We start from the raw sequence: 288,358 nt of genomic DNA, 5'->3' as shown, positions 1-288,358 counted from the left end.
TCCATCAAAGAGAGTCAATGGAACAGATGGAGACATATGAGAAAGTCGGGGAGATAAGGTGCCTTTTATGAAAGTTCAGATTCCAGACCTATTAGAAAGAATTGCTTCCCTCTCTATGAATTCAGTGGCAAGGAATGGCCTTTTCTCTTTGGCAGCAAAGTGGTTTCTGTAGGGCAGGACAGCACCTGAAAGATTTTCCGAGGGTCAGGCCGTGGTGGATAACTAATTGCAGCCATTAACGTCCAGGTGGTAAGAAATTGCCTGAATTGAGAGATCCTAATAAGCCATTAGCATCTCTACCTTGAATGCACTTTTGTGGACCCTTCTCTCACCAACAGTGATGAAACACACGTCTGTTCTCGCTCAGGCTTTATATCCCACTGTTCCTTGAAGAGATGCACACATTCAGATGTCGCCTGTTACAAAGGTGAGTAGCCAGGGATTGGGAGCCCACGGAGCAGACACCGCCTGGAGTTTTGGCACTGAACGCTGTGTGACCTTACTAAACTAAGTCCCTAAACTTCACTGCTACATAATTTCTTCCCTTACGACATTGAAAGGAAACATGTTACACTGATAAGTAGTCTGGTATGGGTAACGAACAACCGACTGTTTGATGCACTGAGATTTTTAAGGTAAGAATCAAGTGTGGCTACTTCATCACATTCCAGCCACAGTCCTGTTCAAAGCCTTCCTTCGTCAACAATTTGAGGGCCTACTATGCCCGTATATGTAATGGGGAGGAAGATGACATATAAACATGAAAAATGAAATAAAGGCATGACTGTATTAGAATGGGAATCCAAATTTCTACTCCTCGTCCAGAACCCCTCCAATGTCCCTTCCTGACTGCCTCCTTGGGTATCTAAGGTAAACTGTTCATTCCATAACAGATCAAAGCCTTTGTCACCTTGTACCATCATCTGCCTTTTCAGTCCCCTCTATTAGACTGTCAGCTTCAAAAAGAAAGGTCTCTATCCCATTCATTTCTTTATCCTCAGTTCCTAGTGTAGCTCCTGTAGGCATGCAATGTTTGTGCCTAAGTAAACGGATGGAGTGAATGAACAAATGCCAAATACAGACCACACATTCTAAAAGAGATGCATTCCAGAAAGTCCAGAAAGAGGATCCGAAAGACGGTGCAAATCACCAAGCTGTTATTCTATAAAAGTTTGACTCTGGGCTCTCTATGCCTCCATGTCCACATCAGAAAAATGAATATGGTAAAACCCAAACAAAACAGGCTCTTGTGGGAATTAAATGGGATAACATAGGCAAAGCAGTGATTAATAAATTTTAACTCTCTTATCCTGTGCCCCTTTTTTTCTAATTAGTTGCCACACAGCACTCGAGTTCAAAGGAGAGACCCAAGATACAACTGCAGATTTCTAGGTTAACAGAAGTAAGAGGTTTGAAACCACAGGAATAGATGAATTCTCAAGGAGAAAGGGAAGAGAAAGAGGCAGATGACAACATTCAAAATAATAACCCACAATTATGGGGCGTGGTGTTAAAGAATTATTCTGACGCTTGTTAAAATGATAAGGAGAGTCAGAAAACTAAAGATAGACCTGTCAGAACTTTTTAAAGGTATTGATTCGGATATCCAACCTTTTAGTTACCACTCCCAAATTTTTGTCACCTAAAAATTCGATTGTCATGACTTCTGTGTCTCCATACCTTTGATTTTTTTTTATTAATTTATTTATTTTTGATGTGTTGGGTCTTCGTTTCTGTGCGAGGGCTTTCTCTAGTTGTGGCAAGTGGGGGCCACTCTTCATCGTGGTGCGCAGGCCTCTCACCATCGTGGCCTCTCTTGCTGCGGAACACAAACTCCAGACGTGCAGGCTCAGTAGTTGTGGCTCACGGGCCCAGTTGCTCCGCGGCATGTGGGATCTTCCCAGACCAGAGCTCGAACCCGTGTCCCCTGCATTAGCAGGCAGATTCTCAACCACTGCGCCACCAGGGAAGCCCCGATACCTTTGATTTTTAAAGTGATAGCACTACATTAGAAATAGAAATCCAGTTAATTCTTCATTAATCCACCCACCTTGTGACATTTTTAACTGCTTAGAATTAATCTAAATAAAAATCCACTGAATTGAGAGCTTCTCGAGGGTAACAACTGTGCTTATGCTTCTTTATATTCCTATCGTCTAGCCCAGGGTCTGGCAGACAGTTGTCTCTAATCCACATTTCTCTCCCTGTGTCTTTCAGGAAGTCTTGTCCAACACTCCGAAATCCCAGTTTACTTGGAAGTCTGCACCTTCCCATGGTCTGTAGCCAACCTTTTTAATAAAGGCATCATTTCAGGGACTTCCCTGCTGGTCCGGTGATTAAGAACTGGTCTTGCAATGCAGGGAACGCCAGTTCGATCCCTGGTCGGGGAACTAATATCCTGAATGGCACGTGGGGTGGCCCCCAAAACAAGAAACCCATAAAACAAAAACAAAAATTAGTTTTACTTCTAGACTTTATACAATTGAGCCCAGGTTTTCCTGGGACTTCTTTAATTTGCTTTACTTATTTCCCCAATAGCATTCAAGATGGGCCTAATCACATCATTCCTCACAGTTGCCTGCTTCCCCTGGGCTTACCCCTGTGGCCGAAGGTAAGGCAGTGGCTCATGGGCAGTTAAAACGGGCCGGGTGTAGGGAACAGAGTTTACAGTACCCACAACATTCTCGTCTGCAGAGTCCTTGGTCTGTCCATCAACGTCCTCCCCTGGGGTTGGGTGGCTGTGTAGGTGAGTGGGGACCCGGTTTCACAGTTCCTCCATTCCTACTCCTGGATTCTGCCCAGCACTGTCCCCATACACGGCTTCATCCCCCGGTTCAGCCCTCAGTTCCGCATGGATGGTCTGAGTCTCACACCCTAAGCAGAGCTCACAAAGAGAAGAGCCTAGGTAGGCACTTCAGCCAACTCCCCCGTCAGCCTTCTTTGGGCAGGTTCTTGTGGCCTAACTTAGAATTTCAGGTCTATCCTGGAGGCCTACTTGGCGAAGACAGTGAGTGACTTTTTTCAGGACACAGCCTCTCCCTTGTTTCCCCTTTGGAAGTGGAAAGAACCAAGCTCCTATAACCCATTAGGTACAATAAACCATCAGAACTGACATTTATGCAGGGATGCAGTTCATAACACACTTCCCCACACAGTCACAATAAATTCACACAATAATTTAATTCCCATTTTTCAGATGCAAAAACTACTGCACTGCAAAGTCAACTGACCTATCCAAAATCACCTCACTGGTAAGTGGTCAAGGGATAAACTCTAGTCTGTTTGACTCCTGAAGCCTTGCTCTCCCCATCACCCTACCTGCATTACTGTTCATTCAACGAATATTTATTGGGCCCTGGTGATACCAGGCCCCAGGCTCAGTGCCAGGATATACTAGTGAGCAAGCTGTGGGGCTTTCAGTTACACAGGGAAGACAGACAGTAAACGAACACTTGCAACTGCTGCTAAGAAGAACAGTTACCACATAGTGGTTAAAAGTTAGGCTCTGAACCAGATACCTGTGTTTGAATTTATACGAGTGGTGTGATCTTAGGGAAGTTAATGAACCTTTCTACGTCTTGATTTCTTTGCCATAAAATAGGGATGATATATTGCTATGGAAGATATATTTAGGTTTTGAGGACTAAATGAGTTTATGCATGTTAAGTGTTCATAATTTGTGCCCAGTAAATATTAACCATGAAAATAGGGAGCTCTGAAAGAAATGGGATCTTAACCTATGGGGATGGGTGTGGGGTAGGGGCCTGTGAGAGTTAAGAAAATTTTCCTGAAATAATGGAGTTTAAAATGAGGCCTAAAGGATGAGCGCATGAGAGAGAGAAAGAGAGAGACAGAGACACACACAGAGACAGACAGTGAGAGAGAGATAGAATATTAAAGAGGTGGGGGCAAGGGGAGGGAGGAGAGGAGGACAGGCAAAGAGAACAGCACACGCGTAGGATTCATCAGACTGTAAACTGAGCTGAGAGTTGCCATATCTCATGACTGGCCCCATCCCAGATCTTACTAAAATACTGTCAGAGTAAAGGATGGGGAGTTTATCAGGGAGAGGAAATTTAAGGCTTTTAGCCCCTGTCCAATCAATCATTCAATCAATTCCTCTCTCACTCTCTCAGCAACACATAATGGAAAGAGCACCAAAGCCCAGAGAAAACCCTCAGCTGATGCTCTGGCTCAGCCTCCTATACCCCTGGACCCTGGTGGTTCCACCTCATCACTGGGCCTCAGATTCCTTCTCTATAAAAAACGGCAACAATTCCTACCTTAAGCGCTATGGATTCACTTTAATAAAATATAAAATGTGTGTGAACCTACTCAGGTTGAATTCCCAGCTTTGCTACTGTGTGACCTAGAGTAAGCTCCTTAACCACTGTGAACCTCAGTTTTCTTACCTGTAAAGTGGGGATGATGAGAATAATGTCTCATAGGGTTCTCCCCCAACTTTTTATTTTGAAAATTAAATCTATGAAAAGTTTAAAGAATACTTTTATAAGCTTCGTGTAGATTCACCAACAACAGTTAACACTTTGTCATATATTTGCTCATTGTGTGTGTGTGTGTGTGTGAGTGTGTGTGTGTGTGTTGCAGACATCATAACATTTTCCTCTCAAATATTTCAGCATACGTCTCCTAGGAGCAAGGACATTCTTCTGTATACTCACCATACCATTATCACACCTAAGACATTTACCATTGATTTGAAATAAGCAGTACATATCCAAATTTCCTCATTATACCCAAAATGATTTTTATGGCTTTTTAAAAAATTCAGAATCCATCAAGCTTCGTGCACTTCATTGACTATCATACCTCTTCTGTCCTCTTTAAGCACTCTCTCTGCTTTTTTTCTTGCAGGGGGTGGGAGGGGGACTTTCATGACTTTACTGCTTTTGAAATATTCATGCTAGTTGTTTTCAGATTGTCCCTGGATTTGTTTCTTTCCTCATATTTAGATTAAGGTTAAACATTTTTAGCAAAAATACTGCATAGGTTATGAAGTGACATAAGCAAAATGACAGAATAGAAGCCACAGACTTTGTTCCCAAATAGAGATACTGACTAAATAACAATACAGTCAAAAAAGCCTTTATGGGGCTTCCCTGGTGGCGCAGTGGTTGAGAGTCCGCCTGCCGATGCAGGGGACGCGGGTTCGTGCCCCGGTCCGGGAAGATCCCACATGCCGCGGAGCGGCTGGGCCCGTGAGCCATGGCCGCTGAGCCTGCGCGTTCGGAGCCTGTGCTCCGCAACGGGAGAGGCCACAACAGTGAGAGGCCCGCGCACCGCAAAAAAAAAAAAAAAAAGCCTTTATGAAAACTCCAGAAACCAGTCTGGAAGTCATAGTACCCAAGGCAAGTTCAAAGCCAAGAACAGTCACATTGAAATGAGTAAAAAAAGCTGTTTCATTTCAACTGCATCAGTGGGTCTAGAGATGATAAACCCCCTCAGCTTTCGTTTATCCAGGAAGCACCCTTGTACATGATGAGTTGCTTCTTGAGAAAGTAACTCATCACCTATAAGGGAGCTCCCATAAGATTATGAGCAGATTTCTTAGGCAGAAATATTCCAGGCCAGAAGTGAGCGGAATGATATATCCAAAGTGCTGAAATTAAAAACAACTGCCAACCAAGAATACTATATCTGACAAAACTATCCTTCAAAAATAAAGGAGGGGGACTTCCCTGGTGGTCCAGTGGTTAAGAATCCATCTTCCAATGCAGGGGATGCAGGTTCAATCCCTGGTCGGGGAACTAAGATCCCACACGCGGTGGGGCAACTAAGCCCACACACCACAACTACTGAGCCCGTGCGCTCTGCAGCCTGCGCACCACAACTAGAGAGAAGCCCACACGCCGCAATGAAGATCTCATGTGCCGCAACCAAGAAGCAATGCAGCCAAATAAATATTTTTAAAAAATGAAATAAAGGAAAAATATTGTCCTAGATAAACAAAAGTTAAGAGGTTCATCATCACTAGACTTTCCTTTATAAGAATTGCTAAAGGGAGTCCTTCAAGTTGAAACAAAATGATGCTAGACAGACAGCAGCATGAAAGCATAGGAAAATATAAAGTTCTCTGGTAAAGGTTAATATACAGACAAATACAGAATATTAGAGTACTGTCATGGTGGGCCATAAATCACTTTTAATTCACATGTAGAATTTAAAAGATAAGTGCGTGCCTATCTTTTAGTATGTTCAAAATCAAAAAGACCGACATACCAATTGTTGATAAGGATGTAGAAGAACGGACCCTCATACACTGTTGTGGGGGGGATGTGAAATAGTGCAACCCCTCTGGAAAGCAGGTTGGCAGTGTCTTTAAAAGTTAAATCTAAACCATATGATTTAACCATTGCACGCCTAGGTATTAACTCAAGATAAATTAAAGTATATGTCCATACTAAGGCTGGTACATAAATGTCCATAGTAGCTTTATTTGTAATAACCTCAAAATGGAAACAACCTAAATGTCTATCAATAGGTGAATAAGCAAACTGTTGTCTAGCCACAAATGGAATACTACTCAGCAATAAAAAGAATGAACTACTGGTACACACAATAACATGGATTACATTGTGTGTGAAGGAAGTCAGATAAAAAAGAGTATATAAGTCCACTTACATAAAACTCTAGGAAATCTAAAATAAACTTTAGTGACAGAAAGCAGCTATGGTCACATGGGGATGGGGAAAATGGAGTGGGGAAGGGCTGGCCATGGAAAGGAGGGCTTACAGGGAGGTAGGAAGAAGCTATTGGAGGTGACGACCCTGATGGTGGGGATGGATTTTCACAAGCATGTACATATGTCAGAACTTGTATACTTCAGCCATGTTCAATTTATTGTATGTCAATTCAGTAAAGCTGGGTTTTTCTTAAATTATCAGAGGGCTTTCACTATTTCTATAGGAGAATGGGCTTCACTGTGTTTGTCTTAATACTCAAACTTTTTGCCTGATATAATTTACTAGGCATCACAAGTAGGAATCAACCTACTGCACCTTTTCTCTGCTTGTATTGCTGGTATTGCCTTCAGTAGTTAGTAACCAGAGTTCCAGAGATCTGCTTCCACCCACAGAACACATCTCAACAGCTGCCAGTGGGTGGAGGCTGTCCAAGCTCTTCGCAACTGCTCAGACAGCTGAGGGAATTTGGGGGTGGGATGGGGGGGAGGGAGGCATAGTGCAGGAGTTAGTGAGAGAGGGGGTGGGGAGAGGGGTGCACACCTGCCACAGGATGCTGGGCTGAAACTCAGTCCCCACTTAGGGTCAGATAGGGATGACATGTACCATAATGAGGCACAAAACCCATCTTTGATGGCATTTCAGCTCCTTCTCTCTCCTGTCCTATTGGCCTCTTAGACTTTATAACCTTTTAAGGAGCCCTCTGTATTTCTCTGTCTGCCATTGTCTGAAACTTGCTTACAGACAGGGGCTGGTTAGCAAGCCTATCCCCTTTGTTTCTTAAAGCCTGAGAAAGAGGATCTTTGACCTCTGTTTCTAAGCACTGTAAACAAAGGCCTTCTTGGCTGCCAGTATGCTCAAAATGCTCGTTAAGCAAGAAGTTTGCTGGCCAGTGGTTGAAATGACATCATGCTTCCTCCTGGAATTCAACTCAAGATAAAAATCAGGTCATTCCATTTACAAAGAGAGAATGCTCCTGTCTCCTGCCAGCATTCAGAGATGCTGGCTTTCAAAGAGAACAAGGAAGAGAGGAGCCCATTTGAACTCAGGCTTTGAGAATGTCTCTTAAACTACCTCCTCTTAATTCCCGGAATTAAGTGGAAAGGTTTTCCACTCGGAATCCCCTGGTGTCAGAGAGCAGAGGGTGCTCCTTGCTTATCTTTTCTGAGTTTTCAAATCGAGTGTTGCAGGTAGGTCTGTCAAGGCTCTCTAACAATAGGGTGGAAGGAAGAAGATTATCTTCATCTTTTTACATCATTAATCACAGTTTGACATGGGAAGGAAAAAAAATACTGTGACCTTAAGAAGTCCATTCAGATTCTTTTAAGATAAAACCAAAAAAAGTACAATTTTCAGAGGATGGTGATATATGTCCTGTTTTATTTATTTACTTTTAGGCCTCTATAGAGATCTTATTGACTTTATTCAGTGATTCATGAATGGAGTAGCATCCAGTGTAGCAGATAGAAAGGAGCTCCAAGGAGCTGTAGAAAATGAAAGACTCTTATAGACTGAAGGGAGTAGGAACAAGGAAGTTATACTAGCCAAAAAAAAAAAAGTGGATTGGTTATTGAGAACTTACTTTCCATTAGGGGATGGCAGAAGTCTATCAGGCAAATTAACTAGTGCACTGACCAGGTGATTCCTGATTGACCAGTTTAAGATTCCATTTCTGGGAGACCGTAATTAAGTTAGGTTTCGGTTTGGTGACATGGAATTTAGTATAACTGACTCCATTTTGCGTCTGTTATCTTGTTTTTAAAACTAGTATAATTGATGTTTTCACAAAGATCCTTTGCCGGTGAGGGAAATCTGGAGACAATACATCTGTAACCAATTTCCAGATCTAGGATTTACAGACAATTTCACCAAAATATTAGATACACTTAATAAAAATTAAAACAGAAAAGACCAAACACCTACAAGATAGAAGTTTGTTTTTGGTAGCTTATGTTACATTTTTTAAAATCTATATTAAAATGTGCAGCATTTCTTATTTTAAAAATGTCTTAAAAATATATTTCGGCAAGTAAAATTAATATATTAAAATACATTAAAAACACCTCATTTCACAACTTACTGATGTTGTGAGATGAATGTTGCATTCATTAGCCCATAGATTACTTATGAACCACCTTAAAATTCTCCTGTTGTTCAGAAAAAATGATTCTAAACTTGTAAATAAGTAAAAAGATAATTGGGTGACCTTTTGATGATACTCAAGCATTTTCTAATAAGCCCATCTTATGTGTAACATTATTTGATTTATTGCTGGGGAGGAAGACATTTTCCTCTACCCTCCTAGGTTCTTCTGGCTGGTCCAAGAATTAAATTGACATGAGACAGATTAACATGAGAAAATCAAGCAAAAGTTTAATCACATGTACATATGGGAGAGACCCAGGAGAACCTAGTAACTCACCAAAATGGCCAAAGCCCTCACCTTAAATACCATCTTCAGCTAAAGACAAAAGTGGATGTTGGGGGTAGTGGTTTGGGACTTCAGAGGGGAGAAAGGCAATTTACATGGAGATGGAAAAGCATATGTTTGGCAAACAAATGTTTGCTAGGTCATGCAGAGACAATGGGATGCTGAAAGAGGTTTCAACAAACAGACCTGCTGGATTCCTCCCTACAGTTCACACTATAGACATAGAAACTAGTTCACACTGTAGTTATCTATGGGGATAGCTCCCTTCATGGAACAGGTACTCTATCTACCTTCTTTTAGGCAGTTAGGGGGAAGATCAAAGATTCTTGAGTCTTTGGGGCCTTAAAAATAATCAGCCAAAATTAATCCTCATACCAAAGAGACACAATTTGCGATGACAAATTTTGCTCCCCCCTAAACTACCAATCAGTTGGGGGCTCAGACCTCTTAGAAGTTTATCTCTGTAGAAAAGCTGACGCTATGATGTTATTTGTTCCTCTAAGTGATAGTATAACTCAAAGGTTATGATGTTATTGTCCTGCAGCAGGACATAACTAATTTTACATCTAATTTAGCAATCTTAATCAGCATTCCTTTTTCTACTGCCAGGATACATTGAATCAGCTTTGTTTTTCTGCCCATTCCCTCATAAATGAATTAAATAAAACCTTGACCCATGTTATCTATCATATGAGAATTACCTTTTTAACAGTTTGAAAATTACGCTTTGATACTCTACCAGCATTTAACAGAATTTACAATAGTGGAATGATCCCGTTTTTAACAAACAGAACTGTCTAGGTTCGGGTTTCCCAGAAGTAGACCCTAAGACAAGGATTTGAGCACAGTAGCTTATCTTGGAGGTACAAGGACCACTCAAGGGAAGTGGGGAAGTGACAGAGGTAATTGAAGGGAAGGGCCTCAGAACACACCACCCCAAAATATGCCCCTTTGGCCGGGGGATTATTTTGAGCTGAAGGCAGTCAAGACCCAGCAGACTCAGTAGAAGTGTTTTATCTTCTCTTCAACTGCCTAAAAGTATACATTTTCCCATTTGTGAGGGAATTCTACATTTATAAAAGAAATTTCCATTAGAAAGAGTACTTGTTCCAGGAAGAGAGCTACTGCCAGAGATAACGTTTTTTTCACCGAACAGACTTATCTGCAAAGCAAGGCAAACTTTATTTACCATACATTTCCTCCTCTTACCTTCCAGTGAATTGCCTTCTCCTCCAGTACCTCCAGAAGTCCAAACCCCTATTCCTTTCCTTATCTCAGGATACTAAATAAGACGTGAAACTCCGATGTGTGGGTAGGTAATTTTAAAACGTTCCCCTGTTAATCCGTCTTTTAAATCCTTAGACCAGCCACAGAGCCTAGAAGATTAGAAGGGAGAATTCCTCCCCTACAGAAGGCAGCTAACAAAGGGTTGTTGAAAGATAAACAGAGGCATATTAAAAATTTCAAGGTCTTATTTGGACAAAAATTGATTTGAACTCGGCAGCGCCAAAACAGAAATGGTTAAGAGTGCTGCACTGACAGGAGATACGGGAAAGACTTTTACAGAGAAAAGTCGAAAGCAAAGCAAAGAAGTTATTTGATTTGGTATAGCTTACGTGGTTGCATTATTTGGGAAAGTCTAATTAACTGTTTGTGATTAGTTGTCCTTAGTTTCATATTCGTAGCTTTGAGACATTACAAGCTTAGGTTTTGGTCTGCTTACTAAGGCTTCTAAGGCCTTAGAACCACCTCAGGCTAATGGCCTACTTGTTTAATTAATTTGAGAGTGGGTCATTAAGTCTACTACCATTGTGGGTGATGTTGGAGCTTAATCCCACAAGGAAACTGTATAAAACACAAGTGTCAGAATTATCCCTACCAAGGAGAATGGAGCTGGGGTATTTACACACCAATCCCTATCAGTCATTTATTGAGGACTGTTCCTGAGTAGTATTACTTCTCCAGTACTTCCTGCCTGCTAAGTGGCTGCTTTTATCAGTTTTGGAGAAAATTCTCAGGCACGAAGAGATAGACACAGGCAGCTGGAAATCTTGAAGTTTATTGAAATAGTAGAGTCCAAAGGATGTGGGCAGGGTGCTCAAGGACTTCTTCTTAATTTATAGAAAAAGGATTTCCACTTATCAGGGAATAGTATCATCCTCAAGGTAATAAAACACAAGTTAAATGCAACAACTTCTTCATAAAACAAAGGCAAAATACCTATGGCATATCCAGATTTGAATCTTTTCATCAAAGGAACTTTCCTCAAGATCAGTCAAATTCAAAGCACTCAGAGCACAATAGAATTGATTTTCTAAAAGAAACATCTATTTCCAGACCATTGAGGGCTCTTGTGTAGAACATTTGCCATCAGAAGTAAATTTAACTACATAAGATGGTAAATAATTTTTTTGTAACCTGAATGGAAATTTCTGATCAAATATCTTATTATCAGTTTTTTTACAAAGTATAAAGAATTTTTCATAATTAAACAAAGACTGTTACAAAGTGTTATTCTAAATTACTTTTTAAAATTATTGATTTAGTGTAGCTTTTTAAAAAAAACTAATAAATATTATTTAAATTAAAGGAGACTTCTAGATACAAAAAAAGAAGGAGACTATGGACCCCACCATCAGATTTATAAAAGGAAATATTCTATGTAGCCTGATTAGTAGAAAATGTCCTTGTGAACTTGGGGAACTTTATCTGTGGTTCAGCTCAGACATAAGGAAGATCCACACTGGCAAGTAGTGTGTCCTGTGGATCCAGAGAGTGAGCAAAATAACCCCACAACAGACACGCAGGAACAAAGTAATAAATACTTAAATACTTGCCCCGTATGTTTTCTATTTGTTTCCTTGACCCCAGATTGTCTGGTTCAGTCGCCCTGCCTCCAGTAGAATATGAGGTTTCTTTACAGTTCTGCCCAAATTACAAGGGCACACGTGAACTTCCACCCCACCCTCCTTGCATGCATTCACACACACACACACACACACACACACAGACACACACACACACACACACACAGACACACACACACACGGAAGCAGGAACTCAGCCCTTCCCCTTAGGTCCCCTCCTCTTCCCAGGTATTTCTAAAGGGGATTCCATGTGAGCCCCTGAAACACTCTGACAGCTGCATCACCCACGGCAGCCACCATGTTCTCTTTTTCTTGCTTGGCTCCCACACCACTTCCTGTGAACAGCTGTGATCTGGTCTTCATCCCCCTCCCATGCCTCACAAAGACTCACAAAGGAAAATAATCCTTTGTTTCTTTCAACCAGAGACCAGTTGGGATGGAGATTCATACCATCCATCCCTCCTCCTTCCCCACCTCCCCCTCCTCTCAGCCTTGTCGTCATCCATAACTCTTCTCTCCTTCCTGAGTTACAAAGCTCAAGTTTCCGGGCACATCAAGGAATACAAATACAAATGATGATGGGAGAAATCTGTCTCTCCTGGTGCTGACCTGCAGCCAGAATTTACTAACCCATCCTCCAGTCTAGCACCATCGATTACCAGAGAAACAAGAAATATCTGAACTAGAGGGGGCAGCTCTAGTTTATCTGATTTCTGTGTTGCTATTACTCAGCAAACATCCTAATATAAACCAGGCACTGTGCTATTGTGGTGTCCTGAGGTCCACACAACTTTGTTCTTCATTCTCCCTATTGCTACCTCAGTTCAGACTACCGTCATCCCACTCACCTAATTACCAGTCTCGCCCAGCCCCAATATATTCTCCATATTGTAGCTAGAATAATTTTCCAACATAAATATTTGATCATGTTCCTCACGTCTCTTTAAAAATCTGTAATGATGTCCCTCTGAACTCACAGCAAAGTCCAAACACAGTAAAAAAGCTTACAACACTCTTTACGATCTAACTTCTGCTCATTTTTCCATGCTCATCTCCTGTCACTGGCCTCCCTGAAACTCCCCGGACATGCTAGATTCTCTCTGTTCAAGATTCTCTCTGGGCCTTCCTTGGTGGCGCAGGGGTTAAGAATCCACCTGCCAATGCAGGCGACACGGGTTCGAGCCCTGATCCGGGAAGATCCCACATGCCGCGGAGCAACTAAGTCCATGTGCCACAACTACTGAGCCTGCGCTCTAGAGCCCATGAGCCACAACTACTGACCCTGTAAGCCACAACTACTGAGCCCGCGTGCCTAGAGCCCTTGTTCTGCAACAAGAGAAGCCGCCACACTGAGAAGCCCGCTCACCGCAATGAAGAGTAGCCACTGCTCTCCGCAGCTAGAGAAAAGCCCACGCACAGCAGTGAGGACCCAACGCAGCCAAAAATAAAATAAATTTTAAAAAAAGAAGATTCTCTCTGTTACAGGAATACTGTTTTCCCATCCCCTTCCTCTTTTACCCATTCCCACTAGTTTTAAATTTTTCAGCCTATACATTTGGTCCTCTTGGAAGCTTCCTCTGACTCAAGGCTGGGTTAGATTCCTGCTGGGGTTGACTCCTTTGAAAGTATCTGATCAACCCATGAGCCATGCTTTCTTCTCTGAGCACTGACACCCACTTGCCCGCTCCCCCAGAATTTATAGTTAGTGGCTCCCAGGAGCCGTGTTTCTACCATGACGCTGCCAAATTAGACCAGGATTGAACCCCTCACCCAAGTGGGAGAGTAAAATTCTCTGCCACAGGAATTTGCAGTAGGGACTTAGAGACAGCCATCCAGCCTCTTGGTAAGGCTGGAACCTGTCAGTTTGCTCATAGGAGCGAACTGTGAGGTGGTTATATTTCTCTGTGGGGACAGAGAAGCAGGAGGCCAGGCTGCAGAGAGAAAAAGAGAGAAGAATGCAGCCAAGCTCCAAAGTAAGAGTACTTCTGGGGCTCCCAATGGATTTCCAGTTCCTGTTCCTACAACCATCTGACATACCTCTACATCCTTATTAAAGAATTCTTCTTTTGCTTAAGAAAGTGCTCAGGTGTTTTTTGCTTCTCATAACCAAAGAGTATTAGCTGATCTATCCTCCCTGTGCTTATTTATCATATTCCCCAATTGCCTGCTCACTATTCTGTATACATCATCAAATGTAACCCCCTTAAAGGTGAAGACTATGTTTTATTCATTGTTGTTATACTCCAAACAGAGAGCTTGATATATCATAGGTATTCAAAACCATTTTTTTTTGGAATCATGGTAATAACTAATACTTATTGTGCATTGTATACCCTAAGAGGTAATTACTGTTTTTATACCCATTTTACAGATTAGAAAATTAAGGTACAAAAAGGTTAAGTTACTAGCCCAATATCACACAGGTGCTAAGTGGCTAACAGGGAATCAAGTCTACACAATCCGGCTCCAGAGACCATGCTTTCAATCACTGGGTCACAAAGGTTACCAGAAATAAGGCAGGAGGGAGACAGGGTGCAGTGCCTGTGCTTGAGTAGCTTAGAGAATAGTTTTCAGTCTTTCCCATGGTTTTTCATGTTTTTTGGTGATACCCATGTTGTACCTTATCCTATGTGGTCAATCTGCTATCTTTTACATTCCTCTCCTGTATTGTTCTGCTTATCCCGTGAATGTCTCATCTCCTCAACTATATAGGAAGTTCTCTGATGGCAGGGACTGAGATTTAACTTCTTACTATTGCCCTCACTTTGGTTAAGACACTTTTATTTGCAAATAAGAGAAAAACCTAACAAAAACTGGTTTAAACAACCAAGGGATTTTATTTATTCTCAACACTGAAAGATCCAAAGGCAGGTCTGACCTCAGTTAAGGCTTGATCCAAGATTCATCAATGTCACCAAGGTCCCTTTACTTCTGTCATCTGCTCTTCTCTGAAAGATGGCTTCTGTAGTGGCCCCAAATATCTGCCAACAGCAACTAGGACTTCTTGTTTCCTTACTCGTATCTAGCAGAAAAGAGAAAGCATTATTTGTTTTAATATCCCTAACAAATTCTTGTAATTTAATCTAAAGGGACATGCCCAATAATCACTGAATCAATCATTGTGTGTGTGTGTGTGTGTGTGTGTGTGTGTGTGTGTGTGTGTGTGTGTGAAAGAGAGAGAGAGAGAGAGAGAGAGAGAGAGACAGAGAGAGAGAGCGCAAGAGAGAGCTAAATGGTTTAGCCTTGGTCACCCACTGGGTCACATGAAATGAGCTCCTAGAATCATGTGGGCTGTCCAAACCAAACTGGGGGTTGTTGAGAAGAGAAAGGCAGGGACTGGGTCTGCAGCTCCTCTCTCCATTGCTCCTCAGAGAATCTCAGGATTGGAAGGGACTTTGAAAGTTGACCAATACAGCCTCTCTTATGATGCTTCTACTTCCTGAAACAGTCCTTTTCTTTGGACAATTCAGCCTTTGAGGATACAGGTATCTGGATCTAGACCCTGGTGGTAGGTCCACAACCTGGTCCTAGTTCATTTAGAACAAACCTAATCTCTTTTCTTCTTAGCAACACTTTTCCTATTTGAAGACCACTCTACTGCTTCCCTTCAGCTGTTCCAAGTAGCAGGGTTTTATGATCCTTCACCACCTGTTTGGTTCGCTCAGCCCCCCCAAGAAGCCTTTATGTTGGGAGTGAGCTTTCCTCTCCTACTGCTCTGGGTCCAGCTCTTGTGGGCGGCAGGGAGATTGTTTATTGTTGCTGTAGCCCATTGAGGACTTGATTGGGGTTGCTGGTATTCCTAACAAAACATACCAGGAGTGGCAGGTGTCAAATTTTCAAAAGCATATCTGTGGTTATTTTCCCCCTCTATTTTTGCTCTCTGGAGGAAAGGGAAGATGTGGCCACAGTTCTCTCTTTAGTGGGTATCCAGGAAAGAACAGAAATGTTTAGCTGTTAGGGAGCGTAATCTGAGGAAGTAAATCCATTTACGGCTTTAAGAGCCATTTGCAGAGGGCATGAGTGTAAACACACACGGCTTAGGTTCAAAAGCCCAATGTGGTCCTGAATTTGCTTCTCAGGACTGTCTCCCCTCCCATGAGCTTTTCCTTGGCTGCAGGTGGAGAGAAGGGGAAAATGAAAGCACAGATGTGAGTGCAGAGCAGTGCAGGGAAAGCACCAGATCACCAGGAGAGGGACAGCTTTGCTCTGTGCATCGGGGCCACTGTGACATGCCAGTGAGAGTCCGCTGCGGGGTGCTGAACTTCTTTCTGTTCCAAAGCAGGCAAGAAGAGGGAAAATGGGCACTTTATCACATGAAAGGAGACAGCAGAGGAGGTTTGTTTGGTTTGAAGCGCCCTCACTCCTTCTCTGCTTTTAAAACACTGAAATATGGCTGTTGAAGACAAGAGCAAGATTCTAGTTTAAAAACTGGGCAGCAGGGCTTCCCTGGTGGCGCAATGGTTGAGAGCCCGCCTGCCGATGCAGGGGACATGGGTTCGTGCCCCGGTCCGGGAAGATCCCACATGCCGTGGAGCGGCTGGGCCCGTGAGCCATGGCCGCTGAGCCTACGCGTCCAGAGCCTGTGCTTTGCAACGGGAGAGGCCACAGCGGTGAGAGGCCCGCGTACCACAAAAAAAAAAACTGGGCAGCAGCAGGCAGGGGTCTCCCATTTTCACAGCCTGGAAAGCGATGGAATGGGGCCTTCCCTCTTGGTCCTAAGCATCTTCTGCTTACACTGGCTTTGTGAAGGGGACACTGAGGAATGTCAGCATACTGCTTGGGCTTCATAACCCAAATTGTTCTATGTTGAAGCAAACAGCGACAGGGCTCTGGATGGACTCATGCTCTTTGGGAAGCACTCGTGCCCAAACTGAGCCCCTCCTTCTCTTAAGAGTAGAAACTTGGAGGATTTCTGAGTTTATCAGTGATACCTTTCTCATCAGCACACCTTGACTTGGTTAAGACCCCTCCTCCGTGAACCTTCACTTACCATTCTACATGCACCTAGTTTTCTCTCTCTGCCCTCGATCGTATTTAGCACCTTAGCATCCGAACCATCTTTTCGAATTATTTCTCCTCCCAAAACCTGGAGGGAAGGGCTGATATTTATTGAGTGCTGTCTATGGACCAAGCATAGGGCTGGGTACTTGTACATCCACACAGCTCTGTGTGATATTTATCCTGTTTCCCAGATGAGGAACAGACAAGTTGCTCACCCCAAATCCTAGAGTGAATGGGTATAGAGCCAGGATTTTTACCCAGCCTCTAGGACCTCTCTCTCTACTATGTCAGCAGGAATAGTCTCATATTTTTATATTCTCTTTAGCATGTGATAGATACGGCATAATACGTAATCATTGCTTATTAACTTCACATGTAGCATGCTATTTGCAATCCCTGATTGGTAATTATCCAAGAGTATTTATAAATGGTAGAGGATAAGACATAATCTTTTCAATGGCTAGTGATATTTTGTACCACATTTCACATGACTTACTTGTCTACATAAGTTTTTATTCCTGCTCACGATTCCTACCAACCTAGCCTTTTCTGATGCCATAGCTGAAAATAACAAACTTTGATGTCTTCCACCCCCAGTCTCTGCCTTCTCTTATGCCTTTTTTCCAGCTGTTTCTGTGAGGGATAGAAATGGTTCTCAACTATCCTACCGTGAAAACGAAGGACAGACATTAACTGTCACAATGTCAACAGACATATACTGTGTATGTATGTGTGCGTGTGTGTGTGTGTGTGTGTGTGTGTGTGTGTGTAGCTACAATATGTGAAGCAGTTACTATGAGCCATGCTAGGGGCGTCTCCTGACCTTTACCTCTGAGGTAGGCACTATTGCTCAATTTACCAGTTGCAGAACCTGAGACTCAGAAGATTTTAACTTACTCAGGATCACATAGCTAGGAAGAGGCCACACTAAGATTCAAACCCAGGCCTGTCCCATTCTAAAGCCATGCTCTTAACCACTGTGTGTATGGCTGCCTCATTTCAGCCCCTTCAGAGGAAAGACATTGCGAAGGGTCAAAGATAAAGCAAAATGTAACAAATAGGAGAGGTTGACAGACAGCATATTTAAGACGGTGGGAGTGTAGGAAAACATTTCCCAGGTGTAAAATATATAATTACTTTCTGAATATTAAGACTTGTACAAATAGTTTTGTGACACCAGTGACTGATAGAAAATACATTAACATGGAGAACAGACAGCAAATTAATAATCTGAATCACAAAGAGGCTTTTCTTCTGACAGCTCCAAATTGTTTTATAAATTTTTAAGAAATGTTAATAGGTGTCTGACATGAACGATGAAAGGGGAACTATTTAGTGTTACAAAATGAATGAAAGCTTTAAATGTCTCTACGCAATTATGAGTAGAAGCAAAACTGCTAAAATTGGAATAGTGAATTGGGAAATTGCTACTTCAGAAAAGAATGAGAAAGATCTGAAAGTCAGCCCTCCGCAAAGAAAATCCTCTTAACTGGGCTAGGCCTGGAAGGCAGGGTTTAAACCGTAGCACAAGGCATTGAGAGATAATGCAGCCTGAGCCTCTAAAAAGGCTCTGGGGGGCTTCCCTGGTGTCGCAGTGGCTAAGAATGTGCCTGCTAATGCAGGGGACACGGGTTTGAGCCCTGGTCCGGGAAGATCCCACATGCCGCGGAGCAACTAAGGCCTTGCGCCACAACTACTGAGCCTGCGCTCTAGAGCCCGTGAGCCACGACTATGGAGCCCGCGCGCCTAGAGCCCGTGCTCCGCAACAAGAGAAGCCACCTCGATGAGAAGCCCACACACCACAACGTAGAGTAGCCTCCGCTCGCCACAACTAGAGAAAGCCCGCGCACAGCAACGAAAACCCAACGCAGCCAAAAAAAAAAAAAAAAAACAGGCTCTGGGACTTGTGCAAAGGGAAGGGAAAAGTGTCTTGACCGGCCATCATGATCTCCTCTGTCTTTTTCTCCTCCCCTGGCCCCTCAGCCTCTCTCTTCCTTCTGGAAGTACACTTTCTGCTGAGCTGCTGAGAGCATTCACTGCTTCTCACCAGCATAATGACTCCTTCATCATATATTTAATACTGTTTTCCAAAATTACTGCCTTATAAATGTAGTGCTTTTGAAATCATAGTTTTCCATTGAAAAATACTCGTGATGGTAAGTACTTGATGATAACTTCACTCTTCAGAGAACATATAATGGAGTGGGAAAATGGTTATAACACAAGGTGTCCATTTTCTTCATCTGTAGCAAACCCTACAATGTAGAAATACTACAAGCACCAAGAACTTCGTTCTGTGATTTAGAAGAGAAAAATAAATCCTTCCAACTACCCATGTTTTATAGGAAAACACCTCAGAGTAGTTTACTCTCTATTTGGGGGAAGAATATAAGGATTAATCCACAGTTCTGAACTCATTGGGAGGAGCAAAAAATGCAGATATTTATTAAATATTTTTATTTTTCATTCGTCAAATGGTTATTCACCACGGAGTTGAATTTAATCAAATATTTGATGGAGAAGGAAACTGAGGTGTTAACAGGTCTGACAATCTTAAGGAATCTTTGGGAACTGGAGAGTTTTGGATTTAATTCTAGTAAGATAAATGCCATTGTGATTGGGAGAGTGAAAATCTCTCAAAATGATTATCTCGTATTGTCTTCTCTCTCTGAAGATAGAGCTTGTACAATTTTGGGTGGGTGTTTTAATAAATTATGACCTATGTACTATGTAGTACATAGGTCTATGTACTATGAAGCCATTAAAAATGAAGATGTATATAAGTAGTTTCCATGCCTTTTTAGAGCAGCTTTGTTTGCCCCACTCAAAAATCTTATGCCTAGGGACTTCCCTGGTGGCACAGTGGTTGAGATTCCGCCTGCTGATGCAGGGGACACAGGTTCGTGCCCCGGTCCGGGAAGATCCCACATGCCGCGGAGTGGCTGGGCCCGTGAGCCATGGCCGCTGAGCCTGTGCGTCCAGAGCCTGTGCTCCGCAACGGGAGACGCCACAACAGTGAGAAGCCCGCATACCACACACACACAAAAAAAATCTTATGCCAAACCCTACATCATAGAGCAAATTAAAAGGACGAGCTCTGGTGTGATCCAAGTGGGGCACCTGGAACATTATCCATGTGTTCTCTTGGGTGTTGTGGACCAGACACTTTCATATCCCAAGGAGTTCTCTGGAGCAGTTTGAAAACCACATTACATATAGGAACGTGATTAATCGTTATCTATGGATAGTGAGATTAAAAGTGATTTTATTTATTTCAGTTTTTTGGTCCACATTTTTAAAAATTTCCACAAAAATGTATTTTTATAAAGAGAAAAAAATAACATTTAATGTTTTTAAGCACACACATATAAGGAAGCTCAAAAAAGTATAGAACTCAAGTCTCTGACTCTTACTGGGAGACAAGTAAAGGACAAAATAAAGGACTCATTTTAATCACTTTTGGGCCACTTGAGTACAGAGAACTACAAGAGAGAAATTTCGTCTTTCCATGCTCAAAAGCACATGTTTTCTTTTTCTTCCCCTGGAGATGTCAGTGGTAAATCGACAAGGATTACTTTGACTCTGGCCTGGATGCCCTGCAATGGCTCCCAGCAGATACAGTGGCAAACTCTGCTCTCCACTGTTAAAAATCCAAGCACAAGTCTGAGTTCTCTCTGGGAACTCCGGGGCTCTTGTTACCCAGCCGTGGGTAACAAGCCGTGGGCGTGGAGGGTGGTCACTTTCAGGGTGTGATGTAAACTGCCTGCAGCTTTTCCCACCTGAAGCCTGTTCTGTCCTTTCTTTTGCTGAGACGCCACCGTTGCCTTTTAAACTCTGACTCTTTGCCAACCTCTTTGTTGAAGCAGAACTATCTCATCTCAATGCTGTTTCCAGGGCTGGTTTTCCCCTCATCCTGACTCCCCAGCAGGCCCCAGCCAGATCACATCTATCATCTGATTGAGTGTAAGTTGACAGTGGGCTCAAAGAGTCAACAGTGAGATAGGGTCATCCCAAGAGCAAACGCCTCATAGTTATAAAAGCACTAGCTTTGGAGTCAAGGAGTCAGACAAAAATCACTGCTCTGCTATTTACTTGCTGCAAGACTTCTGCCAGATTACTTAATCTCTCTAATATTCAGGGTTTTTTTTTTTTATTTTTAAAATGAGGATAATAAATAGTACCTGCCTCATAGTCTTGAGGTAAGGATACAAAGAAAGAGCTCATTCATGTAGAACACTTAGCACAATTCTAGGCATATAAGAAAACCTTTAATGATAGCTATTATTATTGTTGTTACTTATTACTATTATATTTAATATTTAGGTTCTAGATTCCAGAGGAAGGGAGGTGATGACAGTGGGGTGGAAAAGAGCCTGGACTAGCCCAAGAGATGTCGGTTCTAGTTGCTGTATGAGGAGAGAATCTCACCAGACAGGGTCCTGGCAAGACACAGATGGTACGCTCAAAGCATGAATTAAAGAGAGCTTCATGGAGGGAGTATTAACAGAGGTATGGAGCAGGGTGAAGTGAACCAACAAGAGACTATGAAGCATCCACCGACTCACAGCAGCAGGAAGCCGTTGCCATCCGCAACGTGAAAGGGACAAGGGTAACAAATGAAGTGACTAGAAGCTGGTTAGAGCTGGAGCCCTGGAAGAGAGGCCAGCCCACAGGAGCTGTGGTCGTGGAAGAATCCAGGCACTACCAAACCCCTGCCCAGCAGGACAGAGCCAAGGAATATATTCCAGACTTCTCCCTCCTCCCTGCCTCCAATCTCCTGCTGGTACCCTGTGTTAGCTAAATCCAACAGGAACCCACAGGGTGTGGAATCCAACGTGATGCACGGAGCAGGACAGAGGAGGATGGAGAATAAGTGCAGAGGGGCGAACAGAGTGCAGAGGGGCGAACGGAGTACAGAGGTGCAGAGAATAACCAGCCCAGCAAGGTTTATAAATCCACAAGTCTCAGAAAGCCCCCCCTCTACCCTGGCCAGATCAACCTGGACTGGAAGACTGTGTTAAGTAGGTGCAGTGGTCTAGTGATAAATGCCTTAACTCCGCCAGGAAAAGTGAGAATCCAAATCACTGGTCTAGAGTCAGGAAATGAGGACCCCAAATGGGATGGAGACTGTGACTCTGAGAATGATCTGAGAGACAGCTTCAAAAAAGAAAAGCCCAAACTACAGACAAGGCTGATGGTCCAACAGACGTGTCAGCCTGAAGGAGCTGAGTAGAGAGTCAGAATGCTGGGAAAAGGAAAAAGGAGAGCCCTTGAGTGACTGGATTGATGATGAAATTTGGAATGGAGGTACTTGCTGGGACTGGAAACTTTCTGAGATGTTGAAATGCAATATTCAGGGCTCCTCCAGGGTCCCTATAGTTCAGGACTGGATGGCATGCGATTCATTTGCTTATTCATTAATCCATTTTTTCAATAAGTATTTATTGATTAGCTTGTGTGTGCTAGGCAGGGTGCCAGGTGCTGAGGACAAAACAATGAGTAAGACACAAACCCTGTTCTGAAGGAACTCAAGTCTAGTGGGGTCAACAGCCAATCACAACACAGTATGTATGATAACTGGTCCTGAGGGATCAGAGAAGAGGGATACCCATCCTAAGCTGAGTGGATGGGGAAAGCGTCCCAGGGAGGGGACATCTAGGCTGACTCTGAAGACTGAAGTAGCCAGAGAGGACAGGGTGAGAGGGAGAGGTGGGGACAACTAGAGGAAGTTCTGTGTATGTAGGGAATTGCTACTAACTCAGTGTGGACAAGGTGGGGAGTGATGGACGATGAGGGGTAGGCAGAGGACACTGTTTGTCAGGGTGAAGACACTGATGACAATGGCAGCCAGAGAAGAGTCATAGGCAGGAGAGCGACACGATCAGATTTTAATTTCAGCAGGATCATTCTCGTTTCAGGGTAAAGAGCAGGTGTTCAGGTAGAGCCAGTGGGCAGGGGTGGACAGACCCCAGTCCATTTAGGGAAGAGCTGGAGGGACTGGATGACTGTCTGGTTGTCATTGGGTGGCTGCTAATGCCAGTCACTGACATTGGTGCTGCAGATGAATGAGGCACAGCTGGGTACAAAGCAATGCAGGGAAATAATTCTGCAAAGATGTGTCTCTCTCTTTGGTGAATCTGCATGCTTCATAAGACTGGGACTAAATTGTTCAACAGATTATACTTCATATGTGTGTAATAGGGTTGCTGGGGAGGTGAGGAGACACTGTCCCCATTCTATAAGACTGGGAAACGAAGCTAAACAGTCTGTCACCTCAGAACTTGTCAGAGCCCTTAATAGCCTAGGGTCCTTGATGTCCTAAACTTGGGATATAACCTACTGTATTTATCAAATCTACCTGATCCCTCCTCCTGCCATACAACATCTATCTATACTTCCTGTAATCGTGTTCCTCAGAGCACTGTTTCTCAAAGTGTGGCCCACGGACCAGCTCAGTAAAGTACAGAAATCAAGACCATTTAGAAACTTTCAGTAGCAATACTGTGTTTTTTAATCTAATAACTAAAATATCTGGGCTTGTATTTTCTATGTCTGGTTTTTTTTTTTTTTTTTCTCGGTACGGGGTCCTCTCACTGTTGTGGCCTCTCCCATTGTGGAGCACAGGCTCCAAACACGCAGGCTCAGCGGCCATGGCTCACGGGCCCAGCCGCTCCGCGGCATGTGGGATCTTCCCAGACCAGGACACGAACCCGTGTCCCCTGCATCGGCAGGCAGACTCTCAATCACTGCGCCACCAGGGAAGCCCTATGTCTGCTTTTTAAATCTCATTTTTCTAGTGATTTATTTTTATTGTATTTTATAAAAGTACCGGTCAGCAAAGGATGAAAAGTTAAAAAACAAAAACAAAACCCAAAGCCAATCTTTCACCACAAGTAGTTTGAGAAGCAACATCTCAGAGGACACTGGGAAACACACAGGAGCTCCGTGCCTCTCCAATTCAGCTCCCCATTTTAATCTCCTGAGGTGTTTAAAATATACAGATCTTGGATCCCTCTCCCAGAGATATGACGTAATTCATCTAGGGAGCAGGCTGGGTGCTGGGATTTTAGAAAGATCCCTAGGTGATTCTAATGTGCACCAAGGTAGAGTCACTGAGGTTAGCCTCCCTGGTGTTCTTGGTTTCACTCTCATAAGCCTACAGGAGGACCAAAGGTGGGGAGGGGTGTTCTCAGCCCTGGATGCACAGAGGAATCACTGGGCCATTTTTGAATGGACTTGTACCTGGCCCCCACCTGAACCAATTAAATAAGGATCTATGGTGGTGATTCCTGGGCACTAGGGTTTTAATAAAATGATTCTTAGTAGTCAGCGTTGAGAACCACTGGGTTAGAAAGTCTGGTTGCAGATGAGACAATTAATAATGAGGCGGTAGGTTCATTGCTTTCCCCAGGGCCTGGAGTCAGAAGCAGCCGCTGGGATTCAAATATTTTACTTTCTTTGCATCTACACAGCCAGGCAGCCATGGCTGAAGCTGGTATGTTGGGGGCTAGGGTGGGGGTGGGCTCATCACAGAGACCAGTGGGTGGCTGGGAGGTCCTGGCCCCAAAAAAGTCCTGAATTCTTGCGCTCAGCTCCCTTCCTGCTCTCCTGGCTGATGCTGTAACTTCTGGGAGGCAGCACCACTTATGCTTATTTTCCACTGAACCAAAGTGACCCCTGAGAGGCAGGTTTCCTGAGAGAGGGGGAAAAGTATGGCTCTTTATGCCCGAAGTTGTAGCCCTTTGTGCTGAGCAACGACGTTGAGCGCTTACAGCAGCTGTGTTTCAGCACACACCCTGACTTCCTAGGTGCCCTCTGAAAGGGTCCAGCTGTTTATTTCCATCAGTCACTGAAAAGGATGCCTTTAACTTGAGGAAAGCACAAATGCATTAGGACTTCATGTCTGAGAGGCAAACAGAGAGGGGAGAGGGAAGCACTATGTAGTTAAGACTGTCTTTGACATTTGCTGGTAGAAGCTGGCGGCAAATAATTACAGCCACTTAAAAAGTGCTTGTAGGAGAACGAAGGGACAGGTCTGGCATAAAGGAACTCACGTATTATGTTGGCTCACTGCTAGGTATGACAGCAGTTATTTCTCACAACAAGACTCTGGGACATTCCATTGTCTTGCCTATGCAGCCAACGTCCATTCTACCAAATACTTCGGGACACTGATGTTTGAAATTGTCTTGAAATACAACTTTGTATTGAAATTCTTACCTTTAAAAATATGTTTGAAATAACATTAGACTCTAAAACTAAAGAAATGTTTAATAACAAAAGCTCAAAAAAAGAGAAGATCTCTTTACTCCAAGGAACTCAGCCTTGGAGGAAAAAAAGAAAAAAAAAACAACAGCAAGTTTATTTAAGGTGTCAAAATTTGGTTTTTAGTTGAGAAAAGTCATAGATAATTTGAGCAATGTAGACACTGGTAATTGTTTAGGTTGTGGACCCTTGGTTGTATTATAAATTGTTCGATAGTTATAATTTTGCTATTGTTACTTTATATGACTTAGTCATTTATTCAAAAGCATATTAAGTACCTATTATGTGCTGGGCATTGTGGAAGGCCCTGGGGATTCAATCCACAGTGAGTGAGGCAGACATGGTCATTGTCTTCATGGAGTTTACATTTTAGTGGAGAAAATGACCATTAAACAAATAAATAATTACAACAGTGGTAAATAAGTCTATTAAAAATGTACATGATTTTTCCTTTTTCATTTCATTTCCCTCTCTTCCCTTTAAAAAAATACATATTGCCTGCCTGTCTGCCTTTCTTCCTTAAAAAGCCATTCAATAGGCCCAAACAAGGCAGTCAGCCCGAGTGCAAGAGGCAGTCTGAGCAGGGATTGCAGACTGCGCAAGACAGGGACAGCACTACAGCAGGGTCGAGAGACCACTTACATACAGGAAGATTGAGCAAAGAAGTAAATAGATTGAGGGTAAGTGAGGGTTCCCCAGAGGGTAACTCTGAGTTGGTTTTCTCACAAAGGTAGCAGGAATATGGGAAAAAGAAAACCTAAAATGAACCTGTGGTAGTAAATTAGAATTGTAGGTATCACTATGAATTCCTGGTTTTCAGTATACAGGGGTAGAGGAATAGAGATATGTGTGTGTGTGCGCGTGTGTGTGTTTGTGTACATACATATATTTCCTACCTCTGTCAATTGAAAGGAACAGGGAGCAGCGATACCCTGATAGCAGTGAGCACACATACTGCCAGATCTTGGTTTCCCAACTCCTCTCTCTACTAAAAGGAGCCAGTGTTCCTTGGAGAAATGGCTGACTCCAGTGTTGAGCAGAGAAATGACAAGATGAGCCTGAACTATCTTTTATGACACAAAGTAAGGAAATGCTTAAAGAATGACAAAGAATATTAAAAAGGCATAAAAGGGGGCTTGAAGGGGTTTCTATTGGCCAAATAGGGGACAATTCAACACCAAAATAAATACCAAGAGTAATGGATCATGATCTATTGAACAAAATAAGTTACCTATGAGTCCACATTGATATAAATAAATGAACAAATGTATAAATAAATGGAGAGAAGGGAAAGCTCCCACTTAAGGTAGAAAGCCAATTAATAAATGTAGACGGAATGATAGAATTAGAAAATCACCATTTGGCAACCATTAGTCAGGCAAGAAACATCAATGGATGCTAAAACTAATGGGTAGAAGTAGGACACGTAACAGAAGTCTCAAAGTATCTTTCCACAAAATATAACTAATAACTGTGGAAGGCAGCATAAAAGCTCTCAAAGATGTTCAGATACTATCCTGGAACCTGTGGGTACATTTCCTTACATGGTGAAAGGGACTTTGCTGGTGTGATTAAGGTAATGCTCTTGATCTGGGGAGTTTATCCAGGTGGGCCCAGTGGAATCCCAAGGGTCCCTGTAAGTGCACGAGAAAGGCAGGAGAGTCAGAGAATGAGATGTGATGACAGAAGCAGGGGTCAGAGTCAGAGAAAGATTTGAAGATGCTGTCCTGCTGGCTTTGATGATGGGAAGAAGGACCACAAGCCAAGGAATGCAGGCGGCCTATAAAATTTGGAAAAAATCAAGGAAACAGATCCTCCCTTAAAGCCTCCAAAAGTAACACAGCCGTGTGACACTGATTTTAGATCAGTGAGGCCTATCAGCCTTTTGACTTCCAGAGCTGTAAGATAATAAATGTGTGTTGTTTTAAATCACTAAGTTTGTGAAGCAATAGGAAACAGACACAGTCACAAAAGGAAATAAAGTAACTTCACAATAGAGAAATCTGACAGATACTATCTGAATGAAAGTGATTAAAATTAACACCATCATAAACAGACAAATAGTGTATACCACCTGTGTACCATCAGATATGATACAATGAAAAAACATAGCATGTGGTATATTTTAGCTCAAAATGCATAATCTGCGTTTTATCATGAGACAGCATCAGACAACCCAAACTGAGGGACATTTTACAAAACGACTGGTCTGTCATTTTTCAAAATGCTGCAGGTCAGGCCATTCAAGATCGTTGTTCTCTTGTTGTCTGTGCATCCCCTGCTTGACCGGTCCCTGCTTCACCTACACCCTACTCACATGAACAAGCTTGCCCCTTGCCCTTCAGGCCAGAACAGCTCCACCTGCTAGTTTATTAAAGGGAAACATCTGCCCTTGTAATGGTTGTTAACTTGAGGGGCTATGAGGAATGTGCCCCAGCTGCCGGTTTCCCTGGAAACTGATGAGCTAACCTGACGTCAGTTCCCTTGGTAAATTGTAGCCTCCTTTCCTCCCAGGTAGCGAAGATTCCTGCCATGTACTGCCTGTTGTCTGCCGCACACGATGGGGTGTCATTCCAGGACCTTGCTTCAGATGTGTAAGATATCCCTTCTATTAAGCCACTGATGTCTCAGTCGCTGTCTCTGGGCTCTATCTTCAGTCTCGAGGCTGGGCAACTACAAGGCTTGCAGTCCTGCTGGTGCAGCCCAACAATTGGTGAGCCAGTCAAGAGGCCAAGGAGACTCCTGTGAGTGCCAAGATGTCAGGAACTAAAGACAGGAAACGGAAAGTTGAGGGGGTACCCCGGAGGTGGCCGTCCGCTAGCATGCGGGGCCCTGTGGCAGCTGACCACCATGAGAGATGTCTTTCTCTTCCATTACATTGACGATATTTCCAGCCCCGTGCTCATGGCTCATCTGACTGCATGGGGGTGGCTGGTGAATACATACAAAATGCAACGACCTGGATTATCTACAAAACACAAGCAACCCCCCGACCCCCCACTCCTAAACAGTTACAGACAGAGGCTTTATGGATATTAACTCGGGGACAGGCTTGTGAAATGGACGTGGCCAGTTACCTGGAAGGGTTTGGTTGGCCGTGGCAATGGCAAAACAATAGGTGCCCTTGGACTTCCGGCCCCAGCTCTGGAAGGGGGCAGAGCCAGGATACAGCAGATGGAACGGCAGCCATATGCGGCCTACAGTGCCTTACAACAGGTGGGAGACGTTACAAAAGGCCTAGCCAAGTCATCAACGAGAAAAACCGCTTTTTGTGGTCTAAAACAGCCATGCACGCTATACAGGATGCCCGTGGACACTGAGAGTGACCAAGGAACCCACTTTACTGGCCATGAAGTTCAGAAATGGGCTGATAAAAACACCATACACTGGCATTTCCACCTGCCTTAAGACCCCACCGCTGCCGGGCTAATCAAAAGGAGGAATGGGCGACTTCAACAACAATTGAGGCTCCCAACACAGGGACACACCCCAGGAGCAATTGTCCCAGCGCCTCCGCCGTGTTAACCCAGAGGCAGTTAGTCCACATCATCCAAGTTCAACTGATGACCATGGAAGGACCACCGCCAGCTATTGGTCAGGACAATAACTCGCTTCTGCCCTGGCCACAGGATCTACGTCCAGGGGAGCCCACCACGGAAAGGCCCTGGGACTGGCAGGTAAGCCCCCGGTGGTTTGAGTTTGCCGCCCTGTGGGCAACAGGATTAGGAAGGACTTGCCGGTTTCCCCTGTCTTCTGCCTGGCCCCAGCCGAGACTACTGAGGTAAGTAACCCGGGCCCTACTGAGAAAGGCACAGCTGTGTTAACCCTGTGGTCTGCTGTTACACCGCCCCTCCCGGCCTTGGCACCGGCTGTGGGCACTGAGGGCGGACAGACGGGATGGCGCTGCCGGCCAGGACAAGAGCACAGGCAGGGGTGGTGTCATCTAGAACGCTGTTATTGCTTGTAGGTCGCTTAACGGTCATGATCTTCCCGGTATCGTGCCTGTTAAACATCTCACATTTCGTCCCTAGTCTGAGCAGAGGGAATCTGTTCCTACTGGGCAGCAGTGGTGGCCTCACTGAAAATGAGTCTGATTTCTGGGTCGACAGTGAGACGCTGTTGTCGTCCTCCTCTGGACTTCAGGGACACCTGACATAAGCGCCGGGCTTCCTGTGGATACTCCTTAGCTGCTGGCATGTGTGCTGCATTTGGGCATCTGGTTGCAGTGCACCTCTACACACCTGACCCCAGGGGTACTGCAGAAGAGGGGCAGACCCAGATGGTTAGGGCCGTGCAGGCTGCGTGGGGATGGAGCGTGTGGTCAGCCCCTCCGGATGGCTGTTCTCTTGCTCTCTGTGCGTCCCCTGCTCAGCCAGTCCCTGCTTCACTCCCATGACCATCCAATCCTATGAATCATAGGGCTTAATCAGTAACTGCCTACATGCTTGCCCCCTGCCCCAGCTGCTGGTTTCCCAGGTAAGTGATGAGCCAACCTGACGTCAATTCCCCCTATAAATGGTAGCCTCCTTCTCCCCCAAGAAGCGAAGATCGCCGCTATGTCCTGCCTGCCGTCTGCCAGACGCGGTGGACCCTTTGTTTTGGATGTGTAAGACCCCCTATCCCCTACCCAATAAGCCACTGATGCCTCTGTCACTATCTCCAGGCTCTTTCTTCAGTCTCGAGGCTGGGCCACAAGGCTTGCAGGCCTGCAGGGTGCAGCCCAACAAATGCCAAGGTTATGAAAGTCAAAGAGTGAGGAATGTTCTAGATTGAAAGATACTAAAAGAACATGACAGGTGGAGCAACATGTGCTCTTGGATTGAATCCATCACTATAAAGGAGCCACTGAGGCAACTGGGAAAACTTGAATGGGGTCTCTGGGAGAAGGATATAGGGGACTTTGTACTATCCTTGTAGCTTTTCCGAGTGTGACTGTTTTACCAAACATTCTGTAAATGATTGTTATGGTAATTCAAGTCTTGTGGATGGAAGAATGTCAGGGAGGTTGGTGGAAGATGGAGGTGGGTATGAAACGTGTGGCTCTGGACAAGATGGCACGTTTGTAGGATGGGAGGAGGATTCGTGTAGGGATTTCACCAGTGCAGGGAAATGGAAATTCACTTCCATGTTACTGAATGGAAATCAGCCAACAGCCGTCTTTGCCTGAGCACCTTAGCTTTGAACCAAGGTCCACAGACTTGCCAGGTTGGTCTGTCTGCTAATACCGCCTCTGGGCAGCCCCTGAAGGTGCCTTGGGAAACAGTTATGAGAGACAGTTGGAGCCTCACTTGGAAACTTGGAAAACATGGATGTGATGACTTAATTTGGCCAGCAGATGGCAGCAGGCAATTCGGGGAAAGAACGAGAGACAACTCGAATTGGGAGGTCCGACTAGGCTGCTTCAGCGTCAGCCAGGAGAGGGCAAAGGCCCGCTGGCTCATTGAGTTGTTGGCTGTCTCTGAATTAAAGGGCTCCTGCCAGACAAAACCTCAGGCAGTCCAACCTCACTCTCTGGAAATAATGAGGGAAGAAGGAGGAAAACCAAAAGAAAGTCTTCATTGTGTTTTTAAAGAAAGAAGGTTTTATTTCTTCCTAATAATGCAAAAGAGAAAAAAGAGAAGCCATCATTTAAGGACCTTGAATCAGACGTCTTGAGGGTCCCAAACTTTAAAAAGAAAGAGTTGGACTCACAAATCATGGGGCCTAAAGTGGCATCAAGTATTTAGATAATAATAAAAAAATAGGGCTTTGGTTTTTATCTGTAAAACAGGGATGGGGGCTTGAGAATTGTTTGAATATCTGTAGTGTTTAGAACAGGGACTGGTACATGGTAAGCATTCAATAGAAATTAGCTGCAACTATTAATTGAGCACTTACTATGGGCCAGGCATTGAACTAAGTGTTGAGTTGTATCCTTTATTTCTTACGATAGTCTTGTACTATATATTTTATCTCAACTGTTTAAAGCTTAGGAAACTTGTCACTTAAATTTGTTTAAGCATTTGCTGACAGCCTCCTAGGGCCACTGCAGATTAAGCAGAGATAAGGACAGACACGGCCTCTACCCTCCAGGAAGCTAGTGTCCAGCTGGGTGCATATAGCTAGTTAGGAACAGAGTCAAGAGTTAAACCCAAGACTGTCTGATTCAAAAACCTGCTTCTATTACCTTCCATAATAAAGAGACCTAACTTTTTCTGATGCCTATCTTGTGCCAGGAGGTTTACATATTCAGTTTTCATATAGACCCAGTGAGGTAGCAATTGTCATTACCATTTTACAAATGAAGAAATATTAAGTGAATTGCCCAGTGGCCATACTGATAAGGAGTAAAGTATTTTATGTACCTGAAGCCCATCTTTCCATGGCAATACACTCTACTGATTCCTAGGATCAGAAGAGATCTATACCAGCATCACCTCATTCTGTCCAAACATGAATTCCAACACTGACAGGTCATGAAATCAGAAAGGTATCTTGGTGGTAAGGATCCTCAGATCTTCAGATTCAGTGTCTTTTTTGTTTGTTTTCTTGGTTGGCTGTTTGTTTTTGCAAGTTGGTGAGACAGCTTTAGTCTTAGCAGCACGGATTCAGAATCGAAAAATCCAGGATTGATACTCTGCTCTTTCATGAGCTGCATGATTTTAAAGCAAGGCATTTAGCCTGTCTCGGACTCCATTTCCTTACACTGGGAAACTAAAAATTCAATAAGATAATGTATGTAAAACTGCTTTGTACAGCCTAAAGGGAAATCTAAGAATTATGTCAATCTTTGCTAAAAATTTTTGCTATTGAATCTAGTTCAAAATCTGGTATTCAAAGTCTTTTTTACTCTGGTTTCAAACTATCTTCCCAGTCTTAATTCTTTTCTTATGTTTTTAAGTAGACATAGAAATCCTAGTTAAAACTGGCTTAGGAAATGAAGGGAATTCATTGATGTAATAGTTGGTTGGTTAATGAAATACTCAAGGATTATTTCAGCTTCAGGAGTAGACTGATCAGAAACTAGGTTTTATCTTTCTACCTTTAAGATGCCTTTCCTCTGTGCTGGCTCTGTTCTTAGTCGGGCTTTCCCTTCATGGTCACAAGCTGGCTGCAGCAGCTCCTGCCTCTATGTCCTCTTAATTTCAAATCAGTGGAAAGAGAACTCACAGTTGAATCTGGATAGAACTCTGCCATATTCACAAACAAGTCCTGTGTCTGATTCTCATTGGTTCAAACTGAGTTACATGCCCATCATTGAACCAATCACTTTGGACACAGGGCTAGATTATGCTGATTAACTGAGCCCAGTTGGGCCCACATTTGAAGCTGAAGGTTGTCAATCTCTCACAACTAATGGGATAACTGCAGGGAGGGGTTATTCTCAAAGTACAATATGGAATATGATTCCAGTAGAAGAAGGATGAGTGACTGTGGTTGAGAGGCAAAAACAGAAGTCTCCCACACCTACATTAGCCAAATTGAACTATCAATATTACATAGTAGCTGAAGCACATCCTGTAATTTCCTGCTAACAGGCCTGTGGTCATGTTGTTCTCTTCATCTGGAACATTCTTCCAAGCTCTACCAACCAGTTCTCCTTGGCCCTCACAATTCAAATATGATCTTACTCCTCAACTTTTTTTTTTTTTTTTTTTTTTTGCAGTACGCGGGCCTCTCACTGTTGTGGCCTCTCCCATTGTGGACGCGCAGGCTCAGCGGCCATGGCTCATGGGCCCAGCCACTCCGCGGCATGTGGGATCTTCCCAGACCAGGGCACGAACCCATGTCCCCTGCATCGGCAGGTGGACTCTCAACCACTGCGCCACCAGGGAAGCCCTCAACCTTTTTTTTAAACTGAGCATCAGTACTTCTCATAGTTCTCTTATCTTCCCATTATAATTTAATTATTTGTATATTTGTCTTAACTAACCCTAAATTTTAGATTGAATTCCTTATGTTAATGCAAAAGACTCTGATGATCTGCAGAGGAATTACCATACTTAGAAATAGTGAAAATGAATATTTTAATGAATTACTTATAAACCTGAGTCAGTAGAATCTAAATGAATGAGAATTTATTATATTTAGAGACAGATTACATTTCAAGTAAAATTTATTTTCAGATTAACTGAAGTTAACCAGACACATTTTCATTGCAACCCTTATTGAAAGATACTGAGCCATCTTGAATGCTGCAGGATATCTCAGTGCTTGAAAGTGAATCATTCCAGGAATGGGTATTCCCCTCTGAGTAAACTGTGATAGATAAATTCCCCCTTTTATTGTCTTTCTGTGAAATCTTGACACTTTAGCTGGTTTGGTATTTCCAGGACCAAGACAGTGTCCAGGATACTAGTACTCCATAAATGTTTAAATGGAAAAGTGAAGGAATAAGAGCAATAGTGATTGGGAAAAGTATGTGCTTATCTTTTTAAATTTTTTTTTTTTTTTTTTTTTTTTTTTGAGGTACTCCGGCCTCTCACTGTTGTGGCCTCTCCCGTTGCGGAGCACAGGCTCCGGACGCGCAGGCTCAGCGGCCATGGCTCATGGGCCCAGCCACTCCACGGCATGTGGGATCTTCCCGGACCGGGGCACGAACCTGTGTCCCCTGCATTGGCAGGTGGACGCTCAACCACTGCACCACCAGGGAAGCCCTCTTTTTAAATATTTTGAAAGAAATGCCCAAACATCAGGGTTGTTTGTTTTGTTTTATTCTGTTTGTTTTTTTGTTTTGTTTTTTTGCTTTCGCCTACTTCTGCTTTAAGAAAGGGCATGAAAATAATTTCTGATGTATGGTTTTGAGTCATAAGCCAGAAGAATGTTAGCACTAAAGGAACTATCCACTGTCAAATGTGCCTGCCATTTAGCAGGCATTCAAGTGGTGTGGAAATGGATATAAAAGTGGCATAGGTGAACATAAGTTTACTATGCACAGTTAGATCCTGAAGTCTGAAAGGTTATACAGTCAGAATTCTGATAGTCCACTCAAAATGGGTAAATGAGGGTTTTAAAAATTTCTTTAACTTTTATACTTTTTAAATTAAAATATAGTTAACATACAATATTATGTTAGTTTCAGGTGTTCTACGTAGTGATATGACATTTGCATACATTATGAAATGATCACTGTGTTAAATGTAACCATCTGTCCCCATACAAAGTTATTACAATATTATTGACCATATTCCTTATGCTGTATATTACATCCCTGTGGCTTATTTATTTTATAACTGGAGTTTTGTACCCCCCACCCCCAGTCTGGCAACCACTCGTTTGTTCTCTGTATCTGAGTCTGTTTTCATTTTGTTTGTTTTGTTTTTCAGATGCTACATATAAGTGAGTTCATATGGCATTTGTCTCTGTCTGACTTATTTCAATTAGAATAATACACTCTAGATCCAACCACGTTGTCACAAATGACAGGATTTCATTTTTTATGGCTGAATGATATTCCATTGTACATGTACCACACTTCTTTCATCGGTTCATTTATCAATGGACACTTAGGTTGCTCCCATATGTTGGGTGTTGTAAATAATGCTGCAATAAACATTGGTGTGCATATGTCTTTTCCAATTAGTGTTTGTTAGAATTTACCCAATTTCACTTCTTTGGGTAAATACCCAGAAGTGAAATTGCTGGTTCACATGGCAGTTCTATTTTTAATTTGAGGAACCTCCATGCTATTTTCCATAGTGACTGCATCAATTTACAATTCCACAAACAGTGCATGAGGGATCCCTTTTCTCCACATCCTCATCAACACTTATTATTGTCTTATTGATGATAGCCATTATGACAGGTGTGAGGTGGTATTTTATTGTGGTTTTGGTTTGCACTTCCTTGATGATTAGTGCTGTTGAGCATTTTTTCATATGTCTCTTGGCCATCTGTCTGTTTTCTTTGGAAAAATGTTTATTCAAATTGTCTACCCATTTTTAAATCAAGTTATTTGGTTTTTTTAATGTTGTTTTGTGAGTTTTTTGTATATTTTGGATATTACCCCCTTATCAAATATATAACTTGCAGAAGTCTTCTCCCATTAGTAGGCAACATTTTTGTTTTGTTGATAGTTTCCTTTGCTGTGCAAAATGTTTTAGTTTGATATAGTCCCACTTGTTAATTTTTGCTTTTGTTGCTCTTACCTGAGGAGACAGAACCAAAAAAATATTGCTAAGACCAATGTCAAAGAGCATATGTTTTAGGATTTTTATGGTTTCAGAATTTACATTTAAGTTTTTAATTCATTTTGAGCTTATTTTTGTATATGGTGTGAGAAAGTAGTTAAATTTGACTCATTTGCATGTAGCTGTCCAGTTTTCCCAGCATTATTTAAGAGGCTATCTCTTCCCAATTGTGTATTCATGCCACCTTTGTATGGAATAATTGACCACATAAGCATGGGTTTATATGGGGACTCTTTAATCTGTTCCATTGATCTATGTGTCTGTTTTTGTGCCAGTGCCATACTGTTTTAATTACTGTAGCTTTGTAGTATAGTTTAAAATCAGGGCATGTGATACCATCAGGTTTGTTCTTCTTTCTCAAGATTGTTTTGACTCTTCAGGGACTTTTGTGTTTCCATACAAATTTTAGGATTTTCTGTGAAAAGTGTCCTTGGTATTTTGATAGAAATAACATTGAATCTATAGATTGCCATGGGTAATGTGGTTATTTTAGCAATATTAATTCTTCCAGTCATGAGCACAACATATCTTTCCTTCATTTGTGTCATCTTCAATTTCTTTCATCAATGTCTTATAGTTCTCAGAGTACAAGTCTTTGGCTTCTTTGGTTAGATTTATTCCTAGGTATTATTTTTGATGCAATAGTAAATGGAGGTGTTTTCTTAATTTCTCTTTCTGATAGTTTGTTAGTAGTGTATGGAAATACAACAGATTTCTGTATATTAATTTTGTATCCTACAAATTTACTGAATTCATTTATTTGAATAGTTTTTTGGTAGGTCTTTAGAAATTTCCATACATAGTATCAGGTCCTCAGCAAACAATGAGAGTGTTACTTCTTTCTAATTTGGATTCCTTTTATTTTTTTCTGATTGCTGTGGCTAGGATTCCAACTCTGTTGAATAAAAGTGGCAAGAGTGGCCATCCTTCTCTTGTTCTGATCTTAGGGGAAATGATTTCAGATTTTCACCATTGAGTATGATGTTGGCTGTGGGTTTGTTATATATGGCCTTTATTATGTTGCGGTATGTTTCCTCTATACCCACTCTGAGAGTTTTTATCATAAATAGATGTTGAAATTTTTCAAAATATTTTCTGCACCTTTTTAGATCATGTAATATTATTCAATTTGTTTAATGAGTTTATCACAGTGATTTGTGGGGATTGAACCACCCTTGCATCCCTGGGATAAATCCCAGGGATACACTTGTTCATGGTGTATGGTCCTTCTAATGTATTATTGAATTCAGTTTGCTAAAAATTTGTTGAGGATTTTTGCCTCTATTTCATCAGTGACATTGGCCTGTAATTTTCTTTTTTGTGTGATATCTTTGAATGAGTTCGAAAGTGTTTCTTCCTCTTTGATTTTTTTGGAATAACTTCAGAAGGGTAGGTGTTAACTCTTCTAAATGTTTGGTAGAATTCACCAGTGAAGTCATTTAGTCCATGACTTTTGTTGGGAGTTTTTTTTTTTTTTTTTTTTTACTGGTTCAATTTCATTACTGGAAATCAGCCTGTTCATATTTTCTGTTTCTTCCTGATTCAGTCTTGGGTGACTGTACATTTCTAAGAAATTATTGATTTTTTCTGCGTTGTCCCTTTTATTGGCATATAATTGTTTGTTGTAATCTCTTATGATCCTTAGTATTCCTGTGGTACCAGTTGTAACTTCTCCTCTTTTATTTCTGATTTTCTTTATTTGGGCCCTCTCTCTCTCTTTCTTTTTATTTTTTGGTGATCTTTTTTCTATTTTTTTTCAGCGTTTTATTGGAGTATAAATGCTTTACAATATTGTGTTAGTTTCTACAGTACAACAGAGTGAATCAGCTATATGTATACATATATCTCCATATCCCCTCCTTCTTGAGCCTCCCTCCCACCCTCCCTATCCCATCCCTCTAGGTCATCACAAAGCACTGAGCTGATCTCCCTGTGCTATGCAACAGCTTCCCTTTTTTTTCTTAAGGAGTCTAGCTAAATTTTATCAATTGACTTATCAATCAATAAATTTTATCAATTTATCTTTTCAAAGAACCAGATCTTAGTTTCATTGATCTTTTCAATTTCTTTTAGTCCTATTTATTTCTGCTCTGATCTTTATGCTTTCTTTCCTTCTACTAACTTTGGGTTTTGTTTGTTGTTCTTTCTCTAATTACTTTAGGTGTAGGGTTAGGTTGAGATTTTTCTTGTTTCCTGAGATAAGCTTGTATTGTTATAAATTTCCCTCTTAGAACTGCTTTTGCTGTGTCCTGTAGGTTTTGGATCATCATGTTTTTGTTTTCATTTGTCTCTAGGTATTTTTTGATTTCCTCTTTGATTTCTTCAGTGATCTATTGGATGTTTAGTAGCATGTTGTTTAGCCTCCATATGTTTGTGTTTTTTGCAGTTTTTCCTTGCAGTTGATTTCTAGTCTCATATTGGTGTTGTCAGAAAAGATGCTTGACATGATTTCAGTCTTCCTAAATTTGAGATTTGTAGCCTAGCATGTGATCTATCCTGGAGAATGTTCCATGTGCACTTGAAAAGAATTTGTAGTCTTCTGATTTGGGGTGAAATGTTTTGTATATATCTATTTTGTATATATCTATTATATGGATAATCTAATGTGTCATTTAAGGCCAGAATTCCCTTATTGATTTTTCTGTTTGGACGATCTGTCCATTAATGTAAGTGGGGTGTTGAAGTCACCTAAAATTATTGTATTACTGCCAGTTTCTCCCTTCATGTTTGTTAATTTTTTTTTTTTTTTTGGGGGGTATGCAGGCCTCTCACTGTTGTGGCCTCTTCTGTTGTGGAGCACAGGCTCTGGATGCACAGGCTCAGCGGCCATGGCTCACGGGCCTAGCCACTCCGTGGCATGTGGGATCTTCCTGGATTGGGGCATGAACCCGTGTCCTCTGCATCAGCAGGCAGACTCTCAACCACTGCGCCACCAGGGAATCCCCTGAAGTGAGTCTACGGTAGTTGCATATATATGGGTCTTTTTTCTTTTTATCCATTCAGCCACTTTGTGTCTTTTGATTGGAGAATTTAGCCCATTATATTTAAAGTAATTATTGATAGGTAGGTACATATTGCCATTTTGTTAATTTTGTTAATGGTTGTTTTTGTAGTTCTTTTGTGTTTCTCCTTTTGCTTTCTTTTGGATTCCCTTCTCTCTCTCTTTCTTTTTTTTTTTTTTTTTGTATGTATCTATTATAGGTTTTAGGTTTGTGAATAGCTGAGGTTCATATATAATGTATAGTTATACATGATTATGTTGATTTTTTTCAAGTTGATCTCAAGTTCAAACACAGTCAAACCATCCTACATTTTCACTCTTTTCTCCCTCAACATTAGTGTTTTCTCTCATAGTTTACATCTTTTTTTGTTTTGTGTACCCCTTAACTACTCATAATGGATATAGGTGATTTTACTACTTTTGTTTTTTAAACTTCCTACTAGGTTTGTAAGTGGTTGATCTACTACCTTTGCTGTATGTTTGCTTTTGCCAGTGAGATTTTTTTTCCTTTCATAATTTTTATATTTCTAGTTGTGGCCTTTTCTTTTCCTCTTAGAGAAATCTCTTTAACATTTCTTATATGTTATCTTAGTGGTGCTGAACTCTTTTAGCTTTTGCTTGTCGGAAGGACTATCTCTCCTTCAAATCTGAATGAGAACCTTGCCAGGTAGAGTATTCTTAGTTATAGGTTTTTGTTTTTGCTTTCCTTTTGACACTTTGACTATACCATGCCACTCCCTTCTGGACTGTAAAATTTCTGCTGAAAAGCCAGCTGAAAGTCTTATGGGCATTCCCTTGTGCATAACTAGTTGTTTTTATCTTACTGTTTTTAAGATTCTCTTTATCTTTAATTTTTGCCATTTTAATTAGAATGTGCCTTGATGTGGACCTCTTTGGATTCATCTTATTTGGGACTCTCTGTAATTCCTGGACTTGGATGTCTGTTTTTTTTCTTCCCCCACAGGTGAGGAAATTTTTCAGCTATTATTTCTTTAAATAAGAAGTTTTCTGCCCCTTTTGTTCTCTCTTCTTTTCCTGGGACCCCTATAATGTGAATGTTAGTACGCTTTATGTTGTCCAGAGGTTTCTTAAACTATCATTTTAAAAAATTCTTTCTTCTATTCAGCTTGGGTGATTTCCACTACTTTGTCTTCCACATTGCTGATTCATTCCTCTGTAGCATCCAATCTACTGCTGATTCTGTCTGGTGTACTTTTTATTTCAGTTATTGTATTCTTCAACTCTGTTTGGTCCTTTATATTTTCTAACTCTCTTGAAATTCTGTGTTTATTCATTCTTTCAAGTTCACTGAGATTCTTTATCTTTAAAGATAAGAGCACCTTTATCTTTATGAAGTTTGTTGAGCATCCTTATCAGCTTCATGGAGCATCTTTACCTTGAACTCTTTATCAAGTAGATTGCTATCTCTACTTCATTTAGTTCCTTTTCTGAGGTTATGTTTGGTTCCTTTATTTGGAACATATTCTTCTGTCTCATTTTGCCCAATTATCTGTGTTTCTTTGTATGTGTTAAATAGGTTGGTTACATTTCCCAATTTGGAGAAGTGGCCATATGTAGAAAACATTCTATGGGACCCAGCAGCATGCTCCCCTCCGGTCACCATAGTTCTGTGTTCTAGGCGTGTCCCTATGTGGGCTGTGTGCACCCTTCTGTTTTGGTCGACCAACTACTGTGAGTGTGCTGGTAGGTGGGGCTGGCCTCTGGCCTGGTTGGCTGTGAGGCTATGCCTTGTGTGGTGGCTGTGGGTACACCGGAGGGAGGGATAGGCTTCCTGCTCTGTTGGCTGCATAGGAGGGGCACTGGTGTCAGCCCACTGGTGGGAGGGGCCAGGTCCCTGGTACTAACAGGCTAGAGGGAGTGTTCCAAAATGCCTCTTTCATGTGCCAGTGTTATTGCAGTTAAACACCACTTCAAAAGGCCTGCTAACATCTCCATCCCCAGGGGGTGTCCCAGTTACCTCCTGTCTCTCTGGGAAGCTCTCCAAGATCAGCAAGTGGGTCTGACTCAGACTCCTTTCAAACTACTGCCTCTGCCCTGGGACTCAGAGTGTGTGAGAGTTTGAATGAGCCTTTTCAGAGAAGAATCTGTTTCCTGTAGACTTCTGGGTCTTCCAAATGTAAGCCCCACTGGTTTTTGAAGCCAGGCATTCTCATTTTTCCCATTTGGGCCCCCTGGGCTGGGGAGCATGAAGTGGAGTTCACTCCCTTTGCTCCCTGGAGAGAACATCTTTGATTGTGATTTCCTCCCATTTGTGGGTCAGTGACCCAGGGGTGGGACTCCTGACTGTACCACATCTCTGCTCCTCCTACCTGTTTCATTGTGGTTTTTTCCTTTATGTCTTTAGTTGTGGAAAATCTTTTATGCTAGTCTTCAGGTGGTTCTCATAGATAGTTACTCTGTAAGTAGTTGTAGTCTTGGTGTGTCCATGGGTAGAAATGAGTTCTGGGTCCTCCTACTTTGCCACCTTCTCCAGTGAGGAGTACTTAAAGAAGGGACTATTTACAACAGTAGCTACATAAACCAGACACACTATCATTGCAGCAAGCTTCCAAGGAATGGCAGTGTACCCCAGGGCTAGCAAGAGCAATGAACCATTACTACTCCTAGATGGGATTGGGGCAGAGAATGGAGCAGTTTTCCAAACCCAAACAGAGCTGATGGAGGGGGCCGCCAACAGTAGCTGTGGTCTTTGAACCTAGTCACTGATCCAGGGGAATCAATACCCTAACCTCTCTCTCCTTTCATCTCTTTTCTGCTACTTTCCTATTGGCTGAACCGAACAGGAAGCCAGAGCACAGGAAACCTGTTGATGTAGTCCATCCACACAGGTCAGCCTGCCAGGACACAAACAGGGAGAGGGTAGTGCAAGAACAAGCAGAGAATAGTGACGGATCTTGGAGGCCTTCTAGTTCCATGGTTAATTTCTTTTTGCAACAGAAATGTTTATTCTTTATATATTAGACTTAAGAAGGAGCCCAATGGACAGCAATGGAGATGATGAAATTGGATGAGTGTGGAGAGAGCACTTGTTGAGTGTCCCTCAGTCTCTATGGCAAACTCTAAGGCACTGCCACAGAAGCCCCTCTGCTAGTAGAACATAGTTTGAATGTCACTGGTAGTTTAAACTGTTCATTTTACAGATGAGGAAACCGAGATTCCAAAAACTGATTAAGTAACTTGCTAAAAGTCACCCAGTGAGTTAATGGCAGAGTTGAGTTCACTAGAACTCAGGCCTGTTGGTCACCAGTTCAGTGCTCAAGCACTATTTAGGCACAGAGGGTGTAGTAGGGAATTCCCAGACATGGGAGGCTATAATGATGGGGAGACAGGGCAGCACAGTTCAAGTTCACAGTTAGACAGCTCTAGGTTCCAATCCTGACTGTGGGACTTTTAGGCCAATTTATTGTTAAATCTCTCATCCTTATTTGCCTCATTAGTAAATTGGAAATAAAAATGCCTAGTGTTTATAGCTGTTGGAAGGATAAATAAGATAATATTTATTAAGTACTTAGTATTGTATCTGGCACTGAAACCTCATCAATAACAGCTGGATGTTATTAATAGTAACTCTGTTTAAGGATCTCTAAAATTATACAAGTAACTCATTGACATACTTTGAGAAATGTCCAAGACCAGAATGTGACCAACCAGGGAAAAGTCTCATAACGGACATTTGTAGATTTTGCTAGGAAGCTAGCATTCTTCCCCCTTGGAGAACCTCTCCCTTATTCCTAGTCCCTGTTGCTTGTGGTGACTGATCCAACCCCAGCAACAGGATGGTGTGACCCAGACCTAAGCCAATCAGTGAAAAGTCCATCTTCCTACCCATAAAGCATCAACCCAAAGATGGGTACCTCATCCAACTCGTCAGTTTAGAGTAAACCCTAGGATTTTGTCAAGAGTTACTGGAAAAGAAGTGTTCTTCTCTACTAAGACTGTTAGCAGAAAGGAATGAAATCAGCATGGAGATGCTGGAGATACATGTGACACCCCAAAGTGAAGCCATCTCAGAGGAGGATCCAAAGGCAAGAGCTTAGAGAATCCTGATGACATCACCTGAGCCCCTAAGTTAGGAGCTAGCAAACTTTTTCTAGAAAGAGCCACATAACAAATACTTTAGGTTTTGCTGGTTATAAGGTCTATCTTGCAAGTACTCAGTACTGCTGTTGTAGCTTGAAAGTAGCCATAGACAATATTTGAAAGAACAAGCATGTCTGTGTGCCAATAAAACTTTATTTACAAAAACAGGCAATGAGCTATAGTTTGACTGCTCCTACCCTAGACCATACCTAAAGCCAGACAACCTTAGGACTTTTCAGTTAGGTTTGCCATTAAATTCCCCTTTTGGCTTAGTTTGAGTTATTTACAATGGGAAGAGTCCTGATACAAGTTTCCGTTTGATAAAATATGATCTTAATTAATCTAGTAGGTCACAGATTGCCTAATGGTGGAAAAACTGGTCATTTCTGTCACTAAATAGAAATTTTAGGGGAAAAAAAGTCCTCTTTCTAGGTCTATTCTACAACTGCTGGTTGTTTGGAGTCATGTGTTGCCACAGAAGTTGGATTATTTTTTTTTTAATAAATTTATTTTATTTATTTATTTATTATTGGCTGTGTTGGGTCTTCGTTGCTGCACGAGGGCTTTCTCTAGTTGCGGTAAGCGGAGGCTACTCTTCGTTGCAGTGCATGGGCTTCTCATTGTAGGGCTTCTCGTTGCAGAGCACGGGCTCTAGGCACGCAGGCTCCAGTAGTTGTGGCACATGGTCTCAGTAGTTGTGGCTCGCGGGCTGTAGAGTGCAGGCTCAGTAGTTGTGTTGCACAGGCTTAGTTGCTCTGCGGCATGTGGAATCTTCCCAGACCAGGGCTCGAACCCGAGTCCCCTGCATTGACAGGAGGATTCTTAACCGCTGCGCCACCAGCGAAGCCCAGAAGTTGGATTTTAACTGTTGTTTATCTCCTTCTTGTCACGGAGGAGAAGCAAGTACTCCCACGAGTCTTTGCCTTAGAGCAAGTGGTCCACAAGAGACTAAAACACTCATTTGAGTAACTGCAGGACAAAATGATCCCAGAGGCTGTCATCCACAAATGCTTACAACCCTATAGAAGAGCTCTTATTCAGTCCATGTAAAAATGGGAGTGAGGGTTTGTTGTGTGGAGGGGAAGAATTGGATGTTTAGAAAAGTCAGGTCCAAACGTTCCTACTGAGGGAATTCATCGCCCTTCTTCGGAAATGACTTTGCCCTAAGGAGGATCTTACGTTCCTTGGATCAGGACTACTTACTCTATATTTTCTGACTAATTTTTTGCAGTTAGTCAGACCTTCCTGGGATTAAGCCAACTTATTTGAAAGCTGAACACTGCAGTCCTGATCTCAAAACATTAAGTGGAGCTCCTTCTGGCAAGTTGCAGATATTATAAGTGTCCACTTGAGTTTCAGTGTTCACTGAGCAACCAAATGTGTTAGGAGCAGCAAAGAACCTAACAGTCGACTATGTCTTTTCCTGAACACTGAATGGATATCACCAGTGTGGGATATATTCAAACACTAAATTGTACAGAGCAAACTTGAAATGCCATCCCTGTTAGAAGAATATTACCTTAGTTAGTTTGGGCGGCTGTAACAAAGCATCCACACTGGGTGGCCAAAAAACATAAGTTTATTTCTCACAGTCCGGAGGCTGAGAAGTCCAGGATCACTAGATTTGGTGTCTGGTGAGAGAGAGCTGGCTTCCTGGTTCACGGATGATGTCTTCTTGTGTCCTCACATGGATGAAGGGTTGAGAGCTCTCTTGGGGCTCTTTTATAAGGGCACTAATCCCATTCATTAGGGCTCCACCCTCATGACCTAAACGCCTTCCAAAGCCTTCACCTCTTAATACTATTATATTCAGGGTTAGAATCTCAACATATAAATTTGGGGTGGGGAGAACCAAACATTCAGTCCATAACAGAGATGAATGTGGGTTTCAGAATTTTGGAGATGAAGAGGACATTCAGGGTAGAGAGGATTACTGGGACAAAGACCTGGCACTGTGAATGAACATTCCATTTACTTTAACAAGCATTTATGAAGCACTTCCTTTGTGCTAGACACTGGACTCAGCTCCATGAATATAATAGTAATAAGAGGAACAGGGTCCCTGTTCTTGTGGCACTTACACTCTAGTGGGGTATTCAGGGAACACCGGTGTAAGGAGACAGAATTCATTTGTATCAATTATTAGAGACAAAGTTGGAAGGAAAGAGCAGGCCAGATTAGCTGGAGGAAGATGGAAATGAAATGACTGTTTCAAGAGAGAACTTGACGAAACTGCATGGTATATTAATATATAGTATGCAGAGGGGATTAAGGTGAGGGAATGGCGGCCAAGTGTGGGATGGTGGTGGGAAGCCTGAACTTTGGCCTTGGGCTTCTTCCTGTGTCTCTTTTTGTCTGATACCTTGACAACCTGGATCCTCTTTCATTTCATACTGAGGGTAGGGACTGTTTCACTTGTTCAGAACCTTGCAAAATGAGGACCAGTTATGCCTGAGCAAAATTAAACTGGCCCTGCTGAGCTGGTGATAACATATTATGGAGAAGCAGTTGTGTATTTTTAGTTTCTGCCCGCAAGAGTAATTCCTCTGGTGTCTTTGTAGCAGCTTCAGCAAACATGAAAACTACTGTGTAAGATTATGCATCATTTTAAGAACATTCTCAAGAAAATACTGTATTTTTATTTTATTTTCATTTTAAAAAAATTTTTATAGTTGATTTATAATGTTGTGTTAGTTTCAGGTATACAGCAAAGTGAATCAGTTATGCATACACAGATATCCACTCTTCTATTTTTAATTTTTTAATTAAAAAAAAATTTTTTTTTGATGGAAGCCAACACGTCAGCTTTATTACCGATAGAGGTGCAGTTGTTAGATGATGCTTTGGGTTAGTTAGCCAAGTGGACTTACTAATATTGAATCCCAGTATTAGGCAGAAAGAACCAATGATCAGTGCATCAACTGAAAGGGGCAGAAGTGAAACCATGCCACTCAGATTGGGACTTGAACCCATGGGTCAGGATTCGAACCCAGCCAAAACCCAGATTGGGACTTGAACCCACAGTCTTTTAACTGAGATCACACACCTGATCTCAGGACTTAATGAAGCTCAGGTTCTTGATGTCTCGTCACAGAAAGAATTCAGTGAGAGACAAAGTGATAGCTTAGAAGTGGATTTATTTAGAGAGAAACACACTCCACAGACAGAGTGTGGGCCATCTCAGAAGGTGAGAGTGACCTATCCACTCTTTAATATTCTTTTCCCATATAGGTCATTACAGAGTATTGAATAGAGTTCCCTGTGCTATACAGTAGGTTCTTATTAGTTATCTATTTTATATATAGTAGTGTGTATATGTTAATCCCAATCTCCCAATGTATCCCTCCCCCTCCACCCTTACCCCCTGGTAACCATAAGTTTGTTTTCTACATCTGTAACTCTATTTCTGTTTTGTAGATAAATTCATTTGTAACCTTTTTTTTTAGATTCCACATGTAAATGATATCATATTTGTCTTTCTCTGATTTACTTCACTCAGTATGACAATCTCTAGGTCCATCCATGTTGCTGCAAATGGCATTATTTCGTTCTTAAGAAAATACTGTCTTTTTAAAACTGTTTATTCTGAGTGTGCAAGAAAAAGTACCTTCAGATGTATGGTTTTCATTCAGATTCTTCTTTAAAACAAGTTTTCTCATAGAAACTTGAACTTCAGTGAGAAAGCATGTTAACGAAATACCTGTTTGTTGTGCTAAGCCCAAGAGTATAGAGTCTTCCAACACTTTACAGGCAGAGCATAAAAAACTAAGATCTCTGGGTGGAGAAGATGAGGTCTTCCCTTCAGATGGACTATCATGTTCCCTCATGAGTTCTGCACAAGTGTCAGGTGTGACAGTGTAAAATCTGGGTGGGTGACACAGTTGGGAGAGAACCTCAGGAGGTGTGGAGGTGACACTTCTAAGTTAGAGAAATAGAAAAGGGCCTCTTGGAAAACTTAAGATATAAATGATGTCACTGCCACTTAGTAAAATGTTTGCATCATGTTGAAATTTAAGTGAGCCTCTAAGGAAGCCTGTTTTTTGGGGTTTTTTTGTTTTTTTTTTTTTGCGGTACACGGGCCTCTCACTGTTGTGGCCTCTCCCGTTGCAGAGCACAGGCTCTGGACGCGCAGGCTCAGCGGCCATGGCTCACGGGCCTAGCCGCTCTGCGGCATGTGGGATCTTCTGGACTGGGGCACGAACCCATGTCCCCTGCATTGGCAGGCGGACTCTCAACCACTGCGCCACCAGGGAAGCCCCAGGAAGACTGTTTTACAGATTAAAAGTAAATCAGGTTGGGTGACTTACCTAGGGACCCTGAACTCAAAGTCAGGAGGGACTGTTGTTTTATTATGCAGGGGTTAAGTGGCACACAAAGCATCCTGTAAATGGGTCCTGTCCTCAGAGTCCTGGACAGGAAGACCTGGGTTCTGAGAACAGCTGTCATGAAACAGCTGTATAGTCCAGTCCATGAAAGCGTTTTTGGCTAAGATGGTGTTTAAAAATTTTTCCACTGCGGTTGCTTTGACATGGAGTATGCCTTGTCTCTGTGCCAGAGTTCTTATCACTCCCTATTAATTATATCTGACCTTGTTGTTACCTGCCTGGCCCCTGCTGCCATTTGAATTCCTAACACTTGACAGAGAGGAGGGGCAATGAGGGACAACTTGCAGTATCTGTGGGGTAGGCAGAGGAGAGGTAACAATGAAGGTTAGAAGAGAACTAGGAAAAAGTGGTGTTTTGAAAGCAAAAGGTGTTCCAAGATGGAAGTGAAATCGGTACAGAAAGTTCAAATAGAATGAGAACAAGGAGTTAGCAATTAGATTACTGTTTGAGGTGGGACAAAACTAGATTGTAGTTGGGTTAAGCAATGCAAGGAATTGAACTAGGACTAGTAGCCAGTGTAGTTTTGACTAAGAAAATAATGATTCAGACTTAGAATCCAACCTTCTCACTGATATGCAGCTATCATCACCAGACTTACGTTTCTAGGAAAAAACAATCTTTCATTGAATCTTAGCTACATTGTCATACTGACTCTGAGACTGATGGAAGGATCTTAACTAAGTCATTGGGGAAAACGAAAGAGATGCCAAGAACTAAACAGGTTAATTTCTTGGCACAGGGAAGCGCATGAGGTCTTCTAGAAGCCACTAACGCATTTTACATGATTGCTTAATTTCAGGAAATCCTGACTCATTGCCCCTGTAGAGTAAGAAGCAAAGGCTGGTCTCACTTTACAGTCCTGTAAACCAGCTTTGAGTAGAGCAGAGGTTATTCTTGGCAGAAATCTGTCTGTTTAGTGCCTATTTTAATTTGAAAATGTCTTGGTATGTGTATGTTTTATTTTCTTTGGGGAAAAAACAGGCTTTATTTGGGATGTTCTGGCAATAGTTAAGACTAAATGGGCAAGGGAACACCTTCTGGCTTAACTTTTGAACGGGAAATGGGGATACCATCATCAAATCTATGCAATCAGACAATGATTGCCTTGATAAATGGCCCAGGCAACAATTGAATAAAGAAAATGAGACGTTACAATCAGTTTGCTAAACCAGGGTGCCAGTGTTGAGTAACGCAAGAACTGGAATGCTACTAATAGTGTCACTGAAAATTTAACCACTTTCTTATTTAATCCTCATAATAATGTAGAGTGTTCACTGTAGCTATTATTAACCCTATTTCACAGATGAGAATAACATGAAAAAGAATAATTAGAAAATTGAGCCAAACTCACACAGTAGGTTAGCGAAGATCCAGGGCTAGACTCCAGATAGGAGGATCAGTGCCTCTCTAGATCTGTCCTCCATCTACTTCCTCTTCTGCATTCCTCAGCAACTATTCCAAACCTTCTCTACAAATCCATTACTCACGCCTTTGCTTTCTCCAGTCCTGATGAATAACCTTGCCTCCTGTGTCACTGAGAAAGCAGAGGTCTCTAAACTGCCCATATTGTCCTCTTACCATGTTAAGCCCTTGCCCATCCTCATGCTTGTCCTCTACACTCTCCCTGCTGATTGAAGCCAAGTCTCTCCACACATGTATTTGACCCAATGCCTTTCTCCTTCATTTAACTTCTTCATTGGCACCTTCCCCTCTGTTTATAACACACTCAAGTTTCTCTCCTTTGACTCTCAAATCCAGTCTAGTTCCTTCCTCTCCTATTCAATTTTTTCCAAACAGTCGTCTCTACTTCCTACCTCCCAATTTCTCTTCAGCTCACTTCTCCCCTCACTGCCCTGAAATTTGGTTTCGGGCAGTGTTATGGGCTGAATTGAGTCCCCCCAAATTCATATGTTGAATTCCTAACCCTCATTGCCTCAGCATGTGATGAGGGCACAGAAGAGACAAAGCTCTAATGCACCCAGTGATCATGAGAAATCAACATGAGTCAAAATACTAAAAAGAGAGGGCAGAGGGGCTACCTTCACAGACAGTTGGCATCAGGGAGTGTGAGACTGAAGCAAATGTATCATCTATTCCAAGAGACATCTCATGAAGGGGAAACGAAAGTCAGACACCGATGGGAAAAAATGACAGGGAGTAAGAGAATCCCCAATTGTTGGTACCTTTTCCCCTCTTGGCTACTCACCAACAAGTGCCGTGATTCTAGCAAGTCATACGTGATGGAAACCTGAAGATGTCACTTGCTTCGCTCTATGGTGATATGATCTATTGAAAATAACTGAGAACAAATACCTCAGCATTCTTAAATGCACCCACTCAAAAACTGAGGTGTTAGATCATATTTTTTCCTAGTTTACAAATAACTATGTAATGTCAGACAGGATAAAATACCTGGCTACATTGAGGACAGATTACACCCATTGTTCCCCTCTGTCCTAGCAGGCCAGTAACTCTGCCAGAAAAGATTACATTGATTTGACAAGAGATTTCTTCTTCCAGAGCATGATAGTTTACTACCCAGTAACTTTTCCCCTTCCGTTTACAAATCGGTTACAAAACATTTTTTTCTCAGTATTGTTTTGCCTTTCAGAAACTTCTGAACCAACTGACATCACTGTGTACACTCAAAAGATGACTTTCTTCTTTGTGACATCTGTTAAGTCTTTTCCTGTAAACAGTGTTAAATGACTCATTTAATCAGCTTTGATGGTATATACTGTGTACAGTCAAACATAAACACAGTCTCATGTGTTACTGCTAATGAGGAAAACACCACCACCTTGACAAAGACATTTTGGCTTAGGTGGCTATGAGGAGGAGCCTGTCAAAATTCTGTTAAAATTGAAAAACTGTCAGTCTGACAATCTCTGAACATAGGTTGTATAAAGAGCCTATAATAGTCTAGACTTAGTTGAGCCTTTCCTTGCAAATCTTTATAAGTGAAAGTTAATCATTAATGCACAGAGTATTGCAAGATGTATATTAGAGTTCTCTAGAGAAACAGAATCAATAGAATCTCTTTTTCCCTCTCTATTTGTTTATACAGAGATATACAAATATTTAAACCATTAAGTTTTGGGGTGGTTTGTTATCCAGCAATGGAAACTAGACCAGAAGAGCTTGGCTGGGATCTGGGGCTGGGCCTTTGGGATAAGATCTAGCTGATTCTGAGTGGATATGCAAGGGGTAAGGCTGGACAACAATTTCACTCTATATGGGGAAAAACGAAAGAGTCCTGTATTGTTGGGCTAAGATGTAGAGATATGTGAGTTTAAAAGTAGATGAATTAGTCATTGCTCATAGGACTAGGTTAGGATCTGAAATCAGATCAGAGAGTCTGGGCTATAGGTCCAGCTGTTCAAGCCAGGAAGGAAGAAATGGAAACACAATTCAGGCCAGAATAGATTTCAAAATCTGGAATGGCAGATAGAGCTGTCTAGTTGGGTCATATAGGTATTCATGATGTGGGAGATCAGGTAAGAGGAGCCAGGGACTTGGGTCAAAAGCCTGAATGTAGGTAGGAGGTAAAACCAGACCCAAGAACTCTGGTACTAGTTATAATAGAGGTGGCGACAGAAAGACTGTCGTAGATATTGAGTCACATAGTTCCAAGGCTGGAGCTTCATGTTCTTTCCTTGGAGCTAGAATTGAGATTAGTGCTCAGCTTAAAGGCGGGGTGAGGAGGACCGCCCGAGTGTGGTGTGGATTAATAGGCACCTCCTCTATGAGTCCACGTAACTAGTGAATATTCTAAGAATCCTTTGAGCATAGATACAAATGAATACTGGAATCTCATAAAACTTAACATTTTAGCTTAGGCTTGACTTTTTGTTCTCAAAGCAAGTTGATGAGTAGTTTTAAAGAGTAAATTGTATACTAGATGCTCCTAAAGAGGCTATCAGTGCACTAGATAAAGCACTTACGTGTTTAGGTAGGCATAACAATAGTTGCTGACTGTGACATTTAGAGTTGAACTTACTGGATTTTGTCCCTCCCCTGCTTGAGGTTTTTTCCTTTTCTGGTTTTATTCTAAAAGCAACTTAGAATGCAGCTATATTCTTAAGAGAGCACCAACTGGGTCCTCCTTGCCTACCTTCCCAACCTCATTTTCTACTATTCTCTCCTCAGGCTCGCTAGTTTCCAGATGCATTGGCTTCTTTCAGGTGTGTGGAAATGCCCGACTTTCTACTGAGGCTGGGTCTTTTCATGTGCTCTACCTTCTAATTGGAAGGCATTTCAATTTACTCTTTTCCTGAATAGCTTCTGTTCATATTTCAGGCCTTGGTTTAAATGTCACGTCCTTCAGAAATCTCTGAACTCACTAGGCCCCTTTGTAACTCTCTTCTAGTAACTTTTTTCTTCATTGCTTTTACCATAATTGCAATGCTGTATTTGTTTAATGGTTGCCTCTCATTTGTTTAATGTGACCTCTATTAGATATGGGAACATTAAAGTTTTTTTCATGACTGAAGCTGGGGAAGAGATAAATGAATTAAAATCCAGTAAAGTGACAGAAGGCAGAAGAGGCAGGAAAAATTGAGAGAATAAAACATACCATCTAAAGAATTAAAAGAATTGCAGTCTTAAGACTATTTAGTGGAGGGCACAGTGCTTATTAACACATCTCAATGGCCCCTGATGATAAGACTGTAAAATGAGTACCCTTAATGAGAGATGAATACAGGATGTGCAGAAATTAGAATTCTTGTACACTGCTGATGGGAATGTAAAATGGTTTAGCCACTTTGGAAAAGTTTGGCAGTTCCTCAAAAAGTTAAACATCGATAGTATATCACTCAGCAATTCCACTCCTAGGTTATGTATCCAAGAGAAATGAAAACATTTGCACACAAAAACTTGTACATCAACGTATATAGCTGTGTTATTCAGTTGCCAAAAAGTGGAAACCCAAATGTCTACCAAATAATGGATAAAATGTGGTATATTTGTATAAAGGAAAATTATTCAGCCACAAAAAAGAAATGAAGGACTGATACATGCTATAATATGGTTGAACCCTGAAGACATGCTAAGTGAAAGAAACCAGACACAAAAGGTACATATTGTGATCCTGTTTATATGAAATGTCCAGAATAGGCAAATCCACAGACAGAAATCCAGAGAGACAACCTAGACAGGCTGTCGAGGACCGAGGGTAGGTGGGTGTGGGACTGACTGCCGATGCATGTAGGATTTCTTTTTGGAGTGATGAAAATATTCTAAATTCAGATTGTAGTGATGGTTGGATAACTGTGTGAATATACTAAAAAGCCACTGAATTGCATACTCCAAGTAGGTGAATTTCAAATGTGAATTATGTCTCAATAAAAATGGTAAATTAGTCAATCCTCATTACTTACAGTAGTTATTATGTTCTATAAAGTCACTGCAAACACTGAACTGGCAAACACAGAACCATTGCTCTTAGGGGATACAAAGGGTTAGATTCCTGGAAGTCTCTGGTCACATTTTTGCCAACCTATCGATATATAACCTTGTTTTATGTGTTTCTGTTTAAAGGCACCTTTTTAAAAATAACTGCTGATTTACTAACAATGAACTCATGGCCAACAGCACTGTAACTCATGCCTGAACAAAACTTATCTAAAACATGTATTTTTCCCACAAGGCACATCCCAGCTTTCTTGCACTTATTAGTAACACTAGACAGCACTTTAGTACTACGCTTGGGGGCCATTCTACAGAGCGAAATCACCAACAAAAAGCACAAAAATGCAAAAAATGTGGCATTAAATAGACTGTGAAAAGGACGCTTGTTCACAGCATGAGCTGAAGCAAGGCAGTGTCACTTTGTCTGACCTTGGCTGGGAATGTGTGCATTGGGGCACTCAAATTTTTCACTGCCTTGCGCATATCCGTGGATGACTTCAAAAGTGCCAAGAGTATTGTGACTGTGGGGTTACAATTAAATTTGAATGAGCAGGTGAATTTGCAAATATAGAATTTGTGAATAAGGATCAACTCTTAGTTTTTCTACCAAAATGGTTTTTAAAAAAAGTTTTGAATTTTAAGGTCTAAACTTCAATCTCTTCATAATGGTAGATAAAATGCTGTACATATTCATAGTCTATTTCAAGAGTGGCTAACAGGAAAGAATTAGTTTTAGAGGTCTCAGACAATTCTTAGTTTTATTCCTTTAGTATTTCTAGGTAATGTTTCATGTTACTGATTCCTGGGCTAAGGACCAGTTTGAAGGTAAAATGTTTATTTTAATCAGCAAAAGTCTAATTTGAATTCTGGATCATAAACGCAGACCCTCTCCTCCCAGAAAAAGTTCTCTGTCATCACAGGATATAATTAAAAGCTACTTTAATTTTCAAGTAAAAGAAATACCTAGCTGTGCTCATATGTGTAATCTGTACTCCTACTTCCCATATTTGTAGACATGCTTTCACATGCTAGCTACTGCCAATTTTAATTTCCAAAGTTTTGCAGTTTTGCTTTCAAAAATATTTTATGCATTTTATTAACTTTAATTTTAGACTGGCTTTCAAGTCTCAGATCCTCTTAAAACAGGAAATGTCAGTTCTTGCTCATAGCTCCTTGTAAGAGGCTTTTGCCAAATTCAGGAATTTAGAGACTCGTTAACTGTTTTACGTTATAAGTAACATAATTTTGGCAGGGGGAGCAAATTTATAAATATCAACTATTACATATCCATATTTGTGAACTTCAATAAGCTTAATCAAATGTCAAAATTCGGCTATAAAATGGTACTTTTTTGCCTCAGTATTTATACACCCCTTTCTTAGTAATCAAGATTTGTTTCTTTAAAAAGGTTTTAGCTGTTGATTGGAATTGGTGAAAAACAGTTGGATTGGCTAATTAACTCAAACCTCCCAATTAAAATAGTGGAGCTTGGTAGATAACACATTTATTCATCAACTCAAGAACTTAAAGCTTCAAGTTCTTCAAAGTTTAAGGTTCTTCAGCCTCTTTTGATCTCTAATAATAACTTGAATATAATAGACTTTTCAGGCTTCTCGCTTTAAATCCCAGTGCCAGATACTCATTTGATTGGCTCTTCCTGCTCAGAGAATAGTCCAATTAGTTTTCTATGCCAATCCCAGAAGTTCTGAAGTTTCACGCCTTCTATCCAACTATTTTTCTGTATGTGGCAGCAACTCCTCTCGTGCTGTTTTTTTCCCACTGTTCGTGATTGGCTTCACCTCCCTTTTGCTCTGAAGTAATAACCACCATTAGGGATTATTACATTATCCAGGGCCTTGTACTATCAAAGTGATGGCCCTCTCCATTACTATGGATGACCAAAAATAGACCACAGTTTGTTTGCCAGGACTTCTCATAGTATTTTTTCATTCTCAAGCTGGCTTAAAAAATGTCTTAAAATTTAAAAATGACATGACATAAAATGCCAGTAAAGATTAATAACGGACTTTTGTTAAATATTCTACAAACATTTTCTGGTAGAGTTGTCTTTAAGGCTTTCAAATATCCTTCATTAAGATAGTTTAATTCAAAATAAAAGTTTCCAGATTATAAGAATTTATCCTAAGAATGAGCTGACATAATAGGATATTAGACCAATTTGTTAAGTTAGTAAGGTTTAAATGACCTAAAGTCATTTGGATGAATGCTGCTCTTAGTGAACCACCCTTTAAGAAGTCACTTTCATCACACAGAAAGTTAAGCAAAGAAAAATCATTTTTTTTAAATTTATTTTTTAAATTTATTTTTATTTATTTATTTATCTTTGGTTGTGATGGGTCTTCATTGCTGTGTACAGGCTTTCTCTAGTTGTGGCGAGCAGGGGCTACTCTTCATTGTGGTGCGGTACGTGGGCTTCTCATTGTGGTGGCTACTCCTGTTGCAGAGCACAGGCTCTAGGTGCACAGGCTTCCATAGTTGTGGCACATGGGCTCAGTAGTTGTGGCTCGTGGGCTCTAGAGTGCAGGCTCAGTAGTTGTGGTGAATGGACTTAGTTGCTCTGCGGCATGTGGGATCCTCCCGGACCAGGGATCGAACCTGTGTCCCCTGCATTGGCAGGCGGATTCATAACCACTGCGCCATCAGGGAAGTGGAAAAATCATTTTTAATAGCTCCTAAAAAACTATATTTTAAGAGAAATTCCTTACATGATATAAATGAAAATGTGTTCACAAATGAAAGCACTTTGACAAATTAAAAAATCATAGACAAAATACTATTACCCACAGTAAGTTAGAAGTTTTAAACCATGTAGATATTTTAGTGTTTTTAGCTTAAAAAAAGGCTTATATGAAAAGAAAATGCACTGAGAAATATGTCATTTTTAAACATGAAAGAACAAATAGATTTCAAATTCAGAAAGATTTTTGAAACGTTTTATTTATATTCTGGTCTTACAAATGATAATTTTTAACTTTACTCTTCTGTAAGAATGTAAAGCACAAAAATTTGCTAAATATCAGATCCACACAAATCCACAAAAAGGTTTTCTGTGTAGTCTTCATTAATGCGAATCTCTGTGTGAATGTTTCACTCTTACCATAGATCTTGAATCTGTTTTACAAGAATGAAGCCATACAGTTTTTATGCAGTGCATTCATTATAAGCTATAACGTTTCTATTAAAAGGAAAGCTGGGTAATACAAAAATATGAGAGGATCTGAGAAGCAGGCAATCTGTTGAGGCTCGGTATATCTTATTTGCTTTGTAGTTTTCTGTCTTCACTTTCAAAAAGCACACAGCACATGAGGCACAGTAATCATCTCCCTTATTAACCTCCCTAATTAAAAAATCTGTTGTTCGTAAAACTGGACCAATTATCACAAATTATCATTTGCATAATTAACCACAAGACTATTACAAAGCATTTTGTTAGTGGTATCAACAAATGGAGGATGGAAACTTATAAAAAATGGGCTTTGTTAAGCTTGCCAACTCCTTACATAACATGGGTTGTGCTGCCACTTCAACTTTTAATTAGATGTTTAATGCCTCACAGTAAAAGACTGATCAATGGAAGAAAGCAAAACTAAATTATTTTCTAGGTGCTGTGACATTTCATTTGACAAGGTAACAAAAGGATAGGACAAAATTTAAGCAAGATTTACATGCGTTCCAACTTTTCACTCAGGAATTCTTCTACACTGTCTGTGTTCCATTTGAGGATGCTTAGTTCTTCAGCAATATTCCCATTGTCGTCCAAAAGCTTTAGCACAGGGTCTGAACCGCGAACATACTACAAAAAAGAAGAATATCATTTTCTGCTTAGAAAGAGCCTTTTCAGTTTCAACCAAAGTCCAAATCAATCCAATCCAGCTTAATTAAATTTAATAGTAATAAGCTTTTAGACATAACATCACAACAGCTCTTAAAGGAAGTCTTTTAGAAAACAGTGTAATGGGATTTCATCAAAAATGACAATTAAAACAAAAATCACATTTTACTTCTGAAGAGAAACACCTGTTGGTATCAAGCAGTTTACTTGGGATTTAAGCTTATTCTTGAATGTAACAAGTATTTACTGCATACATGACACACTCCAACTCTCAAATGAGTTGAAAATCTAATGAAGGAGGCAGACAAGTTCAAAATATTGAATGAGAATGGCTCTTAAGAGCCATGTTGAAATAGGCTGTGCATACAAACTATCAGACAATTCTGTATTGGACTTTCATTAGATTTCTTAAACCAAAGAAAATTTATTCTGTTGTAATTAGTTTATAATTCGGCTGGATTCCTGAAACTTCAGACCTACTAGTGCGTTCCAGTATTTCACCAGAGAGCTCTGAGGAATTCTGACTCTGGGTAACTGTGATAACAAACCTGATCCCATTCATTAAGTGATCAGTGTTCAATGCTAAATTAAGGACCATGTAACTAAAAATGCAGCAGTGATGATGAAGGGAGCTGAGAAACTCAGCAATTATGCTTCAGTTTTACTAGGTCTTCTAGAGTTGTGAACTTCAGAGATGGAGACAAGCTCTGATGTGATTATTTGCATTTGGTATCTTCTCAACCCATTTCTGGAATTTAGAAATTGGCCCCCTAAGCTAATAAACCAATAACATTACTACTAAAATCTTTTGGGTCAGGTTATCTACATAAATTATTTTTAAAAATTCAATTTTTTATTCAAAAACTCATTTTAGTCCAAAAATTAGAAACTACATAGCCCATAGTTGCAAAAATGTTCAAAATATTAAATCAAATCCAACAGTGTATAAAGAATTATATACCATGGCCCATTTGGATTTACTCCAAGTATGCAAAGCTGGTGCAAAATTTGAAAATGAATTAATGTAATCTATTACTACCAACAGGCTAAACAAGAAATCTTATACCAGTAGATGCAGAAAAAGCATCCTGTCACATGCTACAACATGGATGAACCTTGAGGACATCATGCTAAAGTGAAATAAGCCAGTCATGAAAGGACAGATACTGTACGATTCTGCTCATATGAAGTATCTAAAGTAGTCAAAATCATAGAAATAAAGTAGATGGGTGGCTGCCACGGGCTGGAGGCAGGAGGGAGGGGGAATTACTGTTTAATGGGTATAGAGTTCCAGTTTTGCGAGACAAAAAAATTCTACATCTGTTGCACAACAGTGTGAATATACTTAACACTACTGAACTGTACCCATAACATTTAACTTACCAGTACTGAACTTCACCCTTAACATTTAACTTACCATCTTAACTACTTTTAAGTTTTTTTTTAACCATAACTAAAATTTTTAAAAGTGAGCAAAAGATCTCAGATACACCAAAGAAGATATACAGATGGCAAATAAGCATGTGGAAATATTCTCAATTAGGGAACTGCAAATGAAAACAACAATGAGATAACATCACACACTTATTAAAATGGCTAAAATCCAAAACACTGACAATAATGAATGCTGATGAATGTGGAGCAATAACTCTCATTATTAGTGGGAATGCAACGTGATATAAGCACTTTGGAAAACAGGTTAGCTTTGTAAGAAACTGCCCAACATTCTTACTATATGATTCAGTAATCATGCTCCTAGGTAATTACCCAAGTAAGTTAAACGTTTGTCTACACAAAAATGTATACAGCACTGTTGCTCATAATTGCTAAAAACTGGAAGCGACCAACATGTCCTTCCACAGATGAACAGAAAAGCAAACCATGGTATAACAGAATACTATTCATATTATTCAGCATTAGAAAGAAATGAGCTATCCAGCTACAGAAAAGACACAAAGGAACTGTAAACGCGTATTAAGTTAAAAATCTGAAATCTGAAAAGGCTACGTACTATATGATTCCAACTATATGACAATCTGGAAGAGGCAAAACTATAGACACAGTAATAAGATCAGTGGTTCCCAGGAGTTTGGTGGGGTGTGGAGCACAGGGAATTTTGGGGGCAGTGAAACTTCTGTATGATACTGTAATGGTGGATACATGACATTTGGTAAAACTCCTAGAACTGTACAAAGTATAAGCTCTAATGCAAACTATGAAATTTAGTTAATGTATCAATATTGGTTCATCAATTGTAACAAATGTACATGAATGCAAGATGTTAATAAGGGAACTGGAAGGTGGGGGTGGGAGTACATGGGAACTCTCGAATCAATTTCTCTGTAAACCTAGAACTGCACTAAAAAATAAAGTCAATTAAAATATCTGAATAATTTTTAATTAAAAAAAGAAAATGCTGGAAAAAAGGATCACATTAAAATTGCGTTACCTTGATTTGTAGTCCTCTGAATAGTCTGGGTTTATCACTCCTGACGAAAGCTTAAAAGAAAAAAAATATTCAAATTGTTTACTTCCAAATCCAAGCTAGCTACAAAGGTCAACACAAAAAGTAGAAATAAACTCAATAAATAAAAAATTAGATCCTATATGGAAAAATCAAGGAAACTAAAACACATATAAAATGGAAAGATATCCCATATTCTTCAATGGGAAGACTAAATATTTTAAGATGTTAATTTTTTCAAATTAATAAAAATCCCAAATTACAATGGGATTTTGAGGGCTTGACAAAATGACAGTAAAACTCAGCTATACAAGTAAATGTTTGAGGGCTTCCGTGATGGTGCAGTGGTTAAGAATCTGCCTGCCAATGCAGGGGACGGCGGTTTGAGCCCTGCTCTGGGAAGATCCCACATGCCGCGGAGCAACTAAGGCCATGCGCCGCAACTACTGAGCCTGCGTTCTAGAGCCCGTGAGCCAAAACTACTGAAGCCCGTGCTCTGCAACGAGAAGCCACCGCAGTGAGAAGCCCATGCCCCACAACAAAGAGTAGCCCCCTTTCGCCGCAACTAGAGAAAGCCCGCGCACAGCAACGAAGACCCGATGCAGACAATAATAAATAAATTAAAAAATAATAATAAAAGAGTAAATGTTGGAGAACAGGACAGTTTAGAAAAAGTAAAATATGGGAGAATTTGTTCAATTGTTTAATAATATACTATGTGATACTTATACCAGAATGATAAAACAAAGAAACCGATTAGGAAATCTAGAGAGAGAAAAATACCTGGATTTTTTAATATGGTAAAGCTAGCAAACCGAAGAGAGAAAGAGAGAGAGAGAGAGATGATGTGTGCGTGCATCTGGGTGTGTGTGTGTGTGTGTGTTATTCAATAAATACTTTTGAATATCTATTGTATACCAGATAGCAGACATAAAGCTATATAAAACAGAATTCCTGCTCTTATACAGTTTATAGTCTGATGAGGAAGAAAGATGCTAAACAAGCAATCACATCACTGATAATTTCAGTTGTGATAAGTGTTTAAAAAAAAAGATTCAGAATACTACCACAGCATTTAACACAGACAACTTGGAATATGGAATATAAAATTCTTCTCTTATGCATGATCCTAAAGAAAATGCTTTATAGATGTGCCTATATAAAAATGGACACTCAGTACAGCAAAACATTACTATAAACAAAGTTAAAAGTAAAAATGACATACTGGGGAAAATTATCTCTTACACAGTATGCAAAAGAGCTTCTACTAATAAGAAAAAAATAAATACTAGGTACTAGAGAAATGAACTAAGGACAGGAACATGTAATATAAAAATAAACAAATGGTCACTGAACGTTTGAAATAAATGTTCAACCTCACAAATAATCAAAGAACTGTCAAAACAATGAGGTAACCTCATTTGGAGTGGCAAAAATTAAAAAGAATATTTAAGGTTAGAGAGGGGGGTAGAGAAGATTTTGCCGGGGCTTAGTTGTGGGAGAAATATAAATGGACACATCCTTCCTGAAAGGTATTTAGCAAAATGAACCAAAAGTCTTAAAACGTGCATACTCTTTAGAGCTGCAAGTCTCTTTCTAGGAACTTCTTTATTATGAGGAAATAATTACACTATAATGCAAAGATATATAAGATCCTGCTAACCAAGTCTGGAGATTTGAAAATAATCTAAGTGTGTAAAAGGCTATTGGTTAAATAAATTAACATGGACCACTATGAAGTGCATCCAATAATTTAAAAATTATATTAATCTGTATTTAGTGATATAGATGCAAACTCATATATAAAGGTTTATAGATCAGTTTGTTCCCCATGGTTGTTATGAAAAGATGGATATATTGTTTTTATATATTTACACTAATGTTTTTATATATTTATTCATAAATATATATTTGCAAAGGAAAAAGCCTAGAAGCATTGAATGAAATCTTTAAAAAAATTAAGTGAGAAAATATAAAATACTTAGCACAATATACCTAACAGTTCAAAACAACAACTATTATTTTAATAGGGGTTATATCTGGAGCATAGGGTTTGGGGAAGTTTTAAATGAATGTTTTCCTTTATAGGTTGTTGTTGATCTACATTTTACCAAGGTTTTTTTTTTTTTTTTTTTTTTGCGGTACGCGGGCCTCTCACTGTTGTGGCCTCTCCCGTTGTGGAGCACAGGCTCCGGACGCGCAGGCTCAGCGGCCATGGCTCACGGCCGCAGCCGATCTGCGGCATGTGGGATCTTCCCGGACCGGGGCACGAACCCGTGTCCCCTGCATCGGCAGGCGGACTCTCAACCACTGCGCCACCAGGGAAGCCCCGATCAAGTTTTTAGTAATGATCACGTCTAACTGTCCAAATTAAAATATTTTAGAATACATTAAAAAAGATAAATACAAGAGGGATGTTTCATTTGGATACCTAAATGAGGACAGTTCTTAATTCCAGTTCTGTTATCATTTGCAACAGCCTCTGATTAGATTTTATAGTGGCACACATGCTTTTGAGAACTTATTTTTTAAACTTAGAATTAACTAGCAATAGCACTATAGACATGTTTCACCATGAAGATCTTTATATATGTGCATCTAGGACAACTAAACAAAGATTAGTAAATGCTTTTTCTTTTTAAGGTTTTGCAGGCTTTTTGGAAGACACTCAGATATCCCATCTAAACTTCCCCTACTAAATTTAGTTCAAAATAAAACTGATTATATTATTCTGGCTTATTAGAATATCTTCTCTATTAACTTCATCCTTTAAGAGTTGTCCAATACTTCTGAATCCCCAAACAAAAATGAGCTTATAATATGCTGTTGCATTTTATAACCATTCCTTTGGCAAATGCTATATGCACATCTGTGCAAAGCATAATTTAATACACAGTGTGGTCACTACTACATAAGAAACTTCTCTGGAGAAAAGAACTATTCTTAAGTATTTTTTTTGTATCTATAACAGAACCTATAACCTTCTGTCATTCAGAAGTTTATTTGTTTGTTTGTTTATTTATTTATGGCTGTGTTGGGTCTTCGTTTCTGTGCGAGGGCTTTCTCTAGTTGCAAGTGGGGGCCACTCTTCATTGCAGTGCGTGGGCCTCCCACTATCGCGGCCTCTCTTGTTGCGGAGCACAGGCTCCAGACGTGCAGGCTCAGTAATTGTGGCTCACGGGCCTAGTTGCTCCACGGCATGTGGGATCTTCCCAGACCAGGGCTCAAACCCGTGTCCCCTGCATTGGTAGGCAGATTCTCAACCACTGCGCCACCAGGGACGCCCCAGAAGATTTTTTTAACAGGCCGGAATGAGGGAATAAATTGAAAAGAAATATTAAGATGAGTCACTAATGACTATTTTCATCAGTTCTTTTCTCTTCTCTCTGCTATGTATAAATCCACAAGCTTCTAATTTTGACTGAGGGGAGTATCTATTAAATACCCTGCGGTAGCAAATCACATTTTACAGGCAGTAAATTAATCTTTTAAAATATATTTGAATACTTACTATATACACATGGCACTAGGAGAGGCTATAAGAGCATATAAGAGACTTGCAAAAAAGACCTCAGAGTAACTTATTTTACTAGTTTTCTTTCTGCTGTTTTAAAAATAACTAAGTGATATCAGTTTGGAAATTCCTAAAGGGCTTAATTCAGTCACTCTATTTCAAGAAAATGTTCCTATGCTAATTTAATTATTTGTTAATTACTAAGGCAGATTTGTAAATAACACTTCAAAACGATCAAATATGCAGAAATGATTAGAAAACATTAAGTGGTAACGTTGAATGTTTCAGTTTTGTCCTCAAGAATCTTATCAGCATGTCATTTGTGTAGCTGCCTAGGAGACCTTAGAGCCAAGTTTTGCTATATACACTGCTTAGAAAGTCATGGTACTCTTCTTATAAATCAGAGGCTCTTCAAAGTTAACTATGAAGAGTATTAAAAAATAAAAATCTATCTTCTTCCTCATTCCAAAAAGAGGATAAGTGGGGATGAGGGATAACAAGAAGAATATGTCTTGAGGTCAAAGAAAAATGTTTGAACTATGTTATTTTCAAAATCATAAGTGAAAATATAGAGGCAAAATACACTTGGCTAGATCTAACAATGTACCTTTGGTCACATTACAAGTAGTCATACAATGTACTCTATTGGTTTTAAGATTTAATAAATAAGGGCTTATGGCAGGTACAATTAAGATTTGTGAATTGCCATATAAAATTACATGGAATGATAATTAGATGTTTTCCCCTTGAGTAGAAATAAGTATATTTGTATCAGAATATAAACAAAAATGTCATATCATACCCAGAAACAACAATACAAAGAGAAGAGCAGCAGCAACAACAAACAACAGAACTGAATTCTCAATTGTGCTCAGTGAAAACTACTGGGTATCGAAGAGTATTTCTAAAACAAGAATATTTACTTACAAACTATCTGGAGTGCAAAATAATGAGTCATTTGGGTCCTCCCAACAAGACAATTTAAAAGCACTTAAAAACGTTCAGAGAACAGCAATTTAAATAAGAGAATTTGGGGAGACTGGAGGTACAATAATGAAGACAAGACAAACTAAAAAGATTATGACTTTTCAGAATAATAAAGTCAGAAAAGGACTATTTGAAGACTATAAATCCATAAAGGCTATATAACCAATAAACACAGGCTTTTCACCAGTTTCCCATTTGTCAAAAGTGGAGCCACCTTTGAATTAGATAAATTTAGCAAATCCATTCATTCATTCAATAAATATTTGAATTCCTCTTAATGTGAGATGCAGTGTTAGAAAGATCTGGGATACATCAGTGAGAAAAAAATTTAAAAACTTCTGGGCTTTATGGAGTTCCTAGTTTGGTAGAGGCAGAAGACCAGTAAATTAAATAAATACATTACAATATTATGTGGGAACTGCTATGGAACACAAAGGCGAGGGTCTAAAATTCTGTCCAAAGGCAATCTCAAAATAATGCTTGAACTAAATTTGGAATGAATAGGGGTTCATCACAAAAATGGGTAAAGGCATAAGTCAGGAAGAACATGCAGTGTGTGCAAAGACTTAGAGGTCAGAGTTCAGAGAACTGCAAATAGTTCTGCACATAAACTAGATATGTGAACCTAGAAAAGAGAGTCCAGGTCATGATAGGTCTTGTATATGATGCTGAATTTGACATTTATATGGATGGGGAACTACAGGTTCCCCTGTAGTTTTTAAATAATTTTAAATAAGAGGGTCACATAATCAAATCTGTCTTATGGAAAAGGTTTTTTTGGGTTTTTTTTTTTGGTAGTTGTGTAGGAGAGAATAGAAGAAAAGGGAAAAGAGACAGGCAGGCCAGATAATGAGTAATTAATCCTTCCAGATAAAGATGCTAAGGGGCTGATTAAAATCACAGAGAAGGCCAAAGATATGAAGGTTTATTAAGGAGGGGGAAGAGACACAACTTGGTGACTAACAGGGCATAAAGTGTGAAAGAAATATTGATCATGACTCTCGGGTTTCATGCTTATACTTTGCTTGATGATACTGCCATTTGTGGAAACAGGGAAGAAGATGGTATACTTTTATCAGAGAAGAGGATTAATTTAGTTTTTGAACATGCTGGGTTTAACGCCTCTCTACTAAAAATGTAGGCCACAGTCTACAGGACTGTTAGATATGTAGAATCTCAGGATGCAAACCAAATTTACAGAATTACACTCTGCATTTTAACAAGATCCCCAGGTGACTTATATGTACATTGGTTTAAGATACTATGAGACCATGCAAGTGGAAACATCAATTTGCAGTCAGAAATATGGTATCTAAAAAAGGAAAGATTTAATTTAAAGATACAGATTGGGAGTCATCAGGTGAACACTGCAGTTGAAACTGAGGGAGTGGGACATCATTCAAGAGAGTAAGAAAATAACACAGACCCCGACTAACACCAATATTTGAAGTGTGGGTGGTAGATGAGATGCCAGGAAAGGAGAATAAAATGACCTGTTCACACAAGTGAAGGGAAGAGTTTCAAATGCTAGAGAGTCATGTTATCTCATTTAATCCTCAAAACAGTCCTATAGGGTAGATATTAACCGATTTTCCACCACCTATTAATCCATTTTATAAATGAGAAAATTGATGAAGACAGTGCTAACGAATCAGTATTCCTTCCAGCAAAACTCCAAGGTAGCATCATAATCCTAGGCATCACTACCAGTCAACCAAAGTGGGTAAGAGAGGCAAAAAGCTATTTGCTCTCAAGTTCTACATTATTTTAAAATTCCTTTCTGTGTCCGAAGGTTTATGATTCTAATACAGAGGTTGGCAAACTATGGTCCATAGGCCATATTGGGCCTCCCTGATTTTATAAATAAAGTTTTATTGGAACACAGACACATGTATTCATTTAAATATTTTCTATGGCTGCTTCCATACTATAAAAACAAAGATCAATCACTGCAATGGAGACCTTGTTGCCTATAAAGCTGAAAATCTTTACTATTTGGACTTTTACAGAAAAAGTTTGCCAAGACCTACAAAATTATGGAAAATTTACATTTTTTGATAGAGACAGACTACAGACATATCCTTATCATGGTAAGACTCATGCTTGAGAAGGAAAACATACTTACTTAACATCATTACTTTTGATGTCACCAAAAGTGATAAAACACTAGGTCCAATATACAATGAGACGTTTTTATACATACTGACTTTCCTACTTAACCATAACATGGAAAACAAAAGTATTTTAGGAGGTATACCTGGAATTAGCTAAGGTATATGATCTGGGACTTTTTTTTTTTCATAAACCCGGAGTTATTTAATGTGGATAAGACATTTCAAATTTTAAATCCTCCTCTCTTCTGGAATAATTTAACATTAATTTTTTCTTCTGTTTTATGACGTGTCTAATTTAAATTAAGTAAACTTAAAAAAATGTATTATTTTCTCATGGGCTCCGAAAATACTGGTATTATACATAATTATATTAAATATGGTTATAGACTGTGGAATTAAACAATCTTCTTAATTTAAATAAGCTTGTACTAATTAAATATTTATACATAGAATTAAAATCCAATGTTTCAAAAGGAAAAGACAGTATGACTACAAATACCCACCAGTTTGATAATTTAATTATACATAAGAAATATATATATAGTTAAGTTGCAATCTAAGGATTAATAAACTACACTCAATCTTTTAAAGACTGAACTAGTAACTGCAGAAATTATTACCATGGACATAAGAAAACCTGATATCACAAACAGGAGGGCTAATTGCAAGCTATTCTTGACCTCGTGAAAATCTGAGTCACAAAAGATTATTAATAAGACAAGTCAGTAAATATGAATAATGAATATAATTAAAAAGCAAAAGCCAAAACTTTTTAGGAATAAGAATGATCACTTTATCATTCAGAGAACTGATATAAAAAAAGCCAAAACAACTCTGGTACAATACTGAGTTTAAGTGTTTGAGGCAAAATAAATCATACAGAGTAAATAATTTTCTCCCTAAGCAGAAGTGGATGTTATATTCTGTGCTACATCAGAATATGCTCTTATTCTGACAAAGAATGTATTTAATTAGATGTGCATCTGCTCTGGGTCTCATATAAAATGTTCCCAAGTCCCCAAGTTGCAATCCAAGGATTAATTTCCATGCCAAATGAGCAATATTTTATTATAAACAATTCTAGGTCAGCAATAAAGGGAATGTGCTAATACAGGCAATTTTATAAAATACTAAATCCAAAAAATTCTCTTGCTATTAAGTAAACAAGGCAAGAAATCATGGAAAAGCAGCAGAAACAAAAACAAAATAAGGTATATAAATAGAGCACTTACGTATTTTAGTTAAAAAAAACAAACAAACCCCAAAAAACAAAAAAACAAGTTCATTACCTTCATAAAACTGATTTTCAGCTGACATGCAAGGATGGAATAGAAAAGCTTTAGTCCAAGTCTTTTTGGAGATACAGAGCTCCATTACTGTTTGTTGTCAACCAAAAGAATACACTTTCACAATTATCCTTTCATATAATTTATCTTTAATTCCTGTGAAGATACACCTGTATGACCTCCTCTCTTCTACACCTCAAGTTCTATGGTAATTAATTTTCTTCTTGATGGTTATTTTGTACATGTCTACTCTCACTTAATGCAATTGTTCCTTAGGAGTGTTATATAAATCAGTTTACATTAAAAATATTATTTAGAAGGATTACACTTCCACTTGGTAAAAGAAAGGCTCTCATAAAATTTGTACTTAGGAAAGTCTCTTCTTTTAAGAAAATAATCACCTCATCATGTGCTGTATTTAAATCTAAATTTCATATTTTATGCTTGCTTAGAGTCAAGTAACTTAGTATTCAACAATTATTATAAAATTCCACTCCCATGAAGACAAATGTAGAGAAAATTCATATACTGTTGAGAAAGTATAACCTTAAATATTCTTATTCTTGGGAGTATTTAATGAAATTATTTTTGTGAAATGTTGATTTTAAATTATTAACTGAAATTTTACTAGAGTTGATTTTATATACCTTGGACTTGAGGGAACCTCCCCAATTTTCATCCACAGACTTCAAGAATAGCTCCTGCATACAGCTGCAAAAGGAAAAACAGGAGTTTAAAAAACTGGTTAAAATTTAAAAAATGTAGTTATGAAATAAAATTTCATAGCACAAACATTACAGTTAAGCAGATATATAGATCAAGCAAATGTCAGAAGAGAAAATGGAGGCCTGAGGGTATTAAATAGTTGAGTTCAAGCCCTACATGGAATATTCTCAAACTTAGCCAAAAAGATTGAAGAAGATATGGAGACTTGATGATGAACTTGAATAGGTAAGCTGTCCTAGGAAGTTCTTCATAAAATTTTAAAGACTTCCCACAGTTTTTTTAGGATGCTAAGCTGAACCCAGGTATGTATCCATCTATTCAACATAAATAATGAGAATTCTTTTTGGTTGCTTTTAAAATTAAGTGATCAATGTTTTAAAATTAAACAATACAAAAACCCAATACCTTTAAAAAGTAATTAGAGTACTATGTAAAGATATTACAGAAAAGCCAGTAAAATCTCATTATAAAATAGAACATAAATGCAAATATTTCCCTTAATGAAATTCAGCTGAAATGGTAAACACTGCTTCTCTAGCTATAGAACCTGCATGTTCTCTTTATAGTAAAAGCTCATTATAAAAAACTCAAACGCAATTATTTTATTGCAATGAATTTAGCTGAAACAGATTCAGTAGTAAACATCACTTTTTTGGTGGAGGTAGGAGCCTTGCTCATTCTTCTGGTAGCGACTTGGGAATGCTGTGACTCTGAGAAGGCAGGCAATCATAAGAACATACTATATCCATTTTATTTCTTCTTAGCTTTTAGACTTTTTTTAACTTGTAGGTCCAAGAGCTAAAGATGGATTTTACTTTCCAAGTTCTAAAATAACACAAAAAATCACATGCACTATGCATGTTTATTTTAGATACTTTGGAAAACACAGAAAAGCACAAAATAGAAATTTAAAAATCACTTAATTCTAACTCCTCTCCAAATAATGACTTTTAAAAAACATTTTGGTGATTGTGGGTAGGTCAATAAATTTCTTAAGTTTTTGAGGGGCACAGATACTGAGAGTCTAATGGAATTTGCTTTAATTCAGGATACTCATGGACTCTGAAACCACTGATGGATTTCAGATTAAGAACTCTGATGATCTCTAAGATTTTTAAATAAGATTTGTTTTATCTTGGTTAGACATCCCCCCTCCCCCACCAAATCTTTAAAAGTATAAGGCCATATTACCAATGAGCTCATAAAAAGATGTTTCACATTTCTAATCATTAGGGAAATTAAATCAAAACCACAATGACATACTACTTCACACTCACTAGAGGCTATTATCAAAAAAAACAGAAAACAACAAGAGGTTGGCAAGGATGTACAGAAAATTGAATCCTTGTGCACTGCTGTTGGGAATGTAAAGCGGTGCAGCCACTGTGGAAAACAGAATGGTGGTTCCTTAAAAAATTAATAATAGAATTATATGATCCAGCAATTCCACTTCTAGGTATATGCCCAAAAGAACTGAAGGCAGGGACTGGAATAGTTATTCGTATACCAATTATTATTCCCAATAGCCAAAAGGTGGAAGCAACCCAAATGTCTATTGACAGATGAATGGCTAAACAAAATGTGGTATATACATACAATGGAATAGTATTATTCAACCTTAAAAAGGAAGGAAATTATGACACATGCTATAACAAGGATGACCCTTGAAAACATTATGCTGAGAAATAAGGCAGCCACAAAAGGGTAAATACTTTTTGATTCCACTTATTGAGGTATTTCGAGCAGTCAAATTCAGAGACAGAAAGTAGAATGATGGTTGTCAGGCATTGGGGGGTGAGGAGTGGGGAGTTACTGTTTAATAACTGTGTTTCAGCTTGGGAAGATGAAAAAGTTCTGGAGATAGATGGTGATGAAGGTTGGACAACAATGTGAATGTACTTAATGTCACTGAATTGAACACTCAAAAACAGTTAAAATATTTAATTTTATGTATATTTTACCAGAATTAAAAAAATAAAAAATATAAGGCCATATTAAAATTTGGTTATTAGATTTATCTTTTATTTCCAAGTTTATGATCCCTTGGAAACTCTAAGTGGAGATTCCATTACCTGGAAGTACGATGGCATTTCTCTACACCGTTTCCCAAAATTCTTCGTATCATGACACACTGAAAACAGTAATAATTGGAGCACTGGGGTAAAAGGAAGTGGCTGCTTATAACTGGAGATGACTAGCCTGGGGCCCTTGCTCACCCCAGTCTCCATTTGGTTGTCCCAAGGACTGAAGGATTCAGTATCCTAGCACACTTGTAACCCATTCTCTGCACCACAAAACACGAACTGATTAATTAAAAATATTAGAAACCTATTCTTTAATGAATAGGCAGCTCAGATGTGAGCTTCTCAAGGAAAATTTTTGTTGACCTCCTACTCTCTGTTAGGGACTTTCCTAGGAAACTTCCACAGAATTCTGCTCTTATCATAATGTACTATAAATATCCTATAACTTGACTGTGGACAGGAAATGTCTTATAATTCCCCCCAGAACTGGACACAAAGCTGTTGTTCAATATGTGTGTGCTGAATGGACAGAACTGTTCACTTAACGGAATTAAATGACTCTTTTTTCATCGTGTAACTTTAAAAATATTTCAAGTTCCTTTCACATACTTTGTAGATTATGCTTAGTTCCAGTCTAGGGTAAACAAAAAGAAAATGTAACTCAAAGCTGCCTAACATTATTAAAATCAAATTCTAAAAGCATTAATTTGTGATGCTAGTTTGGCATTTTATTTATGATCTCTAGTGTTCATAGGAAAACATTTGTTTTTCATGGTGAATAAATATGGTAAATTAACTACAAATTATGGTAAATTTTCAATGTCTTATAAAGTAATCATAAGCATCTTTGGCAACACATACATTCATACACAAGAAAATATATGCTACTTAGAATTTATCAAGGGCATGAAGTATGAAAGGATTAAAAAAGGTTAAAACTTGAAATTTCCTTGAATTTCACCTTTAGCATTTTTACTTTTTAAAGTAACATCATACAAAAATGCTGACCTTCAAACATTTGCGGAAAAATAACAATAGAAGAAAAATCAAAGAACAAGTTATATAACTTTTATATAGCAAACATATATATATATATATATATATATATATATATATATATATTTTTTTTTTTTTTTGGCGGTACGCAGGCCTCTCACTGTTGTGGCCTCTCCCGTTGCGGAGCACACGCTCCGGATACGCAAGTTCAGCGGCCATGGCTCACGAACCCAGCCGCTCCGCGGCATGTGGGATCTTCCCGGACCGGGGCACAAACCCGTGTCCCATGCATCGGCAGGTGGACTCTCAACCACTGCGCCACCAGGGAAGCCCAAGCTTATATTTTTGATACCAAGTTGGTAGGGCTCTTTTCTATATGCATTAGAGAAGCCTTATTTGTATAGACAATCTAACTCTAGGCACTATTCCATTAGGATCATATTATATTAGCCCAAATAATTTATGGAAATGGAATTATTTCCATTGGAAATATTGGAATACCTTTATGGTATTGGAACATAATAATGGGAATATACGGACACCTTTAGAAAAATATGAAAATGATGCACAAAACTGAATTTGCCCCTTGGGAATTCACACCTATTTCCATATTACTCATTACTGCTAGTTTTCCTAAACGTTCTCATAGTGTCCTCTGGGTGGGAACTAGAAATATCTAACTACTTCAGCTCTATAACTAATTTACCTTATTTGTAACAGGGTTTTTGAATATGCTAATTTCCCTCTCATTTAAAAATAAGTGATTTTAAATTTATTATTCTTAAAATAAATTTCAGCTTTGTAGTTAGCTAATTTTTTGCAATTAAAAATATATATTTTAAGCATTACCAAGATTATTATTTATACCTATCTTAATTTTAAATTCTGTACAATTCATATATTTTCCTAATACTTTGGGACAATGTACTCCCTTCATTGTTTAAAGACTTCCCTTATAATTTACTTTTGGAATATAATGATTTTTTACCACCTGACCAATCTCTTGTTATAAAATTTTAGTAAGGCTTATAATGAGGTTTTCCCATATAGAAAAAGGCCAAAACCTTTACTTTGTGGTGATAACTTTGCTGTAAGTCTAACTATGTTGCTATAAAATGGATCAGATTAACAGCAAGACAAAAAAATTGGTCTATGCTGTTTTCTACCAGATAGATTCCTAGATAAGTTAATTTATAACACCAAACGAAGGCAACACATGTGAGTTACATAAATTTTCTAAAGAATTTTTTAAAAGTGTTGTATTTGTTAACTTTTACTGCCACCATCATACCATCACCATCACAACAAATCTGTAAACCTGGTCCAAGTCAGAAATATTCTACTACTTTCCAATACTGAGCACTTAATATATTTCTGTTGGTGATGACATCCATGGCTCTGAAGAAACATGACAGTAAGAAAACCTTGAAATAGCTAATTATTTAAACTAAGTCACACTAAATATCAAATTTTCATACAGCATGGTATTGTTAAATTAAACAAGGAGGCCATCACACTGAGGTGGTTCTAGGGCATTAGCAGCCTATGCAACCAAACCCAAACCTAAGCCTATAAATGCTTCAAAGTTAAGAAATAAAAACTAAAATAAACAATCACAAACAGCCAACTAGGCTTAAGGCAACCACTTAAGCTATAGCCAATCAAAGAATTTCCTTGCTTTGTTTCTGCATCTTCTCCATAAGTTTTGTTCCTAATTCCTGTTGGTGGGGCGCTCCTAACCACTTCTAGTTTGGTGTTACCCAATTTGAATTGATTTTTGCTCAAACTATTAAAAATGTTCATATACCTCAGTTTATCTTTTAAGGTACAGTGAAAAGAGCTTAAGTTATAAAATCAAATGTGTATGCAGGTCCAATTCTGGTTCTGTGACTTAAAGGCAGCAAGTCATTCTCTTTGAGCTTCAGTTTACTGTCTGAACAAGAAATATTCCCTACCTTCCAGAGTTGCTAAATGGAGTTTAAAAAAAAAAAAAGACAAAAACATGCAAAACGCCTGGATTCTTTAGATGCTCAATAAGTAAGAATAGTGAATATTATAATATTTTCTTTCACACTATTGGTTATGTTTAAGGTGTGCACCCATTTTCATAGAGCTTTAGGTAGCCCTGATAGCCTATTTAGGGCTATCATTCATTGTTCCTCTGTTACTAGAATAGCCACTTCAAAATTTCTCAAGCTTTCAAATTCAAATGACCTTAGAGCAGTGTTTTCAACCCTTATTGTATACTTGGATTACCTGAGAAGCTTTTGAAACTTACTGATCCCTGGAACCCATCCCAGTCCAAGTAAATCAGGATAGTTGGGTTGAGATCTAGGCATCAGTATTTTAATTAATATTACTACTTTTAAAGCTACCCAAGTGATTGTAAAGGGCAGCCAGGGGTGCCTTGGACTATACTCAACTATTAATGAGGCAAAAATTACAAAACAATCAAACAGTAGAGGTTTTTGCTCAAGAGACTAACCAAATTAATTCTAAAAGGTAAACCAGGTAAACACTGACCAGAGCAAGACAAATGCTGCAATACTCTTTTTCTTCTCATATGAAGTATTGCTTGCAGCCATACATTCTTATTTTTGAAATCCTCTTTTATTTAAAGCAAAACTTTAGAAAAAAACTGAAAAAACTTTGAATATTAAGTAGCAATATGATGAAAATGATCTAATGCTAGGTGAAAAAAAGGAAAAATTCTGACTGCTGAACTAATTCAGATCTGAGGAGTAACTATTTTATAGGTCTTCTGAAGGCTTGCTCTTAAATAAAATGTAGGAATTTAAAAATAAGTAAGTATGGCTATAACATGATAAAAGCTAGGTATTATTTAGAGATCTTAAATGAAAACCTATTATGATATGTTCAAGTATATGTGAACCACTCTTTAAACATTAATTATATCCAGTGTAATTTCTTAAAGTCAACTTTACTCCTTTCACATACATCTGGGTAGAGGAAAAATATCAACACATCATGCAGAAGCTATTTTTTTTTAGCAAAATTTAGTCAGTTAATTCTCAGGGAAAATGTTTCCATCTAAAACTACGTCTAGTGACCTGCTGATGTTTTAAATTTTAATTCATTATTTATCAAGGTCATTCCTGTATTTTGTGATTTATTTATCTATCTATCTATCTATCTATTTATTTATTTTCTGCGGTACACGGGCCTCTCACTGCTGTGGCCTCTCCCGTTGCGGAGCACAGGCTCCGGACACACAGGCTCAGCGGCCATGGCTCACAGGCCCAGCCGCTCCGCGGCATGTGGGATCCTCCCAGACCGGGGCACGAACCCGTGTCCCCTGCATCGGCAGGCGGACCCCCAACCACTGCGCCACCAGGGAAGCCCTGTGATTTTTATTTTTTAAAGTGCCTATAGTGATAGAAACAAAAAGCTACAATTACACATGGACAAATAACCAGGGTACTAAATAGTTTGTAACCTTACAGTAAGCTTTTGTCAAGATTTTAGTTTGTCACCTTAAGTGTATAAAGCAAATAGTGTATTTATTAACATTTTCATACACACACTGACTGATGGCATTCTTACATAGGAACGATGAATGAATATGGAGGAATAGGGAAATAAGTTGGGTTTTACAATTTTAGCAAACCAAGCTGGTAAATAATGCTCTAATATTATACCCCTGAGATTAAACTATTCATTTTTAGGTACTTTCTACCAAACTCTGAAAAAATATAAAACAACTGTGCCTAAGGAAGATCCCTAAGTTTAAAATTTATTCTACTACACTATTAAATTGCTATTCTTCTTTGAATCTCATGTCTGACTTGAGATTGAGAAAACTAGAAACAAGCAAGGTAATATCTACCTTAATTTAAATTAGGCTCTAAAGAAGGTAGGAGTACACTGGGGGAATATTTCCATAAAGATACAATTACTGTTCCACTAAAAAGCTCAATGAAAATGTACAAAAATAAATAAAATAAAAATGTTTCTGTGACATCACCACAATCTAAATTAGACCATTTCAACTATGAAATTTGAGAAAAAAAAAAGAACGAGGCTTCTTTCAATACTGTGATAAGAAGTAGAATTTGTATATATACCTAAAACAAAGAGAATTTCATCAGCAAGAGGTTAAGACTGTAACTATTAGACTTTCACCTGGAAACAAATACACCCACAGATACAGACACACACACATTCCTATACATACTTCAGCTACAAGTATGAATAATTCAGGGTATCATTTGGGAACAATGTATTCAATCCTACTAATACCTAGGGAATATCACACAATATAAAGAAATAACTTGACACAATGCCACTATATTTCCTGAGGCCAAAATATCCAAAGAATGGTAAAAATGACCCTAAGCTTGACTATCTTAGTAAGCAGTTTTGAAAATAAAACGAATTAGCCCCTTGGTAACATGTGTAAGTAAAGAAAATGGTAAAAAAAATTCAGTGTATTTTTGCTCCTAAATGTTTGAAAATTATAACGTATATCCGTGTTAACTTGAAAAACTGAGATCCTGTTAAAATACAGTTCAATATCCAACCGTTCAATAGCCTCAAAAAATGTGCATGAAAGTGCCATGTATGGCAGGAAAACCTGCTTTTCAAAAGAGAATTCAATTCTTTGTGTTAGTGTTCCCATTACCACTCCAATACTGAACACTTTGTCATAAAAAAAGGGGCAATTATTACTATCTTTAAGAAAGGTTACAAATATCTGAAATAAAAAACAAGAGTTGGCTCAAATGATTTTATTCTATTAAAATTAATCACCTAATATATTTTAACTTTAAGAACAGATACAAAAAAAAGCCATAATAATCCCAAAGTTAAACAGTACACAAAAATTAAGAGCAACAATATGAAATTAGAACAAAAGAACTAGGCCATTCCACACATTTTTATTTTTTGTGCACTCTTTGACAAGTATACTATCTATTTTAGAATTGACTATGGTACCAGATAAAATTCATGGCCTGCTAAATTAAAACTTAACACTTATTTCTTCAAAAAGAAAACTGAAAAGGCAGTTTGGAGCTAAGCGTTGTATGCTATATTAAAAATTATCCTCTGTTGCTGTCCCTTTTCCCATCCACCACCATCGCCTTAAGGGGCTACCTTGTAGTTAGATGGAAGTTCTTTGCAGACTTATGTTGGGGTTAGCAGTTTCTCAAATAAGAACACTGGAAAGCATCCTCACTCATCCCTTCCCCATTCCAATCCAGTCAGTCAATAAATCCTGTAAGTTTTATTGCCTAAATCTATTTCAGATCTGTCCCTTCTCCATTTTTACTACCAGTGTGTTAGCTTAAGCCCCTGTATCTTGCCTCTGGAAACTGGCAATCGAAGTTCTTTTTCTGGCAACAGTATTCCCCTCTGCCCTGTCAACTATCATTCACAACACCAACAAAAGTTATTAAAATACAAATCTGATGTCAATTCACCATTTATAATCCTTATATTTTGTCCCCTGACTACAGGATAGGGTCCAAACTTCTTATCAAGGCACTCTGGACCTACTTAATTACCTATCGTTATCTCTCCTCATAATAAGCTATCTGATTTATTTTAGACAGCCATCTCTCTCATGATGACCCTGTATCTTTGCATTTACTTTTCCTTCTGCCAGAGACGACCTTCTCCTAATTATTTTCCAACTTATTATAAGCATCAACGTCTACATAAGCAAGTGGTAATATTTACCTGGCCTGTCAAATGGTTATACCCTTCCTTTTACGTGCTTTCATACCACATATTTTGTTTACAGCACACATCTCACTGAATCTTTGAAAGAATCAATGCATCTGGAAAAATAATAAAAGGAAACAGTACAGAAGGGTATAAAAGAAGAAGTAAAAATTTTCCTTTGCCTCCTATCTCATTCAATAACTTTTAAACTGTTTTTAGTTCTTCTACTGGTCACTTCCATAGTGATTAATATGGTTCTATCTATAGTCCTTGATTATGCCAACTTTAAGAGATTTACTGATTCCTTCCTCCTTCCAACTTTTATTTATTTTTTATTTCTAATTTTTTTAAGCAGCTATAACATTGGATATCATGCTTTAGCCCAACAGAATATCCTGCCAACTGCATTCTAGTAGTCCAATTTCCATGTCTATTTCTTCATCTCCTCCAGGACAGTGACTATTGTCTTATTTTGGCATTCTCAGAACCTATAGTAAGAAGTAATATTCAATATATAAACAGAAAGTTTATTTTGACTCTGAGGTAGGTATGTCTAGGAAATGCAGTTGTAAGACAGCCTGGAGATAGATTATGAATTACTTTAAGGATTTATTTCCCTTTTAAATATTACAATCTGCAAAGGTGACAATGTTTTAACATGCTTACATAGAAGATGATCCTGATTTGTAAATACCTAAAAAAATTGACTACATTTAGTTTTCATATCAAAGACAGAGAAATGCCACATCTAGAAAATATAAAAAATAAATTTAAATAATATTTTCAGTCCATTGAATAAACTGCACAAAAGAAACTTTAAAACTTTTGTTACACAAATATATGACACATATGTTTATTGCTACTTGTTAGCTGTATGACTTTAGGCAAGATCTCCATGCCCCAGACTCAGCTATGAAATGGAGATGATAAGGGTAGTTACCTCATAGAGCTGTTGTTGAGGATTGTACAAGTTAATTCATGTAAAGTCTTGGAACAGCACCTTCATATTATAAGAACTTAATGAATGTTAGTAGCTATTAAGTAAATATTTGTGTCATTATTTACTACTGTTGCTACTCAGGAGTCTTACTTAGTGATTCTCACACTGAATTTGAACTGTTGCCAAACATTACTCAGATTTGTTTTTTTTAAAGCTTCTTTCTGGACAATGTTTTTATATTATAAATAGAATAATCTGTTGAATTATATTTGTTTCCTTTGAAGAAATCAATTCATGTATTTGATGCTACCGACACTACAAAACTGAAGCTATTTTAAGCAACTGTGAAATTTCTTTAGCAACTACAATTTCACGCAGTTAGCTTAACCTCCATTTCATCCTTCTATGTTTTAGACACAGTAGCATTCTGCTTTTGATAGGCTAAAGCTTAAAATTTGCTACTTTTGCATAATGCTGTTTAAGCTGACTTAAATTACTCTAAAGCTGGGTACAGAATTTCCATGTAAATTGAAAATAACAAAATGTTTCAATGCTCTTTTATCAGAAATAAGAAAAATTATGTGACTTACTTAAAATGTTTGGTTGGGCCTTCAATAAAGCCAAACTCATTAACATATTCTTCAAAAACACCAAGTAATGGAAGCCATTAAAGTCTGTGGTAAACTGAGGAGTAAAGATTTGGTAATTTTAAACAGAAACTAGTAATGGGACTGTGTTATTAAATTTGTTAAATATAAATGCAAAAGGGGCAGACCTTCAGAAAGCCTGTCTGGTGTTTTACATTTAACTCATTCATTTTCCTACTCTGTGAAGTAGGTATTACTGTTAAGATTTTCAAGATGAGAGGCAAAACAGTGTCGATGTTTAAAAACTTGGGGCTCTGGAGTCAGAGAGACTTGAGATGAAGCCAGGTTCTGGCACCAGTTTGCTGGGTAATGTCGGGCATATTACACCCTAGTTTCCTCTTCTGTTAAACAGGGGTAATAGTATTTACCTTATAGAACTGTTGTCAGGATTAAATAGATAACATAGGTAAACCACTTTAGTACATAACCAAGGTAAAATAAACACTTAAAGCTGAGCCAATGTAATTATTAAAACAAAACTGAAGATTTTTAAGGTAAATAAAATCCTTTTATCAAATACCTGAACTGTTGAGGTATTTTACAGAACCAGTAATGGTATAATTTGGTGATCTGCAGCTTAGGTTTCTACTGATATTCTGTGAATAAGACCAAGATGTTCCAAAATTCAAACAAAAGAAATCTCTTCTCAATCTGTAGAGTTTAAAAAAAAAGAATTCAGTTCTAAGTTTTTCTCTTCGAAATTTTCTTAAACCTTTGAAATCTGTTACTAAGTATTAGATTAAAAATTGAGCTCCACTTTATCAATGGTTTTGAATATTTTTTAGTAGCAAAACCTCTTCTCTTCAAATGCAATCTTTCATTTGGCATTTAAAAATGATCAAAATGCTACACATTTTTAAAGTACAAATTTGCAGTATTTTCCTTATTAAAAATGTGTCAGCCAAGGACTCAAAAAGTTGAAATCTAGGGTTATGTTTGACATAATTCTGTATTTTGCTGCACATAAGCAAGTAATTACAAATGGTCAAAGTCTTCGCACTACTAATTATTTTATCATAGGATATTTCTTCTTGATTCAACTGATCCAAGAGCTTGAAAGTGGAATAATAGAAAATTTTGTTCCAAATTTTTATTACTGGTACATCTAATAGTTCATGTTATATCTCTTATCTATTTTCTTTTACCCTATTTTTCCAATAGCAATAATTATTACACTATCCTCTGAGTTCTCCAAATTTGCTGTTTCTTTCTTGTTTTTTCTTCATCAGCAAATCAGATACTACTACTATTACTGTCATCACCACCAGCCCCAAGTATTTACCTGGTAATTATTATATGCCAGGCACTATTTTAAGCAGTGTATGTATATTAACTTATTTAATCCTCAAACCACCTTAGGATATAGGAACTATTATTACCTCCAATTTATAAATGAGGAAACAGGCACAGAGGGATAAGTAATTAGTCCAAGTTACCAGCTTGAGTAGCAGGGGATCTGAACCTAGGTAGTTTGGTTTCAGAGCCTGTGCTCTTAAGCACTACTCTAAACTCCCCCCTCCACCCCCCAATACAATCAAGACTGAATGAACAGCAAATTAAGTTGAAATAAGTTGCTTATTGGTTCATATATATAAGTAATTCGGCTAACTGGATTCTTTTCTCCCAAAAGGTACTCTGGTTCGGTAAGTAGCCAAACTTTCAGAATAGTAGTTCACAGATAAAGTAGGTGTGAACGCAAAAGAATAGAAAGTACTAAAAACCAATTAAATAAAAATAATCTGGAAGAAGAAAAAAGCATTGGGACTATAAGATAGTAAAAAGAACAGGTACTAGCTAAGGAAATAGGGGCATGTAACTAAGGAGAAATACAAAAATTCTACAGTAACAATGTCTGGAAGAAGCTGAAATCATTAAGATATGAAAAGTTAAATGAGACAGGAAAATAAAAGCACCTAGCTGACAACATTAAGTTCAAATTCACAGAACTGGGAAGATTATAAAAATATGAGAAAAATAACCCATTTATTGAAATACTACATTTAATCTTATGACCCTTAGGAAATAGAAGTTAAGAAATTCTTAACAGAATCAAAATGATTTGATTGATTGTTCTCACAGGAAAATCCCAGGAAACTCTTTTAACTGGATGGTCATGTACTCCTTGAAAAAGTATCTATTAATGTTTGTGATCAGACTGGGAACACTAAAAATTTGTGCTATTAACATCTCTTTTTTTAGATAGATTTGGGAAGCTTATGGTATCCTTATAAGTAAAATACAGAAATGAAAATTCTATATTTATAGTTAGATGAACAATTAGTGTTACTAACAGATGACTGAAATCATGAAGACAAACTTTCTTATTTTTTATATTTAGGATATATAAGTGAAATACATGATAAAGGTATTTAACAAGCATCTACAAAGTTCAAGTATGTTTTCAACATAGTTAAAAAAAAATGACCTTTTTTAACTTGTTCTTAGTAAAAACAGCCTTATTCAAGGACAAAAACTTATGAAATACTGTAAGCTAAAGGCTGGGGATTCAGAAACATAAAACGTAGTTCCAGACTTCAAAGAGCATGAAACACTGGGAGAGAAAAAAAGCCAAACAACAGATACAATATAGTGGTGGTAAGTGCAAATCAAGGGTATCCTCAGGTGCTTTGGGAATACAGAGGTGTAGCTAACATAACTTGGAAGGGCCAAGGGTAGTGAGTAAGGAGGAGAAATTGGGGAAGAGTTCCCAGAATAGGGGACACTTGAGCTAAATCTTTAAAATAGCTCAAGGAGAAGTGATTTACTCTAGAAATTGAGGAAAAAAAAAATAGGCTGTTCTTTACCTAAGAGCTGCTTCATCCACCTGCTCCCTAGTGCAACTTCCCACATAGCTAGTGTGGCAGCTAAAGGTTCTTACATTATTCCATGATCCTAGCTAATAACTGGTTAGTGACCCAACTTGAGCTAGTAACAGTCCTTGTCTAAAATACTTCAAAATTGTAAATGGGGAAGAATTAGTCCTTTTCTGGTGGGAAAAGGAACTGGCTGTTATCAATACTATGTTTTCCCACCACAAGGAAAAAGTCAGTCAGTAGTGAAAAGAAGAATGGTCCCTCCCATTCCATCTTAAGATTCTATATATAAAAAGCTGAAGTCACTTATCCTACTTAGTAAATATTAATAGCACCAAGAATTAAATATTTTTTTCTTTCATTAGTTTACCTTTTTTTACTTTAAGCTACAAATTAGAACGCTCCTCATAATTCAGTCAACATCCTTACTAATGTTTGTAAACTGTACCTAGGTATGTATTTATGAGCAAAACTAGTTAAAACAGTAGTAAAATAGCTTACAAAAAAATCTCCTTCTAGGTAGTATTTGTGATGCTTACTTAGGTCCTTTATGATCAAAATGGGGGGTGGGGGGAGAGAAATAAGACCAAATAAAAATAATAAAGGAATATCTATTTGCAGAATAAGGGATTTTGAAGACATTTTCTGCATTTATTATGAATAAGGTTTTTTTTTTTTTTTTAACAGCAAATTTTATGCTTCTGCCTATCAAAGGCTAAATTCAGCCTGTTGAATGAGTAAACATTCGAAAAATGATTAGCCTCATCCCTGGACAGACCTATAAAGCATGCAACTAAGCAAGAACTAAAATGAGTATTCAGGTAACATTTCTTTATTATAAATTGCCAAAACATTCCTGCATATAAACTACAATTTTTCTCTTCTAAAGAATTTATATTCCCAATGACTTACACACACACGGCCATGTTTAAGTATTTTTAATATTTTTGATATAAGGCACTAGTCTACATACTGCATATTTTTACTTTTATTAAAGTAGGACTAAATTAAACTATAATTTCAAAATTAAGCCTTAAGCCAGAGTTGAATGAGACAGAAAAACTATTATATATATTGTTACCTATAATTATGTACCAATAATCCAGAGAGCAATACTGTACAGATTAAATCAAGTACCACTTCTATACGTGAATGCATTTTGCATCTAAATGGAGGCTTGCCTGACATGCCTTACTTTTCTATCTCCAGTACTATTTTAAGTGTTCTAGTTCCACTAGGCTTATTTAAAAAAAAAAAATTCATTTATTTTGTACAACACTGTGCTAGCAAATGCTTAATGAGAAGTACATCTTAACAGATTATGGGCAAGGACTTAAGAAAAAAACAATGGGTACAGTATAAAAGGTACATTAGGATACAGGCTCACTTGCACTGAGATATAATAATTATTTCAGTTTGTAATTAGTTAGGCATATATTAAATGATGGACTACTTGCCTACTATTATTGCTGAAGAAGCAATACATAGCTCAGTTAATAATGAAAACTGAACAGGAATATAATGAATTTGCGAAGTGTGTGACTGAAGTTTGGTTCCACTAAAGTTATACCACAGGGACTTCCCTGGCGGTCCAGTGGTTAAGACTCCGTGCTTCCACTGCAGAGGGCTCGGGTTCCATCCCTGGTTGGGGAACTAAGATCCCTCATGCTACACGGCATGGCAAAAAAACAAAAAAATTATACCATAAAACTGGTAATATTATAAAGAATTACTAAAGGGGCAATTAGTAAAAGCTTTTATATGCACTTGGTTTACAGTTTAGGCACATCTGGTATCAGTCAAAGGGCAGACTTTCTCAACTTACCCTTAATTACAAAGCGGGTGTGTGATAATTTATTATAAAACACCCTTTGTTATTCAATCCTTGTAAGTTTGGTGTCTCACAAATAATCACTGTTAGTTGAGTAGTCGTACAGACCATAGAATAATAGCTTAAAGATGAGAGGATGAATCACACTTCAGCAATTTGTCCCATGTGAATATGTCATTGATAAAACGAAACAAGAAACAAGAGGGAAGGGTCCTACTAAACTAGTTAGGTCTAGGTCTTAAATCTATTTATTTAAAATCAAGTTTTAAAAACTTGTTTAGATTTTATTTACTTGCAATAAAGACTAACTTATATGTATGGAAATTTTCTAAACATTAAAATATATCATTGGTATATGTGAACCAAGAAAATGAAAAACATGGAAGACTTGGAAGCCATTTGTGGGACACAGGAATTTCAGGTTTACAACTGAGAAATCAAGTGTAAATTCTGGTTGAACACTAACATGGTGAAAGCTTGTCAGCTTGTTTTTCTTACAGAACTAGAAAACTGTACTCAGTGTTAGAAGTAAACCTTTACTACCTAATAATGAGAAGATACAATTACTGTTTGAAAGCTTTACAAACCATAATGCCTCAAACAGGATTCAGTAAGTACAACTGAAAGAGAATATTAAAAGGAAACAAAGCAGAGAGATGCTAATATTTTTTTTCTCAAACACAAGGACCTCATTAATTCAGCTTTATTTGGATGATATAAATGACCTTTTCAGTCTACTTTATAAATTAAAGAAGTCTAAGGGTTTAATGAAAAGATTTAAAAATTGAGCAAGTTTACTATTATTCTGAACAGTGGGTAAAACAGTAGCAGATTTTATTGGACTGTTAGAACTACCTATTCCTGGCTGTGCTCAGGTGTTAAAGGTGAGACTAGGTATCAGGAAACATTAGTTATAGATGTGCAAATTGTTAACAGACCATATTCTTTGTTAACCAGATTAAAAGTTATAATTTAGGGCTTCCCTGGTGGCGCAGTGGTTGGGAATCCGCCTGCCAACACAGGGGACACAGGTTCGAGCCCTGGTCCGGGAGGATCCCACATGCCGCAGAGCAACTAAGCCCGTGCACCACTGATACTGAGTCTGCACTCTAGAGCCTGTGGGCCACAACTACTGAGCCCGCGTGCCACAACTGCTGAAGCCCGTGCGCCTAGAACCTGTGCTCTGCAGTGGGAGAGGTCACCGCAATGGGAGGCCTGCGCACCGCGGTGAGGAGTGGCCCCCACTCGCCACAATTGGAGGGCCCGCGTGTAGCAGCAAAGACCCAACGCAGCCAAAAATAAATAAATTAAATAAATAAATTTATTAAAAAAAAGGAAGTTATAATTTATTGTTGACAATTATGTGCCAGAGAATAAGTGCTTTATTTTCATCTCAAATTTCACTATAAGACTGGGTTCTTATTACAAATGAATAAAAGCATCTAATTAATTATTCTTTGGCTTTATGCGGCCGGAAGTTAGGAAGACTGGATAGATTTACAATCTAGGTATGCTATAGTAATTCTGCTTCCCTTCTGTTGGACAACCATGGTAGGATGGTATTATCAATCTGTAACCATACTTTTCCTCCCTATTTGCTTTGATTGATCTAATGGGTCTGCAAGAAATCAGTTGAGTTTCTAAAACTACAAAATGTAAAAGTTAAAGACTTCTTTATATTTAAGTTGATTAAGCAATTTAACATTTTACCTTATCTAAACTAAACCATATAATGGAAGAGAGATACTATAAAACAATACCTTTTTGGTTTCAAATTGTGCTTCTTCCTGACAGCATCCTCTACAGTCAGGATCCAGTTGAAGAAGGTTGAACTGTCCAAGCAGATCACAGGAGCTGCAGAGCAAGTTGCTGGAGAAGCCTAACTCTCTGCAAGACTCTGATGAAAACTCTGCCCCAAACGCAGAGACCTGAAAACAAAAAATGAGGGAAAAAACCCCCTTAACTTCATGTTTACATCACAAAGCTTCCAAAAAAGGAGAAACTAGGATTGTCAAAATCTAATACATTAAAGACAGTTAGTGAAATGCCTCATTTGGAGACAAATTCTTAATTATTTTTATACTTTATAACTTTATATGAGGCTTTGGTTCTTCCCACATCCCCAACAAATTTTTTTCTTAAAAATTTGTCATATTACAGCTTGGCTAAAACACGGATTAACAAAAAAGATCATATATTATTTCTTTATGATATATATATTACATATCTTTTGAAGAAAAATGAATTTCCATTTTATTTTAAGAACTTAGCACCTGTTCATATGATGTATGGAGTAACATTAACTTCTAGGTCCCTACTACACCCTACAAACTTATCTTCATTCACATCTAGCAGGGGAAGAGTACAGAAAGGGATGAAGTTGGGGAGAGCGGGAGCACATCAAAAATAAAACTTCGGGGTTTAGGTGCCAGTTCCACCACTTACAAGATGTGTGACTCTGGGCAAGATGACCTCCCTGCGTTTTAATTTCCTCACTGATAAAGCAAGAAGCATCCCACATAAAATAGAGTTCAGTAAAGATTAAATGAAATGACTTATGTAAAGTAACCAAACAGAATGACTCGCAAAAGCAGGCTTCCAAAACTATTCTCTTCCTTTATCCATTCTCCTCTCATGTCTCAGTGAGTGTGGTATACCTACATCTGTCTAAGGTCAATACCTGTACCTCTGCTTTAATTTCTGTCTTCTGCCATCTCCACAGGGATTTACTTTCATTGATAACTCATACCTTCAGTGTACCCAAGACCCATAGTTCTAACTGCTCTCCCCACATTCTGTTATTTCTGAATTGTTACTACAGTCTGGTTTCTGATCCCACCACACCACTCATCTAAACATGCCAAAAATCACTAAATGCAATGGCATTCAAAACTCTTCTGCTCCAGCTGCTTCTTCCATGGCTTTCCCTCTCCTTCTTCTGCTATTTATCTCTTAAATGATGTTGTTTCCCATTTCTATTCTTGGCTCTCTCTTTGCTTTGCATACTTTCTATAGAGAATTGCATCTTTTCCATGGCTTCAAATACTCAGTTATTGAAAACTCCCAAGTCTTTTTAAGTGTCAAGTTTCCAAAGCCAACAGCCTACCTGAGATCTCATTTAGATGTTGCACAGGCACTGTAAATTCAAACTCTCCAACAGTGAAACATCTTTTCTCCTTAAATCTATTCCTTCCCATGTATTCAGTATCTTGGCAAAATGACACCATTTTCCCTGACCACCTAGTTGCCCCGGTCAGTTCATCCTAGACTCCACATTCTTCACCATTCTTACAATCAGTCAATTAACTTGTTTGTTAAAAAAACAAGTTTTGACAATTCTGCCTCTTAAAGAGCTCTCAAATCTTTTCCTGCCTCAGTGGATTAAATGGTCAGCTACTCCTATCTCTCATTACGTCTCCAATTCCATTCTACTTTTCAGCTATAATGAATTCCTATAGTACCTGAGAATATAAAACCCCTACTCAAATGGACATTTGCTCATACTTTTCTACTCTAAGGCTCTTTTACACTTTTCCACCTTGTTAAATTCTACTTATTTCTAAGAACCCGATTGGTATATCAGTCTTCTTAGGAAGACTTCTCTGAAAAAAATCAGATCCCAGTATTTAGCCATTGTTTTTTCTGAGAACGAAATTTATGCACAGCTGTAAAATAGCACCACTCATGACACTGTACTATGTAAATCTAGGATTGTCTGATTTCCCGGTAATATTGTGAACTCTTTCAAGGGCAAGCATTAAGTTATTTCTCTGTATTTCCAGCACTTGTGCTAATTTTCCTGTGTGTTAAGCAAATGAATTGGTCAAAACCACAGCCTCAAGTAGGGGGAATTTCAGATTGTTTGACTGTGACTGGTTGATCTTCTAGACCAAGGGCCTGCAAATTTTATGTAAAGGGCCCCGTAGTAATTATGTCAGTCTTGGGTGGCTATATAGTTTCTGTTGGAACTACTCAACTCAGCTACTGCAGCACAGAAGCAGTTACAGACAATAATAAATGAATGGGTGTCTGTGTTCCAGTAACACTTTATTTACAAAAACAAGGCTTGCTGGATTTGGCCCACCAGCTGACTAATCATGCAGATTAAAACCCAAAGGCATATCCCAATGTGAAAAACTTTAAGTACTGCTGGCATACTCTTCCAAAATGCTGATCCTCCCATTGACCTAACAGTAAGTCAACATCCTAATTTGATACCATATACATACATCTTTTACCTTATCTCAGTAAAAATGTGGACTGTATATCATAATATATCAAAATAGATCAAGTATCCCAGTCTAGTGGGAGGGACTTAAGACTCTTGCTACTATACTAGCACTTTGAGTAATTTATTTACTAGTAAAGTGATCTGCTTGATCAATTTCACAGGTTAATTTCTATTTTTTCCAAAGACGGCCACACCAATATATACACATCATCCCACGTGTGACTGGCAGTCCTCCACTGAGGAGTGGGAGTCTATGTTCCCTCCCCTTCAACCTGGGCAGGGGCTTGTGACTGTTCTGACCAACAGAGTGTAAAGGAAGGGATACTACATGATTTCTGAGGATAGGCCATAAAAAAGGAAACAATTTCTGCTTGGCTAGTGCTTGCAGGTGCTGTTATCTGTTTCTCTATAATACTCGACTTTGGAATTTAGCCACCATGCTGTAAGGTAGCCTAAACTACAGAGAGAATGTAGAGAGGCCCATGTAGACAGCACCTGAGGCCTCCAGCTGACAACCAGCATCAACTACTAGACATGTGAGTAAAAAGCCTTCACATTTTAGTCTTTCAGTCTCACGCGGAGGTCTGAGACACCATGGAACACACAGCCATCCTGCTGTGCCCTGTCTGAATTGCTGACCCATAGAAATTTGAAAGCAAAATAAACAATGGTTTTACACCACTAAATTTTAGGGTGATTTGTTTTGTAGCCATGGTAATTAAAACAGGCAATAAAAATAAAATAACTTTGAAACTGTGAACTGCTTAACAAACATAAGAAATTGTTACCAAAGCTGTTTTACAAATCAAGAATCTCAAATGAATAATCATGGGATCATAATACTTGGTTTTATTCTGGCATTTACTGAGCACCTAGTGACAGGTAGCATGAACATGCAAAACATGTATTTGAGTCTGATGACATCTTGATTCAAATATCAGCACAGAGCAACCTTACTTCTTAATTTCTGAATAGGAATAATGACCACTTCACAAAGTTTTGGGGATTAAAGGAGAAAAAGTACAGAAAGCATCTTGTATCCTGCCCAGTACACAGTGAGTACTTAATAAATTTTAGAATTATTCCCACCTTCCACTGTGAAAGCACACTTAAAAACTACAGAACACTACTTATTTTTAAGTCATTATATTAGACATGGGCTAGAGATAAGCGTAGGGGAGATATAATGTATCTTTTAAATTTTTTTAAATAAATTTATTATTTATGTTTTTTTAATTTTTGGCTGTGTTGGGTCTTCGTTGCTGTGCGCCGGCTTTCTCTAGCTGCAGTGAGCGGGGGCTACTCTTTGTTGCGGTGCACAGGCTTCTCATTGTTGTGGCTTCTCTTGTTGCGGAGTATAGGCTCTAGGCATGCAGGCTTCAGTAGTTGTGGCTCATGGGCTCTAGAGCGCAGGCTCAGTAGTTGTGGAGCACGGGCTTAGTTGCTCCGCGGCATGTGGGATCTTCCCAGACCAGGGATCGAACCCGTGTCCCCTGCATTGGCAGGCGGACTCTTATCCACTGCGCCACCAGGAAAGCCCTAGAATGTATCTTGAGTTCCATGAGTGAACTACATTTTTCTCTTATATCATTGGTTTTGCAGACTTAAGGCGTTGAATCTAAGAACATCAGAACATATTTTTAAGCACTTCATAGGTAAGTACCAAATTCTAAATAATATAGAAGAGTTCAAAATTATAAATTATGCCCACCCACCTTTTTACTATCAGAAAGTAATGAACAGCATTTAAATGCGCACAGTAAGGCCAAATATTAAATTTTACTGTTGTTTTATTATTATTTTTGGCCACACCATGTGGCTTGTGGGATCTTAGTTCCCCGACCAGTGACTGCACCTGCGCCCTCAGCAGTGAAAGCTTGGAGTCCTAACCACTAGACCGCCAGGAAATTCTCCTAAATTTTAAAATAATTAGCCACCCTTCTAAGAAAGACATAGATTTTAAGGGCTGGGTGAGATAACCCTGATTGGGATAACCACTTAACAGTTTATGACTTCTCCAATTCAAAGTAGGATTGACAGGCTAAGAGAGTCCTTTGCATTAGTCACTGATTTATTTTTCTGATATTACTGAGTTCTTTATAAACATAAGGGTTGTTGGCTGGGAAGCTGTAATAACTATTATGTAACATCACCTTTTCAGGCAAAAGCCTGGTATAGCTATACATTTTATTACACTTATACATTCACATGATTATCTGTCTCTTAACCAGTCTTTACTCAGAAAACTCATAGGTTTCTCATGTAATAATTCTGAACGGATTTCAAATCTGAGACAAAATACATGGGTTTATAGACGAACCCCATGAAAACAATACCAGAAACATAGCCTTTATGGCAAGCCCTTACAAAGCACCAGATACTTTGCTAAACACTTTACATCATTATTCTATTTAATCTTATCCCCCTATGAAAGGAGTATTATCCTCATTTTATAGAGAAGGAAACAGAGGCTTAGGACAGTTGAGGTAATCTATCTTAAGACAATACAACGAACATTAGATGGCAGCATCAAGATTCTAATCCTGGCCTGCCCTCAAAACCCTTAACCGCTGTTATTAACTACCACCTTTCACAGAATCCATGATACACTATTATTGTATGTACCACTAAAAATAACAAAAATGCTGACACTTGTGCCACCCATTGAAATAAGACCAATCCAGATGTTAACTTGTGAAGAAAAGGGGGTAGGCGTAGGGGATGGGGTGTGGTGTCTCAGAATCAATAACACATAAAATCATTTTATACTGCTTCCAGTACAGTGCCTTTCTTTTTAAATTAATTAATTTGTTTATTTTTGGTTGCATTGGGTCTTTGTTGCTACACGCGGGCTTTCTCTAGTTGTGGTGAGTGGGGGCTACTCTTCGTCACAGTGCATAGGATTCTCATTGCGGTGGACTCTCTTGTGGTGGAGCATGGGCTCTAGGCCCATGGGCTTCAGTAGTTGTGGCTCGCGGGCTCTAGAGTGCAGGCTCAGCAGTTGTGGCGCACGGGCTTAGTTGCTCCGTGGTATGTAGGATCTTCCCGGACCAGGGATTGAACCTGTGTCCCCTGCACTGGCAGGTGGATTCTTAACCACTGGGCCACCAGGGAAATCCCTACAGTGTCTTTCTGAAAGAAGTAATATGTATGAGCTAAATGAAGAATTGAGTATCACTTAGTTCTGGGACACTCTAGAAAACAGCTCCCTTAGGCCATACAAAAATATTTTTTTCTAATGCTTAAGCATACTCAGAATGTATTTTTAATTAAATCATTTTATATCCTCCCCGTTGTCACCTCATTGGAATATTGATAACTATGTGTTGCTACTAACTTTTAATTAGAGCTATTCAGAGGCACAGACAGTAATAAAAGCTCAACCTGTCTAGTCTGAGGACTCAGAGGTGTGAATTAACAAAGTAGGAGCTAAGTCTTCTGCCAATACCAGTAGCTCAACCTCAGGGCACCAAGAAAGTCTTCCTTCATTCCCTTTTTATTCATTTGTCAGGTTCCAAAGCTTTGGCTTATTTTTATTACTGCCAGCTACTTATTCCACCTGGCCTTTCTTCCCCCTCAGGCTAACTGTGAAATGCAGTTTTTCTAATTTCTTAAGAGTTCTTCCAACAGTCCTCTCTACTTCTCTTTTCACTTTCAAGATTTTATTGCCTTCTTTTCTTAAAAACACTAGTCATTACAGAAGAAAGAGACAGGAGTAAGCTTTAGAGAAGTTAAAACAGTTCAACAAAAAGGTGAATTGCTCAGACCACCCTTTCTAAATATTTTCAGAGTCATTATGTATTTGTTGGAGTGGGTGGGGTTCATCACTGTTCTACATAACCTACTACAGATATCTTAATGACTTTGATAGCAAGGAACAAACACTAATGAACTAGAAGGCCTTTCAAACCTCTGAGGGATTTAAATGTACACGTGAGGCAAAATAAAACAATATATAAAAGAAAAGTGGCCCCTGTATTCTCTTTGGCATGGGAATGGAGGGATACAAACCACACACACAGCTTTGGTGCAGTTGTGAATCTGTAATACAGCATTATGTATGACGACAGAACATGTAAGGGAGAGGGTATATAAGACTGCAAATCTGGAAATGGGATGTAAGTTAAGCCTTGCATTTTATCTAAACACCTTACTTTAGGTCTGGTGAGAGAACATGGTATGTGAGAGGTACTAAAATGACCCCAATTTTCCACCTCTACCATTTTGCTCTCCCAGTAGAGGTAAATGCTGGGAATTAAGCCTGGAGAAACAAACAAGTATTAGGTCAAAGAGGTCCTGTTAAGGCACACTGAAGACAGACTTCAACTTAAAAGCAACTGAGAGCCATTGAGGAGTTTTAACAATGACCGACCTAAGTTTGAGAAAGATGACTTGGATGCACTGCAGAGACTGAATTAGGAAACGGGGGAAAATGAGATCAGGAGACCAGTTACAGAAGCTGTTGTGCCAATCCCAGGCAAAGATGGGGCCTGAATTTAGGTACTACCTGTGGAGGTAAAATTAAATGAACTGGCTTGGAGATTTTTAAGGGTTTAATGACTAACTGGGGTCAGAGAGTGAAAGGAAAAGAATTTAAAATGAATAATTTCCAGCTTGGGCAATTGGGAAGCTGGCAAAAACAACAGCTTAGATTCTGATAATTAAAGGGCGAACTAGGAGGCTGTTATTTCTAAGGAGAGAGAGGTTGATGGCCTAAATAAGGGATTAATAATAAGTGGATGAATCTGAGAGATATTTAGGAAGTAAAATCAACAAGACTTGGTAATTACCTGGATATGAGGTATGTAAGAAAAGGCAGGAGTTGAAGATGAGACCCAAGTTTCTGGCTTGAATTCTGTGGATGGTCACTTTGGTAGACTGTTTAATGGGCATAATAAATTCCTCCTACCTTGGTATGTACACTTCTTTGCAATGTGACTATGTCACTCTTCTCATGCTGAGATGGAGTCCATATCCCCACCCCTGAAATCCAGGCTGGTCTTGTGACTTGCTTTGACAAACACTGCGATGTGAAAGTGACGTATGTGATTTCTGAGGCTAGGCTTTAGGAGGCATTGCAGCTTTTGCTCTGTAGGAGTGCTGCCCTGAGACTGCCACGAAAAGAAGTTGGTTTGGCCTACTGGAGAATGAGATGTCACATGGATGGGAACCTAGCTGACAGACAGCACCACTAAGAATGAAGCCATCCTGTACCCTTCAGTTCAGCTGACCTACTGGCTCAGCACAGCTGCGTAAATGAGGCGAGAGGAAATCAACAGAGGAACTGCTCAGCAGACACACAGAATTACAAGAAATCGTTATTTTAAGCTTTGGGGGTGGTTACACAGCCACAGATAATGAAACAGTTAAAGAGAGTGAAATCAGGAGAAGGCAACTTGAAATGTTATTCTTTTTTGTCTTTTCAAGGTGGTGAACTCAAATTACCTAAGACTGACAATAAATTCTTGAGTACGAAGTTTAGAAAGGGGTCTTCCAGTAATTTCTAAGGCACCAAATGACTGAATAATGGAGTACTGTAAAGCTAATTAGAGAAGTAAAGAATCCACCTTTTAGGCAAGGTTACAAAAGGACAGGCAGGATCTTTAAACTCCTTGATGAAAGAAAAGCCCAGGTGTTTGTAGGGGCCTTCGGTATAGATCCTCACTCCTCCAAACCTTGGATAAATTAATTAAACCAGGTCTCTAGGAGAATACTTCTCAGCAGGCTCAATACAGAGAACTCCTGAAAAATTAGGCTGATAAAAGACACTTATAAAAACTCCAACCATAGTGTATATTAAACAGTTTTATTATTCACATAAACATGGACTAAAAACTTCTAAGGAGAAATTAACAAACAGTAAGTTGTTTGTGAGTGAATAGGAAAATAAGTAGAATTTAGCCTTTTCCCCATTGAAAGATAAAGAACGCATCTGTTCTGTTAATGGATAAAAACGAAATAAAAAAAACCTGGTTAAACACCGTCCGATTTTAAACGAGATGAAAACTATCATTTTAGAAAATCAATGTCAAAAATAAATTATGCTTTAGTATGGAATAGCTTCTTTTATTGCAACAATGTTGTTTAAAATCACAAATGGCACTGAAGTGTACCCAGCAGCATATGAATTCCACAGAACAGAGGTTAAAGGCTGTCTAAAAGTGACGTACAGAGACCACAAACAACTGACAGAAAGAAGTAAAAAGGAAGTGTACCCTGGACCAAAGACCTCAGGGCTTTAAGATTTGGGAGCCTTGCCATAAGGAACGAGAGTTCCTTGCATTTCTGCCAATTTAAAAACAATCTTCATTCTTGTGCAAAACTTAGTGCCTTTTTTTCCGTTCACGGTGTGTCTTACAAATTGTACTCAAGATAGTCTAAAGTCAGGAGAAAAAACCGCTAGAAACCCGGAACGGGGAAAGATAAGTATCAAACGAGGTATTAAGCCACGTCGCACTCTGGCCGCAGCAGTCGCTGAGGAAGCCCTATCCTCCCACCCTTTTCAACTGTGGCTCCCAAACGGGACCGAATGTTCAGTTTTCCTCGGCGCAATCCCTCCCACTCGCCCTGGGGCTGCAGCGGACGTGACCTCCACTCACCGTTTGAAGCACAGTCGCCAGCAGCAGCCGCAGCCCAAAAGCCGGCAAAAGGCACCCATCCAGTCTGGCCGCCATAGGTGCCATCTTCCGTAGGTCTCCGGCTGCCCCGAGGACCCCTCTGCTCGGGGCGTCTACTCCAGAGCCTAATCCAAAACAGGCTGCTAAAGGCGGTTAACATCAAGTCTCTTATTCTGCAGGGACGGGTGTTAACTAAGGGCATATAAAAGCTTAAAGATGAATAAATACCTTTACATTTGATATAAATATGAAGTCGCTGGGTCCTTTCGATAAACCATATCAGGCATTTTCCTAGACTCCCCAAATCTGTGCTTCCCCGGGCTCTTTCCTTTCATTCACGACATTTCCTCAAGCAGCCAAGAAGCCCCGCCTTCGCCAGTTTCGGGCTGCCTCCTTCTCCAAGTTTACCCAATCGAATGCCGCTTTGGTTGACACCTTAGGCAAAGGAAACCAACCATGACACGGGCCAAGAGCTAAGCCCTGGGGTTCTTCGGTCCAATAAGCACAAGTGAACGGGAGCAGTGGGCGGAGCCTCTGGTTGCTGAGCAGCGTACGTGGATACGTGCGCGTGGTGGCCGAGGGGGATGGGAAGGGGGCGGGGTCGAGGGCGGCGCAGCCGCAGCCGCAACGTAGGAGCGCGCGGCTGCGAGCAAAGGAGGGAGGGAAGGAAGGAAGAGAGGGAGGGAGGCAGGCAGGCGGGCGCGGGGCTCGGGGACTGAGGCGGTAGAGGGAAGCGAGAGCCTGGCAGCCGCTTCGCGCTGTGTTTGCTGCGCGGGCTTTTGGAGGGGCGGCCGTGGAGTCGGCCGAGGAGAAGCGGACACCGGCGGCGTTCGTGTTGGCGCCTGGGGGCGGGGGACTGGGGAGGCGAGAAGGGGGGGTCGCTGCGGTGCTTCTCTCGCTGTCGCGCTCTCCTTGCCTTTCTCCCGGCTCGGTGGGCTCCTCCCGGCGTCTCCTTTGCCTCCGGGGCCCCGATCCCCGCCCCCCGCGGTATGTCTTGATCCCGAGCAGCGGGTTTCATGGGGCTCCTCAGGATTATGATGCCGCCCAAGTTGCAGCTGCTGGCGGTGGTGGCCTTCGCAGTGGCAATGCTCTTCTTGGAGAACCAGATCCAGAAACTGGAGGAGTCCCGGTCGAAGCTAGGTGAGGAGCCGTGCCACTCTGGGCTGAGTGGTGTGTGGAAGCGGCCGGGCCAGGGAGGCAGTGCTACCCGAGCAAGTGGGCGTTTGTCTAACCTGAGATCTGGCTCCTCGGCAGGAGGCTGAAAGAGGTTGCAAAGAGAGATGGGACTAGGGGCATCGAGAACACAAGCTCCAAGAATGGTGTGAATTAAGCTTGGGTGGTATGCTGGGCTCGCGAGGTCACGGGGCAGAGGTTGCAAGGTTGGGCTTCCCGGAGCCAAAGGGTTACCCTGAAGTAGGCATTCCATGGGGATCAAGAGCAAGATAAGAGCGAACTCATTGGGGAGCGGATACTGACTGTTGGAGGAGACAGAAACGCTCAGGCTTACGTGTTCTCTTAGAAGTCGTACAGAAAGCCTCGGCAGTGTCAGGCGAGGGGTATTCTAATTTGAGATGTGGGCACCTGGTTACGGAATCTTTTGGGGATGGGGAGGTTCGCGAAGGGATAGATGCGCAGAAATGGAGGGAGATGCTGGAATGACAGTGAGTAAAAGAAATACACTGTAGTGAGTTGCACTCTTGTGCTGGGGGCAGCAAGGGACCGCACAACTGACGAGAGAAATAGGCTGTCCCCAGGTAGGACAGGAAAGCAACTATAAAGCTTCCGTGAGGTACTGAAACGAGGCATCCAAGCATTTAAATTCTTTTTTAGCGGCGCTAAACTGCCATATTTTGAGCTTAAGAATAGGGATGTGTGTGTACGTTACTTCGCGGCGATGTTGGTGTAGTGAATTTAGGAGGAAAGGTTGAAGGGGAATTGCTTTAGTCAGATTTAAGTTTATGAAAGGAAGAGTGCAAAAAGTTTACCATAGGTTAAGTACCTTAAAGAGTTAACAGTGCTTACTTTAATTACGGAAGAGGTCTGAAGTACAAAAAGTTGGAGTGTGATGTTGTGAAAGACCCGAAGAATGCACAGATAATAGGTACTTTCAGATTAGTAGGGAACTTCGGCGTTTGGGAAGAGCTCGGGGTGGGGAGGGAATATTAAAAGAATGTCAGCAGTACATTTTGATTTAAAAACGCACTGAAAAATCAGCTCAGGAGGCTGTAATTTGAATGTGGAAAAGTAATGTGAAGTATTTTTATGCGTACACTTCCACCTCAAAATCATTTAAAATACTTTTCAAAATGCAAATAATAAAATACCAGCAGCACTGTAATTTAGACTAAGAAGTAACAGATGCTGCTGTGGGTGGTGATTAATATTTAGGAAAAATGTATCAGAAAATAATTGAAATATTACAAACAGTAGCTGACTATTTGCAGTTTTGATAGACTTTGCGAAAAGCCTTGGAGACATTTTAAAGAGCAGTGTATCAAAGAGCATCAAATAAATCTAGCTGAAGTGCAAATAAATTTGAAGAGGAGCTAGGAATAATTCCACTCCTCAACTCTAGGGTAGAACTTGCCCTGTACAGTTTCGAACAGATATCAAATTTATTTACTATGATTTTATTAATATGAGTCTTGTATGATGGAAAAATATTCACTTTAAATATTGAAGGTTGGCCAATATACTCTTTGTGTTTGTATCTATTTAGCAGCTTTGAGCGTCATATTGTGGCCTGATTAATGATCCAGCTTTACAGAGAAAAAAATGACCCCTCTTAAAGTTGAAAGTTATATTAAATTAAAATTTGTATTAATTCTTCGTTGTGTTGCTCTTTGAATTTCTTAGACACATTACAATAGGTTGGGATAATTCAAATTTTAATTTTCCTTTGTTGCCTAACATTTTTTTTCCATAATGCTTGAAAGTGTTTTCTGTAGGCACAACCTTAATGATTTTAGAAAGAGTTATCTGAGGATGTAGAAAGCCACAGGTAGTAGTGTTTTTTCATGATTTTTTACAGGAAAGGAACCTTTATATTCCATTAGAAATAGTAAATATGGATTAAACTAAATAATTCTCGAAAAGGAGCCTCAGATACAAAACACTAGAAGGAGCTAATAATGGAGATTCAAAATTATGGCAAATAAAATATATAACTTCGTATCAGCAGTCTTGATTAAAAAAAAAGTCTTATGAAACAGGCAATACTAAAACAGATGTTGTCAGTTAGTAATCTTCCTTAGGAAAGGAACACAGAAGGAGGCATATTTTGACAATCAGACTCTGTACTAGACACTTTTGTATTTGATATTCTTATTTAATCTTCCAAGAACACCATAGAAAGCCATTTTTACAGATGCGGGAACAGGTTCAAAGGTTATATAACTTGACCACATAGCTAGTAAGTGGCAGAGCCAGGACTGGAACCCAGGTATGTCTGATTCCACATCAAGTTCCCCTTTAATTATACCAGGCTGCTTGGGACTTTATATTGACATTACACTAAGATGTAGCAGTTTGAATAGAATTTTTAAACTGTAATACCAACGTTTAATTGCATTTATTTCTAAGAATGAATGTCATTCTTATAAAATTCAATTTCTGACACAAAGGAATTAGTTTAGTGTAATGTATGTTGCTTGTTTATACCCGTGTAACGAACATAATTATATTACTCAATGAAAGGACTGAAATAGCTTATTTCTGCTACAGGGGACAAAAAAACTCTGTGGTGGTTTTCTGTAAGTGGTAAAATCACAACATTAAAAGCATTTTTGTTTTGGCACCAGAAAAACTTAAACACACATTTATCACTTTTCAGAAACTTTTGTGGTGTCATCTGTCACAGAATTTTGACTTACAGTGTAGTCAAATTTATTAAACTTTGCATTTATGGCTTAAAGAAAAAGAAAAAGTTAAACATTTTGCTCTTAAAAGTTTTCATTGTTTATCTTTTCTGTTATAGAAGATTCCAAAGGATTGCATTTTCTGATAATGCTTTGTATGCACCTTGGTTTCAGAATATTTTGATAGTGAGATCTCTAATAGAGTGATAGTTGTATTCAAAACTTAGGTGTATTCATTGACCACTTGGGACATTAAGTATATAAACAGGAATTCCTAAAAACCAATGTCACATAATAGAGTTTTCTTTTATCTTTTTTTTTCATCGAATATTGGATGGCAGTATACACGTTACTTTGCATCTTGCTTTTTTCATTTAATATCATAGAATATCTTTCCAGGTCAATAAATATAAATTTGACTTACTCATTCTAATAGCTGTATAATATTCTAATAGCTGTATAATATTCCATAGTATGCATGAATCATAAATTCTCCAGCCATTATGCCAATAATGAACATTCAGTTTATCTCTCCCCCCACCACTTAAAAAAATTTTTTTTTACCATTTTCTTTCTTGGTATTATAAACAATGTTACAAGAAACATCCTTATATAAGTTTATTTAACTCCTTATTTGTTGGTACTGTTTTCAGTAGGATAAATTCTTCTGTTAAGGGATTACTGGGACAAAAGATGTATGTATTTGATAATTTAACAGATCTTAAAGTCTGTTACTTTCCAAAAAATTTATTTCCCAAGGGTTACAATAATCTGCACTGTCAACACATAACAAGCCCTGGATGGGATGCTGTCAGCTTTAAATTTTTGCCACTCTGAAGCTGTGAAATGGTATGTTGTTGCATTGGTTTACATTTCCTCAACTTCTAATTAGGTTGAACATTTACTTGTTCATTTTCATTTGTGTGTTGGGTAGTAGTTTCTTACCGATTTTTAGGGTTTTAAAAATATATTAGAAGTATTAATCTTTTATCTGTTTTATGTCTTGTGTCTGTTTTTCTCCAGGTCTGTCGTTTGTCCCTTGATTTTATGGTATATTTTGCTTATACAGAAGTTAAAAAATTTATGCAGTCAAATCTATGAATTTAGGCAAGTAGGTGCCTTACATTGCTTGAGAAGACTTCCCCCAACCAAGATTATGTTCATTCTCTATTTTTTGTTAGTATTTTATAACTTTTATTTTTTATATTTAGCTCTTTAAAGCAGTCATATGTTTATTGTAATTTCTCTCAGTGAATGGCCACTTATGGCAAATATTATATTAATAATTTATCTTTTTTCCCCACTGTATGTTACAGTTCTTCTTTTAGTCGTATATTACGTTTTCATATGTTCTTGGATTAATTTTGGACTCCATTTTTTTCCACTAATCAGAGATTCTTTAGATCTTAGGGACCCATATATAGGCTTCAAGGCATCCATGAATTCCCTGAAATTATATACATAGCTTTCATCAGATTTGCAAAGGAGGATGCAGTCTCCTTAATGGTAAGAATCACTGATTTGTAGTAGATGGTTTATATTTAATGGAGTAAGTGCATTTTTTTGTTTTTAATATTAACATACTACAACATGCAACTTGTGAGTTAAATTTAGGATACGAGCACATTAGTTATGAACAATTTCTCTGGGATGTTATACTGAAAAATCTTTGTTAAAATGTATACAAACTTAATTTTTCTAATGAGGTACAGTCTATAACGTGGAGTCAAAATGAACACTGTCACTTAGGTTACTACTTAGTTGCTTAGCTGTTACTTAGAACTCTGCATGTCAGAATTTGTTGCTTTTACAAAGTAGTTCTTTCTGAATCTTGAGAACACTGTTGCTAATGCTGACTGGTGGAACAGTCAATGAAACCTTTGTTATATAAATGTAAGAATTATGTGCCTGATAACTTTATTTTCTATACGGCCTAAGCATTTAAAATAGTATTTGTTGTTCATATGCTTATAACACAACTAAATAAATTTATGAATGCATTAGGACATAATGTTTTAAATGAGGACAGTAACTCAGAATGGATATGTAGGCATCTTCATTGGTCAAAATTATGTTAATCCCTATGTTCTTAAAACCCTCCTAAACTAATGAACTAACTCCAGGGCCAAGGTTGAGACTGCTGTTTGGAATTTGGTAGTTTTTACAAGTGCCTGAAACCATACATACCTGTAAAATGTTCCCAAGAATGATAGATTTCTCTACTTATGAAATTGTTTGCAAACCTTACAGTAGTTACTGTTTAGAGGACTTATGGTTTAATTGGAATGCAGTTATTCTAGAATTGCTAATTGGTGTCTCACTTATGAGTCCTAGATAGGTTATCTAGTGCCATGGAGTAGTCAACTGCTACAGTTGATCTCAATTAAAGTAATCCTAGGATATCTCTCTACCACTCTGTTAAGCGTTCTAAGAGATTTTGGCACTTAGTGAAATTGAAATAGTAATGAATATTCAAACACTGCTCTCCAAAATGACCACTTTTGAAGGGTGTACTTATAGATGGACTTTATAATCAATGGTTCACTGTAGCCTAATTATTTATAATTATCTGCCCACCTACTAGTAGCTGCGTTTCTGTATTTTGCCTTTCTGCCTGTTAATTATAGATTAACTGCCTGTTGGACCACTTGTGCACCTGATTCTGTTCCTCACCTACTTAGAGACGTGGTTCCAGAAGTTTTCCCTCATTCTCCTATAGTTATCATTTCCTCCCTTTCTGCTGGATTCTTCTCATTAGCATGTGAACATGCTATTATTTCTCCCAACCAGAAACAAAATGGTATTTTTCTCAACTCCTCTTTCTCAGCCAACCTCTGTCTCATATTTCAGCTTCCTTTAGCAGTAAAACTTTAAAAAATTGTCTATTCTCACTGTTGTTGATTACCACAATCACCAGTAACTTCCCTAAATCCTACGGTCAATTTTTGGTCTTCGTCTTGACCAATCAGCAGAACTTGACACAGTTGATCACTTCCTCCTTTTTGGTAGACCTTCTTTACTTGGTTTCCAATATATCATACTCTTGGTTTTCTTCCCCCATCACTGGTCATTTCTCTATCTCCTGTGTAAGATTCTTTTTTTTCCTCTTCAACCCCTTAACATAAGAATACCCCAGGGCTCAGTCCTTGGAACTCTTCTCTATTTACTCTTCCTTAGTTGGTGACTTATGTGCTGACAACTTCTAAATATGTATTTCTAATTGAGACCTATTTCCTAAACATTAGATTCATGTAGATTCATGTAACTGAGCTGCCTACTTGAAATTTTCTTTGAGTAATTAATAGACTTCTCAAACTCAGTATGGCCAAAACAAACCTTCTGATATCTCTGTACACTGCCTCAACACCTCCACCCCTCAAACTCATTTTATCTCTGACCTTTATCTCAGTTGATAACAGCTCTATCCTTCCATTTGCTAGGGTTTTACTTTCCTTTTTCTCATGCTCTGCATCTAGTCTGTTAGAAATATCTTGTTAGCTTTATCTTCAGAATATTCCTAGAATATGACTACTACTCAACACTTCTACTCTTACCACCCTAATTCAAGATACCATCATCTCTTCCCTGGATTACTGCCATGTCTAGTCTGTTTGATTCCACACTTGCCTCCCTACAGACTGTTCTTAATATGACAGTTCGGGTGGTCCTTTTAAGATGTAAAAAAATCATGTCACTCCTCTGCATAAAACTCTTTAGAAGCTTCCTTAAGAATTAGAGTAATTCTAGCTGCTTTTAAAACAAAGTGCACAATTTTATTGGCTAACACAATAAATGACCCTTTTTTTCCCCATGATGTTTTAGGTGATCATTTTGGTGGATGGTTTTCCTCTTCACGAGTTATTCAGCATCTTGGGTACTTTCTGTCATGTAGTTATGCCATCCCCTCTGGCTTTGGAGCTCTCTGCTGTCAGCCTGGGGAAGAAGCAAGAGAAGGGTGAGGAGGTGTGTACCCCTTTCTCAACTTCTTTGACTTCTTTTACCCTCAGTCTCTTGATGAGGACTAGTTACCATCTATCAATATATGCAAGGGGGGAGGCTGGGAAATGGGTTTTTTATTTTTTATTTTATTTAAAATTTTTTTTTTTTTGCGGTACGCGGGCCTCTCACTGTTGTGGCCTCTCCCATTGCGGAGCACAGGCTCCAGACGTGCAGGCTCATCGGCCATGGCTCACGGGCCCAGCCGCTCCGCGGCATGTGGGATCTTCCCAGACCAGGGCATGAACCCGTGTCCCCTGCATCGGCAGGCGGACTCTCAACCACTGTGCAGGGAAGCCCGGAAATGGGTTTTTTAGCTGGCAATGACTTAGTTGCAGCTGTGTCCTATGGAAGGTGGGGGCATACATTTGAACTTTTTGAATCCTTTTGAATAAATCTTAAAATTTATTTAGACTTGTTTTGTGACTCAGAATATAAACTGTCTTGATTAATGTTCTGTGTGAACATGAAAAATGTATATTCTGTTGTTACAGGGTAGAGTATGCTGTAACTGTCAGGTCGAGTTGTTCCAGTCTTCTGTATCCTTGATTTTCTTTCTACCTACTTGTTCCATCAGTTATAGAGAGAGGGGTTTTGAAGTCTCTGGTTATGATTGTGGGTTTGTCTATTTCTCTTTAGAGTTCTGTTACTTTTTGCTTCATGTTTTTTTGAAGTACTGTGATTAGCTGTATGAATGTGTAGGGCTGTCATGTCTTCTTGATTAATTAACCCCTTTTTCATTATGAGATGAAGGTGTTTGTCCTTGGTAATGTTCTTTGCTTGAAACCTACCTGGTCTGTCATTAATATAGTCACTTCAGTTTTGATTAGTGTTAGCGTGGTGTATCTTTCCCATTCTTTTAGTATTAATCTATTTAAAGTGGATTTCTTGTAGGCAGCAAGTAGTTGGGGCTTGTATCCAATTTCACAATCTCTCTTATAAATGAGGATGTTTAGAGCATTTACTTTTAATATAATTATTGATGTGGTTTGAGTCTGACTTACTGTTTGTTTTCGTTTTGTTCCATCTGTTCCCCTTTTTCTGTTTTTCTGCCTTCTATAGAATTAACTGAGGATTTTGATTCTATTTCATCTCATTTGATGACCTATTAGCAGTGCTGTTTGTTGTGTTTTTTTAATGGTTGCTTAAGAGTTTATGGTATACATTATACTACTTAAGGTATAGTATAAGAACCTTAGTCATTGTACTTCCATTTTCTCTCTTCCGGTTTTTCACTATTGTTATATATTTTACTTGTACATATAAGTCCTGTGATACATTGTTATTATTTTTGTTTCAAGCAATCAGTTATCTTTTAAAAAGATTAAACAAATTTTATAGTATTTTATATTTACTCATACATGTATCATTCCCAATGCTTTTCATTTCTTTGTGGAGATGCAGATTTCCATCTGGTACTCTTTTCCGTCATCCTCAAGGATATCTTTTAAAATTACTTGTACTGAAAATCTACTTGGTGATGAATTATTTTCACTTTTGTATGTCTAAGAAAGTCTTTGTCTTACTGTTTGTAAGAAATTTTTGTTGGGTATAGAATTCTAGGTTGACATTTTTTCTTTCAGTACTTTAAAGATGTTGCTCCCTTGTCTTTTGGCCTGCACTATGAGATGAGAAGACTGCCATTGTTCTTACCTTTGTTAAGCTGTACATAATGCCTTTTTTCCCTTTGACCGCCTTTAAGATTTTCACTAGGTTTTAAGTAATTATAATGAGCCTTGCTGTAGTTTCTTCACTTTTTTGTGCCTGGGGTTTGTTGAGCTTCTTGGATTTGTGGGTTTATAGTTTTCATTAAATTTGGAAAGCTTTGAACATTATTACTTCATATAGTTTTTATGTACCTTTTCTCTTCTTCAGGAACTCAGATCACACGTATATAGGCTACATTAGCTGTCATAACAGTTCAGTGATGTTTTACTGATTTTTCCCAGTCTTTTTTCTTTTTGTATTGTTTTAAATAGTTTTTTACTGCTGTGCCTTCAATTCACCAATGCTTTCTTCTGTGGTATGTAATCTGCTTTTAATTCCATTCAGTGTATTTTTCATCTTAGGCATTTCTTTTCCATTTCTAGAAGTTCATTTTGGACCTTAAAAAACAGAAACAAAAAAAGACTTCTGTTTCTCTCCTTAACATGCTTTTACTTTATTTTGTTGAACAAATGGGATGTTATTATAATGACTCTTTTGATGTTCTTGTCTACTAATTCTGCTACTGTGTCGTTTTGGGATTGCTTTCTATTGATTTATTTTTTTCTTTATTATGGAACACATTTTCCTGCTTTTTTTACATGCCTGGTAAGTTTTAATTTGATGCCAGACATCATGAATTGTACCCTTTTAGGTGCTGAATATTTTCAGATTCCTAAACATATTCTTAGGCTTTGTTTTGGGACACATTCAACTTACCTTGAAGCAGTTGGATCCTTCTAGGTTTGCTTTTAAGTTTGTTAGATGGGATCAGGATAGCCTTTAGTCTATGATTAATTTTGCCCCACTGCTGAGGCAGTACCCTTGCAGTTCGTTTCAGAGTACTCTACCCAGGGCCCTGTGTATTACAAGGTTTCCCCACCCTGGCTAGTGGGAATGGTGGTTGAGTGAATCCCAGAAAGTTTTCCACCTGCCCCTTCCGGGACCAGGGATCGAACTTGTGTCTCTTGCAGTGTCCGTTTCTTCACTCATATGCACTGATTGGTACTGTGCTGAAAATTCTCTTTTTGCAGCTTTGTCTTCTTTATTACTCTGCCCAGCAAACTCCAGCTACCTTGGCCTCCCTGAACTCCCAATTCTGGCTCCTTAAGTTAGGGAGACTGTTGGGCTCTGAGTTCCCCTTCTCTGTGCTGTAGCCTGGAAACTGTCTTAAAACAGTCATATGACTCACCTCATTTCTTTTCTCTCTCTTAAGGATCACCATCCTGTACTGATTTCCTGTCTAAAGTTCAGTGCCTGAAAACTGTTGTTACATATTTTATCTGTTCTTTTCTAGTTGTTTCAGGTGGGAGGATAAATCCCCTGTTGCTCCATCTTGGCTGGAAATGGAAGCCAGGTGGCCTAGTTATCTTTGATTGTGTGTCCCTAGGTTGACTTAGGGGAAAGTAGTGAAGTTGGATAATTTGAATTACGATTGACAACTAAAACTAATATTATAAACTTAGGGGCAAAATAATGTTTTATCCTTCTCTGTTTCCATATAATTTCTAGCATGGTGTTGCACACAGGCCCTTAGTAAATTGTTTACTCAAAGCTAGAGGCAAGTCTTACCCACAATAGCCGTATCTCCTTCCTTCCCCATTGAAGCTTCAAGAGGACTTTAGTTAATTCTTTTGCCTGTTACCAATTTTACTCTAACTTCAAGAAACCAGTTCTTATTTCATCCCTTTAGATGCAGCTGAGCCAAGTGAAGGCTCTTTCAAACTGGGCAATGAAGTCTCTGGCTCTAGAAGAGGTTTCTGCTTTTCCTGTCAGTATGGTTCTTGAGCTAATTGATCACATCCTTGCTGGGATGGGTGGATGCATAGTCCTTTTCTTTCCTGTATTCCTTTTGTAATACCCCTGTTGCAAGCAAAGTAGTAGAGAAGGAAATCATAAGGGATTTTGGTACCAGTAGTAGTTGTGATCATTATGTTGCATCAACAGAAAGCGTACCTAGTTTACCTTAAGGTGAACAATTTTATTATAGTTACCAGATCTTCAACTTTGCATGATATAATTCTTGCTAAAGATAGTTATGTTGTACTGAGTCCCTATGGGTACTATAAAGTGTCAGGGACAACCATTTTTAATTGAAATTGTTGGATTTTCCTTTTGGGAGATAGTGATTTGAAAAATTGCAAATTGATTTGGTACTTATATAAGAATTTAAAACTGGATTTAGAGGGAAAGAAATGCCCATTTTGCTAAATTCCAGTAGAATTTAGGAATCATCCATTGTCACCTTATCACATATCACCTTACATGTTTCTATTCTTTATTCCTAAGTTTGTGACATAGCTAAAAATAAGTGATTTGTACAGTAAAGCACACAAAAATGAATTTAGAGATTCATTAGATGGTGTCTGAGTTGGAAAATACCTTAAAATTTTGCTCAGCATTGTTCTGGAATGAGGCTAAGGGGTTATGCAGGTACAGACTAGCTCTTGGCATATTTATTTCTAATCATAAATTATGCTTGAGTTGATTAATGAATATAATTTAGAGATATTATTGGTTCATTGATAACATGCTCCTGGTATATATATTCCCTTTATGCTTTGAAGCAAAACAGTATGGGAAATGGCCTGATCAATCTAGTTGATTTTTTTCCTGATAAATAAGTCAGTAAGTGTTGGTATCCGGCTCTCCATAGCTGTCTTTAAACAATGAATTCTGTTTTGAGTTCTCTGTTACTGTTGTGCTTTCAAAATAATGCCTTGTTATAGTATACTTTTATTTTAGTTAATAGTAAATTAAAAATATATATAAAGTTAAAAAAAAACTAGCTGCACAACATAAACATTCTAACTAAAATCCTACTGCAAAAAAATGACTTTTTATTTGGTCTTCAATAAAGAGAGTTGTAAATTCTCCATATTGCTGTTTTTTCAAAGAGCTTGGTGATTAACTAGGGCTGTTTATGGTTCTTTACATTTCTAAGGTATGATGGAAAAGGACAATATCTTAAGAATTCAGTGATAAGAATATTTTGAATATTTGGAGGAATATTGGAGCTTTGAGCAAATTGAGTTGTTGGATTTAAATAAAATCAATAAAATCCTCCTTCAGCCTTGCATTTGTTAGTTATTTCAGCTTTGTCCATGTCACACTGAAACTAGTTCAGCAATCAGATTTGACACTAAGATTCTTGATCAAATATGACAGAAATTTATGATTAGTTTGTATTTGGATGTTAGGAAGCTGCTTTCAGTTGCCAGCGTTTTTTACTTCACCATAGTTCTATTGCTTTTGAACAAAATGCACCCAGCTCTTTAATAAAGTGTTACATGTTTCCAGTGTGTTATACATCTGGCAGAAAACCAACTTAGCTCTGTTGTTTCCTGCATAGAAGAGCTGATTAGAAAGACTGACTTGACATGATCTACGGTATGTTTTAATAGACAGCTTCTTCATTTTGTTGAAGAGGATAGAATAAAAACCATTCATTTTTGTCCTCTAGACTATAAATATCTTCCCTTCATGTTTTGAAGGTTAAAACAAAGAAAAAAGGCAAACTTGTGATGCTATTTTAAGTGTCTCAGGATATGAGGAAAATTAGCGGTATGTATGACTTTTTGCTTCTGAACCTGGGTATAGTTAGTGAACTTAGTTTCTGTTTGACTTGGGATGAGCCTGTCCAGGAATGTCTGATCAATGAGATGTTATTATGTGCCTTTTTTGCTTTTGGGCTTTGTTGGAACTCTGTGACTAATTAAGCCTGTGACTAGTTATAATCTAGTCTTCCTCATGACCACTTTGACTTCCTTTTGGTCTTTTTTTTACTTGTTTAGAATCTTTCCCTACTTTGCCCTTGGACCCATGTTTCTTAAATGGTTTTCTGCCTTTCCCACCAATGGCAAGCCATCATGACCTCTAAACCTTCTACTGTAACAGGCAGTTATACCCAACAGTTGTTGAATACTAATTGTGTACTGGGCATATTTTAGGTATTTTATAAATTTGTAACTTACTTAATATGAAGGATGCTTATTCTGCTGTCTTCAGAGAGTTACTGGGAAGATCACATAATCTTCAAATGATATAAAGAATGTGAAAATGTTTGTAAAGTATAAAAACTACAATTTTAAGTTGTTGTTAATAGTGATAATAATACACCTGCTTTCTCTTTGATATTGTTGTCTTTTGGTTTACCGTAGTTTAGACTTTACATTTCTTCCTGCTGTAGGCTTTCCTCAGTGCCCTACCTCATAGGATCACAGTTGTCTGATAAGTGTTCAGATAAATCAAATGACAATGTTACGTGAGTTATAGATTTGACATTCAGATTAGCTATTCATTTCTTTCCTCTCTTAGGAAGGAGTAATAATCACTGTGAATTCATATTATTATTTGCTCTTAAAGATAGACATCTATTTACTTTCATGTAAATTATAGAATAGCCCTTGCCTTTTATTTATTTATTTTTTTACTTTTTATTTTTAAAATTTTTGGCTGTGTTGGGTCTTCGTTGCTGCACGCGGACTTTCTATAGCTGTGGCGAGTGGGGGCTACTCTTAGTTGCAGTGCGTGGGCTTCTCATTGCGGTGGCTTCTCTTGTTGCAGAGCACAGGCTCTAGGTGCGTGGGCTTCTGTAGGTGTGGTACATGGACTTATTTGCTCCGTGGCATGTGGGATCTTCCCGGACCAGGGATCGAACTTGTGTCTCCTGCATTGTCAGGTGGATTCTTAATCACTGTGCCACCAGGGAAGTTCCAGCCCTGGCCTTTGCCCTGGCCTTTTAACATGACCAAACTTTCTTTCCTCTTTCCTACTAATCCTCGCCAGTTTGACCGTTTGAGGATACATTTTTTAAAAAAGGCAGATTAAATTTGGTTTGTGAAAGGAATTTCAGTGTGTGTGTGTATGCACGTATATGTATAAAATAACTCCTTAGATTCTAAGTACTTTTTTAAAAAAAAGCGTGAATGATGGTCAAACTAGTGAAGGAAAAAAGCCTGTTTCTCCACTATGGAAAAAGTTTTACGTGGTAGTTCCTTTATTGTCAGTTTACCTACAGTGATTCATTGTCATATTCTCAAATAGAGGGAAAACATGTGCTTTGTATCCTTAGTTTTAATTTAGGAATTTCAACTTTTTCTTATTTTTTCACTCAGATATAGAATACAGTAGGTTGTACTTTTATATTAATTGCTGGGCTCATGAGAATCCCAAAGACCAGAATTCTTGGCTTATACAGAGCTTCAAAGGTTTTTTGTGTTTTTTGTTTTTTTTTTTAACTCAGGTCAACAATTATTTGCCATTCTGCAATCAGAAGATTTGGTAGGCCAGAGTGATAGAGGTTTTGAGAAATAAACTGTGGTGTGATCACCTCTTTCATCATATATTATTGCTATTTGTTTTTTCTGGCATTAGAACATTATTCTTAAGTACTGGTCAGCCATGTTGAAGGTTTAACATAAAATTGCTATACACAATTTCATGAATAAGCAGTGATTTGATTTGCATGTTATAGTAACTTTTATGTTTATGAAACATAAAACTTTTAATTTTCCTAATTAGCAGTGAAAACATTTTGACCAAGGTGCTGAATTTGTTAGGAGCTCTATTTACTTAACGTTTTAGCTGCACATTTGAGACTTCTCTTAATTTATTTCTTAGTGAGTTTGCCAATCCAGAATTGAGGATAATGGAATTAAAGAACTCTGTAAACCTTTTGCATTTCACCTAACCTTCCCCTATCCTCGTATGAAGTTAGTCTTTTTTTTCCCACATTTATTATTAATTTATCTTGTGCTGAAAAATTGTTGAGGAAATTTACAGATGTACATGTAATATAGAAAGAGAGAAGAAGGCAGATTGAAGTAGGAAAAGAAGTATTTGTGTAAATATTAACTGCCATTTGAGGTTTTTTAGCCCATTTTCTTTTGGACATTGAGGTATTAAAATACAAGAAAGTTTTCTATAGATTGTCTTTTCAACAGCAATGAAATATAATCCTTACTTCAGACTCTGAGGTAAATTTTGGAGTAATAGCGTGTCTGCTGCCTTTTTATTTAAGGAGCCAGGAAAAGCATATTCCCTACTTGCATTTTGGTCACAGAATAAAAGTGGGAAAGTCTTATTAATTTAGTAATAACAAGGATAGTTTGGGAAGATCAGGAAACTAATTATAAGAATTGAGTCTGGGATATTTTAGCATAAATGATTTGTGATGATGTTGTTCTTACTGGGATACCGGAGTGATTGTGATTTAAGGTTGTTTTCAATGTGAAATCCATCAAGGTAGAATTTTATATATTGTTTATTAATTACATTTTGACAGAGAATTTAAGATCATGTAGTTTATAATTTCAAATTTGTAATTTGAAAAAGAATTTATGATATGTAAGTAATCTTTTTCTTTGATGGTTTTTAAGAAAATCTGATAAAGTAGTTTATGGCTGATTAATATAAGAAAAATACGGATTCAGTTGACATTTCTAAGCTACAGTATTCATATGAGATTCAAAATAAGTGCTGTTAGATTAACATTAAAGGCTAATATGAAATTGCCAAAGCTTAAATTAAAGATAGTTTTGAGGAGAGCTGTTGCCTTTTTTTTTTTGCTTACACATTCCTCTGGTTGTCCATGGTATAGTACATAAAATTTCACATGGTTAGTGTAATATACCCATTTATTTTATATTCAAAGTAATTGATCCTTTATTCTCTCCCTTTCCAAACTGTGGATGCTTTGTTTAAAAAAAAATGTAGTAAGACTATTTTCATAATTTTCCTTAGATAGTAGTTGGCTTTTTAATTTGGTTCATGGTATTTTTATGTATGCAATAGATTTTGATTTTGATATAGTCAAAGTCATTTATCCTTTAGGTTTTTTGCCTTTGGTTATATGTCTTTTTTTTTTATATATCTTTATTGGAGTACAATTGCTTCACAATGGTTTGTTAGCCTCTGCCTTACAACAAAGTGAATCAGTTATACATATACATATGTTCCCATATATCTTCCCTCTTGCGTCTCCCTCCCTCCAACTCTCCCTGTCCCACCCCTCTAGGTGGTCACAAAGCACTGAGCTGATCTCTCTCTGCTATGCAGCTGCTTCCCACTAGCTAGCTATTTTACGTTTTGTAGTGTATATATGTCCATGCCACTCTCTTGCTTTGTCACAGCTTACCCTTCCCCCTCCCCATATCATCAAGTCCATTCTCTAGTAGGTCTGTGTCTTTATTCCTGTCTTACCCCTAGGTTCTTCATGACATTTTTTTTTCTTAAATTCCATATATATGTGTTAGCATACGGTATTTGTCTTTCTCTTTCTGACTTACTTCACTCTGTATGACAGACTCTAGCTCCATCCACCTCATTACAAATAGCTCAATTTCGTTTCTTTTTATGGCTGAGTAATATTCCATTGTATATAGGTGCCACATCTTCTTTATCCGTTCATCTGATGATGGACACTTAGGTTGTTTCCATCTCTGGGCTATTGTAAATAGAGCTGCAATGAACATTTTGGTACATGACTCTTTTTGAATTATGGTTCTCTCAGGGTATATGCCCAGTAGTGGGATTGCTGGGTCATATGGTAGTTCTATTTGTAGTTGTTTTTTTTTTTTTTCTGCCATACGCAGGCCTCTCACTACTGTGGCCTCTCCCGTTGCGGAGCACAGGCTCCGGACGCGCAGGCTCAGCAGCCATGGCTCACGGGCCCAGCCGCTCCGCGGCATGTGGGATCTTCCCAGACCGGGGCACGAACCCGTGTCCCCTGCATAGGCAGGCAGACTCTCAACCACTGCGCCACCAGGGAAGCCCTATTTGTAGTTTTTTAAGGAACCTCCATACTGTTCTCCATAGTGGCTGTACCAATTCACATTCCCACCAGCAATGCAAGAGTGTTCCCTTTTCTCCACACCCTCTCCAGCATTTATTGTTTCTAGATCTTTTGATTATGGCCATTCTGACTGGTGTGAGATGATATCTCATTGTAGTTTTGATTTGCATTTCTCTAATGATTAATGATGTTGAGCATTCTTTCATGTGTTTGTTGGCAGTCTGTATATCTTCTTTGGAGAAATGTCTATTTAGGTCTTCTGCCCATTTTTGGATTGGGTTGTTTGTTTTTTTGTTATTGAGCTGCATGAGCTGCTTATAAATTTTGGAGATTAATCCTTTGTCAGTTGTTTCATTTGCAAATATTTTCTCCCATTCTGAGGGTTGTCTTTTGGTCTTGTTTATTTTTTCCTTTGCTGTGCAAAAGCTTTTAAGTTTCATTAGGTCCCATTTGTTTATTTTTGTTTCTATTTCCATTTCTCTAGGAGGTGAGTCAAAAAGGATCTTGTTGTGATTTATGTCATAGAGTGTCCTGCTTATGTTTTCCTCTAAGAGTTTGATAGTTTCTGGCCTTACATTTAGGTCTTTAATCCATTTTGAGCTTATTTTTGTGTATGGTGTTAGGGAGTGATCTAGTCTCATACTTTTACATGTAGCTGTCCAGTTGTCCCAGCATCACTTATTGAAGAGGCTGGCCTTTCTCCACTGTACATTTCTGCCTCCTTTATCAAAGATAAGGTGACCATATGTGCATGGGTTTATCTCTGGGCTTTCTATCCTGTTCCATTGATCTATCTTTCTGTTTTTATGCCAGTACCATACTGTCTTGATTACTGTAGCTTTGTAGTATAGTCTGAAGTCAGGGAACCTGATTCCTCCAGCTCCATTTTTCGGTCTCAAGATTGCTTTGGCTATTCGGGGTCTTTTGTGTTTCCATACAAATTGTGAAATTTTTTGTTCTAGTTCTGTGAAAAATACCAGTGGTAGTTTGATAGGGATTGCATTGAATCTGTAGATTGCTTTGGATAGTACAGTCATTTGCACAATGTGGATTTTTCGAATCCAAGAACACAGTATATCTCTCCATCAATTTGTATCATCTTTAATTTCTTTCATCAGTGTATTATAATTTTCTGCATACAGGTCTTTTGTCTCCTTGGGTTTTTTCCAAGATATTTTATTCTTTTTGTTGCAGTGGTAAATGGGAGTGTTTTCTTGATTTCACTTTTAGATTTTTCAACATTAGTGTATAGGAATGCCAGAGATTTCTGTGCATTAATTTTGTATCGTGCTACTTTACCACATCCACTGATTAGCTCTAGTAGTTTTCTGGTAGCATCTTTAGGATTCTCTATGTATAGTATCATGTCATCTGCAAACAGTGACAGCTTTACTTCTTCTTTTCCGATTTGGATTCCTTTTATTTCCTTTTCTTCTCTGATTGCTGTGGCTAAAACTTCCAAAACGATGTTGAATAAGAGTGGTGAGAGTGGGCAACCTTGTCTTGTTCCTGATCTTAGTGGAAATGCTTTCAGTTTTTCACCATTGAGGACGATGTTGGCTGTGGGTTTGTCATATATGGCCTTTATTATGTTGAGGAAAGTTCCCTCTATGCCTACTTTCTGCAGGGTTTTTATCATAAATGGGTGTTGAATTTTGTTGAAAGCTTTCTCTGCATCTATTGAGCTGATCATATGGTTTTTCTCCTTCAGTTTGTTAATATGGTGTATCACGTTGATGATTTGCTTATATTGAAGAATCCTTGCATTCCTGGAATAAACCCCACTTGATCATGGTGTACTATCCTTTTTATGTGCTGTTGGATTCTGTTTGCTAGTATTTTGTTGAGGATTTTTGCATCTATGTTCATCAGTGATATTGGCCTGTAGTTTTCTTTCTTTGTGACATCCTTGTCTGGTTTTGGTATCAGGGTGACGGTGGCCTCGTAGAATGAGTTTGGGAGTGTTCCTCCCTCTGCTATATTTTGGAAGAGTTTGAGAAGGATAGGTGTTAGGCCTTCTCTAAATGTTTGATAGAATTCGCCTGTGAAGGCATCTGGTCCTGGGCTTTTGTTTGTTGGAAGATTTTTAATCACAGTTTCAATTTCAGTGCTTGTGATTGGTCTGTTCATATTTTCTATTTCTTCCTGATTCATTTTTGGCTGGTTGTGCTTTTCTAAGAATTTGTCCATTTCTTCCACATTGTCCATTTTATTGGCATAGAGTTGCTTGTAGTAGTCTTTCATGATCCTTTGTATTTCTGCAGTGTCAGTTTTTGCTTCTCCTTTTTCATTTGAAATTCTATTGATTTGAGTCTTCTCCCTTTTTTTCTTGATGAGTCTGGCTAATGGTTTATCAATTTTGGTTATCTTCTCCAAGAACCAGCTTTTAGTTTTATTGATCTTTGCTATCATTTCCTTCATTTGTTTTTCATTTATTTCTGATCTGATCTTTATGATTTCTTTCCTTCTGCTAACTTTGGTTTTTTTTTTTGTTCTTCTTTCTCTAATTGCTTTAGGTGCAAGGTTAGGTTGTTTATTCGAGATGTTTCCTGTTTCTTAAGGTAGGATTGTATTGCTATAAACTTCCCTCTTAGAACTGCTTTTGCTGCATCCCATAGGTTTTGGATCATCGGGTCTACATTGTCATTTGTTTCTAGGTATTTTTCGATTTCCTCTTTGATTTCTTCAATGAACACTTCGTTATTAAGTAGTGTATTGTTTAGCCTCCGTGTGTTTGTATTTTTTACAAATCTTTTCCTGTAATTGATATCTAGTATCATAGCGTTGTGGTTAGAAAAGATATTTGATACAATTTGAATTTTCTTAAATTTACCAAGGCTTGATTTATGACCCAAGGTATGATCTATCCTGAAGAATGTTCCATGTGCACTTGAGAAAAATGTGTATTCTGTTGTTTTTGGATGGAATGAACTATAAATATCAGTTAAGTCCATCTTGTTTAATGTATCATTTAAAGCTTGTGTTTCCTTATTTATTTTCATTTTGGATGATCTGTCCATTGGTGAAAGTGGGGTGTTAAAGTCTCCTACTATGAATGTGTTACTGTCGATTTTCCCTTTTATGGCTGTTAGTATTTGCCTTATGTTTTGAGGTGCTCCTATGTTGGGTGCATAAATATTTACAATTGTTGTATCTTCACTTGGATCGATCCCTTGTTCATTATGTAGTGTCCTTCTTTGTCTCTTCTAATAGTCTTTATTTTAAAGTCTATTTTGTCTGATATGAGAATTGCTACTCCAGCTTTCTTTTGGTTTCCATTTGCATGGAATATCTTTTTCTCTCCCCTTACTTTCAGGCTGTATGTGTCTGTAGATCTGAAGTGGGTCCCTTGTAGACAGCATATATATGGATCTTGTTTTTGTATCCATTCAGCCCATTTGTGTCTTTTGGTGGGAGCATTTAGTTCATATACATTTAAGGTAATTATTGATATGTATGTTCCTATTCCCATTTTCTTAGTTGTTTTGAGTTCGTTATTGTAGGTCTTTTCCTTCTCTTATGTTTCTTGCCTACAGAAGTTCCTTTAGCATTTGTTGTAAGCTGGTTTGGTGGTGCTGAACTCTCTCAGCTTTTGCTTGTCTGTAAAGGTTTTAATTTCTCCATCAAATCTGAATGAGATCCTTGCTGAGTAGAGTAATCTTGGTTGCAGGTTTTTCTCCTTCATCACTTTTTTTTTTTTTTTTTCTCCTTCATCAGTTTAAATATGTCCTGCCAGTCCCTTCTGGCTTGCAGAGTTTCTGCTGAAAGATCAGCTGTTAACCTTATGGGGATTCCCTTGTTTGTTATTTTTTGTTTTTCCCTTGCTGCTTTTAATATGTTTTCTTTGTATTTAATTTTTGACAGTTTGATATGTGTCTTGGCGTATTTCTCCTTGGATATATCCTGTATTGGACTCTCTGTGCTTCCTGGACTTGATTAACTCTTTTCTTTCCCATATTAGGGAAGTTTTCAACTATAGTCTCTTCAAATATTTTCTCAGTCCCTTTCTTTTTCTCTTCTTCTTCTGGAACCCCTATAATTCGAATGTTGGTGTGTTTAATGTTGTCCCAGAGGTCTCTGAGACTGTCCTCAGTTCTTTTTTTTTTTTTTTTGCGGTACGCGGGCCTCTCACTGTTGTGGCCTCTCCCATTGCGGAGCACAGGCTCTGGACGCACAGGCTCAGCGACCATGGCTCACGGGCCCAGCCGCTCCACGGCATGTGGGATCTTCCCAGACCGGGGCACGAACCCTTGTCCCCTGCATCGGCAGGCGGACTCTCAACCACTGCGCCACCAGGGAAGCCCTGTCCTCAGTTCTTTTCATTCTTTTTTCTTTATTCTGCTCTGCAGTAGTTATTTCCAATATTTTATCTTCCAGGTCACTTATCCGTTCTTCTGCCTCAGTTATTCTGCTATTGATCCCATCTAGAGCATTTTTCATTTCATTTATTGTGTTGTTCATCATTGCTTGTTTCATCTTTAGTTCTTCTAGGTCCTTGTTAAATGTTTCTTGCATTTTGTCTATTCTATTTCCAAGATTTTGCATCATCTTTACTATCATTATTCTGAATTCTTTTTCGGGTAGACTGCCTATTTCCTCTTCATTTGTTAGGTCTGGTGGGTTTTTATCTGCTCCTTCATCTGCTGTGTGTTTTTCTGTCTTCTCCTTTTGCTTATATTACTGTGTTTGGGGTCTCCTTTTTGCAGGCTGCTGGTTCGTAGTTCCCATTGTTTTTGGTGTCTGTCACCAGTGGCTAAAGTTGGTTCAGTGGGTTGGGTAGGCTTCCTGGTGGAGGGGACTAGTGCCTGTGTTCTGGTGGATGAGGCTGTATCTTGTCTTTCTGGTGGGCAGGTCCACGTCTGGTGGTGTATTTTGGGGTGTCTGTGGACTTATGATTTTAGGCAGCCTCTCTGGTAATCGGTGGGGTTGTGTTCCTGTCTTGCTAGTTGTTTGGCATAGGGTGTCCAGCACACTGTAGCTTGCTGGTTGTTGAGTGAAGCTGGGTGCTGGTGTTGAGATGGAGATCTCTGGGAGATTTTCACCGTTTGATATTATGTGGAGCTGGGAGGTCTCTTGTGGACCAGTGTCCTGAAGTTGGCTCTCCCACCTCAGAGGCACAGCTTTGACTCCTGGCTGCAGCACCAAGAGCCTTTCATCTACACGGCTCATAATAAAAGGGAGAGAAAGGAGAGAGAGATAGAGAGAGAGAGAGAGAGAGAGAGATGGAGGGAGGGAGAGAGAGAGAGAGAGAGAGAGAGGTAGGTAGGAAGGAAAGAAAGAAAGATAAAATAAAGTAAGATAAAAAAATTAAGTTATTAAAATAAAAAATAATTATTAAGGGGCTTCCCTGGTGGCTCAGTGGTTGAGAGTCCGCCTGCCGATGCAGGGGACACGGGTTCTGGCTCGGTCCGGGAAGATTCCACATGCCGCAGAGCAGCTGGGCCCGTGAGCCATGGCCGCTGAGCCTGCGCGTCTGGAGCCTGTGCTCCACAATGGGAGAGGCCACAGCAGTGAGAGGCCCGCGTACCACAAAAAAAAAAAAAAAAAAAAAACACACATTGAGACAACAGTCCTGCAGCCTGTGGACCAAAAGCCACATTCACAGCAAGATAGACAAGGTGAAAAGGCAGAGGGCTACGTACCAGATGAAGGAACAAGATAAAACCCCAGAAAAACAACTAAATGAAGTGGAGAGAGACAACCTTCTCGAAAAAGAATTCAGAATAATGATAGTGAAGATGATCCAGAACCTCGATAAAGAATGGAGGCAAAGATCGAGGTGATGCAAGAAATGTTTAACAAAGATGTAGAAGAATTAAAGAACAAACAGGGTTTCCCTGGTGGCACAGTAGTTGAGAATCTGCCTGCCAATGCATGGGACATAGATTCGAGCCCTGCGCTGGGAAGATCCCACGTGCCGCGGAGCAACTAGGCCCGTGAGCCACAACTACTGAGCCTGCACGTCTGGATCCTGTGCTCCAGAACAAGAGAGTCCGCGATAGTGAGAGGCCTGCGCATTGTGATGAAGTGTGGCCCCTGCTTGCAGCGACGAGAGAAAGCCCTCACACAGAAACGAAGACCCACCACAGCCAAAAATAAATAATAAATAAATTTTAAAAAAAGAACAAACAAAGAGAAATGAACAGTACAATAACTGAAATGAAAACCACACTAGAAGGAATCAATAGCAGAATAACTGAGGCAGAAGAATGGATAAGTCACCTGGAAGACACAATGTTGGAATTCACTGCTGTGGAACAGAATAAAGGAAAAAGAATGAAAAGAAATGAAGACAGCCTAAGAGACCTCTGGGACAACATTAAACGCAACAACATTCGCATTATAGGGGTCCCAGAAGGAGAAGAGAGAGAGAAAGGACCCAAGAAAATATTTGAAGAGATTATAGTCGAAAACTTCCATAACGTGGGATAGGAAATAGCCACCTAAGTCCAGGAAGCGCAGACAGTCCCATACAGGATAAACCCAAGGAGAAACATGCCTAGACACACAGTAATCAAATTGGCAAAAATTAAAGACAAAGAAAAATTATTGAAAGCAGCAAGGGAAAAGTTACAAATAACATACAGGGGAACTCCCATAAGGTTAACAGCTGATTTCTCAGCAGAAACTCTACAAGCCAGAAGGGAGTGGCATGATATACTTAAAGTGATGAAACGGAAGAAATTACAACCAAGATTACTGTACCAGGCAAGGATCTCATTCAGATTCGATAGAGAAATCAAAAGCTTTACAGACAAGCAAAAGCTAAGCGAATTCAGCACCAGTAAACCAGCTCTAAAACAAATGCTAAAGGAACTTCTCTAAGTGGGAAACACAAGAGAAGAAAAGGACCTACAAAAACAAACCCAAAACAATTAAGAAAATGGTAATGGGAACATACATATTGATAATTACCTTAAACATGAATGGATAAAATGCTCCAACCAAAGGACACAGGCTTGCTGAATGGGTACAAAAACAAGACCCATCTATATTCTGTCTACAAGAGACCCACTTCAGACATCGAGACACATATAGTCAAAAGTGAGGGGATGGAAAAAGATATTCCATGCAAGTGGAAAAGAAGCTGGAGTAGCAATACTCAGATAAAATAGACTTTAAATAGAGAATGTTACAAGAGACAAGGAAGGACACTACATAATGATCAAGGGATCAATTCAAGAAGAAGATACAACAATTATACATGTATATGCACCCAACATAGGAGCATCTCAATACATAAGGCAACTGCTAACAGCTATAAAAGAGGAAATTGACAGAAACACAATAATAGTCGGGGACTTTACACCTCGCTAACACCAATGGACAGATCATCCAAACAGAAAATTAATAAGGAAACACAAGCGTTAGATGACACAGTAGACCAGATAGATTTAATTGATATTTATAGGACATTCCATCCCAAAACAGCAGATTACACTTTCTTCTCAAGTGCACACGGACCATTCTCCAGGATAGATCACATCTTGGGTCACAAATCAAGCCTCAGTAAAGTTAAGAAAATTGAAAGTGTATGAAACATCTTTTCTGACCACAATGCTATGAGATTAGAAGTAAATTACAGGGAAGAAAACATAAAAAACACAAACACATGGAGGCTAAACAACACATTACTAAATAACCAAGAGATCACTGAAGAAATCAAGGAGGAAATCAGAAAATACCTAGAAACAAATGACAATGAAAACACAACGATCCAAAACTTATGGGATGTGGCAAAAGCAGCTCTAAGAGGGAAGTTTATAGCTATACAAGCCTACCTCAAGAAACAAGAAAAATCTCAAATAAACAATCTAACCTTACACCTAAAGGAACTAGAGAAAGTACAAACAAAACCCAAAGTTAGCAGAAGGAAAGAAATCATAAAGATCAGAGCAGAAATAAATGAAATAGAAACAAAGAAAACAGTAACAAAGGTCAATAAAACTAAAAGCTGGTTCTTTGAGAAGATAAACAAAATTGATAAACCATTAGCCAGACTCATCCAGAAAAAGAGGGAGAGGACTCAAATCAATAAAATTAGAAATGAAAAAGGAGAAGTTACAACAGACACCGCAGAAATACAAAGCATCCTAAGAGACTACTACAAGCAACTCTATGCCAATAAAATGGACAACCTGGAAGAAATGGACAAATTCTTAGAAAGGTATAGTCTTCTAAGACTGAACCAGGAAGAAATAGAAAATATGAACAGACCAATCACAAATAATGAAATTGAAGCTGTGATTAAAAATCTTCCAAGAAACAAAAGTCCAGGCCCAGATGGCTTCTCAGGTGAATTGTATCAAATATTTAGAGAAGAGCCAACACCTATCCTTCTCTAACTCTTCCAAAAAATTGCAGAGGAAGGAACACTCCCAAACGCATTCTATGAGGCCACCATCACCCTGATACCCAAACCAGACAAAGACACTACAAAAAAAGAAAATTACAGACCAATAACACTGATGAATACAGATGCAAAAATCCTCAACAAAATACTAGCAAACAGAATCCAACAACACATTAAATGGATCATACACCATGATCAAGTGGGATTTATCCCAGGGATGCAAGGATTCTTCAACATATGCAAATCAATCAATGTGATACACCATATTAATAAATTGAAGAAGAAAAACCATATGATCATCTCAATAGATGCAGAAAAAGCTTTTGACAAAATTCAACACCCATTTACGATAAAAACTCTCCAGAAAGTGGGCATAGAGGGAACCTACCTCAACATAATAAAGGCCATATACGACAAACCCACAGCCAACATCATTCTGAATGGTGAGAAACTGAAAGCATTTCCTCTAAGATCAGGAACCAGACAAGGATGTCCACTCTCACCACTATCATTCAACATAGTTTTGGAAGTCCTAGCCACGGCAATCAGAGAAGAAAAAGAAATAAAAGGAATACAAATTGGAAAACAAGAAGTAAAACTGTCACTGTTTGCAGATGACATGATACTATATAGAGAGAATCCTAAAGTTGCTACCAGAAAACAACTAGAGCTAATCAGTGGATGTGGTAAAGTTGCAGGGTACAAAATTAATGCACAGAAATCTCTTGCATTCCCATACACTAATGATGAAAAATCTGAAAGGGAAATTAAGGAAACACTCCCATCTACCACTACAATAAAAAGAATAAAATACCTAGGAATAAACCTACCTAGGGAGACAAAAGACCTGTATGCAGAAAACTATGAGACACTGATGAAAGAAATTAAAGATGATACCAACAGATGGAGAGATATATCATGTTCTTGGATTGGAAAAATCAGTATTGTGAAAATGACAGTACTACCCAAAGCAATCTACAGATTAAATGAAATCCCTATCAAATTACCAATAGCATTTTTACAGAAGTAGAACAAAATATCTTAAAATTTGTATGGAGATACAGAAGACCCCGAATAGCCAAAGCAGTCTTGGGGAAAAAAACAGAGCTGGAGCAATCAGACTCCCTGACTTCAGACTATACTACAAAGCTACAGTAATCAAGACAATATGGTACTGGCACCAAAACAGAAATATAGATCAATGGAAGAAGATAGAAAGCCCAGAGATAAATCCACTCACCTGTGGTCAACTAATCTATGACAAAGGAGGCAAGGATATACAATGGAGAAAAGACTGTCTCTTCAATAAGTGGTGCTGGGAAAACTGGACAGCTACATGTAAAAGAATGAAATTAGAACAGTCCCTAACACCATACACAAAAATAAGCTCAAAATGGATTAGAGACCTAAATGTAAGACCGGACACTATAAAACTCTTAGAGGAAAACATAGGCAGAACACTCTATGACATAAATCACAGCAAGATCTTTTTTGATCCACCTCCTAGAGTAATGGAAATAAAACCAAAAATAAACAAATGGGACCTAATGAAACTTAAAAGCTTTTGCCTAGCAAAGGAAACTATAAACAAGACGAAAAGCCAACTCTCAAAATGGGAGAAAATAGTTGCAAAGGATTAATCTCCAAAATATATAAACAGCTCATGCAGTTCAATATTAAAAAAAACAAACAACCCAATCCAAAAATGGGCAGAAGACCTAAATAGACATTTCTCCAAAGAAGACATACAGATGTCCAAGAAGCACATGAAAAGCTGATCAACATCACTAATTAGAGAAATGCAAATCAAAACCACAGTGAGATACCACCTCACACCAGTTAGAATGGGCATCATCAGAAAATCTACAAACAACAAATGCTGGAGAGGGTGTGGAGAAACGGGAACCCTCTTACATTTTTGGTGGGAATGTAAATTGATATAGCCACTATTGAGAACAATATGGAGGTTCCTTATAGAACTAAAAATAGAATTACCACATGACCCAGCAATCCCACTCCTGGGCTTATACCTAGAGAAAACCATAATTCAAAAAGACACATGCACCCCAATGTTCATTGCAACACTATTTACAATAGCCAGGTCATGGAAGCAACCTAAATGCCCATCGACAGATGAATGGATAAAGAAGATATGGTACATATATACAATGGAATATTACTAAGCCATAAAAAGGAACGAAACTGGGTCATTTGTAGAGATGTGGATGGTTCTAGAGACTGTCATACTGAGTGAAGTAAGTCAGAGAGAAACAAATATCATATATTAACGCATATATGTGAAACCTAGAGAAATGGTACAGATGAAACCGATTTGCAGGGCAGAAATTGAGACACAGATGTAGAGAACAAACATATGGACACCTAGGGGGGAAAGTGGCGGGGGTGTGGGGATGGTGGTGTGCTGAATTGGTCTGTTGGGATTGACATGTATACACTGATGTGTATAAAATGGATGAGTAATAAGAACCTGCTGTATAAAAAAAAAATACAAAAATTCAAAAAAAAAATACATTGAAAGGTAGAGAAGCTGCTCCCACACTAATCAAAAGTGTGTTGCCCAAACATGTGTAATTTGCTATAGAACTGGAAAAATATTAAGGATAATTTTAGAAGCATCTCCAGTACTTCTTGCCAAAATTATAATTTGTTTTTAGTACTTGCCTGTTTTCTGGAGTCTCTCCTACTCGGTACGCCGTGGATTTGTCTTCCTATGAAATGTATAACATTTCCAAACCATTTCTTCTTTCCCCTTGACCACAATTGCTCTTAGCTATAGAGTTTTCCTTGGTGGGGGATGGGTGGTGAGGAGCAGGGGAAGTTAGGCGGTTGGGTTGAGAGACAAAGCAATTTTTATCATTTTACCCCCAACCATATACTTAATTTATGGCCTGCGTACCCACTACTTGGATTTATTAAATAGTAATATATTTTCACATTCATAATAAAACATTACAGGTATGTCAAAGCCTCTGGTACTTCTCACTGAACCCATTTCCCTGTCTTCTTCTGCACAGGTAACCAGTGTGTGGGGTTTATCTTTTTCAGAAATATTTTCATAAACCAAATCAATCTCTTAAGTAATAAATCAAAAGGAGTGAAATTTAGGAGGGAAATGTTTATGAGCAGAAAGTTGATACCCCACTAGAGATGATTATATTTAGCAATGGAACCAATTCTGCATCTAGCCTTTTTCATCTTTCTGTATATGCATGTTCAGTTCTAATTGTTTAAAAACTTTCCTGTTAAAAAATTTTAGAAGCTTGAGAACCTAGGCTATAGGGAGACACAAAGGATTAATTCTACTTTGTTAAAATTTACTAATGTGTGTCTAAATGTGATTATGGCTTGTTGACAAAGAACCATTGGATGAACAGAATCCAGTGTTTATGGTACTAGATTTTTGGCAGGCACAGTTAACAGTGCCTGCACACCAAAACCAGCCAACTCTTTTTTCTTTAGTAAATTCTCTGTCCAATAAGAGATCAACCCCTTTAAATTTTAGATAATGAATAGAATTCATTTAGACTTTAATTCACAGTGCACAGTTAAAATAGGTTATTGTTGATTATATTATCTTGGTTCTACATGCTGTTCTGTTTGGTTCACATGAAAAGGGCTGAAGTAAAGCTGAAGAGGGTCGAACAAAGATCATAAATCTTTTTAGAGTTCAAAAATATGAGTAAGATTATTTCAGAAATAATACAAATATTTAGTATCATTCATAAGAAGATCAAGTCCTTTTGGGAGGACTTGTCACTAATTTAAGTATTTATTTTGTGGGAAATGAAAAAGGATCAATGTATGGGCTAGAGGCAGAGATTTCCTATTTCAAGCTGGGGCGGTGATTAGCTTCCACTCCTTCCACCCCTCCCCAGCCCTCCCGTTCATCTAGGAAGAGTGAGCTTTTCTTCATTCATAAGGTAAGATTAGTGTCACACTCTGTTTATTTCATCAACAGCAAAACAACCTTTATCTTATTCCACTCTTCCTGACCCCCAAATTAGTTTCCCTTCTAAAGTCTACTGAGCAATTCCTTAATATTTCCATATCTCTTTGACTTGAAAACTAGGAGTCATCCTTGATTCTTTTTCCCTTTATATATAGTCAGTCACCAAACTTTATGGATTCTACCTTTGTCTTTTCTAGGCTTACTTTGAGCCTTACATTTCATAACAAGTACGAGATGTTCAAGGTTTCTTCCAGCTTTAAAATACTATTATGACCTTTAAGATCTAAAATTAAATGTTGGAATGTAATATTGAAACCTTGTGGAAGGAATATTAATAATAAACTGTGAACAAAAAGTACAGATTTTAGATCAAATTCCTTCAAAAGTATCCTAAAAGTTCAGAATAAGACATTTAGAAATTTGTACTTAGTGTGAAGTCTTAGTATTAATATTACATGTGAATCATTGAATATTTATTAATATGGCTTGTGTCTAATATTGAGCTTTACATCTAACTTTTGCTGAAGAAAAAGCATAGTTCTTATTGAAGAAAGAAGAGTAAATTTACTCTAGTATCTTAATCAGTCAGCATCTGGGCAGGTGGGACTAGACTTTCCAGACACAGACACTGAGAGAACCTGGTGTGTCCCCAATAATAAAAATTTTAATTTAAATTTTTTATTTCTGAAGGCTTCTTACAAAAGACTTCAGAAGTCACTTGGAAAGATTTAATGTCTGTCATTTCTTTGGGGGATCCTAAATTATGAAAAGAGACTCTATTTGTTGGCCTTAATGCAAATACTATAAAATTGAGAAAAAATTTGATAGTGGAAGGAGATGTCTGGGAGAAAGGGTAGTAAACATAAACAAAGTTTTGAGGACAGGTAGCTTTTGAGGATTTGACTTTTGAGGTAGAGTAGGAGGTAAATTTGAGTATATAAATCAGAAAATATTAAGTGCCAGAATGACATAATAACTTTTGACCTAGTGATTTAAAAAATGAAACTTTAGTAAAAATTGACACGTTTTTCCAAATGGTACCTTGATATTTAGGATTTTTTTTTTAATGTGGAGAGCATATTTGCTTGAAGGCTATAGTGAGTCTTTTTCTCGAACATAGCTATCAGGAACCATGAAAAATAATATTTTCAATTTCCCAGGCTTTTTTCTTACATTCATTAACTCAGATAGCCATGAAGCAACTCCCGTGTATACTGGACATTCTGCTGTCTTTGCCGTGCTTTCGTTATAAGTTTAGCTTCACAATGAAGATTTATTCTTTTGGCCTATTTCTAATGTTCAAGCTGCTAGTTTCTACTTTCTACAAAACCAACACCTGTTATCTCTTACAGTCTTCTAAATTTTCTTGAGGGTTAATAATTTGTTTCCTTTTGAGCACCAGCTGCAAGCCCAGGGGTCTGACTGACTTTCTGAAAGGAGTAGGTATTTGAAGTTCTCTTGAAGGAGAATGGGATTTGATCAAGGTTTCTAAGAATGGATAAGAATTTGCCAGGGAAAATTCAGGCAGAGAGTATGACATGATCAAAGGCATGAACATGGGGCACGTAAGGTATATTCAATATATGAGATGTGATATGGCATGTTAAAAATGTACAATATTGTTAGGAAATAGTGGGATACCATTGGGAAGATAGAAAAAGATCATGGAACTTCATGAATTCCTGGTCGGTTAATAATATTATCTATCATTTATTGAACGTTTACTATGTGTCCAAGTCTGTGTTAGGCCCCTTATGACATAGTCTCATTTAATTCTTACAAACAGTCCTGTGTTGTAGATATTATCCTCTGAAGAAACTGGGGCTTAGGGAGGTTAAATAGGTGGAAAAGACTCAAACAGCTAATAAGTTAGCTTTGAATCCACATCTCTCTTAAAATATGCTGCCATATTAGTCCTCTTTAGCTATTTGGAGTTGCTTTGCAGTGACCTGTATATTTTAGACAAGAAATTTGCAACAATCTTGAACAGATTCTTATAGACTAAGTGATTGCTGTTATATTGGCCTGAGGGAAGAACCATGATTATTAATGTGCCAAGTTTCAGAAGAACTTCAAATATAAATACACTGCTACAGGAACATGAACTGATGGCCCACAAAAGAGGACTGAATTTATTAATATTTTGGATAACAAAACACCCTCTTGGTATCCAAGGCTCTGTAAAAAAACAAAAAAACTAGAAAGTCTCTGGGACAAATGCTCAAACTGGTATGTTCAGGGAGACCCTCATTACTCTATCTAGGCCATAAATATTTGACAGTTTAGGTCTGGTGAAAAGCATCTGGTTTTAATAATATTGATAATATGCCTACCTACCTCTTGGCTTCTTGAATTTAGAAGCTGATTCATATGTGTTTGTTTTAATTGTATTCTAACCCAGAGGTAGCATTGTATCTTAATGGAATGTCGAACTGAAGTATTTTTGTTATTGTTGTAGTGGGTGAATGTCTTCCATTGAATCACAGCAATTTTAGTAACTGGTAGCCTATGAATTAAAGAAATTTAGACGTGAAGGGATCTTAGTAATCGTCCAGTGGTCTTCCTGTACAGGTAAGGCAAATGAAGCATGGAACAAGAGGATGTGGCTGTAGTTGCTTATTCATTTAAGGCTGTTAGAACTAGAACTAAGGACTAGAACTCTTTTTACCAAACTGCACTACCTCCAGTGTTTATAAGAGGGTGTTAGGTAGACTGTCACCCTAATAGTAGAAGTCTCTTACTGTTTTTGAGGCTGGAGTCCTAAAGCAGTGGTCTTACCTGGGTGAGATATAGGTAGCTGTGTATCAGAATTTCTTGGGCATCTTTCACAAATACATACGTTGACTGCCACTTGGCTAGAGAGCCCATCGTATCAAGAGCACCTTTAATCATTAAGCATAGGCCCTGTGGCTAGAAACATGCAAAATATTCTTGTGTTTTGGAAATAGGTGTCTAGAAAACAGGTAGCTTGATAATCTAATGATTGCATTGCAGATGGATACCATAAGGTTATCCTTTCCAGTGCTCACAAAGACATTTGATTGGATTATCATATGTTCTGAAAAACTAAGTAAAAAAATTTGACTTGTGAGACCTCTGATATTTCAACATGATTATGTTTATGGTTATACAGATTATGAGATTTTATTGCATACCAACAAATTAGCCTGCTGTAGTTTGATGGAAGCTGGTAGGAAGACATGAGTATCAGCATTTTTGCACCGGTTTCCTAGGCTCCACCTACCATAGGTGACATGAAGTGGGCTGGATGACATCTGCACATAGAGTGGGGTGCATTACTGGAGAGCAGCCTTGAGTTTAGGGAGCACAAATTTTTGCTCTAGAAGGAGGCACAATCTCTATCTTCCGAGGCTATTGCTTTACAACCACCCTTGAAAAGATAGTCTGGAGCAAAGAGCAGTCAGTGCCTCTGCTTGCAGGGCATGCAGAAATATAAGAGAACAATGGAGAATTGTCTCCCCAAAGACATCATATTATATGAGACAAACTAGCTTATTGTCTATTCTCAATATAAATGAAATATGTTAAAAAATAAACAGGGTTTCAGAAGTGTGACCTCTGTGCACTTTGTTTTTATTTGGAGAGAAACTTTTTTGTTTGCATGTTACATGTCCCTATAACTAAAGTAACATGAAAGTTAACTTGCTTAGTTTTGATGAAGGGTGTTCTGGTCAACTGGATTTTCTTTTAAAATATTCAAATTCCTTTATGCCAAAAGAACACACCCTATTCCTTTATCTCTCCTCCCTCTTTTTATCTTGAAACGATTTTCCTCTGTGTTGTTTTATTTCAGCAAATGCCTAGAATGTGCCTGTCATGGACCAGGTACTGTATACTAGTAGGGTATATACATATGATTGTGTGTCCTTTATTGTTATAGGCCAGGCATTTTTATTTTTATTTCATCCTCACACCAATCCTGTGCCACTTGAGAGAAGGAGACAGCATAGGCTAAAGGTTAGAAGGGTTCTCCTGGGAGAGTGAAAAACATTTACAAAGGGTTTGCAGAAGACAGATAATGATAGGCAGCAAAGGATATTTCAAGAAGAGCAGTATATGTGAAGGTCCAGAAGAGGGAAAGAAGGCAGAATTGTGAGTACTTCATGATACTGATACTAACCTTTTTTTTTTTTTTAATTAAAGTTTCAGATTTAAACCTGTTGAGGTCTTTGCAGATTGTATTCTATCAGGGAGTGAAGTTCTGCTTTTATGGATCTTGGTAGTTGTGCTTATCATGTATGAAACCTTCCATGCAGACTTTCAAAATATCTTTTTTGGGAGGGGAGGGTGGAGGAGGGGGAGAGATATTTCACTATATATCTTTTAGTGTTAGAATGCTACTGTATTAAAGGTAGCAGTTTTTGGAGGAGATGGCTTATGAGTTTGCTGTTGAAAGCATAGTTTTCATTCTGATATAGTTGTATATCAGTAACACAATTTTCAAAATAGCTTTATTTAACCAAATCTCTATATTTGTCTGTTGACCAGAATTGTGGTTTGTTTTTCATTTGAAAAGCTTATCACTTGCTCCAGGCACGATATGGTTCATATTCTTAAGTTATCCATGACATTAGAAATTAAATGAAGTTTCCCCATCTATTTATTTTTAATCAGGATAGTAAAGGTGTTGGTTACTTTGAAACAAACCTCTAGCTATTAGAGGTTTTCATTAGCTATTGGTTTCTTCCAACAAATGCTTTAACTCTAGTATTAAAATTTTTAGCATATTAAAATATTGATTCAATTAACAGTTTAACCCTAGTTTTTCTAAATAAATTTTGCTGCTCTAATTACGTGGTTAATTTCATCACAAAACATTTCTCAAAAAGGTATACTCTTGATCAGAGGGTCATAGTGAGGATTAAATGAAAATATATGTAAAGTATCTTATATAAAACTTGGCATATAAAAAGTTTTCAAATGATAGTTACTATTCCTCTTACCATATTATTGTTTTTAAAAGCTGATTAAGTTGGTGTTGCATGCATTTGCATTTAAGTGGCAAATATAAAAAGTTTAGAGTGGAGATTGTCTAAGCCTACGCTAATACAGTACCACTAGCCACATGTGGCCATTTTAATCTAAATTTAATTAAAACTCCTGTTGTTTGGTCCTACTAGCCACATTTCAAGTGCTTGGTAGCTGCATGTGGCTGGTAGCCACTCTTGATGGTGTAGAATATTTTCATTGTTGCAGAAAGTTGTACTGGATAGTGCTGTTCTAACCTAGTGGTTTTTAGTATTTTTTTCTCCCAATCAGTAGAACACTTTATTCATGAGATTTTAACCAGAATCCCATACAAAAGGTAGTAAGATGCAGAGATGCTCTTCAAGAGATCCAAGAATCACTCCACTACTCCACGTAACCTCCCCATGGCCCTCACAACACAGGGCCCTTAGGTACAGAGTTAGAAAGTGGTCATTTGCCCTTCTTTTAATCCAACTAATAAATATGGAAAGAATTCTAGAAATAGAAAAGTCTGTAAACAGAATAAGCACTACAGAAATAATTGATTGAGATAAGATGCTGAAACCATTGGGTGAAAGATTTTTGGGACAGGATATGGAGAAACTTAGTTACCCAAATGATCAAACTTAACATTGTAGCATGAACTGGTATTATACGCATCTTGATGTGATGCAGTTCACCTGTGTGGTATTTCAGCCAAGTTTAAAAAAATGATAATTTAATGAGGAAAACAATCAGATGACTCCAAGTAGGGGATCTTCTACAGAACAGTTGGCTTAGACTCTTGAAAAAATATTGGTAATATGAAAGACTAAGTAAATAGGGAAATTAAAGGAGACTAAAGAGACATGGCAATTAACTGTGTGCTGGATCCTTCATTGGATCTTGGATTGGAGGGTAAGCCATATAGGACATTATTGGAATGATTGGAGAAATTTGAGAATGAATGGTATTAATAATAATAATAGTAATAATAGATTGTTATATGGTAATTATATTGTGATTATGGAAGAAAATACCTGTGCTCTTAGGGGAGTACGTATTGACATATTTAGGAGTGAAATGTCATAATGGTGCAAGTAACTTTCAAATGGTTCAACCAAAAAAAAAAGTGTGTATGTATAAAGAGAGAAAGCAAATGTGACAAAATATTAACAGTTGGTCAGTCTACATTTCTCAACCTTTTTGTAATGTTCAAAGATTTTTTTCACTACCACCCCTGACCCATGAACCAATTTTGCCCTTTTGGAGGCAATATTTCCCCCACTGAGACTGAATGATCTAGATAAAGGATGTAAGGGTGCTTGTTGTACTTTCTTACATCTTTTTAGGTTTGAATTTTTTCAAAATAAAAAGTTGGAGTAAAAGAAGTTGCTTCTTATTCTGTATGCTTAGCAGACAATTCCAGGAAATGTCCCTCCATCTTTTCTGCTTTATGATAGCAATGGAATGGCTTTGTGAGGTTTCTCAATAGTCCTTCAGGGGAAGGTGGTATTGAGCTGAATCTCTGATGAAGTTGATTCAACCGATTAGTAGGAAGACAGGCATTTCAGGCAAGGAAACAATGTACATAAAAGCATCTTACTTTTTATGTAACATATATGTTTATATGTAGTTTATATGTTTCAGTGTTTGTTTCACCAGAATTTATTCACAGTAGATTATTCAGATTTGTTCTTTCCTTTTATGGCAAATTGCATTGCATATAAGAAGTATTTGCACGTCAATTCACTTAGCAGCGCTTTCCAGTGACACACATGCTCTGAGTCTCAACAGGTAGGTAACTACAGGTAGAATCAATTAGGGGTTGCCTGTTTCCGTCTTTTTAACATTTTGGTGACCACCTAGATTCAGATATTTGTTATAATTTGTAACAAATAGTATCTGGTTAAGGTTCTTGAATTGGGATTTTAAGATCAAAAGACATTTATTTCAGAATAATGTCTCCATGAATAAATGATTAATTTATTCATTTAATATTAACATTAAATTTATTAATAAATATAAAATTAATATTTTGCCACATTTGCTTTCTCTCTTTACACAGGGCTTACCAAATTGTTTAGTTATACATTATTCAACTAATATTATAAATTAATTATAAATATCTTGTACACTTTAAGCAAACAGTACGAATTTTATTCCCCTTCTCTAGGAAACTGATGATAATTCACTGGTAGGATTGGCTACCAGTGTCAAAGACCCCGTCTGTTTTGTTCTGCTTTCTTCTCATGTGTGTTGCAAGGTGTTTTCAGGCTTCCTTTGTGAGTATCTTAATGGAAAATAAAATAGATGAAAAAAGGAATAAAGTTTTAGGATCAGGGAAAAATATAAATTAGAAAGTCAAGACTACAGGAACAGTTAGAACACATGTTATGTTAGAATTCTTGATCATTTACTAAAGTTGAGCTGGAAAAATTTTTTGAGTTATAATTTACCTACAGTAAAATGTATAAATCTTAAGTGTATAGCTTGATGATTTGGGGCTGGGAATTTGATTCTGAGAATTTCCTTCTGTCTAAAGCCAAAAATAAAATGCACAAGTTCCTTGGGGGTGGCAAAACTTTTCCTAGTGCATATTTCTTTTTTTTTCCAATAAATTTATTTATTTGTTTTTATTTTTGGCTGTGTTGGATCTTCATTGCTGTGCACGGGCCCTCTCTAGTTGCAGCAAGTGGAGGCTACTCCTCGCTGTGGCGTGCGGCTTCTCATTGTCATGGCCTTTGCTGTGGAGCATAGGCTCCAGGCACGTGGGCTCAGCAGTTGTGGCTTGCAGATTCCAGAGTGCAGGCTCAGTAGTTGTGGCACACAGGCCCAGCCGCTCTGCGGCATGTAGGATCCTTCCAGGCCAGGGCCTGAACCCATGTCCCCTGCATTGGCAGGCAGTCTCTTAACCACTGCGCCACCAGGGAAGCCCACCTAGTGCCTATTTCTGAAGAAAATTCATTTGAATGGGGTCTCATGAAGGGGGTATTGAATGATGTAGTGGGTTTCACAAAGCTCTTTTCTTACATCATCCTAGATGAAAGCTAATGTCATGATACTTAGGTGTAATTTTTATTGGGGGTGAATGTTGGGGAGCTAAATAAGTAATCTTTATCTGAAAATAAAACCTAGAGTGTATCAAGAAATGGTTGATCTCTCTCTCTCTCTCTCTCTCTCTCTTTCTCTCTTTCTCTCTCCCTCTCTCTCTCTCTCTCTCTCTCTCTCTCTATATATATATATATATATTCTTTCACATAAAATATGTATGTATGTATGTATATGTATAAAGGTATATATATGTATAAAGGTTTATATAATATTATATATGTATATATATATAATTTCTTTAAATCTCTGTTGATAAGAATTGGGCAAGGAAAGGGCTTGAGTGCAGTTATTTTGGGTTATCAACTAGGAGTGGATTTATTGCTTTAAGAAATAAATATGCAAGTGATAATTTCCTTTTCTGGAAATTCAGAATTAAAACATTTTCCTTTTGAATCCAAAGTTGTCCCACATTCAGAGGAAAGTAGGCCATTAGAGAATCTGCAGGTTAAGCCAGGATTCTTCTGAAGGAACAATTCTTTGTCTGATTTAAAGTTGAAAAGGAATCAGTCAAGTCCTCAAAGTTCTTTAAAACATAGATGGCCTAGATACTTTTAGCTGGAAGATAGTTTCAAACAAATATTCCCAGTTGGCCATCATGGCTGTAGAAAAATATCAGTAATGCTCCCATAAAAATCTGGTTTTGAGCAGTGTGAACCTGCTGAAAAGGAACTGATGGTAAAAGGAACTTTTTTCTCCCTTCAGATTATCTCCTTGTGATGCCTTTACTTCCAATCAGTTTCTATGATCTGACTTTTTGCTCTGCCATCTTGAGTTATAATTAAAAAAACAAACAAACCTATCCGTTAGGTGGAAAGGACTGGTGTCTTTACAGGGTGCCACTAAGAAGATTTTCCCACCAGGAAAAATACCACCTTACTCTGTGGTAATCATCTCCATTGTAAATTATCCTGCATTTAGAGAGGTTTAAACTGCTGCATGATTTTTTCTCTTTCTGCTTTGAATAACATTTTCTTGTTAGTTACACACAGGTCCTTGCTAGTTGAATTTAAGGAATTAGAGAATGTATTTAGAAACTGTAGAATAGAACTTTTCTTCTCATCCCCGAATCTTTGGACAGTAAAAATGAATTATATTTAACATTGAAATCATTTATGATATTGTCATTTGAAATTACAGATGAGTAATGCTGTGAAAAAATCTGCCACATTTTGTTATGTTATGGGGGGGGGGATATTAACCTAAATTAGCAGGAGTTGTGGACTACAAGTTGTCAGTATGTGCAAAGTGAATTTTTAGGTAATGAGCAAATTTGTGAATATTTAGAGTAAATTTTTTGAATAAAATTTGTTACCATAAAAATCAGAGACAACTGTGAAAGAAAAAAATTCCTGACTTTTATTTAAATTCTTTCCATGGATTAGATTATTTAATTTGATGACTTAATCCCCACAAAAACCTTATATGGGTAAGTAATTAATTAATCAGTCCATTTTACACAGAAGAAAACATGGCTCCCATAGCATAAATGGCTCACAGTTACATATCTAGCAAGTGATGGAATCAAGATTTAAACCTGGGCAATCTTACTCTTAACCACTATGATATGCTTCTCAAAGTGAGTAGAGTTAACAGTATTGTGATATGTTGTCTCCCACCTTTCTCCTGAGGCTGAATTGCCAAGGTATCTGCTCTTTCATTAACTTTACTTCCCTTTTTACTTTTAACCCCAAATTTTCTCTTGTTTTAATAGTAATAAAATCTAGAGGAAATAGAAGAAATGTCAAGAGTTAAATATACTTGGGTTTAAATACCAAATGACAAAATTCTGATGAAGAAAATGCAAGATTTAAATAAAGATATTCCATGTTCATGGATAGGAAGACTCAGTATGGTTAAGATATCATTTCTTCCCAACTTGATCTTTAGATTCAGTGTAATCCCAATCTAAATCCCATGAAGTTTGTTTTGTGGATATTGACAAACTGATTCTAAGTTTATGTGGACAGGTAAAAGACCCAAAATAGCGAACACAGTATTAAAGATGAACAAAGTTGGAGGACTGACACTGTGGGACTTCAAGACTTACTGTAAAGCTACAGAAACCAAGACAGTGTGGTATATGGTGAAAAAATAGACAAGTAGATCAATGAAACAAAATAGCCCAGAAACAGACTCACATAAATATAGTCAGTTGATCTTTGAGAAAGGAGCTGAGACATTTCAACGAGAAAAGGATAGCCTTTTCAACAAATGGTGTTGGAACAACAGGACATCCTCATGCAAAAAAAAAAAAAAAAATCTATCCACAAGTCTTACATCTTTCACAAAAATTACCTCAATGTTGACCTAAATGTTAAGCAAAAAACTATAAAGCTCCCAGAAGATGATATAGGAGAAAATCTAGATTACCATAGGTTGGGTGATGCCTTTTTAGAAACAACACCAAAAGCATAATCTATGAAAGAAAAAATTGATAAATTGGACTTAATTAAAATGAAAAACTAATGGTCTGTGAAAGATACTGTTAAGCGATTGAAAAAACAAGAAAATTTTTGCAAAACACATATATGATAAAGGACTGGTACCCAAAATATACAAAGAACCTTAAAACTCAACAATAAGAAAATGAACAACCCAATTAAAAATGAACCAAATATCTGAATGGACATCTCACCAAAGAAGGCATTCAGATGACAAATAAGCATATGAAAAGATGCTCAACATCATATGTCATTAGGGAATTGCAAGTTAAAACAAAAATTTACCACTCTACACATATTAGAATTGTGAAAATCCAGAACACTGACAGCACCAAATGCTGATGACGGTATGGAGCAACAGGAACTCTCATTTATCGCTGGTGGGAATGCAATATGGTACAGCCATTTTGAAGGGCACTTTGGCACTTTCTTTCAAAATTAAACACAGTCACATACTCTTACCATATAATCCAGTAATCACACTCTTTGATATTTACTCAAATGTGTTGAAAACTTATGTCTACACAAAAACCTGCACATGAATGTTTGTAGCAACTTTATTCATAATAGTCAAAACTTAGAAGCAACCAAGATGTCCTTCAGTAGGTGAATGGAAAAACAAACTGGTGCAGCTACACAATGCAGTATTGTATAATATTCCATTATACAGTAAAAAAAGAAATCAACTATCAAGCCATGAGAAGATGTGGAGGAATTTTATATGTATAAAATCTATTAATTAAAAATAATCTCCCTAGACTATACAAGCAATACAATGAACTATGGTGTAAATCCAGCAATGTAAATGAATCTTAAAAATATAATGTTGATTGTAAGAAAGCAAGGGAAAAGGATTCATAAAATATGATGAAATTGTACTGTTTTGTTTAAGGGTGGGTATGTAGATGGTAAAACTATAAAGAAGAGCTAGGAAATGATTATTAAAAATCAGGATACTTTTTATCTCTAGTGAAAGGAGGTTTAAGGAAGAACACTTGAGGATTCTTCAGTACTGAAGAGTTCTATTTCCCACTTTGGTGATGGGTTATACAGGTGTTCATTTTATAACTCTACATTACACATATAGTTTTTCTTGAAATATGTATTTTTTATTGAAGTGAAATTCACATAGCATACAGTTAACCATTTTAAAGTATACAATTCAATGGTATTTAGTGTATTCATAATGTTGTGCAACCAACAGCTCTCTCTAGTTTCAAATTTTTTTTTTATCATCCCATAAAGACACTCATATCCATTAGGTGATCTGATTTTTGTCTCTGTGGATATGCCCATTCTGAATATATCATATAAAAGGAATCACACAGTATGTGACCTTTTCTGTCTGACTTCTTTCACATATCATGTTTTGAGATTCATCCAAGTTGTGACATTTATCCACACTTCGTTCCTTTTTATAGCTGAGTAATATTCCATTACATACATATACCACAATTTGTTCATCCATTTATTCATTGAGGAACATCTGGGTTTCCACCCAGATAATATTATATTTAATACATATATTTTATTAAGTTTATAATTCTCACATAAACATTTGGAACGTTTAGTTTTATGCACTATAATGTATGTAAGGTATATATTACAATGAAAAAGTAAGGGAAGGAAAAAGATCTTGCTGGATCATGTGTGCTGTATCACCAATGGCATTATAAATATTAAGAGATGCAAAGATGAATTAAGAATGAAATTTACTTCCAAGAAATTTAAACATAATTAAACCTTTGGCATTTTATTGTGAAGAGTTGAGGCTCCCCATGGAGTAATTTTAAGGTAGTAGAGATTGAGTTGATACAGTTATAAAATATGAAATTTACACACAGGTGATTGATATTAAGCTCACCTGGATACTTTAGTCAGCTAGGCATTTGTGATTTTAAGTGAATTACAAATGAAAATCTGTGATAATGATTTCTTCTCTTCCAAGGTTGTGGTTCTCCTCTACTCCACAACCTGTAGAAGAATGAGGTGGTGTAGAAAAAGGTGATTTTGTTGTATTTATTTTTGAACAAACTAAAGAGTAGAGACTAAGTTTCTTTTTTTATTAATTTTTATTGGAGTATAGTTGCTTTACAGGGTTGTGTAGAGGCTAAATTTTTAGCTTAAAATAATAAGTTCTGAGAAACTTTGAATACCCTTCTATATTTTTTTTTCTGTCAGAACATCAGAAAAATTGTGTTAATTAAATCCTAAAGCTAAAATATCTTTTAAAATACTCTTCAATAATTCTTTGTATTTTTTTTAATAATGAAAAAGTGACCATTTGTTCAGTGCCAGTGTGAGTGTTAAAGGTATATATTGAGTTCAATTTCTTTTACCTTTTTTATTGAAGTATAAATGACATACAATATCATATTAGTTTCAGGTGTACCTCATAGTGATTTGATATTTATATACCTTTCAAAATGGTCACCATGATAAATCTAGTTCCCACCTGTCACAATACAAAGTTATTACAATATTATTGACTGTATTCCTTATGGTGTACACCGTATTTCACTAATTTATTTGTTTTATAACTGCAGCTTTATACTTCTTAATCCCCTTCATCTATTTCACCCCTTCCTCACCTCTCTCTGCTCTGGTAACCAGCAGTTTTTCTGTCTCTATGAGTCTGTTTCAGTTTGGTTTTGTTTGTTTTGTTTTTTAGATTACACATGTAAGTGAAATCATTCACTAATTGTCTTTGTCTGACTTATTTCACTTATTTCAGTTAGTGTAATACCCTCTAGGTCCATCCATGTTGTCGCAGATGGCAGGGTTTCATTCTTTTATTTTTATGGCTGAATATTTCATTGTATATATACCACATTTTCTTTACCCATTTATCAATGGACACTTAGATTGTCTTCATATCTTGGCTATTGTAAATAATAATAATAATGGGTAATAATAATAATAATAATTGCTGCAGTGAACGTAGGGGTGCATATATCTTTTTGAGTTAGTGTTTTTGTTTTCTTCAGATAAATACTTAGAAGTGGGATTGCTGATCGTATGGTAGTTCTATTTTTAAGTTTTTGAGGAACTTCCATGTTGTTTTCCATAGTGGCTACCGATCTTTGATTCCATCAACAGTGCACAGGGTTCCCTTTTCTCCACATCCTTGCGTACACCTGTTATTTGTTGTCTTTTTGATGATAGCCATTCTGACAGATGTGAAGTCCTCTCTTATTGTGGGTTTGATTTACATTTCCATGGTAATTAGTGATGTTGAGCATTTTTTTCATGTTCCTGTTGGCCATCTGTGTGTTGTCTTTGGACAAATGTCTTTTCAGGTTTTCTGCTTATTTTTTAATCAGATTGTTTTTTGGATATTAACTTGTATTAGATCTATATATATTTTGGATATTAACCCCTTATTTGATATCTGATTTGCAAATTTTCTCTTGTATTCAGTAAGTTGCCTTTTTGTTTTGTTGATTATTTCCTTTGGTGTGCAAAGAAATCTTTTTAGTTTAATGTAGTCCAATTTGTTTATTTTTGCTTTTGTTTCCCTTGCCTGAAGAGATAGTCCAAAACTATATCATTAAGATAGATGTCAAAGAACTTAACGCCTATGTTTTCATCTAGAAGTATTGTGGTTTCAGGTCTTGCATTCAAGTCTTTAATGCATTTTTACTTTATTTTTGTATATGGTGTAAGATAGTGGTCCAGTTTTATTTTTTTGCATGTATCTGCCCAGTTTTCTCAACACCATCTGTTGAAGAGGTTGTCTTTTCCCCATTGTATATTCTGGCCTTCTTTGTCATAGATTAATTGTTTGTATATGTGTTGATTTATTTCTGGTCTCTCTGTTACATTCCACTGATCTTTGTGTCTTTTTTGTGCCAGTACTATGATGTTTTGGTTAGTATAGTTTGAAATCAGAGAGTATGATACTTCCAGTTTTTGTTTCTCAAGATCACTTTGGCTGTTCAGGATCTTTTGTGGTTCCATACAAATTTTAAGATTCTTCATTCTAGTTCTGTGAAAAATGCCATTGCTATTTTGATAGGGATTTCATTGAATCTGTAGTTTGCTTTGGGTAGAATGGGCATTTTAACAATATTAATTCTTCCAGTCATGAGCCTGGTATATCATTCTATTTATTTGTGTAACTTTCAGTTTCCTTCATCAGTGTCTTATAGTTTTCTGAGTACAGGTCTTTCACCTCCTTAGTTAAATTCATTCCTAGGTATTTTATTCTTTTTGATGCAGTTGTACATGTGATTCTTTTCTTAATTTCTCTTTGTGATAACTTGTTATTAGTGTGTAGAAATGCAACTGATTTCTGTATATTAACTTTGTATCCTGAAGCTTTACTGAATTCATTTATTAATTTAATAGTTTTTTGTTGGAGTTTTTAGGGTTTTCTTTATATCAATATATTGTATTATGTCATCTGTAAATAGAGACAGTTTTACCTCTTCATTTCCAATTTGGATGCCTTTTATTTCTTCTTCTTGCTTAATTGCTATGGCTAAACTACCAGTTCTATGTTGAATAGAAGTGGCAGGAGTGGCCATCCTTCCTTCTCTTGTTCTCAGTCTTAGAGGAAATGCTTTCACCTTTTCAACATTGAGTATGAAGTTAGCTGTGAGTTTGTCATATATGGCTTTTATTATGTTTTATGTTTTATTATGAGGTATGTTTCCTCCATACCTACTTTGTTGAGAATTTTTATCATGAATGGATGTTGAATTTTGTCAAAAGATTTTTTTTTTGCACCTATCGAGATGATAATATGAATTTTTTCCCTTGTTTTGTTAATGTGGTGTATCACATTGATTGACTTGAGGACGTTGAGCCATCCTTGCATCCCTGGAATAAATCCCACTTGATCATGGTATATGATTCTTTTACTGTATTGTTGAATTTGGTTTGCTAATGTAGAGGATTTTTGCTTCTATTTTTATCAGTGATACTGGCCTGTAATTTCCTTTTTTCATTGTGTCTTTTTCTGGTTTTGATATTAGGGTAATACTGGCCTTCAAAAATGAGTTTGGATGTGTTCCTTCCTCTTCAGTTTTTTGGGAATAATTTTTAAAGGATACATATTAACTCTTTAAATGTTTGGTAGAGTTCACCTGTGGAACTGTCTAGTCCTGAACTTTTTTGTTGGGAGTTTTTAAATTACTGATTCAATATCATTACTAGTAATTGGTTTACTCAGATTTTATATTTTTCATGATTCAGTCTTGGAAGATTGTCTGTTTCTAGGCATTTATCCATTTGTTTTAGGTTGTCCAATTCACTGGCATATAGTTGTGAATAAGTAGTCTCTTATGAGTCTTTGTATTTCTGTGATCAGTTGTAACTTCTCTTTCACTTCTGATTTTATTTATTTGGATCCTCTCTTTCCTCACTTGGGGAGGTGGGGAGTGCTGCGGCCGCTGGTGCTCTCCAGTTTCAACGATGTGGTGAGATAGTGCCACATCACTCCAGGGAGCATTTCCATCATCCCCCACCCCTCCAGCTGAAGTTTTTAGTTTTGAAAATGACTCTCCTTCACATTTAGTCTTGGCACTTTTAAAAACTGCTGTTATTTCACTGGGTTTCAGGGCATGAGAGCCTTTTAAGCGGGGAGTCTCAGTTTCCTATTGTACTTTGGGACCCTTGGATGTCAGCATCTGGTTTTCTGAGCCATTTCTGAGACATTTTGGGAGTTTGTCGATATGGTGTAGATCCAGGGGCTGGGGTGCCTGATGTGGCGCACCAACCTTTCATGCCTCCAGGGGGAGTGCCTGTCTGATGAGATCCATGTTGTGTGCAGCCACAGGTGTGAGGGTTTTGGCAAGAGTGTTTCTCTGCCTCCCCTACCCATCTCGATGTGGTCTTTTTTACCCTTTGTTGTGGCACAGGTGCTCAGCTGGTTCTCAGGTTCTTCTCCGAGAGCATTGATCCATATACAACTGTATATTTGTTGTGTCTGTGGGAGGAAGTAAGTTCAGGCTCTTTGCATGCCACAATCTTGAACCCCAGTTTATTGTTTTTATTATGTGGTTAGTAGTAGAGATATTACTAGTAGTAGATATATTATCTTAATATATAAAGAATGATAAACTCTCCTGGGTGCTTAGAGCTGCTTTTTTTTAGTAGTCGATGGATTTATTACTGGTACATTCACACTAGACCCCTTTGGAACATCATGTATTTGCAGTATTTCTGGTAGTGTTTATAAAGTACTAAATGAACTTTTAAAGGTTAGATGAGTCTGGGTCATATTTTAATTGATTCCCTTAATCTCAGTCTAATTTCAAAAAGAATTTTATGCATTTTTCAGTGATACAATAAGATAATGTAAATAGCTAAGGAAATCTGGATAACTGGAAAATGAGCATAAGGAAGATAAGTAGTTGTAAGGATGATATGAATCCTCAAAAATGTATGCCATGGGCTTCCCTGGTGGTGCAGTGGTTGAGAGTCCGCCTGCTGATGCAGGGGACACGGGTTCGTGCCCAGGTCCGGGAAGATCCCACATGCCGCGGAGCGGCTGGGCCCGTGAGCCATGGCCGCTGAGCCTGCGCGTCCGGAGCCTGTGTACTCCGCAACGGGAGAGGCCCCAACGATGAGAGGCCCGCGTACCGCAAAAACAAACAAACAAACAAAAACCCTTAAAAGCCCTGAGTTTCCTAATGGCAAATGAAAAGAGGGATTAATGTTTAAAAGAGAAATGGTGGTGGTGGTGTTGGGGGGGGGGTGGTGGTGGTGGTGGAGGGGTCTTTTTTTGGCTCTTTGCCAAAATGTATTAGGGTTTTAAATAGCTGTAGATTAGTGCGTAAATTAGAACAGCTAGTTGTTTATTTCCAAGCATCCCGTAGAAGGGGATTATGAAGTCATATACCCATTGCTAAAGGTCGTAAGTTTTGTGGTTTCAATTTTAAAATGAGAATATATTTTTATTGTGGATCACTCTGACATCTCATATTGGTTTTTTTATATTATGCTGTCCACAGTTGTTTTTAAGTTACTCGTTTTATGCTAAAGCTATTATATTTTTGTGAATGCCAAAACCACCTCTCAAGATTCACACTATTTTTCAGTTTAACTGGGATTGTTATTGTTGAAGAAGGAGGCTTCAAGAAACTGTTCTAACTTCTGCCTTCGTATTTTGGAGAATTTCCTTCTGCTTGCCAGTGACTCTAACCTCAGCCTCTTCATTCATTGAGTGGTCTTTTTTGTGCCAGGTGCTTCTTTAACATTTTCAGGCTTTCTCTTGTTCCTTCAAATCACTCTGTTTGCTGGCTTATCTCTGCTTGGTTCCTTACCGTTCATTAGTTCCCACTTGAGGCATGGCATTTCTCCCAGAACACGTGAATCTCTGTGGGGTCTTTCCCTGAGGAAGGCTCCTTGTTTTTCTGTATGTGGCTTTCCAGAATAGCTCCTTGCTGCCCTCTTATGGCTGTGCCTTTAGTGTGTCATTGAGCATATTTTAGTTTTTAATCCTTAGAATTCTAGCAATATCTCGGATAGACTAGTGGTTCTCAAGATTAGCTGCACATTAGAATCATTTAAGGAAGTTTTTAGAAAAAACTACCAGTGCCTGGGCTCCACTTTTGGAGATTGTGATTTAATTGGTCTGGTGTGGGGTTTAGTGGGGTTGGGTATTAGTGTTTTTCATTTTTGTTTTTAACTCTCTAGGTGATTAAAATCTCCAGCTAGTGATTAAAATCTAACCACTGGGTTAGATGACCCTTGGAATCCTGTATGGCTTGAACTACTTAGATATAGTCCTTATGTTTTTATGTATCATAATGGATTAAAACATTTAAATTGAGGAATACAAAACTATTTCCACCCTCTTCTGGAAAGGCATGATTTAGACAAGGATATGATGTGGATAAGACATTATAAAATATAGGGTCTGTATAATATCTACTAATACCAGAAGAGATTTTTGGGTATACTCTGTTTTATCATTTTCCTATTTGCTTTTAGCTTCATCTCTCAATTTTCACTTCCTTCTTTCTGTCTCAGGGGCTTAGCCCATAGACTTCTGCGGGGATTTGGCCATTGGAAGATACTCATACTAATGAGTATGGAGGGATCCTTTATACTATTATTTCTTATAATAGTATAAGAAATAGTATAAGTATAATTATTTCTTATAATAGTATAGTTGGGTTAGAAACCTGATGGGAGGGACTTCCTCGGCAGTTCAGTGGTTAAGATTCTGTGCTTCCACTGCAGGGAGCATGGGTTCAATCCCTGGTCAGCGAACTAGGATCCTGCATGCCACACAACGTGGCCCAAAAAAAGAAAAGTGGGGGAACTTGATGGGAAATATATATTTATAATGACTTTAATAAAATGTGTTGTTAAATACCATTTGTAATTAGCATCATATTATGTCTTGTCTGGTAATTATTTTGTTAAGAATACTTTTGATATCTCTTTTGTTTTTACATTTTAACCCATGGTACAAATCTCTCTTACTAAACTTAAATTTGGATTATTTTTTAAATTAATAGAATGTATTTCATTTTTAGGGTTTTAGGATTAGAACTCTAGTGTAAAAGGGAGTTATTTGAACAAGAGCCTCTGTTTTTCTTTCGGAAGGAAGGTTAAAGTAAATTATATTGGCTTATTAGTTAAAGCGTATTACTGAGAATTTAACTGATTCTCTTGATTTTTTTAAAAAACCATTAGGGTTCTTGAAAATACAATACTAAAACAGCGAACACTTGTGACATTTGATAAGTTTATTAACATAATCATAGTTCTTAACTTAGTCCTCGAATGAGTTTTAGGAGTTTTAGTTTTTTTTAAGTCGCATATTAACTAGTTCATAAATACATGGCCATTTCACGTATTTCTTTTGCTGTGGGATTCATTTATTCAGATGTAGGCTTTGCATGGTATCCAAAGCAAATATATGCATTTGGTAGCAGAGTTCTTGAAGTCCTGGCAAAAACACTAGGTATTTATATGGTTTTGGTTTAGGTCATCTTCAGATTACCTATTTCTTTAGTCTTTGAAACATATGTGGTTTCTCTAACCTCCTCTATTTCTGTGGGCTGTTTTTTTTTTTTTTTGAATTTTATTTATTTTTTATACATCAGGTTCTTATTAGTTATCTATTTTATACATATTGGTATATACATGTCAATCCCAATCTCCTAAGATCATTCCTCCCGCCCCCCACTTTCCCCCCTTGGTGACCATACGTTTGTTCTCTACATCTGTGTCTCTATTTCTGCCTTGCAAACTGGTTCATCTGTACCATTTTTCTAGGTTCCACATATATGCGTTAATATAAGATATTTGTTTTTCTCTTTCTGAATTACTTCACTCTGTATGACAGTCTCTGGGTCCATCCATGTCACTACAGATGACCCAATTTCATTCCTTCTTATGGCTGAGTAATATTCCATTGTATATATATACCACATCTTCTTTATCCATTCATCTGTCGTTGGGCATTTAGGTTGCTTCCATGACCTGGGTGTTGTTAATAGTGCTGCAGTGAACATTGGGGTGTATGTGTCTTTTTGAATTATGGTTTTCTCTGGGTATATGCCCAGTAGTAGGATTGCTGGGTCATATGATAATTCTATTTTTAGTGTTTTAAGGAACCTCCATACTGTTCTCAATAGTGGCTGTATCAATTTACATTCCCACCAACAGTGCAGAGGGTTCCCTTTTCTCCACACCCTCTTCAGCATTTGTTGTTTGTAGATTTTCTGATGATTCCCATTCTAACTGGTGTGAGCTGATACCTCACTGTAGTTTTGATTTGCATTTCTCTAATAATTAGTGATGTTGAGCATCTTTTCATTGTCTCTTGGCCATCTGTATGTCTTCTTTGGAGAAATGTCTATTTAGTTCTTCTGCCCATTTTTGATTGGGTTGTTTGTTTTTTTGATATTGAGCTGTATGAGCTGTTTATATATTTTGGAGATTAATCCTTTGTCCGTTGATTTGTTTGCAAATATTTTCTCCTGTTCTGAGGGATGTCTTTTCGTCTTGTTTATGGTTTCCTTTGCTATGCAAAAGCTTTTAAGTTTCATTAGGTCCCATTAGTTTATTTTTGTTTTTATTTTCATTACTCTAGGAGATGGGTCAAAAAAGATCTTGCTGCGATTTATGTCAAAGAGTGTTTTCCTCTAAGAGTTTTATAGTGTCTGCTCTCACATTTAGGTTTTTAATCCATTTAGAGTTTATTTTTGTGTATGGTGTTAGGGAGTGTTCTGATTTCATTCTTTTACATGTAGCTGTCCAGTTTTCCCAGCACCACTTATTGAAGAGACTGTCTTTTCTCCATTCTATATCCTTGCCTCCTGTGTCATAGTTTAGTTGACCATTGGTGTGTGGGTTTATCTCTGGGCTTTCTCACCTGTTCCATTGATCTATATTTCTGTTTTTATGCCAGTACCATACTGTCTTGATTACTGTAGCTTTGTAGTATAGTCTGAAGTCAGGGAGTCTGATTCCTCCAGCTCCGTTTTTTTCCCTCAAGACTGCTTTGGCTATTTGGGGTCTTTTGTGTCTCCATACAAATTTTAAGATTTTTCGTTCTAGTTCTGTAAAAAATGCCATTGGTAATTTGATAGGGATTGCATTGAATCTGTAGATTGCTTTGGGTAGTATAGTCATATACTATTCACTGTATTGAATCTTCCAATCCAGGAACATGGTATATCTCTCCATCTGTGTCATCTTTGATTTCTTTCATCAGGGTCTTATAGTTCTCTGAGTACAGTTCTTTTACTTCCTTTGGTAGGTTTATTCCTAGGTGTTTTATTCTATTTGTTGCAATGGTGAATGGGATTGTTTCCTTAATTTCCCTTTCTGATATTTTGTTGTTAGTGTATAGGAATGCAAGAGATTTCTGTGCATTAATTCTGTATCCTGCTACTTTACCAAATTCATTGATTAGCTCTAGTAGTTTTCTGGTGGCATCTTTGTGATTTTCTATATATAGTATCATGTCATCTTCAAACAATGACAGTTTTATTTCTTCTTTTCCAATTTGTATTCTTTTTATTTCTTTTTCTTCTCTGATTGCCATGGCTAGAACTTCCAAAACGATATTGAATAATAGTGGCAAGTGTGGACATCTTTGTCTTGTCCCTGATCTTAGAGGAAATGGTTTCAGTTTTTCACCATTGAGAATGATGTTTGCTGTGAGTTTGTCATATGTGGCCTTTATTATGTTGAGATAAGTTCCCTCTATGCCCACTTTCTGGAGAGTTTTTTTTTTTTTTATCATAAATGGTTGTTGAATTTTGTCAAAAGCTTTTTCTACATCTGTTGAGATGATCATATGGCTTCTATTCTTCAGTTTGTTAATATGGTGTATCACTTTGATTGATTTACGTATATTGAAGAATCCTTGCATCCCTGGGACAAATCCCACTTGATCATAGTGTATGAACCTTTTAATGAGTTGTTGGATTCTGTTTGCTAGTATTTTGTTGAGGATTTTTGCATCTATATTCATCAGTAATATTGGTCTGTAGTTTTTTTGTAGTAGTTTTTGTCTGGTTTTGGTATTAGGGTGATGGTGGCCTCGTAGAATGAGTTTGGGAGTGTTCCTTCCTCTGCAGTTTTTTGGAAGAGTTTGAGAAGGATGGGTGTTAGCTCTTCTCTAAATGTTTGTTAGAATTCACCTGTGAAGTCCTGGACTTCTGTTTGTTGGAAGATTTTTAATCACAGTTTCAATTTCATTACTTGTGATTGGTCTGTTCATATTTTCTATTTCTTCCTGGTTCAGTCTTAGAAGGTTATACCTCTCTAAGAATTTGTCCATTTCTTCCAGCTTGTCCATTTTATTGGCATAGAGTTGCTTGTAGTAGTCTCTTATGATGCTTTGTATTTTTGCAGTGTCTGTGGTAACTTCTCCTTTTTCATTTATAATTTTATTGATTTGGGCCCTTTCCCTCTGTTTCTTGATGAGTCTGCCTAAAGGTTTATCAATTTTGTCTGTCTTCTCAAAGAACCAGCTTTTAGTTTATTGATATTTGCTATTGTTTTCTTTGTTTCTATTTCATTTATTTTGCTCTGATCTTTATGATTTTTTTCCTTCTACTATCTTTGGGTTTTGTTTGTTCTTCTTTCTCTAGTTTCTTTAGGTGTAAGGTTAGATTGTTTAAGTTTTTTCCTGTTTATTGAGGTAATATTGTATTGCTATAAACTTCCCTCTCAGAACTGCTTCTGCTGCATCCCATAGGTTTTAGATCGTCGTGTTTTCATTGTCATTTGTCTCTAGGTATTTTTTGATTTCCTCTTTGAATTCTTCAGTGATCTCTTGGTTATTTAGTATTTGGTTGTTTGGCCTGAGGTGACCCAGCACTGGAGGCTACAGGCTCTTTGGTGGGCTAATGGCGGACTCTGGGATGGCTCATGCCAAGGAGTACTTCCCAGAACTTCTGATGCCAGTGTCCTTGTCCCTGCAGTAAGCCACAGCCACCCCCCGCCTCTGCAGGAGACCCTCCAACACTAGCCGGTAGGTCTGCTTCAGTCTCCTCTGGCGTCACTGCTCCTTCCCCCTAGGTCCTGATGTGCACACTACTTTGTGTGTGCCCTCCAAGAGTAGAGTCTCTGTTTTCCCCAGCCCTGTCTAGGTTGTGCAATGAAATCCCACTAGCCTTCAAAATCTGATTCTCTGGGAATTCCTCCTCCTGTTTCCGGACCCCCAGGTTGGGAAGCCTGACGTGGGGCTCAGAACCTTCACTCCAGTGGTATAAGTGTTTTCCAGTTTGTGAGTCACCCACCCACCCAGTGGTTATGGGATTTGATTTTATTGTGACTGGGCCCCTCCTACCATCTCATTGCGGCTTCTCCTTTGTCTTTGGATGTGGGGTATCTTTTTTGGTGAGTTCCAGTGCCTTCCTGTCGATGATTGTTCAGCAGTTAGTTGTGAATCCAGTGGTCTCATGAGAGGGAGTGAGCGCATGTCCTTCCACTCCGCCATCTTGAACCAGTCTCTCTGTGGGCTGTTTAAATGTCTTTCGTTTGCTTAAAACAAAAAAAACGAACTTCATGCTGCTACACGTTAAGATTTAAGATGTTAAGAAATCATATATTTGGAAATTTAATTTCAACCCTGTTAAAAATAAGTGTAAACTGATTTTAATATCTTGATTTCATAGAGGCATGAATACAAAGTCATTATTAACTTTTAGCTGAGTAGTTTAGAAAACTGGTTTTTTTCCAAAACAAATTGAATAAAGATATTATCAAATTCTTCTTTGTACCAATTTCACATAACTGAGTTTGTTCCAAATATATGATTTCTTGACGTATGTTTATCCTTAGGTAGGAATGTCTATTTCTCATTTCTCATAGTTGCTGGCAGGAAATGCTGAAAACTCACATAAATTATTTCCTCCACCAGACCCTCACTATTTAAAGCTGTGATTCTCAACCCTATTTCCGCCTAGGATAACCTAAGAAATTGGAAAAAAAAAATATGCCTAAGCCCCATTCTCAGATATTCTCATTTAATTGGACTAGGATAAGGATGGCTTTTAAACTAGAATTCTGGGGTTGGGACTTGGGCATTGGTATTTTTAAAAGCTTTCCAGATGATTTTTACTATTCAGCCAAGATTAAGAGCTATTGACTTAAAGATTGTTATAGCCTTTGCTGGCCATATCAAAGTTCTATGTAAGACCTCTGTATATTACCTCTCTTTGTTTTGAGTGAACATTTGGAATAGATGTTGCAGGCAAAGATTAAAAACAAAGTACAAGCTCTCCAAAATATTGACTATATAGTCCAATCCAATCCAAATAGAACCTAATTTTTTTGCAGTGTTAGTTGCATAGCCTAATGGTTAAGAGCTTTGGTCCTGGAGCCACATGGGCTTAAATCTTGGTTCCTTCCCTTTCTAGCCATTTGATTTAGGGTAAGATATTTTATCACTTCATCTCTAAAATGGAGAAAATAAACCTATCTCCATTATAGAGTTGTGGATTAAATGAATTGAAATATGTGAAGCAATTAGAACAGTGCCTAGAACTTAGTAAGCATTTGAAAATTATTACCCATGGTGATTGTGGTGGTAGTGATGGTGATAATTATTAGTTTTGATTACAGTTTTAACCAGTCCTTATTATTAGTTTTTTTATTTCCAGTTTTTAAAAATTATAAATAATGCTATGATAAAACAATTTTCATAAATTATTTATTTATTTATTGAAGTATAATTGATTTACAGTGTTGTGTACCAATCTCTGCTGTACAGCAAAGTGACTCTGTTATACACATGTATACATTCTTATACATTCTTTTTTAAATATTCTTTTCCATTATGGTTTATCACAGGATATTGAATATAGTTTCCCACGCTATACATTAGGACCTTGTTGTTTATCCATTCTAAATGCAATAGTTTGCATCTACCCACCTGAAACTCCCAGACCATCCCTCTCTCTCCCCATCTCCCCCGTGGCAACCACAAGTCTGTTCTTTATGAGTCTATTTCTGTTTTGTAGATAAGTTCATTTTGTGTCATATTTTATTCCACATATAAGTGATATCATGTAGTATTTGTCTTTCTCTTTCTGACTTACTTCACTTAGTATGATAATCTCTGGTTGCATCCATGTTGCTGCAAATGACATTATTTTGTTCTTTTTATGGCTGAGTAGTATTCCATTGTACATATATACCACATCTTCTTTATCCATTCATTTGTCAGTGGACATTTAGGTTGTTTCCATGTTTTGGCTATTGTGAACAGTGCTGCTATGAACACAGGGGTGCATGTATCTTTTTTGAATTATAGTTTTGTCTGGGTATATTCCCAGGAGTGGGATTGCTGGATCATATGGTAATTCTAGTTTCAGTTTTCTATGGAACCTCCATACTGTTTTCTATAGTGGCTATACCAACTTACATTCCCACCAACAGTGTAGGAGAGTTCCCTTTTCTCCACATTCTCTCCAGCATTTGTTATTTGTAGACTTTTTAATGATGGCCATTCTGACTGGTGTGAGGTGGTACCTTATTGTAGTTTTGATTTGCATTTCTCTAATAATTAGCAGTGTTGAGCATCTTTTCATATGCCTACTGGCGATCTGTATGTCTTCTTTACAGAAATGTCTATTAAGGTCTTCTGCCCATTTTTCAGTTAGGTTGTTTGGTTTTTGTTGTGTTGTATGAGCTGTTTATATATTTTGGAGATTAAACTCTTGTTGCATCATTTGCAAATATTTTCTCCCATTTTGTAGGCTGTCATTTATTTATTTATTTTAAATTTTTTTATGGTTTCCTTTGCTGTGCAAAAATTAGGTCCCATTTGTTTATTTTTGTGTTTATTTCTATTGCCTTGGGATATTGACCTAAGAAGACATTGGTATGATTTATGTCAGAGAATGTTTTGCCTGTTTTACCTCTTGGTTTTGTTGATTTTTTATTGTTTTTTAATCTCTATTTTATTTATTTCCTTCTGGTCTTTATTATTTTCTTCCTTCTGCTGACTTTAGGTTTTGTTTGTTCTTCTTTTTCTAATTCTTATAGGTGGTAGGTTAGGTTGTTTAGTTGAGATTTTTCTTGTTCTTTGTTGAAGGCATGTATTGCTATGAACTTCCTTCTAAGAACTGCTTTTGCTGTGTCCCATAGATTTTGTATGGTTGTGTTTTCATTGCTGTTTGTTTCAAGGTGTTTTTTAATTTCTTTTTTGATTTCCTTGTTGACCCATTGGTCTTTCAGTAGCATGTTATTTTGTTTCCATGTCATCATTTTTTTCTCATTTCTTTTCCTGTTCTTATTTTCTGGTTTCATGCCATTCTGGTCAGAGAAGATGCTTGAAATAATTTCTGTACTTTTAAATTTGTTGAGGTTAGTTTTGTGCCCTAGGATGCGGTCAATCCTAGAGAATGTTCCGTGTGCACTTGAAAAGAATGTATATTCTGTTTTTTTTCCGATGTAGTATCCTGAAATATCAATTAAGTGTAACTGCTATTGTATCATTTAGAACCTCTGTTGCCTTACTGATTCTCTGTCTGGAAGATCTGTCCATTGATGTGAGTGGGGTGTTAAAGTCTCCTACTCTTATTATATTCCTATTGATTTCTCCCTTCATGTCTATTAGTATTTGCTTTATGTATTTGGTGCTCCTGTATTAGGTGCATATATGTTGATGAGTGTAAAATCCTCTTCTTGTATTGATCCTTTTATCATTATATAGTGTTCTTCTTTATCTTTCTTTATAGCCTTTGCTTCATCTTCATAAATTTTTATAAACCTCTCCGATTCCTAGAAGTAGTATTAGTTCATCAATCTTATTTGAAAAATTAGGGTTGGGAGTAAGCATTAAAAGGAGATTCTTAGAACTACCTCTCATGAGAATTATCTTGTTAAGTTGATGTGGTTATTGTTAATCCAGGTTTGAGCTTTATGTGGGGACAACTGATTGGTCCTTAGAAAAATGCCACAGCAGTGTCTTTAAATAATGTAAAAAAATTCCCCTTACTTTATCTACCAATTAAAAAAAAAATCACTAGCCTGTATTGAAGACCATGTGCCAAACACAGTTCTAAGCCTTTTGCATGTGTTATTACATTGATATTTACAACAAACCTAAGAAGTGTTTATAGAGGAGGAAACTGAGGTATAGAGAAGTGAAATAATTTTCTTCTAGATTATACAGCTGATAACAAGGTCAACCAGGACGTAAAGGCAGTTTGATTTCACATTTTGTGCTCCAAAATCACAAGTATGAAGAGGGACTTTTCTTACTTGACTCACAACAATTTTATTTTGATCTATCTATGAGGTTTTTCTCTTAAAAGCCTGTTCATAAACAGAGTTACATTTATCTGTCAGGTTTAAAATTCTATTTCTTAATTCTATACCCAGATATAAGTATCTCGGTTTCTTCTGAAACCTTACTTAGGATTTCTCTTAAGAATGAATTTTCCTTCTGTGCATTTTCTTTCTGAAGCAAACATCTTAATTTGTCTAATGGAGCCCATTTCTCTAATTCTGACTTGCTGTAGTAGCTTTATAAACAACTGTGTGTGTGTACAAAGATTGTAGGTTGAGGGAAGATTGCAGCTGCAAGTCATTCCTTCTCAGCTAATTTCATATTCTTCTCAATTCCAAGGTTGGGATGATTTAATGGTGTTTTTTCTAAAGACTAGACTTTTATAATAAGGTTATATTTTAAAACATATCGTAAACAGATACATTACTTTTATAGGTATTACCAAAATTTAGAATTATGATCATGTGAAGTAGAGGAGCTAATTTTATAAATTTATAAGCACAATTTGATAAATTGTTCTTTGTTTAGTTGGCTTTTGATTTTTAACTGTAATGATTATTAAACTTGTTCATTGATAAGACTGACATATAAAATCTTTTAATTAAGTGTTTAGTTATGGACATGTAATGTACAGCAAAGGGAATATAATCAGTATTGTAATAACTTTGTATGGTGACAGAGGTAACTAGACTTATCTTGGTGATCATTTTGTAATGTATAAAAATACTGAATCACTGTGTTGTACCCCTGAAACTAATATAATATTGTAAGTCAAACTTCATTTTATTTTATTTATTTTTTATTTATTTTTTTAAAAGCCATTGAGCTGGACACATTATTTATTTTTTATTTTATTTTTTTGTGGTACGTGGGCCTATCACCGTTGTGGCCTCTCCCGTTGCGGAGCACAGGCTCCGGATGTGCAGGCTCAGTGGCCATGGCTCACGGGCCCCGCCGCTCCGCGGCATGTGGGATCTTCCCGGACCGGGACACGAACCCGTCTCCCCTGCATCGGCAGGCGGACTCTCAACCACTGCACCACCAGGGAAGCCCTATTTTTTATTATGTATGTATGTATATGTATGGCTGCGTTGGGTCTTCCTTGCTGCGTGCGGGCTTTCTCTAGTTGCAGTGAGCAGGGGCTACTCTTTGTTGCGGTGCACGGGCTTCTCGTTGCGGTGGCTTCTTTTGGTGTGCGGGCTCTAGGGCTCTAGACGTGCTTCTAGGCTCTAGGCTTCAGTAGTTGTGGCACATGGGCTCAGTAGTTGTGGCTCACGGGCTTAGTTGCTCCGTGGCATGTGGGATCCTCCCGGACCAGGGCTCGAACCTGTGTCCCCTGCATTGGCAGGCAGATTCTTAACCACTGCGCCACCAGGGAAGCCCTGGAACCTGACTATTTTAGGATGTGATACAAAAGGGCTAATAAATGAAAATCCCATCCTTCACTAACTGTTTCTACAGGCTATACATTTTGATCAAATACTTTGGAGGATTTAAATAGCTCCCATGAGATCCAGCTTTACAAACCCCAAATTAAAATGTGATGGCAAATTTTTTGTGTTGTCCTAATTCACTAGAATAAAACCAAAATACACTTTTATTCAACACATGATTAAAATTAAACTCTAATGCTGCAATTTAAATATCTGTAGTTGAAACATAGTTCGGAAAGATATATTTTAAGCTTCTGTTTCTGTTCAGTAATGAATACTTGTTATACATTCTAAGTTGGAAACCCTCATGGTGATAGATTTTGATTGAGAACTTGTCAGTCATAGTAGCAGCTGCTTTTGACTGCATTTGTATTTAAATAGGAGAAAGTGACCTGTTTAGGATTTTAAAAGTTGTTGCCATGGCAAAGTAACTTGCTATCTCATCTTTTATCTTTGCCATTGAAGTGATCTCTCTGGCTGCTCATTCCCAGGAGTGGAAAGGATGAACTGTTGTGTTGGAAAGCTTTCATTAGGACAATGCTGAATGCTTCCGAATGGGATATAAGTTAGAGAGACTAAAGTTTTCTGAAACCATTGACTTTGTTAAGTATAATTAGAATTTATTCTTCTCAATTAAAAACAGGCAAGATATGGGGCTTCCCTGGTGGCGCAGTGGTTGAGAGTCCGCCTGCCGATGCAGGGGACATGGGTTCGTGCTCCGGTCCGGGAAGATCCCACATGCCACAGAGCGGCTGGGCCTGTGAGCCATGGCCGCTGGGCCTGCACGTCTGGAGCCTGTGCTCTGCAGCGGGAGAGGCCACAACAGTGAGAGGCCCGCGTACAGCAAAAAAAACAACAACAAACAGGCAAGATAAAGCTAGAACATTTTTAAAGGAGAAAAATGTGAGTCTAATTTAACATTACTTTTGACTAGTTCAATGAATAACATATCCAAATTATATGTTATGAAAAGGGTTTTCTTCTATTTGAATGAGTGTTATTTTTAGAGCATGAGACAATGTGTAATTGCTCTTTTCTATATACAGTTGTAAATCCATATTTTTTTAAAAGAAAGTGATAATGCCTCCTATGCCCCATGGCCGCTTATTTTTCCACCTGTTCTCTTGAAAACTGTGGCATCACAATCTGGCTGGCATAAGTGATTTTTGAAGACCAATTGAATATTTTGTTTTACATTAACTTATTTCTTATAGGAAGAATAGTAATTCAGCTCTTGCCAGACTAATAATTATCTACCCAAACCAAAACCTAGTCTTTTTCTTTCCTTGTTCTTCTCATCAGACAATGTAGAATTGCTGGACAGTCTCACTTCATTGTGCGCCTTTGAAAATCACATTCTTTTATTCAGGAGGCCTTTGTTGGCAAACGACTGTTTGCCATTTGCCATTACCTTCAATTTGTGTGATTTTGACTCAGTGTACACATTGAGCTGTGTGCAGTGTCTGAGTGCATCGTGAGGCTAACAGACATGTCTTTGGTTAATTTGAAGTATTTTGCATCATATTGGCATAGCAGCTTTAAGACATACTACATATTGCCGCTGTTGTGATGACATTTACTGAGACAGAATTATGATTCCTTGGTCATCTGAGCATGTGAAAGACCATCTAATAAAATATCAAAAGTCTTGTATTTAAATGAGGTTACTCACTTAATACTTAAAAAACCTTTCAAACAGGAAAGGCCTTTAATCTCAAGGCCAAAAGAAAGCCAAGACAGTGTCATCAATTTATCAAAGCTTGCCTCTGTATTCTCTTAGCTATTTGGTAATGTTTTAAAGGATAATTACTTGAGAGAATGAATACATTACCTGAAGGTAACACTTTATTTTCTGTTTTTGAGACACGTGGAAATGTAGAGGTGTACATCAGAAATTAAAAAGTAACTGAAGAAAAGTTCAGAGTTGATTTGTGTGTTCATATACATATAAAAGCTAATAAAAATCTTTGAGAACTCTATATTTTAAAGTTTTTAGAGAATTTTAAGAATTTATCAACTATTATATACATTGTATGTTTTAATCAATAAATAATATTGGTGAGTGTCAAAAGATGGAGCAAATTCAAATGTATCCATACTAGATTTTACTCTGAAAGGTAGGGAATACCTAATATTAAAAGGCAATTTTCTATTCTGTTTTTTTTAGGTCTAGAATATCAATGTTGAAATCCTTGAGAAATTTTCTTTTCCTTACATCCTATATACATATCTGGTGTTAAAAAGAAATGACAGACCCCAAATGGAGTCACTTCTGTTAAGCCCCATGTCAGCAAACCAAGACTTACCACCTAACCTAATTGCAGTTACAACCTCCCCGAGGAAGGTATTCTTAACTGGTTAGTCTGAATCTTCTGATCAGCACCAATGAGATAATCTGCCACATAGCCCTCTTTTGTTTCCCATAGGTAGATTACATAAGCCTGAAATAATCCACTCTTTGCCTCTTCTGCCTTTTGTACACCTCCTTGGAGCACCTTTCTGCTTGCTAGATGGGATGCTGCCCAATTCACGAATTGTTCAATAAAGCCAATTAGATCTTCAGATTTACTCGGTTGAATTTTTGTTATTTAACAGTGGCTAAGAGTCAGAATCACTGTATTTAAATACACTGGCATCTCAATTATCAGATGCTATTATAGTTGAATGTTTAATAAATCTCTGGTTATATAATTTGGCATGTTGCAGAAGACCTGAACATTGAGACTATGTATTTTGTCATAATTACTTTCCTAACTGAATAATTATTTATGTATAATAATAGAGATGGAATTGTTTTTAATTGAGAATATTATATATTGATAGTGGTAAAATAGATATTGAACCATATCTCAGTTCATTTCAACAGTGCTTTACTTAAAATATTCTAATTGGAAACCACTGATTCCTAGTTATTTTTTTAATGAGCCTATATCCTTATTTGGTTTTATATTTTTATTTTTTATTGTGATAAAATATATATAATATAAAAGTTTATCATTTTAGCCATTTTTAAGTGTACACTTCAGTGGCATTAAGTACATTCACACACCACCACTATCACCAGAACTTTTTCATTATCCCAAACTGAAACTCTACACCCATTAAACAATAATTTACCATTTCCCACTTCCCGCTAGTCCCTGGTAACCTCTGTTTTACTCTCTGTCTCTATGAATTTGACTATTCCAGGTATCTCATATAAGTGGAATCTTACAGTATTTGTGGTTTTGTGCCTGATTTATTTCATTTAACATAATGTCTCAAGGTTCATACTTATAACGTGTCAGAATTTCATTGCTTTTTAAGGCTGAATATTATACCACTGTTATGTATGTACTACGTTTTGTTTATCCATTCATCCATCAGTGGACACTTGGGTTGCTCCCACCTTTTGGCTATTGTGAATACTGCTGCTATGAACATGGGTGTACAAATATCTGTTCATGTCCCTGCTTTTACTTCTTTTGATTATATACCCAGAAGTGGAATTGCTGGATGATATGGTAATTCTGTGTTTAACTTTTGAGGAACCACCGTACCATTTTTCATAGTAGTTGCCCCATTTTACATTCCCACCAGCAATGCACAGGTGTTACAGTTTCTCCACATCCTAACACTTGTTTTTGTTTGTTTTGATAGTAGCCATTCTAATGGGTGTCAGGTGTGTCCATGTTTGTCTTTATTTCTGCTTCAGATTATTCCTTTTTGCAGGATTTATTGTTTTCCTTAGAAAATCTTTCAATATAAAAGGCAAATTACTACACTATATAAGCTATGGCATGAAAACTCTAATATACTGTTGCTTTAAAGGAGAAGAACTATCTCTAACAATAGGAGAATTGCTAAATAAGTTCATTCATTCACTCATTCACTTATTCAAAAATATGTATTGAATACCTACTTAGTCTGTGCTGGGCAGTGAATATGCAGTGATAAGTAAGAAAATCATGGCTGCTTCCCTGAGGTTACTTGCAGTCTAATAGGAGAGACAGACAATAAATTAATGAACAAACAAAATATAATAACTGTCTGGAATATATCTATAAAACATTGTGATTCCAAATACAATGTATACAGTATTTAGGGAAAATTGGTGCTACTTGTAAATAAAGCATGCATATTATATGTTGTACGTCTACCAGTTATAATCTCATTTTTAAAAATGCTTTTGAAAAGAGACTTAGATAATGTCAGAAAGTGGAAGCAGTGATTCTAGGATGATGAGCCATTTCATTGCTTTTTTTCCCTCAATTTCCTAAAATTTCTACAGCGTGTGTATATTTTTACTTTAGAAATTGTAATAATTACATAAAGGAGAGGGATGCTGTTTAATTCTACTTTCTCTAATGTCAATGGTGACCAATTAGTGAACATTTTGTTTACCTTGAACTTACGCCAAGTAAATTCAAAGTTTATTGTGATCAAAGAAAAATGTTAATTTTAGCTCAAGGAAAGTAGTTTTTATCTTCAGGTCATTTCCATCCAGCACTATCAGAATATCTTAGCCTAAATAAGAAGTACCATTTTAAAAACAGCTTAATTTTTATTAATGAAAACTTGTCATTTTATCCGTAGGGAACGAAATAGTGGAAAATTCACTGTAGGCCGTTCTTTCTGGCTTAAAAAAAGACGTTAGTAATATATATGACCATAAGCTATTACTGAATTTTGAATAACCCTATTTTTCTGAATTGATGTCACATTTTGATTTGAAGAGTACCTCTCAGCATAACAGGTATAGTGTTTGCCTAGTAATAAAGTGGTGCTTCAGGAAGGGGCCCTGGAGAGGGAGCAGGGTGTTGCTATGGCAGAGGAGCAGAAATTGAAGCTATGGCAAGAATTTAAGCTTCAGATGCCTTTCAAGGAAGAAAGGGGAGCCGACCGGTCAGCCCTGACCCTCGCCTTCTCGCTCCCTTTCATCCTGGATCTGGCATTCTGACTGTTGAAGACCACCACTGCTAGAGAACTTTTCAGTGGCCCCGTCCCCTCAGTTTTCCTTGACTAATACAGAAAATGCCCCTTCTTTAGAAATACGATTTCAACTGAGTAATAACCATTTATTTGGCACCTGATAATTTACCAGGTACTGTTTGAACATTTAGCAGGCAGTGTCTCGAAATTTGTAAAAGTAGATATTACAGATGAGAAAACGGGGGCCTAGCAATGTTATTCAGTTTCTCTGAAGTCACCAGTGAATATTATATGTTTCAGGTTTGAAAAAACAGTTACTAAGAAACCTAAAATAAAATTTACAGGACTTCCCTGGTGGCCCAGTGGTAAAGAATCCACCTTCCAATGCAGGGGACACAGGTTCCATCCCTGGTCGGGGAACTAAGATCCCACATGCTGCGGGGCAACTAAGCCTGTGCACCATAGCTGCAGAGCCCAAGCGCTCTGGAGCCCGTGAGCCACAACTACAGAGCCCACGTGCTCTGGAGTCCATGTGCCACAACTAGAGAGAGAAAACCTGCACACCACAAACTAGAGAGAAGCCTGCATTCCACAGCTAGAGAGAAGCCCGTGCGCCAAAACAGAGAGCCCGTGCAACACAATGAAGAGCCCGCGTGCTGCAACGAAAGATCCTACATGCCACAACTAAGACCGATGCAGCCAAAAAAAAAAAAAAAAAATTTTTCCAATAAGGCCTACAAATGGATGTATTCATAGAATTCTGATTCATTCATAGAATATTTGATTCAAAATTACCAGCTACATATTGATCTAACTTGCCTAGTTTATATGATATCTGGCTTTGAATTGATTTTATTACCTCAGCTTTCTCTAAGAGGAAGCTTTTCTCAAAAGTCACTGTCCCCTGTTACTGCATCCTACTCTCCTCCCATTGAAATCAGAGGAAATGGAGGTTAGGTTATTAGTTAGAGCTTGAAAACAAAGGAAAATGAGAGATGTAAGATATGCTCAGCTTAATCCTATTTTCTAATGGGATTTTAGTAGCTTGATTTGAATTAAATGTTTAAAAGAAATATGTCATTTTTTATAGATAATAGTTTAATCCATTTGAATACAATAAATTGTTAAGTATCCTATTGGCATTTGGAGGAAATTAAAAGATGTATAAAACTTCCACAGTTTCCTGCATGTTGATATCCATTCACTCTGTCTTACTAGTATCCCTAATTACCAGTTAAATTATTTTACCTATATATTTTATGTGTGGATATAGTTATTGAAAAGGTCATTGAAAGATTGGTATAGAGACTCCCCTGTCTTAGCTTTGTCCATTAATTAATATTGTAAATTGGCATTCTGGTGTATAACTCAGGTTCCTCTGTTTGCTTAATATGAATTAGTTCCTCAAAGTTGTTTATTAATTTATTTATTTTTGCTATGTTGGGTCTTCGTTTCTGTGTGAGTTTTTTCTCTAGTTGTGGCAAGCGGGGGCCACTCTTCATCGCAGTGCGCGGGCCTCTCACTATCGCGGCCTCTCTTGTTTTGGAGCACAGGCTCCAGACGCACAGGCTCAGTAGTTGTGGCTCATGGGCCTAGTTGCTCCGCGGCATGTGGGATCCTCCCAGGCCAGGGCTCGAACCCGTGTCCCTTGCACTATCAGGCAGATTCTCAACTGCTGCGCCACCAGGGAAGCCCCTCAAAGTTGTTTATAAATCTGTGTAAAACCAGTTCTTTGTTCATCTTAAGCCAGTTTTGTTTTTGCTCTGATGTTCTTTAGATAAAGTGTTGGAGTTCCTTCCTTTAAACCTGTTCTACAATGTTGCTTCTGGTATTCGCGGTCAAATAGTTTCTAAAAGTTTATACATTTTAAATACATTTCTGACACCGAGTAATCCCAACTCCAATCTTGGTAGACATTTACAATTGATTTTTAAAATGTGTTTGAGGTTAAATTTCCTCAAAATAAATAAATAAAACATTCTACGTTGTTTGCTTGACAAAATATCTGATACTCTCAGTCACGTTAGCTTAGGGAAATTTTATAGGGTCAAAGCTTCTAAAACGTTTTATAATATTTTACTGCATGTTTGTTTCCCCTTCTACCTTAATTCATACTACTACTAATTTTTTTTTAACATCCATCATCACACATAGTGATACTTTATTTTCCCATGTGATAAGATCTACTGTTAGCAGCTTTCAAATGTGCAATAAAGTATTATTAACTATAGTCAACGTTACTTCCCCAGGACTTCTTTATTTTACAACTGAAAGTTTGTACCTTTAGATTACCTTCACGCGTTTCGCGAACCGCCCACCCTGACCTAATAATTTTGATCTATAGCAACCATACAAAGGAAACCAACCATTTTAAGGCAGAAATTGACATCTGTTTTTGTTTATTTTTGTTTTTGTTTTTTTTAAAGAAAGTAACACAATTTATTCTACTTCAATGAAATCATCTTAAGTTGATGGACTTTGCCTGGCATGTTGAGGTGTTTACCTGTTTGCAGTGCATTATTGAGCTTGGCTTTATTTCTTCAAAAATTAAAGCCCCCTCCCAGATTTTTCAGAACAGTCCTAATTTCGTACAATCAAGGATTATTTTCTCTGACATATTGGCTAAATATTATTTCACTTCTAAATTTATTTCATTAAGAGTGGTTCTTTAAATATGTGATGGAGGGTTTATGTCATTTAGTGGGTTTTAAAGATAACTTATGTAAATATTTATGTATGTAAATTCACAAAACAAAAAGCATTCTTGGCCCATGTTTGTTACAGTTATTTTAGCTACAAACTTTGTCAATCTTAGAGTTGAATTAGTTTCACCAAGTTGTTGTCTTACTGCTAAACAGTTTTTCATCCTAAATACACTGTTATCCAGCCAGTCTTTTGATTCTCTTGCCTGGGGTAAGCATAATAATGGTCCCTCAAGGATGTTTATGTCCTAATCTCTTCAATTGTTTACATGGCCTAGGAGAATTAAGGTAGCAGGTGAAATTAAGGTTGTTATCAACTAACTTTAAAATAGTGAGAGTATCCTGGATTATCCAGGTGGGCCTAGTATAAACACAAAGTTCCTTAAATGTGGAAGAGGGAGGCAGAAGTGTCAAGGTCAGAATGGTGCCATGTGAGAAAGACTTAACGTCTATTGCTGGCTTTGAAGATAAAGCTGGGGCATGAGCCAAGGACTGAGAGAAAGTTCTATAAACTGGAAAAGGCAAGAAAATGAATCCTCTGGAGCCTGGAGGCTCTAGGAAGAAATGCGGCCCTGCTGAAAGCTTGATTTTTCACCCAGTGAGACCCGTTTTGGACTTCTTATCTTCAGAACTTATAACTTCAGAACTTCAGAACTATAAGATAATAAATTTGTGTTGTCTTATGCCACTAAATTTATGGTAATTTCTTATGGCATCTATAGAAAAATAATACAGTCGAACTCCAATGACTTTTGCTTTTTGTTATTCACACTAGGCCTAGTTAGATACTCCCTCTTCTGCCTGGGACTGCTTTTTTTCCTGTCAACTTCAGAGCTACAGTCCTGTGGCTCTCCTCTGTTATTAGGGTTATATGGGCTGGGGTACTTAGTCTCAGACAAGAGAATCCACTGTAGCCAATTTTAGCACAGACAGATTTTTAAAAGACTTTATAATACAGGTAATTGTTGGAGGGCTAAAGGAACAGGCTGAGCTTCCAGGAAGGGCTCTCAAATGCACACTGCAGAGCTAGACAGCCTAAGGAGCTGCTACCTCTGTTTGATCTAGAAGCCCCAGAATTGGGAGGCTGCTAGCACAACTGTGGCATTTTGCCTGTGCCGTGACCTAAATCTTTTTTTTAATTTAATTTAATATATTTTTTTATACAGCAGGTTCTTATTACTCATCCATTTTATACACATCAGTGTATACATGTCAATCCCAATCGCCCAGTTCATCACACACACACACACACACACACACCCCGCGGCTTTACCCCCTTGGGGTCCATACGTTTGTTCTCTACATCTGAGTCTCATTTTCTGCCCTGCAAACCGGTTCATCTGTACCATTTTTCTAGGTTCCACATATCATGACCTAAATCTTATTGTATCGCACATTGCCATCAACCATCTGACCCTGTCATTACCTTTCTGACCTCATCCCCTGTTCCTTTGTCCTCATTCATTTTGGTCTAGGAACATTGTCATCTTGCTGTTCATAGACCATATCAGGCATGCTCCTGCTCTGGGACATTTGCTGTTCGTTCCACCTGGAAACCTTTCCTCTGAAACCTGGATGATTTACTTCTTCACCTTCACCTCTTCGGTTAAATGACACTATTGTAGTAACACCTTCCCTTCCTGTCCAGTTTAAAATTACAATCCTAACCCATCTGAGTATATCCAATCCTCTTAGCTATGTTTTTCTTCTTAGTATTTATCACCTTTTACTATACTATGTAATTTACTCACTTGGATTTTTAAAAAAATTATGTTTCATCCCACTAGAGAAATTATTTTTCTTTGTTGATATATCTCTAAGAGTGTCTGTAACAGTGCTGAAACATTATGGGTGCTTAAATATTTGTTGAAGAAATGAGTACACGTTCCTGAAAATGCTTTTGGTTTTGCAGGAACTGGAAAGACTAGAGGATCCATTATGTCCTTTTTAGTCCCTTGAGTTTCTTTGATTCTAAATAAGACTTCTACTGAATGTAGCTTTAATAATCTTTAATCTCTAGATTAAATGATTATTATTGTGAAATATAGCTTACTGGAGTGTTCCTTTGCTACAGGAATTACTTTCAATTTTACTTATACTACTATAGTTACTGTCACGTGCATGTTTCATGCACATCTAAATCTTTCAGTTTAACAGAATATGAGGTAACTTCTCAATCTTTGTACACAGCTATTCATTAGTATTGTATAAATTCTGATGTTCATTTATGATAGAATAGGAATCTTTTTACTGACATGATTTGTTCAAAAACATCATAGAACAGTTGAACATAAATTTCAAAAGATACCTTTTTCGATTTTTGCAAAGGGACCATTATTATTAGATGCAGATATTTTAAAAAATTGTTTTGCTTAGCCCAGAGGAAAAAAATAAACACTACTGACACTTATTTCATAGTAGACATGTGAAGTGAACTCATTGTTTACTCAAAGATTGATTATCCAGATGTAGATATTTTAAAACACAGAACCTCTCTTTCATATTCCTGCTACCTGGCTTTACGTGCTTGTCAGCATTTCAGAGGTTAGCAATGAGAGGTAGTAAGACTTAGATCAATCTTAGAACTTCTTAGAAACTGAAGAAAAGTTTGTGAGTGCTAAATTAGAAGATAATGGTCGGGATTAGAGGGTTTTGTTTATCTGTATATTTCAACTTTTCGATTATACTGTATTCTCACAGATAATTAATTGAGTAGATGTTAAGAATCCTTACTAATGCTTTCTCCTTAGTTCCATATTAAAATACAACTCTTGAATAAAAGTGACAAAAGTGGGCATCCTTGTCTTGCTCCTGATCTTAGAGGGAGTGCTTTCTGCTTTTCACCATTGAGTATCTATGACCACTTTCTGGAGAGTTTTTATCATAAGTGGATGTTGAATTTTATCAGAAGCTTTTCTGAGATGATCACATGGTTTTTATTCTTCAATTTATTAGTGTGGTGTATCACATTGATTGATAGGTGGATATTGAAAAATCCTTGCATCTCTTGGGATAATCCCACTTGATCATGGTGTAAGATCCTTTCGATGTATTGTTGGATTTGGTTAGCTAGTACTTTATTGAGAATTTTTTGCATCTGTGGTCATCAGTGATATTGGCTGTCTTAGCCACAGCAATCAAAGAAGAAAAAGAAATAAAAGGAATACATATTGGAAAGGAAGAAGTAAAATTGTCACTTTTTTGTAGAAGTAAAATTGTCACTTGTTTGTAGATGGCATGATTCTATATGTAGACAATCCTAAAGATGCCACCAGAAAACTACTAGGGCTCATTAATGAATTCAGTAAAGTTGCAGGATACAAAATTAATATATAGAAATCTGTTGCATTTCTATACACTAAAAACGAAATATCAGAAAGAGAAATTATGGAAACAATCCCACTTACCATCACATCAAAAAGAATAAAATACCTAGGAATAAACTTACCTAAGGAGGCAAAAGTCCTGTACTCTGAAAAGTATAAGACACTGATGAAAGAAATTGGAGTGGACACAGATAGAGAGATATACCATGTTCTTGGATTGGAAGAATCAATATTGTTAAAATTACCATACTACCCAAGGCACTTCTTCAGATTCAGTGCAATCACTATTAAATTACCAATGGCGTTTTTCACAGAACTAGAACAAAAAAATGTTTAAATTGATATGGAAACACAAAAGACCCCGAATGGCCAAAACAATCCTGAGAAAGAAGAATGGAACTGGAAGACTCATGTGCCCTGACCTGAGACTATACTACAAAGCTATAGTAATCGAAACAGTATGGTAGTGGCACAAAAACAGACACATAGATCAGTGAAACAGTATAGAAAGCCAGAAATAAACCCATGCACTTATGGTCAATTAATCTATGACAAAGGAGGCAAGAATATACAATGGAGAAAAGACAGTCTCTTCAATAAGTGGTACTGGGAAAACTGGACAGCTACGTGTAAAAGAATGAAATTAGAACATTTGCTAGCACTATATACAAAAATAAATTCAAAATGGATTAAAGACCTAAATGTAAGACTGGATACTATAGAAGTCGTAGAGGAAAACATAGACAGAACACTCTAACATAAATTGCAGGAATATTTTTTTTGGATCTGTCTCCTAGAGAAATGGAAATAAAAGCGAAAATAAACAAATGGGGCCTAATTAAACTTAAAACCTTTTGCACAGCAAAGGAAGCCATAAACAAAACGAAAAGACAACCTACAAACTGGGAGAAAATATTTGCAAATGATGTGATTGACAAGGGCTTAATTTCCAAAAGATGCAAATGCTCATACAGCTCAATATCAAAAAAACAAACAACCCAATCAAAAAATGACCAGAAGACTTAAATAGACATTTCTCCAAATAAGACATACAGATAGCAAATAGGCACATGGAGAAATGCTCGGGACTTCCCTGGTGGCACAGTGGTTAAGAATCTGCCTGCCAATGAAGGGGACATGGCTTCAAGCCCTGGTCTGGGAAGATCCCACATGCCGTGGAGCAACTAAGCCCGTGTGCCACAACTACTGAGCCTGAGCTCTAGCCTATGAGCCACAACTACTGAGCCTGCGTGCCACAACTACTGAGCCTGTGCACCTAGAGCCTGTGCTCTGCAACAAGAGAAGCCACTGCAGTGAGAAGCCTGTGCACTGCAACGAAGAGTAGCCCCCACTCGCCGCAACTAGAGAAAGCCCACGCACAGCAATGAAGACCCAATGCAGCCAAAAATAAATAAATAAATTTATAAAAAAAATAAAAAATGCTCAACACTGCTAATTATTGGAGAAATGCAAATCAGAACTACAATGAGGTATCACTTTGCACCAGTCAGAATGGCCATCATCCAAAAGTCAACAAATAATAAATGCTGGAGAGGGTGTGGAGAAAAGGGAACCCTCTTGCACTGTTGGTGGGAATGTAAATTGGTGCCGCCACTATAGAGAACAGTATGGAGGTTCTTTAAAAAACTAAAAATAGAGTTGCCGTTTGATCCAGCAATCCCCCTCTTAGGTATATATCTGGAAAAGACACCCCCCCCCAATGTTTATTGCAGTAGTATTTACAGCAACCAAGACATGGAAGCAACCTAAATGTCCATCAACAGATGATAAAGAAGATGTGGTATGTATGTGTGTATGTGTATACACACACACATACATACATACAATGGAATACTACTCAGCCATAAAAAAGAATAAATAAGGCCATCTGCAGCAGCTTGAATGGACCTAGAGATTATCATAATAGTGAAGTAAGACAGAAAAATATCATATATCACTTATATGTGGAATTTAAAAAAATGATACAAATGAATTTATTTACAAAACAGAAGTAGACTCACAGACTTAGAAAATAAACTTATGGTTACCAAAAGGGAAAGTGGGGGGATAAATTAGGAGTTTGGGATTGACATATACACACTACTATATATAAAATAGATAAACAATAAGGACCTACTATATAGTACAGGGAAGTATATTCAATATCTTGTAATAACCTATAATGGAAAAGAATCTGTAAAAGAATAGAAAATATCAATAACTGAATCACTTTGCTGTACACCTGAAACTAAATTGTTAGTCAACTATACTTAAATATTTTAAAAAATTCAACTTTTTGTCCTTTATGTATTCTCTGGTAGAAGGAGCAGTCTGGTTTATCCTATTTGTTTTGCTAAATGTTGTCTGCCCTGTAAGTGATGTTGATTTTTATAGGAGAATTAATGGTAGGGAACAGGTTTATTCCACTTCTCCCTAAACCACCTACATGGACCAAATAATTAAGTATTCAATATCAAGAGCTTTTTATTTCCCATACTAGTAAAAAAAGGAAAGAGCACCAAGTGTTCTTTCCCTTGTTCCCATCACTGTTTCCAAGGCTAGATAATATTAACCTGAAGATTATCTCCTTTGTGGATATGGCTAATGGTGGATACATTGTTTAGAAAGCTTGGATCATGATTTGACTGCATCAAGGCTCCTGTGAGGGATCATGGGCGATCTCAGGCATTATTCATACAATATGTATTCAAATTGGTAGACCTACTTCATATTACTTGCAGTCCATAGATTAACCTCTGTGATAAAAGGTCCTGTTGGTAATTTATGCAACCATACTTAGAAATTTAGTAACCAACAAGAGTCTGAGGGATGGGGAACGGGGGGAGTGATGTTCACCCCTGTATCTACTATACATGCTTATCTAGTACTTAGACCAAAATTATTTTCCCTTGGCAAAAATACAGCAGTGTTTTTTTGTTTTGCTTCTGTTTATATATCTGCTAGACATGTTATTTTAAAGTTTTGTTGTCTTTATTTCTAGATAATTTAAAAGTTGGTTACATACCCTCTTCTTAGGGGCTTATAAATGCAGTTTTACCACTAAGATATATATGCTTACTGTTGACCCATCTAGATTCTATGTAGATGTCCATGTATCTTAACAGTACTTAAACACACACACACAACTACATTGACACTTATAGTTTATAAATGTAGTGTTTTAAGAAGTATGTTAGAGAAGGGACAATTTATGGGACCTTAGTCCCATTTATGTCTGAATTACATTACCTGTGAAACATCATTGCACATTTACATAAATGCACATTTGCCAAATTACACCAAGTGGGAAAACGTAATATCATTTCATAATCATATAATCTATTCAATATGATTGCATTTTCTCTTGATGCAATTTGGTAAACTGGGGTTTGTATAGATACAAAGTAATGTTCCACAGAATATGCAGTTTCATACATTTTGTTTTTCAGTGCTTTTCATTTGGGTGTGTGTGAATGGTGTGTAGAGAAATTGGATGAGGTACATGTTTTCTCTTCAATATGGGCAACAAAATTCCTTTGCTTTATTACATCTTAATAGGTCCCATAGTGACAACAGCTCCAAGTTGACTTTTGGCTAATTCTAGAGCAGCGGTCCGCAACCTTTTTGGCACCAGGGACCGGTTTTATGGAAGACAGTTTTTCCACAGACCAGTCAGGGGAGGGATAGTTTTGGGATGATTCAAGCGCATTACATTTATTGTGCACTTTATTTCTATTATTATTACATTGTAATGTATAATGAAATAGTAATACAACTCACCATAATGCAGAATCAGTGGGAGCCCTGAGCTCGTTTTCACTTGCCACTCACTGATAGGGTTTTTTTTTTCTTTTTTTTTTTTTTTTGCGGTACGCGGGCCTCTCACCCCTGTGGCCTCTCCCGCTGCGGAGCACAGGCTCCGGACGCGCAGGCCCAGCGGCCACGGCTCACGGGCCCAGCCGCTCCGCGGCACGTGGGATCCTCCCGGACCGGGGCACGAACCCGCGCCACCTGCATCGGCAGGCGGACTCTCAACCACTGCGCCACCAGGGAAGCCCACTGATAGGGTTTTGATATGAGTCTGCAAGCAGTTGGTTTATTATGGTCTCTGTTCAGTCAGACCTGTCTGCTAATGATAATCTGTATTTACAGCCACTCCTCAGCGCTAGTAGCATCACTGCCTCAGCTCCACTTCAGATCCTCAGGCATTAGATTCTCATAAGGAGCGTGCAACCTAGATCCCTCGCATGCGCAGTTCACAGTAGGGTTCGCACTTGTATGACAATCTAACGCTGCCGCTGATCTGACAGGAGGTGGAGCTCAGGCAGTAATGCGAGCAATGGGGAGCGGCTGTAAATACAGATGAAGGTTCGCTCGCTCGCCCGCTGCTGACCTCCTGCTGTGCAGCCCAGTTCCTACCAGGCCACAGACCAGTAGTGGTCCATGGCCCAGGGGTTGGGAACCTCTGTTCTAGAGTACTAAAGTACCTATGATGAGTAGAACTATAATGTGAGATTGAAATTTTCAAGACAAAGTTTCCCCCACACCCTTCTTTGGGGATTCAGTTTCTTTAAAAATAATTTAATAATAGTGGTGGTTTCAAAGGAAAAGTGTGAAAGTGCACTGTAATCTTTGACTGTGAGATGTAAGAGTTTGCAGTGGGGTTGCAGTGATTAAGCCTAATGCTAGGACAAGTAAAGCTAATATTTTAGGCTCTTTTATTACAAAATGGAAGCTGTATTGTTTCTTGAAGAATTAAACTAAAAATGCATGCTTAAGAATTCTTAACACTCTGATTTGCAATATTTTGCTCAAATATCTTCAAATAATGTAAAGTACATACTTCTGTTAAATAATAAAGTTTTCTGGAATTCTGTTAACTGAGTAAGGGTGCTTAGAATAGGAATGTGAATATTTCAGATTTCTAACTTTTTTTCTTTTTTCGGACAAAACTTTCTTTGTAGCATTAACCATACTAATTCAGAATAAAGAATAAAGCTAGTTATTGCTTACATTTTTTTAAACATAAAAGGTGCTATGTGTGTTAAAAATAGTAAGTTTCAATTTGAAACTCACTCAAACAACAGTTGTAGGAAGTTTTTCTCGTTAATTCTGGCATCTTATTATTACTCTTGGAGATGAAAGAGTCCAAACTTGTATGGGTATTTAACTGTTGGTGTTCTTGTTTCTTGATTGGAAATTAAAAATATATATATATAGTTGATTTTATAATTGACCTGTTTGTTTTTAAAAGTATACATTTAAATATAAAAATTTAAATCCATTGTAAACCTTTTACCCTAAGCATTAACATCTCTGTATAAAAATTGCTACTCTTATTGCATGTGTGATTACCTTAGTGTTTAAGAGTTCCAGTGAGTATTAATCTATTTAGCAGGATATGATCTACAGTTATTCACAGTCTGACACTTGAAAGCTTTTAAAAACACCAACATTATATTTTATTTCTCTCTGTATTTAGCAATTCCTTGGCAAACATAGAGATGACATGGAGAGTAAGATAGAGGGGATTAGGTTTGGCCACTAGAGACCAAGCTGTTAGAAATTAGTTTGTCTAAAGAGAGAAGTGAAATGGTTTCCCTAATCTAGATGATTGATTTAACATGTTCCTCTAATGAATATTAGAACAACTATATTGTATCAGTAACTGTGCTAGATAAATTCTGGAGATACAGTACTAAACAGAATAACAAGTTTACTGCTTCGTTGGAGCTTACATTCTATTCAAGGGTAGCAAAAAAAAAAGTAAACGAGATAATTTCATAGAGTAATAAGGACTATGAAGGAAACAGTAGAGGATGGAGTGATAAAGAATGATTGGGGGAGCTATTTTAGATTCAGTGCTCATGGATGGTCTCACTGAAAAGATGATAACTAAGATGATGAGAGGATATCAATGATGTCTGGTTTCTTAAAACGGTAAGCTAAATTATTTAGATCAACTTTTTCACCGAAATTAAAGAAATATGCTGGATAAAAAATATTTTTAAATGCTTTAGAAATACTTGAGCTCTAAAAATATAGCCACTTCTGTAGCTGAAACACGTTATCTTACAGTGAACCCCTGCAAATACATTGTCAAGCAAGTAGCCAAAGATAAGGCACACGAAGAAACAGACAACTGAACAGAACCAGTGAGTATAAACAGCAGAATCAGAAGTCCATAGACTTCAGATATTGAAATTGTTAGACACATATTTAAAACAACTGTGCTTACAAGTTATGACACACGTGAAAATGTCTGCAAGGAAACCATAAAAAGCAACACAGCATATTTGTAAAGGAACCAGACTCAATTTTTAGAAATGAAAAACACAAAAACAAAGTCAGTGAGCCTTCTGGTTCAGGCTTTGTTGATTAGTTTGTATCAAGTGAACCCTGCTACTGATACCATTATAAAAGTTGGGCCATGTATATAAAACTACCAGTCGAAGGCCTTAGAGAGCAACCAGTGTAAGCTGGACTTGTGGGACTATGATTCTTGAGAAAAGGGAAGCTCATGAAGTGATCTCCGTATTTATTCTGTTTTTTTCCTTGGGGGAGTTTTCCAATTCTCAGTGCCGGATAGAGCTCAAGCAGAAAGTGGCAGTTTTACTGCCACAAAGAAGCTGGGGACTGAGGCCAAATCCTGGATATGAGAGAAGTGCAGAGAATTGAACATGCTACATATAATGTCTACATATAAACTCTCCCTCAAGTGTAGTCTTTAATAACAACCAGACCTAGAGCAGGACTTCAGACATCAGGCAACATTGACTGTGAGGATAAAGAGCTGAGCAGAAGTTTCAGCAACTTTGGGCGAGACATATTTGAGTTCAAGTACGTCAAAAAGTAGTAAGAAGCATACTTAAGCCATTAGCTTAAAAAAATACACACGCACACACACACACACACCTCCAGGATATATTCACCTGTGTATATTAGTAGTTTCTTTGTTTTTAAGAGCTAACAATGAAAGAATCTGTTTAAAGTAATACAGTAATAGGCCAGACACTATGATCTTTTATCTTATAAAATATGGAAGAGTTAGGCTGTGTCCCAAATGCAAATACTGCTTTGAGTATTTAGACTATGAAACAATAAATCTTTGGTCCTAACTGTACATTATCTGAACAGTACTATCAATGTATGATTCTTACTAAATTTCCTTGCTATATGCGATTGCTACAGGAGGTAAGAAGTAATTAGAGGTCAAGAATACCATTGTGTTGGTCTATACATAAATCTTTAAGTCATTTTGTTTTTTAAATCTAGTTAAATTTCCAATTTATCTTTGCTTCTTGTATACAACCTACTTTTAAATGCTTAGGGAAATTTGATGTGAGCATTAAAATGTCCTCGGGATTGAACAGCGCAGTTAATGCATGACCAAATGCATTCAGTGTTCACAGGAACATACAGCCCTCAGGAGCATGCTTTTTGTAGGTCAATGAATTTTCTACAGAGCTATTGCTGAGAATTATTTTCAAAGTACCTTCTCAAGTATGCTTGTCTAAGTCAATAAGCCTATTGTACTAGAAAGTTTCCAGGCGATACATAAAGCAAAACACTAAATAAGTTGTTATTCTCCCAAGTGACATAATGTCTCTATTTTACTTACTGTTCACAATAATTTTACCACAGAAGCACAAAAGTCATTCCTGTTTTCTTCTGAGTGGGAATTATTAATTTGTTGGGGTTTTTTTAATAAGATTGATTTAATTAATTGGATCTTGAATTTTCTTAGGTTTCTTTTTCCATACATACACTCACAAATTTAATACAGCTTTTAAAAAGTGTTCTTTCCATCAGAATTTATTTTTGCCATGTTTCAAGCATCTTGTATTGAACTTTAAAGTGAATTCACTAAGTATTTTGTTACTTTCTCAAAAATCTAATAGCCGATTTTTGGAAATTTACCTAAAACTTTGCTACTTAAACTGTGGTCCTTGGAATAGCATGTTGTGGCCATCACCTGGGAGCTTATTAGAAATGCAGAATCTTGGGCCTTATCCTAGATTTACCCATTTATAATCTGTATTTTAATAAGCTCAAGTGATTCCTGTACACATCAAAGTTTGAGAAGCACTGATCTAAAAGCTTGTTTCCTAGTGTTTATATTTAATCTACCTAACCCTTAAAGGGAAAGACCCCTGTACAAAGCCCAATAAAAAATCAAGGTGTTTTAAAAGCTTTCAGGGGATATCTCAGAGGCTCATGTAATCTGTACTTTTTAGAAAATAATAATGTTTATTTTGTTCCTAGTGATTGTACCATGTCATTTATTATACCCCCTTCCTTTCTTTTTGCTTGTCTAATCTAGTCTGACATCTTTAGCTCTCAGCTCTTTGCTGTACTTTTTAAACTAATATCAGCCCTAACTTCTTCACCTGGGCTCTTATCTTACATTTCTGACATTCATCATGTCCCGGATAGTTATATCATCACCCTTTTCAAACTATGCTTTCTTTCCTAACTTCCTTTTGTTAATTATATATCTGTTGTAGATCCAGTAAAGTCTCATATCTTCTGAATCTTTTCACAGTTTTTCTTGTATACAGTGATTTTCCCCTTGCTTTATTCCTGTAACCCCTTTTATCCCTTCTATAAGAGATGGAGATGGAATTCATGTCTTCAACACAACTCCCTATTTCTGTATTACTTCTTCTGTAAATAAAGTTTCTGGCAGAAAGCAGTATTTGGAATGCACCTTTTTAAATTAAAAAAATTACTCTAGAACATTAAGTTGAAAATAGCATGCCAGCAAGTCCATCTTGCCAATTGGTTGACTGTGGATATTAGTTTTTAAGTTTCTGTGTTTTACAGTAACAAGGTTTCCATGTTATGTGGTAACCAACTCAACAAATTTTGACTCATCAAAACTAACTGAAAACCCCCAAAATGGAATGGTTCTTATGAAGCAAATAATCAGTGTCATCACCCTTAAGTACATAAGAAGAGTAATTAATATTTACATATGATTTCTTAGCATGAAGTGGACAGGCAGTTATTAAGGCTGAATTAGATTATACAGAAATTAGAAACTAATAGATACTAACTTAAACACAATTTTAGGATGGAAGAACGTTAAAGATCCTGACCCCCTTATTTTGTATTAAAGGAAACTGAGACAGGACTTAAATGTTTGCTTCTACTTCATGCCAAAATAGTATGCAGAGCCCATCTCTCAGCTTTTGGGTTTCAGTCTAAAGTCCAGAAGCTTGAAGATATAAAATTTCCAAATTATGTTCACTTTCAATTTGGAATAAAAGGTCAGCTCTTGGATCAAATGACAACCTTTGGCATCAGACTGTGCATATGACTAGTTTTAACACAAAGACTTCATGTTCTAAAAAATGATCCAAGGGTAGGAGATATTTAGTAGTTTGAGGTTAATGGATTACTGGGGACATCTAAAAATTGTGTGTTTAAAAGCTCGTAAGATTTTGCCAAGTTTGACTCTACGCATTTTTTCAATTGTCTTTTTCTTTATGTATGGCAAGCATTGTACCTTTTATAGCTTTTGTATACCTCAGCTATGTAGCACAGTGGGAATGTATTCAATTTTGCCTTGAGAAAATACTCCCCTGTTTTCTGGGTTACAGCTGCTGAAACAGTTTTAGCAATTTTACCCTCAGTAGTTTTTATTGAAGATTAGCCACATACTACTACTATTTTAAAGATATTAGTGGTAAAGATATTACCACTAACTCAGAATCAAAATTAATGTCTGCAATATATTGGTTTCCAGGGTTTGTTTCCTTTGTTATTGCTGTTTTTTTGACGAGGTGGGTCAGTCTTTATTAGTGGGGGGGGGAGGGGCGGTCCCCATATGAGCCTAGGACACTGTGAAGAGGAAGAGAAGCCTCAGTCCCATCTGGGGAGGGGGTTTCTGTAGTCGACATGAGCAAAGGCCTGAGTCACAGTAACTCCACTTGGAGATGGTCATCCAGACCCTCCACCACCTAGGCATATGGAGGGCCGGGGTAGTGAGAGGTACCCCGTGGAGCAGGTACGATAGAAGCTTGGTTTCAATTATAGTGGGGGGAAATTTTTGTTTTTGTTCAAATGAGCATAACCCTGATAATCTAACTATATTAATTTGGGGAATAGGAAGAATAGATGAGAAGCTAGAGCAAAAATATTTTTTAAAAACTTATTTTCTTGAAATGCTAAAATGTTTAGAGAGGACAGTCAGGAGAAGAGTGGTGCTGTATACGAATACCTTTGGATTTAGAGTAAATAGGCTGTTTCTCGTAATCTGTTCATCTTTTTTCAACCAAGTTCCTATCTCTAAAACATATCCATAAAATCTGAGTTAAATTTTGTTAGTATCATGAGATTGAAATCTTTATTTCCTTTTGGGAAAAATAGTCTGTTTAGTGGTTGTTTTATAAATCTTCCTTGCTGTTCATTTATTTATTTATTTATTTATTTATTTATTTATTTTTGCGGTACATGGGCCTCTCACTGTTGTGGCCTTTCCCGTTGCAGAACACAGGCTCCGGACGCGCAGGCTCAGTGCGTCCCAGACCAGGGCATGAACCCGTGTCCCCTGCATCGGCAGGCGGACTCTCAACCACTGTGCCACCAGGGAAGCCCCTTGCTGTTCATTTATTGATTTAAAAAATATTTATTGAGTGTCAGCCGTATATCTCAAACGTTTAACTTTAGAATCTAAACTATGGTTATATGTCATTATTGACTGAGGAGATGCTTCTCTGTCAGAGTAGTACATCTTATAGAAAATATTGTTTACAAGCTTTTATAAAGGAATATTTACTTCTGCATTGGAGTCACTATCATCTGAAGAATGACAAAATAAAATTTTATGTACCAATTTGAGTATGTTCCCTGATCTAATTTATACATAGTTTGACATGAGAACATACAAGAAAACGATATCCTATCTAGGAATCCCCATAGCAGGGAATTCACGATGAACACTAAGGTGCTGTAGAGCTTCAAGTTTTTCAAAGAATATCAAGAGTTGGAATGAGAGTTAAAAGTCACATATAGTTTACCCTCTCAATCAGTGTAGAAATCGACTCCATATTGTTTCTGATAGGCCAACATCAGTCTTCTACTTAAAATTTCTAGAAACAGTAACATAAGCAAAGGATAATCAATTTCATTGTTTAATAACTCTCATGATTGGAAAATTCCTTGTCAGTTGAACTAACGGTGCCTCTTATTTTCCATTCTTCTGTCTCAGTTTTGACCTCTGGAGTTAGCAGTTTAAGCCTAATCTAATCTGTCCTTCCATACATGGCAGTTGATAATGTTTAAAGATAGTTATCATGTTCCTTCAAGTAAGCTTTTTCAAAAAAATACCTAAGTGTATGTCTTTTGCTGTAAAACTCAAATTCAGAGGAATCAATTATCATGTATGAATTCTCTTTTGCCCACTTAGAGGCAGAATCCTCTTCTGTATATGTTGGCTTTGTCATTTTCCTTGAGCTTTTCATGTTTTATGCCTTCATAGTTTGAGAACTTTTAGGGGGTATCTGATCCTATAATTTTTCTCAATGTTCAAATAAATCAATCCTGATAACTTTTTAGGTAAACAAGATATTTTAATCTCTTTTCATGTATTTAAAAAAACTGACTCTTAAGAGCTATTACATTTAATGATACAGTGAATAATAAGGTATAATCTTTAAAAAATTAGCTACAATAAAAGTCAAAATTGAATGATATTAGAAGCTCTGTTTAAATAGATGTCAGTGATTTATACCAATTGGCAAAATAACTCTCTGTAGCAGTCCTTATATTCAATAATTAAAGATTAAATGAAAGAATGTTTTTGTTACCGTTCATTAATGGAGAAAACTAGGGAGAAAAAAGATTCTAGGAAGATGCAGAGTAGCTATAAAGAGAAGAATCTTAAGAAAAAAATAGTAACAAAATTAATTGTGTTGAGGCATTAATGGCAAAGTTCTGTACATTTGCTTTTGATGTTTTTCCAGCCCACTCAATCATAGGTTGTACAACAGGAGTGAGATAAATATTTTTAATGTCCTTCCATTATATTATATATTATTACTTGTTGGGTATGTGAGAGTTAGATTATTTTTGTTGCGTGTTTAAGAGATTCTCTTTTGCTAGAAGAACCGAGGCACTCCTAAAATTTAGTGAATGACATCACATGACAATCTTTGTTCTCCTCTAATCAGATTACCAAAATTTAGTGTATTTGTAAGAATTCTCCTCTAGCGAAATACATTTTTATAATAATACAGTAGAATGAGTATAACTGCAGGAAAGGGTGGATTTCTAATAGGAACTTTGTGAGCATTGGAAAATTACATGAACTTTGCCTCTATTTCTTTCCATGTAAAGAAAATATCCTCTTCCATTTTTAATTGAGGGAAGGGAAAGATGTATTTCTAAAGTTATATTATTTTTGTATAAAAATATGTTTTTTCATAATATTTTAAATATTAGGTAAAGCAGAAATTTTTGTCTAATCTGTTATTAAAACAAAATTTTAGATAAATATTTTTATAAAATTCTTGAAAATGCTGGCAAGTTTTGTAATAGGCTATTCAGTGTCCCAGTGAGATTTGGGGAAATGCTTACTGTCTTCCTCATAATGTTTTCCATTACATTAAAATGCACCACTAATGCCTAGGGATAATAGTGAATTAATGAAAAATTTTAGCATTGACCTAACCCACTCAGCTTAGTTTTTGCTGCCAAAATATCCAAGAGAAGACATTTAGTAATGCTATGAGCCATAGGAGTTGCTGAGGTAGTTCACTGTTATGGCACTACCCAAATATGCAGGGAATCCTTAAACAAAGGGCATCAAGGTAAATAATGCACACAGCGATTAGTGGTCAGCAGAGGCTGGTTAGCATATACAGGCAATGCCTGCCTACTGATTGATGAGGCCTATTACCATGAGACTGTATTTATTAAAGACAACACTTCAGTAATTCTATGCACAAATGATTAATAGCTAAATGATTATTGATTTTAGTTAATTAGAAAGGTCAAGATGAAAATTCTGAATGAAATAGAATCATCTCGTTATATTGACTTATTCTACTTGAAATTATTAAAGCTTAAAATTACTACTTAAAGTTAAGTCATGCTATGAATGTTCCAAGTAAAGTTTGAATGATTTTAGTTAGTTCTAATATTAACATATTATGATTAATCTGAAATGAATTTTCAGATGTTTGCTAACATAAGATATTGGCTTAATGTCTTCATAAGCAAAATTTTTGCTCACTAGCAACTGCTGAGTTAAAGACGAGTCAAAATTAACATTCTGTTGTATAATTTCTCTAGTCTTTTTATTATGTTGTTACTAGTATTTTTTAACTTAAAACTTTTTTCCCCTCTACAATGAAACAGCATTCTTATAAAAGAGAAAGCATTTTACAGTAGGGCTTTTCAGCTAAGTGAGTAATGCTGTCCATTGCAGTTAGGAGGGTTAAATTCTTTTCTAACAATAGCGTAAGAGCTTGTTGGTCAACAAAAATTCTGTATGGATTGTACCTAAATAATCTCTTAATCTCTTTCCTTCAGCGCCACGGTCACACCAGAAGCTGATGGAAATCATTTAGGAACTCGGATTTATCAGAGTTTGAGACTATTTTGTTCTAGTTTAAAAAAAAAAAGCTATATTCTCGAATTCAGTTTCATACACATACCCTTACACACACGTATTCATGTAAAATCCTAAGAGATACAAATGTATGTAGGTGGATCTTTCCATCTACTCCAGATTTTGTGGTCCTTGGTTTCCTAGCACATGATAAAGAGGTCTACCAAATGTTTAATTTGCAGATCCTGCCAAGATTCCCACAATGATTGACTTGTGCCTCTGGGTATTATAGAGAATAAACAGAAGGACATGAACTCAAGAAGTATGAGACAGTGTTACTGGTACTCTGCACTGCTATCATAGCAAGGCTGGTTAGTATGTGATAGAAGAAACCATCTCTTCTGTTTGACTTCTCGCCTGTTATTTTTTATTCAAAATTTTTTTCACCTCAAAATACTTGGCACTCATCTGACATCTCCAGTGACATGCAACTGTACAGTATTTTTTCCATTCTAAGCCTACTGCACAATACATGGCTTTTTAGTGTTTTTTGAGCAATATGTTATAGTGTGGCATAGTTTATCATTTATGCACAATGTTAACACATAATACCATGCTCTTGGTGCCCACGTTCTTGCTTCTCTTTCATTTAAACGTAATGGCATAGAATTCTTCTTTAAATGCTATACTTAGGATTTTTTGTGTACTCCTGTGCATCCATTTTTAAAACTGCCAACAATCTTAACTATGTTATCTTTATTTTCGGTAACATAAAATGGTATAAATCATTCTACCTCCTAACCTTATTTGCAAAATTTATCTGAAAGTAAAAGTTGCTTCTTTAAATTGTAGCATGTAATGACTAAAAAAAGTACTCAGATTTCTGAATTGTGGAGAGAGGAAAATAATACTGTATCAGAAAGAGGGTTACTTAAATCAGGCATTCTTGGGCACTGCTTTAAGTCTAGTCTTCCTGACAAGTGGTTTAAATCAAAGGTCTCCTGCATTAAATCTCAGAGAAGCCAAGTCCACTTACCTAAAATCGTCCCTAGGTAGAATCAACATATACGGGGTGACTAAAAAATAGTTAAAGTTCACGTCTTACAGGGAAATCTGTTTCATTATTTTTCTTTTCATAACTCATGTTCTTAGGACAAAATAATGATGACACATTATAGGACGTATACCATTTGTTAATGGCTCGTATTTGAAAATTGATAATTAAGTCATATCTAGCACTTTAAAAATGAATACGGGGCTTCCCTGGTGGCGCAGTGGTTGAGAGTCCGCCTGCCGATGCAGGGGACACGGGTTCATGCCCCGGTCCGGGAAGATCCCACATGCCGCGGAGTGGCTAGGCCCGTGAGCCATGGCCGCTGAGCCTGTGCGTCCGGAGCCTGTGCTCCACAACGGGAGAGGCCACAACAGTGAGAGGCCTGCGTACCGGAAAAAAAAAAAAAAAAAAGAATACGATTGCTTATGCCATGTTTTGGCAAAGCATTTATTCACTGTAATATTTTGAAATACAATTGCTGAGCAAGAATGACACGTGAATGCCTTATTTAAGTGCATTTACTCCACTATCAGTTATCTATAAACTTCAACACAGTTCTTCAGTGAACTTTCTCAATTCATCAGTTAGTAACCTTTTTAGCCCAGTGCATAAAGTAATGTTTTGACAAGCCTTTTAAAAAGGCAAGTAGGTGAATTTATTAGGGAACAATGCAGAGTAAAATTAAAAAGATTTTGAATAGGTGTAATTTATATTTGGCTGGCTCTGCCTGAAGAAGGTTAGGCAACTCACATTATATTAAAAATTCCTCATAACTAATATTAATCTAGGTGCTAATTCTATAACTACCCAAATGCAAAATGCAGAAGGAGTTTGAGATTAGACAACAACTGTGTTCAATATTGCTGATGTCCAGCTGACTGGTACTACCAGCCAGTTGTGTACAATGTGTATTATGTGTCTACCTTTCCCCATCCTCTTACTGTGTATCTAGTATAATAAGTGTGATTGTTGCCCTCCTGTAGTCTTTGGAAAGTAGTGGAAAGAAAAGGTAAGCAGACTCAAATTAAATGCAATCACAGGCATCAGAGGGCTATCCAAGAACATGGGAGCAACTGGCCTTGTTATGCTAGTCTCCTGACATTCAATTAGGCTAGTACTTATGGTCACAAAAGGGCTCTATGTTGCCATGAATAGGTACCATTTGTCAATTTAAGGTCTATATTTATAATATTGGGTACCTCTCTCACGCCATAGATAGGGTGTATTGGATGGCTTTTGTTAAACTGTAACAGCAAAAAACTCCAGAAGCTCAGTGGCTTATTTATTCTATTCTCATTTATACTTTGCAGATCTGCTGTGGCTTTGCTCTATGCCCTCTTCCTGAGATGTATGAAGGAGAGGGAGAAACAGTGATGGAACTTGTATGATGGCTCCTAAAACTTCTGCTTGGAACTGGCACATGCCACTTTCACATTTCATTGGTAGAAACAGCTCAAATGGAAGCAGGAAATATAACTCTTCTCTAGAGATAGGCCTGGTAAAGGAGGGACAGCTAATATTAGGCTGGTAATAAAATCTATCATATAGGCGTTAACATTCCTGTCTCCCTACCCTCACCAACCACTGTCCCTATCCCTACTGTTTATGGTAGAGAGGTACAGAATTTTTTTTAGCTTTTATAGATTGATTGTTTTTCTTAATTACTATTTACATATTATAGAACCAAAATTAGGAAGTAACAGTAAAATCAGTGACACTGGTGAATGTAGAGAGATTAGTTTAGAGAGCATATCCTGTTATTCATATTCATACTGGTGATCTCTTCTGAGTTACTACAAAAATAAAAAGTTGACAGTAATGCAGAAAAAATTACCTTTTCCTCCTTTTTTTGATAGAGTACCTTTCAGGAGATTAAGGAACCAGTAGAGAAATATAGATGAACAAATTACTTTGTATTATACATTTTTATATCTCATGTTAGATATTTTCATAAGTAGACTAAAAGTAGATGTTCTGCTTTTGTATTCATATGGATATAAATTTGAAATATTTTGAAGTTCCAAAGCTTTTAAAGTAAGGTTTCTTATTTGCTATTTAAAATGAAATGAAAGCACATAAAAATGAAAATAGACTTCCATGCTTTCACTTTGGTAAAAGTAATATACATTTTCTTATTTTTACTGTTAGGTATTTGGTTTTTGTATTGCCCTCCATAAGCCAACTTGCATTTTGCTTAATACTTAGTTATTACTGTAGAATGTTATTGTGGTGATGTGAACTGACTTCAGTGTATTGCGTGCATTTTTTTTTTTTTTTTTTTTTTGCGGTACGCGGACCTCTCACTGTTGTGGCCTCTCCTATTGCGGAACACAGGCTCCGGACGCGCAGGCTCAGCGGCCATGGCTCACGGGCCCAGCCGCTCCGTGGCATGTGGGATCTTCCCGGACCGGGGCACAAACCCGCGTCCCCTGCAATGCCAGGCGGACTCTCAATCACTGCGCCACCAGGGAAGCCCTTTGCGTGCATATTTTAATGAAATATTCTGCCTGGTCCTGATCAGAAAGGAGGTATATTTACATAATGCTAATCAAGCATTTGTTGTAGCATTTGGAAAGGACAGTACTGTAATTTTAGTGGCTACATGTATTATCTGTCACACAAATTTAGCAACCAACTGTCTAAAATACAAATCACTGTATCCTGGAAATTGTCAAGGTTAATTATAGGTCCTATTGCCTTTTTTAAAAAAGCATACCTTATGGTACATCTTAATATATTTTGGATCCCATTTCATTTGTCGATTGTGGAGTTTTGTTTTTTGGTATACTAGAATAGTTCTCTGCATTGTTTGTTCAGTCATTTCCTGCACCTGGTTTGTCTATGTTGAATTTATTTTTAATTTAAAAATTATTTTTGAATTTTGCTTGGTTTGCATTTATTTGGTTTAAAACCAACTAGTACATTTTGGAAAGTAGACCCTTTCAAAAGTGTTTTAAAAAGCAAAACCATTCATTCATTCAGCAGACTACTGACTGATTACAGTCTTTTAGGTCATGGGATGTTCTCTTGAGAAAGACTGATAATAAATATACAATATAGGTGCTAGAGTGGAAGTTTGTACTAGTGATTTTATATGTTATAAAGCCAGGTTCCGTTTCAGTTATTAAACTGTTTTGGGGGATTTGGTAACATTATAATGGTCTTATACTTCTGCATGGGCTTCTTGAGACCCGGTCTTTAGACTAACTCATTAAGAACTTACCAACACCAGATCTGAAACAGTATTCTTGCATACAAGTTTTCAGTACATTTCCCTCCCCACTGTAAATGGAAAAAGTGCTTCTTTTATCCATACAGATTAATGGGATTGTTGAGCTGAACATTATCTCATTGGAACAAAGTCCAACAAAGCCTAAAGGGTACTCCTTCCTTATACAGTGACTGGGACTTGGTATTGATATTTTTTCAAACTTTTTAGGCTCCTCTCCTGCTCATCCTTTACTAAAACAGATAGAAAACAGTGCTTAATTAGTTTTTCAGGCAGTTTACTAAGATTAGAAAATTGGTCTCTAGATACTAGGTATAGACAGAAGACAAAGTGGGAAATTTGGGATTGTCCGAGTGAACCTTATTAAGCCACATATTAGATAGATGGCTTCATAGTGGCTGTGCTCTATTTACAATAGCCAGGACATGGAACCAACCTAAGTGTCCATCGACAGATGAATGGATAAAGAAGATGTGGTACATATATACAATAGAATATTACTCCGCCACAAAAAGAAACGAAATTAAGTTATTTGCAGTGAGGTGGATGGACCTAGAGTCTGTCATACAGAGTGAAGTAAGTCAGAAAGAGAAAAACAAATACCATATGCTAACACATGTATGTGGAATCTAAAAAAAAAAAATGGTTCTGAAGCACCTAGGGGCAGGACAGGAATAAAGATGCAGACGTAGAGAATGGACTTGAGGACACGGGGATGGGGAAAGGTAAGCTGGGACGAAGTGAGAGAGTGGCATGGACATATATACACTACCAAATGTAAAATAGATAGCTAGTGGGAAGCAGCCAAATAGCACAGGGAGATCAGCTCGGTGCTTTGTGACCACCTAGAGGGGTGGGATAGGGAGGGTGGGAGGGAGGAGACACAAGAGGGAGGAGATATGGGGATATATGTATATGTATAGCTGATTCACTTTGTTATAAATCAGAAACTAACACACCATGGTAAAGCAATCATACTCCAATAAAGATGCTAAAAAAAAAATAGATGGCTTTTTTTCCTTTTTAAAAAAATCCTTGATGATTTCTGTTAAGTTGTCAGCACATTTCAGATGTTATGATTGTAATAATAAATGCTGTGTTTAGTTGCTAGAGTGATTGAAACAGAATTGTTAGTTTACTCTATGCAGTCCTCTCTAAAATTAAATCATTAAATTCCAACTCTCATTTTGCATCACTGCAGAATATCATCCAATTAATCCAAAATATTTGTGGAAATTAAAAAAAGTTTTGAGTAATTGTATTTAATTTGTTTTGCTTTTTAACTGCTATTTTTAAACAGTTATTTATAACTTCCCCGAATATACAGAATTTGAGGCAGCTTACAGTGGGTAAAACATTCTGGACTATAAAAAAGCATTAATTAGTGTAAGAGATAAAGGGAAAAGAAAAGACTGAACGTGTATGTAAACCATAAAGGCCACATTATTTATTATATAGAGCTTTTAAGAAAATTAAAAAGGGGGGTCTAGCAATTTTAAAATTGCTTTTGTATTAATATGTTAAGTGTTATATGCTCTATTATTAACAATGCTGGATTTTCTGCTTAGAATTAGAAACCTATCATTAACAAATATTTGCCACCTAATGAATGTAAGGGACTTTGGATGCCAGGATGTGGAATTACAAAATGATATTGAGACAGTGACAGGATGTGTGTGTGTGTATGTGTGTGTGTGTTCATGTGTGTGTCTGTCTAGTATCATGTGTCTAGTGTTAGCTACTTTGGGGAGGATTGGTACAGAAGATTGGTGCTAGGTAGGAAGAAATAATGAAATGCTAGCTAAATACAATGTTAGTTCAACTAGAACATATTCTAAAGACTGAATTTTCACCTTTTCTATTAAGTAAACAAAAAATAACTATAATTGTATTACCATTTGTTGGCGTGATACTAAAGCTATCCACGTGGCTGAGATTATCTGTGTCATAAAATAATGGAACTCACAGATTACACCAGAAATTAACAATATATGAATATTGCTATATGAATATTACTAAACTATTAATAATGTGTGACTATATAAATCTATATAACTGTAACTAACATCTGTCTTTACAGTGCACTTTTATATGTGCTGTTTTATTTAAGAGAATGTTGGATTTAGGATAGAGTTTGATAGTTTGTGTATAGTCCCAAGTTACTTATTCTTCTCTCTCAGTGAGAGAATCCATGCCAGCGCTAAAGAATTGATATCCTCAAGCTTGATGATGGTTACACTGTTCTCACTAAATCAAATTTCTTAGTAATTTTTGGCTTAGATACTAAAATAGGGTTTGTTTCTAAAAATTCCACGAGGACTTTGACTCTTCTCACTTAAATACCCTCCAGAATCTGGGATTTTAGTTCCTATCCCCTGCCTCCCACCCTCCCCTCACCCCTGCCTTATATATGGTTTCTTTCTTTGTGGTTACTGCACAGTGAAAATGAGCCTCAGGCTCCTCTCAAGTGGATAGGTCTATCAATCAAAATAAATTTTCCTTTCTAGTTTCTGTCTGCTCAGATTTTAAGTATGCTTCCTTATGTTTACATATCCTAACTTACCTTAATAGTAACTTGACAAAGTCTTCATTCTGGTTAGTATTCCTACTCTGGAAGTTGTGTCTGCTTACAATTTTTCTTCCGGTAAAATTATACACTTCAGTTCCAGCAACCTTGAACCACCTGTTACTGGCAGACCTAGAGCAAGCTCTTTGCCTTTTCCTGAGATAGTCTGTAGGTACTCCAACAGAGACGTCATGAACATTGTAGTTGGTTTTTCTGTTTGTTTTTGTGATAAAAAACATAACATGAGAGCTGCTCTCTTAACAAACTTTTAAATGTGCAGTACAATATTTATAACTATAAAGACAATGTTGTATAGTAGAGCTCTAGAACTTTTTTATCTTGCATAACTGAAATTCTATACCCAATTGAACAGCAGCTCCCCGTTTCCTCCTCCCCACAGTCCCTGGCATCCACCATTCTACTTTCTGCTTTTATGATTTTACTACTTTAGATACCTCATATGAGTGGAATCATGAAGTATTTGTCCTGTGACTGGCTTATTTCATAGAGCATAATGTCCTCCAAGTTCAGCCATTTTGTTGTGTATGCAGGATTTCCTTTTTTTTTTAAAGGCTAAATAATATTTCATTATATATATATCACATTTCCTTTGTCTATTCATCCATTAGTGGAATCAATGGATATTTAGGTTGTTTCCACCTCTTGGATATTGTGAATCGTACTACAATGAACATGGGAGTGCTAATATCTCTTTGAGATCCTTATTTCATTTCTTTTGGATAAATACTCAGAAGTAGGATTGCTGGATCATATGATACTTCTGTATTTAATTTTCTGAGGAATCTTCATACTGTTTTACATAGCAGTTGCACCATTTTACATTCTCACCAACAGTGCAAAGGGGTTCCAATTTCTCCACATCTTCACCAGCATTTAAAAGAAAATAATAGCCATACAAACAGGTGTGAGGTAACATCTTATTGTGGTTTTTGATTTGCATTTCCCTGATGATGGGTGATGTTGAATATGTTTTCCAATACATGTATGTCTTTTGTATGCCATTTGCATGTCTTTTTTGGAGAAGTGTGTATTCATGTCTCTTGCCTATTTTTAAATTGAGTTATATTTTTGCATTGAGTTATAGGATATTCTTATATATTTCGGGTATTGACCCCTTATCAGACATATGATTTGTAAATATCTTCTTCCATTCTGTAGGTTGCCTTTCACTTTGTTAATTTTCCTTATGCTATGCAGATTCTTTTTAGTTTGGTGTAGCCCTTGTCTATTTTTGCTTTTGTTGCCTGTGCTTTTGATGTCATATCCAGGAAATCATTGTGAAGATCATTGTCATGAAACTTTTTCACCTATGTTTTCTTCTAGGAGTTTTATAGTTTCATGTTTCACATTTAAGTCTTTAATACATTTTGAATTGAGTTTTGTGTATGTGTAAAGTAAAGGTCCAATTTCATTCTTTTGCATGTGGATATCCAATTTTCCTGGCACAATTTGTTAAAGAAACTATCCTTTCCCTATTCTGTAATTCTGGCACTCTTAGATCATTTGGCTCTATATGTGCACATTTATTTCTGGGCTCTCTGTTCTGTTTCATTGGTCTGTATGTCTGTCTTTATGCCAATACCATACTGTTCTAATTACTGTAGTTTTATAATATGTTTTGAACTTGGGAGGTGTGAGGCCTCCAGCTTTGTTCTTCTTTCTCATGGTTGTTTTGGCTCTTGGGGACCCTTTGAGATTCCATATGAATTTTAGGATTGTTTTTTCTATTTCTGTAAAAAATGCCATTGAGATTTTGACAGGGATTGCCTTGAATCTGTAAATCACTTTGAGTGATTTTAACAATATTAAATTTTCCAATCCATGAATGTGGGATGTCTCTTCGTTTATTTGTGTCTTCTTTCATTTTTTTCAACACTGTTTTGTGGTTGGCAATGTACAAGTCTTTTTCCTTCTCGGTTAAGAGTTTGGCAAGACAGAAATGAATCCCTCAGGTGTTCTTTCCAAAAAGCTAGAACCTTGGATGCACCTCCATCTCCCACCCCTGCCCCCGACCAGGAGAAGTTCTAAGACAGCGTGTTCTCCTGGGGCTGATCTATTCTGCCTTGGTGGAGGAACTGTTGCTGGTATAGTGAAACTTTCTTCTTAACCATTTCGCTCTAACTCTTCTTGGCTTTGTGCTGCCTGGGGTACTGCAACTTCTTAACTGGAATCTGGAAATATTTTAAAGGTATTTTGGTCTTTATGTTGTTGTTAAATTGGTGTTTCCATGGGGAAATGAGAGCTGGGATATCTTGTTCTACTGCCTGGCTAATGTCACTCCAACATTGTACTCTTAACCTTATAAACAATGAACACTAATCAAGTACTGACTATATGCCAGGCTCTCGTTTAGAGTTTGGGTTATAAAGATGAACTAGGTGTGCTTGTTATCCTTAAGGACCACCTCTGGTTTGGAAGACAGACATGTAAATAGTGAATAACTGTAAAATGTTTTCTGCTATCATCTAGCAGAAAACTAGATGTAACTTAATGTAACTTAATGTCTAGAGGAAGGATGTCTTCAAGGAAGGTGGGATTTGAACTGGAACTTGAAATTTGAGCAGGAAGTTTAGAAAGGCATTCCAAGGAGAAGGAAGAGTAGTTAAGAGTAGCGGGAACCGTATATGACTGTGTTAAACAGGGAATAAGGGAGAAATCCACCAAGGAGAAGGAAATGGGCCTAGAAAACTGGAAGTGGTTGTTAGTGGCTTGATTACTAAGAGCTTTGTTTGTGAACCTAAGGAGTTTGGACTCAGGGCATTGAGAAATTAAAAAAAAAAATAGGATAAAATAATAACCTCCCGGGCTTCCCTGGTGGCACAGTGGCTGAGAGTCCGCCTGCCGATGCAGGGGACACGGGTTCATACCCCGGTCCAGGAAGATCCCACATGCCGCGGAGCGGCTGGGCCCGTGAGCCATGGCCGCTGAGCCTGCGCGTCCAGAGCCTGTGCTCCGCAACGGGAGAGGCCACAACAGTGAGAGTCCCGCGTACCGCAAAAAAAAAAAAAAAAAAAAAAAAAATAATAATAACCTCCCTCACTCTCTCTGTTCATAAAATTCTATCTCCCTTGTGGAACGTGAACAACAATTAACAGTTAATGCATACCGCATTTAGGGGAACCAGTTGCAGCATCCAAGTTAGAGATGAAAAAAAAGTGAGACCATGACATTGGCCTTATAGATGCAAAGACAGGCTTTCACAGAGATTTCTGGGATAAAGCCAAGAATTAATAGTCAAATGAAAGTAGGAAGCAAGAGAGGTATTAAAAAGGTATCTTATAGGGTCATAGGCAATTAGTAGAGGCAGGAAAATGCAGGATAAGAAAGCAACAAATAAAAAACAGATTTTAAAATATCAGAGATAGACACATTAAAAAAAACTCAAAGTTTTGTTGCTTTCTCTAATTCTCAAATTTTGTAGAGTCTTCAGAGTGAAAGAAAACAGAAGTGAATTGTGAATTAGTATTTGAGCCAAACTTAATTGAATTATGTGCCTGCTAAGCTCAAAAGCATTTATTTTACTACAATGCCATCCTGCCTGGCCCCGCTCTTTAAAGTTCCTGCAGACATCTACCTGTGTTTCACTCCCCACAATTATGCATCTAAGACAGTAGATGTGATGAAATACAGAACGAGTTTCCAAATTACAAAAAAGGTTTTGTTCTGTGAAATTCGTTATTTATTTGTATTTCAGAGTTTGTTTTCATGTGAAAATTACATTTAATGAACAATATCAACTCATCCAGAAAACTAACTGCTGTTGACATTAATTACATGGCATAGATAGAAACCAGACACTTTTTATCTTAGGCTTATATCTTAGCTCTGTTCCTTACCAGCTTTGTCATCTTGAACAACTTTCTAAACCTCTCCATGGTATAATTTCCCCATCTATAAGAACAGTACCTACTTTGTAGTGTTATTGTTAATATTTTTGAGCAAATTTTTAGGCAGGATACTGTCCTGGTGATAACCAAGTGAAATAAAAAATTACCCTGCATAAAAATATATTAGGATGTGTGGGAATAGTGACAGTATGATAATCTAGATATATTTTCAGGCTTCTTCAAATCTGTTATAGAGAAATACTAATGAACAGCAAATCATTCTGACCATAAAATAGAGATCCTGAACTTCTTTTCTGTCAAGTCAGCAGGGCACCAGTTCCATTATATTTTTGTTCAGTTAGTTATTAACATTTACTTTTTACAAAAATTGTACCCCTAGTATTCTTAATACCATTTGAAAGGTTTAATTCTGTAAACGTGTTCTTGTTTCTTTTCATTCCTCAATTCGTTCAACAATAATAGAATTAGGACATTAATTTATAGGACAGCCATCTGTCTTATCTAGCAAAATCAGCATAATTTAAATCTTAATATGATATTGAGCACCTGTATCAGGGTAGACAAGAATTTTCTTATTTGATAACAGGACCGTCCAAAGCCAAAAGTAGATTGTCAGAATGACAGATTTAGGTCTCAGGTATGTGCTTGGAGGAGCTGATGCTGTAACTTTCCTCTTTACAACTGATTATATAGGTGCACCTAACATACCTAGGACATATGAATTTATTTATATTTTTTTGTGGCTGAGGAAGGTTGACTTGAATTCTTACTCAGTTCACGTTTTGTATCTGCATAGTAACATAATTATCAAGGTGTTTCTTCAGTATATGTGCAATGCATTTATTCATAACTAATTGATTCACACCTCTGCACAATGTTGTCTTGCAGTGCTTTCAGGGAATAGAAACTGCCAGTAATGTTTGGAAGTTTCCCACATTTCTTCATTTGGGAATTTCTTCCCCATCAGTATTCTACCTTTTTATTGGCACTTGTATTCAAATCATAAATTTTTCTATCACTGTCAACATGCTTTAACTCAGCAATACCTTCCTTTGGTATCACATTTTTGTTAGGTGTTTTCTAGAAGGACATTCAGAAGAAAATGCCGTAAGGCGGCCCATCTTACTCACTGCCTGGTTTAGAGTGATACAGTTTTGAATTCAAAAATTCAAACCCATGAAAAGTGATTTAGCTCTTTTGCTCAGTGAGAACGCAGGTTTTTCTAGTTATTATATCTTCATTTAATTCAGAATTTAAAGCCAAATGTGCCAACCCACTCTGGATAGACCCAGTTAAAAACAGAAGGCACAGCTTTTGGAAATCTTAGCTTCTCATTGGTGATATTTAATCTTAAGGTCATTACCTTTCATCTCCCATTAGAAACCTGGATGGGAGAAGTCAGTTTTAGGGAAGGTGGTATAATGCAGTTGTTTTCCAAATTAATCAGTCAGTCAGTTAATTCATTAGCCAATTCATCATTCTTACCCTCTTTTTCTTCTTTCCGGTCCCTGTCACTTCCTCTCTTTTTTTTCTTTTCTCCTTCCCACGTCCCTCTTTTCAGTAGAATTCTTTTTCAAATAAAACACAGAAACACAGCACAATGTATTCTATTACAGTGTCCATTTCAGAGAATAATTTGGCTTATACACTATTGGCACTTAAGGGAATGATGTCAGTACAATATGGAAGTAGAATTGGTTTATAGTGGTATTTCCTAGCACCTCCAAATTGTAGCAGTTGGTTACAGAACAGACTGACCATTGAGCCTGAGTGCCTGCAGCCCATTCACTGCACATCCTGCCTTTTGGTTCTCTTCGACTACACACTGTATCTTAGAAGTATTTATTCTCTGTGCTTCACAATTTTCATTCACTTTGCCCTTTTTTCCATAATCCAGCTGTTTCTTATATCCCCTTCTGTCAAGCTCTCTTCTCTTTTAAAAACAATGCTCTATATTTACTAAATATGTTTATAGTGTGTGACTTTGCAGAACGCAAGGCTTGTTTGTTTGTAGGAAATACAATCGGCCCTCCTTATCTGTGGGTTCTGCATCTGTGCATTCAACCAACCAAGGATGGAAAATTTTCAGAAAAAAAAAAAAATCCAGAAAGTTCCAAAAAGCAAACTTGAATTTGCAGCATGCTGGCAACTATTTACATGGTATTTACATTGTACTAGGTATTATAAGTAATCTAAAGATGATTTAAGGTATATAGGAGGATGTACATAGGTTATATGCAAATGCTATGCCGTTTTCCATGATGGACTTGAACATCCTAGGATTTTGATATCTGTGGGAGTCCTGGAACCAATCTGCCGAGAATATTGAGGGAAAACTGTAATACCTTATAACTGAAATGCCTGTATTTATTTATTTAAATTTATTTGTTTTTATTTTTGGCTGTGTTGGGTCTTCGTTGCTGTGCACGGGCTTTCTCTAGTTTTGGTGAGTGGGGACTACTCTTTGTTGCGGTGCACGGGCTTCTCATTGTTGTGCTTTCTCTTGTTGCGGAGCACGGGCTCTAGGTGCACGGCCTTCAGTAGTTGTGGCACGCGGGCTCTCTGTAGTTGTGGCTCGCAGGCTCTAGAGCGCAGGCTCAGTAGTTGTGGAGCACGGGCTTAGTTGCTCTGCGGCATGTGGGATCTTCCTGGGCCAGGGATCGAACCCCTGTCCTCTGCATTGGCAGGCAGATTCTTAACCACTGTGCCACCAGGGAAGCCCTGCAGATGTCTTTTTAAATAAGCTTTCTCTTTGGGAAGAGAGGAAGTGTATAAAAACATTCAGTACCTAAAAGTAAAGGCGTTGGAGACAGAGAGACTTATTTTTAGGCTCTTTAATAATCTGGGCATGAGATGACAAGGGTCTGTTTGGGGGCAAGGAATCAAATAGAGAGCCATTGTATTTCTATTCTAGTAATAGAAGCACTGTGGAGCTATGATCAAGAGGAATTGGATGACAGAAAAGTGAGGAAAAGGGGGAAGTTCACAAAGATCTATATAGAAGTTTACATGTATATATCTGATTACCTGAAACACAGGAGGAGGAATAAAATTGAAGACAAAACTACTAAATTTGGTTTTAGATAAACTAAGCTTTTGGCATGCATTGAAATGGTAACTTGGTTTTTTCCTTTAGTCTGTTCATGTAATAAATTATACTGAGACGTTTTCCAATTAATAAACTATCCCATTATTTCTAGGATGAACCCTTCCTAGTCTTTTTTTCCAGCCTTATTGAGATATAATTGACATATAACATTGTATTAATTTACATTGTAGCATAATGATTTGATGTATGTATATCTTGTGAAATGATCACCACAGTAAGTTTAGTTAACGTTCATCATATCACAGTTACAGTTTTTTTCCTTAACTTACAAGTTATGAGAACTAAGATTTACTCTCTCAGCAACTTTCAGATATACAGTATTGTTAACGCTAGTCACCATGCTGTATATTACATCCCCAGAGCTTATTCATCTTATAAGTGGAAATTTGTTCCTTAAGTATCATTCTTTATCAGCTAGAATCATATCCTATAGGTAGATCAAAATAAGTGGTGTTATGGTTTGAAAAAGCATATTGTTTCTAACTACTGTAACCCTTCTTAGTCTGTACTAGTGCTACTACTATCAACATTACATTTAAAATCTTCTAATGCTTCTAATTTTTTACGTCTGTGCTTATAAGGTATATTGGTCTATAAGATCTTTTATTGTACTGCATGTGTCCAGTTTTATTATTAAAATTGGTATAAAGGTATCAAATGCTTCATGGCATTTCTTCTTTCTTCTATAATTTGACTCTTTTTAAAAGATAGAGTTTGTAAAACTCACTGGAGAACGATCTGGATTGGATGACTTTTGAGACAAGGTACGTGTTGATGTAAAGATGGTGGAGATTTTTGACTACCAGTTAAGTTTCTTTCATGGTTATTGGGTTTTGTTTTTCTTTTTTCAGGTTTTTCTTTGACAGGGGAGGTGGGGATGTCAGTTTTTATCACATATTTTCTTGGTACTTGGTCATTTCACATGGTATGTTTTGTTTAAGGTGTCTGAGAGTCTGGAATTTAGGAAAGTTAGCCTGGAGATAAGGATTTAGTCATCAGTGTGGGAGTGAATAAAGTTTCTAGGCCAAGACTCTAAAATTAAGAGTGAAGGGGGAACCAAGAACAAAATTTGCATTAGTAGCTTCAATGTCTTTCTCTCTTTTAAATTACCGTTTTCTTCACTTTTATTGTATCCTATAGTTTAACCATTATAACCAATATGTTATACCTACTTGGCAAGGAGAATATTCTAAATATTAACTACTCTTGCTTGACAGTGCTTGGCAAGCATGATAGCAAAAGGGAATGGAAACAGTCATTAGGTCAACAAGAGGTTTCAGTGAGAGTAGACTTGGTGAAAATACTTCTTTGCGTATTACCGTATAAGGTACATGTTTTTGTTTTTGTTTTTTTAGCCAGTGTATCCTTTCCCCTGTCTTATCCTAAGTTTCAGAGGGAAATCAGGCCCCAAATCTGAAACTTCAGATTTTGTATTTTATTAATCTGTCCCACTCAAATGAGTCAAATTTGAATGGTTGTTCCTTCATTATTAGGGAGGCTGAGGTTCAAGGAATGAATTTTATCTAAGGTTTTTCCATCCTTGACTCTTTCACTTACACCTTTATTTTTAGTTTTCAAGGTAAAATGTACAGTGGTTTGGAATTCTAGCTGAGTGTTCCACTCATCATTTTATTACGTCTCAACTCTGTAGTTACCCTTCATTGGCTGATCTGGACAAACGGAGGTGAACCCTTTAAATGTTTTTCCTTTGCCTACTGGCACAGCGTCAGGTTTTGTCAGGTGAGGGTGCTGGCACAGTCTGACTGAAGGAGGAAGGGGTCTTCTTCCATGGCCCTGGAGTGCTTGCAGCTTCCCTGGCTCCTGCCGTGCATGATGGTCAGCAACACCTAATAACCAGGAGCTTCCTTCTACACCCTGTACCACTCCCACCTCCACACACCTGACAGTTTTGTAGCAGAGTGCCTCTGCTGCTACCACTGTTGCAGCAGCAGTGTTTGGCTTCTGCAGTATATGGCAACCGGCAGCTTCTGGGTGGTTTCATAATGGACTACTTGCTGTAAGGCACCTCCCCGTGAATGGCTTTCCTTAACACCCTAGAGAATAGATCTTCAGCAAGCTGTGCTGGTGCAGCACCACAGGAAGCTTCTTTACCATCCAGCGAGCCATGTGACCTTTCCAAGAATATCTGGATCTTAGCGAGGCATGGGATGTTGGGTTCTTTTTTGGTCACTCTATTTCAGTCCTAGGGTTAGTGGTTGCTCCTTATATCTGCTATTTTTATATTCATTAGTGTTTTCTTTACTTCTCAATAATCAGTCTCTTCTGTGATCTTATGTCGTGTGGTTAATAGATCAGATGTCCTTCTACTAATAATGAGTTTTAAAAAACCCTCCGTGGAATTAAAGTCACTTTGCAATATATAGTACTGGGCATAAATTTATTAATTTCTTTAGTAATTTTATGAAGTAGTTTGTAAGTATCATCACCCTGTTTTCTATAGGAAGAAATTAAAGCTCTAAAGTTCAAAGAGTATTCCTTAATACCCTTGGCTATTTCTTAACTCAGTGGTAGGTTCACTAGCACATATATCACTTGATCTGTTGAAACTGTTATGCACAACGCCAGGCATATCTTTCATAGATACCTTGCATATCATCCCTTCCCCGAGCCCTGCTCCCACACCTCACTATCTTGACTAACTTTGTGAGGTATCATTGAAAACCACCGTAAGTTAAGTTGAAGGCATTTATATTCCTATGTCACATTAGCATCACTTTAGCTTACTAGATAGTATTTTGTTTTTAGTTGATTGCAAATGTTGATTTCTCTTTTTGCAGTTTGCAAAACTATATGACAGGAAATCAGTAGCTAAATATCACTATATGATTTCCATCTGTTCAAGTACAATAGTGTTTATAGCACAGTCCAGATTGCAGTGTGATAGAAATGTCCTATTATAGCAGAGAGAATTTAAAATGATCATTGTATATTCTAATGAGAAAACATTTTTAAACAAGTATTTCACTTAATTTCAAAGCAGAGTAACTGAATGCTACAATTTGATGACAGCATCTGCTCTTCAGTGTGTGTCTTTGCTGTCAACAATAAAACCTTTTTTCTGACTCCCATAGAAATTGATCAGTTTACTCACATGTATACTAATAATGGAAGCTGAGCAGTCAGGGAGATTGTGTTAAGTCCATTTGAATATCTTAAAAAAATTTTTTTTCTATTACGATGGAGTCATCCATTACTTTGTGTGGCTTAACTGTGGGAGTGGGATGGGGCTGTGATTTTGAGTTTCTTATTATATAGCAATATAGTTTTTGCTAAATTTTATTCTAAGAGTATGTTCACATTTACTAAATAGAAATAATTTTCCTTATCACATGGAATTCTAGCCATTTCAAATCTCTTTGGCTCTAAAGTTGAGGGATAGAAGAAAGGAGATAAAAATGATGGTCCTTGGAGTGTCATAAAGTGTTGAATAATTCCATCGTTTTTAGTTCTCACAATGTGTGTTTGCCTCTATTCCACTGTTACAAATGTGTCTCTCCTTCTCAGGTCTGATCAGCCGCAATCTGGTCATTTATGTATTTTTTTCCTACTCCAGTAGATGCAGTGCTAAAGTGAATCAATGCGCTACAGCACTCTTAATCACAAAGCAGCACTATGTTTCCTGAGTTTCGAACAGATTTTAGATACTGCAGTTCTTAATTTGGTTAATTATTATTATTATTATTTTCTTTTTTTGCCGTATGCGGGCCTCTCACTGTTGTGGCCTCTCCCGTTGCGGAGCACAGGCTCCGGACGCGCAGGCTCAGCGGCCATGGCTCACGGGCCCAGCCGCTCCACGGCATGTGGGATCTTCCCGGACCGGGGCACGAACCCGTGTCCCCTGCATCGGCAGGCGGACTCTCAACCACTGTGCCACCAGGGAAGCCCTGATTAATTATTTTTATTGTCCCTTTTCTTTAGGTCTGTTTTAGTTTGCTGGGGCTGCCATGACAAATTACCTCAATATGGGTGGCTTAAACAACATGAATTTATTTTCTTACAGTTCTGGAGCCTAGAAGTCTGAGATAAAGGTGTTAGGAGCATTGATTTTTTTTTTTTTTTTTTTTTTCCTGAGGCCTCTCCCCTCATCTTTACGATGTCTGTCTTCTCCCTCTGTATTCATGAAGTGCTTGTCTGTGTCCTAATCTCCTCTTTTTAAAGAGACACCAGTCACCTTGGATTAGGACCAACTCAAATGACCTCATTTTACCTTAATCACCTCTTTAATGACGATATCTCCGAATCCAGTCACGTTCTGAGCTACTGGAGGTTAGAATTTTAACATATGAATTTGGGGGCTGTAAGCAGACAACTCTTAGGCTTTCTGTGCTCTTCCACACTACAGAACTGATACCAGGTGTGTGAGTTTGTTCACACCAACCAGTTTTCTAACTCCAGACACCAACTGGGTGTTGTAAAATTCAATTATGATATTAGTTTCCTGGAGTTAGCATCAGTCTCACAAGTCTGTTCCCACCCACCTCCCCCATGCCAGTCAAAAGTTCACTTGTCACCTATGCTTCTGACCAAACAGCTATAGATTAGAAGTTCCCACACCTCCTCCTCAGGTTTGATAATTTGCTAGAATGGCTCACAGAACTCAGAAGAAGCTGACTTACTAGATTACTGGTTTATTATAAAAAGATACAATTCAGGAACAGCCAGATGGAAGAGATACATAGGACAAGGTATGGGGGGAGCCATATGGAGCTTCCATGCCCTCTCCAGGTGTGCCACCCTCCCAGCACCAGCTGTCCCAAACTCCTTTGGTTAGGGTTTTTTTTTTTTCCAAAAAATGTAGGCTTCATTACATAAGTATGAGTGATTAAATCACTGGCAGTTACCTCCAGCCCAGCCCTCCCCAGATTCCCCTAACCAGGCATCCGTCCTGAGGTTGTCTAGGGGCTTTCCAAAAATCACCTCATTAACAAATACTCAGATGTGGTTAAAAAGGCCTTGTTATGAATAACATAAGACACTCCTTTCACCTTTATGGCTCTGGAGCTGTTTCAGAAACAAAGGACAAAAGACCAAATATAACAAAAGATGCTCCTTGCATTCTATTCACTTAGGAAATTAAGGGTTGTAGGAGCTCTCACCAGGAGCTGGGGTGAAGACCAAATATATACAGTTGATCCTTGAACAACACGGGTTTGAACTGAGCGGGTCCACTTATATGGAAATTGTTTTCAAACGGAAATGATACAGCACTACACAGTTTGTGGTTGGTTGAACCCGTGGATGCAGAACTGTGAATACAGAGGAACACAGATAAGGAAGGCCAACTTTAAGTTATGTGTGCATTTCAACTGCACGAAGGTTCAGTGCCCCTAACCCCCACGTTGTCCAAGGGTCAATTGTATTTAAATTTATCATATTTAACTTACATTGTCACAGGGAGGACACAATTCAGCCCATAACAGGATCTTTAGACTTCATACAAATGAAGTGTGACCATAAGCACTTTTGAGCATCATTCTATAAAGAGGCACCAAAGAGTCTTCTCCCCTAGCTTTAATACTAAGTTCCTTTGTGTCCTAGCTGCAGCTCTCCTCCCAATTAGGGTGGCTTTTTTCCCCCTATCCCAGATACTGGCTAGGAAGTTAGTTAAGGGGTAATTTAAGGGATTTAGTGGAGAGAGTTTATCTGAAGGATTCCACTGATTTGCCTTTAGTCGCATGTTCTTTCATTACATACAAATAGATTCCTCATACACCCATCCCACCAGCCTTACAGATATTCCCTCCCCCCATTCCTGGCATACTTGTTTTGAGTTTGCAAGAAGCACACAATTTAGACCTTGTTCAGAGACCACGTGATACTGAGTCCTCCTTTCAGCCAATAATTGCATGCTCTACAAGGATTCCATCTTCTTTGATGAATCCCTTTTTGGGGATAATGAAGAATTATAGCCTTATAAGCCAGAGTACTCAGCTTGCTTGTCAAATTCATAATTTTCAAACAAAATAAGTCTTATCTGAAAGTTGGTAGTTGGCATATTTTTTTTGTATAAATGGTGATATTACAGATCCATCAACTCTGTATATTTCAACCAAAAGTTCTCATTTATTTTATACCAATTAGAAGATTGTGTCCTGCTTCTTATGTGGAGTTCAAGATCACAGAACTGTCTGTTAGTAACAGTTTTGTGCTTTGAGATAATTTATATGTATGGAGGGAGCAAGTATGCTGTTTTGGCACAGGATTTCCAAAATTCTTGAGTAGAATTCATTAGGTAGTTTCACAAAGTAGAAAAATAGATATTTTCATTTTTTGAAGATAATCTTTCTTCATACTGAAATTATAATTTAAATGCAAGCTAACCCTAAAGTACATTTTACCTATCATGTTAATAAGATTTAAAATATTTCCAACACACAGTTTTAAGGGGTATGGGAAAATAGACATGCTCATACATTGTTATGAGACAGTACAGTCAATTTTGCCATGATTTGACATGTGTTCCTAAAAATCACTGCACTAAGCAAACAAAGGGCTTGTAAGAAAAATGAGGTTAGAAGCACAACGCTCAAAATCTTCTTCAGTGGCACACATAAAATATAAAAGATTCTAGTAAAATTGTAACACAGCGTTGCACATGTTAAACTACAATAAATATGGTACTTCATGTTGAAAAAGACATGATGCTTGCTTGTGAAAGTGGGTCTTGGAAGAGTTGCACCTTGTGTGTCATTGTGAAGTGGTGGAAGGAAGGCTATCTGAAATGGGATGGAAATTTGTAACATCAGGTGTCGATGGGTGTGGCTTATAGTCATGGGCAGTAAACTGAGGTAGCTGGTTGCTGTTTGAGGTATGTGTGATTTGTGTATTCCTACCCTGCTTGGTTTAGCTGGATGTATTTTTCTGCAGTTATCTAGAGCTTCTTGGGGATGAAAGGGCATATGCAAATGCAAAATCTGTGTTGTGCTCAGATTGTTCCCAGTATATCAGTTGTGTTGGAACAAACTCACATTTCAAAGTGAATGTTACAGCAGAACTGATAAATTGGTATAACTTTTATGGAGAATAATTTTAGAATATATATCAAATTTTAAATGTACATACCCTTGTACCCACAAATTCTAGTTATCCTAGAGATAAATAAATACTTATGCAAAATGATCTATTTACAAGGATATTCATTGCAGCAATTGTTTGTCATAAAAGAGATTATAAATGTCATTATATGACATTTAATCTCCTTTAAATGTCATTAACAGATCAGTGGTTAAATAAGTTATAGTTCATGCATTCTGAGGAATACTGTGCTGCTGTTAAGGACAACCACTTATACAAACTGATGTGTAATGTTTTCAAGCTATGTTTAAAAAGTGGGGTTTAGAACAGTATGCATAATGTGCTATCACTTGCATAAAAAATAATATATGTGTGCTTACATGAACAGAATGAAACTGAGGCACATGCTAATACATTGATAATGCCAGACTTTGAGTTTCTTAAGGGCAAGAACTTGTTTTAATTATATCTCTTTCCTTAACAGGTTACATAGTCCCTAGTTCTTACTAGGTGCAAACTAAGGATACGTTGAATGGGATAAATGAATACGTCTCTTAACGTACACGTCTGTAAGAAAATTTGATACACAAAATTTCAGATGTAAAACAGACTGAGGATGATTGAATCGCAAAGTTATTCATTTGTGTTACTGTTTTCTTCAAGCAGTGAGCTTTTTCCTATACTTAGAACATTATTCTGTTTCCAGGATTTTTATTTAAATGTATCTTTTGGGGTCATGCTACAGGAACGTGTCCGTCTTGGAGAAACTAAGTGATGAAGAGGCACTGGAGAAATTAGAGGAGGGGGAAAACAGGACAAAGGGCAGACATGTTAAGTCTTTAATATTTGAAGAGCTGTCATTAGGAGGCATTAATTTAAGTTAGTTCTGTGTTTCTCTAGAGAACAAAAAATAAGGCTAATGGATACAGAAGATACAGGGAGACAGATTTCAGCCCAACATGCTAATAGCTATTAACAGTTGAAAGAGTGTTGTCATAAAGGCATTTGGTAGCAATAGTTTGTACAGAGATTCCTGTCAGGATTAATGGTGAAATGGAGAGATTTGTAGTCCTTTTTTAGAATCAAGTAGATCTGGATTTGAATGCTCTGCTACTTAGGGACTGTTGTAACCTTGGGCAAGAAACAACTTAAAAATTTCTTAACTATGAAACAAGTATAATGTATCTTATAAGATTGCTGTGAGGATTAAGAAAAGGTAAAGTACTGAACACCATGTTATATTAGACTCTCAATTAATGGTCACTGTTGCCATTGAAATAGGAACTTTTTTCAGTACAGTGTTATATAATACTATTTGGTTTCTAAGTTTCATTCTAAAGCTGATATTTTGTAAGTTTTATTTTACATATTTTAAGTATACATTTGTATATGTCTGATTGAATTATCATAGCAAAAATGTAATTTTGAATTGTGAGAAATTATTTAGTAAATGTCCTAATAGTGTGCTAATCATGCTTAATGTATATTTTAATAATGAAAAGATATATTTTGCAGTTATGGTAATTACCTAAGGTTAAACGGCGACAAATATCACAGTAGAGATGGTATCAGCCAGGGTTCCGTTAATAAAACAGAAAGTCACTATGCATTTTAACAAAGGGAATTTAATATAGGTAATTGGTTACATAGGTATTGGAGGGTTGAATGAGCAAATGTCACTTGCAGATCTCCAGCCCAAGGATCACAGGGCAAAGTATAGAAGGGTAAATTTGGAATTAAGAGACAATAGCCTAAGAAATGGCACAGAGATCTGTAGAATATCTCTATTATTGTATTTTAATACCACATTTATATATTTCTTTCATGCTGAAACTTGCATTTTTGAAATTCTTTTGTCTCTAGAAGGAACTTTGCTGTACATGTACTTTTCATCAGTGATTTAAGATGTGTTCTTTTCAGAAAGGATGACTGTGTTCACTAAAAATTCCACACAACTTACGATCCCCCACCTCAACTCTTTGTTAAAAATTTGACGTAAAGTTTCATGAGTCTCTAGAAAACCTTTCCCTTCTTTATTAAATGGGGTTCTTCCAGGTATTTAAGATTTGAAGAATGTAACCTGAATTAAAAATTATAACCTGGGGCTTCCCTGGTGGCACAGTGGTTGAGAGTCCGCCTGCCCATGCAGGGGACACGGGTTCATGACCCGGTCCGGGAGGATCCCACATGCCGCGGAGTGGCTGGGCCTGTGAGCCATGGCCGCTGAGCCTGTGCGTCCGGAGCCTGTACTCCACAACGGGAGAGGCCACAACTGTGAGAGGCCCGCGTACCGCAAAAAAAAAAAAAAAAAAAAAAAATTATAACCTGAAATATGACTTCGTTTTTGCAATCACAAACTTATGACTTGAGTAAAATTACTAGTGTGGGTTTTTTTGTTTCTTGCAGTTAGAGCAGGGTGGACTTGTAGAGATAAGGCTGTCTTTATGATTTAAAAGATAATGTGTTTAAAAAAGATATGTCCTTATCCTTTTCAAAAGTGAGCCAATAGATTACGATTGCAATTTTATTAAGAATAGTTTGGTATTTTTGAAGAAAGTAATTTTTTTTCCAGATACTGGTATCCATAGCAGGTGTGCTGATATAATTAAGACACACAGCTCTGTTACAACTAGACATGTCCATTAAATTTCAGTTAGTTATACAGTTTCCACTGAAGCCACGATTGTTTGTTGGCCCTTGCTTTCACTGAGATATGTTCTTGTTTTCTAAAGAGGAATACTTGTAGTTGTTCTAAAAGCATGCTTTAGCATGCAGCTTTTGTAAAAATATGGTAGGACCATACTTTTAAAACACCTTTTCTTTTGCCTGAGGGCCGGCATTGGGTGAATGATTGGTCACACACAGCACTGTAGTGATTTATAGATGTTAAGTAAATGTTCGTAAATAGTCTTAATACTTTTTAAATACCTTAATACCTTTATTTAAGGAGGTAAGGTGTTACATTATTAAGACAAATATTCTAAGCTTTTTACAAAATTATTCAAAATTTATAGTCTTCATTAAATAAGGAATATCTTATTAAATTAAAAAAAAAACCCACAAAAAACATATTGACAGAGTTTCTGAGAAGTCCTTTTAGATGGTCCTTTCAAATTCCCTGATAGCCTCAGTGGCATTTCAGGTGTGGAGTTTAGGGGATGTTTGGCAGCTTTAGATGTGTGAAGCCTGCACTACAACCTCTAGATGAATGGCAACATGAAACTAGAGTCTTCAATTACCAGCTTAAAAGAAAAAAAAAAAAGATATTAGGGATAAAAATCAGAAAATTCTTGATTAAAGTATCCTGAAATTTAATGGAACCCATTCATTAATATGTTGATTTTAATAGTGAAATATAATGTCAACTTGTTTTTCTGATTTAATCATAGTGAATCCTCCACAGCAACATTACATATGTTGATAATAGTCTGAAACAGACTGAAATGTGTATAGAAACATTTTTCTTCATATTTCTACCGTCGGTGAAGATGAGGAAAGTCAATTATGTAACACTAGTTGAGAGCAGTGCAGATTCTTGGTTATGGAATGCCATCAGAATGCCAGTGTCAGTATCAAGCACTGTATAGCTCCCTATGCTAACCCTTTCTTCAACTGGAATTCTAACTAACTGGTATTTATTCTCATGAGCTGCTTCCACACCCTTTGTATACTGTCTACTTTCTTTGATCAAATAAGGACAATTGCATTATTAAATTATTGTGGTTTTATATACTAACTTACTCAATGTCTTGGAGATTTGGAAGATAAACACTATAATTAAATCACTTTACTACTGATCAGGATATAGTAGACAACATGTTTGAAAATTATAGGAAAGAGGCATGATTTTGGAAACATGAATGGGGACTCAACATATAAAGCTTAGATCATTCTTTATCAACTAGAATCATATCCTAGCGATAGATCAAAATAAGTGATGATATGGTTTGAAAAAGCATATTTAACATGATAGCATAATTTTATATTGGGAAAATGAAAATAAAAAAGATATTGTTTATAATGCAGTCCACAGGAGTAATATTCAATAATTGGTGGTGGTAAAATGTTATAAATCCTCAACTGAGAAGGGTGGCAAAAAAAATTTTTTAATGTTTATCAGAATAGGACATCAGTTTTGTTTTTTTGTTTTATTTTTAAATGTTTATCAGAATAGGACATAAGTGTTAAGAAATATTGCCTTAGATTATATCTGGATGTTTCTGGCATTAACTGTTACCTCCCACTTCTGCCAGGTCTGGTAAGATTCCTTTGAAAGGCCAAACAATAGAGAATAACAACAGAGAATATCTACTTTAAGTAGAACATTCAGACATATCTCTTAGGCAAGTGATTTTCATGTCAGGAGAACTCCAGATTGAAACTCCCAGCTGATGTAAATCTGGGCAGTGATTTCTAAACAGTACACCAGGGAACTTCAGAGTCCCACAAAGCTGCTTCGGGGCCAACTCTGAGAGCCAGGGAACAAGCCTACTGGGCTTTGAATCACCCTTCAAATCAGAGCACTTTCACATTTTTGTTTTTTACTTACTTGGTTTATTTGCAAAAGACTTTACTAGGGGAAGAAAATAATTCCACTGTCTTTAAAAAACTAATATGTTGTATAAGTTTATCTTCTACGCGGGCCTCTCACTGTTATGGCCTCTCCCGTTGTGGAGCATAGGCTCCGGACGCGCAGGCTCAGCGGCCATGGCTCACGGGCCCAGCCGCTCCGCGGCATGTGGGATCTTCCCGGACCAGGGCACGAACCCGTGTCCCCTGCATGGGCAGGCGGACTCTCAACCACTGCGCCACCAGGAAAACCCGAGTTTATCTTTATAAAGCAAGTGTTTATAGCTGAAATTGTACAGTGTTGCTGTCTTTAAGCTTATTTTCTGTTCTTTTCCTTAATATTGTTTTTTTTTTCTACTGCACCAATGTTTTGTAAATTGGGAAAAAAGTCATCCTGATATAGCCCACATGTTGTTAAGTCACTGTAGGCAGTAGTAGATTTTGCTTCATGTTGGCCTTAAAACCATATGCAACATTGTTATGTATTAAAAAATATATATTTTTTGATCATTCAAAAAATAATAATGATTTGGGTAACCACCGATGAGCATCCCCACAGATAACACCATTTTGCCTTTTATGGTTAGCACACTCAGTTTGGGAAAATTTATTTTTCTAAAGAGCTTTCACTTTCTGTTCTTCCACGTGGAACTGACAGCATTGTTTTATTTACCATCCCATAAATAAATTGTGGGAAAATTAGAAAGTGAAATAAAACCTCTCATTTTTGATATTTTAATATGGATATATGCTATATATATATTGGATACACACACACTTGCAGAGACTAGCAACATATTCTTAAAAAAATTTCTAAAGAGCGGGTACTCTATTTGAGTGGAACAGACTATGACTACCGTTATTGCTGTTCTTTCCCCAGGGTTAAAGGTGATACTGGCCCACCATTTTTACACTGGGTGGTTGAAATGGGTTATATGAAACAAACCAGTGAAACAGGAAAGCTGACATTTCTGAAGTTTACTGCCACCATTTGTTTATTTTTCTACTGAAAAATGTTTTCTCTAAGAAGTAGTTTTGTTTTTTTTTTAACCTCTTCTGAAATCAGAGGCTATTTTATACAGAAGTAACAAAACAAAATTTGCCCTAGTGTTTTATTCCTGGATGAAGTAACCGTATATCCTTAGTTTGGACATGAGAAAGAAACCTTCCTAAGTGTTTGGTTTTTTTTTTTTAAGATTGAATCGTTGTGGCAGTAGTGGTGCAGGGGGTGCTTGTCGTTTTTGTTTGTATTTTGTTTTGATGGTGTGATAGGATAAAGGTGATGTTTGAGAGAAGTCAATCAAAAACAAGCCTTGCTTGTGAAACAATAAATTATCCAAAGAGTTCCTGTCCCTGATTTTCTACCTTGAGATTATTGTATAACTTCCTTGACATCCGATACAAAATTATGGGTTACAGTGTGCTTTACATCTCAGTTCATACCTTTCCTTAGGTCACCTGAACTCTAGGGTCTCTAGGGTCCCTGTATACAGAGTTAACTATGGGCACACGTTGGTTTAAAATTGTTATTTGGGTTTTTTTTTGGTTTTGTTTCTTTTTTTTTTTTTTTGGTAACACTTTTTGCAGGCCGTGCTGCACAGTTTTGCCACACTAATCTTAAAGAATGTTTTCCTTTTATCACTGCTCTCCTCTGTAACATTTGCTATTTCCTTATTTCCTGCCTAATCAAATCTTAAGCTATGCTTCTAGACCTTTCATAATCCTTCCCATTCTTTTTATCCCCTGAATTTTCTATTGTATTCCAAGATTTATTGGATCTAAAGAAGCAGGTCTCTGCCTAATTCCATTGATATGCCATATTCATTACCACCCCAATGCTTTCACTACTGTTATTCCTCTGTTCTGAAATGCCCTGTGCTATGGACTGAATTGTGTGCCCCCCCCCACATTCATACACTGAAACCCTAACTTCCAGTGTGTTGGTATTTAGAGATGGGACCTTTAGGATGATTAGGTTTATATGAGGTCATGAGGTTTATGTGAGGTCATGAGGTGGCGCCTTCATGATGGGATTTAGTGCCTTTTTAAGAGAAAGAGATACCAGAGCCTTCTCTCCACCATGTGGGGACACAGTGAGACGGTGGCCACCTTCAAGCCAAGGAAAGAGCTCTCACCAGGAACCAAGTTGGCAGCACCTTGAATTTGGATTTCCTAGCCTCCGGAACCATGAGAAATAAATGTTGTTGAAGCCATCCAGTCCGTAATATTTTGTTATAGCATCCTTAGCAGACTAATAACCCTGCTGAATTGCTTTCCTCCATCTTAAAATTCTACTCATTTTTCAAATCCCAGCTCAATCTTAACTCCTATATAAAAGCAATCCAAGGTCTCATTTATCCCGCTTTCTTCTGAAATGTATAGCTTTTATTATCTGAGCCACACAGTTGCATACTTGGTTATATGCTGCTTTATATTTTTAATGATTCCTTGTACCCTTCTTATTAAAATGAGACATCCCTCTGTATATTGGAGGCTAAAATAACAAAAAGGAGAGGGACCCAATTCAGCTGGGGCACAACAGACAGAAAGATATTAGGGAAAAGTGGCTGGAAGATTTATCTAGATGAGAATGCTGAAGCTCCAAAAGGTGAAGACACATTTCAAAGGATGCATACAAATGGGTATTGATGAGGTTTAAATGTATTGGTCTTATAAATAGAATTGAGTTTGACTTATAATAATAGGCACTCTACATTTTGGTTTCATTTTAGAAAAAATGAAAACAAATTAGTGCACACTTTTTCTTTCAAATGAGGGGGAAGAAAAACTCTGGTAGTTACAAATGTTAGTCCTACCTTGTACCCATCTATGCTTTTGCTTTTGCTGGTTTATAGGACTTATAGAAAGAATTACAAATCCCTGGGCTCCTTATTTAACAAGTCCCTATCACTAACCAGGATGACCGATTAACTGTTTTGCAGTGAGCATTAAATCAGGAGAGAAATACACAAAAGTCCATTTGGCTTTTATGCTCACAGAATCTTTCCAAATTCAGAAAAAAAAAAAAAAAATATATATATATATATATATATACACACACACACGCACACACATACACACACATATATACACACACATACCTTTCCACTTGACATTAAAACAGTCAAGTTAATTTGCTAATAGCTTATTGTTCAAAAATTGATAAATCAATATTTTGAAGTAAGTCACAGAGTATTTAACTTATCAATATCTCTTTCTGAATTTTTCCTAAGTAACAGAAATTAATTTATTTGTATCTTAAGGAAGATATTAATCCTTCAAGTAACCTAAATTTAACCATGCAATACTTACACTTTACTATTCCTTAGTTTATTAATAAGAAAGCAAAAAGTTTGTGTTTTTGTTCCCCAGTATCCTGAATATAAAATAGTGCTGTAGTAACTGTAACTGATCTTATGTGTGGGGTATAGTGGGAAGTGTATTGTATTGAAAGTCAGTTCTTTGATTCTCAAGTCTCATAAACTGAGAATAAGTTGTTTGTTTCTCTAAGCCTCTGTTTTCACCTGCAGAATGAAATAGGCCTAGATCAGGAGAAATACTTATGCCCCAGCCCTTACCAAGACCCATTAAGTCAGAATCTCTGAAGGTGAAGCCCGGGTGTTCACATGTTCTAAAGCTTCCCAGATGATTCTCATGTGGAGCCAGGGTTGAGATCTACTGAACTAGGTGATCTGGAAGACGGTGCTAATCAGAGTGTGGTTCATAGACTGCCTGCCAATCTTTGAAGTATTTATTTCCAGTCCACAAGGATATGTGGAGCTTGTGCCAGAATGCAAATCAACTAAAGCACTAGTACACTATTTAATTTGGCTGAATTTTTTTTGTAACAATACTTGATTAAAGAAGTAGTGAATTTAATTTACACTCATGCACAAGGTCCTTATTTGGTCTCAAATGAGCACTTTGAGTAGCACTTCTCTAAGATCTTTTCTAGTTCTTAATTCTGTGACTGAACACTTAGTATAAATTTGTTTAAAATTTACTGATTTAAATTGTTATTGCAGTATTATTTAAGATGATAATGAACAGAAGAATGTTACTTAGTGGAAATGGCAAAGTTTGAAAGGCTAAAAATGTTGTGTGACCATTTTTGAAAGAAGAAATGAGAAAGTTTAGGTGTCGGCCTTTTAAGATGGAGAGTGTTCCACTCTGTGACCATGATATTATAATTCTAATATTTTATGGCATAATTTACTGCTTCAATGCACCATTTTTTCTTCATGGTCACAAGAGATTATTGAATTTCATGTGGTTAATTATTAAAAATGATTGCAAAGCAGTTTTAAAATGTAAAAAATTATGTGACATATTTAAATAGGATTCCAATAATGATAGATGGAGAAAATTAAGAAAACAATTGCTCTTAAATGTATTAATCAATAAACATTGTTCTACAAATAGCTCATACCAAAAGGATTGTTCGTGAGTGGACTGAGAATACCAGGCTCATGAGAAGGTTTTCAGTATTACAGAGAAACCTTTAAATTGATTGTATGATGTGAAGCTTATAAATTTATAAACTTCTTTGTATTTGAAGATAGTTTAATAAACAGTATTGGATGAAAATCAATCTATTTTGGAATAACTGTGGTATGTCAGTTCTCTTCCCCAGCCCTGCATAATTTTGTATGTTAAAGGTCAAAAATAGGTCTGAATATTAAAATGCTAATTTAATTGAACGTCTAATTTGAACCATTAATTTTAAGACAAAGTTAAGGTCATATTTATTTCCGTTATTGATACATTTGAGACTTTCTTTTTTTGTTGTTTTGATTCATTTATAGATTATTATAATAGGTTATTTTATCTCAGAGCAAATATTCATAGATTATTCTATATTGGTAGTGACAGCTTTTTAGTGGCAGGGGTTAATTTCCAAAGTAATCAGGATTCTTTTTATCCATGGTCCTGCTTACTACTTATCTACTCTGAGTCCTTGTTTTTAATAAAAATGCATTTGGCTTTTCTTTTCCTTTTATTGCCTTTTTTTCAATTATTTTGACAGTGAAAGTAGTCTCAATAACATATTCTTGGCCTAAAGCGCTATGAAATGTATATATGAAAGACCAGTGTAATTAAAAAGTTTTGAATAGGCTCCATATTAACTCCCACAGATTTTCTGGATGAACAGCTGGTTCAATTTGACTGTCTGTGATTACTGCCCTTTAAAAAAATAATTTCCTTCCTTTCTTCATTCCCAATCTTTGTTTTTTTCTAATCCATTTAGTGTGTTGTAAACCCAGTCTTCTAATCATGATGAGCCTCTGGGTTGAAAAATAATGATAAATGCCATTATTTCAAAGTTTTAATGAATTGTGGAACCTGAGATTATATATATTTTTGAGCAACTAGGGATGATATACATAGCTAGGGTAGTAAAATGAACCCCTATACCACCAAGCTACAGCAGCTAATCAGCTCACATACAATTTTACTTCATCTATACCTTCCCCCACTGTAGCAAGTCTCTAGACCTCATATCATTTTAACCATAAATATTCCTCTGATGCCTGACACATAATTGGTGAACTAGAATGGATGAAAGTCCAAGAACCCCACTAGATACTCAGAAGTAATACGTAATGCAAAAATCTTTGCTAGAAGGAAATACGAATTTTCTGCTGGAGTTCAAAGACTTTGTCACATGGTAACTACTAAGACTCTTCAGTGTGAGTATGAAATGCCCTCACAGCAGCTCCACAGTAAACCTCTGAAATTATCTTCTTTCTCTGACTCTTCAGTGCAAATTTTAATTTAAAATGGTAAATTTTTTAGTTTGTATAATGCCATTACTGTGCTGAGTGGACTTAAAATTCCTTATAATGAATAACAATATTCAGTACCACAGTGAGCAATTATGAGCTTAATCATGACAAAGGAATGGAAAAGTGGTAGTTGAAAGATTGTATTACCTATCTAGTAAGTAATATTTGGCAAATATGAAAGGATTAACTTTCAAAGATAAAAAAACTAGTTCATAATCTTGATCAAAGCTGAAAATTGAGTAGACCACCTACCCTTTAATTTGTTTCTAAGTGTTGAAAAAAGATTGAATTTGTGGTAAGAACAGCTTAATGAGATATCAGTGAAGGTCATAGTAAGTTATGCCATGATAAATGAAAATACGAACTCTTTAGATTGCAAATATTAGTATTACAAGAAAATAGCCAATATACAGTATATATTGGGAGAATCATTATTCAGGAGCAATTGGGCATTTTTTCCCTTCAGTTTCTGTGATCTGTGTTCCCCAGGGTAACTATTATGGTTTTCCCAGATTCTGAAAGGGAGAAAATAAATTAATAATGGTTTGATAATTTTATTCTTCAAGCTATAGTAATTCTTTTCCTTAAGAGGTTTTAAATTACTCACTAAAATTATCCTCAAGTTGTAAATGTGCTAAGTGTGACCATTTAATGAACTAGTTTTCAAAAATGCAAATACAGTGTGTTAGGCCAGTAGAACGAGGCTCTAAGAAATCAAAATCTCATTTTGAAAAAATCTTGAAGTTTCAAAACATTTGAAATCCTATCAGTTGAGAAACTATTACTTATTTTACTTTGTATTTATGGTAAGCTTTTCCTTTTAAAAGATTATTAAAAATTGGATTAGAGAGTTCAAGTGTCAGTAATCTTTGCAAAATTAAAGAGATAAAAATACCCATTGTGGTAAGCTGAATAATGGTCTCCCAGAACCAGAGAATATGTGACTTCATGAGACAGAAAGGACTTTGCAGATGTGATTAAGTTAAGGATCTTGAGATGGGGGGATTAACCTGGATTAATTAGAGGGAGGAAGGAGTGTCAGAGTCAGAAAAGGAGATGTGATGATAGAATCAGGGGTCATAATCAGAAGGAGATTTGTGGATGCTATGATACTGGCTTTGAAGGTAGAAGTAGAGGCCATGAGCCAAGGAATGTATACAGCCCTTCAAAGGTAGAAGATGCTTCTAGGGAATGGATTTTACCATAGAGCCTCCAGAAGGAATGCAGCTTTGCTAACATCTTAATTTTAGGACTTCTCATATCCAGAATTATAAGATAATAAGTTTGTGTTCTTATGAGCCAGTAAGTTTTGTGGTAATTTGTTACAGGAGCAATAGCAAACTAATATACCCATGAACAATTTTCAACAGTGACACTGACCTCTTGGTATTATAAACATTCTTCTAAAACTTTTTAAAAAATATCTTTCCTTAAAAAACATATTCTCCTTTGAGATTCAGACTTTTCATGTACTCAAGGAAAATAAATGAGTCCTGTTCCAAATTATTTTTTTCTCTTAGGGGTAGCACACATTTGAGTTCCATGGCCCAGAAGATTTTCTGATGTTCGTTCCTACATGACCGTGAAAGAATGATATTATCGGGATAATTTGGCAAGTGGCTTCTTGGCTTGGTCTACTTTTAGTGTAGATCATAATATTTATTAATTTTTCATGCATCTACTCTGTATCTATCATTGCTGTAGATACCTTATATACTACTCTTAAGTTCCACAATAACTTTGCAAGTTTGATGCTATCTGTATTTTACGAGTGAGTATCATGAGTATGACCCTGTTACTCATTAGTTTGGAATCAATTAATATTTGTTGTGTAAATCTTCACCTCCCAGCAGGATTTAAAATTCAACTTCCAGTACTATTGTAAAACAGGTTGTTCAGGAAAGTGAATATCTTACATTTTTAGCACAGTTGATTTAAATGGGAAGATAAGAAATACCATTCACAATATAGTTGAGATTTGAGTTGGGCTTTGAAGGATGAGTAGGTTTCTGACAGCAGTTGGAGGGAGGATATTCCAAGTGGAGTGAATACTGAGCAAAGGCTCATGGATGTGAAAACATAGACTAGGTTATGGAGACAAAATAGTTTGGCTGGAAGATTTATTTAGGGAGAAAGTGGGAGATAATACAGGGATAAAGTGCTTAGATATTTTCATTTTTTGGTAGAATTTTATTTTTAATTCAGTTGATGAACTAATTGTAAAATTATCTTAATCAGACTATTTAATCTACAATATCTGGATTGCAAGCTCTTTGAAGACAAGTCTAATTTGCTGAATGAGTGAGTGAATGAATGAATGCTGGCCTAGAGTTTTCAAGGAAAACCTTGGATATGTTCGACATGTGTTTTAAACCACAGCGACGTATGTGATTTTTGAGAGATTTTCATCGGAATGGTTAAATTAAAAGGTTTTGATTTTAAAAAGATAAGCTCCAGTTATCTAGAAAATTCACTTGTATATGTCACTTCATTTCCCAACAGTATTTGTTAAATGAAGTATTACTCATTTGGTAATTGAAGTGTTTTTTCTTGTTCCAATGAAATGAATACTATAAATGCATTTGTTTCCCTGATTGTCTAATTTATCACATTCATGGATACTGACATTTCTTTATGTGCTCCAAACTTTTGCTTTTTTGTCATTTGAATGTGCTCATTTTCTGGTTGTAACAGAAGTACCTGAATGTTTACTAATTATATAATATTGTGAATTGTGAATATCTTGGAGATAATTCTCTTTTGCTTCAAAAATGAAAAATATCTCCCTGTGATGTGAGATAGCCGTTGAAGGTTGCTAAGTTGGTTTGAGTTGGGTAACTGTTATAATTACTCAGTGTATCTTGCCGTTGAAAAGTACAAGTTAAAATATGTTCTATTCATTCCATTTATTCTGCATGTTTGTAATTATAATACAAAATAAAATTCTGTAGCTCAATAAGTCTGCATAAGTTGTTCTCAATATTTTTCTCTTAAAGACATTTTAGAAATTAAAAGAATACAGGAAAGTACAAAGAAGGAGTTAAATCACTCCTGTCAGAATTATCAAATATTAACACTCAGGCATATTTACTTCCAGACTTTTAGACATAGCTACATTTTAAAAAATTATTTCTTAAAATACAGATAATTTCAAATAAAGCTAACATTCCTTTTGGCACCATCCCAGTCTCTCTTATAGAGATCTCCTTTGTCTCTTTCAGAAGTAACATAACTATTATATATTGGATGTGTATTTATCTAGTATTTTTTGGTAAATATTTTTATTCACATGTATGTAACCATAGGAAAATATTTTTATTTATTTGCAGAGATGTTTATCATAATGTATGTGTGATTCTATAGTTTACATATTTCACTCAATAATTTTAACAGCTAGCCATGTTGATATTTATAAATCTAGTTCTTTTAACTATGTTATATATATGCACTTTCATTTATTTATTCTGCTGATGAACTTTTACTTTCTATCCAGTTTTTTTAAAAGAACAAATTCTAAGCAATTCACCTGTCAACATCATTGTTCGTGTTTCTTTGTATGCACGAGCAAAGGCTTTTCTAGTAGGTGCCTAAAAATAAAATTGCTTCCCACAGGACACGCGTCTTTATGTTGCCAAATTGCCCTCAGTGATTGTACCAGTTTTCACTTACAACATGTTGTATGTGTTTGTGTCTATGTGTATAATTTTTATTTTGAGTAAAATTGAGATCCTACTATCTGTATACTTTTGTGGCTCCTTTTCTCATTGAACATTTTATTGGGAACTTGTTTCTTGGTCAGTGTTGTATTCATTCATCTAGTAGCATTTGACTTGGGATGCTTTTAATGGGAGAAGAATGCAATGAAAAGCTTTATAGAATTAGTGATTAATATACTTTATTTTAACCAATGGAATTTTAGTTGTAAATAGCCATAGACTTAACTATACTCCCTCTTAATATTACAGTTTAAAAAATTGTGAGATTATGTTTGATTAGGTCATGATCATCCATTTGATCAAGATGGCTTTGGTCTGTGCTTTGACAATATGCTATGTTCTTAACACTCAGCAGTTATCTCATATTGAGTCTTTTACTACTACGGAAAATAGTGAAATATATCAACGAATGTACAGATGAGCAAAGTCCATCACTATCAATGAAATAATTATTTTAAGTACATGAGATATTTAATAGTCCATGCATTTTCTTTTGAGTTTGGAGTCCCATCCTGGAATCTCAACATACATGTATGTAATTTACTACTCTTATTTATTAGTTGAACATCTGCCTTTAGGGTTACTGTCATGAAAGGATTTCAAAATTAAATGTCAAATGAAAAACATAAGTTCAATAAAGGTAATGGGAAGGTTCTTAGAAGACTAAAGCTAAGAATATTGTATGTGATGTTTTCTGGAAAATCCGGTAAAAATTATGGTTAGAAGAGACCATAGAGATAATCCAACCGTAACCCTCCATTTTATACGTAAGGAAAAATTCTGTTGAAGGGTGTCAGCCAAACCTGTCGGGAAAAAGGGTTTCAGTGAAAACTTCAGCACTCTTGTTCTTGAGGATCCAAAAAGTTCCATGACTTAATGTATGTACCAGGTTTATCAGAATATATTTTTATGGCCAAAGAAAAGAAACCAGCTAAATGTCCATCAGTAAGATTGATTAAATAAATTATGGTACATCTACATTGTGAATTGCCTTGCTGCTTAAAAAGAAAAAAAGGAACGAGGAAGGTCTTTATGTTTCGATAAGGAAAAACCTTTAGGATATATTTACTTTAAAAAGAAATAAAGGCAAGGTGAAGAAAGTATATGTTATCTGAATATTAGTGTCAAAAAAGAGGTATTTAGTTGTTTTAGCTCATATATGCATAAAATGATCTCAGAAGGGATAACTAATAATAGTGGTTACATATTGTGAAGGGTGGAAATTGGGTAGATGGATACAGGACCTTTTAAGACTTTTTGTTGCATAGTCCTTTAAAAGTAGTTCTTCATGTTTGAACCACTTGAATATATTGCTTTTTTCCTTTCAAAGTAATCTGCAAATTTAACATAATCTCAGTTACATACAGCTGTAAATTGCTTTTAATTTTCTGATGGAAAAAGTAAATTGGTAAAAATAATCATGAACCTTTTTTTAACCCTCATAGTGAAAAAGTATGCAGTATATTATTGTTAACTATAAGCATAATTGTACATCTCATGTCCAGGACTTTTTTATTTTGCATAACTGAAACTCTGGACCCATTGAACCGCAGCTCCCCATTTCCCCTCCCTCCGGTTCCCTGGCAACCACCATTCTATTTTCTGTTTCTATCAGTTTGACTACTTTAGATACCTCATATGAGTGGAATCATGCAGTATTTGTCCTTTTATTTAGCGTAACATCCTCCAGGTTCATCCATATTGTCACATATGACAGGATTTCTTTTTGTTCAAGGCTAAGTAATATTTGTGTGTGTGTGTGTGTGTGTGTGTGTGTGTGTGTGTGTGTGGTGTATATAACACATTATCCATTTTTCTGTCGTTGGGCATTCAGGTTGTTTCCACCTCTTGGGTATTGTGAATCACGCTATAATGATCATGGGAGTGCAGATATCTTTTTTTGATCCTGACTTCAATTCCTTTGGATAAATACCCAGAAGTGGGATTGCTGTATCATATGGTGCTTCTATATTTAATTTTTTGAGGAACCTCAGTACTGTTTTCCATAGTGACTGTACCGTTCTGCATTCCCAGCAACAGAGCACAAGGGTTCCATTTTCTCCACATCCTCATCAAAACTGGTTATTTTATGGTTTTGTTTGTTTGTTTGTTTTCCATAATGTTCATCCTAACAGGTGTGAGGTGATACCTCATTGTGGCTTTGATTTGCATTTCCCTGATGATGAGTAATGTTGTGCATCTTTTCCTATACCTGCTGTTTACTTGTATGTCTTTTTTGGAGAAGTGTCTATTCAAGTTCTTTGCCCATTTTTAAATGGGCTTTTGTATTTTTGGTTTTGAGTTATAGGAGTCCCTTATATATTATGGATAATAATTCCTTATCAGATAGATGATTGGCACATACTTCCCCCGATTCCATAGGATGTGTGGTTTCCTTTGCTGTGTGAAAGCTTTTTAACTTGATGTAGTCCTACTTGTCTATTTTTGTTTTTGTTGCCTGAGCTTTTGATGTTATATCCAAGAAGTCATTGCCAAGATCAATGTCATGAAGATTTTCCCCTCTGTTTATTTCTAGGCGTTCTATGGTTTTAATTCTTGAAGTCTTTAATCCATTTTGAGTTGCTATTTATTTTTATAGCACTTATTTTAAAAATAAACATGGAAAGCCCATTTTCAATTTATGCTCTTCTTAATATTTTTAGATAGATAGATTTTAGCTGTGTTAAATAGAGAGGAAGTGCTGTCTTGCACTGCCCACAAAACATGCCTAAACACATAAGCCTTTTTCCTTCAAAACAAATTAACTTCCTGATAAAGAGAGCCTACATAGTATTTAGTTTTGCCAGAGAATCAAGATGATAAATATATCCTTGGAGATTATGTATTTACATAGTCATCATTGAATAGATTCTAATGGGCTATATTTCATAATACTATATGTTTGAGAATATGTTAAATAAAATACTGTGTAAAAAGTATATGATTCATAGGAATTTCCTTCTCAGATTTTTTTTAAAGCTTAATGTCACACAGAAAATTAAATGACTACATGTTTGCTAAAAGCAAGTCCAAAACCCTGCTGTCTTCACTGTGGCCATTTAAAATGAAGGTGAAGGGATTCCCTGGCGGTCCAGTGGTTAGGCCTCCAAGCTTCCACTGCCAGGTGGAGAGTGGGGGGTTCCGTACCTGGTCAGGGAACTAAGATCCCACAAGCTGCATGGCGCGGCCAAAAAAAAAAAAAGATGAAGAAGCATCATGTTATTATTTTATTCTCCCTCTTTTTCCCCCTTTCAAGATTAAATTTTGCCCATGGAATAACACACATTTATATAGGGGATGCATATAACAAATCTTTCCATACAGAAAACAGTTCCATTAATTATACCTTCAATTCAAACTATGTTAAAGGGGAAAGAAGTGTTGGAAGGCAGGATCTCCATGATAATTTAAGTACTGTTTTGTGGGGAGAGGGGCTGATGGGAAGGGTTAATAACCTAGATCTTTATCCTCAGAATTAATCCTATTTCCCATTGATGATTCTGGGTAGAAAGCAAGAAATTTTGAAAAATCTAAGAGCTGTTAAACTTTTAAGTTTAACATTGTATATGGTCTATGTGGTTATGTTATAGGTGGCTCTAAGTTAAGCCTTTAGCTTGAACTATTTTATGAGATCAAATAAAAATGTTTAAATAACTGACTTAATCAACAAAAAATTTCATTCTAAATATATTGTAAAGCAAAACAGGTACTGGATTGATTTTTTTTCCTATCATTTCTTTTTTTTCCTATCTCAAAGAACCAACTGATGGCAATTTGGTGTTTACTATATCCTAAAGTCGTTAGACATATGAGTAAATAAAGACATATTCTGCGTACTAGATTGATTTTTTTTCCTATCATTTCTTTTTTTTCCTATCTCAAAGAACCAACTGATGGCAATTTGGTGTTTACTATATCCTAAAGTCGTTAGACATATGAGTAAATAAAGACATATTCTGCATTGATCTGTGCCCTGCTTTGAGTGTGGTCACTTGGAACCAAAATGATACCTTTCTCATTGAAAAAAAGTGGATGTGTATGTTTTTATGTGCATAAACACTGCTTTTAAAATAAGACTTTACTAAATGCATCAAGTCTTTGTTTCTATATATCAGCTTTAGTATTTATCAACAAATGTGTATATGTAGCCACAAAATGCATGTATAGAAATGTATTTTTTTAAATTTTAGTTGGGTGACTATATTTGTGCTATAATACATTCTGTGAGACTAAATTTTCTTTGGATTCCAAAAGTAATATTTATTTTAGAAGACTTGGAGATAACTGAAAAGCACCCTTATATTTTTAAGTCTCAGAGCAATTAAGGTAAAATGCTTTATATGTAGAACCATTGAAAGTTGGGCTTAGAACAAATCTTTGGTAAATAATCAACAGGCAAAAACACTCAGCAGGAGAAGCGTTCTGTGGCATTAATAGCACTATTCAGTCATATAATTTTGAAATGTGGCATTACTTTTGTTATGTGGAACTAGAAAATAAGATAAAGGCCAACAAGAAAACAGCAGTTACAGTCAGTGCCCACATTTTTGGACATTACAGCTCTACTTGTTCTTAGCTTCCTAGTTGACACCATTATTACTCCTGTCATCTTTATTATATATATTTTATTGATTCCCTAGAATGAAAACATAGGAAAGCAGCAGCTAGCTGCCAGGCATGAAATGTCAGGATATACTTCTGTCGTACACAAGCGAATGATGTTTTTGAAACTCCATATAAAAAACTCCACATAGGTAATTGTTTTTACTGTTCTCCTTTGAAGTGTGAAGTACTTTGATAATTACTACAGGTTGTTATTTGAGTTAGCAGCAATTTTCTGGTTGTCTTAGTCTCTCTGAGAAGCTATTCTTAAAGATTTGAATAAACAGAGATAATAAATGAGACTAAAGGGGAGAAGTAATAGTTCGGGCCTTTTTTTTAAGGAAGGTAGCAATTATTTATTGCCTATGATGTCTTCATCGAGAATCCAATTTTTAGCTCTTCTTAATCCATATTATCTTTGATTCCTACTTTTCAATTCAAGAAGGGAAATGAATGACATTTTTTGTAACTCAGTATAGACATCAATATGTATATGCTTGGCTTTTGTACTTTTAAAAGCCTGTACCAGCTGCAACTATTCCAAATAAAAATGTTTTCAATAATATGGGAGAACTAGCAAGTTTGTAAAGTTAAGGGGAAAAGGCAATATACAAAAGTGTTCTCATTATGATTACTGTTCTTAAAAAGTGTAGGGGGAAAAAAAAAACAAAACAGTAAAGAAATGTTCCCAGATATTCCCAGTGGTTACATTTGGATGGTGAGATTAAATATTATTTTTCCTCTTCTTTCTGGTTCTGTAAATCCATCTTTTCCAGGAGTTTATTAGCTTTCACATTAGAAAAAAAGAAAGTGAATTCAAAAGACCCTAGGAATCCTTCTTATTCAGTGGGATTAAGCTTCTGTTTTGTTGTTTGATGCATGTGGGAATTGTACCTTAAATATTTTAAGTCAAAATATATGTGTGCATTCATTCATGCACATATCAAAAGTGTACAATAATTCTTTTCCTTAAGTGTGGGTCTACCTATAAGAGTTTTAGAAAGCCCACCCATAATACTTAATCTGTATCCACTTTGGGCTTCTTTAAAATGTAACAAAGAAAACTAAGACCTTTGCAAAGCAATCTAGATCTCCATATTTTTTTCTTCAAGTCTTTTGGGTTGTTTTGTCAATATCTGATCCAAGAACAATTTTTACCGGGTCTTCCCAATCTTCCAATTTGATTTTTACAAAAGCAACAACCTTCTTACTTTTGGTATTCATGTATCATTGATTTATGCAATTACACTATTAAATATAACTGGTGTAAACTAGTTTGGGAACAAACAGTTGGCTGAACTTTATGAAACTAGCACCTTTGTGGTTCATTACTCTATATATTACATTACACGTTGTATACTCTTTGAGGGGGAGAAAGGCAGAGTCTGGTTTCTTGGTGTAATGATTTTGAGATTCATACATGGTATATATATGAACAGGTCTTTCCTTTTATTGAGTAGTAATCCATTGTATAAATATACCTCCATTTATTTAGTCATTTACTTGCTGATGGACATACTGGTGTTTCCCATTTGGGGCTGTTAAAAATAAAGGTGAATGTTTGGGCACAAGACTTAAGTGGATATGTGTCTTATTTATTTTTCTTGGGTAAATACCCAGGAGTGGAATGACTGGGTTTTATTATTAGATGTATGTTTAACCTTTTAAGAAACTGTCAAACTTTTCTAGAGTGGTGGTCCTCTTTTATATTCCCACCAGCAGTTCATGAGAATTCCAGTTCCTTCACATCCTTGTGGAAGTGTCATATGGTCAGTCTTTAATTTTTGCCATTCTATAAGTATGTGTGGTATCTCATTGTGCTTTTAATTTTCTTTTCCCTAATGACTAAGAATTTTGAACATCTTTTCACATTCTTATCTGCCTTCTGTATCTCTTTTTTGGGAAAGTGTCCAAATCTTTTGTCCATTAAAAAAATTAGATTGATTTTCTCTATATACTAGGTGCAGATCTTTTCTTGGCCATATGTTTTGCAAATATGATCTCCCATTCTGTGGCTTTCTTTTTGATTTTTGTGTCTTTCCATTTCAGTGAAGTTGAATGTATTGATTTTTGCTTTTGTAGTTCTTGTGTTGTTTTCAAGAAATCTTTGCCAAACCCAGGATTACTAGAATTATGTTTCTTCTAGAAGTTTTATTATTTTAGTTCCTACACTTAGGTCTATGATCCATTTTGAATTCATTTTTGTATATGATATAGAGTAAGAAGGAAGGTTCTTTTTAATTTTAAAAAATATATGGCTATCAAGTTCTTCCTATACCTTTTTTGAAAAAATGATCAGTTCTTCTATTAAATTGCCATGTAAACTTTGTTAAAAATCAATTGATCATATATGTGTGGTTGTATTTCTGGATTCACTATTCTGTCCCTTTGACTTTGATGTCTGTCTTTATACCAATACCACACTATCTTGATTACTGTAACTTGGTAATAAGTCTTGAGATGAAGTAGTATAGGTCCTCCAGTTCTGTTCTTTATTAAAATTGTTTTGGCTATTTTAGATCATTTGCATTTGTAGATAGGTTTTAGAATTATACCAGATATTTATACCAAAAAGTCTGCTGGGTTTTGATTGGAATTGCATGACATTTATGTATACATTTGGGGAGAATTGACATCTTAACAATAGTCTTTAAACTGTGAACACGGTATGTATACTTCCCTAGGTCTTAATTAATTTTTCTCAGTAATGGTTTATAATTTTTACCGTAGAGGTCTTACATATCTTTTTGAGAATTAATCCTTGTTAAAATACTATTTCAAATGGTATTTAAATTTCTAAAATTTCTGATTATTAGTATATAGAAATAAGTTAATTTGTGTATATTGATTTTTGTATTCTGCAATCTTGCTTAAACTCACTTATTAACTCCAGTAGCTTTTCTGTAGACTTAGGAATTTCTACACAATCATGCTGTCTGTGATAAAAGACAGTTTTACTTCTTGCTTCCTAATCTGTATGCCTTTATTCATCAGTTTACTTTTTCTTACCTTACTGAACTGACTGGAGTTTCTAGGACAGTGTTGCACAAAAGTGGTGAGAGATGTTGCACAAAATATCACCTGATTTCCAATCTTCGGGTGAAAACATGCAGTCTTTCAATAAAGTATGATGTTAGCTGTGGTTTTTTTTAAAGATACTCTTTTATCAGTTTGAGGAATTTTCTCCTATTCCTAGTTTGATGAGATTTTTATCATGAATGGATGTTGGATTTTGTCGAATGCTTTCTCTACGTATATTAAGATGATTACATGTTTTTTCTTTTATAGCTGGTTAATATGGTGAATTTCATTGACTTGAATGTTAAACCGACCATATGTTTCTGGGGTAAACTATATGGATGATAATTATCCTTTTATATATTGTGTTCACTTCACTAAATTTTGTTAACTTTTGCCTCTATGTTCATAAGGGATTTGGTCTCTAGTGTTGTAATATGTCTCATTTTGATATCAGAGTAATGCTGGCTTCATAGAATGGGCTGGGAAGTGTTCTCTTCAGTTTTCTTTAAGAGTGTGTGTCAATTGGTGTTTTTCTTTAATGTTTGGTAAAATTTCCTAGTGAAGCCACCTGGGCCTATTGTTGTATCTGTGGGAAGTTTTGTTACTTTGTTTTGTGGGAAGGTTTTTATCTATGAATTTAATTTCTTTAGTAGATAAAAGGTTATTCAGTTTAGTTATCTGTTGTTGAGTGAGCTTTGTTAATTTTTGATTTTCATGGGATTTAGCCATTTCTCTAAGTTGTCAAATGTGTTGGCATAGAGTTGTTTATATAATATTCCCTAATTTTCTATAGTGCCTTCTCCTTATTCCTGATATTCATAATTTGTGTCTTTTCTCTTTTTTCTGTATTAGTCTAACTAGAGGTTTATCAATTTTTATTGTATTTATTCAATTAATAGATTTACTCAATATGACCCAGCTTTGGTTTTATTGATTTTTCTGTGTTGTTTTTCTGTTTTCCATTTCAATGATTTCTGCTTCTGTTTACTCTTTTTCTGTTTTCTTAGGGTGGAGCTTAATCCATTGATATTAGACCTTCCTTCTTTTCTAATATAATCATATCATGGTATTCGTTTTCCTCTAAGCACTGCTTTAGGTACGTCTTACAAATTTTGGTATGTTTCATTTTTGTTAGGTTCAAAATGCTTTTCTAATTTCCTTTTAGGTTTTTCCTTTGTCCTGTGGGTTACTTGAAGCATATTATTTATTCCAAATATTTGTGGGCTTTTAAAATGTCTTTTCTGTTATTGATCATTTAATTCTGGTGTAGTCAGATACTTTGTATGATTTGAATCTTTCAAATTTATTGAGCCTTGTTTTATGATTCATAACGTTTCAGGTGCACTTGAAAAGAGTATGTATCTGTATTCTCTATTAGTCTGTAAAAGCCAATTGGCCAATTAGTTGATAGTATTGTTCGAGTTTTCTAATCTTTACTGATTTTCTGGCTATGTATTCAATTAGTTATTGAGAGAATAATGATGAAGTCACTGATTTTACTTGTGGATTTGTCTATTTTCTGTTGAGTTTTTTGTGTGGTTTGAAACTCTCTTAGATGCACAGATAGTTAGGATTGTTATTCCATTGACTTCTTTATTATTATGAAATAACCTTTTTTATCCCTAGAAATATTTTTTGCTCTGAAATCCATTTTGTTATTAACATGGTCACTCTAGCTTTCTTTTGAATTTTGTTAACATGATACATTTTTTCCATCCTTTTAGCTCATTTATTCCTGTCATCTTAAAGTGAGTTTCTTGTAGGCAGGATATAGTTGAATCTTACTTTTTTTGTCCCGTCTGACAATCTCTGTCTTTTCATTGGGGTGTGTGCACATTTACTCTTAATGTGCAAATATCAATTTTTGTAATTATAAATAAGGATTTAAGAATTAGAATAATTGTTATATCTCATTAGGCAACCTTGTTCCTAAATTTTAATCTTCCTTAAAACCACTTTGTTTTATTTAGACTTATTATTTCCAGTTTATCTTAAGCCACCAAAAAAAAAAAAAAAAACACACAAAATGGAGAAACAAACTGGAACTCAATAAGAAACACAGTGGCCTCCAAAGATGAGAAATTATGCTATGGAGAATTCTTCCATAATATCTTAGTTATGTATGAAATGGAGAATGATACCTTTAGGGTCATAAACCAGAGTTAACAAAAATGTATTTGCTAGGTTCCAGTGTTGTTCTAGTATGCCTTATAGTGTCTCCAGTTGATACAGTTTTCAGGTCACTCAGACTCATATCACCTTGGGAACTTTTGAAAAATACTCATTCATAGTACTTTCCCAGACCTTCAGAATCCATTATGCCCTATAATTTTTTTTTAATGTATTTATTTATTTATTTTTGGCTGCGTTGGGTCTTCGTTGCTGCGTGTGGGCTTTCTCTAGTTGCGACGAGCAGGGGCTACTCTTCATTGTGGTGCAGGGGCTTCTCACTGCGGTGGCTTCTCTTGTTGCAGAGCACAGGCTCTAGTTGTGACACACGGTCTCAGTAGTTGTGGCTAGCGGACTCTAGAGCGCGGGCTCAGTAGTTGTGGCGCACGGGCTTAGTTGCTCTGCGGCATGTGGGATCTTCCCGGACCAGGGCTTGAACCCGTGTCCCCTGCATTGGCAAGCAGATTCTTAACCACTGCACCACCAGGGAAGTCCCTAGAATCTATTTTAAGATAACATAACTCTCCTTATGACTTTTGGATTCATCTCAACTTGGAAATCATGGTTCTGCCTGTTATTTGACTCCTTTAATCTTCAGCTTCTCTGCTCCTTATCTTCTCTCACACAGTCTTGGCACCATTAGAGGAAAAAAACTCTGAGGGTAAGCTTTGACCATGCCATGTGTGACACTGATTCCTAGGTTAGTAGGGCTCAAATCATATCACACATTCATTTCTTTTTTAAAATAGTTCTTTCTTGGATTGCTCAGTGAGGAACTCTATCTTCTGTATGCATTAATTTAGTAATACCATATTGTTTTCATTAAGCAAATTAATTTCATACCTACTCTATGCTGAGTAATGGTCATCACCATTCTTTTTGAGAAAGAAGGTAGCTTTTTAAAAACTTGTGCTACCCCCTTTCCCCATTTAAAAAAAGTCACATTAAATCTTCTTTGATTTTTCAGTTTTCTACAATTTCACTGATCCCAGTGTGGAATTAGAATGTACTTATTTATGTTACCTGTTTGAAATAGATTAACAAGGTTATAGAATAAACAGTTTTCAGTACTTGTGTGTGTTGCCTCATCTCCATTAATTTCATCAGCTCATACCTTTACATAATGAATAATTTTATTATTGGTATAGGAAAATAAGCCCCTCCCCCACATTAGTGAATTGGAAAACTAATATGGGATAGGTGCAGATTGTTTTACAATAACTTATTTTAAAGTACATATTAAAATGACCATTAACTGTATTGTGTGGAAATGTTTAGTTGTTGGCAAGGTAAAGAATGTTCTACTTAATTGAGAATTTTATCTCTACGATACTTGGATTATCAGTGTTTCACATAATTAAAATACAGTAAAACACACTTAAGATCCAAGTGATCAAATGTTAGTCTTCATCGATTGATATTACTGTCTAGAACTGTCCTGTATCTCAGATCATTACTGAGAATACCAATCATCATTACACTGTGGGCACGTGGAATACAGCAGAAACTAACACAACATTGTAAAGCAATTACACTCCAATAAAGATGTTTATATAAACAAGTAAATAAATAAATGAGTGTATAAATGGAAAAAAAAAGAAATGTAGTTAACAGGATGCTGGATAATGACTGTTTTTTGTTACTTAAGACATAATGCAAAAAAGAAGAATTTTGGAAATTGGCATTTAAAGATGAACTTCTCTAGAATCTTAAAACCTGTAACTAATTTTTAAAGACTCATGAAAAGCATGAATCCAACTAAAAAGCTATAATGTAACACAGTTTCTCAGAAGATATAAAACTCCAAAATACAAAAATTACTGTTAAATTTTTTTCAGTCTTGACAATGGGTAATGTGTATTCTACCTGAACTTAATTAATATTTTTGCAAGTTAATACTGGAAATTGTAGTCTGATCAGAATTTCTTCATGCACAGTAGAATGGCTGCAAAATGAATACCTATGGTTCTTGAATTAGTGGTTGTATCCAAAAATAATGGTATCAGACTAAAAGGGTAGGAAGCAGTGAAGGTCAGTCAGAATTAATAAATGCTGCATATCAAAGAGTTTCATAACAGTTTATTCTCAAGAACAATTTAAACATTTCATTTGTGCATCTATAATGATGCTTATAGCATCCTTGAAGGAGGAACTGCCACCCTTAGGAGACCTACTGGTTGGTGGAGAGCCATGAAGGCAATGGCACACCCACCTAGCCCAGCAGAATCAGTGCCATGAGTTGAAGGGTAATGTATGTCTTGAGTAGAATCCTCTCACAACTAGTTTATATCAAGAAATTGAGTAGCATTGTTTTCTACCTATCTAAACTATATTTAAAATTACTGTAAATTCCAAATTAATAGGGATACTAATTAATTAGTTACCTAGAAAAGAGAATATTCTCTGCCTATCTTGTTAATAAACCAATAGAAATATTCTCTAGAATACTCATTCTCAAAGTGTTCCTGGACTATCATGTCAGCATCACCTGGGAAGTTGATAGAAAATTATTGGACCCTGAATTAACAACTGGAGAAGGTGGTAAGTCAGGAATCTGTATTTCAACAAACTCTGCAAGTCATTCTGATGCATGCTCAAATTGAAAACCACTGCTCTAGAATATGGCATATGTCAAGCTCCAGTGAAGTAATGGCAAGTTTTCAGCATCACTAATTCTCATTTTCAAACAGCTGCTGCATAGGTTTTAGTTAATGATCTCCAAACCCAGCTGGAGTTGATTCATAGTTACTCCATATTCTTTTTGCTTACTAGTCAATGGAGCACTAGGTGCAGTTGTTGAAGTGTGAAAATAATTCAGCTTTGCAGACAATATTGGCATTTCTTTTTTGATTTTGAAAATGCTTTAATCTTTTTGGTATGGTATTTATTTCAACAATCAAAGCACATCTATTTTAATGGCAGTTTGAACCTCTGCTAAAAGTTGAGGAAGTCTCTGAATCTTCCTGCCAGTTTAATATCAAAATTAATGCTTAGCTGGATTACAAAGCTTATGTATAATGAGTCCTTTTTCTTTTAGTCCTGTATTAGTCCTGTATTTTTCCTCTGGTGTTTACATTTTAAGAACAATTTTTAAATCTCTTCTGTGAATAACCTTCTACCTTCTTCACATCTTCTACATTAACACATCTTCATTTTTACTTTAAAAAAGAATTCTAGCACAGATTTATTTTAGTTAAATGTATTCTATAGTAGTAAGGCTCAAATATGTGCTTTGTAAATTACAAAACTCATCAAGCTCTCAAGAAGCATTCCAAAGGGGGAAAGCGGGAGAGGGATAAATTGGGAAACTGGGATTAACATATACACACTACTATATATAAAATAGATAACTTAGTAAAACCTACCGTATAGTACAGGGAATTCTACTCAATACTCTGTAATGATCTATATGGGAAAAGAATCTAAAAAAGAGTAGATACATGTATATGTATAAATGATTCACTTTGCTGTATACCTGAAACTGACACAACATTGTAAATCAACTATATTCCAATAAAAATTAACTTAAAAAAAAAGCATTCCAAAGGCATATCAGTAAGATGTGAAGGAAGGATATATGTCTTACAACTGCTTTACATGTTGAAGTGTACTAAATATGGGTATTTAAAAATGGACAATGTGGCCAAAAAAAACACCTAAAATGTTCATGAGTAGGTAAGTTCATGATCTTGCAGTGTATTGCAGAATTGTTTTTGGTTCTATTGCACATGTATTATAGATAAAAGAGATCTTTAGATCAAAGGATGGTGGTCTCAAAATCCTGTTTCGATGTTCTTGATTTTTAACTCTGTAGTTTGCCTTCATGATTTCATTCACTCCTTTGACATCAGCTGCTGCCTTTGTGTTATGATTCCTAAATTTCTATCTTTAGTTCAGGACTTTTTCCTGAGATGTATGTCTTCAGCAACGTATATATTACTACCTGGATGTTCCACAGGCATCTTAAAACTCACTATGTCCGAAAACTGATAATCCAAGTTTCCCTCACAACAAACCTGTGGATGTATATGGAATCAGAGTTACATAATCTGTTTTTCACTTGGTCTTGATTCCATATGTTCGCCCAGTACCTCATTCTCCATTAATGCCATTCTGATATTTGTATCATTGTATCATTATATACTTTACCACCTTGCACTAACAGTTACCAAAAAGCAAAAGAAAACAAAAACACTATTTTCATATGAGAATGTCCTTTATAAAGCAGGCAAATCAGTTAGCTTTATTAAGTCTTGACTATTTAGTGATGTCTTTTTAATATTCTGTGAAAAAATGGAAAGTACATCAAGTGCTTCTGCAAACAAAAGTACAACGGTTGTTTTGAGGAAAAGCACTGTGTTGTTTGAGTTGCAAGCCCAACAAGCCACTTTTCCACATAGAACACTGTTTTAACTTGAGAGAATGGCCAACAGATAAACTGTTCCATTTATTCAGTCTTGGGTAGTTTATATACATTTTCTCAGAAATAAACAAAGTGAATATATCACATAGAGGAAAACAACTGATAATATGTGTTGCCAATTAGAGAATCTGAGAAAACTTGTATTTGTTACCAATATTGAAAAGACTATTTTGATGAGATTGGTAATGATATAATGAATGTGATTTTTTTTTTGAATTGTATAATTAAACATGTTAACATTTGGAGGATCTGCTAAACTCCATAATCTAGTATTTTTCAAATGACGGTACAACGTAGATCAATATAACAATGTATAAAAAGTTTACTAATATCATTTTATATTATATATCATATTACAACTAGCCATTAAGAAATAACACTTGTTGAGTTTTAGTGTAGTGTCAAAAACTTATCTGAAAAGATTATTAAACTATTCCTTTCTCCAACTGTGCATCTGTATAAAATCTGTGTAAGTCTGATTTCTTCATAGACTCCAACCCAAATAATATATGGTAACATTTTGAATGGAAAACAGTTATGAGAATCCAGTTATCTTCCATTAAGCAAGACATTTAGAAATATATGCAAAAATGTTAAAACGTCATTCTTTTTACTAAATTTTCTTTGTGAAAATAGTATTTTCACAAAACTGTCATTTATGCTAACATGTTTTATTATATTATTATTTTTGAATCAATTAAATATTTTTTTAAGTGTTACAGTTTTCATTTCTAATATGACATTGGTAGATATAATCCACATGAATGAAAACTCTTTGGAGTCCCTAATTTTTAAGTGTATAAAGAGAGAGGTTCTGAGACTAATAAGTTTGAGAACTGCTGACTTACAAGATACAGTTCATATCCCAGTATGATGATTAAGACACTGTGTCTCGGCCTCTACCCACTTGTCTGCCTCATGTTTTATTTTGCTCTTACCCATTCTCTCATATTCTGAGTTTATCAAGAACCACTTTTAGGGTCTAAATGCACCATGCAAGCACAGGGAGATAGCTCGGTGCTTTGTGACCACCTAGAGGGGTGGGATAGGGAGAGTGAGAGGGAGGGAGACTCAAGAAGGAAGAGATATGGAGTTATATGTATATGTATATCTGATTCACTTTGTTATAAAGCAGAAACTAACACATTATTATAAAGCAATTATACTCCAATAAAGATGTTAAAAAATAATAAATAAATAAATAAATAAATAAATGCACCATGCAGTATTATGCCTCCAAGAGTTTTGCTCAAGCTTTCCCCTCTGCCTAGAATGACTTTCTTTTTCTACTCAGAAGATACTTTCTTTCTCAATCATCTCCTCTATGAGTCCTTTCCTAACTATCCCATTTACGGGACCTCCATTGCATCTTATAAAATTTTATTATAATGCCATGCCACCAAACTCTCCAAGATTAGGCTTATCTCCAGGGCATGGTGCAATAACTATAAATTAATAGATTCTCAGTAAGTGTTTATGGAATTAGTTAATGAATCCAGTGTGAAGAACTTCATTATAAATTATCACAACGTTCTCATTACTTAAAGCTACATAGTATAGTATGAATCTGCTCATTATTTGAATTTTTGCTGTAATCATAAGAGATATATTCTTTGTCTTTCTCAAGGTAAACAAGATATACCTGTGTGTCACTGAATAAGACAGGATTATGGGAAGAGTATGTAAGCATTCCACTCCCTGTTCTTGCTTAATTGTCACTGGCCTGCTTCTGTCTTTATTTCTGCTCTTTCCTACATTGTTAGAGGCTAGGTGGAGAGAATCTTTCAAAACAATCTATACACTAGCAGAGAAATTGATATCATAGCTTTACAGAATTTACCTAGTGGTAACTGACCCCAGAGGTCCTGTGGCTTCAGCTCTCATCAGTGCAGATATCCTTTCTACATCATCTTTTGGTGGGTCCTCATGCAGCCTCTAGATGAGTATCTGTATAGAGACTGATAGCTTACCTCCCCCTAAACTGCATATATCTTTTCTTCGCACTACTAATTATTTAAAAGCCCGTTTTCTCTTGAGCCATAGTCTATCTTGTCTTCTGGAGTAATTCTGTAGAAAGGGTGCCTTCTTTTCACAATAACTTTTCAAATATTTAAAGATAATTTTTAGTACTTTTATGGAATTTCTCCTCTAGCTAAGTGCACTGGGTTTTTTAAAGCAGTGCTTTGTGTGGCATGGTCCATCCAGCTTATTCCCATTCTGAATGTATTCTATTCTGTGTGTATGCCAGAAATGATACATAATATTCCCTGTGTGACAAATACAGATTTCCTAGGAACTGTGCCTTCCAGTGGTTTAAAACAGTAATTACTATGTTTTGGTTAGGAATATACATTTTGGTATCAGATTGACGGTTTGGATTCTGACTTTGTTCCTAAAAACTCTGTAACTAATCTGAGTCTACATTTCCATATTATTACCTTAAGGTAATAGGTATAGGGTTACTCTAGGAATTAAATGAAATAATATATGTTTAAACACACAGCAGCATTGCTTCTGCCCCATAATAAAGGCTCAATAAGTGGAACAGTTATTACTATGGTAATTATATGCTTATCAGTATAGCTACAATTGTCATAGATTCTTTTAGCTGTTTCACACTACTGTTGTTAAATAATTTTATAATCAAATTATACTAGTGTATTTGTTATTTATCAGCTTAGTCACTCTGCAGGCTTTCATGGCTTCCCCAATGACCCATCTCCATATTTTGAAACCCAGCCCCATCTTTTCAAGGCTCAGTTTATCCAGTGTATCTTTCTCCATAAGTTTTTTACCCCAATTCTTGGTTTCAAAAGTGTTTTGTTCTCTGTTATGGCATTTATTACAATGGCATTTGTTTGATTTTGTATAAGATGGAAATTTAAAAGATGAATAGATTACTTGAGAAGTATGTATTGATAAAAAAGGTGTGAGGGATGTTTTGAGATGTCTTAGCTTGGTAAAGCCTGAGACAAGGGAAAAGTATATTGGTTGGAATCCCCATTTTCTATCAGAGTATTCATTTCAAGTGATTGAGACATGTAAAGGATGAAGTCTTAAAGTCAGCTCACCTATGATTTTTAACTATAATGTTCTGTATTTTAAAAACAGGTACTTGCAAAAAAAAAAGGTACTTCTATAATATCATCATGCCGTATTTAACTGTGCAGCTCTACTCCTTCCTCATATAGAAGTGGACGAAATCTCAGATGACAAGTATAATGTGGAGCACAGGCTCTGGAGTCAGATTGATCTTGGACAGTATCCTCACCTTAGTATTCAGCTGGTGATCATTTAACTTCTTTGAGACTCAGTTTCCTCATTTAGATGAGAATAATAATAGTGCCTCTTAGGGTTGTTTTAAAAATCAAGACTTGAGGGCTTCCCTGGTGGCGCAGTGGTTGAGAGTCCGCCTGCCGATACAGGGAACACGGGTTCGTGCCCCGGTCCGGGAAGATCCCACATGCTGCAGAGCGGCTGGGCCCGTGAGCCATGGCCGCTGAGCCTGCGCGTCCGGAGCCTGTGCTCCGCAATGGGAGAGGCCACAGCGGTGAGGGGCCCGCGTACCATAAAAAAAAAAAAAAAAAAAAAATCAAGACTTGAGATAATGCATATAAAACGCTGAACACAGAGCATGCATATAATAGATGATACATCTAAAATACACAGAACTCAGTGTTAGCTATTAGCAATATTATTATTTCATATAGCTCATGAATACATTTCTCAGATTGGTAATAAAGGAAGGTTGTTATAAGAATTTCACGTTTTAAAATTTGTGTAATAACTGTACAAAACTGTAATCAAGTTTGAAAAGTATATTAAGTAAAATATAATGCATATTCCTTTAACTTAGTAACCTTAGAAATAAAAAGAAAAGAATTATATTGGTGGTTATTGGATCAATGGGATATTTAACAGCTACTTTAATATTCTTACCTAATAGATCCTCTTAAGAGCATTAACCAATATATTTTTAGTAATAATTCATTAGTGAGATGAAATTTGGAAAGAAAATTTTATTTCTATTTTGTAATACATTTTCATTAATGTTAATAATCAGTGTATAATTCATGCCCAAACATAATGTATATGTAAAACATGTATCTACAAGGGTCTAGAAAAGTCCTTGCACATGGGGTCACAGGTCTTTTACCTCCTTATATAAGGTTATTCCTAAGTATTTTATTCTTTTCAATGTACTTGTAAGTGGGATTGTTTCTTTAAATTTTTCTTTCTGATAGTTCGTTGTTGTATAGAAATGTAACAGATTTCTGTATATTAATTTTGTATTCTGCAACTTTACTGAATTCATTAATGAGCTCAAGTAGTTTTTTGGTAGCATCTTTAGGATTTTCTATGTATAGTATCATGTCATCTGCAATGAGTGACAGTGTTATTTTTTCCTTTCCAATTTAGATTCATTTTATTTCTTTTTCTTGTCTGGTTGCTGTGGCTAGGACTTTTAACACAATGTTGAATAAAAGTGCAGAGAGTGGGCATCCTTGCCTTGTTCCTGTTAGAGGAAATGCTTTCAGCTTTTCACTGTTGCATATGATGTTAGTTTTGGGCTTATCATATATGGCCTTTATTATGTTGAGGTATGTTCCATCTATATCTACTTTCTGGAGAGTTTTTTTAATCATAAATGGATGTTGAATTTTGTCAAAAGCTTTTTCTGCATCTATTGAGATCATCAGATGGTTTTTGTTCTTCAATTTGTTAATGTTGTTTATCACATTAATTGATTTGTGGCTATTGAACCATCCTTGCATCCCTGATATAAATTCCATTTGATCATGATGTATGATCCTTTTAATGTATTTTTGTATTCAGCTTGCCAATATTTTGTTGAGGATTTTTGCATCTATGTTCATCAGTGATATTGGCCTATAATTTTCTTTTTTTGTGGTATATTTGTCTGGTTTTGGTATCAGGGTGATATTGGCCTCATAGAATGAGTTTGGAAGCATTCCTTCCTCTGCAGTTTCTTGGGATAGTTTAAGAAGGATAAATGAGGTGGGTCCAGTGGCTAGAGCGGGCTCGCTGGTGGGTGGGGCTGAGTCTCAGGGGATTCTGGGGCTATTGTCTGCCTACTGGTGGCCAGAGCTGGGTTCCTGTGTCTCTGGCTGCAGGGCTCTGGGAGTTCTGGGTCTAGTGCCTGCACACTGGTGTGTGCAGCTGGGTCCTGGGACCTCTGGTGGGTAGGGCCGTGTCCAGGGGCCGCTGTGGGCTCAGGGGTGTTAAGGTACCCTGTCTGCTGGTGGGTGGGGCTGTGTCCCCACCTAGTTAGTTGCTTGGCCTGAGGAGTCCCAGTACTGGTGGGTGGGGGAGGGGGGAGCTGGGTCCTGACATTAATAAGCTAGAGGGAGGGTTCCAGAATGGCTCTTATTAACACAGTGTCCACATGGTAGAACAAGCTCCCCAAAATGGCTGCCACCAGTGTCTTTGCCCCAGGGTGATCTCCAGTTGCCTCCTGTCTCTCTGGGAGACTCTCCACGATCAGCAGGTGGGTCTGACCCAGGTTCCTTTCAATTTACTGCTTCTGCCCTGGGTCCCGGAGCAGGTGAGATTTTGTATGTGTCCTTTCAGAGTGGAGTCTCTATTTCCCACAGTCCTCTGGGTCTCCGGAAAGTAAGCACCACTGGTCTTAAAAACCAGATGCTCTGGGGGCTCATCTTCCTGGTACAGGAACCCTGGGCTGCAAAGCCCATTGTGGGGCTCAGACCCCTCATTCCTTGGGGATAACCTCTGCAGTTGTAATAATTCTCCCATTTGTGGGTCACCCAACCCAAGGGTATGGGCCTTGACTATACCACGACTCCACCTCTCCTGTCCATCTCATTTAGGTTCCTTCTTTATACCTTTAGTTGTAGAAGATCCGGTCTTTTTCATCAATAGTTGTTCTGTAAATAGTTGTAATTTTGATGGGCTCATGAGGGGAGGTAAGCTCAGGGTCTTTGTACTCTGCCATCTTGGGAATTCCTCTTGCTTTATTTTCATTTTCATTCACTTCAATGTATTTTTTAATTTCCCTTGATACTTCTTTTGTTTTCTGTTTTTCTCTTTTCTTTTTCCTGCATTCCTGTGAATTACTTTTATATTTATTAAAAATTACCTTTTGATTTATCCATAGTGTTTTTGAGTTTAATGTCTTTGTATAGCTTTTTTCATGGTTGCTTTATGTATTACATCATATAAATATCACTTGTCACAGTTTACTGGTGTCATCAGTTTACCAATTCAAGCAAAGTACAGAAACTTTACTTTCATTTACATCCCATTACTATCTGCCACTTACGGTATAATTGTATTAAATATTTACTCTGCATACATTTAAAATCATATCACATCATGTTATAATTTTTGCTTTGTCTGTCAAACATATTTTTGAAAACTTGAAGGGAAGGAAAGTTTATTGTATTTACCCATGTGTTTATTCTTTTTTTTTTTCTGGTGTTTTAAGATTTCTTCTTTTGTCTTTTTTTTTTTTTTTTTTTCTGTCTAGAGAACTTCCTTTAATCAATCTTAGGGTAGATCTAGTGGCAGTAAATTACTATAGCTTTATTTTGTATAAGAATATCTTATTTTCCCCTTCATTCTTGAAGGTGATTTTCTTTGGGTATAGGATTCTTTTATTTCACCACTTGAAAAACGTTGTGCCACTTCGTTCTGGCTCCATGACTTCTGATGAGAAATCTGCTGTTATTCCAGTTTTTTCTATAGTAGGCTTCATTTTCTCTGGCTGATTTCAAGATTTTTTCTTTATTTTTAGTTTTCAGAAGCTTAATTATGATGTATCTTGCCATGGATGTCTTTGGTTTATCTCATTTGGAGTTTGTTCAGAATCTTAAATCTTTATGTCTCTTGTCAAATGTCAAGTTTGCAGCCATGATTTCTTTGAGAACTCTTGCAGCCCTGCTTTCTTTCCCCTTTCCTTCCAGGACTCTGTGACACCAATGTTAGATCCTTTGTTATATCCCACAGTTCCCCAAGGCTCTGTTGCTTTTTTTCCTCCAAGTATATTCTCTCTTTGTTATTCTGATTGGCTAATTTCTTTTATTCCATGTTCCAGTTCACTAAATTTCTCTCCTTCCTTTCCATTCTACTATTGATCCTATTCACTGAGCTTTTCATCTTGATTATTTTGTTTTTGAGTTCTAACATTTCTATTTAGTTCTTCTTTATGTATTCTATTTCATTAATGAGCTTATTTGCTGAGGCTTTCTCTTTTTTCATTTGGTTCAAGCTTATTTGTAATTGTTCATGAAAGCATTTTTATCATGACTGCTTTAAATCTTTGATAATTCTAACATCTCTGTATCCTTGATATTGTCGTTTCTTGATTATCTCTATTCATTGAGTTTGAGATCCTCTTGGATCTTGATATGTTGAGTACAATTTGATTGAAACCTGGATGTTTTTATATTATGTTGTGAGACTCTGGATCTTTTTTTTTTCTTTTAAATTGAATGAAAGATTCTTTAAATTCTGTAGTGCTTTATGGTTTTCAAAAGTTTCACACACACGATTTCATATAATCCCATAAGAACTCTTTTTTCCCCCTTACCCCTATATTGCCCCTCCCCCTTTCCCTCTCTCCACTGGTAACCACTAGTTTGTTCTCTATATCTGTGGAGACTCTGAATTTTATTTAAACCTTCTGTTTTAGTTGACTTTTTCCAGTACTGCTCTGGCAAGGGAAGGGGTGCTGCTTTGTTACTGCCAAGTGGTGATAGAAGTCCAGGTTCCCTTGTTGACCTCCATCAACACCTGGTGAGCTCATTGTTACCGCTAGGCAGGCATGAGAGTGGCCTCCTTATGCTGGGGGATGGTGAAAGTCCTGATTCTCCACTAGGTCTCCTCTGACACCACCAAGTGGGGAGGGGTGGGGGGCCTCTCATCACTGCCATGTGGAGGCAGGCTTTCTGATTCCTTGCTTGGTCTTCCCTGACACTGCAGACGTGCCTTGTTACCCGCTGCCTGGGATGAAAGTCCTGGCTCCCTACTTGGTCTTACCTGGCACCACACCATCAGGGATATTGGGCATCTGATCACACCCTTGTGAGGGTGGAAGTCTAGGCTACCCACTGGGCCTGTGCGATGGGACCACAGTCTTTTTCTGTGGAGTTTGACTAAAGTAGAGTGATTATTATCTGAAGTTTTCTGTCTTACTATGCAGTCTCTTGGTGCTTTGGCAAGAGAGAGCAGGCTTTTGTGGGGTTTCTTTTTGTCTATGCCTGCTTCTCGGTTGCTCGCTTCTACTGCTCCAAGTCTGGGATATATGAGGCTAAAGAAAACTTAGGGAACTCACTACTGTTGTCATTCCTTGGGTCCCAAGGGCCCTAAGTAGTCTGTTTTCTTCTCTCCAGCTTTTAAGTCTTATGTTTGTCTTATATATAATGTCCAGGGTTTTTAGTTGTACTTCATGGGAGGAATAGCAAAACATAGGTTTACACTATCTTCCTTGAAGTGGAAGGTGCTCTCGACTCCTTTTTATAGGATGATCCGCTTAAACATACTTATAAGTTTTAATGATAACACCCTTGCTGACTGCCTGGAAACCCCACAAGAAAGCATCCATATAGAAATTTATTTTGTCAGTCCCCATGGTGATTGACTTCAAGGAGACTGACTCAGGCTAAAAATATTCATAAGAAAGTGATGGGGCTTCCCTGGTGGCGCAGTGGTTGAGAGTCCGCCTGCTGATGCAGGAGACACGGGTTCGTGCCCGGGTCCGGGAGGATCCCACATGCCGCGGAGCGGCTGGGCCCGTGAGCCATAGCCACTGAGGAGCCTGTGCTCCGCAACGGGAGAGGCCACACAGTGAGAGGCCCGTGTACCGCAAAAAAAAAAAAAGAAAAAAGAAAGTGATGTATATAATCAGACAACCAATTTATTTAATTCATAATGATTACAAAGTGCTACTTCCATGAGGATCAGATAGTGTCTGGCTAGACAGTACATTCACAGTAAGTGGTGCTGCAAAAGGAATCACTTAACCTCATAACAGCTTTCTTTTGGTGCAACTTTGTTGCTTCCTACTTCTCATTATAAACACAGTTTATGGGGAATAAATTATACTTCAGAACAGTATTGGGGGATTTACACAACTCAGGATTTACCCCTAGAAAGTGCTAAGGATCCACTTTAATTCAGATATTTGATGGCTCCAAGCTCTTAGAGCCCAAATTATCTAGCTCTGCAATAGGCACACTTGCCAGGGAGTCCTATCAGGTCAAGTTTTGTGCCAAGGCACCCTCCCCATAGACATTTTTTCAGTAGACGCTGCCAGTTTCATCGGTGATTTCTCTTTGCCTGCAATTCTTACTTGTGAGTAACCTCTTTTTTCAATATACATACTAATGCCTCTAGGCAGTTTACTATCAGGGCTTACTGTCCAAGAGCCATTTTTTTTTTAGAAGTAATTAAACTGGGGTCATGGAGCCCCCTGCCGATATTTGGGCTCTAAGAGGAAGCCCTGAAATGCACAAGTCAGCTGTATTGGAGACAGGGTCCATAGTTTTCATAATATTCTCAAAGGGGTCTGTGACCCAAAAAATCATTATGAGCCACAATGAATATTTTTGCTCTGTTCTATTATACGTATGTAGTGTAAATCTGTTACAAACCACCTTTATTATCTACTGAAATCTTAATATTGTTATTGTCAACTTCTATGTTTTCTTTATATAATTATAGATAATAAAAATTTGGTCTTTTTTTCTTAATGTTCTTTGCCTTTTATTTATTATTTATTTAACTATATCTAACTATATATTTTTTGCTTTAACATGCAGAAGTTTCAGTATCTGAAAGCAAGGCAATTTACTGGTCTTTCCGTTTGCGGTTTTTTTTTTTAATCCCTATAATCCTAAAATGTTACCCGCTATACAGATATACTACACAGTTTGAACATTTGTAAAATGTTTATTTTCTGCTGAGACCGTTGCACAATTGAGCTTTGGTGGGGGCGGAAGATTATATTCATGGGTCCTTTAATTTGTACAGAATACAAAACATTTCTCTAAATTATTTAATACATTGAACATTTATTTAAATGTTCAAAGAGAAAAGGTGTTTCCCCAAATACTGACCTTAATGTTAAAAAAAAAAACTAGTCAAAGAATATGTTGCAATTTTTAAAAACATCTTTTCTCCAGTTATTTTTCTTTTTTCTGTAGTCTAATATTTACATCTTGTGACTTTAATCCTTTGTAAGACTTAGGTTGGTGTATTTAATGCAGTGCTTTATACTTAGCTTGATCATTATGTTCTTTCAATAAATAAGCCTTTAATGCCCTGTCAGTGCAGAAATAGGTAATTATTGCTATTATGAATGGCCTTTTAAAAGACTTGTGTTTGTTGGTAATCTGCCATGTGGAAAGGTCACTGAACTGAGATGTATGCCGCCTTCAATAGGAGCCTAGAAGAACTAGAATTGCCATGAAGTTCAGTGTCCATCTTCAGTGTTTGGCATATTAGTGCCAGTTGTGCTTGGCCTGCCTGTAATATCATGACTCAGATTGCACTCCATGTTATTTGCAGGCTGTACATTTTGTGGTAGTTCTGAAATAACTTGCATAGCAGATTCTCTATAATTCATTACTCAAACATGAAAAAAGCATTACTTCAAAATGCATCTTTAGTATTTTAAATATGCTGCCTACATTATCTAAGTGTACTCCAAATGTTCTGTAACTAATAAAGCTTCCCCACTGATTTAAGAGAGTCTCAGAAGTTATACTAACTAGGTGCAGAGCTTCTTTGATTAAAAAAAAAAAAAAAAGGAACTATTGAGTACTTACTAAGTAAAGAAAATGGCCATATTGCAAACATCCTTACTGGTTTTAAGTATTGTCACAGGAGAAAAGAGATAGTAGTTCACCATCAACAGTAGTTACTGTTATTTTTCAACTAAGTGAGATTTGATTTTATAGACTAATATTACTAGCAAAAAGTATCTTAATATTCCACACTATTTTTATCTTTTTATGTAGTTTTAGGCATAACACTACATTAGTAATTATCTTGTTTGCTTAAGCAAAGTAAAAACATTTGAAAAATAGAAAATGCATATAAATGTATTATTTGAATGAGGAAAGTAGTTACCTGAATTTGCATCTTTTCATAATTTAAGAAATGTTTTAAAATTGTGTGAAATATACAGTTCATATGCTTTAATACACATAGTGAACCAAAAACAATGATTAATTTTAAAAACATGCTAGTTTCATGCTCCAGCTAGAGTTTTAGCACCTTAAAAAATAAAAAATCCATAGACTAAATAATAACTTCTTTTAAAAAAATAACAAAATCTGTTTCTTTTCCAAATGCTTGATTTCAGAAAAACTAGTGAAAGTAAATTCAGCATTGTTGGTTGTTGGTGTAGCCATTAAAAGTAAAGGTAATTTCACGTATGTCTGGCCTGCTGTAGGAAACCTCTCACACTTCTGTCAGCCCTTAAATGACAACAGTACTGTTTTATTTCCCTTAGTAGAAAAAGGAGGGTGTGTGGACATAATAATACCATAATAGTTTTGGACTGTGGTGATAGTTTGAGGTCATTTGGAAGATAAAATTCCTTTAAAATTATTGAATATAATACGCTTAGGCTCTCCATAAATACATGTTGAATTTAATGAGACAGCTTCCATATCCTATGGAAATGCTTGAACATCATACATTACCTTGATTATAGATTCATTTGCAAAGTACTGTCAATTTGAAAAATAGTATGCTTTCTAAACATGTGGTATATGTTTCTTAAAAGTCTGTCCAGATTTCTTTTTCTTTCTATTTATTCTTAGTGTTTTTCTATGCATTGTCTTTTTTTTCTTGGCCCTTAAATGTTGGTATTTCCTAAGATTCTGTTCTAAGATTACTGTCTCTTTCCATGCTATGTATTCTACACTATCTAGGTAGTTTCATCCATTCCTATGGTTTTTCCAGATGTTTTTCTTCTGCATGAACCTTTATTCTCAGCACTTGACCTATGAGCCCAATTATCTTTTATCTCCTGTGTGTCCCGGACAGTATGTTCAACATTAAGCTCATCTCTTTTTCTCCACATTCCCAACTAACTCTCCCCCATGAAAATGGATACACTTGTATGCATATATGTGCTTCTCTTCCTGCTTTGGAAAGCACACTGCTAGTAAGCAGCAGGCCTGAAACTTTAATTCAAGTCTTCTGAATGTGAATCCTCAGCTCAGAGCATACTGTATTAACATAGTGGCCATATCTTCTGAACCAAAATTTAATATGCGTAGTCAGACAATATTTGAAGCCTGAACTTGTTATTGTAATTATACCACATTGCTTTTTCATGTCACTTTACTAAATTGTCGCCAGTATGGTAGGTAGATGCTAACACAAATATAATGTAAAATTGCAATTATGTATGAGACGTGCAGTACGAGGTATGTACACATACTTTGTGTGTGTGTGATTTGACCTAGTTAGGGAGATTAGATGATGCTTCCCTTGCAAGTGATGATTAAATTCAATGTGAAGTTTGAGGAGTTCACTAGGTATGGTCGAGGTTGAGGGAGAATGGATGAGAGTTCAAGGCAGGTAAGATAGCTTGCACAGAGATCTGGTGGTGGGAGGGTGCATGCTGTGTGTGAACAGTTGTCTTTGTGCAAAGTAACTTGCAATCTTGTTATATTTTCCCCCTCATTTCTTCCCCTTTTCTTTCTTTATTTGAAGCTGAAGATTTCGAAAGCAAAATGTTACTGCTTTTCAAACTGCTTGGTGGACAGTGATTTGAATTAGAGGAACCATGGAATTTAAGGAATAAACGTAACCAGGACTTATCTGTAATGCAACACCAAAAAGAAAAAGGTTTTATTATGGTGTCGTTTCTACTGTTGTTACCTAAAAATCACACCAGCATTTATAATCACTGCCCTGCTACATTTTGATAAAGGAGGCGATAACTACATCCTAAGCAATAAATTTCAAAATCATTGCCTAAATTATAAGTAATTTATTTTCTAAGTGTATTTTTTTACTGTGAAGTTTAGTATTCTATTCAGTCTGTCTTTATGTGTTTGAAAATTAGTTCAGGCTGTAGAAATTCTATTGGAATGAAAAGTGTCTTTTGAACTACACTGAAGAACTCTCTGGTCTGTGGAGTTCTAAACTTGATGACTGTTTATTCTTTCATTCTTCCTATGCATATGTATTATCCTTAAGAGGTAATTCTGAACTTTTGGCCCTCAAAACATTTTTTCAGCTGCTCTTAACCCGGTTCTTGAATAGGAAAACTATGTTCCAGGACTAGGAAATTATTTTCAGTGTTTACAACTTCCTTATAGTGTCTTTTTTTGTTTGTTTGTTTTTGCGGTACGCAGGCCTCTCACTGCTGTGGCCCCTCCCATTGCGGAGCACAGGCTCCGGACGCACAGGCTCAGCGGCCATGGCCCAAGGGCCCAGCCGCTCCGCGGCACGTGGGATCCTCCCGGACCGGGGCACGAACCCGCGTCCCCTGCATCGGCAGGCGGACTCTCAACCACTGCGCCAACAGGGAAGCCCCCTTATAGTGTCTTTTTTTTTTTTTTTTGCTGTACGCGGGCCTCTCACTGTTGTGGCCTCTCCCGTTGCGGAGCACAGGCTCCGGATATGCAGGCTCAGCGGCCATGGCTCACGGGCCCAGCCGCTCCGCGGCATGTGGGATCTTCCCGGACCGGGGCACGAACCCGCGTCCCCTGCATCGGCAGGCGGACTCTCAACCAGTGCGCCACCAGGGAAGCCCCCTTATAGTGTCTTTTAATACTAAGTTCATAATCTGTTTTTCTTTGCAGAAAGGGCTATTGCAAGACATGAAGTTCGAGAGATTGAGCAGCGACATACGATGGATGGCCCTCGGCAAGACGCAGCTTTAGATGAGGAAGAAGACATGGTGATCATTTATAACAGAGTCCCCAAAACTGCAAGCACCTCTTTTACCAATATTGCCTATGACCTATGTGCAAAGAATAAATACCATGTTCTTCACATCAACACTACCAAAAATAATCCAGTAATGTCACTGCAAGATCAGGTAAATACCACGTAGGGGATGCGTAATGTTTTCTGACACTTCCTAACTCAAATTTTGTATCTCAAAGAGATAAAGCATTTTAAGGGATATATATGATGAGCCCAGTGGATTGTAAGTTTCTTGGGGGAAAGGACCAACCGAACTTGCCTATAATTTTACATTCTTCACATTCTTGAATTTTTGAAGAGAATATTGATGCTCTTCAGTATGGTATCCTTTTAAAAATGTGAAATATTTTTATCAGATGCCCTGCAATAAAAATCATTATATTGTCTCCACTTATGATTGAGAAATCTTTATTTGATGAATACCTATGTTCTATATGATTCAGTTTTGTGACTAGACTCCTGCATTTCATCTTATCTTTACTATAATTTTTGTAAGTATTAGCTATAAACTCCTGACAAACAGGGATTGCGGCTTATAATTTTAACATAATCTTGCCTTTCAGGTTGTTAAGAATCTTTAGATAAACAGGTAGATAGATAATTTTATGAAATGGTTTTAGGAAAAGTGGAGCAAGTTGTCATGAAATGAAATTGACTCCCCTCTTTAGCAATAGTTTCAGATATTTTCTTCACACCTGGAGTTCTGACTATAATTATAAAGTTCTCTCTACAAACACTGAAGGGAATGGGAATTAGGCCCCATGAGACGAAAAGATAATATTTGAAAATACTATGTAGGATCAAATACCTTATTGAGGTAACTTATTAGAAAGGTATTTGTGATAGTCATATAGTTAGAATGTGTTTATCTGTTTGACTGAAGATAGCTGAACCTGTTTTATTGTCACAGAATTGATTGTTATCCCGCTATTTAGCATACCTGTAATCCTCGCACTGAAGCAAGAGAATAACATGGATACACAAGGTTAGGATCACTTTCTTGCTAGAGGGCTATTTGTAAAGGCTAATTGTATATGGCATATCATCTGCCCATGTAATTCTTGGCTCTCTGAATTATCCCTAATTACTCTTTTTTATAAAACCAAAAACCTACATTCATCAGCCAAATCAAATAACTCTTCTGTAAATGAGAAGAAACATGAGCTTATTTAGCTAAGTGGGTCATAAAAACCATTCATTATGTAATATTGTATATCTCAAGGGCAAGTATCTTAAATCATCAGGTTTTATACAGTGTGTAGTAGATTTTAAGTGTATCTGCATGATTGCTTTTCAGAATATATCTTGGTTTAAAAGGAACATTTCTTAGCACTCACATAATAATTTTAGATTTCTTCAGTAGTATTGTTTAGAAAAATAAAGCCAGCTTGTTTGTTCAGATTTTTAGAATTTGTGTCCAAATTTTCTGTCCAGCATTACAAAGTTGTCTGGCAGCTATGAGATTTCTGAAAATGACGTTGACCTTTTTTTTTTTTTTCCTCATGAAATATAAATCTACAGAAGCTCACCACATAAGACATTGATAGGCATCATGTAGTGGTACATCTCCCCGGTTGCATTTGGATGAGACAAAACTTCTGTGTTTCTTTCAGTAGCTTGTCGTGTGTGTGTGTGTGTGTGTGTGTGTGTGTGTAAATATATGCAGCAAAAGAGAAGCGTAAACACTGTCTTAAAGGCAACTGGATTATATAATGAACAACACTTAAAACATGTTTGGGCGGAGTAGAATAGTCTTAATCACTAGCTGGCATACTTCAAAATGTCAGCTGGTAGTTCAACACCTGGTCTCAATTAGGAATAGCTTATATACCAAATGTTCTCTAATATACCATATCTAAATTACTTACTGGTGTCTTGTTCTGTGTAGAAGCAGTTCTTCAAACAAGTCATAGGTATCGCTTCCCTTCCCTTTGCATGACATATTAGATAGTGTTTTAATTTCACTTTCAATCTAGTAAGCTTCATTTAGATGTGAAGTTTTGAGTTATTAGATGCCTTGAAAACAATTTTAAAAAATATCCCCTGAACCCCATCTTGTATAACACACTTGATTTTAATACCATACTTTTATTGTCCTTGTGAACTGTTCTCAACTGCCCTATTATTTATATAGGAATTAATAAATGACCTATTTTGCTCTTCTTTATTCTCTGAGAAATAGTTTCTAATCAGTATCTAACTCAAGTGAGACTTAAAAGATGAGATTTTTATTAAACCTGCTGTTGTCCCAATCTTCCATTTAAAGCCCAGTTTACTCATAAAAATATTTTGGGATGTAATAGGTGATTACACCCTTTATTCCCTCACCTTCCAACCTCAGCAGTCCAGTCTGCTTAATATCTATCTGCCTTTAGCCCCAGCTCTTTCCTAGATGTATTTTGTACTGGGGACTGTGCTAAACTGTTTACTTGCTTAATTATGTCTCAGAAAAATTTTAGAGGCAAAGCCCAAATGTTTCTAGTCTGGTATAAAAGTATTCAATGTGTAACAGTTATGGGTATTCTTAGAAACAGTTCTCAACTCTGCTTGCAAGTTTTCATTTATTTATTGCGTATGTAATGTGTACAGAGATTATTCTACATTCTTTGAGGAATTACCAAAGAAATAAAAAGCAAGGCTGTGTCTTTCAAGGAGCTTATTTATAATTTACTACGGAATGTAAAACATAATCGCAGAAACTATGAGGACTATTCAAAGACAACATCAGTTTATGGTGTTCTCACCAAAATGTTTAACCTGGACCTCATCTTGAGAAAACAGGCAAATCCATATTGTAGAACATTTTCTAGAACAACTGTCCTGAACTCATCTAAAGTGTCAATGTTATGACATCCAAAAAAAAGGGGTGGGGGGAGATGGACTAGAGGAGACTAAAGAGACATGAAAACCAAATGTATTTTGTGACCCATGATTGGATCCTTGATCAAAAACGTCTGCTACTTCGATTCAGAAACAAATAAGTGTGTGTGTGCACAGAGAAAAAGGGGGAAAGAAGAAGATAAACAGAAGTGACAAAACGTTAACAGTTACCCTTGGTGAAGAGTGTACAGATGTTGACTACTATTCTTTCAACTTTTCCGTAGTTTAGGAATTTTTCAAAATTAAGATGTTTGAGGAACAGTTAGAACAAGGAGATTAGAAGATAAACATTTGAGAATATAAGGCATGAGAAGACTAAGTGATAAGAATGAGGTGGACTCAGTCATGAAAGTTATATTTTTGAGATTTGGGCTTTACTCTGTTAATAGACAGGAATTGGCAGGAGACAGGTAATCAGCTCTTCTAGTTGGAAAATGAAGTTTACTCTGCTATCACAAAATATCTCTGTATTACAGAACATGTTGTCTTTAAAGTACTATGCCAAATAGGTGAAGTGGCAGCATCTTTTATGATCTTTCTTAATTCTTTTCTGCTCTCACATATTTAGTTCTGATCATATTTAAGGTCTTTCTAAGAAACTGGAAATATCCAGAATTTGCATTCTCTGTAGAACAGTGTAGTAATTTTTTTTTTCTTTCTAACTTACTGTTAAACCAACTTCTGGTCATTTGCAGTAGCACATATGGTTTGATATTAGTTGCAGATACTGATTTTTCAGAACAACACTTTAGATGAATGCCTCTCAACCTATAATGTGTATACTGAACACCAGTTAAAATACAGATTCCTATTCAGAAGGACTAAGATAAAGCCTGATATTCTGAATTTCTAAAAAGCTTCCTGTTAATGCCAAAACTGATGCTTCTGGTCCTTGAACCAAAGTTTGAGTAGCAAAGATCTAGAATAGGATTCTCAGTGAAGTGATGGGAAGATGCATATTATAATCTTCACAGGATGGTGAGTTACTTATCTTTAGATTCGTATTCCTACCTCCACAAGAAAATCCAAATTCCTTATCTAGGCCAACAGGTCCTTCTTAATCAAGCCCTTGTCCATTGTCCCTCGCTTCAACCTCTCATTTACTAGCCACACTGGCCTTTTGGTTCTCTGAATGCACCAAGCCTTTCCTGCTTCAAGGCCACTATACTTATTTCCTCTTAGAACACACTTCTGGCTTCTCACAATTGGCTTCGTGTTATCCATTTAAGGTTTCAGCTTAATGACCTCTTCATAGCAAAACCTTACTTGGCCATCCTATATATGAAATACCTCTTCCAACTTACTGTGTACCATCATTCTTTCAGTATCTTTCCAATTACTTATTGATTTATTTGTTTACTGTCTTTTTCTCTATTATAATTTAAGCTCCTTAAGGGCAGGAACCTTGCCTTGTTCACCTTGTATCCCTGTGCTTAGAACCGTGCCTGAGACATAGTAGATACATAAATTTTTTGTTGAATGAATGAATGAACAAATGAACCCATTTAGATTCTGAAGGCAGTTCTTAGCTGAGCATGATGCCGTGATGATAACTGCTGGCAGAGGTAGCCCCTGATTGATAGCAGTATGAGCATGACCTCTCCTTACCTCAGGTGATTTGGGACACATACGCCCCCTCCCACAAAAAAAAAAAAAAAAGTGATTGAACAACACAGTTCTGAATTTTAGTGAAGATAGTATATTATGTTCTATTGCTGCTGAACCTTTCTTATATTTTATCCAACCATTCCTCAGGTTTTCTCTTTGCGTAGAAAACTTTCTGTCTAATGTAGTCTCATAAAACTACCCACAGCTGTACAATGAATGTTTACTTTAAGTGTATGCATGAGTAGGAGTTTGGTATGTATAATTACCCAAGTTAATAGCAGTGTTCACTCAATAGGTAGTAATTACAAAGTTGGAATTTGGCCAGGATGTTCGGGATGACATTCCTACTTTTAGATAGTGAAAACAAGTTCTTTTGTGATCACAGATAATCATAATGTTGAGATTAATCTCATTAAGAATATAAGTCTAGATATAGTGTTAGTGCGATGGTGCTTTCTCAGCTTTTCTTATAGCACGGGTTCAGGTCTGGTTCGACTAGCAAATAAATCACAACACCACTCCCTACGTTGTTGCTTGTGTTTTCCCTAAAGGCATCTTGTGATTACTTGCTAACCTGACTCTGCTTGAGTTATAAAATCTGACAAAAATCACAGTTTAGAATCTGCTCCAGGCTAGCCATAAAAACATCTCTTTTCCTGTACTATATCTAACTACTACTTCTGAAACATCTTCTTGATAGCCTTTTGCAATCAGAGTATGGAAATTCTCTTTGGATAAGGTCACTATGGTGACTTTATTTCTTTTCCCCAAGAGTTTTCGGTGTCTTCAGACTCAACCTCATTTGATACTACTAGCTTTGTTCCTTTTTGCCTCTCACTTTATCGTTCATTAGTGCCAAGTATCATAGTCAGTAAGAATCTATAAAATGAACTGAGTAAAAGCTTGCTCACCTGATCTGCATTTTCCCCTACTCCTCTCTATTCCAGAGCTTTATCTCAAGGTCTTGGGCAGAATGCACCACTGTAGAGGAAAACCAGAAGAAACACTGAGAGACAAGTGGTACAGAAGAGGCGAGAAGGCAGAAAATGACAGGGCAGGAACTGCAGCTAGACTGGTGAAAGGGAACAAGTGAAGATGAAGAGAGAGGAGGGTAGGGAAAACTCTGGAGAACTAAGAGGATAAATATTAAACATGGCTAAAAGGAGAAGTGGCTAAATTAATACTTTGAAAGGAAAATGTTAAAAAAATACTGTTCTTCAAAGAGGATTAATTAGATCGTTATGTCCTTGCAGATCACTTTTGAAGAGGAGATTAGGATGGTGTAGAATTTCAGTTGTATGTAAGTGACACTTCTAAATGCTCAGGCCATTCTCCAGATGAGTGTGAACCACCACTTTAACTTATTGACAACATTTGTTTGCTTAGCACTTTTTTCTTTCCTGTGAAGTAAATCTCAGCTCAGCATCTTTTTGATTTATTGCAAATTGTAAATCAGCCACAGCTTTATTAATGAGACTTTAGCAGATTGCCTGAGTTAAACGTTGATGAGATGAAAGAAAAAACATACAAATACATATATATTAAGTACGTAGCCTTCAGTATTCTCTCAGCTGGAGATTAGAGAAAGATTCTGTGGGTTTTGGAGACAGCAATAATATAGTGTAGAGAATAACCCACTGAATTTATGTCAGAATTAATTTAGTAAAATAAAATTCAAAGTCCTACAGAGTCATTTAGACTGGATCTCTTAGGTTTGACCAGCAGTGTTCAACCCCTGAGGTTACCCAAGACAATGAAAAGGCAAGAGTAAGTCAGCGAGCATTGTTGAAAAAGGGTTATTCAGTATGAGCAATATGAGAGTAGTGAGCAGGGCGGATTGGAAGTTGAGATTATAATGAATGTAATGAGGAAAATAAACAATTGAGAGAGATATATCAACAGAGCTTTGAGATCTTAGAGGTTGAGGAGTTTTGAATGACTGGATCTCAGGGGTTTCCTGAACAGTGGATAAAGCCTGAAATTCTCAGTGTCCAAGTTTGTTGATCAGAATTATAGTACAAACGATATCTGTCTGCTCTTCTTTCAAATCCTTCTGGTTCCCCCCTCCCTTGTTTAAATTGGACAATAATAGATTAAAGAAATTAGCTAGTGGTATAGAAGGATGATTGGACCAAAATCTGAGGTATACGGTTCTTGGGCTTCAGTTTCTTTATCTATAAAATAACGAGTACAGGATATCCTTGGCCCTTTCACCTCTAAAATGCTGATTCTATAAACAAGAGAGTTTGAGTTTGGTGACAGCAGTAGAAGATTCATGCCTTGTTCTGTTCTGTTCCCTGAGTCCACCTGGAGGCATAACCCTTATACTTATTTTGTTACTTTTTATACTGTGCTTCTTGGCATGCTTTGGTTCTGACGTGCTTCTGGCATCACTGTGTGTGGGTAGATGGAGAAGACTGAGTACCAGGGTCATTCTGCTCCCGTCCCCCATTCTTTTTTATATATTGTGGTAGCTTATAAGATATTCTTTAAAAAATTGTTCTATTTCAGTATACTTTTTTTCCATATCACAAAAGCAGTGACTATGAGAATATATCCTTGCTAAAGAGCTTCTGTAGACCTCAGGCCTCCTTTGCAGGTGCTGCGGAAACAAGCTTCACGTTGATAAAACCAAGAGCTAGGTCCTGGGCCCACACACGCTAAAGTCGTGTTCCTTGGTGTGGCCCATTGACCTGGCCATCACGTGGAAACTTGTTAGAAGTCCAGAAACTTGGGCCCCACTCCGGACCTTCTGAATCAGAATCTGTGTTTTAACAAGAGTCCCAGATGATTCATTTGCACGTTGAGTTTGGGAAGCCCGGCAGCAGTCCAGATCTCATCCAGCTTCCTGGGCTCTTCACCTCACATCGAAGGACACATGAAGTGTGTCTTTAGGAGGATTTAGTTTGATCTTGACTGTTCTTTGGAAGGGTGGAGGAAAAAAGAATACTTGAAGTTTACACCTAAGTCTTTCATCACAGTGTACTATGATCCTCTAACATTTGGCTTATATAGCACAGTTTTGTCAGACTTCAATCTGGCGTCTCCTTTCATTTCCCTCTTACACCATCACATCCATATTAAATCAGCTTCTGGAAAATAGAGCTGAGTTGTAAATATGTCTTAAGCACCCTTGAACCATCACCTACCATTCCTATTCTCTTTGCCTTCTATTTCTCCCTCATTTGGTGCTGAAATACTGAAACTGATTTTCATGGAATCAAAAGCTTGTTTAATTTACCATTAAGTGAAAATTATAAGGATTTTTCATATTCAACATGTAAATTTTTTTAAGGATTCAGTTTATGGGTTATGTAATTTTTTATTTTCTGTTTCTTTTTCACTTGTCACTTGATATTTTTATTCTATTTGATGCCTTACTTGAAGAAGAAATAGGAAAGAACCTGGTAATCTCAAATCACACATTTGTTTGGCTCTTCTGTTTTGGTGGGGAAAAACTGCAAATATCTGCAAAAATATAATTGTGTATTCTCTAATGCAAAATAATTTTGTTATCTACATCCAATTTTCAGATGTTAAGGATCTGTGTGTGTAAGATAATAACATAAGATTCATTTCATTTCCCTTCTAAAAACTCCATTATTTCTCTTAGTATATGAGTTATTGATGCTTCCCCTAAAAAATAAATTCTACTTCCAGAATCTTCCATTTTTCCTTAGTTCACATCCTCCGACATAAGGTTGCTTCTGCACTGTTTCCCTACTCTGTCCTTAACAATGGGCCTTATCCAGGAGGTAGCCATCATTCATGGCTATTAACTTATTGACTGACCTGGTAAGAAGTGTGCCAGAATATCTCCATGTGACTAACTCTATTCTAAAACGTAAATGAAAGATTGATAAATTGTCAAAAGTATGTGATTGACAGTCCTGTGTGTTAGAGGCTGAGGTCACAGCTTGCAGATGCTTTCAGTGCAGCAGGGGGCACTGGGCCCCCAACCCCTCACCCATCCCCACCCTGTCTCTAGTCTTCAGAAGAGATTCTCAACCACCTACTGTTGATCATGCAGAGATTTTCTTATTAGAAATTTATACCATTTTTCTTTGAGAAATTATGTATCACTGCCTTGCAGCTGGTTTATAAAGTTCTATATTAACCAATTTTTAACATTTTAATAATATATTTACAGTTAAATAATGTTTATATTAACTAATCTTTTGTACACTTTTAATTCCAATAGATTAAAATAGTCATATTTAGATATCTTAAAAATTTTATGTGTATCACACCTCTAATTTTATTAAGCTTTTTTATCAACAAGTTAATGATATCTGCTCAAGCTTATGATATCTGCTCTTAGCTCTTTAAAGTCTTCTGTTTCTCATCCTTTCTTTAATCATTTGGATTAAGGATTAGTTGATATTTGTTATTTGTTGAGTCATTAATAAATGAGAATTTTTATGAATAACAAGTCTCTGAGAAGAAAACAGATTTGCATAGACTATCCCCATACTGAAGTGCTGCCTGCTTCACCTTGGGTGTTGGTACCCACCCTCCCTTCCCCTCCCCTCCCTTCCCCTCCCCTCCCCTCCCCTCCCCTCCCTTCCCTTCCCCTCCCCTCCCCTCCCCTCCCCTCCCTTCCCCTCCCCATATAAATGTACTCACTCTACTGTGTCGTAAATGGTTGCCTTGTGCAGTTTTGTTTTCAGGATCCTCTTTCACTCTTTTCTGAGTGTGGTGATAGTAGCTTCTCTATGATGAATTAGCAATTACAGGTCACTGCTTTCCTTAGTTGAAGCCTGTATTTCAAGCTCTGTAATTGTCAAAGTGGTGTGATTGCTTTTGAATGTCTAAATGAAAAGTATTTTGCTATCACCAAACTTCATTTTCTTTAAATTGTACTTAAATAATGAGTATGTTCTCCTTTTTTAGGTGCGCTTTGTAAAGAATATAACTTCCTGGAAAGAGATGAAACCAGGGTTTTATCATGGGCACATTTCTTATTTGGATTTTGCAAAGTAAGTTATATCTAAAATGATACACGAAAGAATGCTTTGTACTTTAGCAACCTAAAAAGGAACTAATATATTAAATTATTATGATTCTGATGTTAAAAAAACGTACTGGCTTGTGTTTGCCACTTTTAGATATGTAATTTAAATATACCTTCTAGTGTTATACTGCCCTCTAGTGTTCATAAATCGATAATTGTCATACTAATTTTAGAAATTCAAGGTACATTAAATTTAGGTAATGCCCTTTAAAATTATTTATTATTATTATATTTCTGCTTCCTGTGCAGTCAAATGACACTATTTTAGGAGAGCCCCAAGTTTTAAGCTAGAGGCCAATTAGAGTGTGACTTACCACGTCACTGACTGAGAACAGAGAAAGCAAAGGAGCCACTACTCAGTTATTGGTGCCCTAAAGTGTCTGCTTCTCAGCCAAGACACATTTCCCCTTGGGCTGCCTTGTTTTAGCTTTAAAAATGAGATATATTCTAAGGAGACTTTTCTCTTTTTCTGAGTGAATGGCGTTTTTGGGTTTTTTTTAACATCTTTATTGGAGTATAATTGCTTTACAATGGTGTGTTAGTTTCTGCTTTATAACAAAGCGAATCAGCTATACGTGTACATATATCCCCATACCTCCGGCCTCTTGCATCTCCCTCCCACCCTCCCTATCCCTCTAGGTGGTCACAGAGCACCAAGCTGATCTCCCTGTGCTATGCAGCTGCTTCCTACTAGGTATCTATTTTACATTTGGTAGTGTATATATGTCCATGCCACTCTCTCACTTCATCCCAGCTAACTGTTCCCCCTCCCCGTGTCCTCAAGTCCATTCTCTACATCTGCATCTTTATTCCTGTCCTGCCCCTAGGTTCATCAGAACCATTTTTTTTTTTAGATTCCATATATATGTGTTACCATACAGTATTTATTTTTCTCTTTCTGATTTACTGTATGACAGTCAGACTAACTCTGTATGACAGTCTGTAGGTCCATCCACCTCACTACAAATAACTCAATTTCATTTCTTTTTATGGCCGAGTAATATTCCATTGTATATATGTGCCACATCTTCTTTACCCATTTGTCTTTCAATGGACACTTAGGTCGCTACCATGTCCTGGCTATTGTAAATAGAGCTGCAATGAACATTGTGGTACATGAATTTTTGAATTATGGTTTTCTCAGTGTATATGCCCAGTAGTGGGATTGCTGATTTGTATGGTAGTCCTATTTTTAGTTTTGTAAGTAACCTCCATACTGTTCTCCATAGTGGCTGTATCAATTTACATTCCCACCAACAGTACAAGAGGGTTCCCTCTTCTTCACACCCTCTTCAGCATTTATTGTTTGTAGATCTTTTGATGATGACCATTCTGACTGGTGTGAGGTGATACCTCATTGTAGTTTTGATTTGTATTTCTCTGATTAGTGATGTTGAGCATCCTTTCATGTGTTTGTTGGCAATCTGTATATCTTCTTTGGAGAAATGTCTATTTAGGTCTTCTGCCCATTTTTGGGTTGGGTTGTTTGTTTTGTTGATATTGAGCTGCATGAGCTGTTTATAAATTTTGGAGATTAATCCTTTGTCAGTTGCTTCATTTGCAAATATTTTCTCCCATTCTGAGGGTTGTCCTTTCGTCTTGTTTATGGTTTCCTTTGCTGTGCAAAAGCTTTTATCTTTCATTAGGTCCCATTTGTTTACTTTTGTTGTTATTTCCATTACTCTAGGAGGTGGGTCAAAAGGATCTTGCTGTGATTTATGTAGTAAAGTGTTCTGTCTATGTTTTCCTCTAAGAGTTTTGTAGTGCCTGGCCTTACATTTAGGTCTTTATCCATTTTGAGTTTATTTTTGTATACAGTGTTAGGGAGTGTTCTAATTTCATTCTTTTACATGTAGCTGTCCAGTTTTCCCAGCACCACTTATTGAAGAGGCTGTCTTTTCTCCATTGTATACTCTTGCCTCCTTTATCAAAGGTAAGGTGACCATATGTGCATGGGTTTATCTCTGGGCTTTCTATCCTGTTCCATTGATCTATATTTCTGTTTGGGTACCAGTACCATTCTGTCTTGATTACTGTAGCTTTGTGGTATAGTCTGAAATCAGGGAATCTGCTTCCTCCAGCTACGTTTTTCTTTCTCAATATTGCTTTGGCTATTTGGGGTCTTTTGTGTTTCCACACAAATTGTGAAATTTTTTGTTCTAGTTCTGTGAAAAATGCCAGTGGTAGTTTGATAGGGATTGCATTGAATCTGTAGATTGTTTTGGGTAGTATAGTCATTTTCACAATGCTGATTCTTCCAATCCAAGAACATGGTATATCTCTCCATCTGTTTGTGTCGTGTTTAATTTCTTTCATCAGTGTCCTATAGTTTTCTGCATACAGGTAGTTTGTCTCCTTAGGTTGGTTTATTCCTAGGTATTTTATTCTTTTTCTTGCAATGGCAAATGGGAGTGTTTCCTTAATTTCTGTTTCATACTTTTCATCTTTAGTGTCTAGGAATGCAAGAGATTTCTGTGCATTAATTTTGCATCCTGCTACTTTACCAAATTCATTGATTAGCTCTAGTAGTTTTCTGTTAGCATTTTTAGGATTCTCTATGTATGGTGTCATGTCATCTGCAAACAGTGACAGTTTTACTTCTTTTCCGATTTGGATTCCTTTTATTTCGTTTCCTTCTCTGATTGTTGTAGCTAAAACTTCCAAAACTATGTTGAATAATAGTGGTGAGAGTGGGCACCCTTGTCTTGTTCCTGGTCTTAGAGGAAATCATTTCAGTTTTTCACCATTGAGACTGATGTTGGCTATGGGTTTGTCATCTATGGCCTTTATTATGTTGAGGGAAGTTCCCTCTATGCCTACTTTCTGGAGGGTTTTTTATCATAAATGGGTGTTGAATTTTGTCAAAAGCTTTTTCTGCATCTATTGAGATGATCATATGGTTTTTATTCTTCAATTTGTTAATATGGTGTATCACATTGATTGATTTTCGTATATTGAAGAATCCTTGCATTCTTGGGATAAACACCACTTGGTCATGGTGTAGGATCCTTTTAATGTGCTGTTGGATTCTGTTTGCTAGTATTTTGTTGAGGATTTTTGCATCTATGTTCATCAGTGATATTGGCCTGTAGTTTCTTTCTTTGTGACATCTTTGTCTGGTTTTGGTATCAGGGTGATGGTGGCCTCATAGAATGAGTTTGGGAGTGTTCCTCCTTCTGCTATATTTTGGAAGAGTTTGAGAAGGATAGGTGTTAGGCCTTCTCTAAATGTTTGATAGAATTCGCCTGGGAAGTCATCTGGTCCTGGGCTTTTGTTTGTTGGAAGATTTTTAATCATAGTCTCAATTTCAGTGCTTGTGATTGGTCTGTTTAAATGTTCTATTTCTTCCTGGTTCAGTCTCGGAAGGTTGTGCTTTTCTAAGAATTTGTCCGTTTCTTCCAGGTTGTCCATTTTATTGGCGTGTAGTTGCTTGTAGTAATCTCTCATGATCCTTTGTATTTCTACAGTGTCAGTTGTACTTCTCCCTTTTCATTTCTAATTCTATTGATTTGAGTCTTCTCCCTTTTGTTCTTGATGAGTCTGGCTAATGATTTATCAATTTTGTTTATCTTCTCAAAGAACCAGGTTTTAGTTTTATTGATCTTTGCTATTGTTTCCTTCATTACTTTTTCATTTATTTCTGATCTGATCTTTATGATTTCTTTCCTTCTGCTAACTTTGGGGTTTTTTTGTTCTTCTTTCTCTAATTGCTTTAGGTGTAGGTTTAGGTTGTTTGAGATGTTTCTTGTTTTTTGAGGTAGGATTCTATTGCTATAAACTTCCCTCTTAGAACTGCTTTTGCTCCATCCTGTAGGTTTTGGGTCGTTGTATTTTCATTGTCATTTGTTTCTAGGTATTTTTTGATTTCCTTAAAGACACTTTTTTTTTAAGTGATTTTCCTTTATAGTGATTTGCCTGAATCTGGACATAACTAACACTCATTTTCCATGTTTTTGGGGAGGCATGGGATCAAGGTATTCCTATCATAATTCTCTGAAGAAAAGTTCATAAAACAACAGGCTTACATATAGTATCCAAGCACTATGGGGCTCCCCCTAGAGTCTGTGCCGCTTTAAGTACTAATCAGAAAACTGGTCAAAAGGAATATTCTGTAAGCATATGTGGCTTGGTGAACCCATTTAAACGTTTTATGTAACACATTGAGTATCATTATAGGAAAACCTCAAATGCAGATCTTTTCCCTAATAAAACTCTGCACTAACTTCAAAAACATTAAAAATAGTTTTTTAAATTATTTAAGCTTAGACATGTTTGCTCATTCATTGCAGTAGCAGTCATGACTTCAAAGTAATACACCCTCATGTATTTGTCAACTTGAACGAGCATTCTGTGTAAAATCCAAAAATTTAATTGATATCCCACTGTCATTTTAACTTCTCAAATTTGAAAAGGAGTTGAATGAAATATTACTGATTCACATTGATAATAAATCTGAACTTTTTTGAAAAGCCTGTAATTAAAAGGAGTCTCCCAGATATTACATACATAGAACAATATATTCTTATTGCTAGTTTCTCCCACAGCACTCAACATCTTACAGTAAAGTGGTTGCTTTAAAGTTAAATGTACATTTTTCTATAAATAATTCATACAGCAATATTGAAAACATTTTATAGGCAGCTTTAAGATAAACTAATTATTTTTTCTTTACAGAGGCATTGGACCAATTTCATAAACTTCATTCATATGCATATTTTCCCTCAGGGCTGCATTATCCTTCAATTGAATGTTTGTTACCTTTTCACCTAAATGGTTTATTTTTTTTGCACACACAGCTTGGTTTCTCATACTTGAGGTTTTCATTATTAAAATAATATATTGAGTGCTTTTGCTTTGGGCAAAAGTCTTACACTTAGAATGAAGTTCTGGTGTATGCTAGGGTTTTTGCAGTTAAAAAAATATAAAGGTTCTTGGAAAGATTAATCTCATTTTTTAAATATTAACGTGAACATTTAAGGGTTTGAATATTTTCCTAATGTGTTTCATCTTATTGGAAGCAATATGTATTGTGAAAAACTTTAATAGACCTTTACAAGATGTTAAACAAATACCTTAAAAAAATCAACAGGCAGAAATGTATTTTGATGTATATAGTCACAAACTATTTTAGATGTAACTACTATCTTTTAAAATAATTTTTAGTTTGTCATACCACAAATGAGTAAGGAAGAGGAAAGGAACATCACTTTACCAATTTTTAAAATATTTTATTGTTTAAAACGTATTCTTGACTGGTGTAGTACTTTGTGGAGTCCATTAAAATACTTGCCTTCAGGAGAAAACCGTCAAATTTGATGAAAGAGATATTTAGTCACATAGCTTTTCAATTGCCTTAGCAGAAACACTAAAGAGAGTACAAACCCAGGATACCCCAGGAAACCCAGGCAGTAAGATAAAGTATTAAATAAAGTATTAAAAGTGGTTTCTAATTTAGACTGATCACTAAGAAGCACACATTTTATTTGCAAGCTGATATCGGCTCACGCTATGTTTTGGTTACAGTTATCTGTTTTGGTGTATCTGTTTTTATTCAGAACTTTAGAATAATAACAAAAATATCTTCTTGTTACATATTTGTATTCCTGTCCTGTCTTATTCCTTTTTGTCTTAACTCTATCCTTATTTTTTTAAGCACATTTCCTAGTTCTTCCTTCCATTTTTCCCTTCAGTGTTTAATTACTGGTTTTTTTAAATTGGTGAACAAACCATTTTAAAATAATGCAGATATGCTAACATCATAAATTTAGAAATTTTCCAGTGGAAAAACATTGTGTAGGTTAGACATTTTCAAATTGTCCTAGGGTGCAGGCAATATAAAGTTGAATAAGTTGCAGTTCTTGTCCTCAGTGAGTTCACTGAAACCCCCTTTTTTACTATTACTATCACTTCATTATGGTTCATTATAAACAGTGAAAATATTATAGATTATTCTCCCTTTTAAATTTATGCCACTCATTTATCAGCAGCATCTATCACTCCCATTTTGATTTTCTTCAAATTTTATACAAAAGAAAAACATTTGAACATCTCTTTCAAAAACCTTTTTCAGAACATTTTCCTTTATAAAGGATAATGTCCAGCTAAAAGAAAACTATTTTAATGCTGTTTTTGATCAGACTCTGCTGAGATTTTTTTATGATCTAGCTACCTAGGGTCATATGTCAGCATCCGGTCTTAGAAAGATATTTGGAAATTATTCTTGATCCAACGGTCAGTTTTATTCAGGTCCACGTCAGGTGTGTACCTTTGTGGTCATCCTCAGGAATGAGTATGGGTTTTCATCACCATCATTTTGGTTTCTCTGTATCACCCCTGTTGTCTTTTTCAGAACAATTGAGGTAAATCAGTAAAGAAACAGATATGTCAGGACAAGTTTGGTAGTATGTAGATTCATGTGAGATTGTCCCTTTTGCCTTGTACGTATCTGCTGAACCACTTGAAGTTTGCACCACTTTCTACAACTTTCAACAAATATGTCACAAACACTGTAGAAACATTTTTAAAGTTATTTTAATCATTGCAAGTAATATGCTAGAGTTGGCTTTTTATTGATTTGTATTACTAGCTCTTTCTGTAGCATTGATCCTGTAGATGCTAAGGAGTAATCTCTCAAGTCAGATTTCTAGTTAAATCCCCCTCAGTTCCTTCCCAGCTCAGCAGTCTCAGCCACACGACTTCAGATCTTCAGTTTCCCCATTTGTAAAATGAGGATAATTAAAGTAACTACTCCATGGGTGGTTGTAAGGATTAAATATGATAATGTAGGTGAAGCAGTTAGTTTGTGACTCACACAGAGCTGTGTTAAGCCCTTTTAAAACTCTGTCTTCATTCAGTTACCATGTTGTCTTACTGGTGTTTTCTTCTCCCTGTCTGACTCTGTGCTGGCCCTCCTTATTCCCAGGTCCTAATAAGGCATTGCTCAAGATTCTCTCTTTGCCTCCAATGTTCTCTTTTGGGAAGTTTACCCATTTTTATTTATCAAGACACCCAAGCAAGAAACTTTAGAGTCATCTTGAACAACCCTTTTCTTTGCCACATATATCTAGGCAGTCACCAAGTCTTTTGAACCTGGCTTCTTTCACTGAGCATAATGCTTTTGACATTCATCCAATTTGATGCGTGTATCAGTAGTTAGTTCCTTACTGAGTAGTAAGGAAGGAGGCACCACCATCCTTACTGTCCATCTACCAGTTCCTGGATACTTGGGTTGTTTCCAGCTTTTGGTGATTATGAATAAAGTTGTCAAAACATTTGCATACAGGTTTTGTGTGGACATAATGTCTTCATTTCTCTTGGGGAGGACCTAGAAGTGGGATTGCTGGATTGTATGGTAGCTCTGTAAGACACGGCTAAGCTGTTTTCCCAAGTGGCTTTATTATTTTGCAGTCTCACCAAAAGTGCACGAGAGTTCCAGTTGCTGTGTATCCTTACCAGCCTTCGGTATTGTTGGACCACACTCCCCCCTTTTTAAAATTTGGGCCATTTTAATAGATGAATGTTCTTTTTAAGAGATAAATAATTATTTTAAAAATCTTTTATTCTTAACATCATTATCAGTGGGACCAATAAATACCAACAGGTCATTCACTGTTTTTGAAACAAGACAATGGGAACTTACCACTAGAAGGATTTGAAGCTTTCTATGAACACTTTAGGGATAAGAGAGTCCAGAATAAATATGTACAGTCCTCCCTTGTTATTTGCAGGTTCCGTATCCACAGATTCATCCAACCATCGGTTGACCGTATAAGATATCTTTGTTCCCCCTGTGAGACTGCTGATTAACTAGAAGTGTTAAATCTGGTATGAAGCAGAAATCTCAAAGCGTTAATGCTTCCCAAAGGCTATTCAGCCCTCCTTCAGCTTCATCATCTTCCATTTAGGCTTTGTCTAGCCAGTTGACAAGGTTCCTTTCAAAAGTTCTGAGTATGCACTTGTTCTTTTAGCCATTCTTACTGTTCATTCATCCTAGGCTATACAGAGTGTGCGTGTAAGGAAATGTGCCTGGTTTGTCTCTCTTGCCGTCGTACATACATGCTGACATGGCAAGAATAAGGTTTCTTACCAACCTGCTGCTCAGATTATATTTTTTCCCTTTTGATCGCCATATAACATTGCAGATTCCTACCAAATCTGCTCTTCTCTTCCTAGGAAGATTATGTTCTAATGGGTCAATGGTAGTTTAGTTTCCTGGAGGGAAGATGGGTTTTCTACTCTTCCATCTGAGCCCTCCTGAGGAACAGCTCAGATGACTGACCAGGGTTAAAGCTGGAGTCTGCAACTACAGAACATATTTTTCCACTGGTACAAAACTACCTGTTTGGCCAAAGTTTTAAACATACAAACCTAAGAGGATGCTTGTTTCCTAACTAGCTGAGCTGAGTGGCCTGATGCTCTTTTATCATGCCTATTTTCAGTTATAATTCCTTGCCTTTATGTCTATACAGCCATATCCTAAGTTATAAATAATAGTTCTTAGCCATTTTCAGAAGAAGTTCACATAGCTTATCTCATTAAAATCATGTTTCATACATATAAGCACCGCCCAAAGCCATGCCCCAGAAAGTCATTTCCCAGACAGCAGGAAGAGTTTTCTCAAGTGCCATGTCCCCCTTCCACTTCTACTTGGTAAGAATTGCTATCTGTTCCACAGGTCAGGGGCTAGCAGAAAGCAAAAAAGAAGAGGCATTGGTAGGAGATGTTCTGGGACAAAGTAATTCCCAAGGGAATAGTTCACGTGGATCAGTGGCTAATAATGGAGATGATAAAGGAGGTTCCCAGGGAATCCCACAGTCTTAAGAATGGAGTCATTGCCCCACTGCCCTGTGCTTCCCCCTTTTAGATTCCTCTTACAAGACAGCTCTAGCAATTAAGGTAGCAACTGTGTATCCCTGATACCTCCCTACCTACCCTCTTCTCACTAGTGGGTGCACTGTCCCACAAAAAGGCTTTTGTAAGTGGCCAATTCACAACGTTCTATTCAACCTAACTTTAATATCCAACACCTATGTTTCTGACACTGAACACTAATGATAAAGCCATGAACAAGAGAGAAACAATCCTCTGCCCTCATGGAGCTTCTACCCTGATACCTAATTTGACAGTGCCGTATATTTGCAACAATACCGTTTCTTCCTTTAAAAATTTGTGAAAAATTTTTTTTACTGAATTGTTGGTTTTATAGGTTTATGAGTTGTTCAGTGAAAAAAAAATGTCCCAAGTTCTAATAAACCGACTCACGAATTTAATATAATAATGTTTTACCGAAAAGTTCTGTGTAGTTTTCAGTATTTCCATATGTACAAAGGATTTTAGTGACTTAGACTTACACTTACTTAATGATGAGAAAAGGACTAGAATTCAGAAGAGTTGACCCCTTTTTACACACAAAGCAATTTTATAGAATACAGCCTGTTTGTAAGTTAGGACTTCCTGTTCAGTTAATTTACAATAATTCAGAAGCTAAAAGAATCAAGTTATATCCAGGCACCTTGCTTTTTTCTCTTCTGTGATCTCTTTTCACTACTCATTTGCTTAAGCGTTTAGTGTAAAACATTTATAGAATGCCTGCTGTGCGTAAGACACTTATTGTAACAGGCAGAAGTAAGGGGAAAATGTGAAACTAGTTAGGTTAGCTGTGTGCTTTTTAGTGCCTTTGAAAAAATATTTTAGTAAGAAGGGAAATTTGTTATAAGCAGTTAGCTAAATTGAGGGTTTCTGTGGACAGACGAGTGAACATATGAAGACTGTCAAGAGAATAATCAACTTCCACTATCTCTTATTGAGTCATACAACTTAAGCTTACTTTTCTCATTTCTCACTGTGATTCCCAATTTTAGAGAGATTGCTAATATTTTTTTTTAATCTTTCAAATAGTACCAACCAGCGGGCAAGTATTTATGTATACCAGGCCCTGTGAAATATATAAAGGAAGCGTGAAGCACTCTGCCTACCCTCACGTGGCTCATAATGCTATTGGGGAGGAAAGACTTACAAGAGAAACGCTAGCAGGACAAGCCAAGAGTAAAACTGCCTGATAGCAATAGCTCCTGGGTGCAGGTGTCAAATGAGAGCAGATAGCACTGTATGCTGGAGTCATCAGGAAGACTTCCTAGACTTCACAAGATTTTGTTATTGCCCGCTTCAGTTTATTCCAAAACAACAGCCAATAACCTTTTTTCCCCCAGCTTTATTGACACATAATTGACGTATAACATGGTGTAAGTTTAAGGTGTACCATGTGATGATTTGCTATACACATGTATTGTGAGATGTTTACCACAATAAGGTTAGTTAACACATCCTCACCTCACATGATTACCATCTTGTTGTTGTCGCTGCTGTCGTGATGAGAACATTTAAAACCTACTGACATAGCAACTTTCAAGTATACAGTGTGTACAGTATTGTTCATTATAGTCGCCATGCTGTACATCAGATTCCATATCGTGACACTTCTCGGCTGACTCAGGAAGGCCTCCCTCCTGATACATAACGTGCTCTACAAGGCCCACGTGATCTGCACGTCTTCTACCACCACCCCCATCTCTCCACTCCCATTCTCTGTTCCTGTCCCCTTCCTGATTCTGCTGCAGCCAGATTGACCTCCTTGCTGGTCCTCAAAAATGCCTGGCACTTAGCTGCTTTGGGGCCTTCATACTTCGAAGTCTTATCTTCCTGGAACACTTTCTCCTAGATATCTACATGGCTCTCTTCTCATCACATAATAATACTGCTGCCTCCCTGGAAAACCCTGTTTTGAATTGTACTCTCCCCACTTCTCCCTATTCCATGCACTGCATCATTTCTCTCCTTAGTATTTTTACCATCTAACATATTTACTTATTTATTGGTTTATGTTCTGTCTCTCCCAAGTAGAATGTTAACTCCAGAAGGATGAGGAATTTTTCCTTTTTTTTCACTGCTGTTTTCCTAATATTAGAATAGTTCCTGGAATATATTGGATACACGAAAAGGTACTGTTTGAATGAATGAATGTAATAGAAAGAATAGGACTAGTTAAGGAAGATAGAATGAGCAAAGGCATGTAAGGAGAAATAGGAGTTGTTGGGAAGCAGAAGAGGTGGGCCTAACTGTAACAGATAGATGTTTCTTGTTTGAGGAGAGTTGAAAATAAAGTTAGATAAGTAAGGTGGAACCCAAGACATAAGGCAAGCAGACATTAACAATCAAGTAAAGGAGTTTGGGTTTGAAGTCAACATAAACAGTAGGGGTATTTCAGGTTTCTAAGAAGAGTGATCTAATAAATGAGGAAATATCAGTTTAGAATTGGTATGAAGGTAGACTGAAAGGGAGAGAGACTGGATGCAAGAAAACCAATTCTTATTATTAGAAAACCATCAATTATTGCAGTAATCCAAGCAAGAGGCCTACAAAGAGGGCAGTTGTGACAAGAAAGGAAGTGAGGAAGACAGGTCAAATCTCTGAGAAAGCCTACAAAAGAAAAAATCAGAAGGACTTGGTAACCGTGCTAAAGAAGAATAAAGGAGAGTCAGGATAACACTAAGGTTTAAGGCTGGGATAAGTGAGGATATTAGAACAGGAATCAGCTAGACAATTCTAGGATCTGCAAGGGTGGCTAAAGTATACTCCTTCTGTGTTCCTCCAACTCTCTATCATTCCCTAAGGAAATAATGCTGAAGACGTAATGTTTTTCACTTCTATCTTGTCTTTAAAATTAGCATCACAGACGTTAGGCTCAAATGATCGCGCTTGTGTGGACTTCTGCTATATCCATTGACAATGTTTATCTAGTTTGGTGCGTCAGAAGTGAGAAATCATTGCTATGTGAAATTGAAGTGTTTTATGTAATCTTGCTAGTAAAATTTAAAATTATTTGTCACTCAATTTTCCCTTCTCTCCTTTATCTTCAGCTGTAATTTTAAAATTCTTATTTACTTTATTGTAGTATAGTCCTAAAATATTTTCTAATCTCCACATACTGTATTTTATTTAATTAACTCATGTTTTTTTCCATATAGAATTAATACCTCAAATTTCAATTTCAGGACACCCCAAACAGAATGAAAAGGTTGATGTCACCTTTTAAATTTTTCTCTATTTCAGATTTGGTGTGAAGAAGAAGCCAATTTACATTAATGTCATAAGGGATCCTATTGAGAGGCTAGTTTCTTACTATTACTTTCTGAGATTTGGAGATGATTATAGACCAGGGTTAAGAAGACGAAAACAAGGGGACAAAAAGGTAATATTTTAGTTTTAGAATTTTTATAAAGATAATTGTTTATGAAATGCAATAAACAGTGAATGCTTTTAAAATTTATTAATGATTATAAATGTATTCCTTGCTTATTGTGGAAAATTTCAAAAGAGCCCAAAATTATGAAGAAGTAAAAATAAAACTACTTTGTAGTTGGTATTTTGGAGTATATATAATATTTTGTCCTTTTAAAAAATATTTGACTTGTGTTCTGGAGCTGAATATTTGTTTTATTATAGCCCTATTAATAATTTTCTATGAGATCACTATAATAACTCATTAATATGATACATTTGTGTACATAGTTTGGTTCTCTTAACCTTGATGATGGCAGTTTACGTTGATTTTTTTTTTTTTTTTTTTTTGCGGTACGCGGGCCTCTCACTGTTGTGGCTCTCCCGTTGCGGAGCACAGGCTCCGGACGCGCAGGCTCAGCGGCCATGGCTCACGGGCCCAGCCGCTCCGCGGCATGTGGGATCTTCCCGGACCGGGGCACGAACCCGTGTCCACTGCATCGGCAGGCGGACTCTCAACCACTGCGCCACCAGGGAAGCCCGTTTACGTTGATTTTTGTTCATCTGTTTAGGGACACTATTTTGTTAAAGCAGCTTATTTTTTCAGGCAAGATGAGAATAATAGCTTAACAGGGTTCTTACAATTTGAGTTGTCTTCTATTTAAGTGCGTCCTCCAGAGTAGCCCCAGACTTGTTTTTCTAAGAAACCAAACTGTGTCAATTTTCTGGTGGAATACCATTACGGGGACCTCGTCGCTCACAGGATTGCCCAAGGCACAGGAGACGCAGTCTGACATAGCCTGAGACCTCCTTCTCCTGCCTCATTTTCGCCTCAGGCACCCAGTGCATCACTGGGTGCCTTACCTGAAATGTCACCGTCCTCCAGACTTATTACTTCATACTTTTTGCACACGTGTTGTTCCCTATGTTTACAATGTCTCTCCTTCAATCTGAAAACTCTTTGTTCACCTTTAAGATCCAGCTCAAATGTTACCTCTTTCATAAAGTCTTTTCTGGCAGTGAGCCGTGTCCCTTTCAAAGTTCCCAGAGCACTCCATTCAAATCGCTATTTTTTAAATATTTATTTTGTGGTACTTGAATTATTTGTTTACATATATGTCTTCTCCAAAAGGCTGTGAACGTCCTGAAGCAGGCGCTGTATTTCCTTCACCTTTGTCTCCTCCATATCTAGTACGAGTACGGTGCCTAGTTCATCTGTAAGCGTTCAGCAAATGGCTCAGTGAGGGAATTCTGCACCTTTTAAACCTAAAGTGTTGCGTAATGGTGATGCTAGATACTTGCTGTATTATAGTAATTAACACCCAACAATTAATTTTTTTCTAAGTTGGATGTGCCCTCTGTCACATGAGAAGGCAATTGTTCTTTTGTTTTATTTACCTGTTTATGTTTTCTAGAAATCGCTATTTCTTTCCTTAGTCTCAAGGCTTTAGACAGAAGGTACTGATCCAAACAGTACCCTTTTTTTCCAGCGTCCACTCATCTCTTAGTATTATATAATCTTCTAGAAAAAATATATATAATTATATTATTATGGAGTGTCTGTAAAATTTTGTAAAATCTGTAATATAACCCTTTTGTGACCTAGTACTTCAAAATTTATTGTTAGTTATTTCTAAATTCACTTCAATGCTAACTACTTTCTTTTTTAATTTTAGCCCTATCATTTATACTAGCTCTTACTCAGTAATTGTTAGTATCCATCTCCCTCCTTCAACTAAAGGAATGTTAGTGTTGGTAAGGAAAAGATTCACAGTCACGTAGGTTCCTACATCTGTCATGTCACGTCAGCCCTGGATACCGTGGTTTTGTGGTTGCTATCCTATGTAGTTTAGGGAATTAGGTAACAATAATACTTAATATAACAACAATAATAGCTCACATCTATTGAGTGCTTCTTGTTTATCAAGCTCTGTTTTAAGTCACATATTATGTATTTTTTCAGGTGGCCTGTACAACAATTTTATGGGATAGTTGCTGTTGTTGTGTCCATTTTACAGATAAGGAAACTGGGGCACAGAAAGGTTAAGTACCTTGCCCAGTGTTATACTACCAGTAAATGGTGGTGCAGGAATTTAAACCCAAGCACTCCAATTCCAGAGCTCACAGTCTTAACCTCTCTATACCCTTGAAAAAGGAGGGAGGGAAAGCAACATGTCACTCGATATTTTTGTATGAGAGATGTTCCAAAGTTGTATATTCAATGCTCACAGAAAAACCTAGGCAGATATTTTAACGTAGTCTCCCTTTCATCTTTGAAAGCTTTAGGTAGGTATGCCCTCTCCAGCCTGGAGATTTAACCATTCTTCACCCTAATGATGATAGGTCTTGGTCTGTTTTTTTTATGTCATTATAAAATACATATTAATACACCTGTTTATTTAGATGTAATATTAGTAACATCAGCAAAATACTATTGTATTACCTTAATTCTCACGGGGACAGGGCCATCTTCAAATGCTTTATCAAAGTAAAGAATTACTTTGTTTTGTGATAGGCAAAATAGACCTTTTCAGTCTTGAAACATTGAAACACACGTTTTTAATAATTTGGTTTGTTTCTCATGACATAAATGTTAGTAACATTCTGGCACCTAATGAGTTAAATAAAGTTGTTATATTGCAAATAATTCCTTAATATCTTTAACTGGCAAGAGTTTTCTTTAATAAACTCATATCTGTAAAGTTGGTAAGACTTCGTGGCATATAGCACTTTGGAAGATGGCAGGGTATTTGAAGATAACAGGGATTAAAAAGTGGCTATGATGGCAAAGGCTAAGGCTGGAAATACCTTACAATGGCTTCATTTCCAGTTTCTGGTTTACACTGTCAATAATTTCAAAGCCATTTTAGTCATATGTATATGCCTGTGATAGCTTTCAGTTCATCTTGTAAGGAACATAAGATTTGTTTTATTTGGGAGATTTCAAATACTCTGTTTTTCAAACTTTATACCTAGAGTTTTGCATAATTTAATCTCTGTCCCAATACCTGGAAAATAGGGATATTTAGTAATCCAAAGGTCAGCATTCAAGAACTACAATATATAAATCAGTGGTTCTCAAACTTTTTAGTCTCAGAACTCCTTTTACTCTTTTTATTGAGGACCACCAAGGAGCTTTTATCTATGTGGGTTATATCTATTTCTGTTCATATTTACCAATATCAGTAAATTTGCCAATTGACTGAGAAACTTTTAAAATAGTAACTAATTTAATAGTAACAGTAGGAAACCATAATATGGTAACATAAATAATATATTTTAATGCAAATAACCATTTTCAGAAAAAGGTATAAATAGTGGCATTTTACATTTTTGCAAATTTTTAAAACACCTGATTTAATATAATATAGACAGCTGGATTTTCATATCTGCTGCTGAATCAGTCTATTTAATACATTCTTTTGGTGAAGTGTATGAAGAAAATTCAGCTTTACACAGATATGTAACTAGAAAAGGCAGTATTTTAATAGCCTTTTCAGAAAATTGTGGAAATTCTTCTTTAATATTACACTAAAACTTAACTAGTAGTAGTTTCTTAAACTTATTGAAGTGTGGAATCTGAAACCATAGCAGTTAACCTTTTATGTTCTGCTGCATTAAAATCCACTGATATATTTTATACTTTGAATGGATTTTTTAACAAAGCATAATTTTTTAACCTCATGTATTGGTCATTTGGAACACATTAGTTCACTGAGTTACGTGGATCTTCCAAGTGTTGGCACATTTTATTATACAATATCAAAAATTCACATTCGTTAACGTCACCACTTATCTCATCAGAAAAGTCTGTAAGTATTGGGAAACTGTCAGGCTTATGGTGACAGATGAAGTAGAAATAAATTTAAATTTTTATATTTTTTAGTTTGAAAGCTTGGCTTTTATCACTGGCACCCACAGGATTTCTCCACCTTGACACTATTGTTGCTTTTGGCCAGAGAATTCCTTGTTGTGAGGGCTGCCTTACACATTATAGGACGTTTAGCAGCATCTCTGACCTCTACCTAGTAGCATCTCCCCTACACCCTCCAGGTGTGAGAACGAAGAAGGTCTCCAAACATTGCCAGATGTCACCTGGAGGTCAAAACAGCGCCAGTTGAGAACCGCTGGGCTACTAAGACTGTCAGTTGTTTTCTTTCAAGTGGCAGACCCACTTTGTTCATTTTGAGAAAACATTAACCAAATACCCAAGTTTGAATAGTTTGTCTCTCAGACCTTCTTTCAGCATAGGCCTTCTTACAGCTTCCAAATAACTACATCTATAATTCTCATCACTCACGTTTTCTAAATATGTAAATATTTATCTTATGAATATTTCAGTTTTGTACTATCCTATAGGTTATTAATCATTTTTATTAATTATTGTTTTATTAGCAGAACACCAAGGGGGTTATACTTATGGAAAGAGTGTATAGTTACATGCTGTAAATAACAATCTAAAGGAGAATGAGTTTTTGCTTAAGAAGTACTCATTGATCTCAGAGATCACAATTCCTACCCCAATTTGCTTTTCGTATTTCTTACTCTAAATTAACTAGACTTATTGACAGCTGTAGGAATTATAATGAATTCAGAATATTATACCTAAAAATATGTATTAGTTTATAAAAGATATTAATGAGGTTAGAAGAATTCCATACTTAGCTACTACCTGATCCTACTACTGGCTTACAAAATACTGCTTCCGTAGTCCTTAGCAATTCATAATCCCCTGACTGTGGTTTGCTTATTGAACATGGATTTTACACAAAAGCATTTGAGAACTTATTACTGTTTGCTTAGAAAGTGTTTTATATGTACAATGCACCACAGGAGGGCTTCCCTGGAGGCGCAGTGGTTGAGAGTCCGCCTGCCGATGCAGGGGACACGGGTTCGTGCCCCAGTCCAGGAAGATCCCACATGCCGCAGAGCGGCTGGGCCCGTGGGCCATGGCCGCTGAGCCTGCGCGTCCAGAGCCTGTGCTCCGCAGTGGGAGAGGCCACAACGGTGAGAGGCCCACGTACTGCAAAAAAAAAAAAAAAAAAAGCACCACAGGAAAGCAATATAATATCTTTGCAGTTCATATTTAAAGGTTTGATAACTCTTTGTTGTAGACCAGTTTCTCTATCTCAGTAAAAGGTACAATCCAGAGTCAGCCTTGACCTGTCATCTTCCCAGGCTTCTGATCGAACTACTATATATGTGGTTCAAAAGAGAGAAAATGGAAAGAAAAGTCCGTTGTAATGAAGTTGAAGAAAGAGATGATGAGTTCAAATTGGACATTATTTTTAGTCATGTATAAGCAGATGGAAATATCCACTAGAAATGTATTTGTGTATCAAGAAATAAATCTGAACTTAATCATAGATTTGGGAGTCATCAGCATTAGGTGGGAGTTGAAACAAGGGATTGAATGAAATTGCACTTGGGAGACATACAGAGTATGAAGACAGTACCAAACGAAAAAGGAAGAAGAAAAAAAGGGGGTGCAAATATGTAGCTCTGGGGAATGACAACATTTAAGGAGTAGGCAAAGGGAGGGAAGCACACCAAGAAGACTGAGGTTGGAGAATCAGAAGACAAACCTGGCGAGTCCTTGAAATGCATGGAAAAATCATTTCAATCACGAAGAGGTTAGTGAATTGAGAATTTAAAACTTTCCCTTAGACTTGTCAATGGGGAGGTCAGAGAAGGTGCTTATGTGGAATCCAAAGGGTTGAGGAGTAACCGTGAGAAGTTAAGACTGAGAGGAAAGACTACTCTTGAGATAGAAGTTTGGCTTTGAAGGGAGCAAAAAATATGAGAAATGTTTTACTAAAGGCGACAGATACTTGGGCATATTAATGTACCTGAAGAGAGCAAGGGGTTATGATGGAAAAACTGGAGAAAAATTGGTGAAGCAGGGTCTCAGAAGGGAGTGAGAAAGGGTATTTAAAGATAGGAGGAAATACTTTTTTACAGATAAGGGCAGTAGGGGCTGCAGATAAGCTTTTATCTAAGCAGGAATCAAGGGAGCTCACTCTCAGCTTCAGTTTTCTGTATAAAGTATGAAGCAAGGTCATTTGTAGAAAAGGGTTTGAATGTAAATATAATTGCCATCACTATCAAGCATCAAATTTTGTTTATTTTAACCTACAATTCTAGGAATTTAAACTAATAATCTAAATAGTCTAAAGAATATTTTGATATTTCCTGCTTTTAAAAACATTTGTATGTAGTTCACAAAGAATTGCTCTTTCTAAGCATAGATGGTGTTTAAGTGAAAAAGCTGATCATAACTTTTTGTTTCTGTGGTGTACTGAACTGAGTTTTGTTTTTGCTTTTTATTTTAAGAAGAAATTTTATAAGAGTAAAACATTTATTTATAGAAAATTCTATTTCTGAAATGTGGTCAGAATGTTCAGGAGAAAGTGAATAGAAGTTAGCAAATGAGTGGGAAAGTTCTGGTGGGCAGCATTTGATTGACAGTCGTCTCCTGTGCTGTGAGTAGAGAAGCCCAAGGGCTGATGTCACTGTTGGAGTCAGTGGAGAAGTTCATCTTGATTAAGACGCCAGTGGATTGATTCATTGAGCTGTATGTGGTCAAGATGGTATTGAGTTTCGTTAACTTGATTTCACTCACTAGGAAATGCTTGGTTTACTTTATGCATCACATATTTATAAAGAAAAAGGAGGGACTTCCCTGGTTGCACAGTGGTTAAGAATCTGCCTGCCAATGCAGGGAACAGGGGTTTGAGCCCTGGTCCAGGAAGGATGCTGCGGAGCAGCTAAGCCCGTGCACCACAACTACTGAGCCTGCACTCTAGAGCCCGCGAGCCACAACTACTGAGCCCGTGTGCCACAACTTCTGAGCCCGTGTGCCACAACTACTGAAGCCCTTGCGCCTAGAGCCTGTGCTCTGCAACAAGAGAAGCCACCGCGATGAGAGAAGCCCGCCCACCGCAATGAAGAGTAGCCCCCGCTTGCTGCAACTAGAGAAGGCCCGTGTGCAGCAACGAAGACCCAATGCAGCCAAAAATAATAATAAATAAATAAAATAAAAAATAAAGTATGAAAAAAATTTTTAAAAAGATAGAAAAAGGAGAATTTCTGTTTTACATTAAGATCTAGCACAATCATGTACGTTCGCCAATTTTTGATTATTTGTATTTGTTTTTTTTTTCTTTACATCTTCCTTGCTATGGCCTGTCTTTGGGCTGTTTCTTTTAAGTTGATAGGAGTGAAACACCTTTGCCAAATGATAAGAAGGAACTACAAAGGAGGCAAAACCCAAACTATTTTTCCACTTTTATATTATCTGATAAAATGTTTGGTAGGTGAATTAGGGTAGATGCTTCTGAAACAAAGAAATTAAAATGCTTAGGTAGATTTTTTTCTGTCATACATAAAAGCCTAAAGGTGAGGGGCCCAGGATTTTAGAGCAGCTTTGCTGCACACAGTCATTCAGGGAGCTGGGTTCCTGCCATGTTGTTACTCTGCTACCGTTCAGGGGCTTGCCCTTATGTGCTCGGTTTAATTTGGGTCACCACGACATCTGTCTTCCAGCTCATGGGAAGGAGGGAAGTTAGAGGCCCACCAATTTCCTTTTAACCAAGTGACCCAGAACTTGCTCACATCACTTCTGCCCCCAGTCTCCTGGCAAGAACTTAGTCATATGGCCATACCTAACTGCAAGAGAGGCTAAACTCTATGACTGTGGAAGAAGGGAAGAACGGATTTTGGTGGTAACTCTTATACTGCCAGAGTAGGCTAGCAGATTTTAAACTACTGGCCAAAAATAAACTTGAAGATTATCTACAGATTTTGTTTGAAATACTAAAATACTTTTAGTATTTTAGAACACAGGAAGAAGGAGTTGGCTAACTAGAGAACTTGGGTCAAAATAGCCATCCTGCATGCTCATTCATTAACCAGTTTTAATTCCAATAGTGGATACTTAAATTTCCAAAATTTTCCGTATAGTGACTCTATGGGAACTTTTAATACTGCAGCCTCTTTCACTGTCCTATTTTCTTATTGGATTGGCCAAAAAATTCCTTTGGTTTTTAAGTAAAAATATTAGACACATTTTTCATTTTCACTGAGAACTTTATTGAACAACGTATTCACCATTTTGTTCCACTACCTTCTGCCATTTTTCAGGCAACTTCATAATTCCATCTTCCCAAAACTTTTTAAAGAAGCGTTCTAGGTGCCTTTTACAGTCTTCCAGGGAATTGAAATTTTTTGCATTAAGAGAATTTTGTAAAGACCGGAATAAATGGGAATCCAAAGGTGCAATGTGTGGTGAATATGGTGGATGAATCAGAACTTCCCAGCCAAGCTGTGACAGTTTTTTGCCTGGTCATCAAAGAAACATGTGGCCTTGCGGTATTCTGATGGAAGATTATGTGTCTTCTGTTGACTAATTCCAGACGCTTTTCTTCGAGCGCTGCTTTCAGTTGGTCTAATTGGGAGCAGTACTTGTTGGAATTAATTGTTTGGTGTTCTGAAAGGAGCTCATAATAAAGGACTCCCTTCCATCCCACCATATACACATCACCTTCTTTGGATGAAGACCGGCCTTTGGTGAGGTGGATGGTGGTTCATTTCACTTGCCCCACGAACTCTTCCGTTCCATATTATTGTACAGTATTCACTTTTCATCGCCCATCACAATTTGTTTTAAAAACAGAACATTTTTGTTACGTTTAAGTACCGAATAGCATGAGGAAATATAGTCAAGAAGGTTTTTTTCGCTTAACTTATGTGGAACCCTCACATCGAAGCGATTCACATAACCAAGCTGGTGCAAATGATTTTCAGCGCTTGATTTGGATATTTTGAATATGTCGGCTATCTCCCACGTGGTATAACCTTGATTGTTCTCAATTAATGTCTCGATTTGATCACTATCAACTTCAACTGGTCTACCTGACCGTGGAGAACTGTCCAGCGAGAAATCTCCAGCATGAAACTTCGCAAACCACTTTGGACACATTCGATCAGTCACAGCACCTTCTCCATACACTGCACAAATCTTTTTTTTTTTTGCGTTTCAGTTGCGTTTTTACCTTTCTTGAAATAATAAAGCATAATATGCCGAAAATGTTGCTTTTTTCTTCCATTCTTCAATATTAAAATGACTACACAAAAATTCACCAATTTTGATGTTTTTTAAAAATGCACGCTGATATGACAGCTGTCACAATACAATTTAACAAAATTGTTTCGAATGAAGTTAAAGACAACTAAGCACTACTAGAGCCATCTTACGGAAAAAAACGAACAAACCTTTTGGCCAACCCAACACATTTAAGCAAAATCTTTTTGTCTTTGAATCTTACACGCACACATACACACACACAGTGGTGGTACAGTTTATGAGTTCACTCACAATCACCTTAGTAATTCATTTCTTTTTCATCTGATACTCTATTCAGATGAAGGTATAATGAAGCAGAGCACCTCTTCTGAACTTCAGAAGCACTGTACTGTGATTTAGGATTTGTTTGAAACTGATTAGGCGTGAAATCAGAAACCTTCTGATATATCACCACTGGGTTTATTGGAACCTGAGATACGGTAGAGATAGATACATAGGTTGTTTTCTTTTTATGAGCTGCAAGGTGGCATAAATGATAGTAAAACCACTTTTTAGAAAGTGACTTAGACCAGCAAATCTAAATCAGACCATCTAGTAAATTTCAGACATACTGTAATGGCCATTGAAATGGGGTTGATTGTTAAGTGTAAACTGAGATGTTTTCACTTAAAAAAATAGATAGATTGATATGGATGTGTGTGTGTGTGTGTGTGTGTGTGTGTGTGTGTGTGTGTATACATTGGGGGGTGAGGGAGAAATCCTAAGAGAATTTGAGAGAACTCTAAGGAACTGTCAAAATGCTTCATGAAAAAATTTTACTGCCCCTGTCTTCATCTCAACTAGAATTGTACCTTTAATGCTCATGCAAAATCTCCAAAGTGCAGTCTTTCCAGCCATTTACAAATATTGATTATGCAAACATTTGGTATAACAATGTATTGTATGCTATGGAGGACACAATGATTGTGCAAACAGTTGGTATAGCAAGATATTGTATGCTGTGGAGGACACAAATGCATACTATACTGCATGATCCCTCCAATAAGTGTTTTCTATAGTTCAGGAGAGAACATAATACAATTTTTTTCCCAAAGTACATGGAGCAAGTTCTTTAAATAAAGATGTATATATAAATAACATACTTGGATCCTAAGAGCTGGCTATTACAAGGCAGTATTTAATTCATTTATATGAGTTAAAAAAAAATGAGTGACTTTAGGCCAGAGTAGTCATTGGAAAGATAGTCTTCATGTAAACTAGATTGGTGGAGGGAAGCACTTTCAGAGGAAGAAAATGTAGTCAGCAAAATATATGGATTTGCAGGTACATATGACATGCTTGAGAAACTGTAAAACAGGTTAATCTGGTAAAGATGGAAGTTATACATGGAGATAAGGCTAGACTTGCACACTGAGGTCAGATTATGAAGCATTCTTTAAAGCCAGGATAAAGAGTTTGTATTTCTCTTTTTAAAAAGATGTTGGAAGCTATTGAAGTTTTCTGAGTAGAGGATGTTAGAAGTGACTACTTAGACTAACCTGGTAGTCTAAGAGCAGATTGAAGGAAGGGAGGGAAGGGAGCCCAATTAGGAAGTGATTGTAAGAATGAAGACATGACATGGCAAGATCCTGATGGAAGATTGGGGGAAAAAAAAGATGCATTGGAAAGACATTACCTCAAGGATGTTAAGTGAGGGAGAGGAAAAATAAAGAAATGTGCTGAGATCTTGAGTCTGAATTACAAGGGGCAATGTCATCCTATTGCCAGAAATATTGAATATGAGGTAATACTGGAAATTCAAATGAAAAGGCATACTAGGTATCAGAAGATAGGTAAGAGGTGATGGATCTGGGGGTACAAATTTGGAAATCTTTTGCCTAGAAATTATAAATGAAGCCAAGGAAGTGTGAATAAGCTAAGGAAGGGAGTGGGTAAAGAGAAGACAGCTGAGTTTCCATGCTTGGTAGAAGGACCAAAACATGCCTTAAAAGAAGATAGTGATAGTACATTCAGAAAGGTACAGAGAACCAACAAAAAGCCAAAAAGGGGAGTGTTCAAAGAAGTAGACAACGCTGTGGAGGTCAGGGAGAACAAGAACCAACAAAACATTGTATTTGACTATTAGGGAGGAGAGGTGGGGAGAGAAAGACAGACGTAGACACATCCCATTTATTGAGTGCCTACAGTGAACCACTCTTTGTGGTAGATTCTTTTAGATCCATGATTTTATTTCTTCCTCAAAGTAAGATTATGTCCTCCTTTTTCCTATGAGGAAACTAACACAGAACTTAAGTTTTTCTGGGTTCAAGATTCAAACCCAAGTCATAAATCTTTTTCCTATATCATGGTGAAGGTCATCTGTAAAAGAAATGGGCAAATCAATTGTGGGCTGCAGTTTGCTGTTGCCTCTTAAATGTTGCCAGAATAAAGATAATTATTCCACTATACCTCTAGCCATAGTCAGACCTAAGGGTTTGGGGTCCTATTCTTACTAGATTTTTGGTTGAAAGGGACCTTTGAATTTATCTGATTTTATAGTTTAGAAAGTGAGGTTTGGAGGCCATAAAGACTTACTCAAGATAGAGTCACACATGGTTCTAGAAACTCAGGAGTCTGGACTCTGGATGCGTTCTCTTTCTACTTTTACATACCCCCTCTTCTCAGAAATAACAGGTGGTATTTATAGATGTCTACTCCAACAGCCTGAGCTCTTAAGTTTGTTCTCTGGCATCTTAATATCATTTCAAATAGATAACGCCTACTGTAAAAATGCCTGTGACAGACAGTAAGTACTAAAGAAAATGAAGTTGATTTAATTTTAGATCCATAACCTGTGAGTCTCCTGCCCTTTTAATTAATTTAGTCAGATGCATTTGGAGAGGATGGCATGCAAGTCATAAGTGTCCAGGGTCACTTTTGCTTTGTACAATGATTTTTTTGTTTGTTTTAATGAGAAAAGGGGAAAAGACTTAAGTGTAGTCCTACTTTATATTCTTTTCAAATAATTGTTTCACAAAGAGTATCTTTAACCTTGTTTTTATTTAACTTACTTCGGTAAGGGGATAGAAAATATAAATACACAAACTCAACATAAACCAGTACTTAATTTCAAGGATAAGTTGTTATCTGGGGGATGTTCCATTCATATAGTAGAAGAATTCTTATAAACACTGGTATAAAACAACGATGTGAGAACAACCCATGTTTGACTTTGCTCAGTATCTCAAGTATGTTTTTGTAACCTATCACTTTAATTCACTACTCGTCCCATCCACTGCCATTTATTTAATAACTTACCACATTAAGATACTTGGTAGGTGAGGCTCGGGTTTATGGCTCACATGTGCTGCTTTGTCTTTTTTCCAGACCTTTGATGAATGTGTAGCTGAGGGCGGCTCAGACTGTGCTCCGGAGAAGCTCTGGCTTCAAATCCCATTCTTCTGTGGCCACAGCTCGGAATGCTGGTAGGGAGATAAAGCTAGCTTCAATCAGTAATCTATCTATTATCTCTATAATCTGTATTTCACAAGGGTGAGTGTGTTGTTAGTCAAGGACTAGGTGTAAGGAAGTTCGTGAAAGACCAGACCAAAAATAACATGTAATTAAGTAATACCTAGTTTTTAGTTACCTTTAAGTGCATTAAAAAGATTCTTCATGTAAAACATGCTTGCAATGATTTCTCAGATGCTGGTTTTTAATTCTTTTTTGTTTTTGGTGTTATGTGTCTTGCTATGTTCTAGCAGTGGTCTTAATTAGAGGTCAGGGTTCCTTTCATAAACCTCATTTTCTCCTAAGCTTATTGTTTGAGCCATCCATTTTAGATCAAGAAGAGGCTTAGTGGGTAAATTATTCACCTGGATTTACTGTTAAACTGATTTGACTTTGAGAGAAGCCAAGGTAAAATAAAGATATTTTATCTTTAATAGAGTTTATTTCCTCAGAATGTGCTGAGTTTTCAGTTTAAAAAAATAATGGTACGCATTAGTTCTAATCAATCATTTTAATAGGAAAAGTAGAAAAAAACAGGAACACATTCAAAGTTAGTAGCTTCCTTAAAACCATGAGCGATATAAGGAATGCCTTCTGTTCTTTCCATCATTATTTGAGATATAGTATTAGATTACTGAGAACCTTAAGGCCCTACTCAGTAGATTGTATCAACGCATAATACAATTGACCCTTTGAACAGCACAGCTTTGAACTTCGCGGGTCCACTGAAATGCAGATTTTTTTAAATAAAGATGTACTACAGTACTACATGATCCGTGGTTGGCTGAATCCTCGGATGTGGAGCTGGGGATATGGCGGGCTGACTGTAAAGTTATATGCAGATTTTCAAGTGGGGAATGGGGGATCGGGTCTGGTTGGAACCCCTAAACGCTCGTGTTGTTCAAAGGTCAACTGTAATAATGTAAGAATTGGAAGCTTAGAAAGAATGTCTTCTCAATTTTTAATCATTTCCTTACAACAGGGATCAGTAGATTACAACCCGGACACCAAATTTGGCCCATCACCTGTTTTTATAAATAGTTTTATTGGAAGACAACCACATCTATTTATTTACTTAGTGTCTGTAGCTGTTTTCACACTGCAAGAGCAGGGTTAAGTAACCAAGTGACCGAGACCATATGACCTGCAGACCCATCTCCGGCTTTACTCTCTGGCTCTTTAGAGGAAAGGTTGCCTCCCCTACCTTAGAGCAATAGAGAGTATATCTCTCCATTGGGCATTACTGAGGAGATTTTAATCACACTTCTTTAGTATGCCTCCTCGATTCATAGAACTGGGAGGCACTTGAGAAATCTGGGAGGCACCTGAGAAATCAACTCGTTTGCTTCCCCAGCTTCCCACCACCCATGCCAGCTTTTTAATGGCTGAGAAAACAAGCTCAGAAAGGCGAAGTCATCAGCTCAATATCACACTGCTTAAAGGCAGAGCTTGGCATTAGGGTTAGGGAATGTCAGTGCTAAAAAGAACCCAAAGGCATAGTTTATTTAGGGCCAAACCTCTATTAACAGCTGTTAGCTAAAAACATGAAAAATAAAAAGATTCTTAGCAGAGCCATTTCTTATCCTATTTCTGTTTTTAAGAAATATCAGAAAAACCTAAACTCATAAATTAAATGAAGATAATCGCTACACAAAATTGCTTAGACCTTCCTAGAGAGCTCTTAAAATGAACGAAGTTTAGAGTACAGTTGACCCTGGAACAAGGTGGGGGTTAATCCCGGTATAATTTATAGTTGGTCCTTTGTATCCACGGTTCCTTCGATCTGCAGATTCAACCAATCGTGGTCCATGTAGTGTTGTAGTATCTACTATTGAAAGGTATTTGTGCAGGTCAAACCCATGTTGTTCAAGGGACAACTGTAGTTAACAAAAATTAAATGCACTCATACTAGATCAGATGGGAGGATATGTATACACATTTCTTAACTGTTCAAATTAAGTGTCCTCTACTAAAATCTGGGTTAGCCCTGCGTAGTTGAGCAGGAACTGGGGGCAGAGGCAAAGGAGATTAGAAACAGGTGTGCCTCCCAAAGGACATTAATAAAAGGGCATTAAGGCTTTGGGTGGACATGTGTTTATCTGTTTTTTCCATAATATACAGTGTCAAAGGCATCAAAAGTATTTAGCAGATTTCACAACCAATTTTTTTATTCCTTTTTTTTGGTTTTAGGAATGTAGGAAGCAGGTGGGCTATGGATCAAGCCAAATATAACCTAGTTAATGAGTACTTTCTGGTGGGAGTTACTGAAGAGCTTGAAGATTTTATCATGTTATTGGAGGCAGCTTTGCCCCGGTTCTTCAGGGGTGCTACAGAGCTCTATCGTACAGGTATATAAGGATGGGTTTCTTTTTCAAGCTGTCCTTAACTTTGTTTGCCACTTGCAAAATATGTGTGATTTGAAGTTTGTTGAATAAAACTCCAGAAAGGCAAGTATATTGTCTGTTTCTATTCACCATTTTCAATACAAAACAGTACATGGCACACAGATGGTATTCATTAAATATTTGTTTAATGAATAAACATGCACGAGATTATAATTAAAAGGCATTGTAGGTATAATGGAAAGATACAAACTACAGGGCCAGCCTTAGAAATGTGTGATATTCAGTAGTGCCAGCCATACATTCCACCCTTTAGACATGTCTAGTGCTATTTAGGTAGGGGTAGGATGGAGAGACTGAGTCACATTGGTAATGATCCTGTGCTATGTCACAGTGCTCCTAAAAGAATGCTTCAGCAGCTGTGACAGTATTACATATCTGAAAGTGACCGTGCTGGTCCAATCTAATTCTGATTTTTTTTTTTCTGTTCTTTGGTAAGATACAATCAGAGGAACTCTTCCTGGAGTATGCATGTGCCCTAGCTTTTAACACATAGGTATAGAGAATAGGTTATGAAAAATCAGCACTAAGTTTGAAAATAGGTATTTTATCATGTCTTTAAAAACAAACTAGTCAGAGCACCAAGCATTTGAGAATACAGCATATAAGGTGACAGCCTACACTTTACCAAGTGGCCATTCTTACTTTTTTTTAAAATAAATTTATTTATTTTTGGCTGCATTGGGTGTTCGTTGCTGTGCGCGGGCTTTCTCTAGTTGCGGAGAGCGGTGGCTGCTCTTCGTTGTGGTGCACGGGCTTCTCATTGAAGTGGCTTCTCTTGTTGCGGAGCACGGGCTCTAGATGCGTGGGCTTCAGTAATTGTGGAGCATGGGCTTAGTTGCTCTGCAGCATGTGGGATCTTCCCGGACCAGGGCTCAAACCCATGTCCCCTCCATTGGCAGGCGGATTCCCAACCGCTGCGCCACCAGGGACGTCCACGATTCTTACTTTTATTATTTGACATCTCATTAAGTCTTTAACAAGGGTAAGGATTTGCATTACAAAGGAATAAATCACAGTTCTAGTATGATTAGGGCACTGTTTTTGCCTGAATGATATTAAGACAAAACAATTATGCTCTTCCATGTGTCATACTAACTTAAACAGTCTCTTCAAATAAACAGGCATTGATCTTTTGTGTGTTCTCAGAATTTATTTACCTTTTCTCTTTTTCCTTTGTAAGTAGGAAAGAAATCTCATCTTAGGAAAACCACAGAGAAGAAACTCCCTACTAAACAAACCATTGCAAAACTACAGCAATCTGACATTTGGAAAATGGAGAATGAGTTCTATGAGTTTGCACTAGAGCAGTTCCAATTCATCAGAGCCCACGCTGTACGAGAAAAAGATGGAGACCTCTACATCCTTGCACAGAACTTTTTCTATGAAAAGATTTACCCTAAATCGAACTGAGTACAAAGTGTGGCAGTTAGATTCTTGAACTACAACTTTGACCCTGTCTTCACCTTAGTTCTCAGCTCCACAACTTGGATTGCTGATGGGTGTGTAAGATAATTTGTATTGAACTGAGTTAGGATACAGACAGTGACGTCAAGGAAGTAGATTCTGGCTGACATGTCAGTGGTCTAGGAAGTTTAAGTTTCAGCCTTTTTTTTTTTTTTCTGGTTAAATTTTGGTGGGAGTTATAACCTCCTGCCTGAACAAAACCTACACATCACCTAAAATAAACACATAGCAGGTCTAATTGAAGGCTAAATAATGAAATACAATTTCAGAAAAAGTTCTGATACTCTTTTTGATAAAGCATTGTTTTTCAACTAACCATGAATGAAGATGAATCCATTTGCTACTTCCACCTTCACCTGGAGGTTTGGGTTATACGCCTCTACTGGATAGTGTTATTAACTGTTTGGCGGTGTGTACTTTGTTTCTGTGAATCACGTCCCATGAAATTTACTGAAATGTTTGATCACGTTTGCTAAGACTGTATCTGCTGTAGTTGGAACTGCCCATATTTATGTAGGTCATTTTAATTTTCTTAAAAAAATGATGATTAGTGTTAAAAATCAATTTAAACCATTATTAATACTGTAAAAAGAATCAAAGCAGTATTTCTCATTCCTGTCTCCCCAGTATCTAAGATTGGGGAAACACTTCAAAGAATGTTGACATTGCCTGAAGTTTTGGTTAAGGCTTCCACACATTAATATCAAAAAAGTAAGTTTAGTATTTGTTTCTCCATGGGTTATTTGTAAAGGTGTAAACTGAGGTATTGGTGAGTCCATATTATAACTCCATTTAGTGAGCTGTGGTAATGGGTAGGATTTTTCCTACTTCTTCTGTACTTTTACTTGTAGACTATTTTTACTAAGGTGCTTTATAATGTGTTTTAAAGCATTGCATTTACGAAAAAAATTGGAAAATGCTGTAAATATTGCATATTTTATGTATTTGGACCAAAAGATTATAAGTAATTAGACAAAAAGTGGTTTTGCACCAATTTTATTATGTCAAGTAAAACCATCAGACCTACTGTTCTTGTATTTTTCATTTAACTTTACTGTTAAGACATCACTGCAGTGAACTTCAATAACCTTTCAATTTTGAGACACAGTACATTATTCATAATTGGGGGCAGTAGTTATAGTGGAAAGAGTACTGGATGAGGAGTCAGAAAACTTGATTTCTTGTCCTGGCTCTGCCACTTACCAGCTGTGTGATCTTGGGCAAGTCACTTAATTGCTCTCTGCCTCAGTTTCCTCATCCTGCAGTGAGGATGATAATACCTGTCCTACCTACCTCACAGGGGTGTTGTGAGGATTAAATGAGATGGCATGTGAAAGCACTTTGAAACTGTAAGGCGCTATGTAAACGTAAGGTATTATGGAAACATCTTTAACATATAGTTTCATACCATTCATTTTTTAACAAAGAAGGAGAAGAGTCCACCTATAAGCTGGTTGAAAAAACAGTTAATCTCTTGATATAAATTTCTGTCTAATAAATCTCTTCTCAGTGTTTTATCTTCCCTGTTTCAACAACTATTGAAATATTGAAACACCTGTGAACTCTTACAGTTTCCTGAGCAGCTGCTTGAGTTCAGGAGGTTCCCTGTTTGAAAAAAGATTTCATTAGCTGACTCAGGGCAAGGGAAAATTTGCTCTTCAAATTTGGAAGATTTTTTCTGTTTTTATTTTACATTACCGTTCAGAAAGCGTAGCTATTTTATACCTCTGGTTTTTAAGGTATACTTTGCAGAGTTTGATCTCCCCGTGCATTCTTTACCTTCTTCCACTTCTTAGAGTAGCAGAGATAAAGAATTTTAGAAACATTTTCTAAAAGGATAATCTTTAATATGTTTAGTTTAAATAAATATCCCCGAACAAGGCCTCACCAAACTATGTAAGCATTTTAGTCAGGTGGCTTTAAAGGTTATTAATTGCATAGAAGGAGGAGGGAGCGCTACTTATCAAAAGACATTTATAGACAAATTTAAAGAAAAGCTGAAGGAAGTTGACAGAAAGAGTCATTGTAGCACCCTTTCCCCCCAATAATAGGACAATATTAAGGGAATATCAACAGGCATACTTTTCTTACTTGGCTTTCTTTTTGGTGTATTTAATACCTTTTATAGGTATTTGTTGAGAATATATACAAATGATTTCCTTGCCCAAAGTAAAGCACCACCTCAGGATGGGGCATCTGACATTTGTCTGCTAAGGAACCCTAGTATGCAGGTTACTCTTGGAGTCCAGCTAAAATCCCCTTGAGGTGCATCAGCTCTTTTAGGTAACTAGAGTAGCACATAGTGCACTAGATCTGGGGTCAGTGAACTTTTCCTATAAAGGTTCAGAGAGTAAATACTATTTTAGGCTTTGCACACCATTGGTCTCCACAACTACTCAACTCTGCCATACTAGTACAAAAGCAGTCATAGACAACACATAAATGAATGAGCATGGCTGTGTCCCAATAAAACTTTATTACTGAAACAGGTGACATGCCAGATATGGACCATGAGTTGTACTTTACAAACCCCTGTAACAGATTATTATTTATGGAGAAATCACTTTTGAATCTGTACTCTAGTGGCCTAAAAGAGTTTATATACTTCCAAAAACTAACTTCTATCCAAAGAATAGCTTTCTGATTCAGGCAGTCTCTCCCACGGTTTCATAAACTTTTACGACTTCGATTGTTTCCAGGTGGGCGTGTTTTCTTTCCTGGTTTAACAGTTCAGAATAGGAGCATTTATGCTATCATCTTTTAGAGTGGGTTAAAAGTATCCTTCCTGGAGACTGAGGAAGGGTTAGATTTAATTCCATGTGGTCCAGTACAGTCCTAGGAATCTGACAAGTGCAGAGTCCTTATAATACCTAACTTTATAATCAAATAAATAGAACCACTGAGACAATAATGTATTTTTTTAAAGTGGCAAATGTGGTTTTCTTTTTTCAGCCTTTGTGCTTTTTCAGTATTTTGAACATAGGGAAAATTTTTTTTTATAATACAAAAGCAAATTAACCACTTTGAATTTTAAAAGATAATGTTATATGTGTATGTGTACATATATATATCTATATATGTTTATTTCCTAAAAGAGGAAAAAGTACCTTTTTGTTCAACTTGTATCAACTCCTATTTTCTAATTGCTGTGAAATGGCAACTGTTGATAAATTATTGTGACTGTTTTAAAATGTAATGGGGAGGATATATTTTGATTTTACCCAACTTTAATCTGTAAAGTATCACTTAAATATATCTGATAGCAACACTTAAAATATTGCATGGGGATTACTTTTCTATCATCCATACGCATTTGTGCAACTTTGAACATATTGGGTGATTCTGAATTCCTGATGATTGGATTTAAATTACTGAAAATCAGAGAAAAACTTACTGACTTCTAAACTTTGCATTTTATTTTTTATTCTTAAAATTCAATTAATGCCTATAATTTGAAGTCCACTGTTGCTCTTTCTCAATATTATGTCCTATCAGAGATTCCTAAAATTGTTTGTGCCATCAGTGATTTACAAACAGTATTTTGATATTGCAGATGATTTGCTCATTGTATTTGCATAGTTAGAAAGAAGATAGTTTGTAGACAATGATTCTCTTTTTCTAATAAAATGAAATAAAAATTCTAAAAGCTCTAAAGAATTTAACTAAAGGCTGGTTCCCAAATGCATAGCTGGTATTTTAATTTACATTCAAATTCTACATAGAGAACATCTGTGTAAACCATCTCTGGGTTTTCCCATTGATCATTCTCAAACACACCTACGGTCCTAGAATCCTTTATTATGAGAAGCACCCGGTATTGTAACCTTTTATGAAGTTTGTCTTTAAGAGGCCCAGGTGCTTCTACTTCATGAATTGACAATTTGACTCTTCATAAATTAGTGCTATTTGCTTTGAGAGGAAGCAAGGCAATTGCTGTTAAATTTTTGCATCCCTTTATGCTATGCAAAGCTGCTGGATGATGCCAACTAAACTGCTGCTCAGGCAGCCTTTTGAGGGAAAAAGCAACCCTGTTTCAGATGCACTGCCAATTCAGCTCCTCTGGAGTGGAGCTCGCTTTCTGATTTCCTGGAGTGGGAATTTTAAAGAATGAAATGGGCGATCAGTTAGATTTATTCTACAGTTTAAGTTCATGCAGCTTTGTGACCTTTCCAGTACTATTTATAAAAGGACCCTGATGGTGATGATCTCTTTAAAACACATCACTGGTAAGCCTATGGTTTAGACACACTGGTGCTGTCTTATTTTTCAGACAGCTTCTTTAGCTTTCTATTGAGAGTCAGGTGTATGAGCATCTCTAAAGCAGTGTCAAATGGAATTTTGACAAACATGGATTGTATATTTTGACTTTTATTTTATAAGTACACAGACAGCTGAAGAGTGCCTTTTTTCCTCACAATCCATGTTGGAAGATGCTCACTCCTTTCTGTGTCTCTGCTTTCTCTTCTCTCCCCTTCCCCTGTTCAGTTGATTCATTTATGCAATACTGTTTCCAACTTGAAACCATTTTGTCACATCTGTTGGAGAGATAATCACTCCTTTTCCTTAACATTCTGCCAGCTTTCTGTTGTTGAAGTGTTTCAATTGATTACCTGATGCAAAAGCTATAAAATAAACACTCAGTGGGAAGGGCAAAAATGGTTTGGTGTCCTGTTTTAATATTTTCTTCCGCAGCCTTGACGCTGAAGGATGTTTTCCAAGTGGACTCAGTGTTCAGCGTCATCAACTTAACCCTCAGATATCACTGCCACCAGAAAGGTACGCATCATCACTGGTCTGTCGTGGTTTTCTGGCATATTTGTGACTTGCAGACTGACAGGCCTTTGCTGCTTTTTGCTTTGTACTTCACCATTGGCAGTGAAATTTCAGATAGAAGATTTACAAGGTATACTTAGGATATACTCTTAATTAGAATTAAAAAGGAAATGAGGAAAGGGCTATCAACTTAGAATAAAAAGGAAATTGGAAAGAAAAAAGTTAATCTGATTAACATTTATTGCACAGTTTAGACACGTCCATAATATTTCTTTGAGAATACACATTTCTGATAATTATGCTTTTCACCCTTAAAGGAGAAACTCTCAATTAACATAGATTTCCAGTTCTCAGCCACTGACTCATTGTTCTAAGCAAGCATCGTATGATATTGGGTTGAATAAAATACCAGTTCAGTGGTACAGTGTCTAAACAGGGAATTTGGTCTGTACCCACAGAGGCAGAACAGAGAGCACGGATTTGAGAGTCAAATGGACCTGCATTTAGCAGTGTGACTTCAGTCAGTGGAGAGAACAGTATCCTTGTAAAGGTTGGACAAGGTAGATGCAAAGTGCTGGCCCAAGGTAGACTAATAACTGGTAGCTTTTATAGGCTGGGTTAGACTATTGTCAGGAAGGTGACCTGCCCTTCTGACCCTGCTGAATACTGGTTGTCACTTTAGAGAAGATGTTTTTATAAATATTTTTGAATACCACTGAATTTTACTTTTTTTTTTTTTTTTGGCGGTACGCGGGCCTCTCACTGCTGTGGCTCACCCGTTGCGGAGCATAGGCTCCGAACACGCAGGCTCAGCGGCCACGGCTCACGGGCCCAGCCGCTCCGCGGCATGTGGGATCTTCCCAGATCGGGGCACGAACCTGTGTCCCCTGCATCGGCAGGCGGACTCTCAACCACTGCGCCACCAGGGAAGCCCTGGATTTCTTGATAATATATTTAGTTCGTAAGACCTGTGAGGGGGAAGCAAAAGGAAAAATGTCCAAAGATTTCTTTTTTTCCTTTCACCTGTTTCATTCTATGAGAGAGAATACTAAGTCCCTTGAATAGATTATTTTTTGGTCTGAAAACAAGGACAATGGGAATTCATGAAAAGATCATCCCTAAGAGTTGGCTAGTTGTTACTCCTTTCTTCCCACCTTTTGGTCCTATGTTTATTCAAAACCAGATGACCAGCTTGGTGAGATCACCATATCCATTTTTGTAAACCTTTGTTATCTTTGCGTTTTACCTTGAAAACAGGTCTCAGACTTTATTTGATTTCCCGTATTTCCGTAAGAGTCAGTACTTGCCTCCTTTTCCCCCAGTCCTTCACCATATACATATCGCTTCTGGAGATTCTCGTATCTGGACAACTGAAAGTCACTTGAAAGATGCAATCACAAGGTATAGAGAGTTCTATGACTGGCTGTGAGAAACAGGCAGTTTGTATGGTGGTTAGAATATGGGCTCTGGAGCACCACCAGTTACTAGCTATTTGAACTTGAGCAAATTAACCCTCCCCACGTCTGAACTGTCTCATCTGCAAAATGGGAATAACACATATCAACAGTTAGTTTGAGGACTGAGATAATATATATGTAAACGTAGTACTTACTTGGTTCCTGTTATATAGTAAGTGTTAAAGAAGTGCTAACATTTAAATAAGAAAGCAAAAGATGAGGAACCACCTATTTGGACCTACTGTGTTGCAGTGTGTATCCACTCAGTCACTCATTAACATATGCTAGGCGTGAGGAATAGGAAAGATGAACAAAAGAGGCATGGCCTTTGTTGAGAAGAGAGGGTGTAAAGAAGAAATACAAAGCATCCTGCAAAAATCTCATTCTTACTGATAAACCACCTCTTTTTGTGGTTGAGGATACATGACCTGCACCAGCCCCCAGTGCCCTGGACCTTGTAAAACACTTAAGAGCTTCATCTCTTAGTTATAACCTTGAAATAGCAGAAGAACCAACCTCACTCGGGTAATCAAGTTCTAGACACCTAGTACCTATTACTTTGCTCTAAAATGTAGATTTCCATCTTCATCTCTACGACAGGCTTCATTTCATGACAAATGAATCTGTCCTCACACTTCTCTAGACGCCTAATTGGGTTCGTAGTTTAAAATGATAAGGTTTTACTGTGAGAGACATTGTTGATCTTCAGACATAATTTTTAATTCTATTACATTTTAATTCCAAAGTCATTTAAACAATGAGAAAGACAAATAAAACAATACTTCATTTGTGGTCCCAATCTAACAAATGGGTTGTATTCTCAGAATCCATTATAAGCTGGTTGTTTGAAATCCATGTGGAACCAACATACATGTGGGCCAGCCTAACCCACAAAAGTTAGTTTAATCTAAACATTCAAGGATTTATCCCTTCCTTAGAGCAGAGGAACCTGAGGGCTGTGTCCTTTGGGGAGCTTACTGTGTTTTTCTGCCATTTTCCCCAAGGAGATTTTTCAGTCTTGAGTGCTAAAGATAAGTAGTTCATATTTTAACCTGTATGGGTTGTAAGCAGAGGATGAGGTAGTCACTTTTGAGTTTTGTTTTTTTATATATATATAAATTTATTTATTTTCCTTATTTATTTTTGGCTGTGTTGGGTCTTTGTTGCTGTGTGCGGGCTTTCTCTAGTTGCAGCGACCGGGGGCTACTCTTTGTTGCGGTGCACGGGCTTCTCACTGCGGTGGCTTCTCTTGTTGCTGAGCACTGGCTCTAGGTGTGCGGGCTTTGGTAGTTGTGGTGCACAGGCTCAGTAGTTGTGGCTTGCAAGCTCTAGAGCACAGGCTCAGCAGTTCTGGAGCACGGGCTTAGTTGCTCCGCGGCATGTAGGATCTTCCCGGACCAGGGTTCGGACCCGTATCGCCTGCATTGGCAGGCGGATTCCTAACCACTGTGCCACCAGCGAAGCCCAACTACTGAGTTTTGAAAGATCGTTGCAGCAGTGTAGAGAACGTGCTCTCGGGCTGAAAGCTGGGGCATGAGAACCTCTAAGGAGTTTACTGCAGTTGTCAAGGAAGTGGTGATAAGGTTGGGGAGAAGCAGATGCATCTCAGTGCTAGAAACCCCAACATTTGGTGACAGATGGGATGTGATCAGTAAATGGAGAATGGGGGCAATATTTGGGTTTGCAAAACAGCATCTATACAGATGCTCAACATACTTTGCCTTTGCCCCAATTATGCAATGGTGATTGTTTTCCAGGTGAAAGTTTATAAAACAGACCAGTGTCTGCCCAGAGAACCTTGCACCACAAAGACAGGATTCACTGTCTCACTGTTAAATGCTTCATTCCCATGCCTCTTTTTGCTCATTCAGATCTTGTGACCTGGGTTAGGGTTTGGCAAAGAATTTCCCTAAAAGCACCCGTGCTGCCCTGTGGTTTGATGTCAAAGGCATCTAGTGAAACACACCAATCAACTTTAGCCTCTCCCTTATCTGTGTGACTTCCCTAAAACTGAAGCTTCAAAATGAATGTCATGCCTGGAAATGTTTCACATCATTATCACTGAGAGAGTTTATAGGGAAATATTGAAAACCTGGTTGGATTGATTTTCATTTTAGGGTTTCAGTCAAAGGTTTGGGCAACTAGATTACTAGAGCTGTCAGCCTAACAGTGATGCTGGAAAAGAAACAGGATGAGCTCTAAGTACAGTAAGACTGACTCTGTCCAGATTTTTTGCTAAGTACTACCCCTCCTCCCTGCCAATAAACAGGAAACATAATGACACATAGTTTGAACTATAAGAATGTTAAGAAATTCCTCTCCCTGAGCAGTCCACTGAGAGGCTGGAGTCAGGCAGATCCAAGACTGATTATCCTGGGATTCTAGAACCACAGTTCAGTTCTTTCCCTTTCTCCCTCTCCCTCTCCTTCTTTCTTCCTTTTTTCCAATTTAAATCATTCAGTCTCTTAGTAGAAACTTGACATCAAAGAATTTCTTGACACCTAAACACTCAATTTGTGATTTTTGAAAAGATTGTACCTTCTTCAGTAGCAAATTAAAGCAAAAAGGAGCAAATGAAAGCTTTAACCTGTATCTAATTGAGTGTTCGAATCTGGCCTAGGTAGACCTCCAGTATCCAAGGGATCTGGCATCCGACCTTTGGTTTTACTTTGCAAATATGAACCAATTTGGCCTACATCAGGGTATTTCACATAGCATCCCTAGAGATTTATTTATAGTGTTTGTGGCAATAACATTCAATTTGTATCTGTTTTACTGACTCTGGGTGTTCCCTTAATAACACAGCCAGACTGAGATATAAAAAAACAATGCAGCGTGTTTTCAGAGTCTTACGTGTTAGAAACCGATATTTTTTAAGCATCTCTCGAAACTGACTGGCTGAAGTGTACCTTGTCTGGGTAACAGAGCTCACCAGTAATTCCATTTGAAGTGAGCAGAGCCTTTCTGAAAATGGCTGAGGGGAAATAAGTAACATTTTATTCAACCAAGAGTAACCAGAGACTTTTTCTTTTTTTCCTTGAAAAGTAATTTAAATTCTCCAGAGGACTGGTAATTAGGTCTCTCAGCAGAGCACGGTTATCTGATCAGACCGTCATGCCCGTAAAACAGTGAAAACGCAAGATGTTGATTCTTTCATATGTGTTTTTAAAGGAGGCAGTGGACTTTTAAACTCCCTTCTTGCTTTCTCACTCGTGCTCTGTTTCTGTCTCTCATACGGGGGCTTCTCAAATAAAACTTTAGACAAGAACAGTGTTTAAAAAGTGGGCCAGTTATAGTTTTGCTTCTCTATTTCTACCATGCTGATGGTCCCCTACTTGATTATTTAAACACTGGTCCAAATCCAGATGGAATTAGGTGCCCCTTACTGCAGTCAGACAGTCTGTAAGGTTTGATACGGATCTTCTGAGTGGACAAGATGAGATTAGATTGGTCTCTCTGGGAGCCAACCCTATTCATTTTGCAAGAAAGTTATCCTGGAGGCCTGAGGACTGCCAAGAGCAAAGTGGAAACAGAGCCCAGTCTTTTCCTCTTATCAAGATCCACAGTTGGTTCCACATTAAGCAGTGGAGCACTCGATGGTAAAAGGATTTGAATAATGAATTGGATCAGAAGCCAAGAAGGAGGTCTCCGCCACCCACGACTGGAATATGAATTTCATGTGTTGTAACTTTATTACCATTTTTTGTTTAACGTATGACAGAGACCTAAATCTCTGGCATGGAGTCAGTGGCTGTTTTTAGGTACTGGGTTTTTTTCATTTAATTGATATTTATTGAGCCCCACTATGTGCCGGTCACTGCACTACAGACCTCTCCGTGCGCTATGAGCTTTAACCCTTAGAATAATCCTCACATTTAATTAATACTTTACAATTGTATAGCATGTTATACTTTACGAGGCACTTGCATATTTATCTTCCCATTATACTCTCACCTGAAAGGTGGGTGTCATTGCCCTCATTTTACAACTGAGAAAACTGACACAGCTAGTGAGAGGAAGAGGGGCTAACCCAGCCCTCATGATTCTTGCCCACCAGACTCTGATGTCTTTCCTGCTATGTTCCTGTCTCTCCCAAGTGAGCAAAGGCTCTGATACAGATTAACAGTTAGTCGCAGTGGTTCTCAAAGTGTACTCCTGTCTCTGGACCACAGCATCAGCATCACCTGGGAACTTGTTGAAAGGCTGATGCTTAGGCGCCAGACCTTCTGAGTAGGGTCAGCAATCTGCATGTTAACAAGTCCTCCAGGTGCTTCTGACACAGACTAAATTTCAAGACCCACCGGACTAGAGCACTGGTCTAAAGATGAGAGGACGAGCTCACCTAGGTTCAGTAACCTGTGAAAGGCCTCTCATAATAAAGAAGTTGTGAGCTACAATTTGAACCCAGGTCTGTCTGGCTCCAACATCACCTGCTTCCTATTTGGGGTTCCTTACTATAGTCTTAGATTTTCCATGTTGGTAACTTCCTTTCGGAAATACCCTTTGGGGGAGGGGAGAGGTGGCCACTAAGAAGACAAAGGTCTCTGGATGTGTTCTTCTGGAGAAAGGCACAAATTCTGCCCCATCTAATGAGTTTCTGCTTTCTCGGTGAGATGAACAGGAGGGATGGTCTTCAAAATGCCTACTAGAATGTCCAAGTCAGGAAATCCGGGAATACAGCTGAGGGTCCAAAATAGCTATCCAGAGTAAGCACGTGGCACCCGGATCGTTCCTGGCCCAAGTTCTTTGTTCACTCTTGATATTTCACTGTGATGGAGTTAATGGCAGGGGGGCTCCTTGTTCCCTGCCTTGCGATACTTGTGCAGCCATGGCTTGAGGCAGAGTGGGAATACCTGCGGCTCCTTGGAAATCCCTAGTGCTCTCTTCACTGGCCGAGATCCATAGCCTGTGGTCA

General features: G+C 37.2%; 2 protein-coding genes across 4 annotated transcripts; one reads left to right on the top strand and one right to left on the bottom strand.

Annotated features, from left to right (window-relative positions):
* Positions 1-55,273: 55,273 nt before the first annotated feature.
* On the bottom strand, positions 55,274-93,177 carry SELENOF (selenoprotein F). Of its 2 annotated transcripts, XM_082666346.1 has the most exons (5): positions 93,044-93,177; positions 83,974-84,141; positions 67,199-67,262; positions 58,636-58,685; positions 55,274-56,147 (listed from the first exon to the last, which is right to left on the bottom strand). In XM_082666346.1, the coding sequence occupies exons 1-5, from the start codon at positions 93,125-93,127 to the stop codon at positions 56,016-56,018; spliced, it is 498 nt and encodes a 165-aa protein (XP_082522472.1). In that variant the 5' UTR covers positions 93,128-93,177; the 3' UTR covers positions 55,274-56,015. The 2 variants fall into 2 exon arrangements, with proteins under 2 accessions (XP_082522472.1, XP_082522473.1); XM_082666347.1 differs by lacking the exon at positions 58,636-58,685.
* A 900-nt stretch (positions 93,178-94,077) lies between these two features.
* HS2ST1 (heparan sulfate 2-O-sulfotransferase 1) lies at positions 94,078-278,637 on the top strand (the record flags this gene model as incomplete). 2 transcript variants are annotated; one of them, XM_082666324.1, is made up of 7 exons in its annotated part: positions 94,078-94,201; positions 238,866-239,104; positions 248,374-248,459; positions 260,603-260,741; positions 273,222-273,319; positions 275,535-275,692; positions 276,933-278,637. In XM_082666324.1, 7 exons carry the CDS (start codon positions 94,078-94,080, stop codon positions 277,157-277,159), a joined length of 1,071 nt encoding a protein of 356 aa, XP_082522450.1. In that variant the 3' UTR covers positions 277,160-278,637. The 2 variants fall into 2 exon arrangements, with proteins under 2 accessions (XP_082522450.1, XP_082522451.1); XM_082666325.1 differs by having other exon boundaries at positions 276,930-278,637.
* Positions 278,638-288,358: the final 9,721 nt, after the last annotated feature.

This window comes from Grampus griseus (genome assembly GCF_964374135.1).
Source record: "Grampus griseus genome assembly, chromosome: 1".
Classification (NCBI taxonomy): Eukaryota; Metazoa; Chordata; class Mammalia; order Artiodactyla; family Delphinidae; genus Grampus; species Grampus griseus.
The sequence above is the reverse complement of the archived record's forward strand: the minus strand, read 5'-3'. Positions and strand labels throughout refer to the sequence as shown.